Here is a 284,438-nt window from a genome sequence, read left to right on the forward strand (position 1 = left end):
AATAACCACGCCCACCTCCCATACAAAGAGAAATGCCAGAAACACCAAATTTTACATAAGAAATGGCAGAAGGAAGCTGCACTGAGATTTTTTTACAAAATGGAAAATGGGCGTGGTGTCGCCCACTTATGGGTCAAAAACCATATCTCAAGAACTACTCGACAGATTTCACTGTAATTTGGTTTATAATATTTTCATGACACCCTGATGACACTGGTGGAATATGGCGAAATCGGTTCACAAGTACGCCTACTTCCCATATAACTCCATTTTGAATCCTTCTGATTCGTTCACTTAATAATGTATACATAAGGAACCAATAAAGATAGCGAAATAACACTTTACGCAAATACTGTATTTGAGCTGTGACATCACTTGTGGAAAAATTGTCAAAATCGAACCATGACTTTTCAAGGCCCCTGATATCAAACATGAAGAACTCAGTGCCTAAGGGTAATTTTTCACCGAAAATATAGGTAAATCTCTAAATAAATTGCGAGAGTATAAAACGTTCGGTTGCACCCGAACTTAGTCTTTCTTTACTTGTTGTTTATTACTATGCTTCCGCACATAATAAGTAGGTCCTAGGTGCAGAGGTGCATTTATTATTGACTTATGCAATATTATAATACATTTAGAGAGAGAGAATAATGCAGGTCAAGGGGACATTTAATCTGCTTTGGAGTTTACTTGATTTTGTTATCTAATAATATAAATGCGCAGTTATTGCCATTGTTATACTTAATAAGTTATTACTGGTTGAACCTACTCCAACTGTATTTAAAATGTATGTATTCAGGGTTTTCAGCTCAAATGCATTTGGAAGTTACGTATACCACACGGACAACACAGAGGGAGAATATACATAGGTTTTGTGCACCGGAATCACTATAGCATTAGGCACTTTTTTGAAGTGTTATGGTTATTTAACTGATGTTGGACTGGAGTTTCAGAAAAGCAAAGCAAAATCTATTAAAAATATTCCTAAAAACTCTATATGAATAAAATTAATCTGCGTTTTATGTTCTGAATTGATTTATTAAATAGTGAGTACGGTTTGTTAATTTCTAGAATGATTATGCAGTGTTTACAAAGAGTTATATTAAAATTTTTTATTTTATAATAGGAAGCAGGATGCCAGAAAGGTAAATTCTTATGAAAATAGTTTTGATGATGTAAACTTTAAACTCTTAATTGTCAGAACTATGAGCTCTTTCTACTACTCCGTGTTTCAACTTTACGGTATCCCAACTAATTTTCAATAATTTTAGTTTCTACTACACTACTGGAAAAAATTAAGGGATCAAAAAAAATTCCAAATTTTTGGGCAAATTTCAACAGGCCGTAACTTCGAAAGAAATGGTCGTACAAGAAATCGGTAAAGAAGGAAATTATAGCTCCAAGTGTCTAGTTTTTGGATTAGAACTTTAACAATTTTTAGCCTCTGCGGTTTTTGAGAACTTCAAGGTAGCTTTTTTATTCAATTTCTTCTTTAAAATTTACTGTTTTTGATATTTTCTGTTAGTTAAAGGAAATATTATTAAGTTTGGTTGATATAGTATGAGTAGTTTGCGAGATATATACAAAAAACTTATTTGGGAGTGGAATCACGCCTACTTAAACAAAATACATCGCAATATGTACCTTCCTAATTTGATTTTCTCTACCAAATACTGCTTTTATAACTTTATTTACGGTTTAGTAATACTTTCCAATTTGATGTATGTGACAATGGCCCGATTTCGATCATTTTCAATAGTAACTCTCCCACGTTTCCAAGGAACATGTGTACCAAGTTTCATAACGATATCTTAATTTTTACCCTAATTATCCGACATGGACAAAGAGACAGACATTCGGATTTCAACTCGTCTCTTCATCCTGATTATTTTCAAATATGTATGTATCTAACCATATACCTAACGCATTTAGTTTTACGAGATACAACTACCGTTATGTGAATAAACTCTGTGCAACATGTTGTGAGGGAATAAAAAGAGGGAACAAATGAGCTAATCAATGAGGTCCAAAGCGATGATTGTCGAGATCGTCGAGCGCCATCTGGAGAAAACCGTGAGTGGGGAAAACTACTAATTCGTATGTGAAAATGACAGGTTGTAAAGAGGCGTAACGGTATATCATGAATACAAAACAATATTTGAAACAAAAATATCAACAAAATTCGAAAATAAATAAAACTTCGGCTATTAATGCATTTCCCTTAATTATGGCGGACTATTTATAACCCCGTTTTAAGTTTATAAATGGCATCAGTAGTACTCTTGATTGCTAAGACAGCGGATGCTCGTGTCCTTGATTTGAAGTTCACACAACAACGTTTAAATCAAATTAAAATTCTGATTTGTAAGACCAGAAGCCACTAACGTTCGAAGAGCATTTGATGAAGAGCATAGCCTCAAATGCAGTCCACAATATAACGGTATGTATTTATTTGTAAGAGAATAAGAGCATTTACTGCTGCAACAACTACAAGCATCATTTCAACTCGCAAACATAATTTTGTATGATGGCGAATTCTTATCAGCGAATGAATGGTGTGACGTCGTCTTGACTGGCAGGCAAGAAAGCGCCAGCTTGTCTACGACTGCCGGACACGGCAAATCAAACAGATGATTGTGAGAGCGAAAGGTGAGGGATGGCCGTAACAAACGCATGAGCATATGCGTACGCACAAATGCCGCCACTCAATTTCTACACGCACGAAGGCCCGAGCGTTGGACAGGAGCACGAAACGAGTGTTGTTGTGTACAACTCGTAGAGGAGTAGTTATTTGTAAATATATGTATGAATTTATTTGCAACGGTAAACACAAAGCACTGCCACACAAACGAGAGGCCTTAGCTGGTTTATTGAAGTCGACTGTTCGACTTTCGGCGAAGTTATTTCGAAAAGCTTGTGGAACGCATCACTGCAGGACACTGAGCGGGTCGTGGGCGAGCACACGAAGCTAAGCATGGCTGTGGAACATTTTGTTGCTGCGAGCGGCGGTAGCGGCTTGCGAATCGGGTGAATCTCCGAAGCCATCTGATACATACGAAATGTTGCGCAGCACTTGGCCGTGTCGCGGCAGTCGGTTATGAAATCTGGATGTGTTCGCACGTTTTTACGGCATGCAAATAACCCCTGGTTTGTGAGAATTTCGCGACGCGTTGCCACAAAATAAACCAAATCAAGTAAATAGCTTAACAATTTGGCTACCGAAGGGTGGCGTCGTTCTAGTAGACGTGTGTGCAAGGGGTGAACCCAATTGTACGGTGACAGGTGTTTGAAATAGTGTTTACAATTGAATGAAATATGAAATTAAATAATTCCATATAAAAACAAAATCAACGCAAAGTGATTTATATGATTCGAGCGTAGATTTCAAACGCAGTGATGCTAAGTGTGCTCTTTAAGTGGTTATTTGTGAGTACATTGATTTGCCGCCTGCGACGAATGCTGATTTGGCGCTGAAGAACCAGTGGTAAATTAGTGGCTAATCGTGTCTAATTGTCTAATTAAATTAATATCAGCCCAAACAATATTCACACACACACATACATCACACACATTTTGGTATGAGCAAATAATTTCTTACACATTTATCCTTTAATCAGATGTAAGCACACATTCACACCCACCCACATCCACACTCACACTCGTTTGAAAAGCATGCTGACAGCGCATTGGTGGCTCAATTCCAGCAGCCAGTGATTACTTACTCGCAGAATTCTGCATGCGAATGTGTTAATGCGGCAAATGAGCGACAAAAATAGAATGCAAACAAAAGCTTTACAAGACTGCGTACAGCTACCGATACAATCAACAGATAAGCATGTGAACTTGTATGGGAGAGCGTGTGTGTGCAAATGTACAAATGGGTAAACGCAGCAGTACGAATGCCACAGTGGAATTCCCATTTGTATATGGCTGTATACACTCATATATGTACATGTGTGCCTGTGTGTGTTTTGGTACGCGCCTGCGATATCCTGTTGATCTGAGTCTCCCACTCTGAGTGCCGGGGAGTGTATTCGGAATTACAATTAAACGCTGTTTCCATACAAACAGAGATAAATGTATGGCACATACACACGTTAATACATATATGTATATATATAACAGTGGCCCCTCCCACATAGTGAAGTCGCCTGTTTATATGTTGATACATGTTACATTCAACAGCTTTCGGTAATCAACATTCGCATACTGCATACTGCTGGAAAGACAATACTTATGCCCGCGAGCCGCGCTGTGGGGGTGCGGGTGCGTATGAGTAACAAGTGACTGGGTGAGTTCACCGCTCTGCGAACGAGCGACGATTTTTGCGTGACTGAGGCGCGCGGCTCGCTTTACTTAAGATGTCAGACCCCTTTAAATTGTTAATCATAGATAAATAATCGCATGCGATAAAAAAACGAAAAGAAACCTTGTGTCTTAATGTTTTGTTTGCTGGCTGCAATCAATTTGATTGCTCTTAACGCTGTGCTAGCCAGCTAATACCTGCTTGCCACTAAACAATTTCTAATTTATGCATAATTCAGTGTTCGTTTTGTGGCGCCTTTCCTAACTGCTGTGTATTGGTTCTGTTTTCGCGCCTTCATAGTTCCGTCGCCACAAAAGCCGGAATCTTCAACTTCTATGGTCACAACCCATTAAGTACAAACCAATGCAAAACAAACCAACTGAATACACAACGAAGACAAATGAAAGCCAAGCGAGAGATAAGCGTTAGCGTGTGAATAGTTGTGGCGAATATGATAGTGTCGAAATAATTGTTAGGCAAACCCGCGCTCACTTTGCCGTGGCTTATTTGTGACTGAATTTTGAATACTCTATTTCGGCAGACAACTCAAGTTGTTGTTGCTGCTAATATGAAAACTCTATTTTGACAGAAAATTGAAGTTAACATTTAATGAAGCCGTAACAATGTCATTCTATGCCTATCCTAAAATATTCTTAATGTTTAGAAAACGGTTGTTAATATTATTAATAATAATAATAACAACTATAACAAGTAAGAAAGGGCTAAGTTCGGGTCTCACCGAACATTTTATACTCTCGTAATTTATTTATTTTATTTTATTAATATAACAAACAATTTGACTCACATATTCGGCATATATATGGTATAAAGTCCATTGAGAGTTTGAAATCCCTAATATTAGGTATATGGAAGATAGGGGAAGTTATGTCCCGATTTCACTCATTGCAAGGATACATATTATTAAAAGAAAAATATTCCCTCTGAATTTCTTCAAAATATCTGATAGTCTTACTTATATTTTCGGTAAAAAATGAATTCGAAGCTCTGAGATCCTCATGTTGAATATATGGGGCCTTAAATACTTATGATCCGGCGATTTTTAGAAGGGTGATACCACACTATAATTGCAGTATTTGTGCACAGTTCTGTTCCGATTTATTCACTAGTGCTTACTTTATACTTTGTAAAGTAAACGATTCAGATCGACTTCAAAGTTCTGGTATATGGGAAGTATGCGTGGTTGTGAACCGATTTGGACTATTTTCATAACATATCATTGGGAAGCCAGGAAGATATTATGAACCGAATTTTAAAATTTTAAATTTTAAATTTTGTATACCATTTTGAGTTCAGCTCTTCTGTACCATCTTTATAATGAAATTTAAGGTTTCTTGTGGTATTCCTGAATTAAAACATTTTAAATAGTTTCCAACATATCGTTTGAATGGTAGGTGGGCGTGGTTTTAATCCGATTTCCTTCATTTTTGGAATGTATAAGGTAGTACATAAAAGAAATAACTATAGAAAGTTTTCTTGATATAGTTTTAGTAGTTTACGAGATTTGTACAAAAAATTTAGATCCAAAAACTTCCCCAAAAAATATATTCGAATATGCCTCTTCATAGTGCAATCCTTCATACAAAAATTTACTTCCATAGCTTAATTTATGGCTCAGTTATAGCTCTTTCTATGTTTTCGGTTATTCCCATTTTGTGGGCGTGGCAGTGGTCCTATTTCGCCCATCTTCGAACTTAACCTTCTTAAGGTGCCAAGAAATACGTGTACCAAGTTTCATAAAGATGTCTCAATTTTTACTCCAGCTACCTGTTGCACGGACGGACTGACGATGACGAAGAAAAGCAGAACAATAATTGAATCTTAAATAGAAATGAACATACACCTGCAATATTTCAAGTTTAATTCCAATCACTTATTTACAGAAAGCTTCATGCCACAAAATGTTTTAAAGTGCGAATTGAAAACCTTGAAGAATCAGATTGCAGTTTGTGGTGCTCTTTTTATTTTGAATAAATTAAAAACTCTAGACTGTACTGACTCATTGTAAATAGTGCATTTAATTAATTTTAAATATAAGCTTTTTTTATTTGTCAAAAATAGATGACGCCAGTGTCACTGTATAGAAACCGCCTAAAGGTATATAAAATTGTTTTGGGAACATTTTTTCAGAAATGTTTTGTAATTTCCTGAAAGTCGTTACCGTCGATGCATCAAATCTTCAATCCAATTATATATTAATTTTATTTAGTTTTTATGTGTGTTTCATTTCATACATTGTTTAATATCCTAATTGCTTGAGATTTCACCAACGTCTGTCAGATCCGCTAGTGCAACTACACTTAGTATAATATAAATTAAACTTTTTCCACTAAAACGCTTAATTTCATACTTTTTTTTCGCTAGTTTTGTTAAAAAATATGGACAAATTAAAAACAGATAGAAAACAAATTATCCGAAATTCATGTTGCAATATTTTTTTTACAAGAACATGTGAAATCCACGTTTTAGGTGAGACAACTAATTTGAATCGAAGAAATATTTTGAGATAAACATGATAATAATAGATAATTTACATTTAATTTTGGTTAGTATTTCGTTGTATAAGCCTTTAAATTCAATACTGACCAATATCAGGTACGACTTCAGCCTCATCGACCACCATGCTCCACTATGCGTGAAACATAGTGATAGTAGAACTATTGATTTTTTGTTGTTGAAATTTACTTTAAATAAAAATCAAACAAATCTAATATACTGTGTTTAAATAAAAAAATCCACAGATTTTCAGTCCGACGCCAATGGGAGACATCAAAGTCTGCGAATCGTTTTTGTTGAATCATAGTTAGAAGGGGTCACTTACATGTTTCTCTACCAAGCAAGCCAGGTAATACCAAACGCCGGTCAATTGTTCTCTTGGATATTAGACACTAAATACGTCCTAAAACTTTCCGGGTATTTTTTTAGGTTCAAGATTAGTAACGATGGTTTTAAAATTTTGCATATTCTACATGCTTTGCAATTTCGCTGTACGACTTCGTAGCTTAATAAAGGCCACAAATAGGCAAGAGTAGGGCAAGAGTGCATCTTGTGATTTTCAACAATTAAAAATGTTGAAGAAAAACATTCTCAGCAGTAAATACAATGTATATACCTACTAAAAATCGATAATATTATTAAACAGATAGCATAATTGTCGAATATTTGAGCTTTGAGTAGTGAATAGAGTAACGTATCTAATGCAAAAATTGTAAGCAAAGAAAATAATAACGAAAAATTCTTCTTCTTTTTGTTATGGAAAATAATGTATAAACGAATTTTTTTGACTAATTCTTTTTTATTTGTATTTTCTATTTTTTTTATTTAAACCGTTGGGAGAGACTTTAAATCATTACATTGCTCCGCTTTACAGATACTACTATGTTCTAGTTTTGCAGAAATCAACTTTATTTAAGGCTTTTTCAACTAACTTTATATTTAGGCATTCAGCTATTGCTAGGTAGCTTGATCTAATAAATTTATGTGTTTTACTGGTACACTCTTGCATTGCTTTTCGTCATTGTTGTTTGGTTAAATGAACTACAGTTGCCTAGTGATTCACTTAACTCAAGCGGCTTACCACTTCCACCGCTTCAACGAAGATGCCAGTCTCACATTCTTGCTTGATATTTTTGCTTCTTTGTCTTATCAAATCAAAATTTTTAATCTTCCAATGCGTTTCTATGTTTCGGTATCTAAGGAAGTAAATTCTCATCCAACCCTTTCCACTTAGTTCGACAGTGCTCTTTGGCTTATCATTTGGCGAAAAGCTCAAGCACATAAACTCCTTAGAAGAAAGACAAATAAAACTAAAGATAGTGAAAGGATATGCCTGCCAGTGCTGACTTTATTTCGAAGATTCATAAATTAAATATTTCTCAATCGGATTATTTTAACTATAATTTTAGGAGACTTAAGCCGTCGGAAGCATTCTAGAATATACAAACAAAATACCCACATAGAACTCTGTGAAATAATCATAATTAACTTCTGTGTATCCCGGAAAGGCTTCGTTCATATTTCGAACGAAAAACGCATTGAAAGCACTGTCAGAATTTAATGCAATTCAAATTCAGGTTAAAACCATCACCTATGGTCTGGTATAGAAGAAAAATAGTATTTTCGCACTGCAATCACAAGTTGCAAGCATTTAGGTTTTCCCGCCTTAAACCACTGCTTCTTATGTTACTTTTTCTCCGGTTTGGCTCATACAATTGTGATGCAAGTGATCGTATGCTTTTCTTGTGAAAATCGCATTCGTGAAATTTTATTTTACTTTGACACATCACGCGCCTGAGTGTGTGTTTGCAATGCAAAAATGCCAACTGTGCGTGCGTGATTCGGTTAGCAACGTGGCGCGTAGCAGATCCCGAAATGTATTCAAGCGACTGGGTATCAGCGACGAAGCTGCGAATACAAAGCGTTGTAACCGTGTCCATTTCGCTGTGATGCAGATACCGTCATGTTTGCGGTCTTAATACTGCCACATTTCGCTTCTGGTTCCATTTAAAAACTAATTAAACACAAATGGCATAAACACTTTTATCGCACACGTGCTGCAGTCAAGATATGCATACGCGAGAGAGCACACTCACACACATAACTCATATACACACTATGCCATACAAAAATACATATATATATTATATAAATGACGAAAAGTTCTTTCATAAGATTTTCGTGAGTGCAGTGCCAACTAAGCTGTGACAGTAACGGCGGAGACAGAGTCTGTCATTAACTTGGAAATAAAAAAAAATCATCTAAGAAGTATTACGGTGAAAATAATAAGTAGCAAAGTTACATACATATACTATATGTATGTATGCAAATAGTGAAAATGTTTATTTGCCTGAATTCAGTCAAGGTTGAAAATACAACGTCCCAACGTTAAAGGGGAGGTACGCAAAGTACTCAGCGCTGCATTCTAGTGCACATGGTAAGTAAGTATGTCAGAGTAGATGTTATAATTAGCAGCTAGCTAACTTCCGTCTTGAAGAAACTCATGCTTTTCGACGCTAAGTATCTTGCCCTTAAATGTTATGTAAACAAACTAGTTGAAAGTCCATATTTTGCGACGAGCTCAAAATATAGAGCCGACGGAAGTCGTCTTCAGGCACTTGAAGGCTTTAAAATAATTACCTTCATTTCTTTAAACGCTTTCTTATTTAAATGATTTTATTTCACCAGTTTTCTTCTCAATAAATCTTGACTCTCTATAATAAGGAGAGCAAAAACGGGGGAATTCTATAAAAGTAAGAGAAACATAGATGAGATGGCTTATAAGTGGAGTCTCAAAAGTACGGTTAGCTGAAATATTATAAAAAAAATTTAATTGTTAATAGCGCCCTCCTTAAGCGATATCTTGCTGCAATACTATAATTTTAGCGAAGAGGTCGCACAAGCGGTTCTCATCTAAACTGAAATGATCCTCGAAAGTAGATATTTGAATGAGGAAATATCATACATAACACTGTACAACACTCGGCTGGATTTCGAACCAAACTATTTTTTTCCGTGGTATTGAGACATAAGTAAAAAAGTGCACTTTCCGATTTTTTTAAGTTAACCTCCAAAATCGGAATATTTGGTTTCGAAGTTCGAAAAATGCTTTTTAAAATTGTTATTATTAATTACAGGATATAGTTTCTAAACCCAAAATATGGCTATAATCTACATTTTCCTATTAATTTAATGGTGTATAAAATTTTTGGCTTAAGCCTATATTAATAAGTTTTGTCCAATACCCAGAAAAAAGTCGATTTTGCGTATAGTGTAATTGACCTCATACACAGGGAATACTTGTGAGGAGAGATTTTTTTTAAACATTAAAAATACCATGCGTTAGGGTTTAGGAAACAGTTATTTAACTCTTTATCAGTTTAGTGTTTCAGATCCTACGTTTCTTAAAAAAAATATAGATTTATTGCTTTTAGGACTTTCACAAAACACATTTGAGCAGGCAAATGCCGCAACCCTATTATTTCCCAAATTAAGAATTTAATTGAAAATATTATTTTTACCGTTTTTCGAATATATGTACAGGTGTATCAATGAGAAACTAATCGCTTAATTGCTACCAATGTTGTTTATGTGTTTGCAAGCAATTTTGCACTTTTTATAATGAGTTCAGACTAATTAATTGCAATTTAAATTTTATAACATGCATTTTTCTACAAAAAGCTAGTTGTTGTAGTTTAATCACATGCTAGTTGATTTCGTGTAGTTGCACTAATCAACCCTGTTTTCTGAATTCGAGTGCAAAAGTTTGCGGTTGCAAAATAAATAAATGAATAGTATAAAAACGTGCAAAATATTACCGATGTTTAATTACTTTCATAAATACCGTGCTAATTTCAAATTTTTGTTTTTCAAAGAAATGGAATTTTTAATATTTTGATTCTATTAATTTGCAAAATTCGCGGAATTTGAATAGACTTATGAAGACCATGTCTGTAATGTGTGGAACTTAATCGGTTGACAATACGAATTCATTTTGTTCTCCACTAACCTGCTACTACTTTTTTTTATTAAAACTAGCGATATTGAAGTCATATTTTTATTACTTCATCCGCTTAAAACTTATTTAAGTACTACCATATCCCAAGGCTTTCAGCACTCTTTTATCTCTGTAGGAATTTTAATGCTCTATATACATCCTAAAGGATGATTACTCTTCATTGACTACGCTAGTATCGCAAAGGACCAAAACTAGTCTATGTGTGACTTTCTGGCCTACCAGACTAACCTAACCTAACCTAACTGCACTACCACTCTTAATGTTGGAAAGAATTTGCGACAAACTCCCTGGGGATAGGCGGCATAGTTCCAGTTTATTTCAATAATCAATATGCGTGTAGATTATGCGTTAATCAATTCTAATTTATTTGCCTGCATTAAACTGAAAATTGTTTCGCTGAAAAAAATATTGCGAAATTTGAATTGCTCTTGTTTAATGCTAAACAAATGTGTAACCATCAACAGAATATGAATTTATAATTCAAATTTATTCAAATAAAATCAACACGAAAAACTGCAATTTTTGTTAAGATTTTTAGTGTTTTTGTTTTTTTTTTCAGTATATAAACTGTAAGGTAGTTGCATGAAAGTGAAAAATCAACCGAATACCAATAAATCACACTGCGCGCTTTAAGAAATTTTACAAAATTTAATTGGCTGCAATGAAAAGACCAAACTCGCTGTATGTCCGAAAGTTTACAGGTAGACTTTTGTTTACTTGCGGCCATTTTCAAACCTCATAAAACACAACAGCGTTCATCGAACAGACTGTACTAGATCCGTCATTTATAAATGTATACGTGTGCTTGAAAGTTGATGTTTGAAATCCCCACAGCAAATCCCGCTTTAGATTAAGCATGCTCCTGAAACAACACTGACAGTAGCTCCATTTGGAGGAAATCGTGACTGAAGAGAACTACTAATTCTCAATACAAAAATATTAAGGAAATTCCAAAATAAATAAAACGTCCGCTATTAATTCATCATCTTCAATGATGCCATTTTGAGTTAAAGACTTTTAGGACCAACAATTCTGTCTGGATTTTAAAATTAGATATATAAATGTTGGATTGTTTGCAAAAAAAAGCTATTGCGCTTAAGCCATCATTACGACAATTTTGCTCTCAAATGAGACCCAATTAAGCATTATTTAGCAACTCGCTGGCGAAGTGCACTGTCCCTACTATCCCTACTATTCAAAGATAAATTTCTGTAACCTCAGTATTCTTAGTGTTCCATGGCCATAGCTGTTCCTTCCACATCTTCAAGCAACTCTTGAAGGAGCGGAAGGATCTCGGGCAGCTTAACGTAAAAGCGTTCTGGTCGCGGTTAGTTAGATAATACGTTTTAAAAGTTTTCCGAACGTTATTCTGTATAATACTGTAGCCGAGTTTCCTACAGAGCTGGATCATATTAAGGTAATAAATACATACATATGTAGGAGTATATGTCCCACATTTGTAAGAAACACAAGTATATGTACATATTATATAAAATAAAAATATTTATAAGAAATGCACAAACATACATTCTGACAACGACTGTCAAGCTCCCCCTATTACTTCGTTGGCTTTTGTGCGACAGTAGTTTGTCTATGCCTGCTCAGCGCTTGCTTTGCTGTGGCCCTTCTGAACGAGCAGATGCCATCTAATTGAAATTTGGTCATGTTGGGTTGACGATTTCGGGGCAAGTGCGACATATTGTTGTGATTTCTCCGGCATAAATTCATAGAAAGTCAACCGATGCGCCACCGACATGGCGGTGTATGTGTGTTTGAATTGCATCACTTACACACACACACACCCGCTTGGACATGCGGACGCACATTCTTACGTTTATAAAAATATCTTAGCACTGTGTAAGTTTGTGGGAACGAAACTAAAAAAGAACCGGACCTTATTGTTTGTAAACTTTTGATACTTTTTGTACAAAAAATCGCAAATTCAATTTGTGTTATTTTTGCTGAATAATGACATTTTATTGGAATTCGCACCACCCTTGTGTGTTCTGCCGTCATAAATAAATCTTTTTCCCTTTTTTCCAACTTTTTCAACTTTGCCAAGATATATAATGTCTTTGATGTTGAAATCTAAACTATTTGCGGACTTCTATCGATATTAATACAGATGAAAGCGAGGCATCAATCTGCTCTGGTGTGTGCTGTTAGCAAACACAAAAAACACATTATGTGGGGAAAGATTAAGTGAAAGGGCGAAGCAATTGGTTTGCACAAAATGAGCCATTGTTGGCGAGTTAATCATTTAGCCATTATCTTTGAAATTACAAATTAATAAAACTCTTTCATCGGGCGAATCTAAAGCAGTTCAAGGCTTGAGAGAAGATAACGGTGACAAGTTGATTTATACAATAACTTTTTAGAGGTAATTCAATACTTTACAGCTTCACGTAAAGTTTGTCAGTGTCATTTAGTGGTTTGAACTCCAGATCATTTAACACATAATAGCAATATGTTCCGTTTTCATAGTAAAAGTTTATATCTTGATGGCAACAGTGTAAATAATATTTATTTTAAGGGGTTACATCTAGTAGAATTATCACAAAATCGATTGATTGATTAATGATCGACACAGGCTTCTAAACTATATTTTCTAGTATTTTCGTTAAATAGCTTTTTTTATTACCGATAAAAATTGATAAATCGATACCGATAAACCGACCGATAAATCTCGAGATTTTGTGATTATTAATTAGTTGTCATTAGTGCATCGAGTGCAAATTCTAGAGACCATTTCTGTGGTAAGGTTTTTCGTTTCGATTATCACTTCGCCTTTTCATGATTTCGCCTTGAAAAATCCAATAATGCTTTCTGTTTTCAAGTCAGTCTATGAGAATTACTACGTCTTTCCAAAGATCACCTGTAAATTGACATAAGTCAAATAGAGATAAATTAATAATTAGATGGACTAAAGGAAAACAGAAGTAATAATTAAGGCCAAGTAAAGTGGTCCTTAGCAGGTTAAGTAATAAAGTAACTTAAGTGATGGTGTGTTCATTAAAGCGACTCGAGCAGCTAACTTTACACCGTCGACTTCTAAAACCAAACTGACGAATGCCTTAAAAGTGAAACAGAAAGTGAAATTAAATATTTACAAATCTGAAATAAAAAACAATTTAGCCAACTTCAAGGATTTTTCAATTTTTCATTTCTATCCTTAAGACGTGGCTCTAACTCCTGTTAATGTATGCAAATAAAAATCAGACTTAAAGGCGCTGCCACACAGCTAGAAATAAAGTCACTGCATTTCCATTTTTCATTCTCACTTACTTTGCGCTCCAAACGTTCGAGCTTCAAACTCATTTTACAAAGAAAAAATTATATACATACAAATGTGTAGATGTATGAGTGAGAAGGTATACAGTAATGAATGTCTAGAGATAAATGTTTGAGCTTCCTTGGGCTAAACTATGTCGCTGCGGGGCTTTTCCATCAATGACAGCAAATTAAATAGAATTTCACTTGAAATAGAAAATTGTCGATTATCATTTGTCAAAAGAGCCGTGCTGCTGACCCTGTCATAAGGAGACATCAAATAAATAATCTACAAAAATAAATAACCAAATATCTGTATATACATATACATAAATATATATATATATATATATATATATATATATATATATATATATAAACTTATGTACATACGCACAAAACAGCTATATCAACGAAAAGGAAAGGGAGTAATATTAGAAACCAATTTTAGGCGAGGGAATCAAAATCAATTTGAAATTCAACAATTTATGCTTAAGCAGCTTTCGCTTTGTTGGTTTGTCGGTGTCTCCACAACCTGTTGTTGCTATTATTGATGCGTATAATTGTGGAATTGTCTGTAGTGGATTCATCATTATTATATTCATTCCACAAATGAGTAAAATACTCACGAGTTTATTATCAGGTTTTGAAGACAATTGGATATCGTTGAACCTGGAAAATTTGCAAGAGGTACATAAGAAATTGAAGTTGTTAATATCGCTTTTGGATCTGCGTCCATACGAGCATAAGGGCCATAGCAGTATGAGATGTATATCGCTTGCAAATACACAAAACAACAACAACAAAGTTCAGAAAAAAAAGTTGTTGAAACACAGTTAAGTGATTTTATACCATTCGCTACTTTTTAGTGAACGTAACTAAAAGGAAATGTGAAAATATTAATTTCAGCAGACGTCGAGAGTATTCGGCAAATACACACGGGATTTAAATTGTTGGGTGTCTGTGTGTAGGAGCCATTAATCAAAAGTACCAAAATTGTGATTTTTCTTGGCAGGGTTCCTCACAAACCTCACGTTTGTGCACAGTACTATTTGCACTAAATTTTAATCAAAAGCAACTGCTGCGGCACCGGATATTATGCAACGGATTGTCGGGTAGTGATTTGGGATAACGTTTCGCAAGAAACTCATGTGCGTTTAATTTATGGAAATACTCTTATTTCCACACACACACACATGCAGATATGGTACATATGCAAATATAAATAAAAGCAACATTTATAATTTAATCCGAAAGACTTTGGGTATCTTCAACTTAAGTGGAATTTAGATGCCAACTGCCAACTTTAAACATACATAAAAACCTCCTTGAATTCTTTAGCTAAGAGTCTTCCCAATTGGAAATCAGTTGCGGGTAATTTATTTAATAATTTTCTGGCGACTTTGAATTTGACTTATTGACTCTCGAACGGGTTCAATAATAGTTCGAAAGCAATAAATGGTATCAAGGTACTGGTAAATAATAATTGCGTATATCCGTAAGTCAGCGAAAAAATAGTCCATCTTTGATTTACGATAGTCTCCTAAAAAACGAAGTGCTTTGACCGGTTTCTTTATTTTATTTACGAACGGAAGAGGATTGTAAATACAGTAATCCCCGCTTAAGTTCCCCTTCTTGACGTTCAAGACTTTTGAGACACTTAAGCGGGAAAGGCACTTATTATAAATGAATCCCGAGGGTCACTGTAACGCGAAGTTCGCTGTGATTTGGAAAATGATACTAGAACTAACTAAGTGATGTACTTTGATACAAATCAAATATTTTTAGGCACAGATTGTGTCATTGCTCCTCGCGTGATTCGTAATGTTCCAAGCACTTGAAATTTTCCTGCAGGCTCTCCGAGTCAAACACATACATATGTGTGTGCGTGAAATGATTCCAAAGTTTAATAAATATTTATGTACATGCTCAGTAAAAAAAAATCCTCCTAAAGGAGCTGCTAAACCGGAAGGGATACGCCATGTAAATACACTTTACGCGTGTGCATTAAAGCTCACTTCCAAACATTGGTTTGACCCCTACTACATCCAATTACCGGATGTTGATAGCCTAAAATGACTTGTTTTGTACTTATGTGAGGCTTAACGTCAAATACATATATATGCATATTTATATACATATAATACATAACATATATGTATATATACAAATATGTATGTACTGAGAATTATTTGTCGTATGTTGCGTATTTCTTGTTGATGGCTATACGTACTATATACTCAAGGCTATCAATAATTGTAACTTGCAACGGATAGTTACAGAAATTAGTGTATGTTATGGGCAAACGAACAAAAAAAGTGGGAAACACACTTAGACTATGAAAGCCAGTCCAGGATCCCACTTGATTAGGTAATAGGATTCCACTAAGAAGAGGTGAGCTTTACTAAGGGTGAAGAACTCGGTAGACCTGCTGCGATTCACCTTAGGATCTGGCGACTGTGTAAGCGGGGCACACCTGTCCAGTAATAAACCGCAATAGGGCAACGTCGTTCCTATATGTTTCCATGGTATTAGTAGTGAAACACACGTGCCTGAGCTTGCAAGCTCATCAGCTTTATAATTTCCCGCGATTCCGCTATGGCCAGGAACCCAGGCTAGTCTAATCGAAAAGTACATATAACAATGCAACTGATAGTGAAATTAAGCATTCCTTCAGCTGCTTTGACCGTATAGTCAGCGAACTCTACTAGCAGAGTGGATCGTCATCCCTCTAAAGGTTGCTGCACTCCGAAGCAATATATCCGACGCTGCCTTAATAGACTCTGAGCAGCGGGGAGTAGCGCTTTCTTCCTGAAATATATGTATATTAGCATTTTTATTGCAAAGGAAAATTAGTTTTATATTATGAATCGAATAAAAATATTTATCTTTGGGGGCATGGATCATAATAGTTTGAATCGAATTGTTTACGTTAATAAATTGTATTTGGAGAGTAATATATATTAATTTATTATAATATACACATATGTTTTTGTCGGTTAGCAACACTATGAGATCAATATTTGCCACGTAATTATATGAATACTCTACCTATACATACTTATTATTCAGGAGTAAATTCAGGTTATAAATTTCTGCAGCATTTATGAAAATAGAATTCATTTAACGGTCACTTGTAGCTGCTCGCTCTTGATGGGCATATTTATATTAAAACCAATTGCATAGAAGGTCGCTTTTGTACTTATCTCCTTCTAATACTAGCCTACTTATAAGATCATCGACGACAGAAGAGGTATGCATCGTTTATATCATAACGAAGTCCCTCTGATGTGCTATACCTTGTATTTTCTTAGCGTTATTACTTGAGATTTCGCTTTCTCAGACCACCAACTTTCATCGGTTTTTGTATTTCGACGTCTGGGCGTCTCATTAAGATATTTGTGTAATACATTTTACACACTTTTGATTGCTGATTGGTTCCAATTTTGTGTTTATATTTATGTATTTGTGAGTCTCATTTTTTAATATCCACTGACTACGTTCAGTTCTTAGTTTTTAACGGTGAAACTGGTAGTATGGGGTACAATATTGTTTTTACTGTTATTTTAAATAGAGTAAATATATGTATTAACTTGTAGTTGTAGTCTGAAAGGTCGAGAGTCAAATGAGAACCCACTAAAATGTTGTTCGCATTAGCGCACAATGTAAATATTTGCCCGAAGTGGACGTCGACGCCGAGTGGCTGCTTGTGTTAATGTAAAAATTAATATTTGATTTAAATTCTTCACAGTCTGCATGAATTCCGCTACTTTCGAGCTCACGCCAAAGCTGCGAATAGAATAAAATAATGTATTATTTATTCAAATGCCGGGTGGTTGATGGAAGCAATTAACGGGCACATAGTAAAACTACGACGAGACGGCCGAGAGATATAATCTGGTTTCACGATGGGCCATTCGAACACCATTCAAAATAAAGGTGATTTATGAAGCGGAAAATATGAATTTTAAGTGTAAACTTGGGAGCATTGAAGCTACTCGCCTGCCAAAGAGTCGATGTGCTTGAGATTAAGTGGTACTGTCTTCTGCACTGCTGTATATACCGTTGTTGTTTCTTTAATATACTCGGCAGTAAAATTAAACTTTATTGAGCTACATGAACTTCATTTATATTGTTTATATAGTTGACCTTCGTAGATAATTTCGTATACCTGGAAACCAGTATCAACAACACCAACAATGTCAGCCTTGAAATCCAGCGCAGAATCACTCTTGCCAGCAGGTGCTACTTTGGACTGAGTAGGCAAATGAAAAGTAAAGTCCTCTCTAGGCGAACCAAAATCAAACTCTAGAAGTCGCTTATCATTCCCGTCCTGCTTTATGGTGCAGAAGCTTGGACGATGTCAACATCAGATGAGACGACACTAGGAGTTTTCAAGAGGAAAATTTTGCGCAAGATTTATGGTCCTCAGGACATTGGCAACGGCGACCGTAGACGATGGAACATAGAGCTGTACGAGCTATACGACGATATTGACATAGTTCAGCGATTAAAAAGACAGCGGCTACGCTGGCTAGGTCATGTTGTCCGAATGGACGAGAACACTCCAGCTCTCAAAGTGTTCGATGCAGTACCCGCCGGAGGAAGCAGAGGAAGGGGAAGGCCTCCACTCCGTTGGAGGGACCAGGTGGAGAGCGACCTGGTTACACTTGGAATCTCCAACTGGCGCCGACTTGACTTGTTCAAATAACGGTTTAATTCGGTAGGTGGACAACGCATGCGACCACTTCTCTCTGTAACCATTTGTATAGAATTTGCTGATCCCGCGTGTCCGATTGCTCTTAACATATGTAGATATAAGCAGAGTGATGGGCTGATAACAACTTTTAACTATATTGATTCCGATTTCTATTACTAATATGTGGGAGAATCTTCTGTAACCAGGGTAACTTTAGTATATGCTAATATAATATTTCTATCAAATTTATTTGACAAGTCTAATTTCCATATCGCAATATGTACCAACTATAGTTTGTTAGATTGGTTTTACAAATCAATGTATCGGAAAATAATATGTCCTTATGGTCTATATTAATAAAAACCAAACCCAACCCTAAGTTTTAGGAGAGAGTGAACTACTACTTTCCAAGTCCTATGGTCGAACACTTTTTCGGACGGACATCGAAAAATATTGAAAGATAGTCTCCTTTGTCTTCCTTACGCTTTTATTGTGCTTATTTTATTAATATGCTATTTATTATTAACATTATCAAATAAAATAAATATATAGCCGGTGGAAGAAGACTTAGACAGTTAAAGACAGGTACTTTGTTAGGTCAAAAAATTGAATTTAATACGAGACTTCCTTGCGCCTTGAATCATTTACAAATCAACTTAAGTGTTAGTTATCTCTTTCAACTAGAAGAGGGTGAGAAATTCTATGGATTTCTTCAGGTTTACATCGGTTCTTTCAATCGCGTATGAGTTAAACAAGACCACATCAAGCTTACAATTTAGCTAGCTGTTTGAGTATTCTCCTTTTCCTAATTTAACATGATTATTCATATTCATTGAGCTAATTATTATTTTGGGTTATATATCCTACATCACACATACATATATTCAGTGATACAAATATACGTATCATTTATACGTTTACAATAGGTAAACATTAAATGTTGTTTTCCGCTCTCTGGATTGCGAAGATCGAACAGCAGCACAATTTCCTCAATGCCAGGCGTGTTTTTTTGTTGCATTTTTTAGCGTCCACAGATACAGATGGTTACTGGAGACGACCATCGTTAAAGTCAAAGAGTGTACGCGTGACACTTTGAGCATTTATGGGTATCAAATGAAAGGGTATTGCGACATTAAGGACATTAAGGACGATATTTAGTATTTTGGTCACGCAGAAATTGCTACTTTCCTGCCGATTGCAGCAAGTAGCGAGAAACTTACGAGTGGCAGTCACTACACACATCTATACATTCATATTTGCCATTGTTGCCAAAATCTCGGCCATATGTGCGAGTGTGTGTGAGTGGAAGTCATAAATGGCGGTGCAATTACTCTCAACTTACTGCAGAGTAGCACTTCGTATGGACATTCGAATTCGTACGGCATTTGTGTCCTATCGAAGAAATTATTGCAAATTGCTAAATTTGTTTTAATGTTTTTGGCTGAAAAGAGCAAATGGGCCACGCGGACGCTATAATACCCAAATGTCTCAATATACTCCTTTTTTATATTCATTGAAAACCATTTGATATTTTTAGTATCCGAAGTTGGCTGATTTTATTATCAATCATTTGGCGCTGTAAAAGGAATTATAAAAGAGATCATAAATGAAATAATTGTGGGAAAACTCGCCTTATACATAGATACATAAATATATATATATATATATTAGCTGTAATGTGTAGAAGCGTGAGATATTTTTTTATAAATCCAGCCTATTCTTAAAAGTCAGACTTTTATATACACACATACTTATGGTTTCCGATTGTTCCTATTAAATAAGTCGCTGATTTGAATTTGAAAATTGAATGGTGTTCATGCGATTTATGGACCAACCAAAATTTTGGCGATGTATTGAACTTCAAAAAGTCCTTATTTATCCAGGTTTGATCAACCATTCTTTTCATAAAAATAATTTGTTCGTATTTAAATATTAAATAATTTATGCCAATTACGATAGTATTACTTAAATACTTTTGGTTCCTGCCGCTGTAGTAAGAACAGTTACTTAAAGTCAGTTCAGTAGTGATAGAGTTTCTGCATATAATAATATTACTCTATATGTGTTTATTGCTGTATCCATAGCCCGAATATAACTATGACATTTCAAGGCCCCAGATACCTATGGGAAATTTTTCACCGAAATATCTGTAAATCTTTCATATATTCTATAGAAATTCAGTGGAAATGACCTATTGCTATCCCATTTGCTGCCGCCACTGCTCTGGAAGTTGTCATCTTGTCTCCGCATGCTCGACCTTTCTTCATTCTGGTTGGTCTTACCTTCGAGTCGGTTACAAATCCTGACTTTGTACCTTGCACAGCTCTTTTGATTTTAACCCTTGTTATGCTTCTTCCGGAGCCCCTCTTGTTGCCAGAGTTGGAACCCTCGGTCGAATGCGGCGGAGAGAGAAGAAGTTCTACCAGTTTTTCGGTATTTATGCTCACAGCGCTCTCTCGATCCAAATCTTCATGGAATGGGGCACCCGCGCGCTGTAGAGCTGGCTTGGCAGTAGCACTACAACCACCGCAACCTGCTTTTGTTGCAGTGGAGGTGTGGTCCCTGGCGACACAGCTTAAAGTATCGCCCGCTATGCTGTGCCCAATATAGGGGGATGAATGGGGCACCTGCCTACACTGCCAAGACTTAGCCAGTCATAGATAGCTTGAGACCACAGCAGTATCACCCATTGCTCAGTCGACATCCGCGCGGAGGATATAGCCAAAAGGAATTTTTGTCGATTTTTATTTTAAGTCTTCGGAAACATATTTCAAACAGTTAATTATATAGAGAATAAAGTCCCTTAAACAAATTTTAAATTTTGTCAATATTTGATCGGAAAAATTAGGCGACTTTCAAAAAATATATAAATGCCCCACAGGATGCTCAAATACATTCGGCACATGTACGAAGATATTGCCTTAGGCTCACTCATTATAATATCGTTTAAGAACTCTGGGCTTTCCGATGATCTCATGTGTGTGAAGGCATACATACTTACTTACACTTACACATATCGTGTGTCGGTGTATGTATTGGTTCAATGTAGTAAACACACCACGAACTTGGCGACGACACTGCTCCACTCACAAAGTTCTCTAATTACTCTTCGGATAAGGAAGAATGAAAGTAGTATTAAAAGTTCAACATTACGATTCTCATCTCGAAGTGTTTATCTCAATTATTGGTTTTCGACGTCCCTTTAGTTCTTTAATTCCTACTATTCGTGAACACAGCTGAACTTTTATTTATTTATTTTACTTTTTTTTGTTTTCTTTCACTGCAATTCCGGTCGTTGCCACCGCTTTCATCTCTTAACACAAGTACTTGTATGCCGTTTGAATCCTTATTGTTTCCGTGCCACAATAAATTTCAAGGACTTTGTTTTCGTGTGCCAAAGTTGACGTTAGTTGGTGGTTGGTTAGTGCGGCTGGCGACCACGAAAGTTGCCAAATTGTTTGAACGAAAGCAAATGGTACTGGAATATTAAATAAGTTTGATGGCTTAGCCGACGAGAGAAACTTGGGTGTGAGCGTCTTGAGAGTTCGTGGTGGCGGCAGATGGTTGGATGTATGTATATACATATGTATACCATATACTTTAGTTATCGTCTCTGAATTGCGTCTAAAATAAACTGGAAAACAATTAAAGCGGTTCCCTAAGTCATTGTTCGTCTTTCGTGATAAATAATTAAGTGGCTACAGATAATATGTTCTAAAAAAATGGAATACAACCCATAAGATTTTTGTGATTGCATTTTTTGAATTGAAAATAAAGTATCTTGATCGCAATTATGAATTTTTTTTATAAAATTTAAGATTAAAATTTATTGTTTCAAATTAATTCCGTTCTCTTCAAAGTACTGTCCTTCGACCGCGTACCAATAAATGATTCATTCTCCGAAACATTTTGTATACTTAAAGTACGGTAAGGCTCAGGGTTCACATTAATTTTTTCATGAGATGTTGTTCTCATCTACCACCTCTTTGATGTTTATCCTCAGCGGATTCATGATTACTTTTAAAACGTCATTTTTATATAATAATGTGTGCCTTTAGTACTTTTCGGTACATTACTACTTAGAGGCACCTTTTATCACTTGTGGCCTTGATGTTAGAATGAATCTTCTCGGGTATGTGTTTCATTATTTTCATTATAAATTACGTTCTTGGAAGATGCCCGGCCAGTTTTCGACGATGGGATCAATATTATTGCCGGCTGTCCGAGTGATTGTTTGGTTTCAGTATCGTTCGGTGGTTCTTCCACGTAAATATTTCCTCCAACTTTCTCTGGATTAATAATATAATTGTCAAAACTGTAATTTAGTTTTCTGTGTGCCTTCTTAATTATCTTACAATCGGGTAGAACTATAGGCATAATTCATTATCTGGCTTTCTGAGCGTTTTGATACTTACATACTTATATGCAAACATAAATCCTTTGTCAGTTCCGTTATGCTACTCAAAACCACAGATAAACAACATTCACAAATTCTTGTACACGTGCAATTACAACAACATTAGATTTGCGTTGCGTGATATACCACATCCACAAGTGTGTCTGTATGAGTGTAAGCACAAATTGAAATGGTAAACATATTTGTAAGTGTTCGTGTAAATTTGCAACATTTCGGTTGTTCTACAGCTTTTATTTATTATTTTAAATTACCCTTGAATCAACCGTCTGCGATCCTCGGGAAATGGTTGTTTTTGTTTGGCTGAAATGGCTGCCAGATGTTACCGGCTACGAAGCTTTCGAACATCGATAAATATGTAAACACCACCAACCTAAACATTTTTCAACTGACTCACTCTAAAATAAGGAGGTTCATGTTTCCAAGTAATAGCTGCTTCTTAATTAGCAAAAGTGAATTTGTTGTATTAATTTATATTTGTTGTATTTGTAGCACATATATATTAGGGACAAGTTGGTATTGAAACGAAAATTCATCGAACTCTCTTTATATACAGTGAAACCTCTCTTTGACGGCCACTCGCCGTCCAGCGATTTTTCTCCGTGCATGAGAGGTGTCTGTCTAAGAGAGGGTCATTTGTTGTAAATATTTTACTTGGTACATGAAAATATGTCCGCTCAAGGATGTGTCCATCTAATAGAGGTATCCGTAAGGAGAGGTTCTGTTACATGTAAGTACACCGTCTTAAGTTATTGATAACCTCACATTTTCGTTGAAAAGGGTTTATTGTTGCAAGTGTTGCAGATTCTACAAAGCGAAGCAATAAACCGTTAAAGTAACAACTGTAAAAGTAACGGCAAACGCAACATGCCGACAAGCAACAAACTGCAAAATAATAAATGCTTTTCTTGAAGCTGTTCGCATAGAACTTTCAACACACATACACACAAACTGTTGTTGAATTTCTACTATTGGTAGAAGTACGTAGAAACATACCTACACATGTTCTTTTCAGAAGATCCATTTTCACCTAGTGAACTTTAAGTTCCGCTCCACAAATTAATCATGACACATTCAATACAGACATTTAAAGACTAGGTATATTTAAATAGAAAAACAATAAAATACGAGTTTTGAAATAGATATTTGAATTAGATATTTTATAAGTCTGTAGTCACACACTACATTTAAGCACGGCTTCACCAGATTTTTACTTCAAAAAATTTTATATCACAGTGTGGTCTTTTCCCTGTGGGTCCAGTTAGAATTTATCCAAAGTATAATATTTTTTCTGAGCGTATATTTAGAGTCAAAAAGCCCTACCTTTTTGGAATAGTCATCTAATACATACGTTTTAAAGTGTCATTGAGAATAGTTGTTAGCGGGTTACTTTGGATGTATACCGCAAGAGGGAGAATTTCAAACTGATTCAAACTAATCTATTTGGAAAATTTTGATTTCAACCGATTCCATACTATTCGAGACTAATCGGTTGATGACTTTTACCATAAACAATACCTTAGAATCGGAGCCTCATGATACGCTTAGAAAATTTTACGCCGGCTAACCGCCCTTTACTAGACATCAAAATAATCATCTAAACTTATCTGGAGCTTCATTTAAGTCTCGAAACTCTAGATCCAGAAACAGAGCGTTAACAAGAATTTTCGCAACGCGCTTCACGTAATAGAAATTTATGTAATGAAGAATTTTACGAAGAAACTGATACTTAAGCTTGTGCACTGGCATATACCTTCACTTACATACGTATTCTCATGAAAGACATGAAAGTTGAAAAGCAGGATGCGAATGGCTAAGTGACCCACTTCCTTTGCCTGTTCAAAAGTCGAAGGCTGCCGCCGCTGACTTCGTGTGGCAGCAAGTGAGCGTTGTGTGGCAAGTGCCGATAGTATTGGCCACCTTAATGCTCATATCGTTTTAGCTCAGTGGCTCAGCATACGGCCCGGCGGCTGAACGCCTGCTGAATTGCAACGATTCCAAACAAAAAGCTGCGCTCGTACACACAGTGCTGCCGTTGAAGGATTTACGGAATTTATGCCGGTTGTGGGTATTGTGGTTACTGCGATTGGTTTAATATTGAGTTGGTCGATTTTTCATTTTGTGTTTAATGTGCTCAATGTGTCAAATAACAGCTCAGCAGTAAGGAATCGGCAGAGAATGTGCGAAGAAATTTGATGCCTAAGCTCATATTTTAAATGTGTTGGCTCGGCTGTGTTCGGCTGGGAGTGTGGGCTCTTATGTGAAACCACACTCATTTTTAACAATTACGAGCTATACTATTTTTCAAGTGTTTTAATTTGGCAAGATTTATGTGTTAATTTTGCCACACAGCAGAATATGCAAACGTATAAGCTGCTGGGGATTAAGAAACGCACCACATGAATGCATATTTAGAGATTCTATTTAATTGATTATTGGGTTGGAAGTTCATTAAATGTATTTAAAATTACAGGCACTCCAAATATGGGGATTTTTTTCAAATACACTTTCAATTACGTTTAAATAAATCTCTGTTTAGAATACTACAATGTCGGTGAAGCACACTCAGAGTTGCGTTTGTCCTTTAAGTATATTATATATAAAATATCCTTTGGAATTTGGAACGTGGTACCTGATAAACCCCTGACACATAAACTAAAAAACAATCAAATATATCACAAAGGAGGATGATTTAATTAGTTTTGGAGTTGGAAATGACCTTGGATCAAAAGCGAAACTTCAGAGACAGATTGGATTGTTTAATTAGAAATATCACCGATGTTTTTTTCGTATTATCAGGCCTCTAATATCTGTAAACATTCTTCTTAACTCAAAACTGTATCTTCTTTTTGGCAATTAGAAAGAATTGCAACATCACTTCAGTGCTTTCTCGAAAGCGTAACCTTGAGAAGTGTCAAATTAACTGTTTATGTCGCTTTATTGCGAAACACAAACAGACAACACAACAAAACTTCGGATCCGAAGTGGCCAACACATCCATTTATGCAAATGTAATGAGCAAGTTTTAGACCAATAAACATTAGTTCACAATATAAATAAGTAAGCAATAAAATGAATATTTTCAGGCTACAATACAGTAGCAAGCAAAGAAAATGCAACGCGACAAATCTAATATAATTACAAAAATATTACAAAAAATCTGTAATTTTAATTCTTAAACCTGTTAATTCTATTTAAATCAAGAGTTTGAGAATAACATAGCTGTTGCTTTTTTATTGTTGTCCACTGTACTTCCAATTGCTTTTTAAGTTGCGCTGCCATTTAACTTGAGCAGGGCATAAGCGACCAGACAAAACTCATTCAACACAATGCCTTCCAACCGGATGGTATTGGATTTGATGGAAATATGTTGGAAATGTTCATACCCTTTTTGGCAGCCAATAGTACGAAGCGCAAACAGGAAAAGGCCAAATAATTAATGTAAAAACTGTAATTAACCGAATTAACCCTTTTCAGAGTTTACTTAGTCGATGTGTGCTGCGAGTACGAGACAAAAAAACGCGGTTGCCAAATGACCATTGAGCGTTGCAGCCTCGCCAAAGCAATATTTGTATGTCACGCCAGCAAATTCTTTTCAAGAATATTAAAACAAATGCCGAAGCAATCGAGGGACTTGAATCCGGTTCCCATTCAGCACAGCAATTCGCCGCCACACTCGTGTTTGCATTTCATATAGATTTTGGTGCTACCGGTCCACCTCCACCCAACCCCACTCGCGCATGTAGCGTCATCAATTTGGAGAAGGGATTTGGTGTGGAAACGTTTGGCCTTTTCATTTTCATTTGCGTTTGCATTTCAGCTTTCGTTTTCATTTTCATTTTCAACTTTAATCAAAGCAAGTGATTCAATTCCCATTTTCAAAAGAACTTCTGCTGTAATATATTTGTATCTATGTATCTTTTTGTCGAATTATTGTGGCCATAGACGCAGTAAGCTGCGGTGGCTGAGCGTATCGGCCCTTTAAACCATTCCACCATTTGTCGGCTGTCCTTCGGAGCGCTGCCAGATATCCTGATATGGCGCTGCTGTGTTTTCTCCTTTCGGTTGTCTGAACTTCGCTGCGGTGGCCTTTGTTGCTGGTGCCGCAACGAGGCGAATCAATTCGAGTGAATTGGTCTTGTTGGAGGGCCAGGGGTTGAGGGGTTGGCGGACGACGTGCAAAGTGTTGAGTAAAAAGTAAGCTAATTAGTTAATAAAAGAATTTTCTTTTGTTCAGTAAATTACTCCTTTCTATGCGCTTCCTCGACAGCGAAACAATAAAAACAAAACAAGACCGTGCAAGTCCAAACAACCGGAACAGAAGTTACGGTGGCTAAGCGTTTGTGAGAAGCTGGTGGCGAAGGGGAAACAGTTAAAGGCAACTCACCGCATAAGGACCGGCAACCACTCGAATTGTTGACTATCTTTGCACGGCCGCAAATATACGAATACTTATGTATGTACTTTAAAATAAAAAAGTCGTTTTCATGGTCATGTGGTGTGAGGCGACAAGCCAGCAAAGCGGCTAACCGGTACATTGCTCTTTTAGTTCGTTTGCCAGCTAGTCAACGCGACCAAGAGAAACTTGCTCCGAATTAATAATTAAATACTTTGGCTATGTAATTTCGCCCCTACCCAAGATTTAACAGCCAGCGAAAAGACTTTGCGCCAACACTGAATAAATAAACATAAACTGACGGGGAGTGGCAGCAGTGAAGGCGTAAAAGTTGAAAAAAGTAACTAGATTTAAGTTTTGAACATTCATTCGATCAAATTTAATAACAAACAATTAACCATAAAAGGCTTATAAATAACTCCATAAGCGGACTGTTCCCAAAAAAGGTCTAACAAATGGTTTTGTGGTTTTTAGCGTTTTTTGGACTTAAGCCAAAGTTACATGCGTAGTTCCGCTAAAGAACAACAAATAAAGGCAATACTTAAGGGTAACTGGTTAGGGGTCCTTTATTTGCTCGTATTTGCAGAATGTATATATCGATGTCAAAGCAATTCGTACTCGACCTTGAAAAAATTAGCTTAAAGTAAAATCTTCTGTCACTATCTATTAGAGATCTCCTGCAAAGAGCTTAACAAAGCTTAGGTCAGGTCGCCTCTAGTACCAGTCTGTAGTGATATCCCAGATATAATAACAAAAAGTATGTACAGAGATACAAGTACCTTACAAAGTCAATAGAGTTATGGGTAGATTTTGCCGATTTTTGGAAAGAAGTTGAAGAAGTGTTACTTTGATATTAAAATTTATGTTTGAATAACCTTTATGAAATTAACACCCTCGAATCGGGTTGGGAATAGAAAGTTTCAACTAAACCCGTAAAAATCCACATCCAAGTTTCAGACAGTTTTAAAATATAATGTTTTATGGATAATGGAATAGGAAATGACATAATCTAATTCTTTTGATTGCATTTATTTTATATTTTGTTTTGTATCACAATAGAATAAATCGATCCTAGGCATTTTAGGATTTTGTAAAATATAAGAATATAACAACAACTTCCAAAACAATGTAAGGTTGCCAAGATTTTCAATATTAATAAGAGCTATCCCTTCGTGGACCATGAACCAGATTTTCAACATACGTCAGATCTTGAAAAAGACCTGAGAGAAAACAATCGACTCACACCACCTTTTCATAGATTTTAAAGTTGCCTTCGATAGCTCGAAAAGGAGCTGCGTTTATGACGCTATGGAATCTGACGTTGAATAATACCAGAATACCTCTCCGAGCCGTTCGGTACCAAATGAGGTTTCAGATGGGGCGAGTCTTTTTCGTGTGATTTCTTTAACCTGATGCTAGAGAAAATAGTAAGATCCATAGAGCTAAACAGAGATGGTATAACCTTTTATAAGAATGTACAGCTGCTGGCGTACGCCGATGGTATCTATAGCATTGGAAATAACACCCGCGCCGTTAGTTCTGCTTTTTCCAGACCCTTATCTAGACCAAGGAAAGCGTATGGGTCTGGTTGTGAACGAAGACAATACGAAATATCTCCTGCCATCAAACAAACAATCAGCGCATTCGCGTCTTGGATCCCACGTTACTGTTGATAGCCATAACTTAGAAGTTTGTCTTGGAACCAGCATCAACGACATTGACATTATTCATCGAATAAAAAGACAGCGGCTACGCGGGCTATGTCATGTTGTCCGAATGGACGAAAACACTCCAGTTTTGAAAGTGTTCGATTCTGTAACAAGGGAGAGGAAAACCGTTGGTAAGATGAGATCGAGAGTGGAGAGCGATCTGGTTTCCCTTGGGATTGCCATATTGGCGTCAAATTGCGGGAAAATAGACCAATTTTTATTGATTCGGCTATAATCGCGTAAGCAGGGCCTACGCCAATTACATACCAATTCTTGTAGCTGGACAAATTTAAACCGGGACATCCCTTGTCCTGTATGAATACATTTATGTTAAATTGAGATACATTTATTATAATAACAATAAAAAAAGATGCGTTTGGATCAAATAATGATTTACCTTTTTGTAGATAACAAATTTATAAATACAAAAATGTGCTAAAACTACAGAGAAATGAATCATGGAAAATTGACCTTTTAGAATTAAAATAATAGTAATAATGACAACAATAATAGTATTAATGTGCCATTTATTTGCGTACCCTCACACATTTCTAAGATCTTCCCATTTTTACTAACATCAACAGAGAAGTTTTTGGAAGTTGTGTTGAATGAATTTATTTGCGGACATTTGCCAAATTTCAGATCATTTTTATTTCCATAAAATTAAATTCAACAAGTTGCCTGCGCTGAGATAAATAAAATAAGACAATCATGACTTCTATAAACATATATGTATGCCCCCACAAACTCTACACATACATATATGAGATTCAGGCAAATAAGCATGACTGCATGACGCCTAAAAGTATGCCTTAGCTTTTCAAAACAAAAAAATATATTATCGCGACGACCGTTTTTGCCAAAGTCTCCGACACACGAGCACACACACGCAATCCAGGAACTTTGACAACGATAAGTGGCGTAAATAATAAAAAATCAGCAGCAATAAAAAGTCCATTAATGCGTCAAAGCATGTTTGGCGCGGTGGTCCGGGTGTCGTAATGAAATTCATTGCCTCGGCCCAGCATACGCCGCTTTGCCTGCGACCGTGGCAGACCAACCGTAATGGATGTTTCAGATGTGTTGTGTATTGTTGCTGTTTCACTTGTAGGCACCCATGTTGAGGATGTGAGCGGCGCTTTTGAATAAGGCATGAACGCAATGATGGATGACGAACGAGCCGAGGCGGTTATGATGAGAGTTTGTTGTGTTGGTCGGCGCAGCGTTAGGTTTTGGTCAGATCTTCATGGGCTCATTTACAAGAAATGTCAACTAATAAAACCCAGCATATTACTTAGTTATTCCCACAACAATTTCTCAACTAAATCAGTGATTTTATTATGGCAAATCGAATTTGCGTCGTTGTTTGCTCCCGATGGGACAATTTCCATCCACTTTGGTTGGGTGTCAGATGGTCACCAGTGCTTCCAGCTGCATACGTGTGTGTGCACACATGTGTGAAACCATATTTTCCAAATTCTACCATTTCGCTTTTCGGTGGCATATTTGCTACGAGCCGAAAACGTAACTTTTTGCAAACCTTGTGCTTAATATGCTCGCAAATAGTTGGGCGAAATTAATTGCCAAATATCAAAAAGCATTATACTTATTACATACATACGCATGAAACAAACTTGTGACAGTGACAACTTAATTGCATATTAATTGGTCGTAAATAACTTATTAAATAAGTGTGTTTCCACGATGCCTGAAATTATCCCATACCCACATATGTGTGTACCTCGTGGTAGCTGATAGCAATAAATGTTGGTTTTGGTACTGTTATAAACTAATTTAGTTTTAATTATGATTTCAACACTTCCAATATTGGAGAAATGTGGATCGCAGAAATTTCTATCTGAGCTTACGACTATTCCTAAGAAGGAGTTTCCGAAATTCTCAAAAACTGTTGAGTGTCCAATAAAGTATTCCTACAAGGTACGAGCTTGTATAAATAATAAATCGTCCTAATAAGTCTTTGAGTGTGTATATATTTCGTCACTTGTCAACAAATGAACTCGTGTTTGGAGATTAGTATAAAGTGCTTAAGAACGCTACTTAAGAAAGAGCGACCTTCGTGCGTAGCACATACGAAGTGAAAATTTCTTGCACGGATCCTGAATGAATATAATCAGATTTCTCGCATAATTTCGATGCCTTCGACTGTTGGATGAACATTTAATGTAGCGAATCGAACAAGCAACTGGCATAAATCAACAGTTTCGTATATTCACATAGATATAAAATAAAGCAGTTAAACCACTTCAAGTATCTAACTACAAACTTTCAGTATTGGCTATAGCCGGAGATCTTTGTTATTGCTTTCACATGTACATTTTTATACTCCAGCAATAAAATTGCTAAGAGAGTATAATAGTTTTCTTCACATAACTGTTGTATGTAATAACCAAAACTAAAAGAGTTATATATAGATATACATATATAATACAAAAGTGATCAGGGTGACGAGTAGAGTTCAAATCCGGATGTCTGTCTGTCTGTGCGTTCGTCCGTCCGTATATGCACGCTGAAACTTGAGTAAAAATTGAGATATCTTGATGAAATTTGGTACATCTTCCTTGGCACCATAAGACGGTTGCTTTCGTAGATGGGCGAAATCGGACCATTGCCACGACCACAAAATGATAAAAACCAGAAACAGATAAAGTGACATAACTAAGCCATAAATAAAGTTATAAAAGTAAAACTTGGTATGAAGGTTCGCAATAGGAAGGGACATATCCGGGCGTAATTTTTCTGTACCCGCCCATCAGTAAGTTTTTTGTACATATCTCGTAAGCTTTTAAATCTACATATATCAACTAAACTCTCTATAGTTATTTCTTTTACCTTCTTCTTTATGCAGTCTAAAAATGTAAGAAATCGTGTTATAACCACGCCCAGCTCCCCAACAAAAGTTATGTTGAAAACTAGTAAAAATGCTTTAATGCAGTAAGGAAAAACATGAGAAACCGTAAATTTCACGGTAAAGATAACATAGGAGGGCTATACTAAATTTTTTTATACCAAATTTGAAATGGGCGTGGCTCCGCACACTTATGGTTCAAAAACCATATCTTAGAAACTACTCAACCAATTTAAGCAAAATTAGGTTCGAACCATTTCCTTGGCATCGTAATAGCATAGTTCGCAAACTCGAAATTCTCAACCCTACTTCCTATATACCACAATTTTTATCCCATCTGTTTCGATCACTTTGAAATCTATAAATTGTGCAGCAGTGAAGAAGTCGGAAGAAAACTTTGCACAAATATTGCGTTTCTAGTGTTACATCACCCATCTTAAAATCACCAAAATCGGACTATAACCTTTCAAGGCCCCAGATACCGAACATGTGGACCTCAGGGTTCGAAGCAAGTTTTTTTTTATCGAAAATATAGGTAAATCTCTCAGATATTCGAAAGAAATTCAGATTTATATTTTTCTTATAATAATGTGACTCTGTGCCAAATTTGGGCTAAATCGGGTCAAATCTACCTGTATCCCCAATAAACATAATATACGGATGTTCTAACTTACGGTATAGTTCATACCATATATATGGGTTAATATGTGAGGTATCTTAGCAAAATTAAGTGAATGTAAAATCGTGGTTGTGATGTAGGTGGGTGGTGAATTTGAGTAAAAACGGTCTAGGAACTACGAAAGCCCACATATACTATATATAGTGATTCTCAATATTATAGTGGACTTTATTGTAACTTTTGTGTTATTTTATTAATAATAATTAATTAACTTAATTCTTCGAATATTCAACCTTGGTGTGCCCCACCAACACCCATATACTTAGAACTTCCTTAATGAGTCATAATATGTTACATAAATAAAGAAACTCATCACATGCTCGTGTGTATGTATTTGTTGTCAGCAACTATTAAGTTGTTCGAATGAAATATTTGACAAGCTGAAAGTACAGCGGCCCACATTATTTATGGTATAATAACACTGAAACGGTTTCAGGTAGCATGTTGTACATTTATGAAATTTGTAGGCAATATCATAACGAACATTGCTACTAATAGAGTGAGATTAGTGTCTTCAATCTAAAATGATGAAATGTTATGTTGTTCGAGCATGTGAAATTGAAATTCCTCTATAATTTATATACTTAACGGATGTTTTATGGTTTTACTTATTCTTGTATAGTTTACCACATTTATATACACATACTAAGCAGAAAAAAGGAGAAACGGAACGGATTATTACATGCTCTCATACTTTTACTCACTCGTGGTATCCATATCAGTGCCAGACCTATCCATTGCGAAATCAAGTGCGCCAAACACCAAAATATATTCTTATCAGTTTAGTACATGACTTGACCACATAAACTGCGAATATTTCAACTTTTAATCATCGTTTCATTCCGATTTATTGTCCGAGTCGCTATTTTGCAGTAATTTTACCGCATGGTATCTGGCATATGATATCGTATAAGTTCAGTGTACCGTTTACAAAGAATAATTGTAAAATCAAAATATATTACTTTTTAAGATAATACATAAGTAATCATACTACAGTTCTTTTATTATAGGCTTGTAAATTTTTTAAGGAGTACCATTTTAAAATAAGTGAGAATATGTATATTATAATTTATTGCAGCACGTTTGATCATCTATGTAGTTATCAATGATTCGGAATGAATAAATTTTTACGTTAGTAAAACATAAATTATCGGATTGTGTACATATATCATGAAAAAGTTCCTGTAGTAGCGAAAGGATGGAACTACTAGTGGAGAAAGAAATCATCATCAGTGTGCTTCCACTTCAACCCCCACTTCGTCTGAGGGCCGACTCTATGGTAAATTTCTATGTATGTGATTGGCGTTGCAACCGTTTAGCCGGTTATAGCCGAATCGACGATAGTGCGCCACCTCTCTCTCTCCTTCGCAGTTCGGCGCCAGTTGGAGATCCCAAGTTTAACCAGGTCGCTCTCCACCTGGTCCCTCCAACGGAATGGAGGCCTTCCCCTTCCTCGGCTTCCTCCGGCGGGTACTGCATCGAACACTTTCAGGGCTGGAGTGTTTTCGTCCATTCGGACAACATGACCTAGCCAGCGTAGCCGCTGTCTTTTTATTCGCTGAACTATGTCAATGTCGTCGTATAACTCGTACAGCTCATCGTTCCATCGTCTGCGGTATTCGCCGTTGAAAATGTTCTGAGGACCATAAATCTTGCGCAAAATTTTCCTCTCGAAAACTCCTAGTGTCGTCTCATCTGATGTTGACATCGTCCAAGCTTCTGCACCGTAGAGCAGGACGGGAATGATAAGCGACTTGTAGAGCTTGATTTTGGTTCGTCGAGAGAGGACTTTACTGTTCAATTGCCTACTCAGTCCAAAGTAGCACCTGTTGGCAAGAGTTATTCTGCGCTGGATTTCGAGGCTGACATTGTTCGTGTTGTTGATGCTGGTTCCCAGGTATACGAAATTATCTACGACCTCGAAGTTATGACTGTCAATAGTGACGTGGGAGCCAAGACGCGAATGCGCCGACTGTTTGCTTGATGACCGGAGATATTTCGTCTTGTCCTCATTCACCTCCAGACCCATTCGCTTCGCCTCCTTATCCATGCGGGAAAAAGCAGAACAAACGGCGCGGTTGTTGCTTCCGATGATATCAATATCATCGGCGTACGCCAGGAGCTGTACACTCTTGTAGAAGATTGTACCTTTTCGGTTTAGCTCTGCAGCTCTTATAATTTTTTCCAGCATCAGGTTAAAGAAGTCGCACGATAGTGAGTCACCTTGTCTGAAACCTCGTTTGGTATCGAACGGCTCGGAGAGGTCCTTCCCAATCATGACGGAGCTTTTGGTGTTGCTCAGCGTCAATTTAAACAGCCGTATTAGTTTTGCGAGGATACCAAATTCAGACATCGCGGCGTAAAGGCAGCTTCTTTTCGTGCTGTCGAAAGCAGCTTTAAAATCGACAAAAAGGTGGTGTGTGTCGACCCTCTTTTCACGGGTCTTCTCCAAAATTTGGCGCATGGTGAATATCTGGTCAGTTGTCGATTTTCCAGGTCTAAAGCCACACTGATAAGGTCCAATCAGTTTGTTGACGGTGGCTTTAGTCTTTCACACAGTACGCTCGATAGAACCTTGTATGCGATATTTAGGAGGCTGATCCCACGGTAATTGGCGCAGATTGTGGGATCTCCCTTTTTATGGATTGGGCAGAGCACACTGAGATTCCAATCGTCAGGCATGCTTTCTTCCGACCATATTCTGCAAAGAAGCTGATGCATGCACCTTATCAGTTCTTCGCCGCCGTATTTGAATAGTTCTGCCGGTAATCTATCGGCCCCCGCTGCTTTGTTGTTCTTCAAGCGGGTAATTGCTATTCGAATTTCTTCATGGTCGGGTAATGGAACATCTGTTCCATCGTCATCGATTGGGGGATCGGGTTCGCCATCTCCTGGTGTTGTACTCTCACTGCCATTCAGCAGGTCGAAGAAGTGTTCCCTCCATAATCCCAGTATGCCCTGGACATCGGTTACCAGATTACCACCTTGGTCTCTACATGAGGATGCTCCGGTCTTGAAACCTTAGTTAAGTCGCTTCATTTTTTCATAAAATTTTCGAGCATTCCCTCTGTCTGCCAGCTTCTCAAGCTCTTCGAACTCACGCATTTCGGCCTCTTTCTTTTTTTGTCTGCAAATGCGTCTCGCTTCCCTCTTCAGCTCTCGGTATCTATCCCATCCCGCACGTGTTGTGGTCGTTTGCAACGTTGCGAGGTAGGCAGTCTGTTTTCTCTCCGCTGCGAGACGGCACTCCTCATCGTACCAGCTTGTTTTTTGTCGTTGCCGAAAACCAATTGTTTCGGCTGCAGCGGTACGCAGTGAGTTTGAGATGCCGTTCCACAGTTCCCTTATACCGAGATGCTGATGAGTGCTCTCAGAGAGCAGGAGTGCAAGTCGAGTAGAGTATTTCGTGGCTGTCTGTTGCGATTGCAGCTTTTCGACGTCGAACCTTCCTTGTGTTTGTTGACGGGCGTTCTTTGCTGCACAGAGGCGGGTGCGTATCTTCGCTGCGACCAGATAGTGGTCCGAGTCTATATTTGGTCCTCGGAGCGTACGCACGTCTAAAACACAGGAGACATCTATCCGTCTATCACAACGTTATCGATTTGGTTCTGCGTGTTTCGATCAGGAGACAGCCAAGTAGCTTGATGTATTTTCTAATGCTAGAATCTGGTACTACAGACGACCATATTTCGGGCCCCAGCGAAGTCGATCAGCCTCAGGTCGTTTGGCGATGTTTCGTCATGGAGGCTGAATTTTCCGACTGTTGTGCCAAAGACACCTTCTTTACCCACCCTGGCGTTAAAATCGCCAAGCACGACTTTTACATCGTGGCGGGGGCAGCGCTCATAGGTACGTTCTAGGCGCTCATAGAAAGCATCTTTGGTCACATCGTCCATCTCTTCCGTTGGGGCGTGGGCGCAAAACAGCGATATGTTGAAGAACCTCGCTTTGATGCGGATTGTGCCTAGGCGTTCATCCACCGGGGTGAATGCCAGGACTCTGCGACGGAGTCTCTCTCCCACCACAAATCCAACACCAAATTTGCGCTCCTTTATATGGCCGCTGTAGTAGATGTCACAAGGACCCACCTTCTTCCGTCCTTGTCCCGTCCATCGCACTTCTTGGATGGCGGTGATGTCAACCTTGAGTCGTATGAGGACATCAACCAGCTGGGCAGAGGCACCTTCCCAATTAAGGGTCCGGACATTCCAGGTGCATGCCCTTATATCATTGTCCTTAAAACGTTTGCAGGGGTCGTCATCAAAAGGGGGGTGTCTCATCCGAGGCTTTCGTAGATTTTTCATTGGTACTTCGTTTTTATGTGGTGGGTCCCAAGCCCTACGCACAACCGCATAAGCGGGCTTCGCCTTCTCACTTTAGCTCGCCTTCAAACGGATGTCTGTTGGCTACCCAGAGGATAGTTGGTCTAAAACCGGAAGTCGTGAGCTGCTTGAACCATGTGGAGAAGAATCGTTTCTGGCCACTCCCAAGTGAATGACAATCAAAAACTTTCCTCACTTGCGTGAACTTCTACACATGATCCCATCCTCCCTCCCTCCCTGTTTGACATATTTTGAAAAAAATAGTATATCCTGATATTGAATACAAAAAAAGTTCGTTTCATGTATTGATCTATAGTGGTAGACATTCGTTTAAGCGCAGCCTTATTATACTCTCGCAACAAAATTTGCTAAAGAGAGTATTATAGTTTTGTTCACATAACGGTTGTTTGTAACACCTAATACTAAAGGAGTTAGATATAGAGTCATATATACCATAGTGATCAGGGTAGAGTAGATTTGAAATCCGGATGTCTGTCCGTCCGTCCGTCTGTCTGTCCGTCTGTGCAAGCTGTAACTTGAGTAAAAATTAAGATATCTTGACGAAACTTGGCACAAATATTCCTTGGCACCATAAGAAGATCAAGTTCGAAAATGGGCAGAATCGGACCATTGCCACGCCCACAAAATGGCGAAAACCAAAAACACATAAAGTGTCATAACTAAGCCATAAATGAAGATATAAAAGTAAAATTTGGAATAAAGGATCTCACTAGGAGGGGCATATTTGGATGTAATTTTTTTGGGGAGTGGGCGTGGCCCCGCCCACAAATCGGTTATGTGTATTTAACTCGCAAACTAATAAAGCTATATAAACCAAACTTTCTGCAGTTGGTTCTCTTACATACCCCACCACACACCATGAAAAAAGTTGAAATCGGATAATAACCACGCCCACATCCCATACAAAGGTTAGGTTGAAAATTACTAAAAGTGGGTTAACTAACTAACGAAAAACGTCAGAACACTAAATTTTGCAGAAGAAATAGCAGAAGGGAGCTGTACTCAAATTTTTTTACAAAATGGAAAATGGGCGTGGTATCGCCCAATTATGGGTCAAAAACCATATCTCAAGAACTACTCGACCGATTCGAATGAAAGTCGGTATATAATATTTTCTTGACACCCTGATAACACGGACAAAAAATGGGCGAAATCGGTTCTCAACCACTACTACTTTCCTTATAAGTCAATTTTGAAATCCATCTTATTCCTTTTTAACGTAAACATAAGGAACCAATGAAGATAACGGAATAAAACTTTACACAATTAGTGCATATCATCTCTGGCTTCACTTGAAAAAATTTTCGAAAACGGACCATAACTTTTCAACGAATGTCTACCACTGTAGGAATGAGACTTCTTACTGTAAGCTTCGACATATTTCCTTCGTTTTATCACAATAAGCACACTGGTAGTTATGAGTAGATAACGCGTCCACCATGAACGGTTAAAAAAATATTATTTTCGGTCGAGTCTACATCAAGGCAAAGCAAAACCCTGTCAAGTGAGTCAAGAGAGTGTGTTCTCCGTTGAATTTTATTATGCTCTCAAGTTTACAGTTGTACGGGACGAGTCCATTAAGTGTTTCAAAGGCTTTTTTGTGGTCTAAACGTTCCCTTGTACTTTTATTATCATGAGATCATTAAATTGTTCCTCACTTGACGGACCAATTGGTTTATTAAGTATTGCCAACACAAATCTCTCTTTGTTCTCTTCTATTGTAACTATTATTTTGTTGTCTTTCAACATAAATGGAAAAGGAAAATACAACAAGTAAGGAAGGGCTAAGTTCGGGTGTAACCGAACATTTTATACTCCCGCATTTTATTTATTTAATTTTATTAATATTATATAATACACAATTTGACTCACATATTCGCCATATATATGGTATAAATCCATTGTAGGCATGGTTGTGAACCGGTTTGCACTATTTTCATAACATTACAAAAAACTTTGTAGGTGCGGGGTAACGTCCACTTTCCCAAAAAAAATAATCCAAATATCCCCCTCCCTAGTGCGATCCTCGTACCAAATTTCCCTTTTATAGCTCTTTATGTGTTTTCGTTTTTTTTTTTTCATTTTGTGGGCGTGGCATTGGTCCGATTTCGCACATCTTCGAACTTAACCTTCTTATGGTGCCAATAAATACGTGTACCAAGTTTCATCAAGATATTTAAATTTTACTCAAGTTACAGCTTGCACGGACGGACAGACGGACGGACAGACAGAATCAGGAGTTGAACTTTACTCGTCACCCTCATCACTTTGGTATATATAACCTTATATCTAACTCGTTTAGTTTTATGACTTACAAACAACCGTTATGTGAACAAAACTATTACACATACTCTCTTTAGCAGCTTTGTTGCGAGAGTATAAAAATTATTCGACAACGTTGGTGATTATTTAGTTTTTTTATGCGATTTTCCAGGAAATTGTGACTACTCAAAATTTTAGTATGCATATATTGAAATAATTTGTATAGAGACTATTACATACTCACATTGTAAAACCCATGAGTAAGAAAGCTGTGACCGATCCGACAGAGTTACAGATAGAACGCGTATAAAATTTGAGAGAAAAGGCTCTGCAGTACATTTTTATTATGTTTATTAAGGCTAGGCGGGATTAAAGCAGAAATGTCAACGTTCTATTTTGAAGTAGAAAACCATTTAGAAAAGTGACTTAATTGCTTACAACAGGATTTGATATTTGATTATTCAAATTACTCAATCAACAGCAGCTAGTCTGCATTTGCCAATACGATTTCAAGTTCCCTCCTTTTTATTGAAAACCCACCTCGATAACTGTTCAACTTTAAGACGCTCAGAAGGATTTATATCAAATGAACGTTGGTTCACACTCATATTACAAATCATCGTCAATAATTTAAATAATCGCTTTATGTTTTAATAAAGCCGACAATTTTGCCGTTACTTCGATACATACTCGTACTTTTTTCTTCGGTGGTTAATTTCGTGTAGCATTTGCTTCAAGGCCGTTCGCCCACTTAACCGCACATGGTTCAGGCAGCTTCTCTGCTCCGCTTACGAAGGCAAAACGCGTCTTGGCTGCGTCTTCAAGTTATCAAGAAAATTTCCTTTTATTATTCGCTTCTGAAATACATAATTTTTTTATTGTTTTCGCTGAGTGAGTGCGCCGCGTTCTTTCGACGCCCCAACGCCGGCCTGCTTCTCCGCTTTGTTGTCGTTATTGTTGTTTCAAATTTATAAAGCTGTAATTTAAATTGTATAATTTATTGCTGTTTGCTTGCGTATATTGGCTGTTACAGAGTGTAATTGCTTTGTTTTTATTATTGTTGTGGTTTTACACAGGAAATTCGAGGCAGTGATGATTTCAACTTAACTGTGTCCAATGGGTTTATTTATCCGCACATTTTGTGGGTTTCCAATAAGTTCCCAGCACACCGCGGAGTTTCGTACAGCTCAGCCACAACTTCATAGGGCCCATGCCACTCGCGGCTTATGCTACTCCTTCAGTAGTGTTTCGCGTTTGCAACCGAAGGAATGTTTACACATTTTACGAGATATATCAAAATACATATATACAAATGTACCAATACATATAAGTATGTGTGGAATGTGTCAGTGTGGCTTGAGATTAAAATAATGTACATTTGACTTCGGCTATATTTTCATATTTGATTATGAGAATATGTCCTTGCGCCCTTATTTGCATACATACGTGTGTCTGGACGAGCCTTTTCTGTTGGTCGCGGTTTGGGATCTAGGACATACGAACATATATTTTAATTAAGCACCGCCACTGCGATGTCAACTACATAAGTCTGAGTCCAAGTGAGTGAGTGCGCATAAATTCGTGAATGGGTACTACTGCATGCAATTAACACGAAATTACTGAAATTTCGCCTGTGCGTGTTAATGAGCTGCTGGTGGGTGGTGGCGTGAGACGGAGGAGTGTTGTTGAGGCCGCCAGGTGCTGTCACCCTCATTAATATTACTAATTAAAGCGACTGCGGAACGTAGGTAAACAATTACAAATTTGCATATATTTCACTGTTGTTGTTATTTATAATTCGAGAGGGACACTCGAGGATAGTCCGCTTAATGGAGACTTATGAGCCGTCTATGAACTTACGTTTACGTGTACTCTCCTAGGTACATACAAATGTACATGTTTGAATGTACGAAATGACGTGAAGTCACATAATTCATATGGCAAAAATTTTAAAATTCAAATTAAGTATCTAGTACTGTGCTTCGGGTTTTAAGTACATATATAATGAGTAACAATATTTCACTTGAATCGCTTAAGAGAGTTTCAGAGTCAAAATAGAAGAAATTTAGAAGATTTATAAATAACAAAAACAATAATAGAGTGCAGCCCAGCCATGTTAGTCATATGTAATAGCTGGCTAACTTTTCTCATTTCATTACCTAATGTGACTTTATATTATATTTATTTTACTAGTTTTATTGACCGATATCACTAGCTTTTGGTACCGACTCAGATAAACAAATCGAAATTGTCGCGTATAACTGAACTACGAACCGTTTAAATTCAACTAGGTAGGTGGTATAGTGGATGTCGGACCGTGTATTGTGAAACTACCAAAATTCAACCATATCGGCGGATACATAATATTTAAATTTATGACGCCTGTGAGAGGTTCTAAATCAATTTCCTTTTTCATTTTCTTCGTCACTTAAGGGGATATACCTGTGTGACAATTTCAAAAAAAAGCTTTTTTATTTTTTGCTTATTCGATAGTTTATATTTTCTGTTTACGGCGGATAGAAGTGGTATGTGTATATTGTATTTCGACCATTTTTAGGTTTGAGATATTTCGATAGATTTTTTGTGTATGTGATTGGCGTTCAACCGTTTTGCCGGTTATAGCCGAATCGATGAGAGCGCGCCACTCCTCATAGTTGGAGGAAAGTTTCAGGCGCCAGTTGGAGATTCCAAGTGTAACCAAGTCGCGCTCCACCTGGTCCCTCCAACGGAGTGGAGGCCTTTCCCTTCCTCGGCTTCCTCCGGCGGGTACTTCATCGAACACGTTCAGAGCAGGAGTGTTTTCGTGCATTCGGACAACATGACCTAGCCAGCGTAGCCGCTGTCTTTTTATTCGCTGAACTATGTCAATGTCGTCGTATAACTCGTACAGCTCATCGTTCCATCGTTTGCGGTATTCGCAGTTGCTAATGTTCTGAGGACCATAAATCTTGCGCAAAATTTTCCTCTTGAAAACTCCTAGTGTCGTCTCATCTGATGTTGACATCGTCCAAGCTTCTGCACCATAAAGCAGGACGGGAATGATAAGCGACTTGTAGAGTTTGATTTTGGTTCGTCGAGAGAGGACTTTACTGTTCAATTGCCTACTCAGTCCAAAGTAGCACCTGTTGGCAAGAGTGATTCTACGCTGGATTTCGGGGCTGACATTGTTGGTGTTGTTGATACTGGTTTCCAGGTATACGAAATTATCTACAACTTCGAAGTTATGACTGTCAACAGTGACGTGGGAGCCAAGACGCGAGTGCGCCGACTGTTTGCTTGATGACAGGAGATATTTCGTCTTGTCCTCATTCACCTCCAAACCCATTCGCTTCGCCTCCTTATCCATGCGGGAAAAAGCAGAACAAACGGCGCGGTTATAGACTAAAGTTCCCTTTTAGAATTGTAAATGGGGTTCTATAGAAATTAGGCTCGTTTGAAAACATTGTAAGGATATAATGCTAGCATTAATTTAGTTCAAATCGATTATGGTATACGTTTCATCTTCTTCGTCCATTTTTTATATCCATACATCAACCTTTTCTTAGATAGATCGTATGTTATTTTTAGAGAGTTAAATCTTCTTCTTATTTATTAGAGTATAAACCGCGCCATTTGTTCCTTCGTGGGGGTCTTCTTATTTCCCTGCTTCCACCTGCGGGTACTGCAACGAACACTTTCAGAGCTGGAGTATTTCAGTCCATTGGGATAACATGACCTAGCCCGCGTAGCCGCTGTCTATTTATTAGCTCAACTCTGTCAATGTCGTTGTATAACCATAAATCTTTCGCAAAACCTTTCTCTCGGAAACTCCTAGTGTCGTCTCATCGGATGTTGACATCGTCCACAGCTCTGTACCATAAAGTAGGACGGGTATGAGGAGGGACTTGTAGAGTTTGGTTGGTTCGGCCAGAGGGGACTTTACTTCAATTCAATTGCCTACTTAGTCCATAGTAGCAGCTGTTGGCAAGAGTGGTTCCGCGTTTGATTTCAATGCTGACTTTATTGGTGTTGTTGATACTGGTTTCAAGATAGACGAAATTATCTACAACTTGAATGTATTACTTTCAACATTGACATGAGAGCCAAGACGCGAGTTCGCTGACTGTTTGTTTGATGATAGGAGATATTTCGTTTTTTCCTCGTCCACCACCAGACCTATTCGATTCGCTTCCTTCTCTAGACTGAAAAAAACAGAACAAATGGTGCGGTTGTCGTTTCCAATGTTATCGATATCATCGGCGTACGCTAACAGCTGTGCACACCTATAGAAGATTGTACCCTCTCTATTAAGTGCTGCAGCTCCTATTATTTTCTCCAGCAATAGTTTGAAGAAGTAACCCGAAAGTGAGTCTCCCTGCCTGAAACCTCGTTTAGTATCGAACGGCAGCTTTTGGTGTTGCTCAACGTCACAACGTTACACAGCCGTTTTAATAAATTTAGTTAATGAAAACGCCCAATAATGTTTTTTATTTCTATATTGCGACCAACATAACCATGAATAACTTTGTTATTAGGGTCATATGGTTATATTTATTGAATTATTTCAGTATTTTGTTGTTTCATTTACAAAACCAAAATTGGATGTGGTTTGTAGTAATTTCGGTTGTCTGCTTTGTGGCTCTAATTATTTCGCGCTTATTATTAATTTTTCATTGCCAATGGCCAAATATTTTCCAGTCAATAAATCCTAAATTAATTGCAGAATAATTAAAGTAAACTAGCTGGAAACTGTGAAAGACAGGTCTCTCTGTAATAACGCTATCATAAGCGTGCACTCGTTCATATTTACTGTATGTATAACATATATTCATAAATGTTAATAAAATGAATAGTTGAATGGTTAGGATCTTTAACTTACTACGGTATGTTAAAATGCAATTTTGTTGTAAATTAATTTTATTTTTATTCTCTATTATCTTCAATACATTTTATATAAGAAAACTGAATTTGACCCATACATTTGACATAAACTTCACTAATTTTCCCCACCAAGGTACACTATATCCAAGACTATACGCTCACTTAAATTTGCTAAGCTATCTCACAATTAACCGATATATGCGGAATAAAGCCCACAGTATTTGTGAAAAACCTATAATTGGGTATATGAGAGCTAGGGGAAGTTATGACCCGATTTGAATAATTTTTGGAACAGAGACACACTTTTAAGAGAAAAAAAATTCCCTTGAATTAAATTAAAATATCTGAGAGATTTACCGATATTTTCGGGGAAAAATTACCCTTAGGCACTAAGTTCTTCATGTTCGGTATCCGGGGCCTTGAAAAGATATAGTCCGATTTCAACAATTTGTTCACAAGTAAAGCCTATCTCCTGTAGCAGTATTTGTGTAAAGTTTTATTCCGCTATCTTCATCTGCTCCTTATGTATATATTATAATGTGAAGGAATCAGATGGAATTACAAATTGAGTTATATGGAAACAAGGTTCACAACCATAACCGATTTCGCCCATTTTCCATCCGTGCCATCAACTTGTAAAGAAAGCGTTATTGCAGAATTTCAATTACGAATCGATTTATGAAATCGATCGAAGTTTCTGAGATATGGTTTTTGACTCATAAGTGAGCGACGCCACACCCATTTTTCAGTTTTTTTCTAAGAGTATTTCTCATATAAAATTTAGTGTTTCTGATGTTTTCTGTTAGTGAGTTAACGCACTTTTAGTATATTTCAACCTAACCTTTGCATGGGAGGTGGGCGTTATTATTATACGATTATATAACGATGTGTAATGGGGTACGTAAGGAAAACGACAGTAGAAATTTTGGTTTATATAGCTTTATTGGTTTGAGAGATAGTCACAAAAAAACTTATTTAGGGGCGGGACACGCTCACATTAAAAAAAAAATACATTCAGATATGTCCCTTCCTAATGCGATCCTTTATGCTAAATTTTACTGTTATACTGTAGTTTTATTAATGGCTATGTCACTTTATAGGTTTTCGGTTTTCGCCATTTTGTGGGAAATGGTCCGATTTACCCTAATTTTAATACCAACCTCCTAAGGGTGCCAAGGAATATATGTACCAAGTTTAGACGAACAGACAGACATCCGGATTTCAACTCGTCCCGTCATCCTGATCACTCTGATACGTATAACCCTATATCTAACTCGTTTTATGATTTACAAACAACCGTTATGTGAACAAAACTATAATACTCTATTGGCAACTTTTGTTGCAAGAGTATAATAATGCTTATATGTTAACAATTTTTAAGCATTAAATCGGAAACCTGTCAATTGAGTTCCGTAAATCTAGTGTTAATAAAAATGGTCAAAATTTGAAATTTCATGTCTTGATTTAATGACAGTTGGGGGATTATCTCATTGAGGGGACTTGTGTATGCGATGCGGTTGCTATATCCACTCAAGAAGATGTTCTATGAAACGTTTAAAAGTTTCTATATTTTGGATAAAATTCAAAAATAGTTTCTACACAATAATAGTTTTTCTCATGCCGACTACTTTCGGCACCATATAAAAAGCTAAATTGGTTATTATGTATGTATGTATACTAGAGCTGAAGTAGCTGTGAACTAGTGCCGTTTTCTGCGTGGTAATAACAGTTTTATAGGCATGCCTCTGATTTACTTATATTTATTCACGATTATATAAGTTATCTTCCATGTCGACGGAAGACAAAATTACACACCGGTGTGTGTTTACGAGGCAATATTTCGCTCAGTTTGTAAGTGCCGAAATGGGTGCATTCGCTGGAAACACCGGTCGAGCGAAATTGCTACTAAATGCACGATAAAAATCTTGATATGACACGACTTATCATTCGCACTTTTTATATGCACTTAAGCAGAGAAAACATAGCTCTGCTATTGCTTAACTCTCAACAATAGATGCTGCTGCCAGATTTGCCGAATTTTGATGAGGTAAAAATGCTATCACATCGATTTTTTATGTCCCGATTGCAGTGGGAAAACGACCAGAACCCTACAGCGCGAAAAAACGTTGAAATAGTAAACGAACTTGAGTAATGCTCGTGCAAGCGCATAGTAAAATTTGTATTTCAGGGATAATAAAATGTGAAAATTTCGTGTAAAGTATGCGAGCATAAAAAATGGAAAATGAAAATTGAAAGCTGATGCTAGAGCGATTTGGGAGGGTGTACTCGCAGCTAGCAATGGTGTGGCACGTCATAGGAGCCAATTACGTGCGCATGATTTATGGCGAGTTTTCCATTTTTGGCGTCGAGTACAAAGCTTTCACAGCACCGTTAAAATCACACTTACACACATTCCTCAAGATGAACACATGTGAGCATTTTAGTTTTGCTCATAATATGGGTGTAAGAGTAGAAGAATCTCAGCAGATGTAAAATTTGCTTACTTTCACTTTAACGATCGCTTTGAAAGGTTTTTGAAAAATTATTATTACTTCACATACATACTTACTCCTAATATTTGAGTATAAATTCGCATTGGTGACAGTTTCAATACACACACGAGCTTGAAATGATAAATAAACGCTCTTAACGCGAGTGAATAGGGAGACACTACGAGTGAATGTAAACGCATTACGTCCTTCAACTGGGTCCCTTTGTGTGTGACATATTTTGCTCGGAGTGTAAAAACATAAATTAATCGATTCATTGGGGCATATTTAGATTCAAGGGGTACGAGATCGAATTGCCAGTGGGTATAACCGTCCAAAGAACAATTTGTAAACATTTACATCAAAGGAATACCTTGTCTACAATAAATAATTATGTTTCTCTCTTAGAAAAATTTTCATAATGTCATTTTGATTTTCATCAGTTCATTAGTCTTTCAATGGAGAGATGAAACAAATGGGTGCGAATTCTAAAATCAGAGATGTTTTTTCTAAGAAATCATTCAAAACTCAATTTCAATTACTATAAATATCTCTGAGAGTAAAATTTTTGCATATCCAGAAGATAAGGTTCAATAACCTAAACCCAATTTTAATTTTAGTTTAACGCTATGCCGGTTAATCTTAGACTATTTTGAACAATGAGTGAGGTACAAATAAAACGACGTATCGTTGTATTTTATCTTCTTCTCGTATCTTAAGCCTACACATGTTGTTGTCCCTATTGGTTGGGTAGCCTCCGCAAGAAGCATAAGCCTTTTTTATACTCTCGTAGCATATTCTGTTAACATAACGGTTGTTTGTAGCACGAGTTAGATATACAGTTATAAATGGTGATCCATTTCGAGGTTCCCTACTTTTTTAAAGAAAAAACAAAGAAAATTCAAATTTAATAGGGAATGTTTATTATCATTCGACTAAGCTTCAAATGGTCCATCCGAATTTTCGATGACTCATTCGAGCATTTCGACTGGTAACTGGCGAAAGACAAGCGTGATATTTTTCTCCAAAGCCGCAATCGAAGCAGGGTTGTTCGCATAGACCTTAGACTTTACATGTCCCTACAGGTCAAAGACTAATTGTGTGATTCCACACGACCTTCCATGATGAAATGCCAAACAATACTGCCAATCCATTATTTCACAGAATTCTATATCGGTAAAACCTTAACACAACTTTAGCACTCACCTTAGAGGCCTGATGTATAGGATAAACCACTAAAGTAAGCATAGTAATGGGGAAAGATATAAGTATAACCAACTGGCTTCTCTTGTATATTCCCATTGCATTTATTGGTAAATTATTGTGTAGCACGCACAAAAACGGCTTAACTGACACTCAAAACGAAGTCAGGTTGTCTACATGTATGAGGCACAGTGGTTCTGTTCAGAGTTTAATTACGGAATTTAAATCTTATTCACAAAAACAGTTGTTAAAGGTTTCAATAATAATATTTATATGCACGTAGAATCTCCATTAAATATGCCTCCAGAAAACATCCCAAACTTTGTTACTTTTCAGATTCCTATATGAAAAATTTAAACTTCCTATATATAATACATATATAAAGTATATATACATATACAATTCATATGAGTGTGTGTGGCATATAGGTTAAGGTTAAGGTAATTTATGTCAATTTTACATTCCAAGTTGGCACAAGAACAACTAAAACATATTCGGCAAATTAAAGACGTAGCAACGGAATCACCCATAATTTTTACCCGTTTGACTGCTCATTACTTCCAAACAAGATTTGCGAGAGATATTTATCGTGCGAAGAGGCCGTGGATAGGTGCCGCTCGGAAACAGTGTGGCAAGCGGCGGAACTCATAAAAATGCTATGAACATTTTATTCGTTCACTATAAAGCTAGTTACGAGCAGGCTTGTACCGGTATTGTTATTATTTATAAATAAAAGTGTGCGAAGGCCCAAGCCAAGGCAAGAGAAGAAGTTAAAGCGAAGTTCTTCGTACGCACATTGTAGCAACGCAAGTGCAATTAAATACAACTAGCATCGTTGTAATGAGCCTGCTGGCCATTTTGCGGTAAATATTCGTCTAACGCACGCACGCACCCATTTCTCTTATTCATTAACTCAATTTTGCTTGGGTGTGATTTCCTTTTGCTGACACACAGCGCTTAATGTTTTCCTAAACGGCCTTAAACATGAACTGCTACATGAAATTGCTCTTGAACGCTTAAGCGCCGATGTAAATAGTATAAATGCTTTGAAAATGTCATCGTTTTACTGCATTTTCCTTTAAATTCCTCGAAATAAAAGAATACAAACAATCGAAATTCGTTTGGATAAAATGTATAGAAATAGAAAAAGCTATAGAAATGCTACTATTTGATACAAACACTCAAAAATAATAGCGGATTATCTCGTGATATTTCTGAGCCCATTGCACAGTGGTTGGGCTTGTATAAAGGTGCGGTCATAAATACTTCCCGTTGAGATATCGCTTTAAAATTTTCACCAAAAATCTAGAAAATTATTTTAAATATATAGTAAAAAAATTGGCCCCATCGGACTACTAGGTCCTATAGCTCCCATAGAACTGTAATTGCCATTATATGGCAATCATGCGCAAAAATACTTCTCATGGTCATGGTCGGAGCGGCAAAACTTTCAGTAAGGCTTTGTAAAAACATTTAAGAAAGCGATAAACAAGCTGAACATGATTTGTCGTTATAGTTTCCCCCATCCAACCCCCACATGTCATATAAAAAAGTCATGTAGGAAAAAAGCAAATTATCAACCCATTTAATACAGTTCATTTTTTCACTGCCATTCAACAGCCATTATAATTAGAAGAAAAACTTATAATGCATCCTCTAGTAAACCGTACATAGATTGAAATAAAGATGGTTTTCCTTCTTTCCAAGCTTTTTTAGTCCAATTATAATGAGTTAAAAATTGTTAATTCAAAGGCCATTATTATTTTGACGATTACTTCTACATCTGCAAATTTCCGCACCTAACTTTAACACTTTTATTACCTTAAGACTCTGGTAAAGACAATGTAAAATAAATCTAACGGGGGATCGCGGGGGAACACAACTAAAACTTTATGTAAACACATTTTAGACATTGAAGACGCAGACTAATTTCACAAAAAATACAAATCACGCTAGTCTTAATTAATTTCACAAGTTAAAATAAATACCTCTAGCTTCAAAAGTCATTAAAAATAATCTTGATTCGTTAACCTAAACAATTACCAGAACAATTTGAAGTGCGTCGTTGCTGCGAATTTAAAAAAAATGTCTGATGTGCTTTAGAAAAATACAGTTGTTTATGCGTTTAACTCTATTTTTAGAAAGTACCGTTAGATTTTTGGGAAAACCCGGTTTGAAAATAAGAAGTTTGGACAATTTAGAGGCCATCGGTTTACATTTTGTCAACAAATCGAGAGCTGGATTTTTTGATTTTTGGCCTACGGTGGAACCACTTAACAATTGAAACCTTACCACGATTGTATTTAGTCCAATAAGCAATAATTTTTTTTGCAAATGTAACCAATACAAATGTTAAGTTTTCTCCACTCTAGTGCGTAGCCTTTGTTTTTAATGCTTTGTTCTACCAAACCAAATTTGAGATACCTGATTTTTGATACCTGCAACAATAAAATTCTTTTTAAATAATCAAAATCGGACCTCTCTAGCAAATGTTTGACCACATTAAAATTCAATTTTGTTTTCACGAAAAGCTAACTTAGCGCAGTTTCGCCACAAAATTGAACAGTTGATCACGCTTTGCATTCTATTTTTAGAATGTCCCGTTAGATTTGCAGTAAAAACCGGTTTGCCATGAAGGAGCTTGGACATTTTAGAGACGATTTGATAACTTTTCGGAAATTTTTGTTGTTATGAATTTTTTGAATTTTGTCCTATGGGCGCAACCACTATGCATTGGGGCTTAGTTTACATTGATATCTCTAATCAAGAATTTCAATACTGATTAAGTTGAGGTGGTACAAACTTTAGTACATGGCTCATATCTCAATATGGTGTTGGTAATAATGAGAACGTGGTAAAAATCTTTAATCCGTTTAATCTGATTTTGCACACTACTGTTTTTCCGTAAAAGAGGGCTTTCCTTGGTACTTTTGACGATCGTTTTTTTTTTTGTTTTTTAATTCTTTGGGCATGAGTTTTTACGCCAGTTTATTCGGCGATTTTTCTTGGTGTGAGATTGGAAATGCACACGAGACTGCTTTGCGCATGAAATTCACGACTTCTTTTTAATTTTTTATAAATTCTTTTTTTTTTATAAATCCACTTAAAATCTTAACAGCTTTTCCTTCTGCACAGTTATGTAAGTCTCTTTAAACGAATTGTTTCAGTATAATAATAGCAATTCTACCAGGGCTTACTTGTATAATATTAAATTAATTCTTTAAGTCTATATCTTTCACGATAAATGCACCATGAAAGATTTGATATGTTTGGTTTTAATTTCTTGTACGAAATAGTGACCGTATTCTTATAAGATATTAACATTAAGATTAGATCTTTATAGAGATTGTTGGGTTCTCTTGCTTTTAGTAAGCCATGCACGTTTTTTCCCGAATTCAGAGAGCCTGATAAGAAACAACAAACATTTTCTATAATCACAATCGAAGTCGGTTTGTTTAACTGTTAAATATTGTAAATAAATTTTAAATACATTTACCGATTTTTTTTCGTAGTTGACTGTTTTTTGCTACTTACTTTACGAAAGTACAGACCTACCATAAATACATATATTTTTTCCATATCTTTAGAAATGGAATGTATACTTATCATAAATGGCATTGCGACTAAGAATGGAGTAAAAATAAATACTTACTGATAACGGTATTCAATATGGGCTGATCAGCTGCTATTTCTTTGGGTTTGAGTTTACTGGTAATCTGTATTAAACTTATTAGTATAGTAAACTTCTTGTTGAAAGCACATTGTAGGTAGGTAGGTACATAGGTAGAAGGATGTCGCATTTAAGCCTTCAGGAGGCCATTGTGGCGTAACTGAAATCCCTTCACACTACCATATTATCTCTAAACCAACATGGGAGTTGGTAACTAGTGATGCCCTAGAACTAGTGATGAGCGATTTTGCTATTTTTGAATCACTGTGATTTGATATTGTTATTGTGATCGTAACAAAAAAACGAATTTATGAGAATTTGTACTCCACATTTTTTTTTTAATTTTTACATTTATATTTTGAATAATTTTGACAATATCCAAAATTTACCTGCTTTTGTAATCACAATTAACTAATTAATAAATTTTGGGTACATTTAACTGCTTCGAATTAGAATTACTGAACTCTTATATATACAGTAATCGAACAAAAGCAGTGAACTTCTCCTTAGCTACTGTGATCGAACTCAAATTACTGAACTGCCATTGCGATTGTAAATCACTGCTATTTACAAAAATTTATCGCAGTTGCTGTATGCGATTTTTCAATCACAGTGAAAAAATCACCGGTAGTGAAATATCGCTCATCACTACCTGGAACCCATTGCATGTCTATCGTGAAATAGTGAAGAACAGAGATCTGGAACTTGGAATTCGATTCCAACTCGTTCTTCTAGTTTGGATCTATTTGTGTAAACTTATCGCTGTATTTTTGTCAACCTCGTTCCTATCCCACTCCTCTCTAAAGGGTATGTAGATATAAAGGGACGATTACAACGTGATGTTAAGTAGGAATGGGAACTTTCTAATTATAATCGAGTGTCCCTTATTATAGGTGACTAGAAAAGACTTACTTAGGCTTAAATGGAAACAATGAAAATTGTCTATATTTTACAAATCTTCTAAATTTTGTATTGATTACCATTGCTGTTCACATTGTTGTCATAATTCGATTCCATAAATTGCTTTCAAAAATATATGTAGCTGAAGTGAAATTTCAACCCGTCAAGTCTTTATATGACCATAAATGGAGTGTCTGGTGCCAGGCGTTTAAAAATGCCGACAACACAAAGAATAACTCCTCCCTCCACATATTGGCTATCTAAATATAAAAGGCCTTTCAAAAAACCACCCTTCGAATTGCCTCCACACTCAGAACACCATGTTATGCCACCGAAATAACTGTGCACGTGAGTGATTATGTTTGCTGGATTCCGAGGTATGAACTGTAGCTTGCTCATAATAGCCGGAGCACAAGTTTAAAATACTTGTATTTATTTTCCCAATAGCTCTACATGTTACAACCATTAACACTACCGGCTGCAGTTGTCGCGAGGATATGGATTGAATAACAATTTGTGGATGAAATACCTTTCATGTCCGCTTATCTCCACCTCCGCCGACGCCATTGCCGTTGAACCGTCCGTACAAAATCAAAGCACGAAAGGAGTCACACACACATATGCACACAAATATACTCGGTATATAATTTAACATATGTGTACACATAATGTCTGTTTGATTTGTGTGTCCTTTCGACGGCAGTGACCGAGCGTGTGCGACGGTGGGAGGGGACACTGGCGCGCCAAAGTGTGCTCGGGTGTGTGCGAGTTCTGAGTGCATTTGTTATCTGGATGTATTACGGTGATGTATCACATGCCAATCACGGCGACTCGAGGCTGTATTCATATACAGAGATTGACTTGAAGAATGCGTCTATTTGAATGCGGATTACATTAAGCCGCTTAGAAACGTCAAACAACATCAATTCTCATGCTTATGCGTAAGCTTCATTGCGCCAATCGTTTCATATACTCGCACATCCACAAATTCCTTCCCTGCACCACCTTGTCATCAAATGGAGCCGTACGCAATATTATTGCTATTGTTGCCATGGATGCGAAGCAATCTGTAACTGCCAGAGATGCCAGTGTCTCGAGTACTCGCATGTCGAAGAGTCACTCTTATCCGGGATAATTTGTCCACTCAATGGCGGAACAAAGCAAAAACACAAAGAGTTGAATTTGAAAGAGAAAAAAATAAAGCAAACAAATTGCTAGGAAGTAAATTTGTATTGTTTTGCAAAGGAATGCCAAGCAATTTTTGGTGTTTCCAGATGTGAAAAATAGCGTCTCCCTCATTCTGCACTCTTTTGTCGAATGAGTTTGTGCTTCTGGAAGTATTAGTAGTTTATTAAGTAAATTGAATGGAATGGAATAGAATAGTAGAGACAATGTATTGTTTGCAGCTTCACACGACAAAGCACAAACCAGAGAACTCGATAACTCTGCAGCGAAAGTCAGTTGATAGAAGTCGGAAGTCACCAAGTATTGAATATGAATATTTCTTTAGAAAATATTGTTTATATTTGCACCATCTTGGCTTACTTCAGACCCTCAATACTTAAAAGGTAATTAAAAGTACTTTAAAGAATAATTTTTCTCAAACCTATCCGCTTTTGGGAGATAAAAGGAAATTGCAGATATTTCTAGGTAAACAGAAGAACTGTATACCTAGGGGAGCTCTTAACTCTATGACAAAACTCACAAAACAAAAACAATTTGCCACTTTAATGGCACAGAGGTTGAAGGTCCGTTATTCTCTAGAACATTTTTGCTCATTTTACCTTTCAAAATATAAACTCGTATTCTTAGCAATGCCCTGTATGTAAATATATTTATGTTAAGGTAGCAATTCAAAACTTTCTACAGCGATATTTCTTTTTTATTGTTAGACAACTTTTATGTGAGAATGTTAAGTCATAAAATGTAACTTTGCAAGCGGTTGTATAGGGTACCTCAATTAGAGCACAGCAATTAAAAAAATATGTTTGAGACATTCAAGATGGTTGCTATGGTTTAATGGGGAACACTTAACGTCATTAGTTACATAACGTAATAGCAACTAAATGAAATATGGACAGGAGTGCATCCGATTTAAGCCTTTTTATCACAACAGTTTCCCATGGAACGACTGTATATTTTACATTATTATGAATTCTATCCATCTTGATAACGTAGAATTCACCACACCATAATCATTATAAGGTGTTAAACTTAAATATTATCATTAGTAAATTTAGTACTTGTTGGACACTAAAAAGCACAAACTTCACTCGATGCAGCTAACATGTCAATTCGGAATTGATGCGTGCCTATTGGAGACCCGTTATTTACATTCATTGTACGATGACAGGCAGTTTGCGGAAGATGTTTGTAATGATTAATATGGCGCCAAGCTCCCAAAGTTCGACTGTAGAATTCATCTACTCCACACCTGAATCAAATGACATTCGTATGAACGGACATCGCTAGTCAATAATTCGGTTTAAAGTTTAAGATTTAGACTAAAGTACAATAGTTACAGCGTTTAAAATGAAACGATAACAACTATTTGAAAGGCTATGTTTCCAAAATTGAGTAACACCAAAAGCTCTGTTAGGATCAGGAAGGAACTTTCCGAGCCATTCGATGCCAAACGAGGCTTCAGACAGGGAGACTCACTATCGTGTGACTTCTTTAACCTGATGCTGGATAAAATAATACGAGCTGCAGAGCTAAACAGAGAAGGTACAATCTTCTATAAGAGTGTACAGATGATATCGATATAATTGGAAACAACAACCGCGCCATTAGTTCTGCTTTTTCAGACTGAATAAGGAATCAAAACAAATGGGTTTAGTGGTGTATGAGGGCAAAACGAAATATCTCTTTTTATTATCAAATAAACTTTTTATTGGCTCCCGTGTCACTGTTGACTGTCCTCTCTCGACGAACAAAAACCGAAATCTACAAGTCGCTTATCTTTCCCGTCCTGCTTTATGGTGCAGAAGGGTGGACGATGACGATAGCCGATGGACGACACTAGTCGTTTTCTAGAATGATTTATGATACTTTGAGCATTAGCTACGGCGAATACCGCACTATGAGCTGAACCAGTTCGAATAAAAAGACAGCGGCTACACGCTAGGTCATGTTGCCCGAATGGACGAAAACACTCCAGCTTTGAAAGTATTTGATGCAGTACCCGCCGGTGGGAGCAGAGGAAGAGGAAGACCTTCGCTTCGTTGGAAAGGCCAGGAAGAAAACGACCTGGTTTCACTTGGTATTTCCAATTTGTGAGAAAAGGAGCCCAGTTACATACATGCATGTCTCCATATTCATCAAATCAGGATTATGTACATATCTAGGATGATGCTACGATATGATTCTTAGCGTCTTTTTCGTTTTCATTCAAGTCCGTGGACTACTACAATATATCACTAGCAGTCTTCTTCGTTTTGCTGCTCGCAAACTCATAACAGATCTTCATTCCTGTCAAAAAACCTTGAATGTTAAAAAGGAACAAAGTTCTCAAGTGGAATTTGACACAAGAGATACCTCATGAAAGTGGTATACCCTATTTCGGCCCTATATGTAATTGATTTATCCCAGTTGTTTGTTCGATTCGTCACTGATAAAGTTTTGACGAATCCCGGACAGCTATAACCATTTTATTATATTTTATGGCGGCAGGGTTTCGGAGATGTAAACAATAGTGTTACTTAATGAACTTTTTTTGTAATTTTTAAATCGATTGCTTATTGTAACATTCTGATGAATTCATTTAAAGAAAAAAATTTATATTTCATTTTTAATTGAAGCGCAAACACATTTACACGTAAAAATATAAGACAAGGATGAGATAGACTCGAAATAACAAAAAGTTAAATCACTAAGGAGCTGAAGCGGAACAGATGCTAGCAATAGCGGACAGCATTAAGTGGGGAAGGGCGTCGCATAGATTTAATTATCGCACTTTTGTTATCAATGAAGTTGCTATTATTGGCATCGATGTTGTCATGGCAAACGTCTACAACGACAGACGAAGGCTGGGCTAGAGACAGGAGTGTGGTGGATTTAGCAGTGAATTGCCAAAGAGCAGCGAATTAATTCGTCCGTAGGAAATAAGCGCTCGAGTACCATGTAGATCCTTGGCATTTTTGCAGAATAATTTCATTAGTTGCAAAAAAATTGGAGGGCGGGCATACACGGCAATGATGATGTGAGGCGAAATGCTATGAAAATGGATCTGCCATTATGCTTTCGCAGCAGTTCGCATATGACATTATTTCTTATTTAATATCGATTTCGATACAAGCGTCGCTAACATTACGGCATGCGTACCCGAGCAGTCAACTATTTTCACACATACATATGTACATACTATTGGAGAAAGAATGTACCGATGTATGCCCCTTAAGGTGCGTACATCTCCGCATGCATTCTTACATACATACATATATACGGCATCAAATATGTGCGCAGACGAATCTAAGCGCGTATAGAAGCTTGCGGCCATGGCGCTTTGATTGCATCACTTGTTTCAGGCGTTGCCGAAAACGTTTTCACTATTTTCCGATTGCTAGCTCTGCCGTTGTGTAAGCTTCGGATTTCACACCTGTTCTGCGACACAAATAGCTACATGCATATGTGCACACTCATACTAAATGACGGTAATTTTTCTGTGATGTTGTCGGCTACTAATGGCCTCCTTGCTTTCGCGACAGCCCTTCCTCCAATATATTTGCTTATTATCCTCTAGCCCTTAGCTTATGCAATACTTCTAGGTAATATTTTCGTTCTTTCATAAGCCTACATAGTATTTACTCGTCCCAAATGGACTTACTCCCTATAGACTGAGTGAGTATTCCCTACTAGTCACTTATAATCAGGAACATTCTAATATCCTTAGCAAATTCAAGTTTCTACCCAATATCAGAGATGACAAGAGCAAGGTAGACAAGGAAACAGAAATAGGCATCTATACGGACGGATCAAAATCAAATAAACAAGTGGAAGGTGGTGTCTTTTCAGAAAAATTAGATACGCGATGGATGATCAGCGTCTTTCAAGCAGAGATTACTGCACCAAAAGAAAGCCTCCTTGTGTTGACAAAGAGAGTGTACATACAGTCCTGCGGCTTTGAAATCACTTAAGACCTTAAAGATTTCCTTTATCATAGTAAAATAATGTCATGAGATAATAACGGAACTGACTAATTGAGAAACAGGTCATAGATTGGGTTGAGTCCCGGTGGACAGACCGTACGATGACTACTGTAGAGGTTCCAAGAGGTAGAAGAAGAAGAGACTGTTGTGCATCTTCTAAGCGAATGCAAAGCATTGTAAAGGATAAGAATCGCAACAATCGGACCCAATTTTCTCGTCGACATACCGTAAGTTGCACACATTCACCTTTTTGAGTTGTTCAACTTCATCAAGGCCACAGAGTGGTTCAAAGAGGACATTTTAGTCTCAGGGGATTCAAGTTCTGGTGGATTCACAATGGGACACCTAGGGGCCTTGATATGTCATCTGGCATCCACTTTACAGTTATGTTCTTTATAAAGAAATTAACTAGTTTCAAACTAGTGTCTCACTAGCATGAACCGCATTACCATCTAGCCAGCCGAAAGTTTGTGTTTTGAGTAATCAATTGACCACGATATTATCATATTTAGTTCGATATATGTATAAAAGGCGAATACCAAAGCAAATCAGGCAAAAATCTAATTGTGAGCTCACCTTTTTATTTAACAAATTTACTCATAAAAGCAAATAAATATAGAGTAGACGAGTTGTTTGTTCGATTCGGCACCCTTTGGAGGAGTTTTTTGATATTCAATACAGAATGTCAATAATTGCACTTAGCATCTGATCAATTTGTACTAATTTGATTTATTAAAATACAAAAATAAACAATTTTATTAGCAAATGGTTCTATAATTGGTATAAATGTGTCCCTTTCGGACTAGTCCATTTGCAAACAGCACTTTTAGTTGGATATATGCATGTATGTATGTATGTAAGTGCACTCATGTACCTGTAGATGGGCGGTCCCATTTGTATCAGCTTTACCTTAACGCGTCCACATGAAAGCAAATTAAGTTTTTATCGATTGGTCTTTTCCCGTTTTAACACCTCCACCACGTGCACACATACTACTAACACACCCTCACATATGCATGCGTGCGTGTGAGTGTTTGCGCTGCGGAGTATTTTTGTGTACAATGCGTGTATCACTGCTCACCAAAATTTCACGAAGATAAACATCGTCATCAGAAAGGTAAATTTGAAAAGCTTCGATTCGACACCCAGCTTCCTTTCGGCGCTTCCGTGGCTGCCTCTCCATTGTGCAGGCGTGTGGTTGCGGCGGGTGTATGGGAGTATACATACATAATGTAATATTTACTCTAATTTAAGCTGATATCGACGAGTGCGTATCCACAGAAATAACCAATTTCGTTATTCAACGTTGTCGCCACCACCATCCAATCACCTAATTCCGCGCCCACCCAGACCGCCACCCATTAATCGGGTATGCCCAGCAGGAAAATGTTAACTCTGGAAATATGCTCCAATTCATTATTTGTGCAGTTTCAGCGAATATGCCGCTTATTATGATATACTTAAATATATATACATACTAGCAGACCCGACCACACGTTTTTGTGGCTAAGGTATACATTAAATTAGTAAATTCTTCAATATAGTAAAAAAAAATCTTACGCATAAAGAAGAAAACGTTATAGCCGGTATATTGATTGATATACATTATTGTGGATCTGTATTAAACGTAAAACGTTTAAACGTTTGTAGCTGTGTCAACTCTCCTGGAACGAAATTATAAATTGTCACATTGAGATCATTGACATCTTTGTTTTTTTACCACCAAAATAGGTCATTCAATCAGCCATTTATGGTTATTATATTGTGATTATTTATAGCCTATGACCATTTCTAGGTTATCATCTATCACTATACCAAATTTCATCAAAATCCGTTCAGCCATTTAGGCGTGAAAGAGTAACAGACAGACAGAGTTACTTTCGCATTTATAATATTAATATGGATATGTACGGATATTTGAGAGAAAGATATGCTATATGGGTTGACATTTAAATCTCACTGTTCTTCAAATCGTATATCAGTTGTGTCTCAGCCGGGTTTCTGTTGTGCTCCGTTGGAATTTTGCAGACTCTAATGGAATTAATTTCGATTTGACGGCGAAGTTATTGCCATCAAATTACAGTGTGCAATTCCTGAATAACTCACTACCTGGCAAAAGGTTTCCCAATCTTTTAGTTGAATGAGAACATAGCATAGAAATCTTTCAAAGGAAGAGAGGCCTATTATTATGACTATTAGGTTTTCTAAACGAATAATAATCGTATGTGCAAAGTCAATGCATTTTAATGTTATTTTATAGGCTAACATTGTTTTAGTTGCAATTGAAGACAGACATGTTGGCTGAGGTGTCTGTGCCCCACTGTGCATGGCGCCAATTCAGGCGCCAGAAACTGTTGAATTCTTCCACAAAACATCGACATAACATGCGAAATACAGGGTGATATAGAAGATAGTTAATACAGAAAAACAGAAAATAATCACAAATGCAGTTATTTGCAGTTTTGGTTCAAGTTTAATTGCATTTTTAAATTTTTGTGTTAATAATTTTTAGATTTTTAATTTATAATGTGTAGCCTCAAAATGTAACGAAACATCGCAGTTTACGCGCCCTGTGTGTGTATGTGTCGGATGCCATCTATTAATATAATACAATCACCAATATTTCCACTCCACCCACAAGGCTTGCCTCACACTTGGCGTCTGCACGCTTTTCGGATAGCTGATTCGGTTCTATGCGATTCGCAGCATTCGCACGTTTGCTTATTGAAGCGCGTGTGCCACAGACATTTTCCTTGTTCAATGCACACACACACATCCATGGGTACTTAGAGACATCCTGGCGATGTGTGGCGCGTATGTTTATTGCGAGTATATCTTCCTAATTTCTTATTTATGAGTTATTGATATTTATTGTTAAATATTGAATGATACATAATAAATACTATTACATATATTTTGAATACACTCGCACACAATTCATATGATTTGTTCTTATAAAGAGATTTATTTATTTCTGCCCGAAATTGGTGGCGCCTAATTTATTTAACTTAGGTGGATCACCAGCGACAAAAGATTACAATACTTAAATAAATATCAATTTCTATAAGCATGTGTGCATTAATGTAAAGAGTTTTGGCCGTAGAGGTATATACATATGGAATGAGGAGTGAATATAATAAAGCATCTTTCTGAAATAAAATATGGCAAATTCACATTGGTTTAATGCTCACTTTCAATCTTAGAAGCAGTAATATTTTGACTATTAAAGACTATGTGAGTGATAATTGGTATTACTAAAGAAGGATTCATGAAAATTATGGAAATTTAAATTATGTTATATGGGAAGAAGACGTGGGTTTTAGCCATTTGCAAACGTTAAAATCATGATATCTATGAAATGTATGTGTGTATGTAATTTGCGTATGCACCGCTTATGCGATTATAGCCGAATCAATAATAGCGCGCCATTCGTGAAGTGAATCCGAGTTGTTTTTCACCTGCAAATCACCAAAAAAATCAAAATGTCACCTCCGACTCTATTTAGCGTCTAAACCACATTATTCTTATTCTCACGTGGTAAATGCATCAAGCGTTTACTAAAGAAGCCCTGGAACAAAAAATCAGCCTTATCTGTCCACGACAGGCTTTAGGATGCAATTTAAGGCAACTTAGAGGCATATCGCTTCTCTGGTTTCGGAAATATTGACCACTTTATGCACAACGTAGGTATTTATGTTAACTTTTGTCCTTAACAGTGTAGCATCATTGACTGTTCATGCGGTATGCTAATTCGATGGTGCTGTAATATTAAGAAGACTATTTATGGCATTTTGTATGACAGTTCCAACTAATCTTCTACATTATCTTGGAGTTACCACAGTTTTCTGCCCAGTTCTCTTTAAAGTATCCTTTTTCAATTGTTCGTCTTCTTCTTTTAATAACATTATAAACAGCATTCCTTCTATAAATTTTTACTAACTCAGTAACAGTCTCCGATTTAGTTATAATCGTTAATTCCTTTGGTTTCGGCATTTTATTTACCAAGTTTTATATTTTACGGCTTTGTTAGTTAGTAATGGATGCAATAGAAACCAATAATTACTCTTGTTTAAACCAAATCCAAGAATAAAGGCTGAATGCGTGTGTAAATACTTTTGACTACTGCGAGTCGTCAGTTCATTTGCTTATTTCTCCGCCATATTTCTAGCTATTCTAGCCAAACTGACTACATTTGCTCAGGAATAGATAAAGGTTTACAACAAAATAGCATTTTGTTACCCTGCGACAACAACAAAAATAAACGAAAGCTTTTTGTGTGAAACTTGTAAACAAACGTCCGATGTGTAAATAATTTTGACTACCTCTGTATATACAGTAATTCCCGATAATGCACGCTAAAAATGACAACTATGCCTCAAAGTATAGCTGGGAGGAGATTTTACGTTTTTCTTCTTCTTCTTCTTGACTAGCGTAGACACCGCTTAGGCGATTCTAGCCGAGTCCACAACAGCGTGCCTCGTATCCCTCCTTCTGGCAGTTTGGCGCCAATTGGTTTTACCAAGCGTAACCAGGTCCCTCACCACCTGGTCCTTCCCTCTTCCTCGGCTTCCAGCAGCGGGTATTGCATCGAATACTTTCAGAGCTGGAGTGTTTTCTTCCATCCGTACAACATGACCTAGCCAGCGTAGCCGCTGTCTTTTTATTCGCAGAACTTTGTCTATGTCGTCGAATAACACATACAGCTCATCGTTCCATCGTCTGCGGTATTCGCCGTTGCCAATGTTTAAGGGACCATCAATCTTCCGCAAAACCTCTCGAAAACTCCTAGTGCCATCTCATCGGATGTTGACATCGTCCACGCTTCTGCACCGTAAAGTAGGACGGGAATGATGAGAGACTTGTAGAGTTTGGTTTTTGTTCGTCGAGAGAGGACTTTACTTTTCAATTGCCTACTTAGTCCATAGTTGGCAAGAGTGATTCTGCGTTGGATTTCCAGGCTGACATTGTTATTGCTGTTAATGCTGGTTCCCAGGTAGACGAAATTATCTACAACTTCAAAGTTATGACTGTCAACAGTGACGTGGGAGCCAAGACGCGAATGCGCCGACTGTTTGTTTGACGTCAGGAGATATTTCGTCTTGTCCTCGTTCACCACCAGACCCATACGCTTCGCTTCCTTATCCAGTCTGGAAAAAGCAGAACTAACGGCGCGGGTGTTGTTTCCAATGATATCGATATCATCGGCGTACGCCAGTAGCTGTACACTCTTATAGAAGATTGTACCTTCTCTATTTAGCTCTGCAGCTAGTATTATTTTCTCCAGCATCAGGTTAAAGAAATCACACGAGAGTGAGTCACCTTGTCTGAAACCTCGTTTGGTATCGAACGGCTCGGAGAGGTCCTTCCCGATCCTGACGGAGCTTTTGGTGTTGCTCAACGTCAGCTTACACAGCCGTATTAGTTTTGCGGGGATACCAAATTCAGACATCGCGGCATAAAGGCAGCTCATTTTCGTGCTGTCGAAAGCAGCTTTAAAGTCGACAAATTTGGCGCATGGTGAACATCTGGTCTGTTGTTCAGGTCTAAAGCCACACTGATAAGGTCCAATCAGTTTGTTGACGGTGGGCTTTAGTCTTTCACACAGTACGCTCGACAGAACCTTATACGCGATGTTGAGGAGGCTTATCCCAAGGTAATTGGCGCAAATTGTGGGGTCTCCTTTTTTGTGTATTGGGCAGAGTACACTGAGATTCCAATCGTCAGTCATGCTTTCTTCCGACCATATTCTGCAAAGAAGCTGATGTATGCACCTTATCAGATCTTCGCCGCCGTATTTGAATAGCTCGGTAGCCTTATTGTTCTTCAAGCTATTCGAATTTCTTCACGGTCGGGCACTGGAACAGCTTCTCCATCGTCGTCGATTTGGGAATCGGGTTCGCCATCTCCTGGTGTTGTACTTTCACTGCCATTCAGCAGGCTGGAGAAGTATTCCCTCCACAAACTCAGTATACTCTGGTCATCAATAACTAGATCACCTCTGGGGGTCCTACAGGAGTGTGCTCCGGTCTTGAAACCTTCAGTTAGTCGCCGGATCTTTTCGTAAAATTTTCGAGCATTACCCCTGTCGGCCAGCTTGACAAGCTCTTCATACTCACGCATTTCGGCCTCTTTCTTTTTTTGTCTGCAAATGCGTCTCGCTTCCCTCTTCAAAATCAACTATGCCTCAAAATATAGGCACTTAAGCGGAAAAGGCACTTAAACGGGGAGGCACTTAAGCGGGGAGGAGATTTTACGTTTTAGCTTTCATAAAAACCGTTTATTTTATTCTAACATAAATAGTCACGTTAATTGTTTTCTTATGAGTAGTTTGTTGTAAAAGGATTTTAAGAGTGATTGCAAGACACTCAGGCACAGTTACACAGTCCACAGCGGACACCGTTTCCTCGGACTTTTTAACCTTTATCTTGAAATATATAAATATTCCTAACGAGATTAAACTAGCCTTTTGAGTTCTTGGGTTCGCTGAATCCCAATCCGGGGTCCATTTAATCCCATCAGATTAGTGTTTTGACATAACCCAAACAAAACTCTCTACTGGGGGGTTTCGGGGACGAATTTCGAATTTTACGTTAGTTTTCAAAAATTCAAAATGGCCTACCAATTATGTGGACACATTTTAAAAATAAATTACTATGCATCCAGTATTCTATTTTTGCTACTCTGTTGCATTTGAATGCGTTGTGGAACTCAATGCCTGAGACAACCTTAAAACTAGCCTTGTATCCGCTTCTCCATAAAAGTGCTTTTCGAACAACTTCTTTTCAGAACTCAGTTAACGTAATATTATTTTACTAGCCAAGCAAATGGAAAATGCTGCAGTTTTTGCCACCTAACAACAATTCACAAACTTAACTTAAACAAAGTCAATTATGTAGTTGGTAAGCATCCGCACACATGCATATACTAGTTTAGTCATGTAGACACGTCACTCGTTGCCCATTTTGTACTAATTTGATTTTATTTTAATTTTCTGCTTTCAGCTTTTAGCTTGCCGGGTCACCATCAGGGAAGTAAATGGCGGAACTGCTGAAGTGATGAATGTATAAAACTCATTACCGTAGAACCAATGACCAGGCCCAATCATGCATATCGGAGTGCAGAATCTAATTAATATTGTCGGTCGGTGCATCACATGTGCAAACAACAATAACAACATAAAGAGCGGCAAGCACGAGCGCGCCGTTAAGTGTACATTGAGTGTGCTTTAATTATACCTCTCCAACACTGTGCTGCCTGCCGAGCCAACGGAACCAAGTACACGCTGCGGATAACCGCCGGAAGAAGTTAGGGCGGATGAGGGGTGCAGCTGCAATGTGCTATGTATTTTCCAGTTTATGCGGCACAATGACCGACTTGATACGGATACTACTTCCATTAAGGGCCGCACAAATTAGCCCGTTGAAGCAACTGACGGCTTAAATGCACTTTGGATCGGGCTTTCGTTCCCGTCTTCAATACCGAGAAGTGAATTGTTTATATAAAAATCGCATACAATTGATTAGCGGCGGCGTTCGATGAAATTTTATAAGACACTTTCTTCCGGACGTAAGCGGCGGCGTAATTTATATTTGAAATTTGTCTAACGTTTTAAAACAGAGAACGGTCAGTTTAACCTCGTTCGGCATCAGGCGGCAAGCTGATTTACTGAGCGTGCGCACATAAATAACAGCAAAAACAAATAGGTAACAGTAACTGCTGTATAGGAAGATGGTATCGTTGGCGGAAATTAACACCACAGCTGCGATGACGCCGAGCGACCGCAGCGACCCAGTGTCGGATGACTACTTCCGGCTGTACGATGTTGGCGCCGACGGTGATGACGATGGCATCGTTATAAATGGCAGTGGTGATGACCACAGCGAGGAGCTGGAAAACATTATTGTGGGCATTTGGAATTCATTTGACAGCTCTAACTCAACCGGCAGCGAAGCGACGAATGTGACCTCAATGAACTCGCCTACGATGACCCACCACAACATCACATTTACCGATGATGCCAACAATACGTTCTATACATGGACATCTGCAACGATTGAATCGTACACCGACTTGGATTTCCACTCATCTTCTGTATTTGTTGCTTCTAATTCAACGCCGCCTACAGTTGGAAAAGCAGCGAACGGAAATGGAATTGAAAATGAAGGTGGGTGGTCGGTGGATGGCTGTCATGATACCGCTGAGGGCGCGCTTGATAACTGCACTACACCAACAAATGGTTTGTTAGACATTGCCCTTAGAACAACGGGACGGAGTCGAATGGCTGTTGGTGAGGGAGAGGACGATATCAACTTTGCTTTGATCGATAGTGCGGAAACGGCTTTGGGCGGTGACAGTGATTACGAAACAGTAGAGGGCTTTAATGGTGGCGGCAACGCCGAGGAAGTCGGGCGCCTGGCGGTCGAAGGTACCGATTTTATACGACATTCGGCCGCATTAGACAGTTTCGGTTCGAAGAGAAACGAAACTTATTACCCGAGTTTCGACGGTGGCGGGACGAGTGTGTCGACGGCGGGTAAGGGAGTAGCTGGTGGGGCGGGCGATAAGAGCGGTAGCTCATTTATGCTGCTGCTTGAAGACTTTGGCGATTATTTTTTTAATTTTAACGGTACCGGCAGCGGGGTCGGTGACGGCGTCGCGTTTTCGGATACACAAACTACAATAAGCTCTTTAAATGCAACCGATGTAATTATTCGAACTAATTGCTCAAACATAACGGACCTGTGTGTCGTGCCAAATGATGAAGGTAAGTCAATCATTATTTAATCCGAATATGTTTAATATAATCAAATAACACTGTCCAACAGCATTTTTGGAACAGAATAGCGACCCCATAATTATGAAAGGGTATGTTCAGTAGATCATTTTTGTAGAACAAACTTATGGTCCAGCACGTCTGAGTTTTTTTTACAGTGGGTCAAAGTTTTCATTTTTTGCTCTAAGGGAGCATTATACTATATGAAAAAAATGTTGTAAGTTAATGTCTGAGAGAATTCTTATGGTCAGAGTTGTATTGTGGAATTGTATGAGGATTATTTTTGTGGAAGATCTTAACCCTCTAACTGGTTTCTTTATGGGTCAATTTGACCCTTTTTTCGAGAAAATCAAAAAATATCCTTTAAGAAAGGACATTTAAGGATTAAAATATTCTACGAAAATGTTTGGCGGAAAATTTCAGTGGGGGTCACCAAAGACACCATTGTTGTAAATAAAGCTCTTTACGATTGATAAAAAAATTATAATTTCGTTTTAATAGTGGTTTATTACAGTATGTACATATTTATTTTTTTGCTTCAGCAGTAGTAGGACAATGGATTAAAGATTAAACTTAATATGCTTTCCTGTATTTAGCTTGACGTGAATGTTCCGATGTGTCAAGGTTTCTGTACAAGCCCCCTACGTATTCAGCAAGCATTACAGTTTGGGATTTCCCTTTGAATCTTTCTTCCAATACCTTTATATCCTGAGGAAACCTTTCACCGTGTTCATCTGAAACCGCTCCAAGGTTTTCTTTAAAAAAATTGAGATGAGAGTGCAGAAAATGCAGCTTTAGTGACATCTTAACTCCTTTTTTGTGGAATACGCAACCGGTATTGATGGATGTTGATTTCCATTGTGCAGTAAAACTGCTTTTAAGCTGTGTTTTGAACTATCTATAAATAGTCGCCACGCGGAAGAGTCCAGTGGAAGCTTTAGATATTTTAGAACCTCTTCAATACTGCAAAAGTATACAAGTTCTTCTGATTTTTTAAACGGCCGAACTTGACGACGTTTTCACCTACTTTGTATATGTTGGCGTGTAATTTTGCCAATTAATCGTAAAGAGCTTTATTTACAACAATGGTGTCTTTGGTGACCCCCACTGAAATTTTCCGCCAAACATTTTCGTAGAATATTTTAATCCTTAAATGTCCTTTTTTAAAGGATATTTTTTGATTTTCTCGAAAAAAGGGTCAAATTGACCCATAAAGAAACCAGTTAGAGGGTTAAGATCTTCCAATACAAATCTGACCATAAGAATTCTCTCAGACATTAACTTACAACATTTTTTTCATATAGTATAATGCTCCCTTCGACCAAAAAATTAAAACTTTGACCCACTGTAAAAAAAAACTCAGACGTGCTGGACCATAAGTTTGTTCTACAAAAATGATCTACTCAACATACCCTTTCATAATTATGGGGTCGCTATTCTGTTCCATTCAAAAAGTCTTCATTTGTTGGACAGTGTAATTGTTCTTATTATGCGCGTAGAATATTTGACATATCTTGTTCTCCATTTGCATTTACAGTTCCTCCGAATTATTGGGCGCTTACGTTGATGGTGTTTCCTTTGCTGACATTGTTCGGCAATATTTTAGTGATCCTTTCAGTGTGCCGCGAACGATCCTTACAAACGGTTACGAATTATTTTATCGTGTCATTGGCAATAGCCGATCTACTAGTTGCTGTCGTGGTGATGCCGTTTGCGGTTTATGTTCTGGTATGTGCTATTTAATCTTTATATTTTATATAACTGTAATAAAATAAAACTGTACTCTAAATTTGAGTGCAAAAATATATTTGTATATGCGAATATATGTACATATATTTTATTTTTACTCTGGTCTTTTAATATGTGAATATATTAAAGTCGTTGATACTCTGATGTTAACTGTTATAAATTGGCAAATCGGTTAACAAACCTACTTCCCATATAATAAAATTTTAAAGTCCATCTGATTCGTTCACTTTACAATGTATGCATCAAGAACCAATGAAGAAACCGGAACGAAACTGAACACAATCTCAGAATTTGAGGTGTAGTGTCACTCATTTTAAAATTTTTGGAATCGGACTTAAAATTTTCGTGGTTCGAGATATTCGGAACTTGAAGACCTCAGTATTAATGAATAACTTTTTACAGGAAAATCTCTCAGATCTTTTAATGAAACTCAGAGGAAATCTTTTGTTCATGAGTCTCTTTGCCAAAAATAGAGAAATCTGGTCATAACTACCACTACTTCTATTTTATTATTAGGGTTTTATAATATCCGATGGACTTTATACCGTATATATCAGTTAATATGTGAGATATCTTAGCAAAATTAAGTTAGCTTATAGTATTGTGTATAATGTAGCTTGATGGTGAAGATGAATCGGTTCACGAATTATATTTGCTCCATTGTACTATATATAATGATTGTTGTTGTTTTAGTGGGCCTTGTGCTCGATATATGGTTAAATTGTATGGGATAACTTGAATCATCACTTTTTCCTGTTTTAATAATGAGATGTGAAGAATAACGTTATATGCATGGCGCGGTTATTGGAGGATCTCATGCTATAGCTTCTCGTGGGGAAGTGTAGATTACTTGTGGTTAATATCCTCACGAAAGCTTTCAAACAACTTGGTCACAATCTTAAAAATAATTGTTAACAAAATGAAAAATATCTATCTTTTTGAAAGAGAGAAAAATATGTATTATAAACTTATACAAATGTATATAGATTTGGGCGTCTATGTAAGAACATTGAAATTACATAATGTACATAAATATGAACATGCATACATATTTACATATAAAGAAAAACTCGTAGATTTGTCAGACCACCCTCACTTCACTGGGAATTTTGATTTATGTGCGTGTATTTTGTCAGTCGTTGATTGATTGGATTAACGGAAAGGAAGCAAATTTTGACTTTATTTTCGTTTTTGTTATGCTTGTTGTTATTGTTCTATTATATTCTGTTGTTACTGTTATTTACAACTTTGTCATCATGACTATTGCAATGCTTTGAGGTCACGCATGGTATTTGGTGCTTCATTGTCGTACTTCTCCGCCTGTGCAGACGATAAAATGCTTGGAAAGAGAAGTGTGACAAAAAGAGAAGAAATGCGAATTCGGCAATATTTGCTGATACAGCAAGATTCGCACCTTGGCAAAGCCTTGTGTTGAACTTGCCTTCTCACAAAAACAGCGAAACGCGTTGGTGTTATTGTGCTGTTCGTTTAATGGTAGTTTTATAACGGCATATATAGATGTGCGGCTGGTGAATATGGTCTCCGCCACATAACTGTATTATGTATTTTTATGTTAAATGTGTTAGGACTAAATTTTAAAATGTTCAGAAATTAAAAATTTTAAATCTGTTGTGCACTTTACAGAACATATCAAATTCGACATATTTATATAAACTGATTTGCAGATGTCTTTTGAATATGAACCACTCTGATCCATGCTGTATTCAACTCAAGGATATCCAAGATCACGGTGAAGGTCAGCAGATCTAATATACCAAAGAGCATTAACTATACTTCTTAGTACCTTATTTTGGAAGCGCTGAATGCAAGCAATACAGTTTTGACTTGAGCAACCACATAGTTGAGCTTCATAGACCCAAATTGGCTTTAGTACTTGATTATATATAAACAGCTTGTTTTCGATTGAAAGCTTGGATCTCCTACCGACTAGATGGTAAAACTTAGACTATTTTAAAATGAAGCCCTTTTTTTCTCTCTCTTTCCAGCGATGCTTAGCATCTAGGGTGATTCCTAGGTACTTAGCATTATTGTGAAATAACATCATATGTTCAATTCTTCGGGATAAGTTTACGACTAAATTCGATTTAAAAATTTGAATGTCTTTAAAAACTTAATTCATCTATATTTTTGCTATATAATATTATGGAAGGGATGGTTTATGATCGGTTTTTCGAAATAGGATAATATGGATTTCTTTCATCTAAGTACGATATACATATTTTTCAGATTACTCACCAAAGTATTTTAGGGAATTCGGAATTATGTTGATTTCTACATAATATAATATATTTTATAAGAAAGAAAATGTACTTGACCAATTTTTGATAGAATATAACAATTTATTTGATAGCACATTACTATATGAAAAAGTTAACAAGCTCATTTCAATTGAAAACTTAACAGGACAGGCGGATGTCAGTAAATTATATGATTTGAAATGATTTACTTAGACACACTTATCGAGAATAACAACATTCATATAATGTTCCAAATTTATTTTCTTATATGTGCTTATCTTGTTGACCGATAGTGTAATGATACAGACGTCCATACCAACAAATTGTATAAGAAATTTTATATATGTATATACACTACCAGACCTCTCCGGCTTCGCACGGGCTTACACAAACATTTCAAAAGTTATAAGCTTTTACAAATTTATACACACTCTCCCATACATATGTATACATGTACTTTGTCATTTTTTGCGTGGGTTTATTTAAAAAAAGTAAAATGAGGAAAATTAGAACATTAAATTATATTTTATTTGCAATGAGCTAAAACTTGATTACAACCTCTAGCCTGTTGTGTACGTTGTCATTCTCTCTGATTATAAAGGCGTTGGGAACGCTCAGAGTTCGACGCCCTAGCGTGAGCTTGTATATATGAGCCGATGCACACGCTCTGTGCTCGAGCGCGTACTTGGCAGGTTTAGAAATTTTGTTCAGCAAGCAGCTGCAAGCACTCTTAACTCGAATCTCTGACACGCGATTGCGATGCGAAGAGAATGACTTGCAGACAATTTTCTGTTTCAGATTAAGATTTTCCATCACGAAGTCTTTCCGTTACCCTCACCTGGGAACTATTTCCAGAAAGTTTAGATCCTAGCAATAAATATAGCCTATGTTACTCGGGGTGAATGTAGTTTTCCAATGGTGAAAGAATTTTTCCTCTTTATAATAGTAGTATAGATATATATGTACATACTAGATATTTAACTTCAATAGTGGAACAGCTGATATAGTTGCACGTCGAAATTTGTATGTAACCAACTTGAAACTAATATGAACTGTTGAATACTCTTATTGAGGACCAAAATGTGGAAAATTCCATTTAAACGTATTCCATATGATTTGGGAATCCCTTACAGAGTGCATATAATGAACAATGCAGCTGCTACAACAAACGTGATAACTGATAACTGTAAATACATATATGTATGTACATACTCGTATATGGCTGTAATCTTAGTAACAGTGTTTAAGTCATAGCATGGCCATTAAGAGAATGCCTGAAAGGAGTTCACTGGAAAAAAGTAGTGTTTGATGGCTAAAACGAAGAAAACGAATTTGATCACATATGGACCATGCGTTCAACTAGATTACTAAACACCCACACACATACATATTTACATGCGATTATATTGCGTCCTCTGCTGTGCAGAGCAAAAAAGGAAAAGCCGAGGCAAGTTGTATGAATTGAAATGATTGCTTGAAATAATATGCTTTTAAGGACAAAAAGCAGCAAGTAGAATAATACAACTGAAGTAATGGCGAAAGTGTTAAAATAAAAGAAATGGCGAAATGGAAGAAACGTAGCAGAAATGAAATCATACTTATGCCATTCCACGTCGAGTGGACGTGTGCGTCGCCTAAACGCCATGAGATATGGCTACATGAAGATGAAAAAAGCTCGGGATACAGGCATAGATTGGGGTGTGTGTGTGCAAAGTGCGAATGAATGACAGCGAACGGGTGGAGAGGCGGACCGTGGCAGCGGAAGGCGGCGGGTTGTAAAATCGCATTAGCACACAAAAGGAAGCACTTTACGCCACTGATTGCAAGTGTTGTGGTTTGAGCTGCTGCTGAATGAATGTTATGCGCTCCGAACAACCATTTCAAAGCTGCCAATCCCACGCGCTTCACACGCCGCCCCGCAATCGCCCTCCACAGCATTTGTCAGCATAGCGACATAGAGACATTGATTCCTCGGCCAGCGATAGCAACAATTCATAGTACACCACGACATCCACGCATTACTTTACTGACACTTGCTTGTGCTGCTCATGACTACCACATACATAGTACCATAGATCCTCGGCGCTGGAGGCACGCACTGCTGCGGGACGCAAATGTGCGTGAATCCAATACATAGACAGCCAGATATTTTACGCATTCATAAATCCGTGTTACGCTGTGTTTTTCCATTTTTTTCGAACCGCAGCCTCAAGTGTAGTGAGGTGTACTCGACGGAAAGTCATATAGTGGGCGAAATTGAGCGGAAGAAAAATGATGTAACACTTAAGTGTTGTAGTATTTTTCATTTGCCAACGCATTTTTCTTCACTGGCTTTAATTTTTTATTTTTCATTTTCCATTTTGCAACTTTTTTTTATACATCTGCGGGTTTTAACTTGAAAGCCAAAGTGCAGCACTTCCATATATATGTAAGTAGTATCTCTAGTATGTATAAGCCGCTGGTAGTAGCAGCAGTCGAGGACAAATTTTCCCTTAAGATTTTTCATTCTGAACATTGTTAACTTGAATTAATTATACAAATCTTGAAACCTTCGACCTGTTAAAATTTGTTAGTAGAAAATACTTTTTGATTTGTTCGTAGGTCCCCATTTATGAGAGCTAATTTTTCATAAAACATTGTAAATTATTAAAGTGAGATCTAAATTTTTGGCGTCTAATAAAACAAGTTTTCCTTATTATTTATGTGTACTTTGAAAAATACTATTTCAATGACTTCTCAGTACCACGTTCTTTACAAAGGTTTGGTGGTAGATTCTTGTTGTAAACTGATGTATGACTTGTCGGTGTGAAATATATACTTGTCCAGATTTTGACTGTATGAAAATTGGAGTATATTACGGTTTCTTAAAACCGAGTAACGTGGAAACGCCTACACACATACAGAGTCCTCCAAAAAGGCCCTAATTTTGATAATTTATACTGGGAGAAGAATCAATTTTCTTTCTCCCAGAATTTATTAAACATGTATGTATTAGAGTGATATATGATGATCATCATTTTCGATAGGATTAACGAAGATTAACCCTTTCAAGCCTAATGTCGCCAAAAATCGTTTCGCAAAAAAAGTTGTACAAAAACTGTTCAAAAACATAAAAATAATTGCTTTATTTTAAAGCAAAGTGAACTATATACATAAGTAGAGATAAGAGAGTTATTAAAAAAATTACATGGGAAAAGTGTTTAGTTTATTTACAATAATTTAGTTTGTGCCTAAAAGCAACTTTGATATTTTTATCACTTAATATTTGAGTTAAGACTAATATACATATATCTGTCCTAAAGAAAATGTTAGCTCCGCCCATTTTAATTCGGGCATGAGAGGGTTCACTGTTTTTTTAAGAATTCGTACTTTTTGATACAAATTATTTGAATACTGTTTTTAGGATCCTAATAAAAAATAATGAATCGTTAAGGTACTGTGTATGTCATTCTTCAGAAAATATAGATCATCCAGCTTGGTCCGATCGACCAAGCAAGATCGCTTCACTCTATTGGCTCTTGAAAAGTTTTAAGGAGATCCGACGTTTTCGAACCAAATTCTGTTCAGGAATGATGCCCATTTCTGGCTCAATGGGTATGTCAAACAAGATTGCCGCATTGGCACGGTTTGGTGTGGTTTGAGGGCTGGTGGAATCATCGGCACATATTTCTTCAAAAATTATGCCGGTGAGAACGTAACCAAAAGCTCCGTCAGGATCGGGAAGGACCTCTCCGAGCCGTCCGATACCAAGCAAGGTTTATCGTGTGACTTCTTTAATCTGATGCTGGAAAAAATAGTTAGAGCCGCAGAGCAAAACTGAGAAGGTGCAATCTTCTATAAGAGTGTACAGCTACTGACGTATGCCGATGATATCGATATCATTGGAAACAACACCCGTGCCGTTAATTCTGCCTTTTCCCCGCCTGGATAAGGAAACGAAGCGAATGGATCTGGTGGTGAACGAGGACAAGACGAAATATCTCCTGTCATCAAACAAACAGTCAGCGCACTCGCGTCTTGGCTCCCTCGTCACTGTTGACAGCCATAACTTTGAAGTTGTAGATAATTTCGTATACCTGGGCACCAACATCAACACCGATAATAATGTCAGCCTTGAAATTCAACACAGAATCATTCTTGTCAACAGGTGCTACTATGGACTGAATAGGCAATTGAAAAGTAAAGTCCTCTCTCGACGAACAAAAACTAAACTCTACAAGTCCGTCATCATTCCCGTCCTACTTTATGGTGCAGAAGCGTGGACGATGTCAACATCCGTTCAGACGGCACTAGGAGTTTTCGAGAGAAAGGTTTTGCGGAAGATTTATGGTCCCTTAAACATTGGCAACGGCGAATACCACAGAAGATGGAATGATGTGCTGTATGTGTTGTTCGACGGCATAGACATAGTCCAGAGAATAGAAAGACAGCGGCTACGCTGGCTAGGTCATGTTGTTCGAATGGACGAAAGTGCCCCAGCTCTGAAAGTTTTCGATGCAGTACCCGCTGGTGGAAGCCGAGGATGGAAGGACGAGTTGGAGAAGGACCTGTCTTCACTTGGTATTACCAATTGGCGTCAAACTGCCAAAAGGAGAGATGCGTGGCGCGCTGTTGTGGACTCGGCTATAACCGCGTAAGCGCTATCTACGCCAGTCAAGAAGAAGAGAACGTAACTGTCTTTGGGGACTGTTATCGAACCATGATAACCGACTATTTGATGTCTGAAATTGAAGCTTGTGCTCCCAGCAACATTTGGTTTCAACAAGACGCCGCCACTTTCCACACATCGCATCAATCAATGAATTTATTGAGAGAACACTTCGGTGAACAGATAATTTTACGTTTTGGGCCATTCGATTGTCCACCAAGATCGTATGATATTACACCGTTAGACTTTTTCCTGTGGGATATGAAAAGTCTAAAGTGTATGCGGACAATCCCGCTTCCATTCAGGACTTGGAGCAAAACATTACGCTTTCCAATCGAAATGCTCGAACGAGTCATCCAAAATTATAAAGCAACAATCTTTACAAAATAAATGTCAAAGAACGTTTTTTCCAATGATAATAAATATTAAATTTAAATTTTCTGTGTTTTTCTTTAAAAAAGTATGGAATCCCGAAATGGATCACACTATTATATCTATCATTTATAGCCACAAGCGCACGTAGCACTTAACGGTGATCGACACGTTTTGTATAGTTTGCATTCCGCAACCAACTCTCCGAAAATGCAAGTTCGTATCAGCTGCTCAGAAGCGTGGCATTCCAGAGCTTACATACTACTTTTAAAGCTATTAACTGTTTAGCAATTGACGTTTATAGTCATAAGAACGGGTTAAACACCAATTATGAAATTAATTCTCCGAGGAAGATAAAATGATGTATGAGCTTTGACAGTAGCTACATTTGATGTAAAAAATATACTCTAATGGTATGTATGAAAATATTTTCATTGGCCTCGTAGGGCTTTTGGCATTCCATCCAAATCGGTCTTTTTTACTAAATATATGTAGCTCCCCACACCCCTGAATTACCTATTTGAACTTCTTTGTCTGTAACTAAGTTTGTGAGTGCACTTATGATTACACATTTATGTATAGACTGTTGAGCTATGTTTGCTAAAGACAATTTGCGTCTTTGAACAATACTCTTTACACCCACACCAACGCTAGCCACGTGCAAATATGTGCGTGAGTACATACATTCTTAAGCTTTCTGGTTTGGCAAAGTTCATGTGTATGTGCTTGTATTTAAGTACAATTCTCGCGCTGTTGCGGTGCGCGCGGGAAAGCCAAGCGGAAGCAGCCAATGCGAGACTAGAACAATGGGGTGACAAGTGTCGCGTCGAGCAGCATGGAACAACACAAAAGCTAAGCATTATTGAAATGCGTCAACATGAAAGGAATCATTGAAATATGTTTCAGCTCCTTCTCCTTCCTCGCGCTGCTGCCAATCCGACCACTTCACTGCTTTGGCTGGATAAACATTTGTCATTTTGTTTTTGTACTTGCCACTGTCGTTATCTCTGTGAAAGCTGACGTTGTTTTTGCTATTGCTCTTGCAAGAAATTACACACTTACTAAGTAAATAATGTCGAGTGACTTTTCTCACACTCATCTGGCCTGGCCTGACTACGAGCTACGAACTCTTTGGAGCTGCTTAAACGAGCTCAATGTCAACAGTTCTTTCGGAAGGCTGTTGGGGATTGTTAAAGCCCCACGGCCTCACAGCCAATTGAAAATATTGCATTTTAATGGGAACTCTTTATCTGCCTACTTACACACACATACAGATGCATACATATGTATATATAAAGTGCTACAAGTGAATACATATAATATAAGGAAGAACCCAAACCTAGAGCTATCGAAGACGTGTCTGTGAAGGGTGTTTAGCTGCCAGCAGAAAAAGTTAGCAATTAGATTTGTTGCATTTCGCAAAGTCGTGTTGATAAAGTTGCGAAAAGTTCGTGATTATTAGCCGAAATTAATCGAATTCAAATGCCTGCGCGCGGGGTGTGTCTTTGTGTCTGAATAGGCCGAAAAGTTCTTTATGGCACAGCACTTTTGTTTGTCTTTCTAATAATTAGTTTTCGCTTCATTACTGCACAGCCAGCATTAATAAGCATCTGTGCGTATAATAGATTCTCATGCCATGGGCTCTGTGAAATTTCGAGAATTTCCAATGCAAAGAATTTGCAGACAAACAAACAGTCGTCGGTACATAATAATAATGCTGTCAATACAAAAGAACAAACCGAAATTTCTGAAAGATAAACAACCAAGATCTGCGAGATTAATTAGCATAAGTTTGTATATATGTATATATATATATATATACATATGTGTTAGTATATATCTATACATGCTCCTGAGCAGCTTAGTGTTTATCTTTTGAAACACTTAGTAAGTCTCAAAAAAGCTTTAATTACAATACAATTAAATTAGAAATTTAATGAAATTTTTTGCCTTATTTCATTAATGGGTTGGCGCTAATTTACAAAAATCCAAGGCTACAGCATCGGCATCGGTCATATTTGGCAGATACTTTCTACTTATTTCCAATTACACTTCTATAATTTCTTTTAGGTAAAGAAATTCATTATTTTTGTATCATATTCAATGCGATATGCCAATTTATGCCAAATATGCCCAGTTTTGTTTAATTACTGGTTGAGATTTTGAAGATAATGTCATAAAGTCACTCTTATAGAAGCCCTCGTTGCTATTGGCAAAAAATTGGAAAATAAGATATATTTTTAAAACTTTCCATTGAGACGAATTTATACAATCAACATCATTCGCCTTAGATAGGAACAGGTAGGATAGGTAATAATTACTTGGTGCTGGACTGGACTATGAGGTGCTGACAATCTTCAGCAGTTTCTATCGAGTCACTACAATATGTGAGGCCTGATGGAACACAAGTTTTCTCCAATTGTCCCAAACTGCCCGTATCTGGGCATCAATACAGGATCGAATTAAGTTCGGCAGTCGGGGAGTAGCTCAAAATAAATTATTATCTGCCAAAACCACCAAACATACAGCAAAAACTTTCTGACCGTCAACCTTAGCCACCATCTCGCCGCGATTCCACTGCAACCGTTTTCGTTTGACGTTTTCGTTACTGAACCACTTTTCTTCAACATTAACCATCTACTTAGAAAATCTATTGATTTTGTTGCGATTCATATAGCTTTGCGACTTTGCGCACTTTCACAGCGCGAGATAAAACTGACTAAACTCAACTATTTCAAATATAACGGATTCTTTTTACTACACCTATTATTTTCGAATACTGGCTTAGAGCTCCTATTTGTCCTTAAAGACCTTCATATTTACATATGAACTGAGTTTTTACTTATTTTGTGATATTATTTGTTTTTGTTTTTCGTTTGTTCACTAAATAAATTTATTCATGAAAGAAAATACTTTGTTAACTGGCCGATTAATCGGCAAGGGCCTAAAATTGGGTATCGGTCGGACACTACTACGTACTTCGGACCAAGCACAGCGTTAGTTTTTTAATAATTAGTTCTTTAATAAGTGGTTTTTTTCGTGGTGATCTACTGTTCTTTTTGTTTTTTTTTTGTTCTTTGTGTTGTATTTGCGATGAGCTGTACTAATTTACTTTTGGATTTTTGTCTACTTCTTTAAGGATCAAACCGACGTCTCCACGTGATGATTGCTTGGGCCGTCCACTGAGCTGCTAGTTTTTGGTAGAATCACTAGTTTTGAAGTTTTTTACCATGGTCACAACTCTCTTTATACTCTAATTCAATTTTTTTTTAATTTTACCACATTTCATTTCCTTCGCATGTTCTATCAAAATATTTCTTATGCCAACTAATATTGCTTTTTACGGAGGTATTGTAGCTACATATTTAAGAGTTCAAACCCGAACTAAATTCAATATTAGCAAACAGTAACTATAAATAAAGAATACAAATTAATAATATATTACCACAACTTGATTAGAAAGAAGATTTTGATAAAGCTGTATGTTCAAATTTTTCTTTTCGTCGGCCACTCTATGTGTATGAATATTTTAAAGTAACGGATCTATTAATTTAGGCAGCGATACGAGCTTTTGTCATGTCACTTTAATAAGTCTAACTCCACATCTTGCTTTAAATTGCTGGAGTCATCCGTCACTTGCATTGAATCTGGAGTCTAAATTTCCTTTGTCTTCTCTTTAGCATTAATCCAATTACGGGTTAATTTCTCTCACGTCTCATCATTTTAACAAACCCTCTTAGAAGCCCTGCCTTATAAATATGAATAAATACTAAATAGAAACAAATGTTTAGATCTTCTCCATGTCTCCTTTATGTCTAATGCTATCCAATTTGATTTTGAAACTAAAATTGATCAATTTATTATACATTTAATACAGGTCTAATATGTCTCATGAAGTAGCTTATTCAATTGTAGAAAGCAACCATTTCGAATTTAGTATTACCATACTCTGGTTCTGGAGAATGAAATAATTTGGGAAATCTTTCAATTCCAGTGACTAGAATTTTTCAGCTGCGACGATATTATTAGTATCTTAGTACTGACTTCATATGTGTATACATATATACATGTAGAAATACACACACTAAAGAATTCTGCAGGGCGGAACCTGTGTTGTTGTGTCGCCAACACCGGGGTGCAACCGTACACAAAGGACGACGGCAGCACCTGCGCACGTTGCCAAATGGAATAGTGATGTCTGCAAAAATTTGTAGTCGTTTATCTTCACTTCTGTGTGAGTGTTGTGAGTATTAGAACGTTGTGGGTGCCCGATCCCGTTGCCTTTTATGTCTTTATGTCGCAACGTTTGTGAGCTCTGTGTTTTTACTTCTTCCGCCATAAAATTTATTGTCTCTTATTCATGCATTCTATGCACAAACGGTGCATGCTGCTGCTGCTGCTCTACCTTTGTTTTTACATGGGTCCAACATAAATAGAGGTATTTGGCAAATAGTTACTCTTGTCGCTTAGTTTATTTAGAAAATTCGACATTTCAAAGTTTTTATGAATGCCAAAGTTTTTACGTATTTTGTCGCGAGAACAGCAAAAGTTTGCTTCGAAATTTAACTGCGCTCCGGAATAAAAACAAATTTTTACTAACGCTGCTCCTGCGGAAAAACACTCAAAACATACATAAGTAAGTAGGTATATATGTACTATACACGCTTCTTAAATAAAATGAATTTTTGCGTTGTTGTTGATGTTAATTACCTCAACGTTGATTATAATCGCTTTTGACTTTTGTAGACTCAAATAGTTCGAAAACTTATATTATCAGCCTAAAAATAAAACAACAGTATTGTACTGGAATTAATATATTAATTAATATACATACCCTCAATGAAAAATTGTTCCTTCTTCTTCTTTGGCACTACAACTGTGGGTCGGTCTGAACCCAGAGCACAAAACTTCGCAAGTTGCCTCTATCCTTTGCGAAGTCAGGCCATAGCCTAATCCTATGTAACTAACGAGATTATCTTTATTTACGAGCTTAACTCGATAATCTGTAGTTAAGTAACGAGATTTTCCATACAAATTCCTCTCTGGATAATCCGAGATTATAAAATTATCTCGTTTTATGCAACTAGATTTTCGGTGTTATTCCAAGGTTTATCGATAATTTTGCGAAGAGGAGAAATGTCAAATGAAAATGTAAACAAAAATGGCCGACAGCGAGAGAAATATGTGTAATACAACAACAAATGCAACACATTTGACAATTGATAATCTCATTTGGCTATATGTAAACGGTTAGATTATTGAACGAGCTTAGAACGAGATTATTTCCATATGTAAACATACTATAAAGAGCCTTTACCGCCATTTTAGCGTAAGCGGCAAAAACCAAACTTTACAGGAGAAGGTTTTTTTTAAATACTTTTAACCATTAATGTGGTAGTAATTTAATTTTTTTTTTTCAATTATATATGTAAATGTCTGAAAAGCATTAATGTATAGAAATTTTTAATTACTACCACATTAATGGTTAAAAGTATTTAAAAAAAACCTTCTCCTGTAAAGTTTGGTTTTTGTCGCTTACGCTAAAATGGCGGTAAAGGCTCGATAACCTGCGCATAAGTTTTGGGATTTTTATACACTTAACTATATTCATGTCGTCGTAGATCTCTTACGGTTTATGGTTCCATCTTCTTTGGTATTCCTCGATCACGCTGGCGGCTCCAAAGTTGTTGGCGAGAACAGTTCTCTCGAATGCTCCTAGTAGCTCCACATCTCGGGTTGTCATCGTCCATGTTTCAGCGACGTATAATAGTACGGGAACAATGAGGGATTTATAGCGTGTAATTTTTGGTCCTCGAGAGAGAGAGATCTGCTTCTCAAATGCCTCCCAAAGTAGGGAAAATTGTTTAACATACTTATTCCGATCTATTCCTAAAGATACCAGATTCTACTTCTTTTGCTACCATACTGATTGAGCTTAACTATGTAGTTTTTAACGAATTTCCTGCATAAAATATTAAATATTAATTCGTAAATAAATTTATTAAGTTTTCCAGTTTGATATCTCTCTTCTATGGTATGCAAGTATGTATCTAAGTTTTAGTACTTGCTGGAGAAAGCAATCACTTCCATTTGCTTAATTGGCTAACCAATTGGCTAAGGTTCGAAGAATAGCACTGACAATCGAATATAAAGTAAAGTAAAACTGAAATGTGAGGGATATGAGAAAAGTTATATAAGCGGATAGGTATGTATTGACGACCACATGGTGCAAGGCATGTTGAGTATGTTGATATGTATGCAACGGTGTATGTACAATGTTCAGCTTAGTTTTGCTCTCGTCGATGGCCTTACAAATTGTATTATTTTAACAGTTATCAGCCCTCCTCTAACAACTGCAAGCCAAATGGTCGTCTGCGGACGCGTCTGGTTTGTTGGCTGCAACATTTCCTCTCTCCATAATTCATACCACACACAGCCAATTAAATGGATGATTGGCGAATGGGGAAGACCCTACAACGAAAGATAGTTTTACCGTCATTACTAAAATAAACAAACGCCGGTAGAACGGAGAATAATGCAATTATATTCACTCTGCCGAGCACATGTTCAATACATATACAAAGATTCGTGGATAGATTTATTGGACGATTAATCCACTTTAATACCTAATTGTTAAATATATATTAAATATGTCACAAGTGAATAAAACTTTTTCCATTTGGATCGAGTATCTTCATTTATGAGCATTTATTGTACGTAAGGGTATCGTTGAGTGTTCGTTGCTCCTCAATAGCACATTATTCAAAGATGGAGCCTTACCATGGTAGGGGGTAAAGGTGTCATGCTACCCGTGCCTATGATCAACTTGGCTGGGACCCTTAAATAGTCGTTAAGGCGTACATTTGACACCATCAACCAAGGGGGAGCTCACAAAGGAGCTCCAGGAGTCAATCCACTGAGCGAAAGCTCTCTGGTAATTTTTTTTGAAGTTTTACGACGTTTCAGAACGCATAATTCGACCCGAATATACGGCATGAAGTCCACTAGAATAACGAAACTCATTATAAACATATGGTATATGGAAGCTGGAATAATCCCTGGATCGATTTCAATTATTTCTGTTACCAAGCTACACTATATCCAATACTATAGCTACCTAATTTTGATAAGATATGTCATATATTAAGCGATATATATGGTATAGAGTCCTTCGGAAGTTTTAAAATGCGTATATCAGTTATATGAGGACCATAGGAAGTATTGACCATTTTCGGCACCGAGGCACACCATTAGAAGAAAAACATCTCCATTGAATGTGTTTAGAATATATGAAAGATTTAGCTATATTTTAGATGAAAAATTTAACGCATGCACTGAGGTCCTCATGTTAATTATGTTATTATTATCATACAAGGAATGTTGTTCTATCAATGCGTTTTATAAACCAAAGTGTGCAAGTACTCACAATTTATTAACAATTTTTCGCACTGAATAAATATCCATAATACACCTTGTATAGAATACGAGTGAAAATTTATACAATACTCATGAGAATCAATACTTCGTTATATATGTACTTATACATATAACAGCTGTTGTAGCCATTCTGTGAAATGCAGCAATTTAGCACACTTCTTGTCTACAATAACATTTTTATACCCACATACATCTCTGAGTAACTAAAAGTATAACAACTTTGTTCATTTCAAAGTCAGCTTAAAATAATCTGGAAGTGAATATAATTTTAGAGCTAAACATTTGGATTGTGGAAAGGTTTCTGAACTGGATTAGGTCCTCGCGATTCGATAAATGACGGATATTTTTAACATTTACTTCGATTTATGGATTGTATACCCCAGTTTTCATTTTTTTATAAAATAAATGTATAAAATGACAAGTAACAGAAGCAATTCATTATCAATAAATAAGAAATGAAAATCTTTCTCGTCGATAAATATATTGTTTTTTTACCTGCCAATAGATTGGAAGCAGTTTTTAGCTCGACAGTTGCCATTACTTATTGGAGGATACGTCTTTCTTTACTTTAAAGGTTCAAAGTAATTATAAATTTTTTTAAACAAGGTTAGGAAAAAAATCGGTACATGAGCTGTAGAGTTGCAACACTGAGTAAATCATCATTTAATTTTTCCAACATTTGTTTCACCTCATTAATACTATATTATTTAGTATACTATATATTTAATACTATATACTATATTATTTAATACTATTTATTTAGTTAAAAATTTCATTCTTCGAATCTGTTAAAAGACAACTTCACCTACGAAATCAACTTTTCATAAAGCCCCATTGAAAGGTAAATTAACACTTTATCAACTATTACACAGAGAGAGAGAGGGAGGGAGTGGTCATATTGGCAGTTATAATTTTTTTCCATGGTGCACTGGGTACAGCGGAACTTAGCCTCCCTTCCTGCAGCAATACGTGTGTTTTCTAAGCTCTTGTTGTTTTTGCTCAGGATGTCGTTGTTGGCTTTAACTTTATATTGCTATTGTTATTGCCAGCTAACGTTGTTGTTTTTGCCATTATGTGTTGCTCCTTCTGTGAGTCGCTCGCTACCTTTTAATTGTTTCTAATTATTTCGCCTGATTATTTACGAACAGCAGAAGTGGCAACACTACCACAACGTTACATGCACACTACAACAACGAATATATGTGTGTGTATGAGCAGGTGGAGGCGCTGAGCAAAACAGCAACAACCGTTACGGTAATAACACGGTATGGGCGGATGCCACAAGTACAAAAACAACAATAACACAAGCATTGTAGTTGGTAAATTGCAATTTGTGTATTAAATTGCAACTCATTAGAAGCGAAGAAAGCTGGAGCAGACAAGGGTTTCACAATTCTCGCTGCGAGAAGAATTGAAGGGTAGAACGTGGGTGAGAGGTAAAATGAGATTCTTGCAAATGCAGAATGAGCTATGATGCGCATTGGTGGAAGAGCTTCTTTAAGCACTTAAATTATTTTACAATATGTTTTATAATTCCTGGATTTAATTTGCAGTATTTATTAGTAGCAATTGCATTGCGGCGAAGCATCTCGGGTTGAAAACAACAACTTCTTCTTCTTGACTGGCGTAGACACCGCTTACGCGGTTATAGCCGAGTCCAAAACAGCGCGCCACGTATCCCTCCTTCTAGCAGTTTGGCGCCAATTGGTTATTCCAAGCGAAGCCAGGTCCCTCTCCACCTGGTCCTTCCATCGGAGTTGAGGTCTCCCTCTTCCTCTGCTTCCACCAGCGGGTACTGCATCGAATACTTTCAGAGCTGGAGCACCTTCATCCATTCGAACAACATGTCCTAGCCAGCGTAGCCGCTGTTTTTTTATTCGCTGGACTATGTCTATGTCGTCGAATAACCCATACAGCTCATCGTTCCATCGTCTGCGGTATTCACCGTTGCCAATTCTTAAGGGACCATAAATCTTCCGCAAAACCTTTCTCTCGAAAACTCCTAGTGCCGTCTCATCGGATGTTGACATCGTCCACGCTTCTGCACTGTAAAGTAGGACGGGAATGATGAGAGACTTGTAGAGTTTGGTTTTTGTTCGTCGAGAGAGGACTTTACTTTTCAATTGCCTACTTAGTCCATAGTAGCACCTGTTGGCAAGAGTGATTCTGCGTTGGATTTCCAGGCTGACATTGTTATTGCTGTTAATGCTGGTTCCCAGGTAGACGAAATTATCTACAACTTCAAAGTTATGACTGTCAACAGTGACGTGATTCTGCGTTGGATTTCCAGGCTGACATTGTTATTGCTGTTAATGCTGGTTCCCAGGTAGACGAAATTATCTACAACTTCAAAGTTATGACTGTCAACAGTGACGTGGGAGCCAAGACGCGAATGCGCTGACTGTTTGTTTGACGACAGGAGATATTTCGTCTTGTCCTCGTTCACCACCAGACCCTTACGCTTCGCTTCCTTATCCAGTCTGGAGAAAGCAGAACTAACGGCGCGGGTGTTGTTTCCAATGATATTGATATCATCGGCGTACGCCAGTAGCTGTACACTCTTATAGAAGATTGTACCTTCTCTGTTTAGCTCTGCAGCTCGTATTACAACAACAACTAAACATGTTAAAAAGTTGAGAGAGCAAATTCCGACTTAGTTACTTACATAAATAAGCAATTAAATTAATTAGACCATGAACTGTGTCTTTAGAATTTGGCTTGAGTGTCATTTCAGGAGCACGAATAAACATTTTTTTGAGAATATTTTATTGATATAATCGGCATTAATATAAGTACGATTTGTGTAAATTCTGATTGTCCAGCCTTGATTGATTGTCCGTGCACTAATCGAATGCTGATGTGATTGTTGGACCAATTGACCGAGTATATCTCAGTAACATCTTGACAAACAGATTTGGCACATATCATTTCACACCATCCCCCTTTTTTAAATTATCGAAATCAGCTTATACATTTTAAGGTCCTAGATAACTAACATGCGGACTCAGACTTTAATAGAAATTATTTTCATTCTAATGTACATTATGTACTCTATGCCAAAAATGAGTACAATCGGGTCAAGCAACCTGTGCAATATTGGTTAATATATAGATACAGTATTTTAAGGTAAATTAAGAACACGGTAATCTTGGATACAACGTATATTGGTATTGGATTATATCTTTTAAGCAGTGAAATTATCGCTTTGTTCTATTCTGCTTATGGATATATTGCATTAAATAAATTAAATTTATGTATTGTACATTTCAACTATTTGTTGTAAAACACGATCAGCTGAAAAAGACAAATATTTAACAACGATAAAAGTATGAAAACCCCTATATATTAGAAGGTTAGCTTCCACTATTGAGTGTTGGTATGGTATGTTTTCCCAGGAGTCCTTCAATCTATTTAAAATGTTTAAATTATTCAGACGACAAGAATATCGGACGAGCTTACCATTCAAATATTGTTATGAACACTTAAAAAGATTTAAGTCAAAGATTTTGGCAGGCCACAGTTGGAGCTCTGTCGATTTTTGATCGAAACATTCTTTCGTCACCCGACTTGTATGTTTGGGCTCATTGCCCTGCTGGTATATAAAGTTATCTTCTAAGTCCATTTTTTGTGCTGAGGGCTCTAAATTTGTACTCAGCATCACTCCGTAGGATTCTCCCGGCATTTGCCTTCGATTAAATCCAGATTTGATAGACAACTATAGCTACAGCAACCCCAAACTAAAACATTTTCACCTCCGAACTTAATGGTGCCTTGGATGTACTTACTTTGGAGCCTCTCATGACTATTCCCTCAAACGTTTTGACTGCCTTTCGTATTTTAGTATTAGTATTATAGTTTTGTTCACATAACGGTTGTTTGTGTCACCAAGAAATAAAAGAGATAGATATGGGGTTATATATATATAAATGATCAGGATGACGAGTGGATGTCTGTCCGTCCGTCTGTCCGTCTGCCGTGCAAGCGATAACTTGAGTAAAAATTAAGATATCTTAATGAAACTTGGAACACATATTCCTTGGCACCCTGAGAAGGTTGCTTTCGAAAATGGGCAAAATCGGTCCACTGCCACGCCCACAAAATGGCGGAAACCAAAAACACATAAAGTGTCATAACTAAGCCATAAATAAAGTTATAACAGTAAAATTTGGAATAAAGGATCGCACTAAGAAGGGGAATATTTGGATATAATTTTTTTGGGGGAAGTGGGCGGGACCCCGCCCCCAAATAAGTTTTTTGTACATATCTCGCAAACTAATAGAGCTATATAAACCAAACTTTCTGCATCCGTTTTTTTTAGCTACTTCCTAATACAGTCCAAAAATGAAAGAAATCGGATCATAACCACGCCCACCTCCCATACAAAAGTTAGGTTGAAAATTACTAAAAGTGGGTTAACTCACTAACGAAAAACGTCAGAAACACTAAATTTCACATAAGAAATGGCAGATGAAAGCGGCACTCAGATTTTTTTTACAAAATGCAAAATGGGCGTAGCGTCGCCCACTTATGGGTCAAAAACCATATCTCAGGAACCACTCGACAGATTTTAATGAAACTTGGTTTGTAGTAGTTTCCTTACATTCCAATGATATGTTGTGAAAATAGGCCAAATCGCTTCACAACCACGGCTACTTCCTATATACCAGAACTTTGAAGACGATCTGAATCGTATACTTTACAATATATAAAGTAAGTACTAGTGAAGATATCAGTGCAGAACTTTGCACAAATACTACGTTTATAGTGTGGCAGCCCCATTCTAAAAATCGCCGAAATCGGACCATAGGTTTTCAAGGCCCCATATATCGAACGTGAGGACCTCAGTGTTTCTAACCTAATATTAGGGTTTCCAACTTTTAATGGACTTTATACCATATATGACGAATATGTGGGTCAAATTGTGTATTATATAATATTAATAAAATAAATAAATAAATTGCGAGAGTATAAAATGTTCGGTTACACCCGAACTTAGCCTTTCTTTACTTGTTTAATTAAAGCATGCTCCCATTACTCCAAATTAGTATTTTCCAAAAACTTGGCGGCATTTGATAACACTTTATGGCAAATTCAAATCAAGAAATATTCAAATAATATGTAAAAATGTGGTGGGGTATCCATAATTTTCTCGGATACTGTATATGAGTCAAATGTGTTGACTTAATAAAATTTGGTGTAAAGAAGTTCTTAAGTAGCCAGTAGACCAAGCCAATGTAGTGATGAAATTGGCCTCGGATTGTTCAGGTCCGCATAGCGCTTTTTTATCACTATTGATCACAGAACAAATTAATTTTATTAAACCAGCTCACATACTACATACTTACATACATAAATACATATATAAATGAATGCCGCTCAATTTCACAATTTATCGACTGATTCAAAATTAAATTTGATTACTATCACATTCTTTCGTGCTATATGGACATACATATCTATACACATGAAATCAGCATTTGGTTTTAGGCCTTTGCATTCACATACATATATCGTATATGCAACTATATTAAATGTTCACGAAATAAATTGCTTTTTTGAAGCATTTTCTTTGTACACTTCTAATTTAATGTGTACAAACAACAGATTAAAATGGGAAATTTAATCCAAACCGAGATTTCGTTACCCTCCCACTGCCCTCACGGCAGTTGTAATATTTTGGCAATTATTGCCATTATTGGGGCGGAATTGGTTTTGGGTTGTTGGAAACGGAGAGCAAAAAGCGATTATCGCAGTACCGTTTCAAATATGCATGGGTCCATCGGTACACAAATACAAGTAGAGAGAGGCCCATACTCAAATGGAATTATTGCTGCTGTTTCCAAAATTCGTTTATTGGCATTGTCCCAATTTTATCGGCTTATTTAGTTTAATTTATTTAATTTATAGCTTTTCAATGGCTTTGCATAGGCTAATTTTCAAATTTGCACAATAGTCGAATTTTCAACGGTATTTGCCATTTTGTTTATTCGTTGTTGTGTTTTGTTAATACCTTTAATATTGACTCTCTATTTCAATTAACGAAATTATTTCGTTTAAATGTTCGGTTTTGTTGCGAATACCATCAAATTTTTGTACCGAATTAAATTTCAAATTTCACCAAATGCAAGCTGTATTAGAAATAAATGTTCGAACTTTAACATTCGTGAGATATAAGGTTGCTTTCTCCACACTAATCAACATCAATATATAATATTTCAAGAATGGATGATTCAAGATCACAAAAGAAGGTAATGGAAAAGACAGAGGTGCTTGGAGGCGTATTGTTCAGCAGGCCAAAGTTCGCAAAGAGCTGTAGTGCCAAATGATGATAGGATGGAAGGAGGTGAAATGTTAGAGGGATGCTGGGAAATATCGTTCAAAAAAGTTGATTTGGGAAAACTAATTAATTGGTGACTGAAGATTTTCTCCTTGAACCGTTCGCTTCTTGTCTTCTTTTACATTGAGGGACCAGTTTTTCTCTGAGAGCACTTCCTCTCTTATGTTCAAAGTTATAACATTTTGGAGATATTCATTCAGTGGGAATTTTTTCTCTTTCACATACAGCCGTCTCTTCTATAGCAATTCAATTTAGAATATGAAAAATTCGCAAAAGATTTTTACTGGCAAAATTATTTCTCAGATTTTCCGAAAGATTATTGCAGTATACTTATTTACTACCACATATTATTTTCTCTCCTTCGCAGTTTTTAGTGCTACAGCTTGCAGCCGCAAAGATTTTCCGCATTTTCCAAGAAATTTTTATTTTATATTCGCAAGAGGTCATTGCTAATTCGAATAATCCTTCAAATACTTTTGTGCTACGGCTTAATTATGGTTCTTAAGCCAAAGTATAAAGCGTGCGGGTAATTAGCTAAAAAACCGCTCACTCGCATTCAGTCCAGCACACTCACAGTCACACTCCTCGCACTCAAGCACGAAACGTCGGGCGTCGGACGTGAGACGGTTTTATATTCGACCTTCGCCACCTGCAAAGGATATGTAAACATTTATTTTCTAGTACGCGAAGCTTTAATATGGCAAGTTTTTACCCCTTACTGTCGATCCGCACCGACGCAGCGACAGTAGTGAGTGCCGTTACGACCGCACTCGTCCAGTCGATAGCGGAGCGCTGAGTCATTCGAAATCCTTGCGGCGCGGCGCGGCGTTGACCTAGACTTTGACTTTCTCGCACTTAGGCGGAACTTAATTAGTGGCAGTTACTGACGATTGCTTTCGTGTGTCCCGAGTATGTGTGCGCATGTTGAAATTTGCATGCGAAAGCACGCTATCAAACCTTGACACGCGAATAACATTGGAAGGATATTTGTTTGCTGGCGGCGCATAAGACTCGTCGAGGATGCAGACTTTTGGATTATGTGCTGCCAACGCTGCCGCACGCGCTCAGCCATAAAATGCACCGCTAACGCAACAGGTAACCGCCGGAAGCGTACACAATTGTGGCATTCACGTTTCGTTTTGGCAAAGTCGCTGTGTCATTGAGTGGAGCTCATAAAAAATTTATTGAGTCGAACACTTTGCAACACTTTCGGCTTTCATTTCCAAGTTTGTTGCTGAAAATTGTGCGATCTGAGCGCACCTAATGCTATCTGGCAGGGACGACCTTGCTTTGCTTCAAATTCACGCCGTCGCTGTGACTCGGCCGTCCTGGCGTGGTATGCTGATCAACCAATCCTTTCATTGTGGCGGCAAGAATGAATCTAATTATCTTCACGCAGCATTTTGTATTTTGTAACATTGAGCGCGGATTATCTCACAATTACTTGAGGTGGCTTTGCGTCTACTGCTAGAGTGACGTTCAATTTGCTCATAACACACCGTGTTACTCCTACTTTGTCGCCTAGTATATGTATGTACTTAAGTATTCTCCACCGCTTGCTATATTTAGGTTCAGTTTCAGTGTTAGAAATCATTTAATTTTATTCCATTGTTAATATTCACCTTAAAATCGCCCACATATGAGATTAGGTATTGTTAAGTCAAGGGGTAGATCTCCTCACTTATACATTTTCGACCGTCCTTTATGACACCCAAATACTGACGGATCGCAAAGACCCACATATAATATTTAGTTCTTAGCTCGGCTAATGTCGATTCTATTCACTTTGCTGTGTTTGCCGAAGATTTGCCTACCGATGTGTTTTAGCCTAAGTCTTACGAATGCTGAACATTGCAAGTGGAAGTGCTTGGATGATTCCTCATCGCCTTCCTTAAAACTGCTTTGGCAACTATTGTCTCGCTTGATCCCTAATCTCATCGCATGTGTGGCTATAACAGTGGCCACCACCACTTTTTCCCTCTTACTCGAATCCTATAATTGGCAATTCCATTATCATGCAGATCGACGCCTCCCATATTTTTATTATAATCTGCTATAACCTGGAGCTGAGGCACATTCACCATTTTTTTTTAGTTTTCTATCGTAACGTTTTGCTGTAACCAATGGTTCGAATTTTGCGTTGTTAGTAGCATTCACCATAGAATTGTCATTCCATCGAACTAATAGTACTTCATATTTTTGGTCAAAGCTGAAATCAAATGACCCTCTCTCTTTTTCCTGAAGAGTTTTAGTATTTATCATGGTTTTATTCATTGTTCTATTTTCTCGAATAGTACCAGTGGCAAAATAGTCTCGTGTCAAGTTATCTATGCTATTAGCTCAACGTGCTAGAACCAACTGAATAATAAAAACAAAACAGAACTATTCCTTGAATAGCGAGAACCCATTATTGACAATACATTTCTAACACGAATGGCAAGCTGAGTAACAATAACAACTGACTATTGTTACTCCCAACGTTGCGTATACGCAATGTTTCCTAGAAATGTAAGATAAACAAGATGTGTAGGTAGTTTTGTCCACCAAAAGGGTTTATATCACAAATAATATATTGTTAAAGCTTTGTACAGTGTAAAAAGTAAGGTTTTATTTAAATTAATATTTTTTATGATTGAATGAATATATCGATCCCGAGATGACTCAATTAGCAGTTTTTGAATGATAAAAATAAAATGCATTTGTATTTGAAAAACCATAAAAAAATGTTTTGTCTATCAGTTAGTTCTTCTTTTTGAGACTGGCTTAGATTTCATAGATTTATTTCCTTATTTTAGAAAAAAAAACAAACCACCGCGGGTCAGAAAAACTTCGCTACTATATAATGTATCTAGAGCTCTAGCGCAAGAAGACCACGGACAGCCCACCCTCTTCCACACCGATGTCAATGTTGCTAGGGTATCCACTCTTGCAAACTGGTCCATTTTGCAGTTCTGCGGTAACCGGCTACCCACACAAATCGAATTTCAAAGTCGTTCGAAGCTACTGGTAGACACTCTCTTACTGGTCTAGAGCGTACTATCATCGCATTCAAGGCCAGTATTGCCGTTCTGCTGTCGGTGTAAATACTCTCTGAAGGACCCACATTTCGGAACAGTATTTCAACTGCTACCTTAATGGCAGCCACTTCTGCATGAAAGACGCTGCAATGGTCTAGAAGCTGAAAATTGGAGTTCTCAATTAGCTTCCGACAGAAGTTGAATGAAACTGAAAACTGCTTTGCGATAGTTCATAGGTTTATGCTCGCCAATTGGCAAACAAATAATTAAGACATATTTATGCGAGATATGAAAATTGACATTAGATTGGAGGATATACATAAATTAGTTAATCCTACTTTGCAACTTTTTTCACTGAGGATAATACTATTTATGCACATTTCTAATATCTAGTATTATCGGTTGATATAATTGCTTCTTTGAAAGGATTTTATGGTCCCTAAATAATATAAGCGTTCCTCAGCGTTGAAACCTCACTATTTCACCGCTAATAAATCAGTCTGTTCAGAATCAGTGTGGAGTAGAGTGGATAACTTTGCATTTCTCGGAACCAGCAGAAATGCCACCAACTATCTCTGCCTGGATAACTCATACTAGCAAGTACTACTTTGGGATCGGTAGGCAATTGAGAAGCTGACCACTCTCTCGATGAACAAAAAATACGCTCAATAAGTCCCTAATAATTCCCCTGCTAGTCTACGGGGCAAAAACATGGACGAAGACAGCCCGAGATGAGAAGCTTGGAACATTCGAGAGAATTGTTCTCTGCAAGATCCGAGTGAGCGACGAGTACCGAAGAAGTTGGTACTCTGAACTGTCTAGATCAGTGAAACGATCCTTCGATTGAGGACGCACGGGTGGACAACGGAAGCAAGGACGCCCACGCATCCTATGGAAGATATAAGTGTATAGGGACCTGTCTGCACTTGGCATATACAACTGGCGTGACATCGCAAAGGGTAGAGGCAACTTGTGAAGGTGGTGTTCTCGGTCCAGACAGACCCACAGTTGTAATGCCAAAGAAGAAGAAGAAGAGGAGAGTGGAAAAATCAAAAGACAGACAACTTTCTTAATATATTGTTTCATGATTCAAATAGTATACTTTAAGGCGCTTTTTTTTTTGTCCAATAAACACTTCTTTCTTATGTAACGAGACACATGTTAAAAGCAATCCTTAATAGATTTTATGCTATTCTCTATTGACTGTAAACAACGGTATCACTATACTTGTTGCACTTATGTTTATCTGCCCAATAATTTTAGTCTTTCATCTTCATTTGATTTTTTTTAATTGGTGATATAATGAAAAGTTAGAAGAAAGTTTAGAGTACGCAAATGTCACCACTACTTTTTTGATATCTACGCCAGCACTCATATACACATATGTAATAAATCTGGCGTCTCATCTCCTCATCTCCTCGTTTCCGGCTAATCCGACTACTCTACCTGGTGGTCCAGCTAATTACCGAACTGCATAAAATTCGCAACAGCTACATCCAAAGGAGACAGTGGTATCTGTATATTAACTCCTCCTCTTGTTGCTCTTCGTGTTGCTTCGGGCTTGTTGTGTACCATTTTTTCCTTCGCTATCTTAAATATAGCCTTAGTCATAAAAATGCAATTTTATTAATGCCAACCATCTCCGACGCGAGATGGCGATTCGAATGGATTTATTTTTTTTGGAAATATCCGTACAAAAAAGCGAAATTTTAAACATTTTATCCCTTTTCTAAAATCTTTCCATTTCACCAATTAGAATTTCAACTTTTTCATCTTCACTTCAAATACTCCTTCAAAAAACCCCACCGTTTCTATGTCACTCCCAATTATAGCAACGGCAAAGAACGACTGTTTCTATATAATTTCTATACTCGTTTCTAAATGGGGAATCTCCATTCATTTTCGATAAATGTCGATAACGCCAACAGGAATGCCAAATAGGCATTTCGGTTTAAAACGATAACGATAACGACAGCGGGAATAGGGGCGATTAAAATATTAATGTTAGTAATCGACGCTAAAAAGTTATGTTGGCGAAGGCTGATAAGATTTGTATAAAGAGCGAGGATACAAAATTCACTTTTTTTTTTACGAAAACTACTTTTTAGCAATGAATTATTGTATAACAGAACAATTGTTTACAGTTTCTTAAGTAACTATAATTAACTAATTATAACTTTAATCGCCGTTTCCGAATTTTTTAGTCAAACTGATTTATGATTACAAAGCGACTTGTTAAAGTGCTCATTCGGGTCTCGTGACTCTCGCCATATCAATCAACCGAAGTGTATATACGTGTATATTTACTAACTGTTTTTCCGTTACAACTACACTGAGTAGCTCCGTCTGAACTTTCGTCATAAATCTTAAATAATCGTTCCGCTCCCTTCCAAGTTAAGTGCTTCATGCTTCATTCCCAAAGCGTTTCTACTAAATTTCCGAGCATATTTCATTTAGTTTCGGAGCGTGAAGCAGCGTTGCCTTTTTATCATCTCTGCTTCTTTATTTATGTGCAAACACTGTTGGTGGTCTTCAATTTTCAATTCTCTTTGCTGTTCTTCTGATAGCTGCCAAGTAAGAGTCATTAAGACCATATTTAAAACTGAATTTCGCCAACAACACCAACAAGGGCATAAGATTCTTTAATTAACACAATATTCATCCATCAAATGAAGTCGTAACTTCCTTGCAGTAAATGAAATTATGGCGAATTTAAAGAACGCATCTCCACGTACACACACATATACATACAAAGCCACTTACGACTTCCACTTGGCCCTCGGGCCTTCGACGGTTTGGTGATGCTCCTTGGCTGCAAAAGCGCGCGACAGCTTAAAAGTGCTACACACAAGTGTTTGCCACCATGGTTGTTGTACAATCGTTGTTGCTGTTGTGAAGCTGCTCTTCCGGCGCCGCTTGTTGCACTCGTTGTTACTCACGCACTGTTGACACTGCCATCAACTCGTGCTGCCTGCTTGGATCTGTCGCAAAAGCTACAGCAAACGATAACAATAACAACAACACCAGTACCAACATCAACATCAGCAAAACCGAAAAATATTAAAAGCCGTTGCAACAACGTGCACGAACGGGCACGGAGTGTTGCCAGCGTTGCCAGGATTGTACATCATGTGTTGAGTTTGCTCGCAACATGTCGGACATTTGTACATAAATTCCATTTGCCATAAACACACGCACACACACAGGGGTGTATCCTGCCCTGAACCGGAAATGTAAATACATACATGTCAAGTTGCACTCATTTCCTTTCCCTTTGGAATATTTTCGATGTTGGGTTGAACTCCCTGCGCCCTGGCACCGCAATTACTAGTATTGGAGTAGTATCCAGGGGGTAGTATGGGTTATAGGTAGGAATGGCCATTGAAAAAAAAACATGGATGTTTTATTCGATATGATGCATCGAAACTTGACATCGACGTCATGCGATGTATCGAATAAAAACATCGATGCATCGAAAAAATATCACTTTTACCGAAAGTTATTAAAAATTGCTTTTACAGCAGTAAAACTGAAAATAAAGTTCAGAAATAATACTATTAAAGAAACCTCACTAAATAAATTTCCAGTATAACAGTATTAATAAAGAATTTAAAAATTATGTTATTCAAAAGTTAAAGATAAGAACAATTTCTAATACAAAGTAAAACAAAACTTATACTATAATATATAAATTGTATGTAGTTAGTTTTTACAAACTCCAATATTCTTTTTCTTTTGTTTAACCTTTTAGGTTTTATGCTATTCCTTTGATTGCTCCCTGTTTTCGAAAAAAAAACGTTCGGATGGAACTGATGTAGCTACAAATGTTAAATATTCAAAATCTCCAATTTTTCAGTGGGTTTTTTGCTAGTCTTCCAAACGGAGTGCCCAAATATATGAACAGCTCGTCTGACATATCCAACAAATTGTTTCTTTTTATTTTCCAATTTTTTTGGACTAACTTATGATTGTCAGTCCAAATACTAAATGAATTTTCTGATTTATCGGAGCTATCTGAAGAGTCCTTGTCCACCCCTTCAGCATTTTATAAATCGCTCTTTTCACATGTAAGACAGATTTCTTGTGATTGTGACTCCTTCAATTTTCTAATTGAAGATTGGAATTACTTAAATTGAGATCCTCTTAATATATCCGAGCTTCTCAGAGAGTTTGAAATAGCTGATATCGGAATACACCAAAGCTAAAATAAAATTCGGTGTTATAGTTATGCTTTAAAAAGGTCACAAGGCCCAAATAAAGTAAGTTGAGTATCTGTACATAAATAAAAAATGTATTATTTTCCGAATTTTATTGAAGAAACCACCTATTGCCATTTACGAAATATGGTTAAAGTTCATCGAAACACGTTATACATTTTACAAAATACAGCAAAAAAAGCTATTGTACTTCCTCGTAAATAAGCATGATAATTTTGACCGTATAAGAAAAACTAGAAAACCCAAGTTTTTATCAAATTCTGAAGAAATCACAATAGATTTTTGTGCTTAAATTCGAGTTAACATGGGAAATATTGAAATATATTTAGTTTTAAAATTTCCACCGAAAATAATCTGCTGAAACCTTAAAAAATGTATTTGAGGTGACAAGCCAGTTGCGTCATAACTCGTGTTTATGCTATAAATCGTTTGTTAACTAGCGAACGAGTTGCTCCTTTCATTAGACATGCTTACAACTAAGCAATCAATTATTATTTCTTATCTACGAAACCAACAAATATAATACACTTTTTGAAGGACTAGTTGGCTTCATAACAACAGAACACACAGAGGAAGAAGAAAAAAATTACAAAAATAACGAATTCCAGAAAACATATTCATATTCGTTTGTAGTAATGTGCTAAAATTACTCAATCACAGATTTCAAGTTTTCAGTGCTGTAGGTATAGAAGTAATGCCACATTAATTAGTTGAGTTAGAAGAGAAACGAGTACATTTATTCTTACTACAGTAGAATCCCGATTATCCGGGTCAATTAAAAAAACAACATATCTGGCTTCAAAAGCGTCTGCTTGAGATGGTACTTGACATTGATCATCAGTTTCAGTTTCTTTGTCATCTCCTCACTCCTTACTGTTCAATTAATATTTAGAATCCAGAGTTTTCATTATCGCAGCTTAACCACTCCTTAATAGCCTTTTCAACGCATTCTGTTATTTCTTTAAAATCGACATGCGGTCCAATTGAAGACTAAGATGGAGGTAATTTTAATAATTTATTCAATGCTCTTTGTAATGTTAATGTACTATTCTACATAGGGAAAATGTGTGAAAGTCTCGTTACTGACAAAACTTGAAGTAATTTGGAGACTAATCAGATAGATAAATAAATGTAAATATCTAACAAGGAGTATTTATTTTTATATTAACTCGGTAGTTTGAACGAAATCGTATTAGAATCTAATTAGATCTTGTTAAGAGAACTCAGATTTGTCCACCAAAAATTAGGGTTCCATTTAATTTTAGAACGCATTTTTGTCTTTTGTTAGTCGGGTAGTTATGTGAGATTTGATGGTAGGGTAAGGAGGTTATTATGTACCATTTTCTACTCGATAGCTAATTTTTGTATTTGCTGAGAAGACATCTTATATTAAATGTTAATTGAACAAAACAATAGCTTAAATTAGAGTAGGTATCTAATGTAAGGTTACGCTGGAAATAAACTCAATATTACTTGCTTATAAATATATTAAGCTAATATCTCGAAATATGTACATGAAATAATACGCTATTCTTAAAGTAGGTCATTTTGTATCAAAAGGAACTTTAAGAACTTTCAAAACTTTGAATAAAAAAAGTTATGTGGACTTCCTGTCCGATAATTTACTTGCACCGATTGTATTTAAAGGAAGCATACTGTATATGTACTATGATCAGTGGACTCGTTTGCTGAAAGCGAGTGACAACAGAATATTCAGTAAAACACCAAACTCAAAAAAAAGGATACGAGTATATATATGTATGTCTGTCAATTGAGATTTTATCTCGGCAAATCCCGTCATGGACAGTTTTTTTTGGCTGAGCAAGTGTAGGCCTAGTGGAAGATAAACATTTGGATATACCAGTATGTACACATTCAGATGGGGGATGGAGTCATATGTAGAAGTTCACGTAAGTGAGGAAAGTTTCTGACTGCCATTCAGTTGGGAGTGGCCAGGAACGATTCTTTTACATGTGGCTCAAGCAGCTCACAACTTCCGGTCTTAGACCAAGTATCCTCTGGGTAGCCAACAGACATCCGTCTGGAAGCGAGCTAAAGTGAGAAGGCGAATCCCGCTTATGCGGTTGTGCGTAGGGCTTGGGACCCACCACATAAAAACGAATAACCAGTGAATAAGAAACACAGGGCTCGGATGAGAAACCCCCCTTTTGATGACGACCACGGCAAACGTATAAAGGACTATGATTTAAGGGCATGCACCTGGAATGTCCGGACCCTTAATTGGGAAGGTGCCTCTGCCCAGCTGGTTGATGTCCTCGTAAGAGTAAAGGCTGACATCACCGCAATCCAAGAAATGCGATGGACGGGACAAGGACGGAAGAAGGTGGGTCCTTGTGACATCTACTACAGCGGCCATATAAAGGAGCGCAAATTCGGTGTGGGATTCGTGGTGGGAGAGAGACTCCGTCGTCGAGTCCTGGCATTCACTCCGGTGGATGAACGTCTAGCCACAATCCGCATCAAAGCGAGGTTCTTCAACATATCGCTGATTTGCGCCCACGCCCCGACGGAAGAGAAGGACGATGTGACCAAAGATACCTTCTATGAGCGCCTAGAACGTACCTATGAGCGCTGCCCCCGCCACGATGTCAAAATCGTGCTTGGCGATTTCAACGCTAGGGTGGGTAAAGAAGGTGTCTTTGGCACAACAGTCGGAAAATTCAGCCTCCATGACGAAACATCACCAAACGGTCTGAGGCTGATCGACTTCGCCGGGGCCCGAAATATGGTCATCTGTAGCACTAGATTCCAGCATAAGAAAATCCATCAAGCTACTTGGCTGTCCCCGGATCGAATCACTCGCAACCAGATCGATCATGTTGTGATAGATGGACGACATGTCTCCAGTGTTTTTGATGTGCGTACGCTTCGTGGTCCCAACATCGACTCGGACCACTATCTTGTAGCAGCTAAGATACGCACCCGCCTCTGTGTAGAAAAGCGCACACGTCAACAAACACAAGGAAGGTTCGACATCGAGAAGCTGCAATCACAACCGACAGCCGAACGATTTTCTACTCGACTTGCACTCCTGCTCTCTGAGAGCACTCATCAGCATCTCGGTATAAGGGAGCTGTGGGACGGCATATCAAACTCCTTACGTACAGCTGCAACCGAAACCATTGGCTTTCGGAAAAGCCAAAAAAACAGCTGGTATGATGAGGATTGTCGTCTCGCAGTGGAGAGAAAACAGACTGCCTGGGAAAGATACCGAGAGCTGAAGAGGGAAGCGAGACGCATTTGCAGAAAAAGAAAGAAAGAGGCAGAAATGCGTGAGTATGAAGAGCTTGACAAGCTGGCCGACAGGGGTAATGCTCGAAAATTTTACGAAAAGATCCGGCGACTAACTGAAGGTTTCAAGACCGGAGCACACTCCTGTAGGACCCCCAGCGGTGATCTAGTGGTTGATGACCAGAGTATACTGTGTTTGTGGAGGGAACACTTCTCCAGCCTGCTGAATGGCAGTGAAAGTACAACACCAGGAGATGGCGAACCCGATTCCCCAATCGACGACGATGGAACAGATGTTCCATTGCCCGACCGTGAAGAAATTAGAATAGCAATTACCCGCTTGAAGAACAACAAGGCGGCGGGGGCCGATGGATTGCCGGCCGAGCTATTCAAATACGGCGGCGAAGAGCTGATAAGGTGCATGCATCAGCTTCTTTGCGAAATATGGTCGGAAGAAAGCATGCCCGACGATTGGAATCTCAGTGTACTCTGCCCAATCCACAAAAAGGGAGACCCCACAATCTGCGCCAACTATCGTGGGATAAGCCTCCTTAACATCGCTTATAAGGTTCTATCGAGCGTACTGTGTGAAAGACTAAAGCCCACCGTCAACAAACTGATTGGACCTTATCAGTGTGGCTTTAGACCTGGAAAATCAACAACTGACCAGATATTCACCATGCGCCAAATCTTGGAGAAGACCCGTGAAAAAAGGATCGACACACACCATCTATTTGTCGACTTTAAAGCTGCTTTCGACAGCACGAAAAGGAGCTGCCTTTATGCCGCGATGTCTGAATTTGGTATCCCCGCAAAACTAATACGGCTGTGTAAGTTGACGTTGAGCAACACCAAAAGCTCCGTCAGGATCGGGAAGGACCTCTCCGAGCCGTTCGATACCAAACGAGGTTTCAGACAAGGTGACTCACTATCGTGCGACTTCTTTAACTTGATGCTGGAGAAAATTATAAGAGCTGCAGAGCTAAACCGAAAAGGTACAATCTTCTACAAGAGTGTACAGCTCCTGGCGTACGCCGATGATATCAATATCATTGGAAACAACACCCGCGCCGTTAGTTCTGCTTTCTCCAGACTGGATAAGGAAGCGAAGCGTAAGGGTCTGGTGGTGAACGAGGACAAGACGAAATATCTCCTGTCGTCAAACAAACAGTCAGCGCATTCGCGTCTTGGCTCCCACGTCACTGTTGACAGTCATAACTTTGAAGTTGTAGATAATTTCGTCTACCTGGGAACCAGCATTAACAGCAATAACAATGTCAGCCTGGAAATCCAACGCAGAATCACGTCACTGTTGACAGTCATAACTTTGAAGTTGTAGATAATTTCGTATACCTAGGAACCAACATTAACACCGATAATAATGTCAGCCTTGAAATCCAACGCAGAATCACTCTTGCCAACAGGTGCTACTATGGACTGAGTAGGCAATTGAAAAGTAAAGTCCTCTCTCGACGAACAAAAACTAAACTCTACAAGTCCCTCATCATTCCCGTCCTACTTTATGGTGCAGAAGCGTGGACGGTGTCAACATCCGATGAGACGGCACTAGGAGTTTTCGAAAGAAAGGTTTTGCGGAAGATTTACGGTCCCTTAAACATTGGCAACGGCGAATACCGCAGAAGATGGAATGATGAGCTGTATGTGTTGTTCGACGACATAGACATAGTCCAGCGAATAAAAAAACAGCGGCTACGCTGGCTGGGTCATGTTGTTCGAATGGATGAAAGTGCCCCAGCTCTGAAAGTTTTCGATGCAGTACCCGCTGGTGGAAGCCGAGGAAGAGGGAGACCTCCACTCCGGTGGAAGGACCAGGTGGAGAAGGACCTGTCTTCACTTGGTATTACCAATTGGCGCCAAACCGCCAAAAGGAGAGATGCGTGGCGCACTGTTGTGGACTCGGCTATAACCGCGTAAGCGGTTTCTACGCCAGTTAAGAAGAAGAAGAAGACACATTCAGATGTAGAAGGCACTAGCGTAGAAACGAACTGTAGTCGCAACTCTCAAATAGTAAAGTTTGTAGAGTTATCTCGAGTTGACAATCGTTGCTTCAATAAATGAACAATGCTAGAACCCTGCCAGTTGTTACAGATATTACCGCCTATTTCCTTCTTTGCATATTTGAGAAGTTCTGTTTGTTAGAAGAAGTGGTAAGTGGTCGTACTCATTTTTGAATTTCTGAGGCGGTAGTCCAAGTCCGGGTATAATGGAGTTAGTAAGACTTTAAAAACATTAACTCAGGCTCGTTCGCTGACCTTTGCTCATCCTTAACAGCGTTCGAGGTGGCATATTTGTTCGGTCGCTAGTAGTTACATATACGGACGAATGGTTTATTGGCATTATTTTGAAAGTAAACAATTCGAATTAAGCCGAAATATTTTTGTTGTTTAAATACTTAGTCATCGAAAAATAAGCATACAAGCCGGAATACTTAAGAACTTAGGTTTAGTTGTAGGACAAAAATGCATAAACAAGCTTTAAGCATGTGACTATGGGCAGTTCTTAGAAGGAAGAGAGGCAGGCCCCCTTGTATACTTATTTTTTTTGGCCCTCACCCTCAGCTAGTATGTTTTAACTTTTGAGTATACAAAAGTTGCTATAAAAGTATGTATGTTCATATGTTTATGTATATAATGTACTTATACATACATATGTATACCCATATGTGTCTGGCAATGTCATAGCGATATTTTAAATAAAGCAAAGTCCCTCCAGCTGTTTAGAGCATTTGTGGTGGCACATCACAGTTCGATTGGGCCCATCGCACTGCACCAACATGTGTACAGTTATGGTTTTTGGGGCATTTGTTTTTGTATCGTTCGCTTTGCCGCTCGATTGCACTTTGCTCCTTTTTGCCACGCACAATCAAACGCCTTGTTCATGATTCTCTTTTTTCTGATTTGCTCTGCAGTCCTTAAATTTTATGAGCCAGTGGAATTTTGTCCAGGGCTCCATCACAATATCGATTCGAAGTAATTGCGCCGCGGAAGGGGTTCAGCCCTTGGGGTAGCACATCCTAATGTTGACATGCTTCATTGCGTCAATTTCCAATTTCGTTCGTGGATGCAAAATTTTCAGACTTTAATAAGTCGGCTGGCAATAAGGTCTTCCTTAAATTAACTCGCATGTCGCCGATTTTGAACTCCGTCGGTAAACTCGCTTGAATGCATGTCAAACTCGGTGCTTGACCACAACGCACATTCAAAAACATATAATGGCGCTCATTTGCATTAAATTTATACGAGCATATTTACCGCAATCAATTGCTGCCTAGCAATCCAATTACAGTAAAGCGGCGTGATTGACTTAGATGCTTGCACCGTTCTTGATTATAATAGAGGCGTGTACGGTTGCTTCCGTCATTGTTGTTCAGAACCACAGTCCGTAGGAAACTTTTGAAACTTTCTGATCGATGGAATGATTAGATGTTCATCAAATATATAAAAAGCAAAGGCATTTTTTGTTGTAATTTTATTATTTAAGAACGGGCTCGCAGATTCAAACCAAATGTTTAGGTTTTGTTCGGACTATTGAGTAGATAGTTTGTGTGAAGTTTGAACAATATCGGTGGAGCTGTTCTTCATTTATCTATATACATATTGCTGGTCGTTAGTCTCGCTAAAAATCGAGAACGGCTGAACCGATTTGGATAATCTTAGTCTTGATATACAAAAAACATACAAACGCTTTCTAAATAATATAATAACATAACTAAAAATGAAAAACATAATAAAAATATTTTGAGGGTTGTAATTGTTGCTTTGTTAAGAAATTTTTTGAAGTTTTATTGAACTATTCAAATACAAGTATCAAGTATTTGATTTGAATTCATCAAGAAATGTTCCATTGTTGAATGAGCAGCAAAAGATTGACTATGATGAATTGATGATGGCTGTCAATGATGGAAACAGTGGACTATTTTTTCTTGATGCTCCCGGCGGAACTGGGAAACGTTCTGATATCATTGATTTTGGCACATTACGATCTCAAAATGACATTGCATTGCAACGCAATTAGCTATGGCAAAGGTGTTGAAAAATTGTAAACTGATAGTAAGAGATGAGTTCAATTCTCTAGAAGCACTTGACAGAACAATGAAAGTTCTGTGGTATAATAATAGTCGCTTTGGTAGCATAAGGCTCCTGTAATCAGGCGATTTTTGAGAAACACTTATTTCGAAATCAACAGCTGCGGGTGAATTGAACACATGTCTCAGGTCATCGTATTTGTAACGGTACGTGAAACCCATACGATTGACTATGTATATGCGATTGTAGCTGCAACTGTTTAGCACCGCAGAAGAACTGCTAAGAATTGGAAATGGGCAAATTCCGGTTGATACTTGATACCTCCAATGGTTTGATATCAATTCCACCCGCCATTTATCAATTCACTTCAACGAAAGATGAACTCATCGCAAATGTTTATCCGAACATTGTACAAAATTATCGTATCTACGATAGGTTGAGTACACGCGCAATTTTCAGCTGTCAAAAATATCGATGTTAATGACTTAAACGGTTCGTGTCAAATTCTGGAAGATTTGTGTTGAAAATGAAGACAAAGCCGTGAATTAGCCAGTTGAATTTCTAAATTCTTTGGATTTGCCTGGCATGCCGCCGCATCATTTGCGTCTCAAAGTTGGATCTGTCATTCGCAGTCTTCATGCGAAACTATGTAATTGAACCCGACTGATTGAGACGCAGCTATCGAATAATGTGATATGTGAGTTGGAAAAGCATAATCTCTGTACATTTTCGCAACGGAACCGAACAGAAAATAAAAATTGTTGTTTATCAAGCTGCGTTACATTGAAAAAATTTAGAAAAATCGCAAATAAATATTTTCAACACAATATAAATTCCACTTTGTTTTCTTTTCAAAAGAAATAATTCCTCGCAGGGCAACGTCTGAGGGGTCAGCTAGTTATAATATATAATTGTTGTTTCGGCATTAGAAAGCTTTAGAGCCTTATTGGTATATATGTATAATCCATTATTACGGTAGCTAGGTACGTAGGTTAAGTGGATGTCGTACGACAGACTTAGGCCTTCAAGGGGCCCATTGAGACTCCAACGGGGCTAGAATCTCCTCACACTGCCATGTCTTTTCTGAACCATCCTGTGGACTTGATAAAGTTGTTCAATTTAACAAGTTTTTTCACTGCATCTTCGACGGTATCGTCAAGAAAATCGTGACCGATAGTTGTCTTTCTTTTCCTGTGCAAAGCCTTGCATCCACATAGAAGGTGTTCTACTGTCTCATCCTCTTCTACTTCTTGGCCGCTTTTGCAATAGTCATTGTATGGTGTGTCGAGACTCGGCTATGTCTATCGGAATTTTTTTGTAAGGTGGTACCTAGTCTGGCTAGTTCATCCGATTCACAGTTTCCTGGAATGTCATTTTGTCGTGGAACCCATTGCAGGTTTATCGTGAAATAGTCAGATAGTCCCAAGTGTAGGTCAAGACATTTTTTCACTACCTTCGATGAGATTCAAAGCCACCTGTCCGTCTGTAAAAGCAAATATATTTTTTATTGCAGTAGTATCTGCTGTAAAAGCACTGCAGTAATCTGGCTAGGGGGGCTATATTTTGGGGTAAAGACACCACATCCCACTCGTTCCTTTAGTTTTTTCTCAATTATCAGATATATTTATTAATTATCAGTATACTATGAAAAATATATGTGGGAAGGATATTCAACATTAGTTCAAAATTTAAGTTTTGTTAGGAGTTGATGATATACAATGTACATGATACACATAAGCCGATACTTAAAGTTATCGACTTGACGTTCAATATTGTATAGTATAATCTTATATTAACTACTATGAAGAAGTTACTATACTTGTCATAATTCTAAGTATGGTAGCTCATTCCTGCCATTGTTTCTTTGTATCCTTTCATTAATTATTTACCTTTTCTAATACATTTTTCTGGCTTTGTTGGTAACATTGGGCGCTGCGACTAACTACTTATTGGGCGGCCCTCGTATGTATGTCCTCCGTTACTTTTACATTAATTCAAAGTACAACGTATTTCTTTATAAAATATTCCTCCACCGTAAGCGAGCGATTTAAGCAAATGCAAACATGTAAAGAGCTTAAGCGCGCAGAGCGGGCATACTTTAATGTTTCCAGTTATCCCAAGCAACGCCACAACGCCAATCCACTTGTGCCATTGATCGCCCCCCTTAACATAGGAAATCTGCTGGCGGTGTATGGCATCGTTGCAGGCGTACTCGATTATATAAATGCACATGCGCACCACAACGCTACACATCCTCGTACTTTTCCAACACATATGTACATATGTATATTATATGTGGGGCTTACTAAGCATTTGCGTTTGCCATAAATATGCAAATATAAATAAAACCTGTTAACGCTCAAATTCATGTTTCCAATATTTGACAGACGATTTTTGGCGGCGCAGCACAACTGATAAAGATCCTTTATAGACATACATACATACATACATGTGTGTATACGAGTATAAGGTACATATGTATGATGGGAGTATGTCTTGTGGCGGCATTTATAAACATATTTTTGTAAACTCGTTGGTGACACGTTGCTGCTCGAATTCGGTCACTGTTATAACTGCCTCGATAAGAGTTTCTTCTCGCATTCCATGAATATTTATGAGCACACCGATATAGCAGAGTTTACAACAGCGCGCCATTCGTTTCTCCTTTTGGCGTCAATTGGAAATCCCATGTGCTGCCAGGTTATTCCCCACATGGTCTAGCCAAAAGAGTGGAGGTCTTCCTCTTGCTCGGCTTCCACCAAGGAATACTGCATCGAACACTTTCAAAGCTGGAGTGTTATCGTCCATTCGAACAACATTTCCTAGCCAGCGTAGCCGCTATCTCTTTATTCGTTGAACTATGTCTATGTCGTCGTATAACACATACAGCTCATGTTCCATCGTCTGCGGTATTCGTCGTTGCCAATGTTCAAAGGACCATAAATCTTTCGCAAAACCTTTATCTCTCCAAGAGTCGTCTAATCGGCTGTTGTTATCGCCCACGATTCTGCACCATAAAGCAGGACGGAAATGATGAGCGACTTCCAACTTCGTCGAGAGAGAACTTTACCTTTCAAATGTCTATTCAGTCCAAAGTAACATCTGTTGGAAAAGTGTGATCCGGCGTTGGATTTCGAGGCTGACATTGTTATCGGTGTTAATGCTGGTTCCATAACAGACGAAATTATCTACAACTTCAGTTATGACTGTCAACAGTGACGTGGGAGCCAAGACACGACAGTAGTCAGCGCACTCGTTTAATGGTAGGAGACATTTCGTCATGTCCTCATTCCCCACCAAACCCATTCGCTTCGCCAGCGAATTCTGCGATTGTTGCTTCCAATGATATCAATACCTTCGGCATACGCGAGCAACTGTACACTCTTATAAAAGATTGTACCTTATTAATTTAGTTCTGCGTCTCATATTATTTTCTCAATCAAGATAAAGAGGTTACGATAGTGAGCAGTCTTTTCTGAGACCTCGTTGATACCGAAAGGCTCCCCGATCCTGATGTTGAACGTTGCGTGAATATAAAAATTAACACAATAAAATGGCGGAATTTTGTTGCGTAACACAATTCCGTTGCAGTCGAAAGATTTGTCGCTAATTTTGGCAATATTTTTTACAAGCATCATAATTATTTCCATAAAAATAACTATTTTTTTATCCTCACAATAGTATCATGTAAATCGACATGCGATCTCACCTGCGCGTGGATAACGCGTTCAAAGCCCATTGATTCCCTGTTGAATTTCACACCCACGTAATTGTGAACCAAAACACCGACTACATTGTGCCGTGTACCGCTTTGTTCGTGTTTCTGCTGCTGCTGCTGGCGTGTTTCACCTTTTTACCGTTAAGTAAAATTTACGAGTAAATTATTTGTTGCTTTGAATTTCGAATTTCGTACATGACATGCCCCGCGCATTCCCTACGCACACCTTTCGCACACTTCATAGCAGCAGACTCGATAATACTGCCGCTTACATTTTACGGATGAAAATATGTCGGACTCGACTTCCCCATTTATTTCATCGTGTCGATATTGAACGCACACTTTTTATGGCCACATTCCACACACCTCCACACAAGCATATATCTACATAGTATATATTTGAGTAGGTGTTATGTTGTTGTGAATATGTGAAGTATGTACTCACCTTGATTCCTTGCTGTTGCAAATGGAAGATATAGCAAAAATATTTTATATTTAATTGCTACTATAAAAATGAGAAATGTACTCATATATTTGCAAATATGAGTATACAAATGATTGCCCTACTATATACATATATGTAAATATGTACATACAGCAGTTATGCGCTTGGCAAATCTAACTGTAAATATTTTTGCTCAGGTGAAATTTCGCAAGCTACGCACTTTGGCATTTTTATTTGCCTGGCTAAAAGCTCCGAACACACCGGCGCTTAGACAAAAACACTGCCCACAATTGCACGACGACTTTTTACTCGGGTTAACACTATAATACATGTTTATTCCTATGCATACATATATACGTCTGCAAGACACAAAAATAATACAGTGAAAATCTGCGTAAACTTAGAATTACATGAGAATCGGTCCTCAATATTTTAGAGTTTCTAAGCTGCTGCACCTCATAAATCTAGTAAACTTAGTGCAAATTTGAGAACAACTGAATAACCTCAAGCTATCAATATAGGAATAAAATCAGAGTTACATAATATAATAAAACGTTAATGAAGAAAGCCTTCTGGAAATGCCGTAATAAACAGAACTGTTATAACAAATGCAAAAATTTTTTGAGGCACTTTCATCATCATTAATAATCTGAAGCGTAGAATATCGTAGAATTTTTACATAATTAAAAAGTTAGGAAAATTAAGTCGGTTGGAATGATCACTTTCCAGCCTACTCGTCTATTTTCTTGACAGCTATTAAGCAATATACAAGTTTTATAAGTTTTTTTGAAGTTTTGGTTTCGTGACGAGTTAAATATTTTGAGTTATTGAGTTTCGGACAGTAATTCTCGAATATACATATTTATCTGGCTGACATATTCACTTTATTAAGCAAAATCTAAGTTCAATATGTCCTCAGTAAGTCCTTAATAAAGTACTCGAAACATTCATACTAGTTTTTCTTCAAAAATATTCTTGGGATTACGTGGTTTTCCAAAAAAGACCTAGAGTTTTTACGAAACCGCAATGTTCAGCATAATCAATAAAGTCTCAATGGTAACAATAATGGTTAAAATCGTGAACACTTGGTATATGTCATTTAGAAACCCTAACGCTCTGTCCAGTAAATCCAGTTTTTCATTCACATAGTTATAAAATTCTATATAGAGATGCTTATATCATACTCATATGTATTATGTACAAGTGTAAGTAAGTGTGAGAACTATCTCTTCTACACCTGCATAAACAACGCTTCTAATTGCGTGCAAATATGCAGATGGGAGTTTTCCATAACTTCAACACTTTACAACAAAAACTCAAATATATGCTTTGCTTGGTGAGTATGTATGTACATATGTGTGCCAGTTATAAAAGGCTTACATACATATATGTAGCTACCTTCGAAAAACAATGTGTTAACGGTCAAGAATATAAAAAATTTCTCAAAATGCGAATTATCATTCAATATCCGTACACACTTTGCAAAAAATACGAACAATGCGAGTGTGTGCAATATTTCATAACCTTAAAAATACATGAAACCCATTAAATGGAGAGAACTGAAGTTGAGAGTAATTAAAAAAACATCGCGAGCTGGGATGAGCTATGAAAGCTCTTACTTTGAAAGTAGATTTTTTTAAACTTGTACAATTATCAAAATATATAACTATGCAGAAAATATTCTGTATAATGTTAGTCATATATAGGCCAGTTTAGGTTCTTTGCGATACCAGATGGAGTGCCGTCACATCCTTTAGGATGCCTGCGCTTGAGGTGAATGTTAAAAGGTTATGTGGTTTCACAAACGACATATTTTTCAGATTAGCGCACTCTCAGGCCACCAAATGCTGGAGCCGTTGCCTTGACAATGCTGGACAAGTGCACAAGAGATGCTCCATTGTTTCTCTGGTACCTTGCTCTTGACATTTACTACAGTCTTTGTGACCATGTGCCTACATTTCCTTTTATCTACATTTTCTGTATACGAAGGAGACTGGAAAGTTTGTCTAAGCCTCCATTTATTTTAAGTTTGTTCCCGCCTCGTTCAAGGTTAGTCTTCCGAAACAATCGTCGAAAGACAGGGTTAACTAAATCTGGCCTGTGATCTTTTCCGACGCTTCGATCTTCGTTAGCAGGAAGTCTTTCAATTTAAAAAACCCTTGATTTTCTTGAACTACTGACTTGGTTAAGATAACAAAAATGTTCGTCTCAGGAATGCAAATAAATAAATAAATTTTATAATATTTTCACTTCGTTTATAATTCAAGGTACTCGTATTGCAATATCAATATAAGGAAAAGCAACAACACTTGCGCAATATTTCTCTTAGTTATACATGTTCAGAATGTCAGGGAGTAGATACATAACTACTTATATTTGGAATAAGTACATATGTACATACATATGTGCATAGTGATATCGTGCCAATTTCCAATTTATAGTGAATAATATTATTATTGCTTTCAAATGAAAATATCGCACATGGGCAAAGTCTTGCAACTTTTCTAGCTGTTGCCAATTCTTGCACGCTCCTGCACACGAGTACAAATACTCATTCATATACATATGTATGTATGTATGGTATGTATTTACGAGTATGTAAGTGGATATAAATATTTAAAAAAAAGTTGAAAATTTTATCTGAGAGCGAATTATCTGCAGGAGTCATGTTATTTAACGCATTTCAGCGTCGAAATCGCCAATAATTCCACCGTTTTTGCTTCGCTACCTTTGCAAATGAGAAATGCGTCGCGCTCATAAATGCAGAAAATAAAAATATTTATGGTGACCAACGCGTGTTATTAATCTTTTTTAGCACTTTGATCCTGCTGGAATTGAATATATGTATATACTTTTGTTATGCTGCAAATGAATGGCTGAATGGCGGACATCCATTGTATAAGTCGCATAGATTTTCACATTTTAATAAAAGTGTCGGCCTTTGTGACGGTGAATGCAATAATTTGTCATAAATTGAAAAATACCATTTATCTGAGCGGCCTACTATGAAATATTAAAAAAAGTTTGCTTTAGTTTGGCTGCGTGCAAATGAGTTATTGTTTTAAAGCGAATGATTTTTATTAACCTTCAACACCACTCGTGAAAGAAAATATATATATAACCAATGATCATAAATAGTCCGGAAAGTGATAATAGGGAGATTGCGTCGTATTACACCTTAAATGCAGGTTGAACTCAAGTATATCTGTAGAAAATATGTTATTTGAATCTTATCCTAAAATCTCCAAAAATAATCTAAAGGGTTAGGTTGGATTGGATTATATATTTCATTAAACCAATTTAGCATTTCAAAAAAACAATATTTTATGAAAACTCAACCGCTGGTATCTTATCTCCCTTGACGTATCCAAAAAAAATGCTCTTGCCGTGGATATTGAGCTTTAAGATAAACGCGTATAAAATTTTATATTGTAACTGACGTGACCTGACTCATATAACTTACTTACTTTTTGGATAATATTTTAAACAAGATGATGGACCAGATTTGATAATACATATGTACTTGCCCTTGAAAAATCAATTTAACATTATATTTGTCTAACATGAAAATCATCGTTTAAAGCCATTTTGCGGAAAAGTGTATTTAGGTCATCTATCAAAAATTATGTATTATATGGGAATGACAATGAGATTGCCCATACCATTAATGTAATTATTGTAAATAAAATATATTTTTCGGTTTTGCCATTAAGGAGTTAATTTTTTGTTTTTTTGCATTTTCGATCTACAAGGACTTATGATTGTCACCGCAAGGACCTTTTTTTAATAATGTGTAATAATGCCATATTATTACTTTTGTAAAATAACATGATCGTGTCTCTGACTAACCCTAACCCCTTAATGTCAGGTAAAATGATCTGCTCTTTCATGGATCTGTGGTCCTTCCGTAATAAAGAGCAATAGTAAATAGTCTATACAAATTTATTATAGAATTGAGAATCACAAAGGGTCCCAAGCTTGATTTCAATTTTTATGCTCATACGAAAACCATCTCAAAAGATATCAAAATCCTCATCTAAATATTTAGATATTGAAATGTGGTAAATTCCATTATGGAAAATGGTTAAGTGGTATAGAAATTTAGCAATTTTCTATACGAATATTTCGGATATTTTTGAGTGCTCAGCTATTTCAATTGAATGCTTGCCTGCTCGCTTAGGTGGCGATTCGAAACCTGTTTTTTTGATATCAAAATCTCTGCACTTGAAAATATATTTGACATTCATGAAGAAGCTCGGTCCTCCTGCCGCTACTATTCATTGAACAAACTGATAACAAACAAGAGTTCAATTTACTATAAATTCTGTAAATCCTTCGCTCGTAAAATATCAAAATTGATTGCAAGTTTCTTAATTGAAAGATTTGCTCATCAAATATATTCCTATATACGAATATATACACATATTATATATAAATATATAGAGTACATACATATGCATATATATATTTAATGCAGATATATACATATATATATTTACATATATGACAACGTATGTATCTCATCATCAGTGTAATATATAAGTACGTTTGTATGTCTCTGTAGGCCTCTTATACTGCTGACGAGTATCGTGACGAATATACATTGTGAGCATTGTAATTTGCAATTCAAATGCAATTATTGAATATTGAATAATGAATAATTACATTTTCACCTGCCACAAAAATATTTAATAAATAAATATGAATGTGCAATGTGAAGAAGTGTTGACGTTCAAGTGGTTTGCTGCCATTGTCTAATGTCAAATATATAAAAATGCATGTAAATTAATAAATGCATATTTATGAGCTTACGCGAAAACACCGTTAGTGTTGACATTTGTGCGCCTTGATGAAATTATTCCTTTTCTCAATAGTTGACTTGCAGTTGCTGCTGGAATAAATGTCTGTGGCAGCTAGAACTAGATCTTAACTTTAATAGTGCTGAGAACATTTTACAAACACTGGACACTGGACCATATCTCAAAATCTCTGATTTATCATTTGAACCCGTTTTGAATTTTGCTTTATTGAATTTTGAAAAAATAAGCCAACGATTATTATAATATACAAATATACAAATATTTCTCACAGCACATAGCAATTGCATAATTGCTGAAGAATCTCATCACTGAATGCAATTTTTAATTTGAATTCCATATACTCGTATTGTCCAAATGCATTTAATAATCCAAGGCTTTTGGTGGCATATTTGTGCAACCGTGTCCACTTACAACTTTATTGTTTTACAACAATTTCTCTTTGTTTGTATTTCGTGTGTATTTTACGTGTTGAGTGCGATGCAATCTGTCGGCGTATTTTATTTGATTGGAAGTGTATTCATTATCTACATAGGCATGCGGTCTTGCTCTAAATAAAATTCAATCAATAATTCAATTAAAATCGAAATTCAATAAATTTATTTCTTTATTGATTCTTTACATGCTTTGTACATATAACACAGCGTTGTATTTTGAATCGATTGCTAATTTCACTTGCTTGGGGAATTGATGTAAATCAGTAGTAAGAAAATGTATAGAGCATATATTTTCAGCTTATTCTTCGAAAAGAAATAAGAACAATAAGTAAAATTGTATATACTCGCAATTTATTTCTTCTATATTATTATGCTAACACACAATTTTACATTATAAGCAAGATTATACATTCACTTCATTTTGCTAAGATAACTCACATATTGACCGATATATAGGTATAAAGAAAACCAGAAGTTTCAAAGATCTTATAATAGATTTATTGGAAATAATGGAAGTAATTTCAATTTTTTGCACAGAGACATGCTAATAGAAGAAAAAGATTCCCTCTGGATTTCTATGAAATATCTAATATTTTCGATAAAAAATTATCCATTGGCACTGAGGCCTTCTGGGACCTTGATAAGTTAATAATTAATATCTTGGAAATTTGAAAACTATATCAGGTATTTTATTTATGTTTGCCCTCTGTATGTCATTAAGATATCTCAGTTATTTACCGATATTTTCGTTAAAGTCATTGGTACAGGACATTTGTCAGTATCCTCTTCATTATATGCTTTTGGTGTTTTTGTTCGCGAGGTTTGTCTAAAGTAGATTCCCGTCATAACATGACCCGTTAAAGTTTTACATGCTGCAGGCTGCCGTATTACAAAACTAAATTTAAATAATTTTTGTTCAAGTTAAATTTGCTCAAAACGGTGGCTATTGTGTTACTAAGTGCAGCACAATCGAATGCTAACTTGCTAGTTAGTTGTCAAACTCAATTCTTTTTTATGCAAATATTTTTATTTTATTTCAGCATTAAGCCATTGTTAACATGCGGTGTGTTCTCTCGATTATTCAAGTTAATATATACAAATGTCGTTCGTGTATATGCTAGGCTTGTTGCTGATATTTTGCTTGCTATTGCTTTGTTGCTGCCAATCGATAACTTTTTGCTGTTGTCCGCGAGCAAACAAGGCATACAAGCTAAAAACATTTTTCTGCACAGTGAAAATAAAAATGAAGAAAAAGGGATTTTTTAATGCTCGCAACACCCTCATATAGAGGATTTGTCTCTTTATTTCCAGTTTTACGCCGGCTATTGAAACTGATAGAATTGAATTTACAACGGTTTAATGCACTTTTTGTTACGAATATATAGACATTATCCATCCATGTAACTTTTTGCATTTATGTGAGGAAATGTGTGCATAATATGAATGACATGACCATATATTGTGTAGTGAAATATACACAATTTTGATAATATATGGTACATACGAGTATAATATTGTAATAATGCATATTGAATGGACTTAAGAGATCTTAAATCGCAGGTGATCTCTTAGTAATCTTACGATGCATATATCTTCTTCTTCTTTATATAAAATACTTCTGTACGTGTGCATTTCATTGAATTCCTCTGGACTGGACCGATTTAAATGAAATATAAGAAAAATATGTCTTCAGGCGGTTTCGAGAATGGTTTGTAGACATCATTCGGCCCAAGTTAAATAGTGTATTTAATTTATTTTGAATTCATAAATTTTTTTCATATACTATATTTTCCAAAATGTATACGGCGCCATTGTTACTGTATAGAAACCGCCTAAAGGTATATAAAATGGTTTTGGAAAAAATGCTTTGTTTGAATCCAGATTTGTATTCGTTCGAGAGCAGTGCAATAGTATTTTTAGAATTATTGGAAGCATTTTTTCTGCTCTTAAAACAACAACAATCATAGAGTCTAAAAGTAAAAGTGTCCTTAGGAACTCACCTGAAGAAATATGTATTTGCTCAGCCGCCAAAATAGTCAAAACGGTCATGGTCGAATCACGGTGACACGGCGCAAAGGTTTTGCTACGTGTGTGGAGGAATTTGCAAAGAATATTTTACTTTTAGCTACCCCTCACGGTCAAGCTTTATTCAAACCGGAACTGTCAACAATGAACCCGACTGAAGGCAGCAATTGGCTAAGAGGACATATGTATGCCCTGATAGAAGCTCCGGGAGCGTGTTTTGGAGGTTTGTTTATAACCCCCTTATAGTTTGGGTCTGACACCTAGTTCCTGTTTCTGGCGAATGAAAAATCCGCTCAAACCTTAAAAATCGGTCGTGTAAGTTTTTTGCCCATGAGCGTTTCTATGAAATTACTTTCAAAAACCCAACAAGTTGACGAACAAAACAAAATCAGATAATTCTAAAAGAATGCTAAATAAAACTTTAAAACTTTCAATCCAAAGCAAATATAATGGATTTGGATAATACTTTGTAATATTATCGCGAGAAATGATTGCTTCATTCCGATATGAATCAAACTATTATTTTTGAGGTGAACAGAAAAATTTATTTTTATGCTTTTAAGGAAATCAAAAAGTAAGAGACAAAACATTGATTTAAATGGCATGCGAAAGAAGTACAAGGGAAACGGCTAAAATTTGCTAAATATGGCCGATGCTGAAAATTTTGGCCGATACTGCCCGATGCCGATGTCAAGACTGATTAATCGCTTGTTCTCTAACTTGAAAATCATGTTTATACAATGATTGATATTTTTATTATTATTACTGTTGGTATGCTTAACGATAATTACATAATCATTTCTTAGTTTATGCCACAACTGCTATTTATTGAGCTGAGTTGAGTCAAATGGATGACCAACAACCTTAAGTTAACTTTGAGAAACTTATTCGCATTTTTGGAAACTGCCAGTTTACTACGGATATCTTTTCAGCTTTATGCATTAGGTACAATATATGAATAATAACAAGCGAGCGACAGCGCGATTACCTCATATAAAAGACCTTACATTAGAGGATGCTGAATCAAATGGCGAAACACTTTTAGATGTTTAGAATCGGCGTTTTCTTGCAACATATTGTTGAAATAAATTCGCCGGATCTACAAAAGACCCACTAATGTTGTAACTCATTAACTTTTCGTTAACTGTAGGCCGACCTACTGAAATCCTTTGCAGCGTGCACAAAAGATATATAAAATGGGTCGCAAAGTATTTTTGTGCCGACTAATGGACTTTCTATAACTATTATGAACAAACAATTACACTTGGATGGTCACACGCACACTCACAGTCTACAGTCAGCGGATAATTGTGTGCAGCGTGTGGAGAAGTTCGAGGCATCTTGCAATGGATATCCGACTGTGGACAAGTGCCACTAGAAAGCGACAGAACCATTAATTGCTGCTGCTGCTGCTGTAATAATAATAATACCATCGTTGGCGTGAAAGCACAACATTCTTCGGGGGATAAGCGTGTAGCGAGGCATTTACTCACATTTGGGTGGTATTAATGAGAGTTTGAATTGAATTTGCCACTTCATTATGACACTTACGCAAATGCTATCATTTCGCCAGAAATGAACATGCGTACATACAGATATTGATGAACAACTGCGTGCGGATTACACTGAAAGAAATTACTTTCACTAAAGCTTGTTTGAGTGGCACATTTGAAGTGTTGTAATGCAAACGAAGTGAGAGTGAGCGAATACTCTTAAAAAACACTTTAATTACGTATACTTTTTGTCTGTTTTATTTCTTACATATAGTGTTTTAGAGAAAACAGCAATTCTTTAAAAGGAGCCCATAACAGCGCTTTCAGAGTGATCTCTCTCTCTGTTCGGCTTCCCACGAAGTTCATATATATATATTCTTATATATACATACATTATCTGAACAAAAGTAATGCCTCTCTCAGAGCATCCGATATACTTATTTACTCACAAGCAGCTGGATCCTTTTGTGTTTTGCAGTGAAACCCCTCGGAGCTTCGGAAACGGGCACTCCTCGTTAAGCGATTTTTGTCCGCCCAAGAGAGGTGTCCACCTACGAGAGGGTCATTTATTCTAAAAAATTAATTTGGTGCCTAAATATATCCGCTTAACACATTGCCTGCCAAGCGGCTTTGACGAAAACCTTCCCCGGTTGTCAAGCACGTTTTTTGTTATAAACTGGTGTAAATGGGGAATATATTTAATTTTTACTGTTCACGAAAGGTTTTGCAGCTTATTTCGGGTTTTAAAGGTTTTTTTATTCGATATACCTCTGAAGAAATGAGTTCACTATTGAGCTTTTCTTTCACACGATTGTTGCCAGGATTTAACTGATACTGTTGTAAAGAGCTGCATATATGTATTTTAGAATATTTCTAACGTCCACACATACTTACATAGATACATACGACTTCAAGAATAGCAAGCATAATCAATTGACTGTGCAAAGCATACCCACATAATGCCAACACAAATAACAACAACAGCTTTGCAGTATTTCTTTCTTAGAAAAAAGTAGCAACAGCAATAACGCTATCCCACAAAGAACAACAAATATTATTACTTACGAAAGAGCAGAATTGGAGACGCAGCAGAAGCACTGTATGAAGGCACAGCAGCAAAAGTCAAACGCCATAAATCAATTTCCAACTAATGACATCCAAAAGTTTGGCTTTACTCTGCAGCGCGTGGGTGAAAGCGGCTAGGGGGTGCTGATATGGCGGGCAGACTGTTCAGTCATAGTGGCTGAGTGAGCATCTCCGGAGCGATAAGTTGTGATTTGGAATGTGCGCCTTGGTGGTACACTTGGTGGACCAGGCTGGGGGCAAAGGCGAAATCTTGTGTGAAAGCAAGCAGTGTTATCAGGCAAATCAAACAAATGCGCCGCCACACTGGACGCTGGCATGCTGGAGAGCAAACTTGGCAAACAATGCTGCCACACGTTCCGCACACGACTGCACACTATTTACTTGTGCGATTGTGCGCCCATTTCCACTTCTATACTTCCACTTCCATTTCCATCAGCGTAATTTTCGTTTCGTTGGCGAATTCGTTTCCTTTTTGTGTGCGGCTCTAAATGAAAGCGACACGCAAAGTATCATTATTGATGGCTCGCAGACAGAAAGTGGAGCAGACAGTCTCGGGCGTGGAGAAAAGGTGCCTATGCCCTTACGCGCCCTCGATTCGTCTTTGACCTCGATTCTTCGATTGGTGTGCGAAAAACAGAACAACAAAATTGTAGAGAAATAAAGCAAACAAAAACAGCAACAACATAATACGAAATATAATAAGAGAAGGTGGCGGAAAGAACAAGTGAAATAAAATAGCAAATCATTTTTTATGCCAGCAGTTGAAGCAATGTGCTAACCACTTTGTGGCAGCCACGTGTTATTGCATACCGCCCGGGCCAAAGCCACCAGTTGGCACACAGATAGATCCAATGCCAGGCAAACATGAATTTTTAAAACTTGTCATGTTTTGAATATTGCTCCCCAATCTTTTAATGGCTTTGACTCACACCGAAATTCATTTTTGGTGATTTCTCTTTGTCTTATTGATTGAGATCCGAGAGACCGAGAGACCGAAGGTGCGAAGGTGAGCGATATCGTTGATGAAACTTTAACTTCCGTTAGTTTTCCCCTATTGCTTCGGTCGAAACATTTTTAAGTTCAATTACTTTGACACTTTCTTCACTTCGACGGACTTGCTGTCAGTCAGGGTGAACGTGTTTAAATTGACAACAAGGGATTCAATTAACGTCACTGAAAAGTGAGAGCTGCCATTCAATTACTCCACACACATATTTATACATATATATATATTCTTTAATTAAAAATGTGTTAGCTGGAATTGACTGGACACACGAAATAAACTTCAAAACAATCTTGGCTTTTTAGTAAATTTATGTGCTTGTCTTTTTGTCCAATCAGTTTCCTTTGATTGGCCATCCTCTTAACACAATTTGTGGCTTCGATTTTGTTATCATAGTGCCAATTATAAACGAGAGTGTTTTATGGCAGCAGTTTGTAGCATAATTCGACCGATTTGGATGTAGCTACGGAGAAAATTTGAGCTGGTACTTCATAATGGTGGAAGCACACTTTATTCTTTGCCAAATGGGACCACAATACGAGGTCCGCTTAAACGCCACTGTTGCTAAAGATTGAACACTTTTATGACACTAAACCGTAGAAGGCAAGAAAGTATATATTATACTAAGTACATTATTCGGGTCCGAGAAAACGCTTTTAATTATTTTCCTGAGTGTACACGTCATTGCAAATAAAATGGAAAGTGCAAAAATGTCAATATTTAGTGAAATTGATAAAACAGCAATTTTGGCTTTGCGATCTCAGAACTTGAGTATACGCAAAATTTGGGAATAAATAAAGTTTATTTAGACTACTGACAGTGTTTTCCTTCAAAAATATCCAAAGACTGGGTCTATAAAACGCAAAGCTGGCTCCGGGCGCCCGAAGAGGGCTACTCAAAGATGACCACCATATTAAGCGGATTAGAATTCAGAACAAATTCAAAACTGTTGAATACATTAGAATCGAAGTTCGGAAACTGCAAGGAACCGAAATTTGAACACGGATTGTACTACGGCGCCTCCAAAAAGACGGACTAACTGGCCGCTGGCCATACAAAAAGCCACTTTTTTCGGTAAAAATGCGATAAAAAAGCCTCCATTGGGCTTAATTGCACAAAATTTGGACCAAGGAGTATTACAGAAAAGTCATATTTTCAGATAAATCCATATTAAGCACTTCGTTGCACTTTCAAGAAAAATTGTTGAACGTTTCAATAATTCATGTGTCAGAAGTACCGTTAGACAGGGTGCCCTAATGATCTGGAGGTGTTTTTCATATCATGGTGCTGGAAAGTTGCCCTTAATTGATGGAAATGTTAACACAATTAAATACCAATAGCTCTTACTGGAGAACATGGCCTCTTCAATTGAAAATTGAAGAGCACTTTTCCTATATGGACAACGTAATTTTTATACTCTCGCAACAAATGTTGCTAAAGAGAGTATTATAGTTTTGTTCACATAACGGTTGTTTGTAACACCTAAAACTAAACGAGTTAGATATAGGGTTATATATACCAAAGTGATCAGGGTGAAGAGTGGAGTTCAAATCCGAATGTCTGTCTGTCCGTCTGTGCAAGCTGTGACTTGAGTAAAAATTAAGATATCTTGATGAAACTTGGCACACTTATTTCTTGGCACCATAGGTTGCTTTCGAAAATGAGCAAAATCGGACCACCGCCTGCAAAATGGCGAAAACCGAAAACACATAAAGTGCCATAACTAAGCCATAAATAAAGCTATGGAAATAAAGTTTGGTATGAAGAATCGTACTATGAAGGGGCATATTTGGATGTAATTTTTGTGGGGAAGTAGGCGTGGCCCCGCTCCCTACTAAGTTTTTTGTACAAATCTCGCAAACTAATAGAGCTATATAAACCAAACTTTCTGCAGTCGTTTTTTTAGCCATCGGATCATAACCACGCCCACCTCCCATACAAAAGTTAGGTTGAAAATTACTAAAAGTGGGTTAACTCACTAACTTGGTTTGTAATAGTATGCTTACTTCCCAATGATATGTTGTGAAAATAGGCCAAATCGCTTCACAACCACGCCAACTTCCTATATACCAGAACTTTGAAGACAATCTGAATCGTTATATAAAGTAAGTACTAGTGAAGATATCGGTGCAAAACTTTGCACTAATACTATGTTAATAGTGTGGCAGCCCCATTCTAAAAATCGCCGAAATCGGACCATAGGTTTTTAAGGCCCCATATATCGAACACGAGGACCTCGGTGCTTCTAACCGAATATTATGGTTTCCAACTTTCAATGGACTTTATATAATATCAATGACGAATATGTGGGTCAAATTGTGTATTATATAATATAAATAAAGTTAAATAAATGAATTGCGAGAGTATAAAATTTTCGGTTACACCCGAACTTAGCCCTTCCTTACTTGTTCAGTATGATTCTGCACCATGCCATCGAGCCAAATCGAAATATTAAATGAAGACATTTTGGTGTCTCTATCATTATAACTATTTTCAAAAGTTTTTCGAGGTTATATTGTATCGCGTTTAGTTTTAAGAATATTTTTAATAAATACCATATTTGAAATTGAAATATCGGAAATATTTTATTTTGGCTGGAAATATTTTATTTTTAACTGTAATATTTATGTTGGAAATACTTATATAAATCTAGTTGCATTACAAATTTTACCATATAACACTTTGTTTGTAAAGAAAATCAAAAAACACACATTTTTACAGTGTCCACTTTTTTTGTCCGCTAACTCTATATCTAACTCCTTTAGTTTTTGGTGTTACATACAACCGTTATGTGAACAAAGTTTCCACTTTTGTGGAATGTGAATCAGTTGTAACCACTTCTGTTGCGTGGGCATCATTTACGTGTGATACTCGACGTAATGCATCAATTAATTTTACATCACATGTCGTTATTGGTTATTTACTTGTGGGTGTTGAACAATTATATAATTTCTTCGAATTATGACAAAGTGGAAATCTACAAACGTCTTGTCGATTGAAAATTTGTAATTATATGAGAATTGAAATAGTTAATTAAACATATATAATAAGAATAACACTATATAAATATAATTAACGCTATATAATATTTAAGTTATTATATTCTACGATCAGAATCCAATGATTATACATATATACGGTATTCCATTGGTTAGTGTACGTCGATCGCAATATATTACTTGTGTAAATGCGTTCATAGATTTACTTTCATGAAATTATGATTCACCGTCCTTTTGATAAATTAATTATATACAAAATATGAAATCTTCAAGCGGAAGTAAATATTCTATTGATTTGTATCTCGATAAATTTTGTCATCACTATCTACCTATTGAAATGCAGTTGATAAAATTGATACAAAATATGCATTGAATATTAATTATTGTATTATATTACATATATATGTGTGTATATATAGGGTTATAATGCATTAATTTGTTTGCTTCTCTTTTTCTAGGTACGTATGTCTGGGATACTTGCAGCTGCAACGATTAATCATTCGCACATGTATTTACGTTCGGAGTACGAAAATTGAATGATAAATGACTTTGTTTCCGTTTGTCATTGCTTTTATGATCTCATATACTTAGTATAAATTATGTGTACCGTAATTCGGGAAAGTCCAATGGACTTACTAGGTATTGTATATACTAATTTTTTGACTTTATTCAGTCCCTCCATAACATTGCATTATCTATGACAAGTATGTATGTTATATATGTACATATAATATAATTTGAGTCAATATGATGTACTCGCTGATGACACTGACTTTAGAACTAGTAAGTGTTTTTTATTGTGAAATTAAAAATTATTATTATTTCTGAAATATTACATCATTTATGTCGGTGCCACTTTTGAGCTTGCTCACAATATTCGTCATAAGAGAGAAATCGTTCATGACGGGGTATTCGAATTATGTTTTTTTAAAAGATTGAACCTGGAAGTGAAATATCATTAAGACAACTTGTCGCACAAAAGAGCGATTTGCTTTTTGGCATAGTGCTTTCCTGCAAACTTCGGGGCTCATCAAGGACCACTTCTCCTATTTTAGCCCAAAAAATATTTTATGATGAACCTAGTGAGCACTTTTTTGACTAAAATGGCATCTTGAGCATCATTTTAAAGAAAATAAAAACGTATTTTCTCTGATGATGCTTTTTCGTTCCGGTCTTAAAGAATCGCGGTTTTGTCGCGTAAAAAATGGTATATTTTCAATATATTTTTTTTTTCATTTAAAAAATATTTATTTAATTCAAAATTTTTTCTGTCTTATAGATACGGAAAAATGATGCTTCCGCGTTGTCAGCATAACTCTTGACAGGATCATCCAAAATGAAAAAAACAAAAATAAGTGTTTTAGTTAAGACCAAAATCTCGTGCTTGAACGAAGGAAATACAAAAAAAGTGAAAATTTGAATTTTGGCAGACATTTTTCCAAAAAAAAAAAAAATTTCGGTCAAATTTCTTTGACATTTTGTTTTTTTTTTTTAATAGTTGTAATTGAAAAAAAATAAAATCCTTCGTTCAAGCACGAGTAAATTGTATCTCGAACACCTGTTCAAAATTTCATCAAGATCGGTTGAGTAGTTTGCGAGAAAATTTGACAACCGATTTTGAAAATATGATTCCGAGAAAAACGCGTTTAGTGATAATAGTACAGTAAAAGCTCTTTATTCGCGGGGTATATGTTCCATAAATATGCCGCGAATACAGAAACCGTGAATACGTGATGGTAATTTATATGGGATTATAGGGGATATGTTCCTAGGTGACAAAAAAAAAACAAATAGGTATATAAAAAAATGATTTAATTGAAGTTTTTGAACATTTCAACTAATTATCTTAAGGCTTAGGCAATGGTTTGAAGAATTTCGTAATTTTTTCTTGCTTAGCAGTTTTCAAAAGCTCCTTCAATTCAGACTGATACACAGCAGTCGCATTAGCAATTTGTCTCTTAAAAATTAGACTTCGTTCCATAGACGGATCAATGTTCGTAAAGAAATCGCAGAGATCATTTGCCATTCTTAAACCTTCATTAAGATTTTTATACTCTCGCAACCTATTGCACAGAGTATCATAGTTTTGTTCACATAACGGTTGTTTGTGTCACCAAGAAATAAAAGAGTTAGATATGGGATTATATATATTTAAATGATCAGGATGACGAGTGGAGTCCGTCGTCTGTCCGTCCGTCCGTCCGTCCGTCCGTGCAAGCTGTAACTTGAGTAAAAATTGAGATATCTTAATGAAACTTGGAACACATGTTCCTTGGGACCGTGAGAGGGTTGCTTTCGAAAATGGGAAAAATCGGTCCACTGCCACGCCCACAAAATGGCGAAATCCAAAAACACATAAAGTGTCATAACTAAGCCATAAATAAAGTTATAATAGTAAAATTTGGAATAAAGGATCGCACCAGGAAGGGGCATATTTGTATGTAATTTTTTTTGGGGAAGTGGGCGTGGTCCCGCCCCCAAATTGGTTATTTATATATATCTCGCAAACCAATGAAGCTATATAAACCAAACTTTCTGCAGTCATTTTTGGATTTGGCCTCTTTTCACAACATATCATTGGGATGTAAGGAAGCTATTACAAACCAAGTTTCATTGAAATCGGTGGAGTAGTTCCTGAGATATGGTTTTTGACCCATAAGTGGGCGACGCCACGCCCATTTTCCATTTTGTAAAAAAATCTGAGTGCAGCTTCCATCTGCCATTTCTTATGTGAAATTTAGTGTTTCTGACGTTTTTCGTTAGTGAGTTAACCCACTTTTAGTAATTTTCAACCTAACCTTTGTATGGGAGGTGGGCGTGATTATTATCCGATTTCTTTCATTTTTGGACTGTGTAAGGAAACGGTTGAAAGACACAACTGCAGAAAGTTTGGTTTATATAGCTTTATTGGTTTGCGAGTTATATACAAAATTACATCAAAATATGCCGCTCCCTAATACGATCCTATGCTCCAAATTTTATTTTCATAACTTTATTTATGGCTTAGTTACGACACTTTATAAGTTTTTGGTGTTCGCCATTTTGTGGCCGTGGCAATGGTCCGATCGTGCCCATTTTCAAAAGCAACCTCCTCAGGGTGCCAAGGAATACGTGTTCCAAGTTTCGTTAAGATATCTCAATTTTTACTCAAGTTATCCGTTGCACGGACAGACGGACGGTCGGACGGACGGACAGACGGACAGACAGACATTCGGATTTTGACTCGTCTCGTCACCCTGATCATTTTGATATATATAACCCTATGTCTAACTCGTTTAGTTTTATGACTTACAAACAACCGTTAGGTGAACAAAACTATAATACTCTCTTTAGCAACTTTTGTTGCGAGAGTATAAAAACAAAAAATCGATTTTTTGAATCCACGAAACCCATGTAACCCCTTAAGATATTATTGACGAAACATAATTTTTTAAGAGTAATAATTCTGAAAGAAGTTCGAAGTATTCCACATCGCAGTTAGAGTAGATTACGATATCTCGTGCTTCGGTGGCGTAATATTGACTATTCGTTAAGACGAACATATAACTGGACAGAACTTCGTAGTGATCAAATTTGACTTTTGCAGCGGTTTCCGTGATTTCCTATAGTAGTATACATTATATGACATATAACATTATTCCAAAAATATTGGCTGACAATTACAATGTAACATATAATATATATTAATTATCTTTCTTACCATTTTAAAATTAGTTTTGATCTATTTATATCACAAACTTTAGCCTCTAATATACTATATAGAAATTGTATTAAAGCAAGTGTTAAAATACCAACAAATCCGATTTCGGGGTCGCCTATAATTTGTATGCCATATACATTTTTATGAGTACATAAGATGAGTTAATTTAGTTTTACGCTCGGCTCAGTTTCGAAATTCCTTCTCCTGTATATTGCTTTTTGCTAAATCACTGCATTGAAATAGAAATTTGTGTAAGCGAAAGTATTTTCTTGCATTATTTTTTGCGAAAAATGTGTTTATTTTTGAAAATGGTCTTTATCTTACAATGCAAATAGTTATTTTATGCCACTACAATGATTTGATTATTTTATTATCCTATATGCCCACATCTTTTCATCCACACATATGCATTGACTTTATTATCAAAATGTTGTGGCTACTTGTGGCACTCCCAAAATGTAAGTACCTACCCTACAAATTCATCGATCCACGAATATTACTTTAAAAGGTGTAAGCAAATTTTGCCTGGCAAGCGACCCAAGGGATGTCGGCCTGTAATGAGATCTTTTACTGATTTTATTTATGCAGCGCTGAACTTAATTCACATGTGACCCATAAACATTTTTTCTTCTTCGCTTTCCTTTCCTTCTTCCTTACGCATTTTTTTTTCTTCAATTTGACTTTTAATGTCGGCATATTTGAATTTAAAGAGGACAGAAACCTCTCTTATGAAATGCTTGCGTTGAGGAAGCAGCCAACCTTCGTCAAAAATACTCGCTTGGCAGCTGTGGCCAACTAAGTGGGAGCCATACATATGGGTATACACACATACGCAAGTGCTTGACTTTGTTACACTATATCCACCGTACATATTTATGTAAATACTCGCTTGGAAAAGGAGTGCTAAGCGGAAATGGCAAGTTGAGCGTGTAGGACGTACAGAGGAAACGGAATTTGAAAGAATTTCTCCACGTGCCGACATACTTTGGAGTTTCATTTCCATTTTGGGGAATTACCCCGTCACTTTTGCCACTTGAAGCCCTAAAAATCAGCAACAACCGAGACACTCCTTACGCCTGCTTACAAACACTTGTTCATAGCACGATTATGTGTGTATATATTTGGCGTGTGGTTGTGTGTATGTGTGCCCAGTGTTGCAATACATAATGCTGACAAATTAATTTAATTTAATTTGTGGCAATTGCCGCACAGCCTTCGCTGTCTGTGGTCGTCTTGGCTGTTGCCGCCACTTACATTGTAGCCGTTGAAGCGCAACAAGACAAGTTAAGTTCGTCGAGCCTTCTAAAGGAGTGAGCGCACTGCGAGCATCTTCGGCACCGCTGCCAACAAGACCCCAGTTCACGTCTGCAGCATCTTTCGCAAAAGCCCTGTGAGGTCAGCAACTGTGGACTGCGCAAGTGACGACGTTATAGGTGTTGGATGTCTCCTGAGGTGCTGCTGGGGTGGCCTGCGAATGTTTTAGTTTTGCGTGCGAATATTGTTAACTGTCTATGCCACTGTCAGCGTAATAATATTGCGTCTTGCAAATTTTCGTATATTTTCATACTACAGTGTAGCAGTTAATGCCATCCGCCACCCGCTAATAATTATGGTATAGACAACTGGACAATGTAAAAGTTGAATATTTTTCTAACCTTTCTATAGTTATGTAATTTCAATTCATGAGCTGACCAAAGTTAAGAGCCGGCCTCATACAAAAATTACCTACTGATGTTTTTAATAAATATAATATAAATGAGTCATATTTAAAAATTTTAAGTCGAAAACGAAATAGCGGTTTAATTATGGAAATTGTTTCTTTCGCGAAACACAACTGTCGAGTAATTTAAAACACGACAAATCAGACACACTCAGATAGCCTATTCTAGTATAATTTTTATGAATGAAACAAAATCAGTTTTTTTACGTCATTTATAACTCAAAAACTACTGAAGCAGTTTTGAAGATCTCTGATTTTTGATTAATTAAATTCACGAATTATGTTATTACTTTATTGAGCGTAGGATGAACAACGGATCCTTTTGGCCTGCTATTCAGAGGTTTCTATAACCCCCGCTTTTCAAACTCTTCTCAGATTGGGTACATATACGTATCGGGTGATCCTAGTAGAGGTACTTTTTTTTTTGACAGAACACGCGTGAGTCATGTCAAGCTGCCATTTTATTTTTCTTCAGTAGTGTTGGGCTTTTCATCATGGAAAGAGTGACGCCTGAACAATGTTTACAAATGTTCTGTAACTAATGTGCTTCGCGGGCTTCGCTCTACTTATGGTCAACATAATCGGCCTATTGAGCATACTATTTGCAACACCCATCTTGAGACCCAGCATTCATATTTGGATAATATTCGACGAATAGACCATGAAATCATCGGTCCATAATTCTTCAAAAATGTAACCGTCAAAGGCGACCATTAACGCGCCATGATAACCGGCCATACGATGGCTGAAATTGAAGCTCGTGATCTCGGCGACATTTGGTTTAAACAAGACGGCGCCACTTCCCATTGAGAAAACACTTCGTTGAACCGTGAGTAATTTCACGTTTTGGGCTGGTCGATTGGCCACCAAGATCTTGTGATATCAAACCGCTTTTTCCTGTGGGGATATTTAAGGTCTAATGTCTATTCGGTCAATCCCTCTTCGATTCAGGCCTTGGAGCGAAAAATCACGCGTGTCATTCGCCAGTTCCCAGTCGAAATGGTCAAGAGAATCATCAATAACTGAACTCAACGATTAGACCATCTGAGACGTATCCGCGGCCAACATTTGAAATAAATAATTAAAAAAAAATAAATGCCAAAGAATGTTCATTCGAATGATAATAAGCATTCCCAATTAAATTTGTCGTCCGAGACTAAATCTTATTCTTATTTAAAAGCATAGATTTTCCTGAAAATTTTGTACATATATGTATGTAAGATTCGCACAAACCGTTGGAAGCTTCTATGTATTTTTAGTTAGTTTATTATCTGTCGAATGTCTTTTATGGCAATATGCTGCTATGAATATCGGCGCTACTTTCTTCTGCCTCTCTCTCAAATGTAAGTTTCGTTGCGGTTAATGCCGTAGTTTTGCGCTCATTCTCTGTGGTGCTGTTGATTCCTAATTTAGTTGATAATTATTATTAAAAATGAGTTACAGCACTATCTTTGATACTTAAATATAGGCAGAACGGCGTTAATGGCGTAACTTTGAGCACACTTTCTTCGTTTCAATACATTCAAGCCGCTCAACCCCCACCAACACAACAGCTGTCAACTTTAACTTCGAAACAAGAGTTGTAGCATCGTTAATGTAAACTGTTACGTTATATAAATATATGTATATGAATGTACTTTGTTTCAATTATGTCCTTTTTCTTTGCCTCATTTGTACTCCTACTAAATGGTCGGCAGGAAATATTTCTGGTTTTAATTTGATGTTACGAATATTTTTCACTTACCGCAATTCTACACTTCTTGTTATGACTTCTAATTAGTTTTTAAACATTTCAGATACATTAAATGGTGGTATGACTTTGATCTGCCACTAGTATGAGTAAGAAGAGGGGATATATCTTGTTCTCCCAGTCTATTTTAGCCAAGGTCACAACATCTAAAAACCGGCTGTCGCTTCAAATTATCATACAAGGTGTTTTGATACCGTAACTAAGCGGAAACGGATATTGGCGCTGAGTCGAATGTTATTCTGAAAATTTGACCAGTTTGGTATTAAAAACATCGGTCATTACTAACTAACTTTCCTCTTTCAATCGTAACGATTTTAGATCCCGACAATTAGAATTTCTTCCGAGTATTGTTGCTGCTGTGAGTCAGTTCATTAGAAGCCTATGCAAACTGTAGAGCTAACTAAGCTGTATTCTGGATAGATACAAAAGGCGTCAGTGCGTTATTCCCATTATTGTTCCTTTGTTGTTCTGGAAGAACGTTGAATATGTATAAATGAACGCTTTACTGAATGTTTTACGCACAAAATATTCACATTTTCGAGAAGTGTCACACTCAGGTTTCATTATATGCACATCTCAGCACCTTCCAATCAAGACAGCGGCTGACAAGCTTTGTCTATATATTTATGTTACTTGTGTATATGGGTATATGCATACAGACGCGTATCAGTATATTGTTGCTTTACACGGGGTTACCGCGCTATCTTATTGCCTCCTATTGACTTGGCAAAATTGAAAGTTCGCATTCTTGGTTTTGACATGCACAACGAGCTGGTAATCTTCCAGCTTCACACCAGCTTTCGCTTTACATGTCTCTGATCGTATACAAAAACTTTTTAATCCATTGAAATGTCATTTGCAGCGAGCGCTCGCGCCGAAATATCAACCGAAAAGCGGCTGGTGGAAATCCATACGGCCAACTTGTGCGCGAGGTAAATTAATGGGAAACACTCGTAAATAAGTGGATGTCATTCATTGTGTTGTTTTTATTGTTATTAGCGTAGCAAAAGTTCCCGATAAGTTTCGACTGTTCAGGATGTTGATCAATGCCTTTTTTGTCTATTGTTATTTTCTGCTTGCATATTAATTTCGCACTTGTCGCCCACGGCGCTACAGGTGAATTAAACGGGGCGCAAACAATGGCCTCACACACGAAGTGTTCGCTACTAGGACAGTGCTGCTTTCGCTTTGAGGAGATTCCGTTTTAGTATGCAAACATTTGTTCCTTGAAGATTGAAAACCTTTAAATACAACTGTACGTGATGGAGTGGCCAGCCAACTAACTTCGTGACTAGTACAAATGGCTGATTTACGATTTAAAAAGATACTATTAGAAAAATTAGTTGCACTCTACAAAAATACAGGAACGCCCTCAAAAATATAATAAGAAGGTTGCAATACGAATGCTATGATATTGGTGTCGCTGGAAGTAATCCCGGTTGTTGAATTTATTTAGATAAGGTAAAGCGGTTTAAATAAGTTTTAATAATATTGTCATCCCTTATTATTCTTGTATTTTATTTTGTTTACGTTTACAATTCGTAGATAGGCAATCTTTGATGGTACAAGGTCTGCAAAGACCGTGAGTCTTTGTATCGTTTGTTTCCAAAAAGTTTAATTTCGGTTAAATTTTTTCCGTCAAAACAGAGCCACAATCATGACTCCTGATATTCAAATGCATATAAATGTTTCCGATTCTCAGAAAGAAATCCACATATTTTGCTGAGATTGAGGAGTTTGAACATTTGTTGGCGGAAACACTTTGCCTTTCTCAAGATTTCTTATTGGAATAGATTTTAGATTATGAAAGACTTTTAGCTTATGAGTTTATTAAATTAAATGAATGGTAAATGTTAAAGAAATGTACCCTTTCCAAGAAGAAAACAGTTCAGTTTCATCAAAACTGTCACAAATCACAAATCAATGAAAACGGCTGCGAAATGATCGAAGTTTCTCATTTCTTGTTTTCAGTGCTTAAGGTTCACTGGAAAGAAATTAGCGATGCTGAAGACGGGGCTTGATTAAATTCGCACGACAGTCGATTCTAAGTAATCGGAACGGACCCGGATTTTTATTCGGCCAAGGACTGTCAAATCGGCAGAATTCCTCAAAATTAGTTTAAGAATGTTTCATGCTGCTATTACAACAACAACGAGGGTTGATTTGAAACGAACATATTTTTTAAGACTCTGTGAGATATTCGTTGCTACAGTAGTCTGTTTCTGGTATGAAGGACTTTACTTGTGCACAACTTGCTTATACAAGAAATACATCATACATACATATGTACATATGTAATATATGAAATATTAACATGCCGCTCTGTGTCATGCATACTACACGAGCGCGTCCTTACACACATAAGTAGTCACTAAAGTCAACCATACAAGTGACAGCATAAAATTTCAATTTGAGCTTTAAGTAGGGGTAAAAATAATTCGTCTTTTCTCGCTGCAAGCAGCGCTTCGCAAGTAATAAAGCCACGAAATGTTCACTCTTCCGCACGGCGCACTAGTACTCAAGTTGCCAGCCAAACCATAACGCGTTGTTGTACTCTCCAACGCTCAATTAGGCATTTTTATGCGCCTCTGTGTTTTAGCACGTATTACAAATAAAGCGAAAAGACACTGCCTATAAAAATAAAACCGAAAAAATAACGAGCAGAAGCACTTCATCAGCAGTAATCATCAGCACCATCATCGCCGTTGCCATGGCCATAAGGCCATAAGGAGTACTCCTGGTGCCGTTTTATGAAAGCAATGCTGAACTTTGTCGTGAATTGACACCGTTAACAGCCGCAGCAATTTGATTAGCCGCATACGATGGGGACGAATTTCTTACGATTGCCTGGTAGAGGCTGTGTTTCCACTAGTCAATCTGGGTGTGTGCTGGGAGCTCTACTAAATTATCGTATTTGTCCCACTCTGCTACTCATATTATATTAGTTGAGTGTGCTCAAATGATAGGCGAAAACTTACGAGCTTTCTAAATTCTTTTTATAGCGCCGACGCTCTTTAAGAGTCGACTGAAAACTGCATTCAGACAGATCCCAGTGGGGAAAGTACACGTTCATGACTTATAATGCACGTGACTTTTGTTAAGAGCATCAAAAGGAATTCTTAAAAAAATAGACAAAATCGTTAGTAAGAGCTACTTCATACTTTCGTCCGAAATGCGCAGCTATCAACATATAGCTCATATCTCTTGGGCAGCAAATTAGATATGAGCATGGATACATTTTAGACTGCGGTTTAGTGTCTTAAACTGACTCTAACTAACCATTCAAGTGGTTTTGAAGACTACCTCGATTACATTTTTATATAAGAAAATGCTACCGTACTAAGCACGCCGAACTGATAACAGTTAGGAAAGCTATAACATTTTCACATGTGCTGTGAAACAGTTTTCTACTTACCTCAATAGTTCTGTCTTTAAATTTTCAGTTATGCATATGAAACATACCCACTTCTCCAGCCCTAAACGCTACTTCCTCTGTAAAGTAACTAAAGTTTCCATTGTTGTCATCAGTTTTCTTGCATGCCCTCCTCTCACGAAATTTCAAAGGAATGTTTACAGTTCTGCTCCTTTGGGATTTGCGGCAATATGTGTGCCACAAAGGAAATGTCAACGAAGTTGGTTTTAACTGTCGTCTTGGAAATATATCTCAATAAAGTTAACTCTAGTGTGCTCAAAAAAAAAACACGAAATTATCTAGTAAAATATCAAATTTTAGGTGGACTTCTTTAAGACCAAAAAATTGTATATGGACTGCTTTAACCCATGAAATTTTTACTATAGTCGCAATAGTTACTTTCGTTTTTGTTAACTTGCACGTCTGCCTCTCATCTATTTGAAAGGCACTTTGTACTCAGGCACCGCGCACACGAGTTAAGCACTGCAAGGAATCGTCAAGTCTTCTGTGAAACTGTCAGATTGTTATGTAACAGTTGTTGTTGATTATTTGTTGGTCTTTTTTGTGCGAATACTTTATTTACCGTTTCAACCGACATCGCACAATCCTGCATCGCTAAGGAGACGCAATTACCAACTCACCGCTTTGAACATCGACTGCCTGTCAATGGGGCCTTGGTGGCATGCAAACGCGCACAGGCACTCGTACACCCGTCGCTCGCGTATTAGAATGCGGAGCACAAGTGAAAGTTAACAAAGTAAGTGAAAGTGAACAAGTAAGGAATAAAGAAATTATTTCACTGCCAACAGGCAACGACCGTCAAGCGTCAACCGCCAAATTTATTCAAAAGAAATAAGAATACGAGTTTATTGGCCGCTTTCAGGCGTTTTACAGTATTTTCCCGTAATTGTTCTTGCTTTTATTCGCATTGTTACTTGCGCTTTATGATTTATGTATATAGTATATGGTATGTACATATGTATGCAGATATTTGTATATCGGTGCAAACACGTGTGTGTGTGTGTCCTGCAGGAAAGCGCGTCGAAGTATGTTTGAGCGAATGAATTATTCAGCAGCTAAGCCGCCGGGGTGTAGTGCCAACAGCAGTTCTTTGGTACCCACAGACATTCTTCTACTTACATATATACATATGTATATGAGTTGCTTACATGATCACCTGCCCGCGCCAGTTCCAACTTTTCATACATAACGGTAGATTTTCAAGTTTCCTAACGACAAAGCTGTGGCAGTCTGCACGAGCAAAGTGTAACGAAAATACATTAACAACACTTTTTAATGCAACAACACCAACAACAAAAACATTAAAGAAATATGAATCTGGAGACTTCCAATGCTATACAATGGAGATATTATGGTAAGCTTATGTTGACAGCTGAGAAAGTGAAAATAAAGAATACAATTAAAAAGACTGAATTCAGCGCGTATTTACCAAAAAGTTAACTAAACATGGCACAGTGGTTCCGCCATAGGCCAAAAATCAAAAAATCCATCTCACGATATTTCGACAAAATGTATACCGATGGCCTCTAAATTGTCCACACTTCCTATTTGCAATCCGGGTTTTCCTAAAAATCTAACGGTACTTTCTAAAAATAGAGTTAAACGCATGAACAACTGTATTTTTCTAAAGCACATCAGACATTTTTTTAATTCGCAGCAACATCGAACTTCTATTTGTTCTGGTAATTGTTCAGGTTAACGAATCAAGATTATTTTTAATGGATTTTGAAGCTAAAGATATTTACTTTAACTTGTGAAATTAATTACGACTAATGTGATTTATATTTTTTGTGAAATTAGTATTTTTATATCACCTATATATATTTTTTTGGATCTTTTTTCTGAGTCTTAAGTTAATAAAAGTGTTAAGGTTAGGTGCGGAAACTTGCGGATGTATTTGCAATCGTCAAAATAATAATGGCCTTTGAATTGACTATTTTTAAGTTCAAACTCATCATAATTGGGCTAAGAAAGCTTGAAATGAAGGATAAATCGTCTTTATTCCAATCTGTGTACGGTTTACTAGAGGATACATTATACGTTTTTTTTTAATTATAATGGCTGTTAATGGCAGTAAAAAAATGAACTGTATTAAATTGGTTGATAATTTGCTTTTTTGCTTTTTTTATGATATTATTCTTAAGGTGGAATATGGGCTTGTTTATCGCTTTCTTAACTTGTTTTCCAAAGCCTTACTGAAAGTTTTGACGCTCCAACCTTGGCCATGAGAAGTATTTTTGCGCATCATTGTCATATAATGGCAATGACTGTTCTATGGGTGGTATAGGACCTAGTAGTCCGATGGGGCCAATTTTTTTAATATATATTTAAAATATTTTTGGTGAAAATTTCATAGCGATATCTCAACGGGAAGTATTTATGACCGCGCCTTCATACAAGCCGAACCTCTGTGCATGGCTGGAAGCATACAATAATGTGTTCTTCTGGTCCAAGGCATGAATTCTTTTACTGGTCCTATTCGTTTGCATGGCAATTTTGACTTTCGGACTTGTCGAAAATCTAAATTTCTTCTAAACGAACGTTCACAGAAAGGCCTTTTTAGAAAGAATAGCGCTTTGTAGTAATTTGAGTGTGTTGGGCATCCATTTTGAAGAGTCACAGAAGATCAGCCTCTTTAACCTAACTTAGGTAGTAAGAATATGTGCATTGAAGTCATATCTGGGGTGAAGCTTGAAAAGCTCTGTATCGCTCGTCAATCAGTAAATTCAGCATTATTAAAGTCTCTATATTATTTATTGATCATATATTATAATTCCTTATAAAGAATAAGAAAAGCAGTTTGTTTACTCAACTATATTGATTGGCTAACAATTCGAGAATTGATTTAAACAGAAAGTGCAACAACATTTGAATAAATGAAGCTAAAAAGTCTGAAGAAAATTGAATTATATCACATTCAAAAACAAAATATTAAAAAAAAATCTTAGCAAATTGTTCAAATGTACTGGGAACTATCTAAATCAAATAAATTGAAAGAAAAAAACCGTATTTCTAATATACATACGTGGTTAAAATAGTAAGAATATTCCCGTAGCCTGCAATCATGGATAAATTTTGAATGTTTGGTGAAGTACACAAATACAACTCTGGGTCGGTTTTAATAAATACGATATGGGTATACTTTTTAGAGTGAATAACATTGGCACGTCTACTTAATTGAAGTCTACTGTTTTTTATTCGTTTTTATGTGGTCAAAATAATAAGTACATTTTTAATTTAAGAATATTTTAATGGACCGTTCCTTCTCGTATATAGGTCCTTCCAAAAAGTACAATAAAAACTTAAATTTTTTGTAGGGGAGCAGAAATAAGCATTGTAGTGTTGAGAATATAATTTTGTCTCAAACATCAAAAAAGGGGGCCATAGTATTTCATGTAGAATGTCCTAAAGAATGAATAAAACTCGCGGTCGAACAAGAAGGACATCAATAACAAAAAAGGACACATTCTATCTTCAAGAATAATTTCAGCTATCATAATATATTCCCGAAAGATCCAACAAAGGCTAGAATGAACTAATTTTCCTGTCGGGATAGCGAGAAAGAAAACAAGAAAGAAGAACTAAGTTCGGGTGTAACTGAACATTTTATACTTTCGCAATTAATTTATTTAATTTTATTAATATAACACACAATTTTACTCACATATTCGTCATACATATAGTATATATGGTGTAAAGTCCATCGAATGTTGGAAAGCCTAGGTGAAGTTATGACCCAATTTCACACATTTTTGGCACGGAGACATATTATTAGAAGAAAAATATTCCCTCTGAATTTCTTCATAATATCTGAGAGACTTATCTATCTTTTCGCTAAACAAAAATTTGAAGCACTGAGGCCCTAATGTTCGATATAAGGGGCATTGAAAACTAAAGGACCCATTTCGACGATTTTTAGAAGGGAGATGTCAGAGTATAGATATTCAGTATTTATTAAGCAAAGTTCTGTTCCGATATCTTCACTAGTGCTTACCTTATATACATAGTGTAATGTAAATGATTCAGATGGTCTTTGGGGGAAACTAAAATAACGAATTTTGAAGCAATCATTCCGAAATAAGGATCAGGTGTGGAATTTTATTGAAAAAAATTGTATGAGATTCCAATGGATAAGTTCCGCAAACTTATCTCCAGCATGCCAAACCGAATTCCAAAAGTAATTTTAAATAATGGCGGACATACCGAAAACTGATGAAAAAACTAACCAAAAATCAAATACGGTGCAGAAAACTGAAACTAATAGATTTTTTTCATTCTTCGTTGGATGTTCGTCATACTTTCTGGTTATGATTTTTTGGTGTGTATGTATATTTTCTTATTAAAAGTGGATGTACAAGCGTTACAAACTATTTAATTTTTCCTTTTTAGGCTATGATAAATGCCAATACGGATTAGTAACTGCGCATTACAAAAATTTTATGGTCTCATTTTTGGTTAATATCACGACTTGAGTGGCTTTCTTGCCACTTCAGTCTTTAAATTTTCAAATCGTTGAATGAAAATCGTTTTTGGGGTTGCTGCTAGCGTTTTGGTCCAAACTGACTTAAAAATTATTTTATTTTTTTTTTTTTTGTAATAAATATGGCTTCAGTAGGAACCTTTTCATATTTAAATGAAATAATTTTACCAAGTTTGCTGATAATTTATACGTTTTCATGAAACACATTTTATAGAACATTGAGCGGCTAATAATTCGGCACATTGGGGCCGTTAGGACTCGCTTGCTGACAGCAGCTTTTCATGTTGTGGTTACGTTATTATGACCAAACACTTCATCGCTACAATCCCTGAGCTTAACTTCGATCGTGACTACCAAAGAGCGAATCTCTACCGTACCTACCGAAACACCTTGTTCGACGTCGTTTATTGCTAGTGTGCAGCAGCATGGTTGCCATTATGTGCGCATGAAATATTTTGTAGACTTCCGTTGAGGAAAGTAAGTGAAACACTTAACAAATAGCTGGCAAAAAAGGTTCCAGTAAACGAGGTGCATGGTATCGGTTGATAAGCCTAGTGGGTGGTGCGAGGAGGGACGGGTGTCGAAACGTGCGTATTACCCCCATGTGTTTTCACGCTTGGCTCAGCATTGAGTGTATGCTGGAAAATTTTAACCAGCACCTAGTACTTGGCTAGTTAATGCCGACAGGCAGGTAGTTGTCGTCACAAGCTATCGCACACAAACACACCCACTTCAGAACGCCGGTATTTCTATATATGTACGTACTTGCGTTGTGAAAGTGGCGAATAAATTTTCGACGCGGTTGAAATGCACTTTTCCGCCACTTTCCACGCTGTAGGCAGGAAGTAGACGTATGGACTGTGTGCGGCGTCAGTGTACGATGAAGGCGACTGCAAAGTCGTCTGCAAGTGCTGCACGGTGGAAGTTGTGATGGAATTCGGGGCAAAAAGTTGGAAAAGTCCACCAAACTGTGTCAGCCCAACGTAGCGGTGTCCTCGTTGCAGACGCCTGCGACCATACTTGCCTTTGCGGATGAGCTATGCAGTGCGTTCGAGTTTTGCAAGAAACTTTTCGAAAAATGCAGCACCTTTGCTAAATTGGCTTGAGTGGCTGTGAAATTTTGTTGTTTTCTTTTTGTCTTTTTTGCGATTTCCCCCTTTCGCAAAGTGCACAGATGTGTCCGTTTTGCGGCATGTCAATCGTGGACAGCCAACTTAAAGATTCTTAGAAATGTTTGAGCGAAGCATTTTCCTGTAATCGCCAAGTGTCAGTACTAAAGAAGTTTTCCAATGATTATTTAAGTTTCAGTAGCGAAACTGCGTAAAGCGCTTCCGCAAAGCTGATAACTGTTCACTGCGACCAGCTTTAATTAGTGTGAGTCAGCTAAAAAAGGCGTGTGAATATTACTTTAACGTGACTGTAAGGAGGCGAAGTGTTCTTAAACTGCTTAAGAATTTCTGATCAAGAAAAATGAAGCCTAATTCTGGAAACGTTTTGGTTGCTAATGAGATGAGAAATTCTTTATCTAAAAGGGAGGGGAAGCAGGTCCAATTGCGCTTGAGCGCTGGATAAACCGACTTCGAATGAGTTCGCTAAACGCTGGACCACAACCAGCACCTATGCTGGCCCGCAGTCCTTCCATGCTGTCGCTTCATGCAATTCAACCGATGCTTTGCTTCGTAAGTTCTTATCCGTTTAAAATCTTCAATTTAGAACATTATCGGTCCACAATATGTAATCTCAGCTAACACTTTTTTATGTTTTGACCATCTTCAATGAGATTCAAATCAAATCAGTCCGTAGAGTGGTGCTGGACACGGTTTGGAAGTTTGTGATGATAATCAATGTAATGACTCTCAACTTTCAGAGTACGAGGATATGGACGCCAGAGTTGGTGCTGAACACCTGAAAGGAACTCTGTCCGCAAGCCGATTTTACCGCAATTTCTTCATATTTCTATCGAACACTTATAAAATCAAGGCGCCGTATTTGCGATTGTGTATAGCTTTAAGCATAGTCTGACTCTTAAATCCAATATACTGCGATCAACGGCGCAGCCACAAACTTTAAGAGCATATATGTACACAAGTACACCTCAGGAGCGTTATATATTTTTATTTAAGACAGTTGTGTCATAAATTTTGCCAAATATTTCATTTCTAAGCCAACTTCTATCTCGGCGAGGTCAGTCGTGAGCCACTTGGCCCGCGTCGGTGTGCATGAATAAATTTCCGTTGCGGCAAAGTAAACAATGAAGAAGTTAAGAACTGCAAAGATAAAGTCTGTTTAAGAAGTATAAAAAAGAATTCAGCAAAACAAAGAACGACGTAAAGCAAAAACCATATTGTCAAGTATTTGTTGCGCATAAAAAGTGAGCGAACACGGCAGACAGCAACAAGAAATCGAAAAGATTTGTTTTCCGTTCATATGCAACGAGCAAATGAAAAGTTTTTACCAAACCCAACAGCCACTGACTTTATTTGGCACTTGGCGCTCACCGCTTCCGCTCTGAGGATATTTGAAAATTTCACTGCGCTCACTCGCATACGCCCTTGTCAGTTTCAAAGAAGCGCTGCAGTGCCACTTAAATATTTGCTCACCTACAAACAAACAGAAGTAGATTTCTTTTTGGAAACGCTCAAGAATCACGTAATGAATTTCACGTATACGCGCTGTTGCATAGGTTTGCGGATGTAAGTACACTTGCTGGTGCTGGAAGTAACGTTTTTGCCGCCGGATTCACGTCAGACCCACGCATAATGAGCACGTTTCCGTACCGATGAGATTAACGGTAAATCCCTATTCCTGCGCGGATGCCAAGTTTAGCGCTGCAATGTATTGCTTTGCATACTTGATGTCCACTCAACTCCACTTCCAGCGCAGTCTAACGCCGAGCAAGTGTCACCGATCCAATTTGACGATAATTTACTCATTTAAAAATCATCCATCGTGGCGGGAAGCTGCTGTTTGGCTGTAAAATATTATTCTTCTGATAACCACAAGCGGCTGCTTCGTTTGCCTTATCGCTTATTTGTTTTGTTGGCAATTTTGTCGCGGCGTCCTTATCCTTATCACTGTTGCGCATAAGTTTCAATCTACATCCATACATACAAATAAAGCCGGCCGACAGTTTAATTTTTTCATTAGAATATCTTTCGAAAAGTTGCAGGCGTATGGAATATAATTTCCGCTCTCGAGTATTTTTTCCATTCTTAACTTTGTATAATCTCTTTATTTCCATTTTTCTATTTTTGTTTTTTACTTTTGGCTGACGGCATGCAAACTTTTCAGGGGCAGTCTAAGTTTCTCCATTCTTTTGTACTGTCATCATGGCTGCAATTCCAGCTGCGTAAGGTAGCGGTTAATAGAGAAATATAAAACTGCAAGATATGCAAAGTGTACAAGTGGTACATCTCAGGGACTCTGAAAAGGGTTGTGCCACCAGACTGTCTGGTGACTTGATGTAGGTGCATTTGGGCGGACAGCCAATTTTGTTGCAGTGTCAAGTGGATACAGTTACGCATTAAAATACTCTCTATCTGCCAAGTGAACATAGGGAGAAAATATCGGCGTTGAAATTAAAATTCAATAATCAGGAAGATGACATTGGAAAATCCCTCGTCATAAGATTGCTTAGCAAAAATAAAAAGGTGTATTTTTAACATTAAACGAGCAACCAAAAAATAACATTCGTCCTTAAAGTAAAATTGTATATTTTCATGCAATTCAATGGAAAACCCGGGTAACCCCCGTAACGAACTGTTTTTATGGAGAAAACAACGTTGGGAGCTCAACATTTTACGATAATTGAAAAAAGTTTAATAAACTCTACTTACAATGAAAGAAAATCCATTGCTCTTGCATTATATTAAGGTTTTCAATGAACATAGTTGAACATTTCGATAGATAGCTTTCGATTTTCGACGATTTGCTTAGACCAACGACTTTATTTTATCTACATGGACTTCGAGAGACTTTCCAGGACGTGGTGCATCCTCAATTGAGAAATTGCCGGAACGTTCAACACATCTTCAAGAAAGGGCTAAGTTCTGGTGTAACCGAACATTTTATTATCTTACAATGCATTTGTTTACTGTTATTAATATTAGATAAATTATCATATATAGTATATGAAGGCTGAGGTAATTCCAGAATATAATATATATCTCACATATTAACCGATATATTCGGTACAAAGCTCACCGTATTTATTAAAATTTTCGAATTAGGTATATGGTAGCTAGCTAGTGGAAGTTATGACTCGATTTCACCCATATTTGAAAGAGAGACGTACTATTAAAAGAAAAATATTCCTTCTGAATTACATTACAATATCTGAGAGATTTACAGCTATTTTCGGTAAAAAATTACCCTTATACCTGAGACAGACATGTAGTATCTATATATTGTAGTATGCTTCAGAAACCATATGTGTATCACCGGTTTTCCGAAGTTTGTTTGAAAGCAAATGGTGTTCCGTACTACAATAGAGTTCTAGAAACCATTGAAATTTTGTGGTGTTGTGAAATGTACTACAATGGATTGCATTGAACACACCGAAAGCTTTAAGCTCTTCTGCCACAATCATATGTTTTGTGACATTTTGCCATACAGAACATAAATTAAATTCAAAATAAATTGAAATCAAAAAACAAAATTTGAAAAAATTATGTAATAATATGTAATATGTTATAATTATAATGGACAATAATTTTTTAAGATTGCTTGGAGTTGTAACTAAGTCAGGTATCAATTTTCCTGCCTGCTATTCATAATTATATTTTGCTTGAATTTATTTGCATCAGCTGATGGATGTAAACATAGTACAATATTACATGTGTGTCACTATGCTGGTATATGGTTTCCTGAGCTTTTATTGTAGTACATATCGTAGTACAAAAACCATAAGTCTGTCTGAGTCATTAGACGCTGAGTTCTTCAAGTTCGATATCATGGGCCCTGAAACATCATAATCCTGATTTTGACAATTTTTCCACAAGTGATGACACCCCTTCATTACAGTAGTATTATATGGGAAGTGCGCGTAGTTGTGAACCGATTGCGCCCATTTTCCAACGATAATATCAGAATGTCAAAGAACTATTTAGTCCGAATATCATTGAAATTTGCAGTTTTCCATATAAATTATCCGTTGCACGGACGGAGGCCGGACAGACAGATATCCCGATTTCAACTCGCCTCGCCATCCTGATCATTTTGATACATATAACGCTTTATCTAAAAAGGCTTACGATATCATCTGGTCAAATATATAACGGCAATGCGGTTAAGTGTGATATTAGCTGCGAAAAAATTGCATGAGATCAGCTGTTGCCATCAAACGAAATTAGATTAGTAAACGACGCATTATAAGGTGGCTGCATAAGGACATTCCAAGCATCCTCACGGAGATGCTAACTTCGATTGATTACTTCAGACAATTCAATTGTTGTCGGTACAAGTCCAACTTAAAAGTTTTTCCAATTCCTTCATTACGTAATCGTATTCACTTGTCGCTTACACTTCTGAAATAGATTGTCTCTCTCTCTCTCTGAGGGGTCTAAAACAGGGTTGAGTTTTTTTATTATTCCAGGAAGGATATACCACAAGAAGGGGGATGCTACGCCTTAAAGAATCCAAAAATACTTTGCCAAAATTTATTGGAGATTAAGAATAAATTTTTAATTATTTAAATACTCGTTTTAGTAAAAGTTCGGCCACGACTAACGGTTGGATTGCCGAAAAATACCCTTGATTTGCAATTAGGTATTGGTGATGAAGAGAGAAATATTCACATTAAAATAATATACAATAAGATAACCGTTAAAGAGTGTGTGGTGAGGCTTTAAGCTACATTGTCTGAGTCAAAATTGAACCTGAGCATTAAGATTACCCTTTGGAGCTCCTCTCTGTTAGTTTGTTTGAATATTTATTTAAGCAACAGTTTTATCCAAATACAGAAAAGGTTGATGTCAACATGCGACGTAAATCAGGCAAATCACAACAGTTCATTGTCTCTTCATCAACACGTCGTCAACGGCGCTCCTCTTCTGTTAACCGTTAGGGCGCCGAGGAAGGTCTGCTTTGTCGGCTGACATTCGAGCAGTGAAATGCGTCCAGCGTTATCTTTTACATTAATCGCGCATTACAGCAACAATAAACATTTGTATGCCACTCCATAAGAATCTCCACGACACTTTGACTGCTCTTCACTTGGCACTTGGTTGTCTTTTAGTCGCTTTGTTGTCGTGTGTACTTATTTGTTGTATTTTATTTTCTGACTTAATTTTATTTCTGCACAAACAAGCAATAATTTTTATGTCACCTCTTCGTAAGCGCCCCGGCTGGGCAAGGAGGACATAAAAAGGTGACGAGGCACGACCGTTGCAGTTTGTGCCATAAATATTGCCATCGTGTTTTGTGTTTTGCAACAATTTTGTGGCATTGTAACACTTCCTAATGCATAAATCTTCGCTCACCCGCCCGCCCTAGCGAACGTGGGCCGAAGTCAAGTGGCTCTCCTACATCAGAGTGACAAGCGATGATTGGGCGCGATAGGAAAAAAAGGACCTGCAGATCTGCAGACCTGTCGGGGATATGGAAATGTCAACAAGCCGTGCAAACAAGTAAACTTGCAACATTACAACAACGAAACAAAAACAAAAACATAAGAAACAAAGTAAATATTTTATGTTGGCAAAACAATGGAAAATGACATGACTTCGGCAGCGTATTGTTGTCTCTTGACTAGGGTTAAGAGATTAATTCCGATAAAGGCAAGTGTTCAGCTCCACGCCGAAGCCTTTTGAAAGATAAACTTGTTCAGGAACGTAGCGTGGCGTTGCTATTTCACAGTATTTACAATCTAATTATTTATCGATTCAGCTTTGAACTCGATAATAAAAAGGGGTAAATGGATTTGGACGCCGATGAGGGTCGATCTTTATATTTGCGAAAAATATTAACGAAAATGGTTTTCAAATAGGGCTCGCCAATGAGTTTGCTATTGTTTGTTTGTGTAAATGGTGGGCAAATGTGTGTCCTTATAGTAAACCTTGTAGTGTATAATAGTTAGTAAACAGCATATACTGTTAATGCTAAGTTATCTAAAAATATCTGAAGCTAGTTTAACCTAAATGTTACACGCTTTTAAAGTTGGTCGAGTAAAATTCAGCAACATCAATGAGGGCTTTGTGACCAAAAATCCACTCTAAACACTTTCATGCATATTTCAGTCGTAAGTGCTTTCAACGTTTAAACGTGACAGGAATAGCAAAATCAAGTGCTGACCTTATCATGCACAATATACTGACTGATATACATAAGATAGAAGAGGAAAATATTTATCATACGATTTTTCCATATTTCATATAATCGAATTAAATAAGAAATAAAATATCTGCAGCGCTCTCAACTCTTGATTGCAGTGGAGATGGATTACAGTGTGTCTTGCAAAAGGACGATTGTTTAAATAGCATGAGTTCATGCATGTGGCACAGCGCAGCAAAGCAGCTTCTTGAAGGAAATTGAATTTTTAGCTGTGTATCCTTTCGATGGCAATATTCCTTGTCATTTATCTGCGAGTTTAAGTGTCGACCCAAAGAAACGAGTGCATGGTAGCTGGGAGCTTGTAGAATGCTGCTGCTGCTGCATGTCGGTAAAGCGCTTAACGACTGCTGCCGAAGCGTGTTTGTATGCACGTGTACATTCAAGGCGCATACATATTTCTTACGTACTTGTCTACTTGTGTCCTACATTAGTATACTGCAATGCAGGCATTTCTTAACTGTCGCTGGCGAATTTTAAAGCAGCAACAATAAATTTGCGGGTCAGATGTTCCATGTTTTAAGACAGCCTCACCGACAACGAGTTATTACAGCGCGCACCAGGAGTAGCTAGCATGCGAGTGCCTGATAGAAGGCGCGCCTGCAGCCAACCAAAGTCACTTGGCAATATGGAGGGAGCTTTTATTAAAATTCACGCATACATTCTTGCAATTCATTTTCCAGCAGCAGTTTTATTAATGACTTCCTGCCATTGCTGCTACCCATTTTGGCGAGTATAATTATATTACGCATATCTTGAGAACTTTTAATTAACTTCATGAGTTGCTGCAATTTTCAAAGCGACTGCTCTTGTATCTACCACACATACATATACATGCATATATAGCTGTAAACTTTCACTTATCAGATTTATGAACTCCACTTATGAGGTAACTTTTTGTCTCTCAAACATTTATTCGCCATCTTCGTTTCCTTTCAAATGACTTTTCCATGTGAAAACTTCTGTGTAGTGCTACTGACATTAAAACAGGCAGGAATTTTCGAAATAGCATTCATTGTTAAAAAATACATGTAGTTTGTATTCATTATTTTGATTATCGTACGCAAAGAATATCACGATTTTAAGCCACATTTGCAATATCTCATATGTGTTATCAATTGAATAAAATATGTGTACTCATTGGCAACCCTTCGAACTAATATTAGCTAGCAATTTTACATTATGTCTACTTAACTAATTTATTTTTTAATACTTGTTTGAATTTTTTTAAATAAGTGGCAACACTTTGAAAAACATATTTTAATATGCCTCTTAAGATTGATATCCATATTGTATGCCTTATATATTCCAACATTTTGCTAAGTCTTAATCCATTCTAGTATTACATTGAACAATGGAAACATATTCAAATTAGTTGAAGTTCCACTGTAGTGTAAATATAACGGTTTTTTTGTGTAGTACAATTTCGTTGCACTCAATCATACAGCCAAGGCTAAAAAACGTTCACATCAAAAACAATTTTCTGTTGACAGTTAGGTGAGAAGGGTTTAAAGTTTAAATATTTAATTAACAATTAATTAAATCACTCAATTACTTTATTATTCAGAGGTTATGTTTAATCGAAGTACAAATGCTCCGCATTAGTTAAATAATTTCACAAAGCATTAATGGGAATGATTAAAGGGATTAACCTTATCATTAAATAAATTAATGACTCATTACTCATTTAAATCATTACTTTCCCATTTGGTAAACGTGACTTGTGTACTCAAGTGCAAAATTGAAGGTGCTTAAAACTCTTTCAATCATTAAGTCGTCATATTTGTCTTTTCGTTTTTGATAATTTTGCATATTTTAATAATTATTACTTAATCCATTACCTTTGCTATGATTCAAAAATAATTTTGAAGTTCCAAATTGACAATTTGAAATGTGCGCATTCCTGGGCGCTATATACCAGTTTTATAAAGAAAAGATATATAAGATTAGAGAACGTAAAATGATTTACTGGAACGTTTGTTTAGGCTCTGGTCAGCTTTCACAACTAAAACTTTGCTATTTCCGAGTTATGCTTGGGAAACTTGTCTTGTTAGAACGACAATAATTTAGTAAACCATGTATCTGCTTTGATATGTTTCTCATTTTATAATATCTAAAATAAAGCTAGTCATATGTTACATGGCCTTTTGTACTTGTCTCGGAAGCTTTGATATTTTAAGCAAAGGCTCTCTATTTGGCTGCCATCATCCTCATTTTGACTTCTGAGCATATGCATTCGTTCGCCAAAAATGCTTTGAAATGACTCAATTTTCACATTCAATTAATATTACTTGTCCCAATGACTTCTCCTTTATCACAGTTTCATGATAGCAATGTGTTTGTCAAAAAACGTTCTTAGCGGCCTTAAAATGGTTCTTCTTTGCCTCATCACCAGTAGAAATTCATATTAGTTAGGTGGGTGTCAGCGGTTGAAAAAATTGAAATTTTACAATTATCTATACTTACTATTATAAAGAGATTTGTATGTATGTTTGTATTGAATAAACTCAAAAACTACTGTGTTGATTTCAAAAATGCTTTCACCATTGGAAAGCTACATTCACTCTGAGTAACTTAGGCTATATTTATTGCTAGAAAGTATTACGGATCCTTATTAAAACTTAACCAACGTAATTCAAGGTGTAAAAAAGTGGAAACTACATTTTTATAGCTATTATTTTATAGCTATGATGGAGAATCTTCATCAGAAAAAAAAATATTATTTCATGTTCGAATCTTCTTCATTTTACTTTTTTTAAATAACCCCTCGCGTTTGTTAGTTAGTTAGTTTTTTAATATATACATACAATCACATATTTCATTTGTATTAAAAATCCTGCTTTCAGTAACTAGACATTATTATCTCAAAGATGTGTGCAAAATTTGAACAAAATCTCTTCATAACTTTACGAGAAATCGTGTACACCGACTTAGTGTATTCAGTTTTGAGATAAACAAAGGGTCTATCTCTTAGAATTTTGCTGGAGAATATTGTACTATTTAATAAGATACACTTTTTTTCAATAAGTTTTGAAAGCCCTAATCCTTTAGTATTTTGCCTTGACTTCGTAAATGCTTTAGATATTTTGTTAAGATATCAATGGACTTCATTTTTTCAACAAGGTTAGCTACTTCTGTCTCTATTTATAATATCTTTTGGATTAATTTCTACTATTTAAACATGAGAAATGCTACAAGGAAAACATATTACTAGTTCATTTGACAAATAATTTTAATTAATTAGAATACAACGACAATTTCCTTCCTTTTCATTACGACTGAGGCTTTTCCTTTTGCCGTTTTCGTGATATAATAAATGAATATACTTTCTAATATACACAAATAACATAAAAAATATATGTTGATGAAATTCGTTCGATTAGTGAATGGTGCTACTGTACAACGAACGCAACAGTTTACCGGCGCATGCCGCTAAAGCCTCCGTGAAAATTTTGCTAACTGCAAATGTGGTTAGTCTGCAGCGAAATGCATGGAGGGCTCTAATCCCTGCCAACAACGCTTCATGTTCTCATGTTGCAATTCGCGGTATGGTAAACAAAAATTTGCATAAAATATGCCAACAAGCGCATCATCAAGCGCGGCGCATTAGTGGCAATAAGGAATGCGACAACGCGAGTGGGTAATGCGCTGCAACAACAATCGGTGCAGGTACTTGCCGACGGCAGACAACTTTGGAGTGGCTCAAGTGCTGGCAGCGTTAATGACATTATATAATTAAGCATCTGCCATAAATCCGTTTAAACAAATACTCGCAATACGATTGCGGCATGTCATGTGCCGCTTCTCGCGGCCACTTTCTCCCGTTCGGTGGCGCACATTTGCCGCTAAGAAGTAGAATTACATTGCTACTATCCCCTCTGCAACCAAGCCTAGAATATGGCAATCGTAGATGAATATTATCTTTTAATGCAAGATAAGCACCAATTAAAGACGGACGAAATAATATTTTTATTACATTCAGATCTCAACCATTTGCGGCAATTCATTTTTAGACTCTCGCTACTCATAGTGTAAGAGTACACTGTTCAGTTAACGTTTGTTTATAAGCCTCAAACATAGTTGAATTTAAATGTCTAATCTCACTTATGTATACACTCAAAGAAAACGGAACAAGGACATATCACCACCCTATTGCAATTCTTCCAACAGCCAAGTACAGAATGTTACTGGAAACCTAATAAGGTAGCTTTGAATTATTTATTTAGCTTAGCAAACTTAATCATGACTTAGTCTTATACAAACTAAATGCCCTAAAGGCTTCTAATGAGCTGTTTTAAATATTTATAAACCGGTTCTTTTGATTCCGACAAAGCTTTCTTTCTAACACATCGTATCATCTTATTTTCCACTGATTTTTCTCGGTCTTTTGCTGAAGGAGTCGATGCACCGTTAGCCAGTTCAAGGCTAGACTTGCTGATATGCTAGGGGAGTAAACACTTACCTTTTCACCGGAAGCTAAATATCGTAGAGCTGATCTACTGAAACATACCCCCGCCAATAATCTCCCTGAACTTGGATATATCTGTAAAAATCGTGCGAGTGATTACGTTACAAATACGTAGTCATTATTGGTGAAAGATTCTACTTTTTCTCATGACACCCGTTCCTGTCATCACCCTCTTCTACATTTTTGGATTTCGCAAAAACTCTCTGCGCTAGTTAGACCTCATTTTGAGATAATCCTGAGCTAGTTCGTAACTGATACCTTGTTATTATTATTTTAATATAAAAGCTAAATCGTATCCAAAGACGATGCTAATTTCTTGAGTTCTTGCATTGTCCCATGTAAGAGGGAAGATCGCTAACATGCGGGATGCCCCCGATGTACTACTCATTGCAGAGCAGACTCGATTTCACAGTGCTTGCCTAGACAAGATGAATGGAGTGGTTGATTGTAAGCGTTGCATAGTAAGCCTCCCTCCCCCGAACATTGTAAATTTGCGCTATATGCGAGTTGCTCTTGCATAGCCAAGATGAAGAAAGTTTGCGAAGTTTCAGCCACAAAAATGGCATTTAGCAATGTCTTTAGAATCAATATGCCGCTGAGACAAGGCCGATTTGGGTTGTAGCACGACCGAATAACACGCATCAACATTACAGTTAAACTGTCTGCGCACACAAACACCCACACATTACACGCCATACATACAGGAGCATAAGTATGCCTAATGTGTTTGTTTTTGCTAGCGCCGAAGCCCAGTTTTGCATGTGCCGAAGACTTGAACCAATCCACAAGTTAATGTGTCAACAAATTAACGTTAAATAATCACCAGTTTGACACAGACTGACAATGCGGTTAAAACTTACATAAACATGAGAGCTTAGTCTAGAGACTGAGCATATGCGAGCGCACACAAGCAAACACTCATGCGTGTCTACCCTAATTACATATATACATACATATGAAGGTTTTTGCACTCATAGACATTTGTACGTACGCGTGCATGTGTGCATGTGTGTGTGAGCGAGAGGCAAAAGTTTTTCAACATACCCACCTCGTTGACATGCGACGGCATCGGTATTGGCATCGTTCTGCGCCACGAACCGGCTTTACCGTAACGAAATGTAATTAACTTTCGGTTTTGATAACACTTCATTGTCCGCCCCTTTGCACGCCAGCATATGGTATGCGGTCGTGCTTTTATTTGCTGTAAGGCGCGTTGTTTGTCGGCACATGTCTGCCCGAAAGCGAGATTACGCATGTACCTCGGTATGCGCGTATATGTGTGAATGCATACGGTAAACGAAGTATCAAAAATGAGCGTTACACTGCAAAGAGGAAAGACAGTGGTGAGGCAATTTATAGCAACAGATTGCAACGGCCAACATTTCAACCGCAGGCTGCAATGTGATCAAATTCTTTGCTCAATCTGCCAAACTGACCATTTTCCACTCGCCAACGTGCTTTGGGTGTTTAACCGCTACATATGCACTGTGGGATTGCAAGTTAGCGCTGGTCGCACCGGGCGTATACGTAACATTTCATTCACCGCGAGTATGCGGTGTGTTTGGACTGCACTTTTTGTCTGCTACCCTAGCGTTTCAGGGTTTTGTAGCATTCGGAAGATTGCATACCACAAACAAATAACTTTCTTAAATGAAATATATCTTTAAATCAACCAGTAAATAAATCTTAGTCTCTCTCTCTCACCCTTTTTCTGCGAAAAGGGACAAGTGAAAATTTATTTACCTTTATTTACATCAGAGAGGTTATTAGAAATTTTAAATATTAATGTAACCTTATATTATTGCTTCTAAGGAATATGGTCCACTAGGGTTTAACTATCTTAAGTAACATAGTAATTTTAGTGAACAGATTTATTTAAATACAGTCGAAACTCTCTATAATGAACTCCTATATAACGGAATTTTTTTTATAGCGAAGCAATTATAAGAACACTGTATTTTGGGTCTACTTTGAGTGTAATATAATCTCCATATAACGAATTTATTTTTCCCTGTAGCGAATATTTCCTTATAACGAAGAATTTTGGCGACTGCAACTTTAACTTCAAGATTTAAGCGTTTTCAATTGCAGATAATAATAGTGCATAAATAAATGATTTTTCACAATGTTCTGAGTTGGTTTTCTATTTGTAGCTCATACAAATATTGCTGTCCCAAAATTCCCTTTGGGGGGTAAAAAGGTGATGAAATAAGGAACATTTTAAGATATTTTCGAAAAAATCAAAGGGGGCATAAAGGGTTAAAAATTCCAAAAAAAAAAGTGTTTTCATTTTTTGCTATGAAATATTAATTTTAAAAATTTTTACGATATACAGTTTTAAAGTTTGAGAAATTCTGTACAAAAAAGTCACATAGTGTGTTAAAATCTGTTCATTAGTTTTAAAGTTATGGCGGTTCGAAATTTTGTTTACAAAAAACTTTGGCCCCTTACAGTATGGCAACCCCGCGTTACACAGACCTAACAGCATATGTTTTATTTTAGGTTTTACATATACTATAAGATATATCATTGCCAAAGAATATAAAGAACTTTTTTTTTTCAAGTGGCTTTTTTTCCAAAGAATGCCTCATATAACAAATTTATTCAAATATATTTTCAATGTACAGAGGTAGTCAAAATTATTTACACATCGATTTTTTACAAGTTTCACATAAAAAGTTTTCGCTTATTGTTGTTGTTGTCGCAGGGTAACAAAATGCTATGTTATTGTAAACCTTGATCTATTCCCGAGCGAATGAAGTCGGTTTGGCAAGAATAGCTAGAAATATGGCGAAGATATAAGCAAATGAACTGAGGACTCGCAGTAGTCAAAAGTATTTACACAAATTATAAACTCTATTATCCTGTTCTTATTTAATGATAATTTTAAAATTTTAATGTTCAGTATAAGTTCCTATTCTAAGGCGATAAATTCATAATTGGTTACATTAGCATTGGCATCAATAACAGCTTGCTTTATGGTCCGAATTGATTCAACCCAATTGTGCGCTAAGTTAACTGTTAATTTTGCCCAAATGTCGGTAATTTCGGCGTTTTCGGTTATTATATCAATTGTTCACTGATGTTTAACGAAAGACCAAACATTTTGACTAAAGTTTTGGTCAGGGATGTGCGGAGGTCAACTTGATTTGCTTCATTTAAAACTTTTGTAGGTAAAGATCCTTTATGAAATGGAGCATTATCCTGTTGTAAAATGTAGTCAATAGTAGGAAATGGCCGACGGACCACTACAATAGCATGGTCATGTGAATTCTAACATATCCGGATGATTTAGGGTCTCTAAATTAGTACCAAATCTCCAAAACAGAAGTAAAGAAAATTTCCCCAAATCATGTCACTCCCGACTCTATTTAGCGTCTAAACTGCATTATTCTTCTTCTCACGTGGTAAAGGCATAAAGCGTTTACTAAAGAAGCCCTGGAACAAAAAATCAGCCTTATCTGTCCACTACAGGCTTTAGGATGCATTTTAAGGCAAATGAGAGGCATATCGCTTTTTTGGTTTCGGAATTGGTCAACTTTATGCACAACGTATGTATTTATGTTCCTATTTTTAAGTGTCCTTAGCAGTGTAGCATCATTGGCTATTCATGCAATATGCTTTTCCGATGATGCTGCAATATTAAGAGGACTAATTGTGGGATTTGGTGTGACAGTTCCTACTAATCTTCTGCATTCTCTTTGAGTTATCACAGGTTTCCGCCCAATTATCTTTAAATTGTCCTTGCAATATTTCGCGTCTTTCTTTTTAATAACATTATAAACAGTATTCCATCAAATTCTATAAATTTTAACTAACTCCGAAGCCGAAACCCGAGTCTTAAACTTAGTAACAGTCTCCAATCTAGTTATAATCGATAATTCCTTTGTTTTCGACATTTTATTTACCAATTTATATTTTAAGGCTGAGTTAGGTTGTTAAGAATGCAATAGAATCCAATTACTACATTTGCTTAAACCAAATCCAAGGATAAATGCTAAATCGCCGTGTGTAAATACTTTTGACTACTGCGAGTCCTCAGTTCATTTGCTTATTTCTCCGCCATATTTCTAGCTATTCTATCCAAACTGACTTCATTCGCTCAGGAATAGATCAAGGTTTACAACAACATAGCATTTTGTTATCCTGCGACAACAACAACAACAAGCGAAAGCTTTTTATGTAAAACTTGTAAAAAAACGTCCGATGTGTAAATAATTTTGACTACCTCTGCATATATTTCAATTGCAGGCAAAACCGAAACCTAACCGAACCGAACCGAACTAATGTACATTATTATTTATCTTTTAACAGATAACAGAGAAGAAAAGTGGAAAAATGTACTTCAAACCAAAATAACTGACTACTACAAACTAGTGTCCGACCGATACCAAATTTTTGGCCGATGCCGATTCTTTCATCAACAACTTTATTTAGTAAATTAGTATAGTAACAAAACAAAGACAAATAACATCACAAAATAAGTAAACAACTCAGTTCATATGTAAATATGAAGTTGTTTATTGATTTAATTAATATTCAAAACTAAATAAATTATTATTATAAGATATATGTTGATATTATAGAAAAAACACGTTTCTTCACGTTTTTTTTCTAAGTAAAAAGAATCCGTTATTTTCAAAGAGTTGACTTTTGTCATTTATATCTCGCATTGTGAAAGGCGTCACATAGTGATAGTGACTCGATAGAAACTACGGAAGCTTGTTTGAGAGGTTCTTTTGCATGCACCTTATTTCTTTATACTAGACTTAAATTATCATCGTGATGAATTATTAGTTTAGTTAAATGTGAATCACTGTGTTTTATATGGCAAACAGAATAATTCAAATTGTATGCTTTAAAGAAATCAAAAATGTAATTTAATGTAATCCGAAAGAAGTAGACAGAATCGGCTAAGAATCGGCCAAACATTACCGATGCCGATATCAAGGCCGATTAATCGGTCGGTCTTTACTACAAACCAAAAACTGTATCGGTTTTGTCCTTTCTCCTTGAATTAGCACCAATTTTCGTACACTGATTCGATATTAAAATTGTTTTATTAAGCCAATTCATTTTTATGTAATTTTATTATAAAGACAATGTATGTGCTTACATATTATATATTATAATTAAATATTTGAATTAAAAAAATTTATTTTTTTGGTTAAAAATCTGTCAAAAATACATACATATTTTATAATTTTATTTTTTCCTTCGTTCATTAACTGGTTTTATCCATGTGCTATCGAAATATTTTCGGATTACTCAAAATTAATCATTAACGGTGAAGAAAAACGTAAAAATCGATATATAATCATTATTTTGCGATTTTTATAGTAAAACTTAGAATGATTACGGTCCCTGATATAAATAGATATTACGACAGTTTCTCCCCGTTACTTTGTATACTCTCGGAACAAATGTTGCTAAAGAGAGTATTATAGTTTTGTTCACATAACGGTTGTTTGTAACACCCAAAACTAAACGAGTTAGATATAGGGTTATATATACCAAAGTGATCAGGGTGAAGAGTGGAGTTCAAATCCGAATGTCTGTCTGTCCGTCCGTCCGTCCGTCCGTCCGTCTGTGCAAGCTGTAACTTGAGTAAAAATTAAGATATCTTAATGAAACTTGGAACACGTATTCCTTGGCACCATAAGAAGGTTAAGTTCGAAGATGGGCGGAATCGGACCACTCCCACTAAGCCATAAATAAAGTTATGAAAATAAATATCGCAAACCAATAGAGCTATATAAACCAAACTTTCTGCAGTCGTTTTTTTTAGCCACTTCCTAATACAGTCCAAAAATGAAAGAAATCGGATCATAACCACGCCCACCTCCCATACAAAAGTTAGGTTGAAAATTAGTAAAAGTGGGTTAACTCACTAACGAAAAACGTCAGAAACACTAAATTTCACATAAGAAATGGCAGATGAAGCTGCACTCAGATTTTTTTACAAAATGGAAAATGGGCGTGGCGTCGCCCACTTATGGGTCAAAAACCATATCTCAGGAACTACTCCACCGATTTCAATGAAACTTGGTTTGTAATAGTTTCCTTACATCACAAGGATATGTTGTGAAAATAGGCCAAAACGCTTCACAACCACACCTACTTTCTATATATCTGAACTTTGAAGACAATCTGAATCGTTTACTTTACAATATATAAAGTAAGAACTAGTGAAGATATCGGTGCAGAACTTTGCACAAATACTATGTTAATAGTGTGGCAGCCCCATTCTAAAAATCGCCGAAATCGGACCATAGGTTTTTAAGGCCCCATATATCGAACACGAGGACCTCGGTGCTTCTAACCTAATATTATGGTTTCCAACTTTCAATGGACTTTATATAATATATATGACGAATATGTGGGTCAAATTGTGTATTATATAATATAAATAAAGTTAAATAAATAAATTGCGAGAGTATAAAATGTTCGGTTACACCCGAACTTAGCCCTTCCTTACTTGTAATATAGTGCGTTTGACATTAGTTCGTGCCATCGTAAACGAAATACTTACGATTATATAGAGTTCGTTTCAAATTTTAGCTTGTCGCTGGATACGGACCACGTAAAATTAATTAAATTTATTCATAAACTCAATTTTGATTAAGGCTGATTGTTCCTCGGGATGACGTTGTTGTTGATCCGAATCTCTGTAAGGCACAATTTATTGCTACATATATAGACTCACTTCATCAATCCTTCTTCTATATTGAGCCATTTTTCACATACCAAGTCGATCCTTCGAGTGTATTTGTAAACATTCATCTTTTGAAAGCACTTTAAGGATTGGTGTTGTTGCAACTACCATAATAATATTATCCTTCTACTTTCCATGCGGATAACAATCTCACCAGTATCACACCTGCACTGAAAAGAACAATAGCAAACGCATCTGCAAATTTGTGAGCTTTCTTATGCCATGCATATTTGTGCTGCTGCATAGCGTTCGGTGCATTTTCGTCCAATTGTTGCCAGCAGTAAACATCCACTTGCAAATTTCGCACAAATTCTTCCTTTTTGTTATTGCTGGCAGTTCGTGAGCAATCAGTACGGTGCGAAATTTCGGATTGAATTTGAAAATTTTCTTAGAAAATGTCTTCACTTACCTACATACATACATACGTACATATATATTATTTGTGCTTGCATGTGTGTGTAAACAAACTCCAATGCGGGAGTGTGAGGAGCATAACAAATGCGGACATCGTTTTGAGTAGAAGACAACGGCCAACTTGAGCTTGCTATGCAAAGCGTACGGGAAATGCTTTAAAAGCAAACCGAATGCGGATAAAGACGGGCTTCGATTAGACATTCGTTAAGGTGCGCAAATGCATCAAGAATTATTGCAAAACAGAGCAGAGAGAAGAGAAAGAGTACAGAAGAGTAGAGAAACTCGGCAGAAAATCAGAATAACAATGAAAAATCTTATCTGATACTTCAACCTCTGCAAATCTCTGCAAATACAAAACGAGGACAGGCGGCTTAAAGTAAATTTCACTAAATTTGATTTATTTATGTATGTACATATAAATATACAAACATATATATATATAAATGTATCGTAAATCGTAATGATCGGATTTTGTTCAAATATGCGCCGTTTCGTTCAATAATCTGTTTCCATCTAGACGGCAACTTTATATACCCACCTCGTAGAAACCCCTCCTTATTTGCGAAGAACTCGGATAGCACTTTTCACAAGCCTCTTTTAAGTTCAACTTTACACCACCAAGAGCGTTTGCCATGGACAGGAACAGGTGGTAATCACTTGGGGCTTGCTTCTGACGAGTCAACAACGAACCACACCGTTGTCCTGGTCGATCGCCTGCTTCAAGCGGTCCAGTTGTTCGCAGTGGATAGTTAAGCGTCTGGCCACATGGAAGCGGCTCATAGTGGATGATTTCTTTCGGTATGTTTCTCTAGCGGATTTGCCTTTAACGAAGGAAAACTTTAAAATAGCGCGAATTTCGGCGTTAGTGAACTCCATGTTTACACGTCTATAACTGGTGAACGAAATATCCAAACTCATCATGCATAGCGTCGTTTTATAGGTTATGACGCAAGTTTCAAAAAATATATGTATTAATTTTATATTCCCTTAAAAACACAGAGTGAGTATAATGTTCCCAAACAACGACTAATTAGTGCTCAAATAAGTTCACATAAAATAAATGAAAACTCAAAATTTTAATTTGAAATAGAAACGCTTTGTGAACTCGTTTCGTTTCATGTACCCATAGTAGTGGCGCACGTGCTCATTGTTAAGAGTCATTTTCATTGCGAACACATACATACATACTCGTACGCATTTGGCCGGATGTGAGTAAATACGGTATCCAGTTCTTGGACGCTTTGTTTGTGCCAGCAACTCTCAACATTTTCAACTGATTTATATGCAGCAGACATTTTGCTGGTGCAACACCGAAAAGGATGTTAATATTATCAAAAAATTATCTTCTAGCTACAGGCTGAGTGGCTTTGTGCCTTTTGTGCAAACACACGCACACACACAAACTCACCTCTTTTGGCTTCCACCAACTCGTTCGGGGCGCTGGTGGGGCACACATTTTCCGTGTATACTCAGGGACTTTAGTTGTCGCTCTTTTTCCATGTCACTGTTTGCCAGAGGCGCACCACTGAACTGCAGCAAAATAGAGAATGACTTGATGGCACAGTGGTCAAAGCTGGCGCCCAGAGGAGCTTCGACAGCGCACTCTCAATAAATATTTACTTTTGCAAATACTGACCAAATTGTCAAACAAAGTCTTTTACCACGCTCCGCATCCTTATTTTAAGACGAAGCCGGAAAGCACACGCATACGTTCGTCTCTTGCACTCGCTCCGGATGCAACGGTGACGGTGACGGATGGCTGGGACCTGCAGAAACGTGCTGCAAACATTTTACTGCCGGTTTTATTTCGTTTAGAGCCAACGTTATGTAAGTAACTTCGTGCATGAGAAGTGTGTAGCGCATACAAATAAATTCTGCGTCATTCATTCACTCCTTTGGGTCATTTTTAATTGTCTTCAACCAGATAGTAGAGCCATAAGAACATTGTCCTCTCTACAGGAATCACTGTAGGGGTTTTATTGCACAGTATTTGTGTTTTGACTACATAAATTTAGACCTTGAATATTTATAACAACAAATAAAATTGAGGAAAATGTTCAGAAATTGTTATATGTAAGTGTAGTGAAAGACATTGAGAAAAAAAATGTATGAAGCACCAATTTTTGTAATAACTATATTTTTCTACTTCGCCAATTGCCAATTATATATATTTGGCAATTATTTTCATATATAAGGGCTACTCACCATGAAGGAAACATTTTATAAAATTAATTTAAATTTTTTATGGGAATAATTTTATGTTTCCTAGCTTTAGAAATGTGCAGAATTTCGTATTTACGAATTATTTCTTATACCTATAATAAAGTTTTGTAATTCTGATTTTATTTTAACAATGTACATATTATCATACTTGATGTTCAGCCAATACCAACACTTCTTACAGATAATTTTACGTTTAGCGTTGGTAAACGTCTTCAGTTCGATATTCATACTTCATTGCCCTATTAAACCGCTCTATTTTGTGATTGCAAACTGATGGCAACTCTTTACACACAGTACTAAAATCTTAATTCTATTTAAAACTAAGGAACTTGCAGCAATGTACAATGCAGTGGTCAATGGGTTTGGATGTTCACGAAGTTTAAAAATATATTTATTTTTGCTGCCCCCTATCTCCTTCTTTATCATACGGATATCAAGATCTTTGTGGATATGCCTGTATTCAGTCGTTCTTCTGATAAGAAGTCTGCTAATTTAACTGTAAATGTTCTGTCGCTTAAATATGACTCCAAAGTTGTATGCAATTTGTAAGGTAACACGTTTTTGAAGTTCCATAAAAGGCAAACTAGTATATTTGTAGTATATTTTGTAATCACATACCCGATCTAATAATACTTCTTCTGCTGCTTTAAAGGTCCTTGGGCGCACATTGTGGAAGCGTTGCAGTTTTATATAATATCAGTTATTTTCACTTTAACTATTTCTGTTTTTCGTGTTACAATTTCACACTCCGATTCCGATTTAGTGCGAAAACATTGTCGTCTCAAAAGAAGCACAGAAATCAGCGAAAGTGTGTTGAGGAGCAAACACCCTTTTACAATTCTGTATTGTCTATATGATTTTCCACTCGGATAATGAAATGCCTCCGCACTAAGCATTAAGCACAGCTCAAAGCAAGCTATAACATTTTGTATTAATGTAGTAAAAGTTTTTTTTCGCGAAACTAATACCGTTTTCATATTTGTGCCAGGCAAAGCTTGAGGAGCTTGCGGAGAAGCGAAACAAAAATGCCGCAGGTTTCTATTCCAATTCCGCTACTAATAAAAGTAAACCAACCGAAAGACCTCCGCTCATAATTGCAATAATAACAACAGAACAATAAAAACGACAACACTCAACAACGTTTGAGAGAGTCCGCCCGAAGCGCTATTTGTGCAACTATGAACTGTGTCAGCGTGCAACAGGAACAAGCAGGAAGCGCTGGAGTGGTTCACGGAGATGTTGGTGACGCACAGCCGGCATCTAACAACGAACAAACATCATTGACAACAATTCTTACTCTTGTTCATTGTTTGTTTTTCCAACTGGGTATCTCCCCATCCCTCTCGCCCGCATCATGCGAAAAAGTACCAGTAGCGCAAGCGGTTGCAGCTTGCACCGCATGCCGCGCATACGTTTACAAATGAGCACACAATAAAGATGCATGCGGCACTAAAAACAAGCAACCGATTGTTGCAAGATGCAACACCGCGTGCCTCACAGCGAATCACAGAAAAACACTGATACTGGGCGCGAGGGGGAATGCCGTTCCACTACGCCCTATTATTGGCAGCCTAATTATGGTATAAAATGCTGCGCGCTTTTATTCTGCTTCGGCAATTCGATTTTCAGTAAATACTCGGGCTTCAACAAACGGCAGTTGAGTGGCGCCACTTTGTACACCGTTGATGTTGCAATGTAACCATTGTTGACAGTTACAATAGAGACTTTTTCGTTTTTATTGATAATTGTAGTTGTTGTTCCACTAAACTGATTTCAGAAAAGATGTAGTTTTGCAGTTATTCTTGCTTAAAACATTCCTCAAGTAGTTTAGGATTTTCCATAGTAAAAGTCTTCATGTAAAAGAGCTTGACTAAAGAAATTGAAATACACTTTTAACTTTGGAAATTAATCGGAACTATTGGTCTAAATATCAATAGGGTTACAGTGGATGCTATTCATATGAATCCCCCATGAACCAAGCAGAGGCTGCTCTGCTGGTGTTAGCGATTCCGCATCCCTCTTCTCCCTTTACGTTGGGTAACCTGACCTACAAAGGGGCTTTTGCACTACCTATCGTGTCAAACGGTTCCGTCACCACCGGCAGTGACACTCCAGGGACAATGTCCGTTTTTAAAGTCGGTTTCGAATTTCCCATTTCTTTCTTCCATGTTGTCGCTACCCAAAAAGGGTCCCTACTCAGAACGCTATCCACCTCACGCGGAAGGTAGTCGCCTTTAATGGTCCCGTGATTATCTTTGTTAGGAGACCAAAGCGAGAGTTGACACTTATGAGGCAATGCTTTTCTCAACCTACACCTACCACATCAACTTAATGATGATGGTGGAGGAACGTACTCTGAGACCTACCATGGTTTTAACAGAACAGAGTCAGTCTTGGCATTAACCCACCAGCCATGTCTAAGGATTGTCAGATGGCAGAAGACCTCGAACACCAGCGAAAGACGAGAAACCATGACGAATAATGAAAATAAAAAACAGAGGACTAAGATCCAATATCAAGTGGTTAAATTTTTTAAATGTCATACGGCTAGACAGTCTAAAGTGTTGTAAAATTGCATTCAAATTTAGTTTCGTTGCTCCTTTTTTGACTTATGATTACATTGTCGTCACTTCACGCCTAGTTTTCATTTCCTTTTGGAAACGCACTTTCGTTTTGGGCCAGCCACATAATGTTTGATACACACTCTAACGGTACTCAGTGCGCTCCATATTTTCCAGCAAGCCCCCTTTACTGATTGCTCATGTTGTAACGTGAGTAAAAATTATTGCGAAACATAAACACGAAGCACTTCAAATTTTGTAATGATAGTTGAATTTTTGAAAACGGCTAATTGGTATGCATACAAAACGACGAACGAGTTGAAAGTAATTAAAATTTTAAGCACTCGCAAGTTTTAATGGCAAAGGGCTTACACAATCAACATTCCCGAGGGCAGTCTGCACTTTTGCATGTGCCGGAGGAATGGCGAGCTGTTGTACTGGTAAATGAGAAACCTTTCCAAATGATGTAAAGCCACGAGTGGTTATATATAGATTCATACATAGATATATCGTTTATAAAATTATTTAAGGAAACAATGAGCTAATGATATAATGAATATTGAAATGAACTTTATTTAAAATGATCATAATGAATTTTATATATAATTATCGCTTTAAAAGGCATTTTTATAGTTACTTTCTAACTATTTTGATTTTGACTTAGTTTCGGGTTTAGAAATAAACAACTGAACAATTTATACTGATACCTGCACTGCTTTTCTGCTCGGTTAAATTTTGTATAAATCGAGTTGTTTGAAAATCCATATTTTACGGTTTACCAAACTGGAATCTCCACATCACTCTGATGAACAAATGTTAATGTTATCATTGACCTACTATATTAGGTTTTGAACGTTAGAATAGTTAGTTAATATTTTGTAGTTATATGAGTGCTAAGAGAAATAATGACCCAATTTTACCCTATTAAGAGAAAATGAGTAATGGAGGGCTAAGTTCGGGTGAAATCGACATTACACATAACATTATATATAGTATATGGAAGCTGGAAGCTGGGGTAATTCCTGGATTGATTCCAAATAGTTATCGGTTCTCTTAATTTTGGTCAGATATCTTACATATTAACCGATATATGCGGTAAAAAGCCCACCGTATATTTGAAAACCCTATAATTAGGTACACGGGAGCTTGGGGAGTTATTACCCAATTTCAACCTTTTTTTGTACAGACACATTATTAGAAGAAAAAGGTTCCCTCTGTATGACATTAAATTATAAAGGTAAAGAATGAGAGGTTCTTCTTCGATAGCCCTGAAAAATTAAAAAAATTATCTTCCCTGTAACGTCTTCTGTACCAAATTTAAATTTTGATATCTTTATTTGGCTAAGTTATAGCACTTTATATTTTAGTTTTTTGGGTAATACCATTTTGGGGGAGTGGCAATGGTCCGATTTGCCCTTTACCAAGTCTCATTAAGATATCTGTATTTTTGCTCAAGTCATCGTGTCCGCGGATAGGCTCGTATTTCAACACAACTCGTCATCCTGACCAATTTAGTATAACTCGTTTAGTATTAGATGTTACCAACAACTATTATGTGATTTAAATTATAAATTTAAATATTATATTATTTCTTATAATTTATATTACTCATAAGAAAACAACAACAATAGGTTGGTTGTTCATAATACTATAAGTATGGACAAAGAGTATTTCCTGTATTTGATGAATTCCATGGCCAATTTTCAGTAAACGAAAATTTGTTTTATTTTTTTTTGTTTAATCCATCCATTTAAATAAGTAATGTGGCAGCTTTATAAAATATGTAAATTATATATCTAAATAATGTGGCAGCTTTATAAAATATGTAAATTATATATCTAAATAATTAAAAATAAATAGTGAGTGGCAGCACGATCGGCGGCCATGTTGTAGAAAAAGTAAAGTGAGTGCGGAATTGTTTTGGGAGCGTCAAATATTGTTTAAAACATCAGAAGTGGCCGTGGTTTACCCAAAATGTCGTCAAATGAGGATTTGTTAAACACTAAAACCGTTGAGCAACTGAAATCATGGTTGCGTGTCCTCGGGCGCAAAACAACAGGCAATAAAGCCGAACTAATTGTTCGCTTACAACAAATTCCTGAGGAGCTTCGAGGAAATTTTCGGAATTCGACAGAAGACGTTGACGTTGACGCTGACGCCGACTTTACGCAAGCTACCATTCCTGACGAAATCAACGAAAGAGCGAGTAGTACAAACATCACCGGCGAGTGTGGTGAGTTTGACAATGGTGTTGTACCACAAAATGACGCAAATATTCAAACGAGAGCTGCCAAGAAACAAAAAGAGAGTGATACAAATGAGTGGCGACTTTTAAAAGTCGAATTGGAATTATTGAAGCGTGAAAATGAACTTCTAAAGAGAGACATTTCCAATAAGCAAAAGTTCACAGATGTGAAAGATCTTATTTCGGACTTTTCCGGTAGTGGTGAATGCTTTAAACCAGAGATAAAGAGATGTCCAACTCTATTTTCATTGGAAGTGAGAGCGCACGGACAAACGTCAAAACCTACCAATCTTTGACAGTTGACTGGAATCAGTAGGTTTTGACGTTTCGCAATTGGGAAACTGGAACGGCCATATTGAAATGTTGCTAAAAAAATTATACGACAGAGACATTTTTAACCGCCGTGCAAGATTACTTATAAGAGCTTAAAACAATAAATATAAATGTAAACGCGAAATTTAAAAGAGGGTAAAGAAATTTTTTATGATATGCAGCATAGGGAAATTAATTTTTCATGGAAAATTGTAAAAAAATTATCAATTGTCAGTTGACAAGTGATAATTTTCCTTATTTATTAGTGAAAGTTCGAAAACAAGCAATTTTAACGTACCTTAATATCGCTAAAAGAAATTTAAATATGTAATTTTTATATTAAAAATACAGTATAAAATTTTTTTTTAACCGTAATAAATGTTGGGTATTTTAATTTAAAGGCCCAAAAATTTGTATTTTGTCTGGTCCGGCAATAATTCAAATTGTTATAAAAAACGCTTATTTTGAGGCGCTCTCACGCTGGAATAAGTTGGACATCCCTTTATCCCTGCTTTAAACTATGGCAAACACAACTAAAAAATATTCAGGGTGTTTACCAACTTAACGATAACAACACAAGAGCACTAATTGCAACTAAATTAAAAGGCAATGCGCTAAAGTGGTTGCATTCTCGAAGTGATTTGATTTTAATGCCTATAGACAAGTTTTTAATAGAAATGAGCTCTCTCTTTGAAGAAAAAACAAGCAATTTGATGCTAAAGAAAAAATCTGAAACCAGGCTGTGGTTGACTACCGAATCGTTTCGAGAATATTTCCATGAAAAGCTGATTCTGGCAAATAGAATTCTAATTGGAGAAGATGAACTGGTTGAATATCTAATTGAGGGTATTCCGGATAACACTTTACGTTCACAAGCTAAAATGCAACGATTTCTTGACAAATATGAATTGTTAGAAGTATTTAGAAATATTCAATTGCCACGGTACATATCAAAGAGAATTACAGCAGATAATCAACATGAGCAGTCGAATAATGGACAACAAACAACAAAAGTCGTGAGATGCTACAATTGTAACTCTGTTGGACATTTAGCAAATGTATGCCGAAAACCCAAACGAGAGCTTGGTGCTTGCCATGTATGCACAGAAGTTGGCCATTTTGCAGCAAATTGTCCTCAAAGGAAGAGCCTCCCTGTACAACATGTTACCGAATTGACGGAAGACGATGAATTTGTAAGGTTTTTAAATTATTTGTTTATTAATTCTAAATTTAGTTATAAAACTTTATTAGGATCGTTAATTGATACGGGAAGCCCCATTAGTTTTGTTCGCCAACAGTTCGTACCAGATGCAGTAATAAACAGAAAAAACAATGAATTCTTAAAATATAGTGGTATAAACAAAAGTCCATTATCTATTGTCGGAAATGTAAACAGTTTTATTTTATTCAAAAATAAAAAAATTGAATTAACAATGTTAGTTGTAACAAATGAAACAATGACTTATCCAATCATTTTAGGAAGAGACTTTTTAAGTAAGTCTAATTTAAAATTAGAATGTAAAGTGGATGATTCGAATTTCAAAGTCGGAAATAATACATTTGATGAAGAGTGTAAAAGATTAATGCAAATTGAATTTGATAATACAAAAATGTTTGTGAATTGCACTGAAGTAATGGAAATTAAAGCAAAAAACCCTAATGTTTATATAAAAAATGATAAAATAAGTGTCTATACAAAACAAAAATTTGTACAAATATTTCAAGATTATTATATGTGCTGTAAGCGTCCCGATACACCAAAAATTAGATGTGAGATGAAACTGTTGTTAAGTACAGAAAAACCTTTTAATTGTCCTCCGAGAAGACTGTCATACAGTGAAAAACAACAAGTTAGAGTTGTTTTAGATGACTTAATGCAAAACAAGATAATTAGGCCGAGTAAGTCAGAATATTCTTCCCCCATTGTTTTAGTAAGGAAAAAGACAGGTGATATACGGTTATGTGTAGATTTTCGTAGTTTGAATAAGATAACATTGAAAGATAACTATCCTTTGCCTCTTATTGATGATCTGCTAGATAGACTAGCAAATAAATGTATTTTTTCGTTATTAGATTTAAAGAGTGCGTTCTATCACGTAGACATGGTTGAAGAATCAATTAAATACACTTCTTTCGTAACACCAATGGGGCAGTACGAGTTTTTGAAAATGCCTTTCGGTCTGAAAAATGCCCCTTCGACTTTCCAGCGGTTTGTTAGCCATGTTTTCGATGATCTGATTCGAGCAGAGAAAATTGCTATTTATTTAGACGATATCATGATAGCTACAAGTAATGAAGAAGAGCATTTAAATATTTTGCAGGAAGTTTTTGATAAGTTAGTGCAAAACAAATTAGAATTGAGATTAGATAAATGTCATTTTATGGAGTCAGAAATACGCTATTTAGGATATAACATTTCGAGTGAAGGTATTCGACCGGATGAAAATAATGTAGAAGCTATAGTGAACTTTCCTATACCAAGCAACAAAAAAGCTGTACATAGTTTTTTGGGCTTATGCTCATACTTTAGAAGATTCGTTAAGGACTTTTCGCGAGAAGCTCAGCCTCTATACAAACTTATAAAAAAAAATGTTAAATTTACATTTGGAGAAGACGAGTTACAGTGTTTTGAGAAACTTAAAAATAAATTAATTGGGTCTCCTATCTTAGCGATTTACGACCCAAGGGACGATACAGAGCTGCATTGTGATGCCAGCTCTCGGGGATTCGGTGCAATATTATTACAAAAAAAGAGAGATGGCAAATTTCATCCAGTCTTTTATTTTTCTAAACGTACCAGCGAGCCTGAATCTAAATACCACAGCTTTGAGCTGGAAACACTTGCAATTATTTATGCACTTCGGAGATTTCGGGTATATCTGCAAGGATTGAAGTTTAAGATAGTCACTGATTGCAATTCACTCACACTAACTTTAAATAAGAAGGAAGTAAATCCTAGAATAGCCAGATGGGCACTTGAATTGCAAAATTTTCAATATGTTCTCGAACATCGTAATGGAGATATAAATCTGTCAATTTGCCAAAATCGGGATAAAAAAATTATTGAGATCCGGGGAGAGTTGGAAAATAAGGAAAATGTTTTTTTTTTTTGAAATGCGGAATGGCTTAGTTTATAGAAAAAACGGGCAAAATATACTATTTTATATACCAAATGAGATGGAAGAACATTTATTGAGAAAGTATCACGATGAAATGGGTCACATGGGAAGTGACAAAGTTTTCAGTGCCATAATAAAATCATATTGGTTTCCCAAAATGAAGGAAAAAATTAAACAATATATCTCAAATTGCTTGAAGTGTATTGCATTTTCCCCGAAGAGTGGAAAACATGAGGGCCTCTTACATAATATACCCAAAGGAAACGTACCTTTCGAAACTATTCACGTGGATCACTTCGGTCCAGTGTCATTTAAACATTCAAAGAAAAAATATGTTTTTTTGATTATAGATGGGTTCACTAAGTTTGTTAAGTTGTATGCGGTGTGTTCAGCAGGCACGAGGGAGGTCCTGAGCTGTTTAAAATTGTATTTTAGTAGTTACAGTCGTCCAAGGGTGTTGATATCTGATCGGGGCAGTGCGTTTACATCAAAAGATTTTGAAAATTTTTTGGAAACAAATAACGTAAAACATGTAAAAATTGCGACAGGATCGCCACAAGCCAATGGACAGGTGGAGCGCGTTAATCGTAGTCTTGCACCAATGATAGCAAAACTAACTAGCGGTGGCTCTATTTTTAGCTTAGACAAAATTTTACCGGACACAGAGTATGCTTTAAACAATACGATACAACGTAGTATAGGCACAACTCCAAGCGAACTACTTTTCGGAGTTTCACAAAGGGGAACTGTCGTTGACTTTCTTAGAGAAAAATTAGAAGAATATGTATTGAACAAAAATGAACGTAACTTAGCAGAAATTAGATATAAGGCAGCAGAGAATATTTCAAAGTCTCAAAATTATAATAAATTGCTGAAAGATAAAAACCGGACACAGAGAAAGTATATGGAAGGAGATTATGTCATGGTAAAAAATTATATAAGTACTCCAGGTGTATGTAAAAAGATTGCCCCAAGTTTAAAGGTCCCTATAGAGTTTGCAAAACACTTCCTAACGACAGGTATTTACTCTGAGACGTCGAGGGATTTCAACTTAGTCAAATTCCATAAGAAGGAATATGGGAAGTAGCAAATATGAAGCCTTGGTTAAACCATAGTCTCTCTAATGAAAGCGTAATCGGGACGATTACAAGTCAGGATGGTCGAACTGTGGCAGCTTTATAAAATATGTAAATTATATATCTAAATAATGTGGCAGCTTTATAAAATATGTAAATTATATATCTAAATAATTAAAAATAAATAGTGAGTGGCAGCACGATCGGCGACCATGTTGTAGAAAAAGTAAAGTGAGTGCGGAATTGTTTTGGGAGCGTCAAATATTGTTTAAAGTATAAGTAATAAAATAATGAGAATCTTTTAATGATCAAAAAGAGAGTGAAATAAGCAAGAATTGCATTTATTTTGCACTTAACTTTATGATAATCACTTGATCGTTGAATCATTGCTTGAGCCTTTCCAGCTTCAAGTAATAAAATACGCCAGAGTAATAAACAGGAATTCTACAGCGCTCTTAAGTAGCGTGGATTATAAACAATTCGAGCTCATTTAGCTCCTCGACTGCATGGACACTTGTTGTGAAGCAAGGACTCCATATTTCGCGAATGCGTTCACTTTTTGTTTTAATTTGCAACACCATTACCGTTAGACCTAAGCGCTGACCCAGCGAAGAGGTGTCTTAAATAGCCTTAATTATTCCATAATTTTGCAATAACGAGCACGCAATAAAATTCATTTAAATAATTGCGAGGCATTTAAGTAGGCAACACGAGGTAACGGTAGATGAGCTAACAACAGTCTTTTTACAATAAATAAAACTTTTCTTAGCCTTCCAAAGCGAAAAGTTGAAACTAAAAACGCGCCAGCTGAATACATATGTAACTGAAAAGGGAAACTCATACAAAAAAGCTCAGCCCGTATGCCCGTAAGTACACGCAAACACGCAGGCACGAGCATGCATGTGAGGTATGTAAGTGGCAGAGGCAGATTTTAGTTGCACGCATGTATTGTGTGGAGAGTTTAAGCTTTTTTTGGTGTAGTTAGACGCTCGCAACTTCGCACATAAATCAAATAAACTACCTGTTATGCCAACCCAAGTAGGCGCGCATGTGTGTGTATGTGAACATGTGGAGCAGCGTGCACTTAAGCTGCTTCTAAAGATGTTGCGGTCCCCCTGAAGCTTTTGCACTTCAGCCAGCTTTACGAGTACGCCACTTGCCTGGTGCGCCTGGCTTATGCCAACTGACAGGCGAAAACTCAAGAGCTCCGGCGCGGATGAGACGGCCTAAAGACGCAAGGACAGCAATTTGAATTTAAATTTTCAACGAGCATCGCTAATCACAGTGTTAGTATGTTGCCACATAACCTGCCAAACACACACATACATATAATATCGCGCAACTGCCATGGCGGCCATGGCCAACAACTGTAACCGGCATCGCTACGACTTGCCACTTGCCATTTGCCACTTTAATCGTAATGAATGCAATAAATCACATGAACTCGCCTCACAAGTACACGTACTTGAGTGTTAATCTGCACAATCGGATCCGGGTGTGTGCGTGTATGGGAAAGCGCTTGTGTGTACCCAACAAGCCAAACACTATTAGCTAAACGCTTCCTGTAATACATTAACTTTATCGTAATAATAAACATGACAAGAATGGCTAATTACCAGCAAGTATACCTGGCAGCTTGCGGTGTGTTAGTGCGGCGGGTTCATGTTTGGCGCCCAAAATAAGTTTATGGCAGCCCACTTAAAATTTTATTACATAGGTTTTATAGCGCTCAATAATTTATTTCTTAGTGATGGCTTTGCCTGCTTAACTTGCTGAGGAGACTTGTTGGGGATTTTGTGAGGATGGGAGTGCGGCATAAGACACTTAATGTGAGATTTTTTTTACGTTATATTTTGGTTTCCCATATCTTTATAAATGTTTTACATATTGTAGCTGTGAAGATGGCATGAAGCTTAAACTTCCTGAATAAAAAGGATCATTGCAGTCAGAGTTCAAACAGAAAAAACCGTATCCTTAGATATCCAAGTTATTCAGACACTTATAAGACAAGTTTTTACTGTTACTTTTTAATTCGTGTATAATAGAGGAAAGTCAAAAATGGCAGCTAAGTAAACCGACAAAAATGAAATAATCACAACTTAATTTCGAAACATTTCAATATTTATTATCCAAAGTTGCCCGATAGAATAGATACTTAGAAGATCTACTTCTCCTTCTTCTTCAAAAATAATCATAGTCTAAAAGTAATAAGAGTATTTCATGAGATATGCAGATTTCACAGTTTTTACGTTCTCATTCTCTCTTTTATGACGCCAACCTTGATCGCATGTCCCAAGACTAATCAATCACGAGACAAGCCTTAATATGCAACATAAACTGGTCAAATTAGTTCATTATTTAATCTAGGCCTTAAATCCAACTGTTTGAACAAACAGGTGAGACAACTGTCAACACTGTCCTCAAGTTTTAGTTTGGTTTATGTCCATCAAATTCACCTCAATATCTAAAATGGTGGAAATTTATATTCAAATCTCAAGCTCTTGGCTCTTCCAGATCTAGAAAAACAGAAATGCCTTGCCAGGCTTTTTAGAGTCTAATAAATTGAAATAGTCAATATATAGTGTCAGTATCACCTTATATTCTTACTTCCTTTTGACTCATGTATGTATTTAACTCTGAAGAGAAGCTTTGTATGCCACACTCTTTATAGCAACGCTCGCAAAAGTACGAGTATGCCTATGCATTTTGGTTCATTGGGAAATTTAAAATCCACTTTCCTTGCTCTCATCGCACATCGTCTGCGTGTGTATGTGTGTGCATGCGTGTATGTAAATATAGAGTGCGCTTTCTTTTATTTAATTCTAAATAATTTTTCAAAAGCATAATCCGTGCCAAATTACTGGCATCATTGCCCATACTAATGTACTTCTTACAATTTTTTACATGCAGACATACCTACCTACATACTATACCTACCTACATACTTACATTTATATAATATTATATACTAATGTAAACAGTGCAAGCTGCTCATTGTGGCTCAGTTCAGTGCAATTGCTGCAAAATTTATTCCGCTAATATACACTCGCTTTGAATTATATACGGACTCACTAGCACTTAATATCACCTTCTCATCCCTAGGCGCATTCATACACACATATACATACATATATAGCACTACATGTGCCTGTGTGTGCGTGTGTTGCAATTACAAAGTCAAGGTTATGCAAATGATGATTGCAGAGCGCGTTGCGTCACCTCACAAATCGCACCTTCCCCAAGCGGCGTTCAGCGTTTCATTTCAATATTCTTCGAGTCGCACTTGATTTCGGTGCGTGCCAATAAGGGGGTGTGTGGTGGAGGTGCGTCGGTGCGACGTAGTTAATGTATTTAAATTAACGTGTATTATTTCGATGCGATGACTACGCTCAAGTTAAGCTCTCCGACGCCGTCGCCAAACCACAAAGGGACGCGCAACGCCGGGCTGAGCAGCACTGAGTTGAGCTGCCCTGAATTGAAGTGAAGTGAAGTGATTTGACTGTTTCCTTTTGTGCACACTCAATGATCTGGAAGGTAGTGTTAATTTTGAATAATAACGTCGGGGATGTTATTTGCACATTTGTTGGCCTCAAGTCGAATCACTGCGTAAGTGTGACTTTGCCAACCACAATAATGGAAATGTTATCTCAGTCGGAATCAAATTGGTAACTAAGCTTTTAGGTTAAATACCAATTGCACTGCATCGAGTTTGGGGTTACCATTGTGGGATTGCTTAGCATATAATAGTCAGAATCTTAAATACTATAAAAACTTCAGCAATTTTCACGCAATTTAAGTACCCAACCTTTGCAATAAAAAATAAAGCGAGAAGTTGTTCTTAACTAAAGGTTTACATACAGTAGTTGAAACAATACAAGTCAATTTCAGAATACTTTTGGCCAATGCCTTTGCCTTAAAGCCTGCAAAATTGAGACTTCATTTGCATATTTAGTACATGCGATGATTGTGACCGTTTGAGAATTAGAATTCTTCTTCTTCTAACTATCATTGCTAAGAGAGTACTATAGTTTTGTTCACATAACGGTTGTTTGTAACACACAAAACTAAACGAGTTAGATATAGTGTCGTATATACCAAAGTGATCAGGGTGACGAGTATATTTAAAATCCGGATGTCTGTCCGTCTGTGCAAGCTGTAACTTGAGTAAAAATTAAGATATCTTGTCGAAACTAGGCACAAATATTCCTCGGGACCGTGAGCTTTCGAGTCACCTTGTCTGAAACCTCGTTTGGTATCGAACGGCTCGGAAAGGTCCTTCCCTTCCCCAATCATGACGGAGCTTTTGGTGTTGCTCAACGTCAATTTACTTAGCCGTATTAGTTTTGCGGGGATACCAAATTCAGACATCGCGGCATAAAAGCAGCTCCTTTTCGTGCTGTCGAAAGCAGCTTTAAAATCGACAAAAAGGTGGTGTGTGTCGATCCTATTTTCACGGGTCTTCTCCAAAATTTGGCGCATGGTGAATATCTGGTCAGTTGTCGATTTTCCAGGTCTAAAGCCACACTGATAAGGTCCAATCCGTTTGTTGACGGTGGGCTTTAGTCTTTCACACAGTACGCTCGATAGAACCTTGTATGCGATATTTAGGAGGCTGATCCCACGGTAATTGGCGCAGATTGTGGGATCTCCCTTTTTATGGCAGAGCACACTGAGATTCCAATCGTCAGGCATGCTTTCTTCCGACCATATTCTGCAAAGAAGCTGATGCATGCACCTTATCAGTTCTTCGCCGCCGTATTTGAATAGTTCTGCCGGTAATCTATCGGCCCCGCTGCTTTGTTGTTCTTCAAACGGGTAATTGCTATTCGAATTTCTTCATGGTCGGGTAATGTAACATTTGTTCCATCGTCATCGATTGGGGGATCGGGTTCGCCATCTCCTGGTGTTGTACTCTCACTGCCATACAGCAGTGAAGAAGCAGAAGTGTTCCCTCCATAATCCCTGTATGCCCTGGACATCGGTTACCAGATTACCACCTTGGTCTCTACATGAGGATGCTCCGGTCTTGAAACCTTCGTTAAGTCGCTTCATTTTTTCATAAAATTTTCGAGCATTCCCTCTGTCTGCCAGCTTCTCAAGCTCTTCGAACTCACGCATTTCGGCCTCTTTCTTTTTTTGTCTGCAGATGCGTCTCGCTTCCCTATTCAGCTCTCGGTATCTATCCCATCCCGCACGTGTTGTGGTCGTTTGCAACGTTGCGAGGTAGGCAGTCTGTTTTCTCTCCGCTGCGAGACGGCACTCCTCATCGTACCAGCTTGTTTTTTGTCGTTGCCGATAACCAATTGTTTCGGCTGCAGCGGTACGCAGTGAGTTTGAGATGCCGTTCCACAGTTCCCTTATACCGAGATGCTGATGAGTGCTCTCAGAGAGCAGGAGTGCAAGTCGAGTAGAGTATTTCGTGGCTGTCTGTTGCGATTGCAGCTTTTCGACGTCGAACCTTCCTTGTGTTTGTTGACGGGCATTCTTTGCTGCACAGAGGCGGGTGCGTATCTTCGCTGCGACCAGATAATGGTCCGAGTCTATATTTGGTCCTCGGAGCGTACGCACGTCTAAAACACAGAAGACATGTCTTCCGTCTATCACAACGTGATCGATTTGGTTCCGCGTGTTTCGATCAGGACACAGCCAAGTAGCTTGATGTATTTTCTTATGCTGGAATCTGGTACTACAGACGACCATATTTCCGGCCCCAGCGAAGTCGATCAGCCTCAGGCCGTTTGGCGATGTTTCGTCATGGAGGCTGAATTTTTTTTTATGTGGTGGGTCCCAAGCTCTACGCACAACCGCAGAAGCGGGCTTCGCCTTCTCACTTTAGCTCGCCTCCAAACGGATGTCTGTTAGCTACCCAGGGGATACTTGGTCTAAAACCGGAAGTCGTGAGCTGCTTGAACCATGTGGAGAAGAATCATTTCTGGCCACTCCCAAGTGAATGACAATCAAAAACTTTCCTCACTTGCGTGAACTTCTACACATGATCCCATCCTCATTATAACCTTAATAATTCACGTTGCAATGTACTCAAACCTTATGAACGCTGCTCTTTCTATGCTCCGTACACGCTGTAGCCTTGATAAGATCGGAAACGCAAAATATGACTATGTACTGTTCATTGTCAGCCGCTGGCTGATAAAATAGTTTCGCAGCGTAATGAAAGAGTTTCTATAATAATGGAATAATCACCAAAACCCACTAAATTAATTTCGGGAAAGGAATATTTTTCATTTTCGAAGCTTTTTTTGTTTCAAAGCTTTAAGCCCATTTGAAATCAATTTAAGGAAATTTCATTAGCATCACTTTCTACGTGACTTTGTTTACGACTACTCTCTCTTATGGTGCCTGCAAAGTAGACGCTGAAAGCCGGGCCTGCTGATGAATCTGAGAATATATGCTTCAAACTGTATGCATAAACTTTCAACAGCACACAAATTTAACAGATTTGATCGTAATCAGATTGACACAGGGATCTGCTTTCAGTATCCCCTCTGCAAGCACCCTTAATGTAAATCTTTCATCCTCTGGAAATGTTTCAGGCATCTTGTGGAGATTTAATCAATTATATGTGATAATAAAATATATTTCTATTCACTAGAGTCGTCATTAAGAAAGCAATAATAGTGGATTTGGAAGCGAGATAGATTTTCACAAAGGTTTCAAAAAGGCATACGGAATCAAGCTGTGGTGTTTTCAAAGATAAATCCTTATTTTATTAAACACCTTTTATTAACTTATTATTATTTAACTGAATAATCTTTCAGAATTTGAAGAGTGTGTTTACCTTTGTTTGACTTAACCATAGCTTTTTTTTGATGTAGATACATTACATATTGATATAAATATGGTATGTGGATATGTACCTACGCACATTCCCGGAATGCGGAACTAACGAGATATAAAATGAATCATGAAGTCTCCTCTACATCATCCATTCAGGAAAGCAGAAATCTGTTATGACTTTCATGTTGATTCACTCGAATGCCACAAAAATAATGTTTCCAATGCGAAGCAGTGTTGTCAAAATTATTTGCGGATTATGTGTGGTGAAAAGAGGCGATCCCTTGTCATGTGGCAGTGATGCGCAGCAATGAATGGAAATGCAAACACAAAAGAGATAAAGGAGAAAAGCATTACCACACAAAGACCATAGCCGTAGGAATTATGTGTGGGTCAACTTATTGTTGGATAACTGGGATTACCTCACCAATCTCAGTGTGGAATTTCCAGAGACGCCAGGAACAACAACAAACAAATGTGTGCTTTAGGTCGAAAATAAAACGGGTGAAGTATTATGAGTTTAATTATGTTCAAGTGTTCCAAACGTCCATTAGAAATTTAAGTGGATTGCGGCCAAAGATTCAGCATTTTTTCCTATTATTATAATATACAAGTTCGACATAAATACCTGATATCCAGTCACATATGTAGCTCACTCTGCACATAAAAATTACGAGTAAACGTCACATATTTCTCGCACTACTTCTCACTTCCACTCTGCCGCAACTTCCACATGGAATATTTATAAACCGTCATGCGGAGTTATTTGACCAAAACTAATAGCAAGTAGAGCATATCAATAACCTTGGGACGACGGCGTCGCTTTTCTAGTGAGCTGATGCGATAATTTTCGGCAACGCCAACACAATATAAACACTTCTCGCCACACACCATAAGCTCCGTAAGCCGACTTTATCACTGACTTTTACACCTAAACCAAATACTGGCATTTTCTACCGTCATTGCGCTACGTTCGTGTCGGTTTGCGTGCGTTGAGTGCCGAGTGGGGTCGATGACGTAGCCAAGTGCCATACGCCACGTACCAGAGCGGTGCTGCTGAGTACTGAGTATCTGCGACTGACACAAATCCTCTTAACGAAATCAATTTTCATTTAAGTCCGCACCAACAGCAACGTGCCGTGCCTTCACACACGGGTTCATACAACTTACATATTTACTTACATATGTATATTGTGCAGAAATAGCCAGGCTATTGTCCCGCTCAATACAGGAAAGGAGACTGGAATGCGAGCGTCATAGTTGTTGCTTTTACAATGTGAGGGTCTGACACTTGTCACTTGTAAAAGTGACATTATTTAGCAGTTTTCGGACTAGCTCCACGACAGTGGCATATTAAAATTTCTTCCCTGAATGACTTTTCAGAACAGCATAACGGGCGAAACTATACTGAATATACATTTTACTTCTCTTTTTTTTTGCAACGAGTGTATATAGAGTGAGCTCAGTTATAGTAGGACCAATTGTGCTCACCTACTCTATCGGACAAAAGCTCCAAAGATAACAAAATGTGTTATTTATAACCACCAAAAAACTTCTCCATATTAATATGGATATAGCCGGTTTAAAATGTTTCAAAGTCATTTCATTAATGCGGCTAAGTTATCTTTGAGCTGAGTTATTACCGAAAATAATATATGTATAAGGTCTGACAATTATTCTTATAATATCTTTGAGGTATTTAAGACAGTTCTGTAGTAGTGACCGACCGATTAATCGGCCTTTGTATCGGCTTCGGCCAGTATCAGCCACAAAATTAAGCATCGGTCTACTTCTTTCGGATTATACTAAAATACATTTTTTTTTTTACTTTTTTGATTTCTCTAGAGCATAAAATTTGAATTCTTCTGTTTACCATATAAAACACAGTGAATCACATTCAATTCAGCATGGTGATAATTTAAGTCTAGTATAAAGAAATTCAATAATTTTGTATTAATGAAAGGTTTTATTTAGCACTGCTAGAAACATTCGATTTATGTCAAATATGTACAGTTTTGTTTAAAGTTGTTGAGATTTTGAAGATAATGTCATAAAGCCACTATTACAGAAGCATTCCTAACTAGGTTAATCTATTTTTAAAAGTTTGCCATAGACAGGGTCACGTATTAATCACTTTGTGCTGGCCTGGACTGTAAGGTGCATGGAAAAGAACCTTCCAAACAAGCTTCCGAAGTTTCTTTCGAGTCACTGTCACTATTTGCCGCCTTTCACAATGCGAGATATAAATGACAAAAATCATCTGTCACTATTTGCCGCCTTTCACAATGCGAGATATAAATGACAAAAATCATCTCTTTGAAAATAACGGATTATTTTTACTAGACCCACTATTTTCGAATATTGGCCTTAATGCTCCTATTTGTCCTTAAGGGGTAGTAACCCAGTGTAACCCATTAAAAATTAGGCGATTTTAGTGAATTTTTTTTTAAGAAAGTACTCGGTCGAATGTTTCGAAGTTTTTTGGTCATAATAAGGTGTACTTTCAACTATATTTTAAGATTTTTTTTAATTTGAAAAATAAAGGATTTATGGGTTGTCTTGGGAGGTGCCAAAAAAAAAAAGATCCCCAACTGCTGACATGATTCCGGCTGAATGAGTAACTGAAACACAAAAATTTAAAAAGGTTATTAAAGTTGAATATATTCCCTATACGATTATTGAAAAATGTCAAACATTAACAAAATGGCGTAGTTCTGAAAAACAAAATTTCGATATTTTAGGTAAAAAATTGAAAATTCACATAAAGTTGTTGATGAAAGAATCGGCATCGGCATCGCTCGATTCTCTGCCAACTGGCCGATTAATCGGCATCGGCCAAAATTTTGCTATCTCGGACACTATTCTGTAGTAGTTCTGTATGCATTGTACAGACCCCCGAAGAACAAAATTGTAGGAAAACAAGTAAGGAAGGGCTAAGTTCGGTTATGACCGAACATTCTATACTTTCGCAATTTATTTATTTATTTTATTAATATTATATAATACACAATTTGACCTGCATATTCGTCATATATGGTATAAAGTCCATTGAAAGTTGGAAGAAAGTAAGTATATGGGAGCTAGGAGAAGTTGTGAACCAATTTCACCCATTTTTGACTCGAAGACATATTATTAGAAGAAAAACGACAAAAAAAAATTACATTCAAATATCCCCCTTCATAGTGCGATCCTTTGTACCAAATTTTACTTCCATTTATGGCTTAGTTATGGCACTTTATGTGTTTTCGGTCTTCGTCATTTAGTGGGCGTGGCAGGGGTCCGATTTTGCCCATTTACGAAAGTAACCTTCCTATGGTGTCAAGAAACAAGTGTAAAAAGTTTCATCAAGATATCTTAATTTTTACTCAAGTTACAGCTTGCACAGACGGAGGACGGACAGACAGACATCCGGATTTGAACTCCACTCTTCATCCATCACTTCGGTATATATAACCCTATATCTAACTCGTTTAGTTTTGGGTGTTTCAAACAACCCTTATGTGAAAAAACTATTATACTTTCTTAGCAACTTTGCTGCGAGAGTTTGAGTCGATAGGGAACTTCGAGTTACGGAAATAAAATTGTATGAAATTTGATTTCTAAACGCTATTGCCAACTCAAAACTTCGAGTTATGGAAGTTCCACTGCATATTCTAATTCTTAAAGCTAAACACAAAGATTTATCTTACAATCTAAAACGTGTAACTTGAGTCCAATTAAAGCGGTCGATAGTCAATGTACCGATTACATATTAGACACCTTTGCCTATTAGTATGAGTATTTGGTTGACATATTTTCTTTTTTATTGCAGGTATGTATTCTTTTCATTACACTGGCTTTTTATCGAATAATTCCATGAAAGTACATTGGTAAGTAATATCATTTGGAGAGGCATCAACTACTATAATATCTCTATATGTACATTTCCTTTTAAAATATGTAGTTCTGACCATATTAAAAACAAAATGCATTTCAATGGGTATATGTATAAAGAATAAGTGTAATGAGAGGTATTTAAGAAATAGATATATTCGATAATACCTTAAACAGAAACAAGTATTTTATTTATAGCACTTGCTATTTGCTTTGACTTTCAAAAAAATTAGTTTAATTAATTTGACATTTTCAAAAAATATACTGATAAGAGCAAAAGAAATCAACGGAGATAGGTTTGAGAAAGACTGGCTAGCCAGGGACCACTGAGAGCACCAGGCGTTATATTTTGCCAACATTGTTTAAACATATTTGGTATAGTTGCGGTAGTCAATGTAACGGTTACACTTCCCAGGTTGGAGTGAATTTTACAACGAAAAAACAATTTAAATTTTAAGGTGATCGAGATAACCTTAATGACGTAAAAACATTGAGGTCTCGATTTTGATATACTTATTTAGAAAGAAATATTAATTATTAAAAAATCTTAATTTAAATTCATAAAAAACAATAATTTGAAGCCAAGTTTGAATATCCTTTTTATATGCTGTAAAAAACTCGATCGATTTAATATTAAGAAATTTACATACGACCCTTCCATTCTTTAGAAGTTTAACCTCAGCAATTACGTTCGGCGTGTGTCATTGTGGTCGTATGATTTCTGAACTGTTTGTTTATTTAGCTGCAAGCCAAACAAATTTACGTATTTCGCACTAATTTAAAGCACGTCTAATGTGGGTGCAATTTATATAACCTTCGTCCGACGCCAAAAGAGCTTAATATTATGGATTCGAAGGCACTTGCAAAAAGCTTTCTAAGGCAATTACAAAGGTTTGAGGATTTATTTAGGTACAACATATGCCATTATGACCAAATGGTGCATAATTTACCCTTTTGAATTAGCCAAGTGTTGCACAGTGATACACTATCAATGCTTAATAATTTCAATTTTCCTGTAGGAAGACATAAAACAGGCAATATTTAAATTTTCTAACCTAGAAATGGAAAATACATAGTAGAATTTATTAACTGAGCCGGCACTAACGTATCCTTACTAGAAGGTAATAATTGAGTTCTACAGAGGAAGTTTCCAAAAATTACATTATGTTGCTAATTTAAATGTCTAGAATTCATAACAAGTTCACTCCTTAATATAAATTAACGTCACGCATCAAGAACCGATGTTTTTTCATGAATTCGTCTCATGATTTCGCTTTCCTCCGTCAATAAGGACTAGATTATTCACAATCCTTAGCATTTATAACACCTCCACCACGCCTTTCATTCATGCTGGGCTTAACTGTTGAATAAAATGTTAACCGATTTATGGTCCACCCTTTGGAAAATTCTATTTAGTCAATTAATCTAATCAAGAGGGCGCTATAAAAGATATGTTCGGTTCAATTGCCCCCCTACCGCACATAATCAATAAATTTTGAAAAATTTGAATTGAGTTATCTTTAATAAGAGCCACTGTACGGAGGAATTCCTAATTAAAATGCTGTACATTATTTTCTTTAATTGCCATGGGGCACTTCAGTTATAAATAAATAAATGCGAGTGTGCGTGCCGCCCGCATAAATTTGCACACGCGTATGTTATACATTTGTTTGCATATAAATAAAAATACATAAATATTTTACTAAACGTGCATTAGGACCCGACTGCTGAAGAAAAAGTGAAAATTCAAGCATAAATAGTAGAGATACGTGCATGGGTGTGTGCGACCAACGTAGTCGCAGAGGTTCTGTGTGTGGCAGACATACGGAAGGTCATAATTTTGAAATTCCATCGGGGGATAAATGCAAATGATGACTTTTCCAAAAAACAGCGAACGACCCCAAATAAAAGAGGAGCAGGCCAAAATGTCATGTATTTATTATATTTTATGTACCCGTGAATGTTGTTGTTGCTATTACTATTACTTTAAATGATGAAAAACAAGCGGCTTTCAAAACTGGAACTTTAACTGAGCTATCTCCCTTGTGGTGGTCTGAAAACAGTTTCATTTCACTCCAAATCTCAAACGTTGTATGAAAGCGGAATGCTAAATTGTGTGCGCATTCAGCTCTTTGTTGTTGTATTTTTTGTTTCTGACTAAAAATGCAAACCAAGCCACACCGCTTACATTTGGTTTTTATTTCGCATGCTGATTTCCTCCGCCACCGACACAACACGAGACTTATGCGAAAGTGTCTGTGGCAAAAGTGTGGTCACTATCTAAAGCGTCGAAGCGTCGGTGGTGCGGTGTACGGAGTTGTGCGGCAAAATTTCGCTTAAACTGTTGGTGCCCATATGAATTTGCAACTGCACATTTGTACACACGTTCAAGGATACAGTTTTTGCTTTATGCTCGCTCTTGAAAACAAAATACGAGTAATTTTTAATCTCAAAACTTGTTTGAAGTTGCGCGCAAAACTGGATAAGGCTAATGAAAACGACCAAGCGCCTCGGGTCTTATCCCTATTGTTTAAAGTGTTGTTTTGGCGAGTTAAACTTAAAAACACTCATTTACTTAAAAGACGGCGTTGGAATAACAGAAACTCATTGCTAACTCAGCCGCCTCTATTCCTATAAGGCCCATATATTAGTGATGTCTATGCTAAATGTATATTCTCTTCCTAACCAAAAATATTCTAAGAGTGTTTTTTATAAGTACATACATAAGTATAATTTTATGAGTATAAATACGAGAACAAGTATAAGTTTACTACTAAATAATAGTATATCTACATTTTTTACACTTTCATTCCTTTGTTCGATACATATCAACAAATGAATTATAGTATAGTATACCTCTCACATTAAATTCAATCTTTATTTTCAATTTACTTTATAATAACTATAAGTACGACTAGGAGCCTAATGTTAAGAATAAGATTATAAATATAAGTAGATAAGTATGAGTATGAGTACTTGGTAAACTTTCGCAGCAACATCTCCTTTAGTTTCTTCAGCTTTTCGATACTTATTAATTATGAGTAGAAGTATAGTATGAAAAGCTTTTGAGTTTCACTGAGTATATACATATATATAAATATCAGTATAATTATATAATAAGTATACAGTAAAAATATGTATATAAGTATGAGTACCGCACTAAATTCATTTCCCCCAGCGCTGTTGCCTTCATTGCCATTTTCAATTGCACATCATATGCTTGATATTAATTCCGTATATGCCAGCAATTAAAATGTAATTCTTATTAAAAATGTGCGTTTTCGTCGAGTTACCTCCTCGCGTGTTGTCCCTTTGTTCGGCAATAATATATATATTTAAGTGACCGTTAAGCGCAATTTATTTGCACTCAGCGTCATTACTGCGCCAAAACACTTTACGCAACGCTTTAAGTCTGCCGCTTGCACAATACACACCCACATTTGTGCTCATATATGTGCTGAATCCTCGTAAATCGGATAAGTAAGAACGTTTATTTCTTTGCTTTTATCATATGATTCTTTATTATTGCGGCGCACAGCGCATCCTTGTGCCATTGACATTAGATTGCTGATTAGGCGTAAAATACTCGTAAGGCTTGTAGCCACATTTCAGCGCTTTTGCTTCCTTCCGTTCTTCTCGCCAACGTTCGCAACTGTGGACGGCTTCCGCAGTGTCTACAACCAGCAGACAACAGAAACAATGTAACCAAAGCAACAACAACAACGCATACCATGTAAATTATATCGCCCAATATTTGGTTTTCATGCCCTCCCATCTCCTGCTTGCTGTCTGCCGGCATTCTTTTATAAGCCTTAAGTTCATACAAACAATATCATTTATTCAACGCACATATGCGATGTATCGCCACATTTGTACTCATCTAACACTTATAAAAGTGTATGTGCCATGGCAACTCAACTACTACATACATACATATTGTCCCGGGGCAACACGGGGCACACCCGAACAATAACTGGATTCAGCTCACCACTAAACGACTGCGCTGTTGGCCAGTGGCAGCGCAGAGCTCTCACATGCATTCACACATATGTAATCCTTTTGTGTGAGCGGTTGTTGTGCGGAATGTGCTTGGGGCCGTCAGTGCGTATACGCAACATTAAATTATGCGGTTTAACAGATCATCAGTTTCAGTTTTTCAGTCCGCAAATTAGCATCAGTTAAAGGCTAATTTGCACAGTTTTATGCTGTTTTGATGCCCACATGCCCCACGATGCCCCTCATGCAAGCGTCTGGGTGGGCGTGCGTTCTTCATATAGTTTGCTTGTAAGTGTGTATTTCACATGACCCTCATACCAACTCTTGGAGAGCGAGTACGTTCGCCAGCGTTGTTTATGTTGTTGTTGTTTGGCTGTTGCTAGTTGCTGGCACACCGCAGTGGAATTCATTTTCAATTTGCATTTATGCGCTTAAAGGGCTTAGTGACGTAGATTATGCTGCTGCGACTTTTCATTTAAGTTTTTGCCCTGCCGCATTTTTCCACCAAACATTATCAGTTTCTGTGAAATTTGACGCATCATTGTTGTCGCAGGTGATGTGGCTCTTTCGACTTGTCACTGCTTACGTGCCTTATATATTTCATTAGTCGGCCGTTACCTGCGTTCGTTGCGTTGCGTGGGTGGCGTTTCTTTGCACATTTTACTCCTATTTTTGTCACTTGAGCATCTTCATATACATATATATACATATACTTATATTTGAGTATGTGTGTGTGTGTAGAAGGTCTGCATGAGTATCAAATATCCAACCGGTGTGCTGGATTCCTAAATGAAATGAAAAACCGTTATATGTGTGCCGGTGCATACGTAAGTAGGAGCATAAATCATCCCAAAGTGAACGTATATGAGATATTCAAGGAAATTTTTAATTAAATGAATGCGTCTCCGTAACAAATAACAGTTTGTGGTGCACATACATATATAAATACGCACGTACATACATGTACATACACAAATACCCGCTTACATTTGCATAATACAACAAGTTTAGTGCCAAGTGCATTTATTAATATAATCCGGATTATTTGCTACTTGTTACATTACCCGCTTCTTCCATTCTTAATTAAAGAGGAACGTTAATGAAGGAATCTTAAATACAATTCTCTTTTGTAAAAGAAAGTATAAATGAATTATATATGTAAGTAAAATGTATAGAATAGTGAAATAAAAGACTGCTGAGTTCCACCTCCGCATTCAAGTCTCGACTGAGATCTTCTTTTTATCAAGACGTCAAGCAACAACAGTCATATAATTACCATTTATTTGCCACAAATTATTTCTAAAGCATTTTGACTCACTTATGAAGAATAAAAATCTGCTAAAACTCATAACCATCGCTCTTAAGAGTTTTAAAATTAAGCATGTATTAAAAGTGAGGTCTCAGGTCTCGAAATTAAACTTCTTTAAGAAGATCAATCGATTCTAAGGAATACATATGTATATCTATACATAATATAAAATTGAATTGCAGAATATGTAGCTAAGCGCAATTCTCAAGAACAGCTGAACCAATTTCGCTAATTCTTTTTAAAGAATATTCTTTGAAGCACTGGAATGGTTTTTACATAGAGAAATTTAAAAAATCTCCAAAAAAGTCTAAAAACTGCACTGTTTTATACTATCACACAAACGATTTGTAATTTAAACACTTAAAAGAAAGTCGTGTTAATTACACTATTTATAACTCAAGAACGACTGAACCGATTTCGCGGAAATTTGGTAGGGAGATACTTAAGAACCTTGAAGAGGATATTGAATACTTTTTATTTCTTCCGTTGGGATATTTATAGGTAAAAATTTCACGTCCCATTGTTTGTCCGGCATCACACCTAAACTACTGAACCGATTTTAATGAAATTTTGCAAACTAAATGCAGTTTGTTTCAACTTAATACATTAGTTGCCATGCCCCACGTTTTCATGCGCCATAAGAGAATTAATGGGGTGACACTTTGCATGAAAACCTGCGACAGGGGTTGTTCGACATTCAACGTTGTCTGGAATTTTAATAAAATAATATAATTTTATAGAATAAAAAAGTAAACAAAAAATAAAACAGATAACAATAAAAAACCGCGAGACACATTTTCGTACCATTTGAACAGTGTAACATTGCACAAATTCGCTAAAATGAAAAAGTGTAAAAGTCGAAATAAACCACAAAAACACAGGGAACAGTACAAAATTAAATATATTTCCGGTTAATAGCATTCAAAACCGCTTGGGAGCCAATGTGTTAAGAGATATTATAGCAATTTGCAAAAATTGATAGCAAATAACGGGTAGTGAAATATCGCTCAACATTATTCTGAACTGGAAAACAGCCCAGTTGTATCTGCAATATCTTTAGCTAATTTAAATAATTTCCATCCAGTCATTTGTATAATTTCTCTACTTAAAGAACTTAAAAAAGTGTAAACGAAATGAAATCGATATAAAATTTGCATATAGAAAGCAGTAAATGTTACCATTTGTTCATGCTTGTGAGTAAAACTAACTGTTGAAAAAAATTGTATGTAAAAAAATATCAAATTTTTTCGAGAGATATCTCCGATTATAGAGCTAATTGAGAAAACTGAATGACTACAATAATATGAGGTAGTATTTAGATAGGACAATCTAAAGAGGATTCAAAAGTCTAGCAGTCAATATGGGATGTCATTGTTGGAACTTAAAAAAATAAATTACATACTAACAATATTAAAATCAACTTATTAGCACAGATTTCTAGCAAATATGAATATAGTTAATTAAAAATATATTTCATGCACATTCAATTATGATCGGCTTTAACTGAAACTAAAAACACCACCTTAAAACCGTACTATGTATATCATGTTCAATAAGTTTCATTACTATTCACGGCTCATATTATATTTAAAGCTTTATCAGGTTGGTGACGAAAAAAAAGCGTTCCGTAATGAAGAATCAAACTATTGAGAGAATTTGAGTACCCTGAGTATTAATATTCTTAGAATATCGCATTAAGGGTGTACTTTGCAGCACGCCTAAAAATAGTAGGTAACAAATCAGGAAAAGACGGTGGACTATATTCTAAAGTCACGTCAGTATTTACTAAATCAACTCTCAATACTATGAAAGCAAGAATTTCCTCAACACAATAATCATAGTTATGAAACTAAATTCATTTATTAATCTTTAGCAGAATTTGGCGCCGACAGCCGAAAAGTGTTAGAGCACTCATTATTGTAGTTGCTGGATATCCCTGGGTAAGTTTATAGTACACATATATAGATAATAAATATTATTTTTGCTATTCTCTAAAAATCAAATCATGGAAATGCCATATAACCTAATTTATGCACACACACCGAACCAGCACATCTCTTTTATGCGAACATCACATAATTCGCCAACGGGATTTGCGCTCTAAATTTAAATGGCATATGCAGTTGTTGGAGTTTGCTATTATTTTTCGCTGTTCATAACTCTCACCAGCGCGAATATTAATAGGGCTTGAATGTCATTACCAGTTTCGTATAAATTTTGTAATTACCCGCGCTTGCACGTTTTCTGCGCTCTGGTCTCTGTTGAAACCAATCACGTCATTCAATCTATTCACGCCACTCACGAAGCCAAGCCGCTTATGGCTATGCCTTTGTGCCGTCACGTGTGCAACACGGCAGAAACGCGCAACGCTAGCCAATTTGGCAGCGCGACCCACGGAGGCGTCACTACTTACCGGCCGCCATGAGTGCTAACGATGGGAGTGTGGTATGTGGCGTGTTGTTTAGCAGCGCAACAGGCATTTAATTTCGCTACAAACTGTGGCACATCCATTATGTCACTTTAAAGTTGTGACGCTCTTAGGGAAAAGTTAGTGATTCATGTTGCCAATACTTCAACAAGTTGGTACTTGTCGTTGCGCAGTGTTTTCCGCACATTTACATGTCTGAACAAATATGTATGAATGTGCTCATTTTTGTAGGTAAAAGTACTCCTGAAAGAGTGTGTGTGCTCTGTTTCGTCATCTGTTGTTGGCAGTCCGTCGGCAAGTGGAAGCATTAAAGCGACACCGACGCTATTGCCCGGCAGCAATGGCAGTCAGCATCAGCGCCGGAGTAAAGTGCACTCGACACGCTCATGGAAGGGCACGAAATTGCTTATACACTGGTGGCCACAGCTAAGGCAACCATAAGTAATCAATTATATATGTACATACGTATTATGGTCTAAAAACCTAAAATATAGCATTTGTTAGTTAACATTAAGTTGTTTACGAATATGCACCAAATATTAATAATAGACTTCTTCAATGGGTATTTTCATTTCTTAGTAATAGAACACAACAAGTTATATTTAATCATACTTTCTACAAAAGTTCTTTTAGCTTTGTTAACTATTGGTCTAAAGAATTTAGTGATCTGTATATTACTAAAAGTCTATTTACAAATTTGGTGAGACCTATTTTGTAGTATGGTTCTGTGATATGAATCATAGTAACAATACCCATTCTGATAAGCTAGAGCTCGTTCAGAATCTTGATCCATATACTAGCCGTTTAAAACATATAATTCTACCAACACTCACTAGTCGTAGCAAAATGCACGGCACAACATTTCCTAGTAAAACTTCTGATTGGATCATTTGTTTTGATGGTAAATTGGATCTTCGAAAAATTAAAAACTAAGTATTATACTGGCCCAATTTTTTGTCATGGTTGTGAATATGATAATAACCCTTATATTATCTGTTATATAACCTTTACCAAATACAGTGGAACTTCCATAACTCGGAGATCTCCATAACTCGAACTTTTGAATTGGCAATAGAAGAATTTTAAAAGAGTTCCTCTATCGTATGGAGGCGATCAAAAAATATGGTATTACACTTATGGATTACATGAAACATGTAACAAAGGCATGGGATACAGACGTGAAGAGCACAACCAAAGGTCGAGAACTTCTAGCTATACAAGTGATTGGATGCAATGTTATTTCGACATGGAGACCCACTTATTGACCTGCAGATAGTAGTAAATTACCAGATCTTCTTGACTTTTTTGTCATCAACAAAGTATCGAAAATCAATTTACGTGTTGAAGATAGCTCAGATTTAAGCTCTGATCATTCACCAGTGTTACTAACTCTATGTGAAAAACCAGTAATTTCGTCCGGCAAGTCTTCTTTATCTAATAAACATACTGATTGGTATAAATTTAAGACTATACTGAATAAAGTCGATTTTAAGCTAAAGTGCATATCGACAGATGCCGACATAGACTGTAAAGTTGAATCTTTCACAAAAGTAATTCAAAATGTTGCGTGGAACAGTACACCGAATATTCGCGTGAATCTAAGTGGAAACAAATTTCCAAAATACATCTTAGATGGTATCCATAAAAAACGCAAACTTCGACGAAGATGGTAGCAAACTAGGTCGTCAGGTGTACAGCGGAACTAAGAAGAAAAATTAGACAGTTTAAAAACTATTCCTTCAAAACGTATTTGTCCAAACTCAATGTTGATAAATCTACCGATTATTCGCTCTGGAAAGCTGCAAGGAATATTAATAAACAAACAACATGTCGCACCAATAAAATTAAACGAAACTGAATGGGCCAAAACGAATGCAGAAAAATCTGCAGTATTTGCAAATCATTTGAGAAACACATTTACACCTAACGATGGAGATGAGCTAAATTGTGAAAATAGTTATAGATTATATAATAGAGTGGTTGGATCCACTCGTCAGCATTTCTCCAGTTACTTGTAAAGAAATTAAAAGTCTTATCAGGAACGCAAGGCTCAAAAAAGCACCTGTGTTTGATTTAATAACCGGAGAAATATTAAGCAATCTAAAAAAGAATTGTATAAAAAAATTGTTAACATTGTAAACAGTGCATTACACTTAAGATTCGTTCCATCGCTTTGGAAGGTATCTGAAGTTATTATGATACCTAAGCCGGGTAAACCACTACATGATGTCACATCTTATAGGCCAATATCGCTGCTGCCAGCTCTATCGAAAGTCTTCTAGAATGTTCTTATAAAGAAGCTCAAATCAATAATAGATCGAAAACACCTTATACCAGTACATCAGTTCGGCTTTCGTGATCACCATTCAACAATTGACCAGGTGTACCAAATAGTTAATTTCGTTGAAAATGCTATGGATAAAAAGAACGCTTGTTCGGCGGCCTTCTTAGACGTGTCTCAGGCTTTTGATAGAGTTTGGCATTGGGTCTACTGCTAAGAAGTATAGTTAATGCTCCTTGGTATGTTAGATCTGCTGACCTTCACCGTGATTTTGGTGTGGATTCGGTAGTAAATGAAATAACTTGCAAAGTCTCACGAAATGAGGATTAGACAGCATGTAAATATAGAGGCATCCAGACTCATCGGAACCGCTGAACGAGAAAACCGACTGAAACATAAGAGGCCTTCAGACTTAACAAGGCAACTATAGCAAATGAATTTCTCTAACATTTAGCTATTAATTATTATTTTTTATTTAATCATTGTATACTAGATACAATTGTAAAAAAAAAAAAAAAAAAAATATTTCCACAAAAATGTATGCGAAGTAAATAAATAAAACTGGTTATAAATCTATATTTGACATTTTTTTGAAATTTTTTTGTTTTAATGAATATTCTATAACTCGACGTCTCTATAACTCGAATTTTTTTGTTGCGGATTATAGTCATTCAAGTTAGAGAAGTTCCACTGTAATGCTATAGGAAGCAAAATATTTCGAGTAAGACATTATTATTTTTACTTATAACCGAATCTCAAGAAAAAATTGGTTTAGTTCGATACACAGGAAACGGGACGATTTTTTTATTACATGGGATATATTTGATAGAAAAAAATAAATACATGTGCATGTCTAAACTACATTGAAAATCTATGGAGTAGGCCAAAAAATCAAATGAAATGCTCAACAGACAATCAAGCCAATTCCAATTGTTCTAAGTATCTCCAATTTGTCCAATGATTTTGTTTATTAAAAAACCATTTCAAATTATATTTAAATGGTGTCTTTTTTTATCTTATAAGTGAATAAAAAAGTTATTGTACAGAGTTCTTTATCTTGACCACCAGTGTACGCGACTTACGAGACGGCCAACAAACTAAGCGTGCCGCTTCGGTTGCCACGGATAAATTCGAATGTTATAGCACTTGCGAACTACGAAGTACGAACACTCAAATGTCACTCGTCACTGCCGCTTTGACTTCACCATTCTTCCTTTGCCTCTGTCGTTGGCAGCTCACCATCTCGTCCAGGTCCCTCTTCGTCCACCTGCGTTGTGCTGTCACGTGATTTGCGGCAGAACTGCCAGCTTCTATAGCGAACTGCTTGTTTTTGTTCTTGTTGTTATTGTTGTTGGCAATTTGGTCGCGTGCATTTTATGTGCACTGGTTTCACAAACGTTCCAAAAGCACACTCAACATGAGTGACTAATGCGAGGGAAGCAATGGAAGTTTGCGAACACCAAATGTTTGCTGGAACAGTGCCTTTGACACTGGCATTGATGGAAATGCAGTTATACTCGTACATAACGGTTGTTTACCAAGTGCCGTTCCATTGTTGCGCTCTGTGGGTATTCTCGGTATGCTCAGTAACCCGGTTAGAAACAGCCACTTACTACCCTACTTCTCCCGAAATGGCATCATTTCCGCAGCTCCTTGCTCCTCTCGCTTGCCACTTGCACCTTTGCCACCCCTCCAGCCGTTACTATATTGGTAGTTGATCCTGTGCTGTTGGCATCGATGTTTGTATTGTTGTAGTTGTGTTGCTGATTGTTTACAGTGAATGTGTCACAGAAGTGCGCTTCTTCTTCACTCAAGGCAAGTACTTCAAATTGAGTAAGAAGCGTTCAAATATGGCTTTCATTGATGATTCATTGTCACTCAACGGCCCTGAGTGCCTCCCTCACCTACTTCGCCATTCCTTTTGACCAAGCGCGAAATGTTACATTTGTAAATTGAAGATCTGGCGACTGACGCACAGCACCTACATCGTTAATAATGTTTAATCTTTTGTATCGATGACATTTTTGTTGCAGATGCTACGACCCAGTGAATGTAATGGTCCAATGAAACAATTTCTGTTTTTTGGTACTTTTCTATCTTAATAATTTTACAGGTTGAATAAATTGTGGGAAATAATGTGATTTAGTGTTTAGCTCAGGAATGGCATCTTCATATACTGATGAGTTGGTTCTGGCTCAGGCGCAGTTGAAGATAACAGGCCATCATTATTTCTTACTTATTACCTGGTTTAACATAAGCCTACTTTGGAGTAGTGAGGATAAGGAACAGATCATACGGTGTCTATTTCTAAGAGAGAGGGAATTGAGTAACATGCGATCTTCGCTAGACACTTACCTCTGTATTCGTTGTTTTAGAACCTTGGTAAAGCGAATCGCTTGAGAATCTCCTAATATCTTACTTACTCACTTGAGAATCTCTTAATATTTTACTTATTTGGGTACTGATTATTAATAATACATGTGAAAGTTTTTTCGTTGTTGCCATACTAGATTTACTGTGATTTCGATATTATATTACTTAAATCAGTAAAATTTTAATTTATTAAATTGTACTTGAGTTAATTTTACAAAGGATTACAATTTAAAAGAGGTCAAAGGGGTGCGAGAATAAAAACGTTGTACCATATGGTTCTAAATTTAAAATTTGACATCTTTAGAAATTCATAATGGTTTAGAAGCTCATTTGCTACGCCGCTAACCCTTTGCCTTAAATTATTACTGTTAACCGCAAAATGTACAAGTTTGCTAATTGTCAGCAGAATCGTTTATGCGTGAAAAGAGGATGGTTATTAATGGCTGCACCAATTAAAAACATCTTTAGTAATTTCACTAAAACTTGACAATAATCAATCATCCCAATTCTGACAATTTCTCTACATACTTGCATTGAAGATAAAACCTTCGCATACAAGGTTGATCAACAAACACATACACACACAAAATCAATGCGGTTCAGTAGAGTACAAAATGTGGGATTTTTGCCGAAATAGAATAAAACAGAAAACCATTGAACTTTCATTCATAAACCAAATTCAGCTACGGGCGTATGCTCATTAGTGCAAATCATGCCAATAAAAGCGAAAAGTGGACGGGACGGGGGTGGGAAGAGAGCAAGATGATTGACATATAAGATCCAACGCACAGTGGTGTGCTTTGCACTTTATTGGTTTGAAAATCCACAAGTCAATGTTACATTTTTATTATATTATGGAATGAAACATAATTTTATATGCAAATAACTATTTTTATTACGCATTAGAGGTGCTATCGGGATTGCAATTGTATGCCATAGCTGATAATAGATATTTTAGCAACCAAGAGTTGATATATACTCTGTTGTGAATGAAGGGAAGTTGGAATTTGTGTACATATCAAAGTGGGAAGCTCACATCGAAAACAGTCAAGTTCTAGTAATCTCAAATAACTCATTTTAATATTAACGGTGATGCATTTCGTGATTCCCTACTTTTTTTTAAGCAAAAACACAAACATTTAAATTTAATGGGGAATGTTTATTATCATTCGATATTCTTTGGAATTTATTTTTTGAAGATGAAATGCAGCTCCTGAATATATTCGGGCTACTCTTCGTCCCAAATGCGGCAATTTTGCTTATTTTCATACCCATTGATCCAGAAATGGGCCTCATCGCTGAACAGAATTTGGCTCGAAAACGATGGATCTTCTTATAGAGCGGAACGATGTCGCTGACGATGGGAAGATTTGTAAATTTGATTGATGTTTTTCTCTCTTGGACAAACACTGTATTCATAGTCTCCGCTACACATGCGGTTATTATCCATCATAAATTAATAAAGATCGTTTCAAAATTAAATTGATGGATGTGTCAATAACTAGTGAAGTAAGTTATTCAAAATTAAGTTCAATTGACTTATTTCTACTTCATTTAACCCTTTGATACCACAGCTATAATATTTCAAATATTAATTCTTAAGAGTGTACCTTAAGAAACAATTGGAATAGATTTTTTTTTTATTTATTTTTATTAAATATTTTTTGCGTTAAAACACACCACGGTTCAATTGTTAGCGCGTGGCTCAGAAATATTGGGAGATAAATGTCGTGACGTGTGTGCAAGTGTAGCAATCGTATTATTTACATCGACAACAACGTGTGGACATGCTGCGAGAGAAGACGCAAAAGACAACGTGTGTGTGGCACCTCCAGCGACAATTTACATCGTAAATTGTAATTATTTTGGGCAATTGCTGCGGCAATGAAATGCTCACCGCATTATATACGGTATATAAGTGGGCATAAAAATGTGCATTCGTAAATTTCAAATTAAATCGGAATATGTCGTACATACGTTGCGTCAGCCATGCCAGCCTCCAGTGGCAGACGCTGGCACGCACGAGCGTGTGAAGCCGTTCATTTAGGCAGCTGATGGGTGTCAACGGCACCTACGCACTTGTGCTACATCCTGCTTGACATTTATCGCTGCTTGTGAATGTCAATGTGTGTGTGTGTGTTAGTTTGATATTTTACGCGCCATTAACTCTCTTGCACTATGCCACCGACTTACTCCACTTGATAGTCCTTAAGTTTAAGCCCCGTTAAGATTATGATTTGAGTTTATGCCAAACAACCCAACTACAATTCACTTAAGCTCACACGATCACACACACTCGCAAGTTGCTGCTCATGCCGCTATTAACAGCCATATGAATATTATGCATATGTCTGTATGTAAGTACTTGTCTCAGCGCTGGAGTAGAAGTTTTCAAGGTGCTAAAATACCGAAGTATGTTGTCGTCCGTGATGTTTTTCCAGGTTTTTATTTCACCGCCACTCATGAGAGGCATGCTCGTTCACATATAAATTCAATGAGCTGCTTCCCAACTACCAACCAATGTGTATGTATGTATGCGAGTATTGTCTTTAAAGCGTACTTGTAACACTGGCTGTGCCGCCTCACTGCTCCCCGTTTAGTTATCCTGTGCTTTATATCCGCGCATTAAAAGATTTCACATACTGAATTATCTGGCCGACGTAGCAAGGCGCAATGTAGGGGATCCTGCTACGCTCTGCGCACTGGCACTGGTACTTAAAAGCAAGTAACAAGGTACTTTAAACGCACGTAAACTTTATGATCCTTAAATAATTTCCCTAATGTATGGTGTAGGTATATTTGAGAATACCCTCCCCCTTTGCTACTGCCGTTCCATCTTTCGTCCGAGCTAGTGTAACGGTCCAATTTAATACCGTTAGGCTTGCTCTAGTTTTAGAGACAGTAGTTTTCAATTAAGACTTTCGACGATTTCCGGTGTGAGCAGGACATAAAAATGGATTTTGTTTCAATACAGTTATCTGCTAAATGCAATGGTCAATGCAAAATCTCCCTCTCTCTGGTTTGAGGAATATTTGGTGCTAATTGCTAACGGTGTTTTGTATGTATATATATATAAAATAATCGGAAGTCGTAAAAAGTTATTAAGCTGCAAATGGTATTGTGTATCAGTATGATCCCTTGGCACTAAAAGAGTAGTGTATAGTCGTAAGAGATTATAGTTAATAATTTGTGCGAAGTAACCAAGTAACCGTAAATATCGCAATAAATTAAATTAGTTTTGTAGATATTTATGTATATAAAAAGCGAGCAAAATTCGAACATTGAAGTCAACATACGTCAAAGTAGGCAAGTTTATCGGCTCTTAATTTATAAAGAGTAATGATTTTCAATAATTCAAGATCGGAGCATTCTCATGTAGGAACCGAAGAGGTTACTTGGTATATGGAGCAAATACTTCTCGCACCTGCTGAATGGTAGTGAAAGTGCAACAATAGGATAGGGCGAACCCGATTCCCTAATCGATGATATTGGAACAGATATTCCATTGGAACACAGCGGCGTGGCCGATGGATTGCCGGCCGAACTATTCAAATACGGCGGCGAAGAACTGATAAGGTACATGCATCAGCTTCTTTGCAGAACATGGTCGGACGAAAGCATGTCCGACGATTGGAACCTATGTGTGCTCTGCTCAATCCATAAAAAAGGAGATCCCACAATCTGTCATTTACCGTGGGGTAAGTCTCCTCAATATCGCATATAAGGTCCTGTCGAGCGTATTTTATGAAAGCCCACTGTCAACGAACCGATTTGACCTTATCAGTGTGGCTTTAGACCTGGAAAATCCACCATGGACTAGATATTCACCATGCGCCAAATCTTGGAGAAGACCCGTGAAAAGAAGACATGAACCACCTTTTCGTCGATTTAAAAGCTGCTTTTGACAGCACGAAAAGGCATTACCTTTATGCCGCTATGTCTAAATTTGGTATGAAAACTAATACGGCTGTGTGAGCTGACGTTGAGCAACACCAAAAGCTCCGTCAGGATCAGGAAGGACCTCTCCGAGTCGTTTGATACCAAACGAAGCTTCAGGCGGGGCGACTCACTATCGTGCGACTTCTGTAACCTGATGCTGGAAAAAATAATAGTCTTTCCTTACTTGTTTAATTTTGAAAATTTAATTTACGTTCTCTATAACCGACTAGGTTAATATCATTTTATTTAAAATACTACGACGTAAGTGAACGCCCGAAACTGTCTGCGCAATATGTCAATTGAGTTCGCTCTTTATCTGATGATCTGCTCAATACTCTTAATTCAGCTAATATGTTCTCTACGTGCCCAAACAGTTTCAAATACCGAACATATTTAAAGCACATATGGTTTGTAGATGTGCATATATACATATGTATGTGTGTGTGGCGGCTCCAAATACATATGTTTTACTATGAGAATAGAATGCAAAACGAGTCTGCGAGCGTAAAATTAAAGCAGGTATGTGCTAATAAATTTTTCGGTAACCAGCTGAGCGGAAAAGCATGTCGGGAGCTGTTGCCCCCAGCGTTAAATGTCTCATTGCCGTTATTTGCTGATAAGAGAATGCTTGCAGCGTTGCTTAGGCGAAGCGCCGCGCACACTTTGCTACATAGTACATGTGTACATGTGGCATGTGGCATGTGACGGCTGTGTTTTTATTGTGCTGTGAACCAAATTAGTGAAATCTCATTACTGCTTTACATTAATGCAGATTATTGTTCAGTTGAGGTTGAAATGGGATTTCCTGTCTGTCGTATGTAAATAAGCGCAAGCGGATAAGAAAATCGTTACATGGAAAAAGGCGCATATTAAAAAATCGTGGGTTATGAGCCGAAATGAATTAATTTGCTAGTGGCAGGCGAGTTGGGATCAACATGAGAATTCATGGCAGACAGCTATTAATGCCAACCGATTTCAATGAGAATTTACATGAAGCAGGAACAATTCAATATTACTCATGCACAAAATCTAATTACTTCCTCCTTTGTGAAGGGAAAAGAAAGAAATGTTCTTCGGCAAACAGCATTAATACTAATTAGGTACTTGTAATTGTCTCCTGATAAAACGTTCTACCATGAGGTGTGGAGGGCTTCAAATCGCATTAGTTTAGGTTCATAAAATTTGTGGCACAATATCTAAACGAATAACTCAAAACTATTTGAGCTGATAAATTTCCATATTCTGATAGTAATTTTGATCCATGCTTCGAAAGCTGCTATCATGGAAGACCACGTAGGAGCTCTTTCGTGATCGTCGACGAAACATGCATGCACTGGTACACTCTTGAGACCAAGGAACAGTCGAAACCGTGATCTTTATCGAGCGAACATGCACAGAAAAAAGCGAAGATTATTATGTTACTCTGAAATATTTTGAGCTAAAAAGAGAATATACACTTACATACGAGTATACTGAGAATTACATATGTATATCTGAATTCTCTTTTTATTATGATCTGAGTTTACACTTGTAATTATTATTTTAAGAAATCTTACCTACATACGAAATAAGCAGCCACAACTACAACACGAAAGAAGCACTCAAAAATCCCCGCTATATTGTTAGCCTCTTAGTCAGCGCTTCTGACAGCATTATCTGGCTAATGAAGCAAATTGCTGGTTTGCTATTGCCAAATAAACGCCCATTTCATATTTCCATGCAAATCCTCCACTTGTTGTTGCATCCAATTTAGTGATTAGCTGTTTACATATTTGTTATTGTTTTCAATTGCAGGCTTTGTGTAGACTTTCAATTTGTTGTTGTGGTTCAAATGTTTGCTGTTGCTACATTGTAATGCATATTCGCTGCAATTAGTGCTGCACCACATGTTGCATGGCAAAGTGTAAACCACTAATGCCGCCCCACTCTCTGTAGCCGTAAATTAGTACTAGTTTTCGGCCTTAAATATTTTGAGTATCTCCAGGGCGTATTCCGTTGCTACACACGCCCACTAACATGCATACAAAGCCAGCCGGTTCATTTACAACCGTTACAATTCCGTTTTGTTTTCGTTTTCAATTTCGCGCATGATTACTCCGGATAGCTGCCAAAACGGAAACATTTTTAATCGCTCAACTGGGGAAAGTAGATTAAAAAGAATTAAAGTAGTGTTTGGTTAACCAAACAGAATTATTAAATTTTAGATGCCATTTCATTATTAGCACGTTTATCTATTAATATAGTTTAAAAATAATCTAGCGAGCTATTGAATGAAACCTTTAAGGGGCTATACCAGTGTAACCCATGAAAAATTAGACACCCAACATTGCGGGAAAAGGGATAAGTTGTCCTGTATTGTTGTAGAGGAGTCATCGGTAAAATATGGGGCCTCTCACCAATAGTAGTTCTTTGGCTGTTTGCAACAATGGGCAAGCCTATAATGTTAAACGTGATTCACGTGTGTTCGGAGGCGTTTGAAAAGACATCCATACCTAAAAAGCTAGTGAGTGTGACAGACAGACAGACAGACGCCTGTTGTCTTAAGCTCCAGTTACCGATGCTTGACTTGACCTAGAGAGACTTGAGAACTGTCACATAAAAGATCCGTTTAATGGACCTTGCATGTATTTGATTACCGAACGCATGACTTGACTTGAAAGTCTGTTGAATTTAGAACTCCAAGTTACGTTGACATTTGTACTGCTCTCCCTCTCTCACTGCTTCTCTTTTCATTCTCATTATGACACTATTCCAGTGTTGCCTGAATGTTTTCGTTTAAAATTAAATATGTTAAAATTCTAATCTTTAATATTTATAAATCTTCAAATAAAGAAAAAATTAGATAATTCAGAGGAAAATACCTTTTTCACAACAATTATTTTTTAATGGGTTTAATAAAAAAATCTTTTATTTTATTTATAACGCAAATACTTGTTTAACTTTAAGTGCAATAAACAAATCAAATCAAATAGGTTCGATATGAGGATAATTTTTGCAACAGAAACATAACTATTGCGAATCTCTCCAAGAATTTGTGGTGATCTGCTCAGAAAAAAATATTTTGCGAATTTATGTAATGAAAAATTGATTGTAAGTGTTCAAATACAATTTGAATAAATTATTTATTCACCTATCATTTATACGCTTGGCTGGCTCCAATTTATTACATCTTCTAACAATTCTAAATATCGAAAAACTGAACTACGCGTGCACGTTTCTTTGTGCTATTCTGCTCAAAGCTATATTCATATATGTATTTATTAAAGAGTTTTCTTTCAAACAGAAAATAGTAACGTGTTCACAGATTTCCTAATAGTGAAGTTTTTTTGTATACTAGTTTAAAATCTTCAATCTTGGTGATATTTTAATTTAAAATACTTAGTTTTAAAGATAAATCTGAACATCTGGCAACTCTACCCAGAAACTATAATAATAACAGCTGAAGTTGAAGTTGTGTGAAGTATAACTGCATCTAAGTTTTCCAAGCCAAATTTTTCGAAGCTGAGTCAAGTCAAGCATCGGTAACTGGAGCTTTAGGCTACGGACCAGACCGACTTTGGCACTAAATCTCAGCTTCAGGCTTCCGGACTATTACAACGTTTGTTAAGCGGAAGTAGTAGCCATAAAGGTTGCATCGGATTCACTGCTGCGAAGCGCATCAGCCTTCAGAGAATTGTCGATCCAATCTGATAGTGGGGCGATACTAGCCTTGAGGCTGGTGAAGTATCACATCACACGATAATAAAAGGTTGATGACCTTGATAGGCTAGGCATGTCTCATCTACAGTGGAATGGGAACAAATAGAAGCACCACTATCCCGCCTGCAATTTGCCTCTGAATGAATGGGTCTCAGCTCAACTGAGCAAGCGCTGGACAGTCACTAGCTCCTGTTCTGTCGCTAGATCCTTCTGGCCCAAAGTAAATCGCAAGAGGCCAAGGGAACTTTTCACAATTAATCTAAAAGCTAAAAATTTTACCGGATGCTAGCTGCAGAAGCTGCATGGAAGAGGTGCTTTGTTACCTGTGCTTACTAGTCAAAGTGTGTTTCCTTTTGGCGAACAGCTTTGGGGACCCTAATATAACCTGGCCTATGTTTCTCATAAAACTTATACATATATAAACAAGCAGAAGTTAACCTGTTGAATTCTGTACACAGGATTCCTATAACTGCTGACATTCTTTTATATATATTTATATAAATCTATGTGAAGTATTGCAGTTTGTTTGCTCGTTCTGGCACTGTCAATGTTTTGACAAAAAATAATACATATTTGATTGGATATAGCACATTGCAACTAGGGATGCAAACATCGCGAAATGAAACATCGATGGTTCGATGTATCGATGTTTCTTCAAAACCCATCGAAATCAAAAACATCGGCCATTAAAACATCGATACATCGAAACATCGATGTGTTTTTTAACTTTTTTTTTTTAAATTTAGTGTGAAATGCTAAGGAATACAGAAGCAGAAGCATAAATAAAGGAAGTGTAGTACGTCTTAAGTTGATACATTTTATTTCACTTAGCATTATATGTCTGTTAAAGTTTTTTCTCAATAAATAACAGAATTTCAAAACAACGACATGGAAAGTTTTTTCACTGTCATTTCTTTTCGATTTTACTTCTGCGTGATAGTTGCCCTGGGTTTAGAAAACGGTCGTTTACTCGGCACTGAAGTGGCCACAATGTGTAAATATTAATAAGCCTATTTATACAATTCCGGAAACACAGTATTCATGTTAACCCAAACTCTATTGGCTTCTGATTGGTAGGGGTAACAGCCGATATACTCTTTCTCTTCAACCTTCCGTCCCTGTAATTGTAGATAAATTTGACAGCTTACATTTCACCTTTTGGTGGACCAAATGTTTATTCTGGTTCCAAATATCAAACGAGTATTCTGTTTCACACTCATTCGAAGATTCTGTTGTATCAGCGCGATTCTTTGAATTGTATATGAAGCAAAAAAACAAGGTTTTTTTTAGCCATAGCATCTTTAAAATGTAGTAATTTGAATCTCTGATCTAACGCAGTAGCCAACGCCAGAATAAAATTGTATAAATAAATCATAAAAGTAACCGCAGAATTGTCCAAGCGCACATTCCCTTAACGAATTCTCCGTATTTTACAAAAATCGAATTCCAATGTAATAAAGCGTATCCAAATAGAGGGTTTCGGGTTAATACCCGAAAAAGTCCGTACTTATACCTCCCCTGCCTGGTATATTGAACAAATCCCTAGCTTGTAGAAAAGCTTAAACGATATGGATTTCATGAATGCATCCAAATTATGTTAATATTTAAAAAATTTTAAGCATACGGTTCACCACATAATTCTTTAATTAGATTTCTCATACAGTGTATATGTATTACGTGCTCATGGAGCTACTGAATGGCAAATTACAATAGTTCACTGATTGTGATAAAATTGCGGATAATTTAATATATTACTGTGAAATAACTGTTAATACGTACTAATTATACATTCAATTATCTTTTAAGTCATCGGATGCAATTTTAAATAAATTTTGTTTCTTGAAATTGATATTGATACATAGCTTTTAACTCGGGAAAGTTGGGCAAATGCTCGAACTTCATTTTGTTTTTACAATAACACATTATAGCTACAATTTCAAGTGAACACGTTGGATAGTTGTCGAGTATGATCGTTCTTCTTCGATGCTTAAAGGGTTGCGTTGCAAAAATTGTCATTTAATAGATAACAGTAGTGTTTCCTCCAAAGTTTAAGTGTTCGGCCTAAACCTGATCTCACATTACCTCCACACGATAACGATAATCATTCCTAAGCTCACGAATAATTATTGACTTTATTCTTGATATGTCATATTGCACTGGTGGCAAGCTTTGACATATGCCTTTTGCCAAATACACAATTTATTGGAATCAATATTTGTGTGTTCAAAGAATTATCTCAGTTTCATAAATTTGTCAAAAATCTCCCCAAACGCTGGAGCCAAAACTCATATCCTCCAAACGGGCAGGTGTTTTTGAGTTCGCAATTTTTCTCACGTCATTTCGTTAATAAATTTTACACGTAGCACAGAAATCAAAGCAATAATTCAAAGCTAAACAAATTAAGTAAATAATGTCATGTTTCAAATGAAATATTCATAATACCACACCAGTTACAGCCCACAACCGCCAACGTGACATACATGTGCTCGTACACACGTGTTCTGTAGAAAAAGTATAAATAGCAGCAGCGTTAAAAATCAGCAGTCAGAGGAAAACAAGAAAACAGTAATAGCGTGAAATGATTACATTTCCGAGCGTAAAAAGTGTGCAAACACACACATATGCATTTGGTAGATACATGAGGGCAAGAGCATTAAGGTGATGATGGCAAACAACATTACTTTTTAATTACTTTCATTATCGCTTGAGTAATACTACAAATGAGAAATATTTTTATTATCGTGAGAGAGAGTTGAAAATTTTCTGATTTTTTTTTTTAGATTTCAGTTTTTCAATTTCAATTGAAGCGCCATTCAAAATGAGTGCCATTTAAGTTGCAGACAACAATTTGTCTCCACACTAAAACTCCGTTTCTTTAACACTAAGTTTCATGAAAGAATTTTGCTATTCATAACCACCTTAGTGCGTGCATAGCCATGCGTACTTGCGTAAGAAGTGAAGTCACTGTGATATGAAGCGAGCAGAAGGTGCATATGCTGTGCAGGAAGAGCAACGAGCGCCCCATATGGGCGATGTGTGCTTAACCTACACAGAAATATGATTTCATTTCTAGAATTTATAACGCCATCCAGACGCTTTTTCATAAATATATGCATACATATCGGTATGTACTTGTAGATAAGTATATACATAGATACTCATGGCCGCAGTCATATTTCGTATGCAATGGAGCCTTGGTAATTGTGACTACATGATGATGTCAAGGCGCTCACTGACACCTGCAAGTACGGCATATATTCGCCTATTTAAATGTCTGTATGTACATTTGTATATTTACATATACAAATTAAGGTGACACTAAAATTGTATGCATTTCTAGCTAAATACATAGTATACATACTATATACAACAAAATATGAGTAAACTCATGCACAAAATGAATCCTTAAATTTTCAATAACAAAATTGTTTCGTGTTTCAAAATTTGTACACAATATACAAATTTTTAATATTACTATTAATATTACCACAGTCCATTTGTTGTAACTAAACGTAAACAAAACGTAACAAAATTGTATGTTATGTTAAATAAACCACAAAGCTAGTTCCATAAAACATAGGAGTGTTTCATATAGTACGAGATAATTTCAAAATTTAAAATTAAAACACTTTCAAACCTTTATAGCATAATAATACAATACATATTTCATTGACTAGTTTCGATTTTTTAACAGAGCTCCACCCCTCTTGGACCTAGAGTCTGTTAAATCCCTTCAACTTTTAAATGTCTTTCCCACACCTCCTTCACTACAAGCGACAAACCACACAAATTGATTGATTTCCGTTAATCAACACTTTTTTTGATATCGGCCCTCAGGTTTTCAATGAAGTAGAGAATAGTCCAGCGCTTAACCTCAAATTCTTTGACCCCTAATCACAATGGAATGCTTAACGTAATTATCATATTGGTGTTTTCTGCAAATTGTACGAGGTTTTCTAAGAGTTTCTTTTTAGTAGTGGTACTCTTCTTCGATTTCTTCTTCTGTGCCACAAGCATATGAGATTTAATAGGTCATGTGCCTGCTTTGTAAAATAGTTAAAAGGCGGTAAATGTAAATACATAAGTATTAGTACATTGTAAGGCTTAATGTGAGCCGAATGAGCCTAATGATGGCTACAGTCAGGCGTTATTTCGATATTAATTAAGTTATATCTCCTAAAACTGCCAAAGAATTTTCATTTCCTACCAGTTATGGAAATTTGATTTGAATTTTTATGAAACTCTTCTACATCCATTTAGAGTCACCCTAAAATATATAAAATTATCTCTCTAATTATGCATACATATTTATGTGTTTACAACACATGCGTTTGTGTGTGTATTTGTAAAAATAAGACAAACTCAGTTGCAGAAGTGTATAAGTATAAGCCTTTCTGGCCATGAAAGGAAGGTACGTAGACAGACGATGTACGTGCATATGTATGGCCTCAGTAACTACACACGTATGCACGTACAAAAATGAATAAATTTACATGTCTTTGTCAACAATATAAATCAAGTCCAGCATTTGGAAGAGGGGTGGTGTGAGGTGTGCGTCGGCACGCATCGTTCATCGCCCACAACAGGTTTACAACTCGCAACTTTTTAAAAGTTTGTATATGCATGTGGTTTGTGCTTACAAGGCGTACAACTCAATGCATCTTTATTAAATGAGAAACTCTATTATTTTTGCAGAAGTAGAACATTGTTTAGCTACGTGTGTGTTCATGCCTATAATAAAAATAAATAATAAATATATAACTATATACATAAGTCTTCATACATATATATTGTGGGAATATATACTCTCTTCTTATATGTAATTGTCGTCTGCTGAAAAATAAACGTTTTGCTTCTATTGTCTGCTTGAAACTTTAACTAGAAGCTTCATCACATATACGCGCTTATACCTAATCGAATATGTAACTTGCGCTCTAAGAATTTACCTCGTTTAATCGGTTTATAAATTTCACGGAACAACTTAAAATCTAAAATTTCTAACTTACTTTACGCACAATCATATTTCATAAAGCAAAAGTGTATTACTTTCATATAAAAAAAACACAGCAACCGAAAGTAACAATTTATTCATTTAGTTTTACACGACGTATAAGTAACTTCAAAACATGCTGTCACGCCCGGAAGGCATAAATATGTAAGAATGAAAAGTAAATGTTCTATGACAAAGTAAGCTAGAAATTAAGGATTAACATGAAACTAAATATCACAAATGATTCTAGGTCAGTGTAAATGTTTGATACTTAAACTTTAATATTTTTATACATAACCTTAAAGTAGTGCACCAAGACATGATTTGAATGCAAAAATAATAAAATCCATTATATACCAAATATGTATATTCATAGTATGTGCTTAATAAGCAGTGAATAGTTTATCAGCTATATTTTTAAGACAGCTTAAAAGTGCACATATTAACACTTGAAACTGCGCGCAAATTGCGCAAAAAGGTATCGGAAGACTTCAAAAGGAATATTAGCTTTCAAGTTGTTGTGTTGCACATATATTCACACACAGCTGCGTCAAATTAGCTGCTCATGTAATAATATATATATACTAATCTATATATGCTCATATATACTTGTGAGACAGCCTTTGCTCGCGCATATGTTAGCTGTAAGCAATGTTTGTGAGAGCAGAACAGCTCTAAGCAGATTTGCGAAGAAGCCGTAAAGGCGATGATGAGCTGATTGGATGACGCCTTTCAAGTTTAACCAGCGCGAATGCAATACAATCACACCCTCTGCAGTGAAAGGAAATTTCAATTTCAAAAATGTGCGAAGTTAATTTCGTTGATAAACGAGTGTATTCAAAGGGTAGTCAATGCAGACACTTTTCCGACTGCTTACTTAGAAGCGATAATAAAATCGCAATAATAAATATAATAAAATGGATATCATTATGAAGGGATTGCCAGTGTGTGAAAAATAGATAAACGGCTCCATATGAACTTTAAACATTGCAACTGAGAACTATTTTGGTATGTTGTAGCTGTCGTATATCAGCAAGTAAGTACTCACGTCCTATTTGAGTATATGAGTTTTAATAAATTTCGATAACAATTGAAGAATCTTATTTAGACAAACGTGAATTATAAGGCAATAGTAGCCAAAATAATTGATATCAGGTAATAGTCACGCCCACCTGCTATGTAATGGCTTATTTCGAAATGAATAAAATTACAATGATTCGCTCTTGTTTCAGGAGTAGTTTATCGAGATAATTATATTTTTTGGTTGACTAGAACTTCCAAGTGTGAAATCGCAGAGTTTTCAAATGCTCGACACATTTTTCTCCCTGATGCGAGGATACGAGGTATCGACTTGGCATAACACATACTGTTTGTCTGCAGTTCTGTTTGAAATGTAGATCGTAGTACCGTTATTTTTATACTCTCGCAACAAATGTTGCTAAAGAGAGTATTATAGTTTTGTTCACATAACGGTTATTTGTAAGTCATAAAACTAAACGAGTTAGATATAGGGTTACATATATCAAAATGATCAGGATGACGAGACGAGTTGAAATCCGGATGTCTGTCTGTCCGTCCGTCCGTCCGTCTGTGCAAGCTGTAACTTGAGTAAAAATTAAGATATCTTGATGAAACTTGGCACACTTATATCACGCCCACAAAATGGCGAAAACCGAAAACACATAAAGTGCCATAACTAAGCCATAAATAAAGCTATGGAAATAAAATTTGGTATGAAGGATCGTACTATGAAGGGGCATATTTGGATGTAATTTTTTTGGGGAAGTAGGCGTGGCCCCGCCCCTACTAAGTTTTTTGTACATATCTCGCAAACCAATAAAGCTATATAAACCAAACTTTCCGCAGTCGTTTTTTTTTAGCCACTTCCTAATACAGTCCAAAAATGAAAGAAATCGGATCATAACCACGCCCACCTCCCATACAAAAGTTAGGTTGAAAATTACTAAAAGTGGGTTAACTCATCAACGAAAAACGTCAGAAACACTAAATTTCACATAAGAAATGGCAGATGGAAGCTGCACTCAGATTTTTTTACAAAATGGAAAATGAGCGTGGCGTCGCCCACTTATGGGTCAAAAACCATATCTCAGGAACCACTGGACAGATTTCAATGAAACTTGGTTTGTAATAGTTTCCTTACATCCCAATGATATGTTGTGAAAATAGTCCAAATCGGATCACAACCACGCCTACTTCCCATATACCAGAACTCTGAAGTCGATCTGAATCGTTTACTTTACAATATATAAAGTAAGCACTAGTGAAGATATCGGTGCAGAATTTTGCACAAATACTATGTTTATAGTCTGGCATAGGTCTATCACCATAGGTTTTTAAGGCCCCATATATCGAACACGAGGACTTCGGTGCTTCTAACCTAATATTATGGTTTCCAACTTTCAATGGACTTTATACAATATATATGACGAATATGTGGGTCAAATTGTGTATTATATAATATAAATAAAGTTAAATAAATAAATTGCGAGAGAATAAAATGTTCGGTTACACCCGAACTTAGCCCTTCCTTACTTGTTTTGTATGATGTCTTCGAATGTAAAACTGGTCAACCTTGGTAAATATATATTTGCTGGTACATTACTGACCGCCTTTCTACCTATTCATAAGCCTACTTATGACGGAGCAAGCAGAAATATATCAAACTAACCACAAATAACTCTTAGGTATAGAGAAGATCCTTCAAAAACTTAAGATGACATATTTTCTTTTGTTTTGGCCTTCATATCTGCAATTTATTCCGTAACATGCATTCGTTGAGAAAGGTACCTGAAAATGTTTGGAAAACAGTCTTCTTATACTAATATATCACTTATCGAAAGCGGTATTTTTATTACACCATTGGAATTCGTTGATTCCCTACTACACTCGCTCTAGTTCATCCAGCGATAGCTCATTTTATCAGATTTGTTGTCTTTCTACTTTCGGTTGAATTGATGGATATTGTGATTCATTGTTGTAGTTGTGTATGTGCATGTACTCGTACACTGTGTTGTTGGCTTCTCTTTATTAACTCTATAAAGAAATGTTTACAGACAATATTTTATGTTCGCACAGCGGAAGCCACAACTGCACGGCACGACAACAACGACTACTTAGCAGCAACAAAGTCGAGATGAGACATTGTCGCTGTGTTCGTACTCGTATATCAGCTGCAGCAACACCAACATCAACAGCAATAGCAATGACAAAGCAAGAGCAACAGCTTTGTCAACACATTTACCATGTTTGTCAGCGCATCTATCAAATTCCCCTTTAGTTTAGCTCACAAACTAACTAACTTGCTCACACATACTCATTGCACGAACGAATAATGAACACTCTCTGTAGGAATCACGAAACATCCGAACTAGTTCAGTTCTAATCACAGATGTCAATCGATTTCTTTGTTAATTATATGTTTTCCGATCCAAAAGTCGAAAATCTTTTATACGGAATTATTCGTTAATTTTGTTAGACATATTCTTTCTATCTTCCTCTTTACTGATACTGAATAAGGTATGTAGTTGAATTTCCGATTTCTTCCATATCTTCGAAGATTTAATACCATCGTATAACAAATTTTCCAAACAAATTTAATATTTTTGATTTATCATCGTCCAAATTGAATAATAATTTCAACTTATTTTGATTTTCAATCGAAATTTCAGCAAAAAAGTTATTAGCCTTTCTAAATCTTACTCTCTAGGGTCTTCATTCGAGGATTTGTTTGTTTTTCGAGCTCAACGTTTTAATGTTCTTATAATACAGATTTCTGCAGAAAAGACATTTCCATCTTAATTAAAGAGATATTGAGCAATTAATTATTCAAAATCATTATTCACCATTCATTACACTGTACAACGCTCGGCTGGGTATTGGACCAAACTAATTTGTTCCGGGAGATTGAGTCAAAAGTAAAAAAAGTATTTTCTCCGATTTTTTATGTTGCCTTCCAAGGTAAGAAAAAGAGCGATTTTGTCGTATAGTGTTATTCATGTATTGAGATTTAATTGAGTTATAAAGGTAGATTTCTCAAATATAACATCAGTGTCGCCGCTAACTGTTGACGATTCGTCGTAACCCTCATTCTCAACATATTCAGATCTAATTGGTGTCAAATTGTATTCTTGAAGTATTGGTCCTGTGACTGAAAGAAAATTACAACCCATAATACCTCCTGGATAATTGTATTATATATAGAAATAACTTCAAATGTGATCGCAGTCGTTTATTTCTTCAATCAAACTTATTGTCAGTATAAATACGTATTGTCGTAAATATATATACCTACATATGTATATTACATTTAATATAAATAAAATATTATTATATTTATAACTTTTGCCTAGGATAACTACATTGCAAAGATTTTGTTATTTGGAATTTATTGCCGTAAGTTATAATTTTCCTGCAGGGCTGTTATGAGTGCATTTGGTGCATATAAGCATATAATTTCATGCACACTGGCACATCGTCACAAAGCCAGCGCAACCAGAGCACAGCCAGCGCCGTTGCAACATTTACTTAGAGCGTTTCTGTTTTGTTTTGTGCTGTTTGAAGGGCGCAAGCAGTGTGAAAGTGTTTAGTAGAGGATGCGTACACTTACCTCGATCAACACGCCGCATGCCGGCGAGCAGATGATAGCTCGACTCGACATGTCACATTAGCACCGTTATGCAACGCATACATCTAACGCACTCGTATGCACCTTCGTTCGTTGTGTTTGTATGATTTGGTTCCAAAGTTTTTGCAAGGACACTTTCGCACAACTACATATACAACTCTGTATGTGTGTGTGTGTGCATGTGTTGGCAATTGTGTCCATTGTAGGCAAGCATGGGATAGTAAAGCTTTTGTGTTGTGGCAAATTTAAAGAATTCACTCACCACATCAAACGAGATTTTATCCACTTACATGTTGCAAAGCGTAAAAAACACAATAAATGCATGTAAATTTATAAATGTACGTGCTTGTCAGCAGGTGGCCGGCATGCTTCCGAACAATTAAGTGCATAGAGCTTAAATAACATGCGCATGCACTCTCATATTTTTCATGAATTTGCTTACTCCTACACTCAGATAATTCCATTGCAAAATAAATGCAAGTGGAAACAAAGAGGAAAGCACTTTGGAAATAGCCTTTCAGAATATTTTCTTTTCACATACATTCACGTGCAGAATGCCTGCGAAATATACATACATATATACATGAAAGTATCGTAACGAATGAAAGCACTAAGTTCCTCTGCAAGTTTCAAACGAAAAACGCATGAAGATGGATCTAAGCTCTTGCGTAAACAGTGAGAAAAAACATCTTCGGGATCTGAGTCTTACGCAGATTAATTGCTAACCCACTTCTAGATGCCCAAATTGATCATCTTGTCCAAATACATTGGATTTAGATGGTAGGTCGGAATTCTCTTTAAACTTCTTCATGTGGCAATTACTTGGATACTCAATACCAGCCTCTTCATCCTGATGTTCTAAAGGTGTGGAGCTCTTTTCAAGAATACGACAGAAACTTCATAACATCAGACTTACATAATGACAACTCTGCCTTGTAAATAGAATGGCGAATCGTTAGACAGGTGTCTCGATGGATCGCAAAAAGAGCCTTATTTGCCCACGCATCGCTGAAGCGTTTTGAGCCTATCCCAAATTCTTTTATGAGGTGCCTAATTTCTATATGGTTCGTCAGAAGTGTAGCTACTGGGATGTTCCAACCTCAGTTTTGCGAATGCTGGACAGTTGGATTCCTAGGTTAGCGGAGCCCCGACTCATTCGTTGATAGTGAAATAGCTTGACGCTAGTGATATTGACCTAAGATACTTCTTAACTATCTTTGAGGACATATTCAGCGAGTTTAGGACCATAATTGCCTCTCTGCTATCGGAGTGGATACTCACTTCCCAGAAGGAGGCTCCGGATCAGTTATTTATCGCTACTTTAATTGCAGACACCTCTGCTTGAAAGACAATACAATGGTCTGGTAACGTGAAGCTGAGTTTTATGAAAAGCTCTTTACAGGAAACTCCCCCTCCAACCTTACCCCAACTTTTCGATACATCCTTGAAAAAAAGAAATGTCCAATCTCGCTGCGACACAATTCTAGATATTTTCAGGGGTGTGGTCGAGGTGGCAGATAATCGGAATGTCCCAGTTTCGAACCCTTCATTGACCCGGCATCATTGAGTCTTATATCAGTTTTTGCTGCGATGCAACTGGGAGACGCCCCCGATATCCACAGGCGCTATGTGCAAAATTACATTGAAGACATTCCAACTTTTCAACTAATGAAGCCTTTTCAAGCGCTCTCAGGTTTTTATATCTCCTAGTAAATACAAACAATTCGATTTACTTTACCACATTCAGATACCCATAGTTAGTTATACTACTTCCATGGACTTTTTCATCAACTAGTAGCTCTAATTTCCGATAGTTTCATATTTCAGAAGTCCGCAGAAGCAGAGTTTCTTTCTACTTCTCTAAATTTTCAAGGAAGAGGTGCTGTGGTGTGCAACTTTCCGTCAAGATCTGAATACTTCTACATATTCTCCAAATTATGAACCCCCCCACTCACGTGCCCTGAAAAGATAGTATAACAATTGTGGTTATAATAGTGAATGAATTCCAGAATTTAAGTAAAAACTTCGCTGCAAATGATTTACTTGTCTTTCATTTTAATATCTTCTAATAGAAATGATGAATCAAAAATGAGAGGAACTGAATCTGTAATAATATTACAACCGTATGATTTTATTCATAAATGATATGCTTTTGTTGCAAATCCACCGTTATTAAGCCAGCGTATATAAAAAAATAATTTTATTTTTCTTAGAATGAACGAAATCGTTTCACTATATTGTCAGCATATCTCAGCTGGGAAGAAAATGAATGCCAACAGTTGAAGCTATTGAAATTCCAAGCTGCTTAAATTAAAAAAGACACTATTCAGTTGAGAAGTTATAAAGTTAGCGACTGAAAGATACTGGCGAAAAGAAAAGTCAAAGCATGAATAAAATGTTTAGTTCCTTCTCTTGTACAACGATTTACCAGCAAAGGCACGATGATTTGCTATACGAGAACTGGTGCAATGCAGAAGGACACACGAATAATGGGAATATATGTATGTAAAACGATAAGAGAATGTCGAAAGAATATTTACCGCAATTTTAGCGACAGTCTTTCTTCCTTCTTCGCTTTGTGCAATTTTATGGATTGACAGTCAAATCTTATTTCAAATCAAAATGCATTGCCAGAGGAAATCCAGGAAAATATGATACGGAAATTCATGCATTAACAGAAATCGGAGTAAACGTGTAAAACCTATTATTTTATTCTGCTATACATATATTATATTGTAAATAATTTATTTCATGGTATGTAAGATATATAAAATAAGTAAATTTTATTCGATTTGCGGCAACTATGACAAAAAAATATATACCAGAAATGCTGAAACTGTGTACGGTTTCTATGTGAGGGTTTTCGGACAATAGGTTCTTGTGATATATGTATATCCTCAGTGACAAAATATTGTTGCTACCAAAAAATGTCTTCATGAGTGTTTTCCAAGCTCTACTTTGTTTCAAGCAACTGGATTGCTAAATAATTATCTGTTAAATGAAGTTGATGAAGAATATTTTAATTCCCTCAGATCTCAAACCTAAGTCAATGAAAAGAAATCGCCGAGGGCGATAAAAGTGATGTTTATATTCTCGCAACATGTTGCTCATAGTATAATACCTTAGTTCACATAACAGATGTTCGTAATATCTAAAACAGAAGGAGTTAGATATAGGGTTATGTATATAAATATATGATCAGGATGACGAGTAGAGATGTACACCGAATGTCTGACCGTCCGCCTGATGCAACCTGATCCTTGACCAGAAACTCTAATAGTTCAAACACTCAAAAACGTTCCGCCCGCCCGTACTTATCGCCCGTAGCAACCAAAATTTTCCCGTAGAAGCAAAGAAAAAATGAGAAATAAATGTTGCCATAGCCAACTTGTCTAGATGGTTTTTGGCACATTTAGCTCTTCTCTACGGGAACAATCCGAATGACTAGAATATCTACGGCAGTCTACGGTGAAGTGGTGATGACTGTTCATTTACATTGAACTCTCATAAGACAGGTCGTTTCGGCTTTCTCCGTCAACGGGTTTACGTCGTTCACTGTTTGAACTATAAGTATTATTGTTCGGTTCGAAAAATGTCTCTGGTATCCCAATGCTACCTTATACCACATTTTTGAAGTCCAAGAAAGTACAAGAAAATGAGATTGGAAAATGCATCCATTTACAATTTATAAATTAAGCACTAGAGAATCTATCGAAACAAAACTTTACACAAATACTGTATGTAGCAAAGCCCGTATGAAAATCGAAGAAATTGAACCATAACTTTTCACGGCCCCTATGTCGAAAATGAGGACCTCTGTGTTGGTGTCTAGTATTTTACCGAAATTATTTGTAAATCTCTAAGATATTCTAAAGAAGCGATCTTCGTTATTCTGTTTATTGTGTTTCATCATAAAAGAATTATATAAATAAACTGCGAGAGTATAAAATGTTCGGTTACATCCGAACTCAGCGCTTACTTACATGTTTCAAATCGAAATTATGAGAGAGTAAATATTTGATACATAAAAGCAAGAGCTGCGTGTTCGAATGCGAACTAGCGAAATTAAACGACTCGGTTCCAATCACCCGCTCGATTTCTCTCACACAATATTAAGCAGCTCACGCGACATATTTGGAAACAAGTTTGTATGTCAATGCTTTCCAATTATTAAAAAATGCCTCAACAGTTATGTAAAATGTAAAAAATATATTTCGACAACAGTGAATTCAATTTAAATTGTGTTTTGTATTTACTCGTGATTGTATTGATATTATGCTGCGGTTGATTGCTGCATAACAGATATGACCACAAACTATGACGGTACAGTGGCGGCCGTACGCGAATGCGGGTGTAGGCTAGCTTAAATGTGACAGCGCCATCACCACGAGCAGCTGGTACCTGGCAACTGGCAACAAACAGGTGATGGTAGGTCGCGTTGTGTTAAAATGCAATTACGCGCCTGTCATCGGGGCGCCAATCATGCGCAAAGGCGCTTATCGCCGCATATGCGTTGTTAGCCATTATTCTGGCGAAAAAATATTATTTATGCACATTAGCTTTCAAATACACTGCCTTTCAGAACGTCCATTAGTTCGTTTGGCGTTCGTGTGTGGCGAAAGTTGGCAACTGTGGCCTGGTGTGCTGTACGTGTGATGCTAATCCGTTTCCACATTTGCGCTCGCTTGTTACCGTTAATGCTTTGAATATTTGCTCCAATTATCCGGGTGCAGTGTTTTGCTACCATTTTCCTCTATTTATTATTTTTTTTTTTACTTTTATACTCGTTCATGTACTGCCCGCTTTGTTCGGATTTGTCTCTGTCAGTAGTTCAGTGTGATTGCGAGATTTTAAATTAATCCATTTAATCCATGCTGTATTGGAAAGTATGCAGTTGAGCTGGCAGCTCATCCTGCCAGAGCTGATTTCAAAGGCATGCATACTTTTAGGCACACACATACATATTTATACATATGTGGATAGGTAGCTCCATGCCGTATACGAATCTCCACAATTAGCGACACACAAATATTGACATGTTGACGCTGGCGATAAACAACATAGTCGGCATAATAGGAACGGTATTATAAACAAACAACGCTATCATATCATCCAAAGCCAATTTGCATGCAACCTCAACTCTGTGCCGCATATTTGTTGGCTACTTTCATTTGAACGTAGTGCATACATTTGTACAAATCGTCGGAGTATAAACACACCGGCGTAGTCCATGCAGAAGAGTCATGTGGCTCAGTGCCTGGTTGCTCTGCAATCGGTGTGCAGGCTTTGAGGCTGGTTTTGTGTTTGTATTCAAATATTTGGTTTTTATAGCAATCGCTGCTGCCTGTGCGCTTACTATGTGCTCTGTGGTGCTCCGCCTGAGTGCATTTGGCACTGCTCGAAATCGTTCTGACACCAACGGCAATCACACATGAATACTTCTGTAAACTCGCCAAAGGAAGTGCCACATACACACAACTAAGTTCACTTTATAGCAGCACACACGGCTACATACTTACTTATAACCGACCTTTTCTATGAATTCAAATATAAATGTGGTATGACGTATATTTGTATGCACACACATATGTATGTGTGTGTGTGAATTAGCAGTAAATTCGTGCTTTATTGGTTTGAATATTTGGGTATGGAGCCCTAGCTGGTTGACATCTGTGACATCACTGGCGCATGGCTTCACTAATAGCAATTCGCCTGGAATTGAAACTAAACCAAAACGAAATGTGACTTTTACAGCGCCGCACTCTCGATTGGCCGGAATACTTCGGCAGGATATGTGTTTGAAAACATTTTTTCTTGCAATGCCGTAATTGCGGACGAAGTGAATGTAATTGCTGTGGTTTTAGCGATTACGAGGACCCTGAAACTGCTTGGAAGAGGAAATTATTTTTTGTTTTTTAGTTTGTGTTAGTGCAAAAGATCATATATACTTTATATACTATATACTTTTCTAATAGCTGACTTTTTTTGAATACAGGTTTCGTATACGAGTATGGCATTAGAAATATATTTCGTACTAAAAACCTCCTCTGACAGTTTTGTGATTGCTTGACTCAATACAAAAACGAACAACAGAAATTACACCATATGTATATTACAGTTTTCTTTCGATAAAGGAAAAATGCAAGTCATACTGTTAATGGTCCCCTTGCGCTATTTCGGTTTTTTCGATTCCGTTTCGATAAGTTTGATCTCTGGTAGCCTAAAATAAAGGTGTTTGGTGGTATTCGGAGGGAATCATATACTATTAGCAGTTCCCCTACGGCCAAATTCATAGTTAGAACCTGTACTGTCAAGAATTGGACCGGCTGAAAGCAGCAGTCTCCCAGAAGCGGTCAGTTTGGGCCAACAGTAGAATAATTAGAACACAATCATGGCAACGTGAGACCTCACGCACTCATAGTTACTCGCCAGGAAACTGTTACTTTGGTTGGGAGATACCTATGGATCCACCATGCAGCTTGCACCAAGTGTGACTAAAGAGGAGTTTATGAAAAACGAATGTCATAGCTCTATGGCAATGAAGATAATAATAACTATGATAAATAAAACCTTCCATCTAAAGCTTAAATAAATAATTGTATGTCAGCAGATTAGTCTCAAATATTTCATATTTTAAGCAAAGAGCATTTCTTTCGAAAAAATTCGATATGATATGATAACATAGTTTCTATCGTGGGTAGTATAACGATTATACCGGGTTTCAAAATTACCGATACATTATTGCGTTAACAGACCTATTTGCTTCAAAGTAAGCCCCACCTCTTTAATGTCATTAAATTTCTATCTAGTGAATATTTTCTTAAGGCATGGGCGATGAATCCGCAGAATACATAAAAAAGTAAAATTGTTTTCACCAAAGCAATACCGCCATCATTTTAATTAACATGTATAAAGGTAAATTGGCAAAATGTGAGAGCCCCATTGTTGGCACAGAGCATTTGCATACCAAAATATTCAATAATAGTCTGCCCAACACATTCCTTCAATATATGAGTGTCAGTTATCGCGATCAAAACTATTTAATGTGCTTTGCACCAATTAACCAATATTTTATCACACGAAATGACTCAGTCGCCTTCCGGCAAAATCTGTAAATAATAGTCTTTCTTGCCGTCATCTGAGGTGGATAAGAGCTGGCAACCCAGATGTCCAGGTTTGATTCCATCCACTTGCTGTTACACAGTAGAGTTATTTGCAAATGTAACAGAAATCGCAGAAAAAATATCTGATATTTTTTTAAAAGAGTTCAAGTAAATTTTAATATTATTTTATCAATACATTATTATTATCGATACATATTTAAGAATTGGAAAGCGCTCCTTCGCGAACTATTTTTATACAAATTAATATAAATTATGCGTTAAACTTTCAATGGATTTCAAAATTTGCTCAAATGTGTACTCGTATGTCACATATAGTATATTACTCCGTCGATCCTCTTTCGCCATTTTCCGGCCATCTCCACTTCGCTCTCACCTTTTGTAGACTGCTTCGCGTGGCTGCGCCTGTAGTGCATTGCCAGCGATAAATAAACTTCGTAGAAAATCATAAATTATGTAACAGTCCGTTTTATACCCAGGTGCAATAAATCAGGAATCCCACAGCAAGTAGCTGGTAATTTAATACGGCTCAAACGGAGTATCGGAAAACCCATAAGTCAATTTATGCGTAAGTGCAAAATGCATGACTGCGGTAAACTATGCATGGACGCCCCATGCGGCTGTGAAAATCAAATTGTACTCGTATATATGCATATAAAATTATACACATATAACACTCAAATATAATCACAGTATCGGCGTATGACGACCAAAAACGAAGCCGTGTCGCCGTCATGTCATGTATAATCGTTGCGCTACGTAATTATCAGTGTGCCTACATCTATTCGTAGAACAAGGCCAAACTATCTTCAACTTGGGCAATTCACGAAACTTCGTCAAACTCATAAAATTAGCTCATCATTAACCAACACATATAGTGGACAAATGTGGTTAGTGATAAGAACATACATCCTATCCTTCTCAACTGTCAACTTCTCCTTTGCGCAGTACCTTCTGTTCAATACAAACGAGACTCTGACGACCGAGTTACACCTAGGGACTTGATGAAAATATATGTATATAAATGAATAGAGTTATTGACTGAATAATTATTGACTTAATAGTAGCACTTCTTCTTGTATTTCAAGTATGCCAACTAAACGTGCTTGTCGTCGAAATTACCGTGATCAGCAAGTATTGTCTATTTTTTTTTTTTTGATTCGTTGAACTCCCTCCCGATTATTAGCATTTGGGGCTGTATTGTTGCCGCCAATTTTCCAATATACCAAATTTCATTGAAATCGGTCGATTAGTTTCTGATATATGGTTTTTGACCCATAATGGGCGACGTCACGCCCAGTTTCCAATTTTTTGAAAAACTCTGAGTGCCGCCTCCTTCTGCCAATTATTCTGTAAAATTTAGTGTTTCTGATGTTTTCCGTTAATAAGTTAACGCACTTTTAGTAATTTTCAACATAATCTTTGTATGGGAGGTGGACGTGATTATTATCCGATTTCAACCATTTGCGTAAAGGAAGGGGCTGCAGAAAGTTTGGTTTATATAGCTTTATTGGTTTGCGAGATATATAAAAACCTATTTGGGGGGGGGGTTACTTTTATAATATTATTTATGGCTTAGTTATGACACTTTCGATTCGATTTCGCCCTTCTTCGAAAGCAACCCTCCTACGGTCCCAAGGAACATGTGTACCAAGTTTCGTCAAGACATCTTAATTTTTACTCAAGTTATCTGTTGCACGGACGGACGGACAGACAGACATCCGGATTTCAACTCGTCTCGTCATCCTGATCATTTTGAAATATATAACGCTATATCGAACTCGTTTAGTTTTATGACTTACAAACAACCGTTATGTGAACAAAACTATAATATTATCTTAGCAACTTTTGTTGCGAGAGTATAAAAATATTAGATGGAAGTATTTGAGAAAAAGCTTGGAAAGTACCTCCAAGCACTTATGTGGGATTTATTTAAATGCCTTTCCTACTTAAGTGTCTCAAAAGTTTGAATGTTAAGAACGGGCACTTCAGCGGGGATTACTGTATATATAAAGAGAAGCTCAAATTTCTCTCCAAGTATCTTAATTCTACAAACTAGTTTACCGTTTTATGGACAACCGATAGGTCATCTAACTTCATAACCGGTTCGAACCCATCCAGAAATCACTGAAATCTGGGTAGTCTCAAAAATTATTTGTATATTCATATTCCTGCAGCTGTAAAGAAGACTAACTTGAGTACAAAAAGTACACCCTCTTGGCTTCCGCCAACAAATCTGCCAAATTAACACACAGCCTTTATAGTTATTTGTCAAATTCCTTCCGCTATAGCTGTGCAGCGTCATTAAAAGCCTTTATGAATAAATGCCAATAACTACATTGAACGCAGGAACCATTCAAACAGCTCATAATCAGTATTTTTCGGGCTTAAAAGGATGAAAATTTATTGTAAATAGCATAAGTCAAGTTAACGGAGGTTGGTTGGTATTTTTTCTTTATTACAAACATTTTTAAAACTATAACAATGTTTGATATCACTACAACTAGTTTTAAAAACTAACGAACAGTTTGATTTGAATAACTTAGAAGCAAATTACATAGAACTTAGTAATAATATTTACATATGGTATTTAATTAATTCCTTTATATTTTAACTTCCAACTAAAATATGGGATCTTTTTCGACATAATCGACTAGAAAGGCATGTGTCTAAGAGGATATTTGTCGCCTCCTCGTTCACATGTTCATTAAGCCTTTTGTAGTGGGTTACTCTATTCATCTTTAAGTCTCTATGAATATCAGCATTTCTGCTGTACTAAGGAGCATTTACAATATTTCTTAGTGCCTTGTTCTGAAACCGTTGTATAATATTAATACTGATTTATCAAAATTAAAAATCTCGCTTCTTAAGATGTTCTATCTAACGATTTAAGCTTAGCAGATGAGCACCTTATTGCATTAAATATATGTAGAAATGGAGTGAAGTAGCCGCAGCTAGTCCATTACGCCGTTATACTATTTTCTTATCGCATAAAGCATATAAACTCCATTTTTCCGCATTTTTGTGTTATGACATTCTTGTTGTAAACGAGCCACATGTTTACTTGTGTGCATATTTACATTGATTTTATTTTCGTGGACTCAAACACACGCCATGCGGGGCTGTTGTGTACACACTTTTAATAATCCGCATACAAAGGAAGCCAACACCTTGCAAAATTACAAAATTCAATATTTTTATGATTTCTTTATGCGCATCATGAAGAGTATAAAAAGGCAGCTTTATGTTATGCGTTTGACTGGCAGCATAATAAGTGAATTCATTCGCTACACACACTCCGCTGTGGCTGCCACAAATACTCGTAACATTTTCAATGTTATTATTATTACTTTATTATTTACAGTTTTCTTTAACGTCCACACGAACTGCTTTTTCCCTTGCATATATGTACACGAGTGTACATGTGTGCAAGGGTACACAGCCGTGGTGTTGTCGGCGCAATTTGGCAAAGTGCAAAAATGCCTCCAAGTAAAAAGGGCGCAGCAGAAAAGGTTAACTGTCTTGAAAGGCCCAAAGGCACGGCGCTCCGAAGAAAGCAAACTTAGTAACCCAAACTTTGCGGGGACTTGCTGGCATATTAATGTAAAATTTGACCAACTTTAAGTGTGTGCAAAACACATACACACACCCAGTGCATGAGAGGCCGATGAGGAGTCTTCGTACCTTCAATTAAGAAATTCAATCTGGCTTCCTTTTCTTTGCGTATGCATTCTGCTTCTTGAGCGCACTTAACGCCCGAACCGCACATGCTGCTACTGTGGCGAGAACTTTGCGCAAATAACAGATATGCAATCCAATGCTAGCCTTGATTGGTTCTGATGGCTGAATGGCTGATTCTGGGAGGCATAACTGTTGAAGGTATCTATAACTGCGATAACAGCTATTGACAGTTCTCCGTCGATTGAATGCGGCAGCGCCGTTCCAGCCGATTGTGTATGTATCTCACTCTTCGGAGCTCGGCCGTGCGTATGAGTAACATGTAATTAAGTGCGGCATTACACGTAATCATCACCTTCAATTACAGCACTCTTAAAGCGACGCATAGCATTCAAGTCGGCTCGAATCTATTGAACAGCGCCGCTGCTGTGAATATGCCATGGCTAATAAATTTGTGAAAAATGTTATTCAATAAAAGAAGTTCGTTTGAAGAACTAACGCTGAACTTGACATACTTCTTGTTCATTTATACAATTCTCAATGTAAAATGTTATTCAACGATTTGGTTCATTAAAATTATTAAATTCAAGTCTTATTAAAAATATAAGGGCTGATTATTGCTATTCAAGTCGTCTGAATCACTATGAGTTTGGAAAAACGAAAATGTGTGCCTAAAACAAAAATAAAGTTGGCTTGTTGTTCAGCAATCTGTGGTCGGTAGCTCTGATTGATTGGAGACCAATATCCTCAAAGCTTATGACAGCACGTTTTAAATCTCATATGCGTAATATAACAATAATTCAAACATCCGCTCCGACTGAAGTGACGACCCTGATAAAAAATGCGACTTTTGAAGCCAACTTGCTACAGCCTGCGCCTCTATAAAAAACAGGACATTGTCATCGTAATGGGAGATTTGAATTCGCAAGTCGGCAAAGTAAATACTGGGCTCAACCGTGTTTTGGGAAAACATACAATTGGCGTCTTAACGAAAATGGCGATCTATTACTCGATAGTTGCAAAAACAAAAAGCTTTTGATTGACAGTTAAATCTTCCCACATGAACTTCTATATAAAAAAAATTTGACGTTCCCAAACCAGCACAGATCGATCACTTCTGTATTAGCAGAACTTGGTGTCGCAGTCTTTTAGATATCCGCACATTTAGAATCGCTGATGTTCGCTTTAATAATTTTCTTGCAAAAAAGATCAAGAGCAAGATGTAAACGCTCTTAAGAGGAAGGTTACTTCCTAATCTGGCCTGTGTGAGAGGTCCTTCCCAAAGAAGAAATATTCTTAGATAAGCGACTCTACCATCGCCGTAATGAAGAATAGACGCAAAGCCTTAAGAAATCTGCGCGTACGCATGCTGCTAAAACCATATTTGATTCTCACAGACATTCAAAAGTTGTTGCTCTCTTAAACGAAACTGGACGTCCAGCATAGCGTATCAGACTGAAGTTGATACTCGAAAGAATAACTCCCGTAGGGAAGTGCAAACCACCGAGACCGACTTACCAGATGGTTCAACATTTCTCAGTTGCTCTGCAATATCATCATCTCCACCTCCTTGCTTGTCTAAAATTGAACGTACCGTAATGGTATTAAGGCCTGGAAAAGATTCGGAAGCCGACATGATCCCTCCAAAAGTTTTCAAAGTAGATGCTAGCGCGCTATTATATCCCTCTTATCGAAGCAATATGGAGTGAAGAAAAACTATCGGATGAGTGAATGACAGACATCTTGGTGAAGGAAATTTTAACAAAACTCTTACTAAATATATAGATAAAAAACACTTCGAACAGTCGCTGCAACAAGCGGGTTTCCGCACTAACAGGTCATGTGGTGACTACATTGTTACGTTACGTATTACTCTTGAGCAAATCAACGAAAGCAGTCTTACATTCGCGCATCCTTCGTGGATTTCAGCATAGCATCTGAAAGCAAGCAACGTAATTGTATTTGGAACTCTTTGCGATCAAGAAGCATTCCAGAAAAGCTTATTAACATCAAATCCCACTGTAAAGGTCTAGAATGCAAAGTCCTGCACAACAAACAATTATCAGAACCGATTTATCTGAAAAGTGGCGTAAAACAGGGCTGTCTTATGACAATGTGCTGAACAAAGAATTAACGGGCAAGCTTCTGGTACCCTGGAATCTATACAAACATCTAGAAGAACTACCAGCATACGCGGATGATATCGCTATGTTGTATTTATTTATTACACAGATTAATTCTTTATTATTTCACCGTATTTTATTCCATTAACTTTTAATTTTTTTAAGGAATTTTCTTGTTCCTGTTAAGCGTTTTAATTTTATATTTTTACCCAACAAAGGGCATAATTATAAGGGAAAAAATCCGACTGCAGGCAAACTGTATTTTGAAGGAGGGGTCGAGGTGATATATAAATCATCGCATTGATTTATTATGAAATCTTTCCAATTCCAGCATAAATGGTAGTCCCGCTGCGACGTATAATCAAAGGTGATTGAGATGCTTGTATGTAACGTTGTCTTACAAAGTGCTTACTGTGCACATAATCGCGCATTTTGTGATTACATTTACACAAATGTGTGTGCGGTAGTGATTTAATTGCGTGTGTGCAGCGGTTGCGACAGTCCCAAAGTGTCAAAACGTTGCAGAGCGTTTTCCGCCACTGTTATCCTGCCACACTTTCAGTAATTGAAGACTTTCAGCGCGACACCCAAGCCAGGTGCAATGAAAACTTTTACACTCCGCTCACTAAAAATCACAAAACGCGCTAAAATCCCACGACAAAAGCAAAAAAGCGCACATACATACTTGCTTGCTCGCTATCATTTTCGCACACGTTGGCGCGTGACGACTGCAACATTTTGAGCGAATTGCAACGAAATCACAAACTCACAGACACGGCACAGCATAGCTGTATTCCAGCCACACACTTACAAGTATATGTATGTGAAACCACATATTTGCGCTCACATTATTTACCTAGACGAGTTGGCGGGGCAACAATGGCCACTCAGGCTCCTCAGCTCAACTCTGTTGCAGGCTAACGTTGGCATCTGCTGCAAGTCGTGACAACAGAAATTATTCATTTGTAGCATTCCACTTAAATTTCTAGAACATAAAGTTGTGACTGCGTTGCAAATCTATATTACAAAGCTTGCATTTGCGACAACACCCATTTTACTCTTACCAAAGTCAAGCATTTATCTTGAATGTTTCATTGCAATCGAGTATTATACCCAAGCACGTGACAACAAATAAGAAATAAATTCAGCTAAAATATCTAACATATACAAACACACCCAAAAGCAGATAGTTCCCGACAATCTTTTTTGTTGATTCTCAAATTGAAAGGCATTTGAGAATCAACCTTAATTGCAAATTACAAACGTTTGTTCTCAAATGCATTTTGTTTTTAATTTGAAAACATAGCCAATCTCAATTTGAGAATGTCAAAATCTCAAACATTTTCTCAAATATGAAACGAGAAAATGGTTTTTCTCAAATTCTAAAATACAATAAACAGTTATCAAAGTAACGGTGAAATATATGTGGTCGTAGATGGACTAAAGTGTAAAGCAAACGTAAGAGCAAGTTTCTTCCGTACTAATCCAAACACAGGAGTTGGCTTCACCACAAAGGGCGCTTCCTCTCAAACCAGCAAGTATATATCTAAGCTTTCTTCTGTAGTGACTTTTTTGTGACACACTCGGTGAAAAAAAGCCGTTGGTACCTCATCTCCCATGACGTGTCTAAGAAAAGCGTTTGCCGTGGATTCATTACTAAAATCAATAAATCTAACATATCTCAATAGTAAATTGATAAATCTAGTTAATGGAGTTCGTTAACAATTCTCTCTTTTAAGTTAATTCACTTCTTCAAACTTCGATAAATACTAGATTATTTAGTAGAGCAGAGATTTGAGTAAACTCTTATGCCAAAGATACTATTCCTTTCACCTCATAAAATAAAACACTAGCACCTTCAAACTATGTAAATTGATCGAAACTGTAAGTGGAGTCCAACACCCTTTGTTCCCTTGTACCCGTCATTACATACGAGCTTTGATAAATTCTGCACTTACCAGTATTTACATATGTGTAACTATACAAACACGAGTATGACGTGCTCGTCGTTTAGTCAGAGCACTCTTCAACACTAGATAGAACAACACTTAAACGCAATCGTTTCGTCGCCTCATCGAGGCTCTCTGACATTCGACACTGGCACTTAACTGCTCCGTGTTTAACACCTGATGACAGCTGGGATTGAATAAGCCACTTTGGCGAGTTGCTTCGCCGCATCATCATGTTCATATTTAATATTTATATTTACATAGTGTTACCTGGTATATGCCGCACAAATACTTATATACATATGTATATAGCACTTACATCTCCACATATGGTAAAAATGTATAAATATTCATATCTTTATGGCTAGTTTGCCTTCGAGCATTTTATGTAGAAACTATTTTTTGCTGCATTCCAACACATGTGACTATTGTTCGTAATGACCACACACTAGAATACTTATGTACTTAAATATTTTCCACATATGCACATAACGTAAAAGCATACGTACATACATATGTTCCATATAGTAGGCAAGTATATATGAAATGTGAAGCGATAACACCATTGACACGTCTTCGGTTTGCTAAAAAACTCACACTGAAAACTTATACATGAAATAGTATACTAATAACCATATAGGTATGTATATGCAACTCGTTTGTGGCATGCTACATCTTTTTTAGACGTATCTTTGCATATAATTGCACTTATATTTATGTAAATTTACGGTTAGAAAACGAAAACTGTCGGACGGGTCTCATGCCTACCAATGACCTCCTTTCCCACTGAATTTTCTTGCTGATTATCGAAAACAGAGTTTATTAGCTAACAGTTTATACAGTTAGATCTAATAAAATTGCCCTTATTCTTATTATTATGAATCAAACTTTAGTGTGATAAGAAGTAAAGAAGCGCTAAGCGCTGTTACATTCGAATGCCACAGTTTTCAGTATATGTAAAGTCAGGGAGGAGGTCATTAAATTTGATATTAGTGGGCTTTGAAAACTAGATTTTTAGATTGATAGACTTTAGATGGTACTTGTCACAGATTAGATATCTTAATCCTGATCTATTTATCCTAGGTATGTATATTTCTCATATCTTAGTGATAGTTGATTTATCTATTGTAAAGTGCTCTTATTTAAAATAATGTCATTGTAGGAAGGAGACCTGGTATTGATCGATTTAGCTTCTTTCCAAACTGTAACAAGATGATGTTAATGCAACCTAAAATAAGTATTCTATTAGTTAAGGATATGTGGATCTACGCCTACTTACATTCTTAGGCAATACTGATCGTTTGTAGCTTCTATTGTTTTTCGTTAGTAATATAGTGAAATGCAAATTATTATTAATTACATTTACCATACATATATATGTATATAATTATATGTTAGTATATTATTAGTAAATTTCTTCTCCTCCAAATAATTTATGCAGAGTTCAAATAATTTAAAGACAATGGGGTGGCATTTGGCTCACAAATAAAATATTGAACAGTAATATTTTAGGGAATAAGAAAATCAGAATCATTACAATTGTTTTGTACTGTAGGCGAATTGTACTTTTAGTAATTGTTGTAAGTACTGTTACGCTAAAAAATGACTTGTGTCGAAATTACCCCCTCAAAAGGGCAAATACATATTTATGAATATTCATAGAGGACATTCGGTTGCACATTTAATGCTTGTAATGTTATTGCAGCGATTACAATTCTTATGGCGCTTAAAATCACATTATGTGCTGTATTTTTAATGTAAGAATCGCTTTAATATTACACTGGGGTCAGATTTATTTTCCATATGAAATGAGGCTGCGTTGGCACATCGTGAGCACGAACCTTGGTGTCGTAGAAAGTATGCTACCCATTATATTTATGTAGATATGTACATACATATGTATGTTACTTGTAAGAGTATATGCATTAGCAAGCATATTCATAAAAATGTATGGTGTGTGCTCGCTGTAACAAAGGATGCATACTAAACAATAAAATGTTTAAAGCAGATTTTACAACCATCTTTTAGCTGTGTTATTGTTCCCATTTTTATTACATTATATGTATCTTCCCCGCTGTGGAAAAGAGGCGAAAAGCAAAATAAGCGACCATTCACTGGCCATTTAGCTCGCTATTATACATACATGTACGTATGTATTTATGTATAATGCATATGTAAATATATGAATTTTACGGTTGCTGAGTAAGTGAAAATATAGGTGCTCAGTTACTCAGCAACCGCAACTTATAATAAACGCGGCATTTACGCTTATCAAATCATTATACTTACCGAGGTCAAATCAGTATATAATTTTTTTTTCTTCAATATTTCTTTATTTAATCGTTTATAGCCTAACAATAAGTATTAAAAACTTAAACATATTTAAAACTAAACAAGCTTATTATATGTGATGGCACAACAGCAGTTTGTTGTCCAAGTTAAGTTTAGAGTGCTGGTCTAATACTCTTGATGCTCTGATGGGCCGCAAAAGTGGATGTCAATACGTTATTAACTGTTGGAATGTCTGCTGTATATATTATGTGCAGAGCTGGCCCCTTGTTTCTAATATAAAATTTTATACTTTAAATGTAAATTTGCTATTTTTTAAATAGGATTCCAAGTGCAATGCAATTCTAATTGTAAATTTTTGTTTACCTTATTTAAAAGGCCTTTATCGAACACCTGAGCTACTTCTAGAAATATAGCAGAACAGTACTCTCTGTGCTATCCTGATTTCGTTAGTAATTCTATTTAATTGCTCTACAGTGCCATGCTTCGCACAAAAACCGAATTGGTGCGTTAGTATTACGCTATTTTCTTTAAGAAAAGGAGACATCTTTGACAGTAACACTTTTAAAATATTTTAGAAAGACAGGGGAGAAGACTGATTGGTCTGTATATAGACGGCTGTGTCCCATTTCCATGTTTATCTATCATGATGATTTTCGACTTTTTCTATGAAATTGGATAATATACGAAACTGAGAATAGCTTTAAACAGAAAAGATATAGTTATAGCTATAGCTATATTTGGTAGGTCAATTAACATTTTTGGTGTAATATTATCGTGTCCAGACGACTTTTTTGGAGCAAGCTCTTTTATGATTCTAATAATTTTAATAAAGTCTTAATAGACCCGATCGACTCTTAGCTCTGTTAGGAAAGATTTGCATAACTTAGCTTAACTTATAGTTGTTCTTTTGGCAATTAGGTATATTAGCATAAGTCATTCATCATTCGAATAGTTACATATTGTTGGACATTGTAATCATTTATATTTTATAATTACTGTTCGATAGTAGACGATTGAAGAGGGGTAATAAAGTATCTAAAGAGAAAGTAAGGAACCACAGCAATCTAAGAGTCTGTATTGTATTTGAATACTCTATCGAAAACACTCCTCCATTTGAACCAATCCATAATGTGTCACAGACGAAAACAAATTACAATCGAAAGAAGATATGTTCGAGGTACATTCCTATTGTGGAAAGTTAAAGTATCTCAGAAAAATGTTCACATTAGGAGCGAATTGTCGTGTTTTCTGTTCGATTTCCCTCTGTGAGTAACATAGGTTAGCTTATAATAAGATCAATAATTCTATCTACTGCAATGACTGTTTGTGTATTTATCCTAAAGAGTACGATTCTCCCGAATCATGCAGACAACTTCTCACTGACATCCAGTCAATCATGCGTGTCACTGAAAGTGTCTTACTCTCCCAACAGTCACATTCATTTTCTTTGAGTCCAATTCAATTAAGTTGAACACTCTCGAGCGTAGAAGGGTTAAGTTAAACATTATGGAGAACAATTTATGCATTTTTGATCTCTTACAATTCCATAGTACAACCCGAATCTATTGCCACCGCCCTCAGCAGACGATATTTCAGCGTTAATGATACGTAAAAAGCTCTCAAGTGCAGTACGAAGCAATGAGTTTATGACTACCATTTTGCCAGAACGACATTAAAATATACAATAACAACAAGCGTGGTAACAGCATGAAAAAGGCCCAGCAGAGAAATCTAGACAATTTGTATAAAAGCCAGTGGAATTATTTAGTGACTTTAGTAAAAAAAAATAATTTAAATAAAAATTATTCTTTGAGCGATTTGAAAAGCGAAGTAGTCTTCATTTTCTCTTCTAGTAGCCACCACAGCCTCAAATTTTTCCTAAAGGGTGCCTAAGTAGGCAAGCTTAGTTGACGATTGTTCTTTGATAAGAGCTCTGCAGGCATTCAGCTTTCTGCAGCTATCCATAGCACTGACAGTCAGTTTGTCAGCGCACAATAATAGACGGACATTAACAATAAAAATGTGATTCGCAAACGGACTCTCAATGACAAAGCACTGCATTATTTGTTCAGGAGAAATGTGTTTCGCTAAAGCTCTCGTAATTTTCTCAAATGAGTTAAGCTTCCAATGCATAATGAAAAGCATAAAATTATATTTTACTGTTTTTATTGTGCGACCCGTTGATTCCGTCGCCAGAGTCTAAGAAATTGCAAATGGTAAGAAATGAAATTAATGTAGGAGCAAAACATTCTTCTATTGGCATTTGTATTTTCTTGCACACGAATATTTCCTCCATTTACTCTACAAGAAATACTTAGTACAGCCAAAACTTGCCAAAACATTGAGAATTGTGTGGTATTCTTAAAAAAGGCTTTAAAAATTTGTATAATTAAATTAACAAAATTACCAAAACTTCTGTTAACGTTAGCTGAAAGGCTCAATACTTTTTGAGACCCCTATCTCTATTAGAAGTACTGCTGGCCGCCTGCAGTGAGCAAGATGTATGCAAGACCACGATAAGAACATTAAACTTACATGCTGCACACATCTATCACTAAATACTTGCTATAATTTGTTGAATTATCTTTAATAGGGTAATAAATCTTCCATTTAGTATTATTTGTATGTCTAAATACATGGCATTACACTTAAACACGCGCGGACACGCAAATAAACACTTGCAACGATAATATAATTACGCCGTTATCAGGCAAATATGAGGGGTCATTTGACTACATTCACAAGTGAAACCAACAAGTATTCAAACCACATAACCACCATATTGGTTAAGTACAGTACTACCAAGTTTAATTGCACGTCATAAATTGAACACATCCTGATTCAATTAACCGGTGTTCTGTAAATTAAATTGTTGAAATTTTCAGTTATCCCACATGATGTCCTCGTATGTCGTTTGATATTGCTCTAAAATTTAATAACTTAAAATTTATATAATATATCAAATATTTTGAACTCATTGAACTCTAAATTGAACTGAACACTTTTCTAAAAGATTGGCTAGATACTGATATTATTACAACCAGTTGGTTGTTCTGCTTTGCTCCAGAAAAGTTCCTTGGGGACTATGAAAATCTAAACTTTGTCATTTATTGGAAAATATTTGCTAAGCTGTAATTGTATGCAATATATGGAAAACAATTTCGACAAATTACCTCCCTCATCTTCATTTATTGTATACAAAAAAGGAAAAATAAACATCTTAATACAAAAACTTCTGAATTATCATTAATCTGAATTAGGCTATCATCATGTTCACTATTTTCCTCTTTGCATAAAAATAACAACAAAAGTATAATATCTTCCATTGCAAAAAATTCACTTTCACAACTATCCATATCCAGATATTTTATTTTTAAACAACACTGTCAAGAGCATTTGTCTTCTTAACAATTTATCTAGAAAAGAGCTTTTTATTTTTGACACAGAATACGAAATGCATGATAAATTTCATCATCATATATAGTATATGACGGCCAAGGTTAACGGGGATAGGGGTAACTTGGCATCTGTTAGTAGGCAAACAAACGGCACATTCAGCCTTGAAATTACTCCTAAATTGCAAATGAACGAAACACCAGTCGGCAAAATCGCCAAAAATAGCGCTATAACGGAGATTTTCCAAATATTAAAGAAGTCGCTGGAGGTACTACATAGGACTTTAAAAGATCGTGATTGTCGATAAACGTTTTTGGTGGAGCCAGGATTCTGTTAACAGGTGATTTACGCCAGACTCTTCCAATTATTCCTGGATCAACTGTTACTGACGGGCTAATCGCATGCCTAAAGTAATTTAATTTGTGGCGACACATAAAGTATCGCCAATTAACAACTAACAATATCAAATTGCGATTATAGAAGCAGTTGGAAATGGTAGGGTCGCAATTGACACCTCGATGGATTAATAGCATTTCCAACAGATTTCCGTCACTTCATTGACTCGAAAGAGAAGTTTTCCTCACACAAACTTCAAAATGGTAACCATAAATTACTGATTGAATGACCTATATTGGTGGTAAACAAAGATATCGATGATCTTAATGCGACAATTTAGAATTTCGGTCCAAGAGAGTTGACACAGCTACAAACCAGGATGACGTAGTCAATTATCCCAAACTATATAAAATTGCCTGTACTATCACCATTCACTTTGCAATTAAAAGTATTGTGAGTTGTCATCATGCTGCGTAACATAAATCAGCCTCCAGTAATCAATATCGTCACCGAAGCCAAGATTGGACCAACTTAATTTAATGTATACCTTAGCCACAAAAACGTGTGGCCGGGTCTGCTAGTTCTTTATAATTAGAAATATGTTAAATTTTTAAAGTGCACAGAATAGGGCTGTATATCTAAATAAAACCTCTAGGCATGTTTTTATATCGGTAAAATATCAAATTTTTCACACATTTAATAATATAATTATTTATGTTCTTGCAGGTGAATAGAGGACACTGGAACCTACCGGCGTTCATATGTGATTTTTATATAGCTATGGATGTGATATGTTCAACTTCATCGATCTTCAATCTAGTGGCGATATCGATAGATCGGTAAGTGGTATCATGGCAAAAAATATTTCCAACATGTACAAATGTATGTACAGTGGCTCACAGCTTATTTCGTGTGCCCATTTATTAAACAGAAAATGTGTAATATATTTTGGATATATTTTATTAAAAAGAACTTAAATGCTAAATTTTAAAACACATTTATTTTCAATTCCTAGACAAAAATTGATTTTGATATTTTTTCACCGGCTTTTTAAAAGGTTTCTGTATAGCACTTCATTTTTAAAGAGTTGTTTTAACCATCCACGCCCGACAACAGGATTTCATATAATAATATATTGAGAACAAGCACATCGTTGACTAAATTGTGACAAAATAATATTGTACGTAATCCAAAATCGTTGTATGGTTTCAATGGTTGAAATATAAATCTATTATGTCTTATGAAAATCATACTTTTACCACTATAGATATTTGCTGAATTTTTTGAGTCCAATTACTGTTCGAACTCACCAAAAAATGTTCCGTATCAGCATATCTTCTGTCCGATTACTGTAATTAATGCACCAACCCTTTCCGATTAAAAATATTTCAACGTTAAAAACATCGTTTAATAACGGTCCAGGTAAGATTCCCTCATGTTTCCTTAAAAATTGTGCGTAGTTTAGAGCAAGTATTTAGGTTTGTTGATTTGGGAGTTACTATGGACTCTAAACAAAATTTAAACTTCATCATAATACCCAAAAAAGTAAAATGCACTTAACTTTGTTAAACGTTGATCTGAAGATTATAGAGACCCGTAAATTGGTGAGGCCTATGTTGGAGTATGGCTTCGTGTTGTGGAATCATACTTCCTTAATTCATTCGGATACATAATTAAATTATTCATTCAAAAATAATTTTTACTTTTTGCTTTTGGGCAAATGCATTGGGATTATAGGTTAAATCTTCTTTTCTTAATGAAAGAAATCGGATAATAATCACGCCCACCTCCCATACAAAGGTTAGGTTGAAAATCACTAAAAGTGGGTTAACTCACTATCGAAAAACGGCAGCAACACTAAATTTCACATAAGAAATTGCAGATTTTTTTACAAAATGGAAAATGGGCGTGGCGTCGCCCACTTATGGGTCAAAAACCATATCTCAGAAACTACTCGACCGATTTCAATGAAACTTGGTTTGTAATAGTTTCCTTACATCCCAATGAATAGGCCAAATCGCTTCACAACCACGCCTACTTCCTATATACCAGAACTTTGAAGACGATCTGAATCGTTTACATTACATTATATAAAGTAAGCACTAGTGAAGATATCGGTGCAGAACTTTGCACAAATACTATGTTTATAGTGTGGCAGCCTCATTCTAAAATCGCCGAAACTTTTAAGGCCCCATATATCGAATACGAGGACCTCGGTGCTTCTAACCTAATATCATGTTTTCCAACTTTCAATGGACTTTATACAATATATATTACGAATATGTGGGTCAAATTGTGTATTATATAATATAAATAAAGTTAAATAAATAAATTGCGAGAGTATAAAATGTTCGGTTACACCCGAACTTAGCCCTTCCTTACTTGTTACTTTTTGGCTTTGGGCAATTATAGGTTAAATCTTCTTCCATATATCAATCGTGTGATATATGTACACTCTCTAGTTGTAGGGGAATGCTAGACATAATCTTTCTGATAAAACTTCCGAATGGAGTGCATTCCTCTTATCTGATATTAATTTGAATGTCCCTATTCGCTCATCTAGATAATTTGGAGTTAAATGACCCATCCCGCCCTATATGTCATGATTTTAATTCTCACTTTAGCACATTTGATTTATCCGACTCACTCCTTGATATTAAAACAAAACTATTCTATCTTCTCTTATCAAAAATTGAGGAGTTATTGTTGTCATTTTTGCATTAGTCAATAAAATTCAAATGAAATGATTAAATGTCTGAAATGTGAAAAAGTCTATGGTGTTATCTCACTACCAACTTGAAATAAGTGGCTTTAAGTAATATAATCAGATCCATAAATATCAGATATTTTATATATTTCCTTAAAAGTGTGCGCGTTTAACTTTGATTTTTCCCGTTACTACAGAAAGCCTGCACCGAGAAATCGCCTTCGTTCTCACGAATAAATGTCATTAAGCCCTAGGCCTGCCAGCGTGTAGTTACAACAAAGGTGCCGCCATCTCAGCGTCGAGTGTAAGTCGCCTCGTTTGCAATGCTATGCTTTTAGCTACGCAGCATTCACTTTTCACAACGCAGGGTACACAAATTAAATTTGTATTTCATTATGCTATCGTCACTCAAAGGCAGCATGCAAATGTAGTCGTACTGCGTAGTATAGCCGCTTGCAGTACTGCGAAAAAAGAGACACACTAACGCACCTACAGGGGCGCGACGTGGGAGCTCTGCATAAAGATGACAATAACGGTGACTCTAAAGGCAGGCTTACGCACTGCTGAAATCAAGGATCGCAGCGCTTATACATACGTCAGTTGGGCACAACCCCGCTTTTCGCACCCTCGGCACTTTAGTCGGGCACAACAGCTACAGAATTGTGAGAGAAGAGCACTTTATTTCAAATATTCCGCTCCAGCAGTACACACATTCGCATCAGCGAACGCTTGCAAGCTAAATGCCTTCTAGCAAATTGTAATCAATCAAAATTTAATTAAATCCGACGAAAGGGAAACAAAGTGACGAATATATTCATACATATATTTCAAATCACAAACAAGAGCACGAAAAAAGCTGAAAAGGAAATTAAATATATTCTCCATTTTTTTCGCATTCCACTCGGTGACAGCCTGACCCTTAGGATATAGTAACGCATGCACAAGTAGTCCATTTTGTAATTCTGAGGCAAAAATTCACGCATTTGTAATTTTTCACCCGGAAACCACACACGCAGGCACGCATTGTTTGCGCTTTCTTCTTTGTACTTTCGCATGACGATGTGACTTAGTAAAGACGCATAAAGTGCTAAATATTTACGCTTTTGACGAACACGGTATAGTGCGTTTAAGTCCTACGAACATGGACAGTATAATTGTTAAAATTCTCAAATTTTTTTATTTAGTAATTGCCGTACCCGACTAGTGTTTGAAAATACTCGAATCAGACAGAATTTATAATAATATACAGAATTTATACGAAAAGGGAAAGAATGAATCTACCAACAAAATGTCACTTTTTGACGGACAAATGACAAGTGACACATGACGGTGCATATTTGACCTTACTATTTCTAAAAGCATCTCATTCATTTAGCAAAAATTCTTATCTACATCCGACATAGCTTTCTTCGTTGCTGTCTCGATAACATTGTTAAAGTCTTGTAATACATATAAATATATTATATATAATATTATATATAAATATATACCTGTTTGAAAGTAAAGATAGGCTCTGTATAAAATATAGTACTATATAGAAACAGTAATTTCAGGTACGAAATCTCAAATAAACCGGAAAACTCGAAATATGTATTCTGTTATGGATAAAATTTGAGAACTTTGTTTATGATTATAAAAGTCGGCTAAGTAAGTAGGTAGGATTGCAACTCTATTTTTATTTCGGGCTCACAGGCTTTCTCTATGACTAGTACTTCCGTTTAGAAGATTCTAACTATTGGTAGACGGATAGAGAGGATAATAGCAGGTTCATCGGAATATTCCCCCGTGCCTACTCCGCAGTCCCAGATGGTATCTTCCTATATAAGGATAAGGATGTATGAAGCTGGACAGTTGAGAATAAAGTGTCTATATTCTTATGATGATATGACCTAACGATTTCATTAACTCTTTATCTTTATATTATTTCAGATATATAGCTGTGACGCGTCCCATAGAATATGCGAAACACAGAAACAGTCCACGTGTCTGCCTCACCATCCTACTCGCCTGGGCAATATCAGCGGCTATCGGTCTACCCATAGTTATGGGCCTCAACAATACGCCTAATCGAGACCCGGGGCTTTGTGTATTCTATAACAACTTGTTCATACTATGCTCTTCATTAAGCAGTTTCTACATTCCCTGCATAATTATGGTTTTTCTATACTGGAATATCTTCAGGGTAATTCAGTCGAAATTAACTTTTTTAAATAACTATAATTCGCCGTCATACTTTTCATATCTGTACTTAACACACTTTCTAGATTAATTTATGACATTAACATTGTCTCTATTTGTCTTCCCTTTTACATACGTTTGTGCAACTCTTCAAACCAAAGGCACTGAGTATGCGAGCTAAAAAGCAACGCGCCGCACGGCGGCCGCACCTATCGGAGCTGACGGGTGGCAGCGTCATTGAGAATGTGGCACAAACGCGCAGGCTGGCTGAAACGGCGCTGGGCAGCGACAGGCATGCGGTCCGCATAATTCCTGACGAGCCGGCGACAAACACAGCGTCGGGCTCGAACGAGGAGGAGGAGGATCCCGGCGGTGGTGCCATATCACCGGACATCGACGATTGCCATGTCATCGTCAATGACAAATCCACAGAATTTATGCTTGCCACCGTGGTGGAGGAGACTGGCATGTAAGTGTCACAATACGCCAAAAACAACAACACTTCAATAGACACTAGTTAATTACAAGTGCACACACAAAGAGCAGTAGTAACTAATGAAAGAGCGCAAAAAATAAAATTCTATAAAATGTAAAATAAATTACAATGCGTTGGAAAGACAAAGGCTGGATAATTAGTAGTGGATAAATGAAAAACGCGACTGGTTCCTGAGGCCAAAACGTGATTACTAGTAAATTAAAGAGAAATTACGAGTTTGCCACTCGCTTTCATGTGAAAATAAGGGCGTCTGAAATTTGAATAACAAAAAATATTTTCAATTTGTAAAGCAAATGAAATATGACTGATGTTCCGTTATTTTTATTCAAGACGTTTGAATGAAAAATTAGTGACGTCATGAAATAAAAAAATATATTTAAAATTACTATAAAAACTTGACAGTTTGTGTTGTTTAGCAACATTGTCTCAATCCTTATTAGCTTAGTTTTATTAAGTTCACGTCAGATGAATATTACAAGGTGTTCAGAAATAACTACGTAAAAACAGCATTTGGTTTGGATTTTTTTAACACATACTCCTGAAACCAAAATAATATACTCGAAGGAGTAATTCAAAAGAGGCAACTACACCTGTTGACTTCTACAAAGCCTACCGGAACCCATCCCCATAGTAATCCCATACACATTCCTACATACCTCGTTAACTAAAAGCAATCCTCAAGAAGTACGAAGTTTTAATCAAGAAAAGCGGGTTTTGATTGGCAAACAATAATTAAAAAGCAAGCATACCGATGTTGCACATGACATATCCCCAATAAACACAGCCGTTTGAATTCAATAAAGTACATATATAAGTTGAAAATTGTTTCTTATTTTTTAAATTATTTTCATTTCACACACCGCTATCCAACTGGAAATACCACAAACACGCATCGTTGCCACATCCACAATGTCGACATAAATTAAAAATACGTTGGGAAAATATTAAAATGGAAAATCATAAAAATCCAATCGAAATCACAACGCCGCACCGCATTTCACCGCCATCCATGTCCGCTGTCCGCCGCACAGTGTTGTAGCCCAGATCAGCAGTCCGCCACAACTTGTGGTGGCCGATCCAAATGGTAATCATGATTCTGGTTATGCACCCTCAAACGTTGACGATGTCCTTGCAGGCGCAGCCGCCGATTCGTCGCCGCCGGATAGCCCGGAGCCCAGTGGGACGTACAAACGATCCAGTGTGAGTAGCAGTAGACGCAACACCGCCACCGGTGATTCACCCGTCAAACGGGAGCCCTCGCTCAGGTAAGATGCCCACCGGTAACCTCGTCAACGACATACAAATTATTACGCTTTCCACCTAAAATCCCAACCCGTAGTGGTTCCTCATGCGTTCAATCCGCAACTAATAGATTCATATTGAAGTATAAATTACGGCAATACATTTTGTATGGTTTTATTTGAGTTGCGTTGAAGTTTTTAAAATTTATTAGCGATTAAGTTTATGTTTGCATTTTCTCCCAACTTACCTGTAATATTTTTCCGATGCCGGCCATGTATATATGTAAATATATAACGCGCACACAGTGTTGCAATGAAGCCGCTGTCTTTTGTCCGCTGCGGGGTGCAAGAAGCAATGACACTGGCTCGCAACGACTCCACACTCTCGGCAGCGTCGAAAAGCTCATCGCGTAAGGACAAGAAAAATTCACAAGCCTCGAGGTGAGTAGTAGTTGACACTTAGTTCAGTGAAGCAACCATAAAGCACACGCTGGTAAAACACGGTAGCAAGCGATCATACCCAACGTACCAAGGCTGCAGCTGCTGCTGGCCGTTAAGTATTTGGCATGGCCGCTGGCTACCAAGCACTCCATAATTAAAAGTTTTAGCAAGCACACAAGCTGTATTAACACCTTTTTGCATATATTTCCAATTCACCGTCCTTCTGTGTCATACACACGACGGGTATCTCGCAACTCGCTCGATTACATTTTGCTATGTGCAATATTTTATTCGCAACACTTTTTTCTTATTTCTTCATTCCATTGCGCTGCGGTTACTGTCGCCTGCGGCTTCTGCTTTCCACTGTCCACCGACAATTTCGACTGTTGCTGTCCGCACTCGCCGGCCACTGCGCACCGTTTGTTCGGTTATGGAAATTGGCTCGCGGCAGGTTCACGATATACAAAGTTCACAAAGCTTCGAAGAAAAAGCGCGAAAAGTCGTCGGCGAAGAAGGAACAAAAAGCCACCAAAACCCTAGCCATCGTTCTGGGTAAGTACCGATAAGTTGAGCACGAGCACAAATAAGCCAAAGCTAGCCAAGCAACTTTTTAACCGAATGCTGTCACAAGTTGACGTTCAGCTGAATTTAGTTAAGCGGATGTATTGTTGGACTCTGCGTAATTAATTAAAGGTTGCTATGACCGGTATCACAAGACATATTTTAAATAAAACAGTTACACCAAAAAAACAGTTATTGTCCGTTTTCACAAAAGAAGGAACGAATTCAGAATTAGTGTTGGGTTTCATTGCAAACCATACCTTCACGATACTTAAAATATTTTAATTATATCACTATTCAATATTCTTTTTTCTTTGTGTCCAAGAGATCTTCAATTTAGTTCCTACTGTTTAAATCATTGTTCTCAAGGAGACCTTAGCTTAGTTAAAAGTTTCGAAAGATGAAAGTACTTCTGTTACATAAAAAAGTTATGATAAATTAGTGTTGTTGCAATTAAGATTATACTCCTAGTACTTAGACATTGAAGCAAATTAGAAGAGTGTAGGGAGAGATATCCAATTACTCAGAGAAGATTCGCAATACAGCGCATAACGTTGTTTAAAAACCCAATGTCCTCTGAAAGCAATGAATTGAACTTCGCTCAGAGAAAATATAATAAAGTGTGATCCATTTTGAGGTTACCTACTTTTTTAAAGAAAAAACACAGAAAATTCACATTACATGGGGAATGTTTATTATTGTTCGAAAAAAAAACAATTTGGAATTTATTTTTTAAAGATTATCTACCTCACGCGTAATATTTTGCTCCAAGGCCTGAATAGAAGCGATATTGTCTGCATAGACTTTACATATCCCACAGGAAAAAGTCTAACGGTGTGATATCACACTATCTTGGTGGCCAATCGACCGGCCCAAAACTCCATATACCCATTGATTGACGCGATGTGTTGGAAGCGGTGCCGTCTTGTTCTCATCCTCATCATTTTTGAAGAAATCTGAACAGATGACTCCTCCGGCCCACAAACCAAAGTTGGTCCATTTTTATTCTCTTGGTCCATTGGGCCATCACTTTGTGAAATGGTCCATTTTGAATGCAAAACTTTAGGAAATTTATTTTATCAAATAAGTGAACAGGGTTTTTTCACTATCGCTTCAGTAATATTCAGTGGCAGCGTTGCTAATTAGTTTCACAACTGTTCTCGAAGTTGTCGATTATGGTAACACTAAACCACTATGAAATTTGGAAAAAGCTACGCGGTGCGCCACTATAACTGTTGATTGTGAAAAATAATTGGACTTTTTCGTGCATTATAGCAATTTAGTTGTGGAATGGAAATTGAATGGTTAACCAATTTCACCTATGTATTTTAGATGCAGAGACGAAAACAAGGATCCATAAAATTCTGTTGCTTTTCGAAATTTTACTTAGTGATGACTCTCATTACATTTAGTCGGCAAACAATATTAACATAAATTTTTTTTGATAAAATGTATATTTCTTTTGTTTTTGAGCCCGCTCATTTACATGAATAGTGTCACAACTCAAAAAGTGGATTTTTCTGGAGAGCGATCTAAAGTTTACAATTGTCTCTTATTTAGCATATATAGAAAGTACTATACTTTTATTGACTAAATTAGTAAAGTTCTGAGCATAAGTGGACTAAATAGATTTTACTAATGTTGTTTCTTGGGCATAAACGTCCTCCACTTTGAATTATGGTGTTATTTGTGAAAAATAGAAATCAAATTCGCTGGTTCACACGTAATAACATTTTACTCATTAGTTAGACATTTTCCAGTCCTCATGACATTCTTCAATAGCGCTTCTAATTAAGTTTACGTCAGAACAAGCAGAGGGGTTTTAGTTGATTTTGAATTGTAAGATTTATACGCCCTTATTAAATAAGCAGGTGTGTAGATTGGTGATAGATTATCTTTTGACAATATTCTAAGTGCTGATTCGTCTTCCATAAAATTATTGTTACCAATATGGTGTTTTCGCCTATCAGATGAGTTCTTGATTTTAATGGCAAGTTATTTAAGAGGCTTGAGAAATCCACCTTGTCTTTTTGAGAAAAACCTTAGTAAGAGTATTTTATCAATATCAGTCAATATTTCGGGAGAATTTAAACCCGAAATATAATCGAATTCTTTAACCACTTTTCTCGCAGGTGTTTTCTTGGTTTGCTGGGTGCCATTCTTCACGTGCAATGTCGCGGATGCCATCTGTGCCATGCTCGACATTGACTGGCGACCAGGCGTCACCGCCTTCATACTCACCACCTGGTTGGGCTACATCAACAGTTTCGTTAATCCCATCATCTATACGATCTTCAATCCCGAGTTCCGCAAAGCATTCAAGAAAATCATGCACATGGGGTGATTAACATCATCGCTGATCGGAACAGTAAACGCGAGGGTAAGATGTAACGAGCACAAATACTTTTTGATAATAGCAATGGCACAAGCGTGCAACATGTATCTTCGTAATAATAGCAATAACAACAAATATAATAACATTCGCATTGCTCGTAGCTACTTCGCGATTTTATAGACGACAACAAGCCACGCATGTAACAAAAATAACAACAAAAACTTTTAAATATAGACACATGTAATAATTATAATAACCTTAGAGTAACGGTAGTAAAAAGTTAAGAGCGCCAAATGAAATTGCAAACTTTTGCGCCATCTTAATTGCTGCCTACATTTACTAAATCGATAAGAATATAAATATGAAACTGAAAATATTTATATGTACAGCTGAGAACTTAGTAAGTGTAGTGCCTCTAGCTGTAAAGAGAAATATCATTGAGTAATTGTGGACCATTGTGCATAATTGTATGTATGTACATATATAAAAGTCTCTTCCGCTTAACTTTAACGTAATTAGTTTGTAAATATATCTAAATGATAATAAATTTCACAATATGGCATATATAGAGCGAAAGAGTGAGAGAATAAAGCAATCGCAAACAAATCAGTTCTAGAGTTTATCCTGAATGTGTATAAAAAATTGTTAATTTTTTAAATTTTTTGAAAAAAGAATATTCCCTCTTCAATTACGTTATGAAAAAAATTATTTGTGGTAAGATACAAATTAAAACATCGCATACAATTTCAAACATAAGTAGATTTAATTGGTTCAGTCAGGTTTTGGCTTTCAAATGGCGCTTAGATAATTTGCTAATTGACTCAATTAAGGCGCAGTATAAAACGCTTTGACACCAATTACTATTCTTATGCATATATTATTCTTGAACAATAAATTATAATGTAGCAGAAAATAATAACTCTTCATATCAAGCGTGGGTATTCAAATTACAAAGTATATAGATATATATATTATTTGTACTTCTTTTTGAGAGCTTTAGCAATCATTTTGCTTAGTATATTCTGCCATATTGTATATAGTACTCATATATGCATTAACATACATATAACCGACATGAAATTGCTTTCCCTACTTAGCGCTATAGTATTAAGAAGAAACGTTATTTTCCAAAAGAGTAATACACCAAGAGGGCATAAGCACATAAGTAAGTACTTAAGAGTTAGGTAATCAAATTTCACAAGCTAGTAAACACTATAAATATCGAGCCAGATTTCTAGTCTCATTTAAATTTCTCATTCAAGTCGAACATATCACCAGACCAACTAACAATGAATTTCGTATAAACTCGAATACAAACCAACGATTGTTTCACATATCTAGAAAACGGGCGATGCTTTGAACAATAAAAAACAATTATCGAAATGAAATTTTGTAAAATCGGTTTTCTAAATGGCTTGTAAATTTTTAATATAGCACTAAATAGGCTTTAATTCTTAACTGCAGCAGGAAAGCGCTGGTTTTCAAAACAGCACTAGTTAAGTGTAATAAATGAAAATTATGAAAACATAGAAAATGCGAAACCACAAAAAGAAGTCCCTTCAAAGCGTTTCGTATCTCTAGTTAGAGAAAAACTCGCTTTATATCTCCGAAAGACATTGCCAGATTTTCAAAAACCATGAAAAATCTGCCACTCTTTCGGAGCATTAAAATGACAAAGCAAAAATGAGCCCCACTACGAGACATTTGCGGCCATTTCTTTGCGCGGTTTCATAATTGAGTATTGAATTATGAATAATTGAAAAACTCGTAATGAAAGCAATTAGCAGAACTTAGCTACTTAATAAGGCCGACTAAGTGCAAAATCTATATATCATAACAGATGGAATTAAATTAGTTGAGTTAACAATGAATGAAGCAACAATTAATCTAAATGAATAATCAAAACTCATAAAATTATCAGGGTACTCAACTAAATCAAATCAAATAAACGTAATTAACAAATTAACCGTTAAACTAAGTGTAAATATAGTTAAGTTGAAATTAACAAAGAGTTAGAAAGAGTTAGAGTATCGAATAAAAGATGTACAGTTAATTGGTAAGTGTGTATGTAGCTAATTCCAATGCCGCTACAAAAGGCAAACATAGAATTTGTTCAGTTTTAATGACCGTCCTCTTAATTGTTTCTATGCGACAAATAATTAATTATACACAAACAACAAATACATATATAGTATATAGTATATACTCAATGCAACTAAATACTAAATGAAGTTGTCTAACTATAAGAAAGCCAGAAATCTCGTTTGAGAAAATGTAATAAAAAAACAATAACTGCAATGAAAGTGTAGAGGCGAGAGAGTAGCGTGTAAAATGCTCAACACTTTTGTACTTTCCTATAATTTTGTTACGCGATTGCATAAATCAATTTACGGTATTTGTGTTTAGACTTACAACTACTTAGACATACAGAGTTATTAGCGTATTTTGCATATGCAAATGTAAGCACTAAAGTGACAAAATAGTTAATCGATTAACTCTAAATAGACTTAAGGCCCACACCCAGTTACGTACCTTGCAAACACACACACACACAAACACTGTGTGCGTGTATGTAAATACAACTGCATTTGAGCTCATTACAAGTACATATATGTATATAGAGACCTACATACATTCTTATCTATATATATATATATATATGCATACATATAAGAAATGTGCATTGCGGTGAGTAGCATAAATTCTTCCAAAAGAGACGCTTATTAAATTTAAATATGTTAATTGATTGTAATTAATTATTAAATTATGTATATTTAACACAAATATAAACTCATTTAACATATGTATGTGTGTGTAGTTGAGTTGTGTTTGTGCGCAACTTTTTCCAATGATTAAGTGCTGTTTTACTCGAATTACACAAACAATTACAGAAAAACATGAAAAAAATGAAATGAAAAATTATTTCGCTTCACACACACACATAAAACACAACAAAGAAGGCTTTATAACACACATACAGGCAGACATATACACAGCCAGGCGCGTTTTTCCTTACTCGCTTAATATATATGATGGTATGGCACGCGATTTTGACTGTCTCATACACACCTAAAACACAAACACAACATACATATGTACAATGTATATTCATAATAGTAGAATCGTTGAAACAAAAACTACAAAGTATGTTTTAAGCAAAATGAGCGCAGGGTATTAGAAATATTATTGTTTATAAATAAGTTTGAATTTGTTAAAAAAAATACAAAAACAAAATACAACATGTTGCAATGCTATGTTAAGGATTCTGAAATATTTATTAAGTAACAATGGTATGGAATATTGTAATCCCATTAATAAATTTAAATTCATTATCAAAAAAGGAATCACATAAGAGTGAATAAAAAAACCAAATCAAATATTAATTCAATTTCGTGTTTCAATAATTTGGATTCATCGATTGTACTATGTATGTAAGTATGAGCACAACATACAGCTGAAAATTATCCCTGGAGTATGGCCGGTAATGTGAGCATGAATTTATAAACTATACTCGTATGTATTGTAAATGAAGCCGCCTTCAATGTCTTGGAACTAATAATGACCTAGAGTCTATATTAAAATAAAAATCTTTACTAAAACAACTAAGGAAGGGCTAAGTTCGGGTGTAACCGAACATTTTTTTTCGCAATTCATTTATTTAACTTTATTTATATTATATAATAAACAATTTGACCCACATATTCGTCATATATATTGTAAAAAGTCCATTGAAAGTTGGAAACCATAATATTAGGTTAGAAGCACCGAGGTCCCCGTGTTCGATATATGGGACCTTAAAAACCTATGGTCCGATTTCGGCGATTTTTAGAATGGGGCTGCCACACTATAAAGATAGTATTTGTGCAAAGTTCTGCACCGATATCTTCACTAGTACTTACTTTATATATTGTAAAGTTAACGATTCAGATTTTCTTCAAAGTTCTGTTATATAGGAAGTAGGCGTGGTTGTGAAGCGATTTGGCCTATTTTCACAACATATCATTGGGATGTAAGGCAACTATTACAAACCAAGTTTCATTGAAATCGGTCGAGTAGTTCCTGAGATATGGTTTTTGACCCATAAGTGGGCGACGTCACGCCCATTTTCCATTAGGTTGAAAATTTAACCCACTTTTAGTAATTTTCAACCTAACCTTTGTGTGGGATGTGGGCGTGGTTATTATCCGATTCCTTTCATTTTTGGACTGTATTAAGAAGTGGCTAAAAAAACGACTGCAGAAAGTTTGGTTTATATAGCTTTATTGGTTTCCGAGATATGTTCAAAAAACCTATTTGGGGGCGGGGCCACTCCCACCTCTCCAAAAAAAATTACATCCAAATATGCCCCTTCATAGTGCGATCCTTCATACCAAATTTTATTTCCATAGCTTTAGTTATGGCTTAGTTATGGCACTTTATGTGTTTTCAGCTGATGCGCTTTGCAGTTTCCACCGATTTTGCGGGAATGGGCACCAACACAAGTCGGATGTTAAAGTAGTTCGAAGCTACTGATAACGATGTTAGGCACTCCCTTACTAGCTTTGAGCATACTATCATCGAATCCAAAGACAGTATCGCTGCTCTACTATCGGAGTGACTACACACCGCTCTGAAGGATGTCTCACTTCGAAGCAGTATGAGGATGGCAGCTACCTCTGCCTGAAAGACGCTGCAATGGTCTGGCAGCCGAAAACTGGAGTTAATTGAGAGCTTACGAGAGAAAACTCCACAGAGCCGTTCTTTGGACACGCTCGAGCTGTTTAGCGAGTGTAGCCTTTCCGAGCGCCGTCCACCAGACGACAACTCCATAGAACAGTATTGGCTTAACATTGGTTTCATAGATCCATGAAACCACTGTTGGTGAGAACCCCCCAACTTTTTCCAATAGCCCGCTACACCAGTAAAGGGCTACTAAAGCCTTTCTCACTCTCTCCTCATTGTTTGACTTCCACGAGAACATCGTGTCTAAGATAAGCCCCTGGTATTTGGCCTTGACCACGGGTTGCAGTCTGGAGCCACCCAATAAGGAGGGAGTAGCGTATGGAATTTTATATCTGCTTGAAAATAATACCAGTTTAGTCTTACTGCGATTAATGGCTAAGACACTTCTTTGCGCCCATCGGGTTACTATGTTTAAGTAACCTTGAGTCATCCATACACAGCGTTTAGGAATTTTCCTTTTACCAAAAGAGCTACTTCATCCGCATAAGCTATCACTCGACTGCCTCGTTGTTCGAGATCCTCCAGTATTTCATTTACCACCAAGATCCCCATTCTGCAACGACAGTTCTATGGCAAAGAAAGCTGTAGATGATATAATTGAGGTTCGCTTCAACCCCAAATTCATCGAGTGCATCAATGACAACTTCTGGACTTACATTATTGAAGGGCCCCCTCTATGTCGAGGAAGGTACCTACGCGTAGTCCTTATTGACAAGAGCTTTATCCAGCCAAGACACCACAGAGTGTAAGGCGGTGTCAACCGACCGGCCCTTGCAGTAAGCGTGTTTCGCCAGCAGCTTGTTTCTGGGGATTCTTGGAATAGTGGAACGAAGATTTCTACCATATAGGTCCCAATTGGTATTCCTAAGGTTTCTATATGGTTTACAAGCCGGACGTACTCTGTCCAGGTTAAAACTAATATATGTATGATCCGAGAAGGAATGGTCCTTTAGAACCTTCCATTCTGAGATCTGTAGCGCGATGTCCGTGAAAACTAAAGTAAGGTCAAGGACTTCCGCCCTGACCGCAGTCACAAAAGTAGGAGAATTTCCCCCATTGCAAATGGATAAGTCTTCACTACTAATAAAGTCAAATAGTGACTCACCTCTCACGTTGATATCAGTGCTTCCTTCCCCAGACAATGTGTCTAGCGTTTGTGTCTGAGCCAATAATGACGCCGACTCCTCTACGCCTGGCCTCAAGGCCTTTTTCAGCATAGCCGGAGGTGGTTCCACCTCTTCGTCGTTATGCATATATGCTGAAATTAGCCAGAGTTCTCCAGCGTCCCCATCCAGCCTAGTGGCCACGACATCCTCGCTGCTTAAATTGGGAAAAAGAAAAACATTTAGTTTTTTTCGGCAAGCAGGCTCTGATTTTACTTGTACAATTGGTCATCACCAGCTTATAGCTCCACGCCCTTAATCCAGAAACATCGCTACTGCTCAGCCACGGTTCCTGGATAAGGACGACATCTATCCTACATCTTCCTCCTCCACACTCTTCTCCAACAGTGCGAGTTCCGCACTCTCAATGCTTTCCAACCGATCGAATCCACTTCCATGCCCGATTGGGTTTCACTTCCCATCCTATTCCCTTCTCCGTGCTTCTCCGTGAATCCAGATTGTTATTACACATCATATTTCTTTTGAGTACATTTGATTGTAGAATTAAATAGAAATCAAAATTCCACGGTTCAAAATCGTATGATAATAATTCTATTTATAAGATGAGAGTTTGTTTTCTTGCAAAATTATTTTACTACTCACTCAGGTTTTCGAGTGCATATGTATTGTCACACGAATATTAAGCAGTTAGGCTTGTTGTGTTTCCTCAACCAGACGCAATTCTAACCACATCATACCCCAGTTCTGCTGACACAAATAGAAGTCCAGTCGATCTCTTTGACTTAGCCTCTTGAAGCAAAGGAAATGAGAAAAGTTTACCGCCCGGGTACCAAACACAATCTGCTCCTTATTTGTTTACATTTGTGCAAAAACAATGCATTTGCGTCGGCACCAACGCCTGTGTCTGCTGTTGAAGCTTTCGCTCCTCTACAGAACCAGATGTGCAACAAACGCCACTACAAAAGATTTCGAGATGAATTCTGTGTTATACCAACACAAAGTTTGAACACTTGTTCGAGTGCGTAATTTTCCACATTATTTTCTCGAGAGCAGACTGTTTTCATTGCTTACATAATTAAAATGACTCGGATACTTCCTGCTTGTCCAACAAAATGCACACATATGTAAACACGCATTTACAAATTGGTTGACGACTCTAAAAAGTAACAACAAAGAGCGGTAAGAGTTAGACTTAGGTTAGTACAGTTGAAAGGCAGTCGAGCTGTTTATCCAACACAAGTGACATGTTTAGGCTCCTAAACCGTATTCATTCCCCTTGGAATACGATTCAATTTGTATATATTGATGTTACATGAGGAGAGATTACGATTGTTCCACGGTCTCGTTCTCTTCAGAGCATGCAATCTTGTTACGGGAAACGTGAAAAAAATATCTTCAAAAGAATGGATCAATGATAGAGTTAAGATTCTTCTGTGGCTACCCCAAGAAAGTCCATTATCTTTTTTGTTGCTCTGCGCACAAAAAGTCTCACTACTTAAGGATGTCCAAGGAAGGGTACACATAAGTTGTCCAAACCAATTAGTCCTTTCCCAAAGATATTAGGCAATTGAATTATCTAATCTATATTTGGCGATATTTTCTCATTAGCAAGAATCTATTGCTAAAATTTTTTACACGAATTGTATGTCATGATAAACCAATTTCTCAACAATTTATCATTGTGTGCTTAAATATTGTTCATTACCTGTTTTGCTTACAACTTTTAATAATTTAATATTGCTAACTATGTGAGACTTGAACTGTTTAGAATTTCCCCAAAACTTCGTTCAGAAGTATTAGGGAGAAGTCCCAATTAGTATCCCAATAAGTTTGCAAATATTTAGTTGATGTTAATTTAAAATTTAATTAGTTTTACTAAAAAATATAGCCCCTTAGTTAGTTTAGTTTTATCCAATGGGGTTTTGACTACTATGAACTATATTCTGTGAAGTTCTTAAAATCATACGAGAACACGTAACTTTTCTATTATTTTACTACAAGCGTATATAAAGCATTTATATTTATGTAGAACGTTTTTGTTTCTGAACTCTGAGTTAATTAGAACGAGTAATTTAATCTCGCAATTTATTGATGTAATTTTATTAAGATAACACACAATTTGACGCATATATGCGGCATAAAGTCCACTTGAATAAAGAAACTCTGAGGTAATTCCTGGACTGATTTTAACTATTTTTCCCACCAAACGACATTGTATATTCGAAAATCCGAATATGAGGTATATGGGGGCAAAAGGAAATATTGACCTGATTCTGCCCATTTTTTGCACAGATGCACACTGCTGGAAGGAACACATCTCCTTTGAATTTATTTACAATATTTGAGCAATTGACCAACATTTTCCATAAAAAAGAGCTGCAAGCTTCGAGGTCCTCTTGTTCGATATCTGGCGACTTGAAAAGTTATAGTCTGATTTCGTTTGTTTTTATACTGGCTTTGCTACACTAGAAATACAATATTTCTGAAAAGTTTTGTTCCGATATCTTCACTGGTGCTTAACTTATATATTGTAAAGTGAACCAATCAGAGATGGACTTCAAAATTGTGGTATGTGAGGAGTAGGCGTGGTTATGAATCGATTTCGCCCATTTTCAAACTAAAGCATTGGAATGCTAGGAAAATGGTTCAAATCGATTTTCTTTGAAATTTGTGGGCGAGATATGTTCAAACAGCTTAGTGGGGGATGAGCAAGCGCACTTGTGCAAAAACATCCCATTATGACTCTTCCTAGTCTAATCCTTTGTACCAAATGTTACTTTCATAGCATTATTCATGGTTTAGTTATAGCTCTTTATATGTTTCCGGTTTTCGTTTGGCCATTTGTGGGTGTGGCAGTGGTCCGATTTCGCCCATCTACAATCTTCTTATGGGGCCAAGCAATAAATTTACCAAGTTTCATCAACAGACATCCAGATTTCAATTCTACTATTCACCCTGATCACTTTGGTGTATATAACCTATATCTAACTCGTTTAGTTTTAGGTGTTACAAGCAACCGTTACGTGAACAAAACTATTATACTCTCTATGTGTAGCATGTTGCGAGAGTATAAAAAGGAGTTCCAACTAAGTAATGGTAGATTATGCACACATTTATTACCAGTTCATTTTTTCCAATATAACAAATATATATATATCTAGTCGCTTATCAACAGTAACTCTCGGTCAAGCTTACATAATTGAAACGGATCTATTTTTATATTTGAACCAAAGACTATTAAGTTGGCAGTATTCCACAAAATTATTGGGTGAATATTTTCCCCGCTACAATAACAACATGTTATTGAACATACTGGTTTATATACATTTTCCTATGTTAATGTTAACAATATCTCTCACGTCATATGTTTCAAAGTGTACACCGAAAGGAAGTGTAAATATGTACATATGTATGTATATAGATGCATATAGGAGTATTTGTCTATAGATTTATACAACCAACCAGCTGGCAGCATGTGTTCTGAAATTAAGAGAATTACATGAGCAGGGTCAAGAGATTGAAGAGTGACATATTAAAACAAATTAAACATAAATCGGAAGCAGGTATTGTTCTTTAACAGGGCCGTTTGCCTAAAACCGCAAAATATGTTGTGTATTTATTATTACATCAATTACAAGCTGACAGAGCATACAGTTCAACTTAAGTGGCAAATGACAAATGAGCTATGGACATACTTTCGCACACAGATGTCTATACATACATTTAAGTAAATAACATGGGCATATATATACAGAGATACATCAACATCAGGGCATTGTAGTTTTTATTGAGTTGTTTTGGAAATTGTTATAATTTCTCAAACCTTCTGTAAACTTTACAATATTATCTTAAGGTGAAATTTCGTACTCGAGATTACGTCTTACAGTTGTTGTTCGAAAACTTGATATATTTTTTTTGAATTGTGAAAAAATTTCTTGTTGAAAACTATTGACAGAATTGTAAAGATCTCCAAAAGAACAACAAAAAAATGTTTAATCATTGGTATTCTATGCGCCCACATTAATGGAGCCCACTCTAATCTACATTACATGAACACACATAAAGGATGTTTCTTAGATACGCAGATATTTATTTGAATTAAAAACCAGATAATTTAATGGAGTGTCCTAGATCTTGACTTTATAAAATTTACGAATGTTTAATAGAATTTAGTTTTTGTACCCCTTTTTCCAGTAAAAACTTCTTATCCATCGAAAAGATCAATTATAGCCCATTTATCAGACCATTGATTTAGCGTATATCATCAAATACTAGTGTATAACGTAATCAATCACCAAACGCTACCGGAACCCAAAAGCTTATATTCATGAAATAATTAACCTCTAAAAACACCCTATACATCATTCATGTAAGTAGAAAAGCCCATAGTTAATCACATTCTCATTCAGAGTGGAAATTTATGCATAAATAAGCGATCCAAACAAGGTTCAAGGGTTCCTTTGATATGACAGCAATGAAAATAGAGACGGCACTTCAATCTGTAATTCCACAGTCAACAATAAGACAAGAATAGATAAGCATACACATGAACTCGTACACGAAAAGGAAGGAAGTGGTGTAGATCACAAGCAACATGAATGCGCTCCTGCTGCCTTCCTTTATTTATAGAGCAATCTCGTCAAACCACATGGTCCTTGTGTATATCACAAGAGGCGTAATTTATCTCTCACATTTCAAAAGCAAATATATCGACATATCCATGCATGCATATGAATATACAAATTCGACCAATGTTTTGCATTAATATTTATAGTTCTTACTAATGTGGCCTTCTAATATTAGAAACCTGTCTGAAACCTCGTTTGGTATCGAACGGCTCGGAGAGGTCCTTCCCGATCCTGACGGAGCTTTTGTTGTTGCTCAACATCAGCTTACACAGCCGAATTAGTTTTGCTGGGATACCCAATTCAGATTTAGCGGCATAGAGGCAACTCCTTTTCGTGCTGTCGTAAGCAGCTTTAAAATCGATAAAAATATGGTGTGTGTCGATTCTTTTCTCTCTGATCTTTTCCAAGATTTGGCGCATGGTGAATATCTGGTCAGTTGTAAATTTTCCAGGTTTAAAGCCACACTGATAAGGTCCAATCAGTTTGTTGACGGTGGGCTTTAGTCTTTCACACAATACGGCAGGACCTTATATGTGATATTGAGGAATTGGTGCAGATTGTGGGGTCTCCCGTTTTATGGATTGTGCAGAGCTTACTGAAATGCCAATCGTCGGGCATGGTTTCGTTCGACCATATTCTGCATAGAAGCTGATGCACTACCTTATCAGAGCGCAGTCAGAAAAGAGTCCTTCTATTCAGATATGATAGAATATAATATACATATTTCCTACAACAAATCTCTACACGAACTCGTTTCAATTGGTACATAACAACATTATTCGAAAACGTTATTTAGTAGAGAGACAAATACATATTGAGCCGCAACACTTCATTTATATGCAAAGCATTAATACATACAAACTTAGATATACATGTATGTATGTATGTCTACACAATTTGGACACGTAAGTGACATTTTGGATGTCAAATCTCTGTGCCCCATGTATCTTATTCATGAGACAACGTCAGCCTCCTTTGCCGCTGCTGTCACAATTCAGGAATAGCTACAGAGGACAACAGACCGAGCAACAACCGGTGTTGACATTTAAAATTTATACGCTTTTCCTATTCATTAGCTGGAATATGTCATGCATCATATCAAACAATGCTGAGTGGTTGACCAACAATAATACCAATAACAACAACAGTAAAAATAACAATGTCAACCTCATTTCATATCGAATAAATGTTGTTGCAATCGTCGATGTCCGCCCACAAGTCGGCCGTTGCATGGTCAAGAGTTGGACAAGCTCGCGTCAGTTGCTGAGGACATTTTGAATTTGTAAAACGTGTTGAAGACCGAAGATAAATTTGCGTGTGTGAAGATTTACTGACACTCCCATACACACGTGTCAACAGCACTTAATTCGAAAAACAAATAGGAGTATTTAAAATCCAATTAATTTCATCTCATGACACACAAGACGAACCCGGTGTAATAAATTGGCTGTAGCATGGAATACATTTGTTCATAAAAGAATCAAAATTAAATTATTTCGGTGTGGTAAATTTAAAATAGAATGAAATTCTTCTTGATTTTTCCTTGGTCGTTAGAGACTAATGGCTAATCTTATAATGCAGCTATGTCTAAAAATTTCTTAATTGATTCGACTAATTTCCGCAAAAACTTGAATGTGTTTTTTTATGGTATAACCAATGTAATAAAATCTCAAAGATCAAGCATTGGTAACTGCCATCAATATATCAAAAGAATATACATACAAAAAATAGGATATAAAACCCTTTCAATTCGAATTCCAGGAAAAACAGTATTATTCCTCAAGTCAATAACTGCTGGTTATGTTAGTGACGGAGTTTTACAAAACCAAACTCACGTAGGCCTCCGTTAATACATAATATTAGGCAGTGTTCCAAAAGACTCAGTACTTGGATCATTATTATGGGATTATAATTTAAAAAGTCAAATCTCGGAAGAAGTAAAAATTATCATATACGCATTTCAAAGAATGTTGACATCTATTGATCGGTGAAAGCCTCGACCCCATGAGGATTGTCAAAAGAAGAACGGTCCAATAATTCATAAACAAAGAAAACGGTAACAATGAAGGGATGTGATTCAGTATTGTTTCTGACTTATAAGTCGGACAAAGCAGAATAAAATAGCACATGAACATGGTTCAGTCAAATACTTGAAATTAGGTCCTGAGTCAATGAGAACTGGAACGAAATTACGAACTCTCATACTAAAGGAGAGAAGCTTTCCATATTTAATTATGGCATAAAACCGCGGGCCATGACCAATTTATTAGGGTGGATTATAACAAAGTTTAAGTAGGGACATGTAGATGAGTAAAACACTAAATTAATATAAATAACAAATAGTCCTTTGGGGAAAATTCGATTGAGCAAAACTAGTGCCCAGAAGGGAATGCGGAATTGTGCACGGATTAAGCCTATATTGCTTTGAAGTGCGGCCTTCAGAAAAGTGTTTATTCACTCCGATAGCAGAGCGGCAATACTGACCTTAGATTCACTAAAAGTACGCTCTAAGCTAGTTAGGGAGTGGCTAACATCCTTATCAGTAGCTTCAAAATACTTTGCAATCCGACTTGCGTGGGTACTCGGTCACCACGGAATCACTGAAAATTGCAAAGCGGACAAGTTTGCAGGAGGGGGTACCCTAGAAACAATTACGTTGGAGTTGAAGCGGTACAGCGCTGTAACGCTCGCCAAACGCTGGACAACAACCAACACATATGCAGTAGCGAGGACTTTCTGGCCCGCAGTGGATCAAAAACGGTACTTCCAGCTGTTGTCGCTTCGGAAGACGCTATTTGCCAAAGCTGCTTGAAGGAAGTCGAAGAGTAATCATACAAGCACTTCCTCCTTCAATGTCCAGCATTCGCCAGACTAAGATTAAAATACCTTGGTAGGCATACCTTCGGCGAACCCAGCGAAGCGAATGGAATCGACATTAGCCGACTTAAGAGCTTCGCTCTGTCGAATAATAAGGGTCCCGGCGATCCGTTGGGAGTATATTGGGCGCCACAAAGGATATTACGTTTTTGTATGGCACTATTGGATACAAATTATTTACATTATGTCCTACTATGATTAAACTCTTATTCACGACAAAAGAAAACGCAAAATTGAAAACTTTGTAAGAATCACTTCCTCGCCAATTAATTTAATCGCACTTGGTCATAAACAAATTGGTTCTTATTTAAGAAAGTTTTTGCGAACACTTTCACACAAAAATATACGTATGAACATGCTGATTTATGTACATATGTATACATTTGTAATTGTTGCCTTAATTGACATTTTTTCCATGGAATTTCAGTTGACATTTAGTGCTCCAATGTAAATATGTACATTGTTTTCACATCAAATCGTTTTCCAGCATTAAAAAATACCACTCAAATTGACTTGTCTGACACTGACATATTTGTTTGATATTTTACGGTGTACATACATACATATGTACATACAGAACCCCAATTTGTTGTATATTTTTAATAACGGTGATTTATAACATTACGCACTCAGCAGTTGCGACAGTTTACACATTTCAAAAAGTTGCACCTGAGTGATATGTATTCTTAATAGATGTCATACAAGTGTCAATTACGCTGTTGAAAGTCAAGCGAAGAGAAAATAAACGGTGCATGTCCATTAGTGCTTGAAACCATGACTATGGAATGATTCTTGCCTCTTGCTAAAAATATGTAATATTGCCTCAGCGACGATTTTAATGTAATTTGCTGTTTGCTTGGTGGAAAATGTGAAGCCGAAAAAGTGACTGAGCCAACAAATAGACTAATTTTACGCTACAGTATAATTGAACGACATGGTGTAGTGGTTAGAGGTACACCCTGCCACTACTCAGAAACTCGGTGAGTTCTCGGTTTCAACTAAAATCAGAAAAAATATTACATACATATGTGCATGTAATATTAGACACAATTCAAATATCGTAGGTCATTTGGTAAAAATTTTCTCCATGTTTTGGTGAAAATTTCTAGATTGGGAGTATTGTTGATGATGAGCAGTGAAACTGCAGCAGACCAATACTAGTGGCCATTTGCGAAGAGTCCATAGAGGAGTTCGCAAGACCAGGATGAAAATATTCCAAGGCGGCAAAACGGCCGAGGAAGACGACATCTTCCGTGTCGTCAACGCCACCCAGTTGCTAAGGAATATTGACATCAAAGAGGTCACGAATGACCAACAGCCTTAGATGTGTGTGTGTGTTGGGAGGAAGTGCTGGATCTCACGCTATCAACAGACTCAACAGCCTAGTTGTAGATGACTGGAGGGTGTCCGACGAACCTTCCATGTGGGATCACTCATAGATACTCTTCAGTATCCATGAGAAATGTAGTACTTCTCTACAATATCGAGACCCTAGAAGAACAGATTGGGGAAAATTTACAAAAATAGCAACAAAGAGCATTGAATGAACAAATAATAATAATATTAGCAACCCCCAAGAACTAGATCCAGAGGTAGAGAAGATAGAAAAGATTTTATCAACCTTGTTCAATAAATCCACACCGATAACGGTTCTGAAAAAGCGAAAGTCTCCTTCTTGGAGGAACGGAGATCTTAAGAACCTGAGAACACAACTAAGGAAGGTGTTCAACGAAAGTTTCAAAACCAAAGTCTGGCAACCATACAAAGATTGTATGAAGATATACAAAAAAGCAGTCAGAAAAGCTAAAACAGACTCATGACGACCTTTTTCACTTCGAAAAAGTTGCAAAAAATCCGACAGGCTGAGTAAGAACACACCAACACTGCTGAAGAAGCACTGGAGGTACTCATAAACACACTCTTCCCTATCTTACATCGCAAGAAGTTGGAAAAGAATCAAAGTGATCTTTCTACCAAAACCAAGCAGAAGAACGCACGATAATATTAAGGATTTTAGACCTATAAGCCTAACTTCCTTCATGTTGAAGGAGGCTAATAGATATTCATATAAGGTCAATCATGGCGGATACATTATCCCAAAAGTCCTAACATGCATACATGAAGGGTCGATCAACGGAAACTGCCCTTAACGATGTGATAAATGTAATTGAAAATCATTGCATCATAAACAGTACACAATCGCTGCATTTCTTGATATAGAAGGAGCCATTAATAATATAGAAATAAGCACAATCATTAATTCACTGACACATGACGGCATAAACGGTATGGTGTGCAGATAGATACAGTCTATGCTTATTAATAGAAGCATTATAGCTTCAAACGGCGCTGCAACACGAAAGAGTTATGTAAGTAGGGTGACGCCTCAAGGAGGGGTCCTCTGCCCGCTCTTATGGGTGGTAGCGATGAACAAAATACTACTCCAACTCAACGAAGGAGGAGTAAAAGCAGTAGCAGGTGTTAACCCTAATAAAACAGAACTGATGCTATTTACAAACACAACTAAAATACCCCAATTTCATCTTCCGGCACTCAATGGTACCGCTCTCTCTCTGTCACCTACAGCAAAATACTTAGGGATTGAGATTGACACCAAACTGAACTGGAAAATGAACATAGAAAAAATAACAAGGAAAGCATATACGGCCTATTACACTGGCCTGTGAAGCTCTATTGGCTAACTACATTCGCTGAGAACAGATGGAAAAATTCAACAAAATATAAAATAACTAAACAGATATGACCAAAATTTGATAAGACTAGATTTGAGATCTTATTAATAGGTCCAGAAAAGGTATTTTCATACTTACAACTACTATAACCGCTCATTGGCCATTTGGAGAACATGCAATGAAAATGGGCATGCTCTACAATAACATTTGCCGAGGCTGTTACTACTTTTCTCCTAGTCTGCTCTCCCAGTATATCTCCATGTCTTTCTTAACTTAATAGGGACTATTTCACTGAAGATAATGTAACTTAGTAACAAAAAAATATATGAAATCGTTTACCTTCATATAATCCTCAGCATGTACGGCAATTAATTTCTTAAGTGTCAGTTACTTATCAGAACTTCATTCACTCAACATTCTTCGCTCCTCCAGTTAAGCATTGTTGATAAAGCAAACTCCACTCCTTATGTCCATATTAATAAACATTTCCGTACTGTATTCTCGTACTCAAACGTCTAAGAATAGCATATAGAAACCCGCACGCTCTTATTTAGTTGGAGAAGTATTCAAAATGAAAAGGAAATGGGTTTTTGATTTCATTTCGGCGTTCAAGTCATGTTCGCATTAATTCACTCGGTAAAATACTGTAAAACCTACTTGTAAATGGACATTTCACCTAAATGAGACCACCAGAATGGCCTGTAAATTAAATACAAAATTTGCTTTTCCCATTCAATTTTAAAATAGTTCGGCATTGCGCTTCGGTACTTCAGCCTAAATAACAATTTATTCAACTTAAGCATCGCCCACTCCCCACACAACTCTCTTTTTTGTCCACCCAAATTTCCCGTTTCCTTCTCCTTCTTCTTCTACTTTTTCTTTTGCTCCTAAATTCCATTAAAGAGCGTGCGTTGCAGAAGTAACAATTGCCAGAATCAGGTGTTTGTTTGTCTTCATTTTTGGATTCCTAGCGAAGATGTTCACAAGTGCGGATATACATATCCATAAGTACCCAATGGGAATGGCGAGTAACTACGGATTTATGGATCTTATGGATATGGATACTAAGTGCCCTTGAAACTCGTTACTCTTTTTTTACATGTTGAGTAATTATAAAATATAAAATTCACTTTCTTTTAAATTTTGAAAGATCGAATCTCTAACAAAACTTATTTATTTTCTATATTTACAGTTGTAACAAATCTTCGTTGTTCTAACTTTAAAGTCATCTCTAAGCGCCCTTTGTTAATTTTATATATGACATACACCGCTGCTACATATGTACTTAGCTCAGTGCTTAGGAAATTATGAGAAACCCATTTCCTACAGGTATTTTTCCATATGAAAACTAAAACTAGTGCTTGGTTTCCTCCGTGCGCCGTGTAGAAAAGCTGAAATATCCTAAGACTGTTGAATGGCAGGAGGAGTTTGAATGCTGCGGCACCACATTTAAAAATGGCAGCAAAGTGCGTGAGTAGTGAAAAGACTGTGTTCGAACTACACAACCGAACGGCCAACCGACCACACCGCCTAAAATACCAAAGACAGCACGAAGCGTTTTATGCGCCCAAAGCACGTACCATTGTGGGCACAAATTGGTGTTGTTTCACTTGCAGCACATGAAAGCACACAATCATGTGTAGGCATGCTAAAGAAATCTTACGTTTCCTAACTACGTACATACATATTTATGTAAATACTGTATGTACATATACTACATTGATATATACATAAGTACATGAAACATAAGTACTTGCGGAACTTCTGTAGTTGTGTTGTTTTAAGACTTCCGAGTTTCCTGTTCAAAACTAATGTTTTATAATTATTTATAATTTTCAAATGAAAAGTTAATAGTTTTATTTCTTAAATATGTTACTATTTTCCATCCATGTATGTACATATGTACATAATTATGTGTATATGAATACATACATATGTTGTATGTTGTACATATAATTATGTAGTTCAAAGAAATAGGATAATGGATTCCTATTTAGACTGAGCGGAATTTAAAATTATTCAAAGGGGATAAAGGCTTGAATTCCAGTTGTTAAATCCTCCGTTATTGCCGTTTGATTTCTTCGTCTATTCGCACAAACTTCCTCGGTTTGAATTTATCGTTCAGCAAGTGTAGATACCCGAGCAATACTGACACGGTTGAGGCTAATATGGATTAGTTGATATTAAGCCTATCAACTGTCTGAAAAAAATAATATGATACACCAATTTGCTGTTTTTTTTTTTTAAAGAGGAACGATCCCAAACCTGGTCCATATTACCCTCCAATATTTTTTTTCGTCTTTCTGGGTATTTTATGGGGGATTTTCAGGGCGGAACCGAGCTAAATTGTGGAACAACAGGAAGACACTTCGATAACGGAAACAGAGACAACCTACAAGTGGCATAGATCAAAACTCCTCCTCACCGATCATAATTCTGGAGAAAAGGGTTGAGATCGACTTCAAATTGTCGAGCCTAGTTTTAAACTACGTACTCGACAATCCGGCGGGTTCCCATTCATAATTTGACTCCTCGGATACCCTTAGAGGCTAGAGGGTCATCAAGTGCGTGGATCAGGATATCTGGATTTCCTGGCTGGTAACGTGGCTATGATTATCGACCTCGTGCTCGCAATTGGCTGCCCCCTCTCGAGGAGCCGGGCGAAAAACTACTTCGGTGTATCAAGCTGCAAAACAAATATGTACCCGGTATAAATGACTTGCAGCTCATAAAATAAGGAGAGCAGGCCGATAATAGAGCGAAACTTGGTAGCAACAACATCTTATACTATGGCTAAAATAAAAAAAACGTTTATTTTTAGAAAACATAAAAAATTCAATATCGACGAGGAAACACCCAATTTTGGCTCGTATAGCGAAATACAAGCTCACAGCCAAAAATGATGCACACATGTTTACCGTTATCGGAGACAGCTTGGCGCCGATTTTCGAATGCAAGGTAAATACTGTTATAAATGTGAGATATCCTGGAATAATATTTAAAAGTTTTGACATTTTAGTTTGGTCATTTGTTAAGTATATTTCAAAATGGGCCGCCAAACCAGTATCGAAGTGCAAGGTTGAAGGTTGTATATAAGCCTGCAAGCTTCTGGAATCCTGTAATTTTTGCAAGTGAGAGCAATTTCAACCTCTTTGATCGAATAGAAATAGATATGTATGGACAAAACCAATTGCTGAGCTACAATTCTACGTAAAATCTACGTAGTACCGTAAAACATGGTGGAGAGTTTCTAATGGTGTGGGGATACATGTCGTCTTCTGGTGTCGGGAATTTGGAATTCATCGATTGTAATACTTATGTACAAGAGTGTGTATCTGGACATTTTGAAACGAAATTTGCTACAAAATACCCCGAAATTAAATACTTTTGATAACTTTCGGTACTATCAAGATAAATATACGAAGCACATATTCGGAGTTGTGTGAAGTTGGCGTATTTGGAACTGTCCACATAGTACAAACACCAGCGCAATCTTCAGATTTTAATGCAAATAAGAATCTGTGGTCAGTTTTGGAACAAGACATGCGAAAATACCAAATTAGAAATAAAGCCGACTTGAAAAACGCCTTGCAAACAGAACGGAATAAAATTACTGCAAACTATACAAAGAAATTGGAAGAATCCATGCTGAAATTAATTAAAGCAGTTATTGATAATAAGGGGCATCCCATAAAGTACTAATCGACCTAAAAATTTAGTTGTGGCCTTAAAAAATTGCAATATACAGTGATCCCCGGTTAAGTGCCCCCCGTTTAAGTGCCTTTCCCGCTTAAGTGTCCATATTTTTCGGCATCGTTGTTTTTCTCTCAACTTACATATAAATTTCCCCGCTTAAGTGCCTGTAATATTTAAGCCACAATTGTTTGCAATTTTCCTCTTTTAAGTGCCTTTCAATATTTTTGACATTGAATGCGCTGAGTATTGTCAAAAGGAAAACATATACAGAAATTTTCCGAAATAACGAACACATTAATTGTCAGGCCTGTTCGTTACATCGAATTTTTCGTTAATTCGAATACTCACTTAGAGGTATGTTTTTCAATAACAATGAGTTAAATATCCGTAAATTGCAGTTTAATAAATTGTTTTATTAATTATTTGTTAAAAAATGATAAACCATAACAAAACAATTCGAAGCCAATAAATTCTTCCAAAATGGACCAATTCTAACACTTATACTTCTATTTGGTGCTGATCAATAATTTTAAGCTTTTTTAATAAAATTTAACATTTTTTTTTTCAATTTGTACATTTCTTTTGATTTTTTTCGAGTTTTATTTTTAATTCTGGTTCGATGTTATTTGATTTTTTTCTATTTCTTCATATGTCTTCAAATTTTGTTCGCTAAACCAAGTACTTACAAATCCCCGATGTTCGTTATTTAAGGTACTCAATGTAAAAAATTTGCTTGTTCGTTATAAACGGTTTTCGTTAAAACGAATATTCGTTATTTCGGAAAATTACTGTACATAGTTTTGTAATGTTTTTTCCCATATATATTGTTATTAATAAGTATTTTTGTTATTAATAAGAAATCAATGTGACTTTCATTCTAAAAGAAAAAATATTAGATCGAAGTATTTGAGAAAAAGTTTGGTAAGTACCTCAAGGCACTTAAGCGGGATTCATTTGCCTTTCCCGCGTAAGTATCTCAAAAGTCTTGCATGTTAAAAAGGGGCACTTAAGCGGGGATTACTGTATTTTGGTTTTTTATTACTGCATCATTTTCGCTGTGAGGTGCAATATTATACTGTAGTTTGTTTTTGTTGTAGATAAATAAAATAACTATAAATCTGATTTTTTAAACCATAAATTTAATGTGCATATCTGCCGCTGTAAAGTGGTATTTAAATTTTTTGGAAAATGTATTTAGTTTTCAAGTAATACTTCCTTTAGTATTTCTTGTACGGTTGCATCACTTGAGCTGTGAGCCACTGTCTTCGGAGGTGCCAAAAAAAAGTTCTCCAACTGCTTTCGGTCGAATGAGTGCCTAAAACAAAAAATTTATAAAGGTTATTAAAGTTGAAGGTTCCTATACAAAGATCTACGATTATAGAAAAATATCAAAAATTAACAAAATGGAGAAGTTCCGAAAAAATTATCGTTTTTATGTAAAAAAAATGGTTTGTTTTTAATGCCAAATTGACAATTTTCAACCAATCAAAAAGATCGTCGCCATATACCGAAATATATTCAAATACGAGTATAATATATAAATATATTCAAGAATATTAGAAGTCGATCGGTACATTTCTCGTTGAGTTATAATGTCAATTTTGAAAAATGTCGTTTCGAAAAAAAGGTGTTTAAAGTTTCAACTATATAGGTTCATACCTGCGAGCGGTCCCTCTTTAGAACGCTGCCATTCAAAAATTATTCAAGTTACGACCTTGCCGATTTCACAGGATATTTTTGAAAGTATAAACCAAACAAATAAAAACAAAAAAAATCGATTTTTGAAAGTGTCACATCGGCATAGCCCCTTAACTATATTGCATGACGTGTGGATTTCAAATATCCACCCTGAATCTGGTACTTGCCTCTGTTTACACTTTATCGAGTTGGTTTTGTTAACCAAACGATCGAAGGAGTGCTAGGTGTGCCACAATGACTTCTCATAGTTGCAAATAACATTAGTTCGACGTTTGATTTTCCATAATTTATGAAAGCCATTAACATAAATATCGAGTATTCCTCTGCGAGATATATAAATAATGAATTGGGTCTCCAAATATATATTAATTTAATATCATTTGAGTTTGAAAGAATTATTCTCATTTGACGATGCAAATTAGAATGGCAAAACGTTTCTCTACGAGATACTAAAGGAATAATACTGATCACCAAATGAATGTCGATAATAATTCAATTTCTGTCGGTCATTTTAAGCAAGACCAACGCAAACCCTTACCATCAAGAAAAGAATCTAAGATCCCACCTGTCAATCCAGCACATTTAAGATGGGCAAGCCCGTCACAAAATTTAATATTTAAGATATAATTTCACAAAAATTCAGGAACCGAGAAAAAATACGAGCTTCACAGTTGACACGTTGCCAATATCGAGCAATAGAACTAGAAAGCTATATTCAAAATGAAATAGAATAAGTTTATGAGTTAAATTAAGAATACTCCTTCCAAAATAGTTTTCTCAACTTTAGGTCACATTAAAAAGTTGTGCTTTAACTCAATTCCATTATTATCAGCCGTTTCACACAAGATTTAAGCTTTACTGTGGAGAATGTTTGCTAAGCGGACAAACAAAAAGAGGCACAATAAAGAAAGCTAGTGGAAACACTCGCATTTGCTGCAGATTAACCCGAGCGAGTTGTTGCGAATGAATGAATACATGACTCGATGAAGAATGCAGTTACGAGTGTATTCTGACATTTTAAGTGCCTGCTGCTATTGTGAAATGTTGCCACACTATCCACACACATACATACAAATGCACATTAGTATGCACAAACAAAGCAGTATGGTATATTGTATAATGCACGTGCGTATGAATAACGGTAGCAATGCCACACAAAACTCATACTCACATTTATTTGCTCCTTCAGAGGCTTCTTACAAAGCGAAACACAATAAAACTCCAGTACTGATAGCTTGACGAGGCCAGCTTCTTTATTCAGCATTTCAATTCATTGTTGGCGAAGCGGTGAGTTGCGGCGGATTATACAGATATTGTGGCAGCAACATAAGAAATAAATGTATTCCATAATCGTCCGCATATCTGGGTATAGTCCTAAGGCTGTTTGTGACAGCAAAGTGGGAAATTGCTGGAAGCCCCCAGAGGTATGTCTTAGCAGCTTTGCTGACCTTCTCATATTTTCCATTAGAACTTTGACTTTGTGGCTCTGCTTGACTATTCTATCAATTGCTGGTCAGCGCTTACATACTTACTCATGTACAATTTGTACATACATATAGACATGAAATATATATTATAAGAGGGTAAAAAGGCAATATGGTGTACGGAAAATTTATCAATGTATGTATGTGGGCTTGAGTATGTTTCTAATTTTTTCATAAAACATGAATTTGTGTGCTCATTTCTTCATTTTAGTCATTTTATTATTGAAACAAATATATTAGATCGTAAAAGCCTTCACATTAGTAACTTTAAACAGCTTAAAACCTTAAATGTAATACATAACATTAAACAACATTCATAACAGTAAGGCATTTCGCGCAGGGCACTTATGCAAAGTGCCATAGCCATGTGCGATGTTCATTCGTTGATGGTTCGACCAAAGATTAGGGATGCTCGGTGAACATCAATGTTCGATGATCATCGATATTGAAAGCAAAAACATCGATGTTCTAATATCGATGTTACCATACCGAAAATATCGCAACATCGATGTTGACTTACGGCCTCACCTCACCTCACGCACGACATGCACGTCCACCAAACCAATGCAACTTATGTGCTGAACAATGCAACTTATGTGTTGTCGTTGTCGCTAAATTAAACATGTTTTTGACATTTTGGCGATGACAATGGGCAGCTGTAGAGTTATGTGAAATGTAAAATTATTGAAAGTTATTATAAATATGACGTTATTTTGCCAGCAGAAACGTAAAATAGCTTTGATATATCAGTTATAATAACAATCGATTATTTAAAACAAATAAATCGACCTATTTTTACATTTTTTGCAGAAATAATTTCACTTTAAACCAAATATGTAAATTTTATTGAAGTGAAAGGTTTTAGTACGGCAACAATGAAATTGCTGTTTGATATGTCTATGCCATTTTCAAAATGTTCAAGACGCTGGCTTCAAAGCGACATTTGTGATCAGCCGTCGCTACGTCGTGTCGTGTCGTCGTCTTTGTGTTCAGCACTTCGTGTACTTTTCAAAGAATAGTTTTGCATGTTTTGATTATTCGAGTTAATGTCTGAATTTTGTTTTCACTTAATTATGTATGTTTTCAGGGATACAGGAATAGAATTAAAAATGCCGCCAAAAAGTCGCTTCTAGGAATTTTTTGAAACACTTGAAAATAACGAAGCCAAATGTCGGTCTTGCCAGAAATTCATAAAAACTTATGGCAACACTACAAATCTAAAGTTACACATTGAAAAAATGCATAGCTCATTATTAGGGAAACATAGCAACGACGGGAAGACAGTTGATAAAACAGGCGCAAAGAAATTACGTAAGGAGATATTCGTAAAACCTTTAATGTCAACTGCTTCTACTTCTGCTGAGAGAATTACACCAGACTCTGCTTTATATGAAAACAGTTCAATAGATTCTGATTGTAGTTTGTAATGCAAGTGACATAAGTGCATCGTCTCTTCGCAAAAAAATATTCCAGTCGACACTAAATGAAAGTTTCAGGAGCATATCTGAATTTTCTGAAAATGGAACTAAAGGCGTTCGACTTACTAATGCTATCTTGTATATGATTTGCAAAGATTCACAGCCATTCCAGATTGTTGAAAATGAAGGATTTCTAAACTTCATGAAAACAGCTACTCCTCTGTATAAAGTCCCATCTAAGCATACTTTCAAGAGAATACTAGAGAACCGATATGAAGTTACACATAATCTTTTTAAAAATAAAATCAAAGGTGTTCGTAATATAACCCTGACAACCGACATATGGACGGAAACTATGCAGACTAGGAGTTTTCTTAGTGTCACTATACACTTTCTTGACGAAGATCGCATGACATCAGTGACTCTAGGAGTTTATGAGTTAGACGAATCTCATACTGCTGAATACATTGGAAGAATGCTGTTGCAGACATGTCATTTGGACAAAATACCATATTATTTGTTTTGCTCACCTACTGAATTTAGTAGCTCAAAAATCGATTGCAAAAGCAAAGCAATTACCAGAATTGATTGCATCTGTTAAAAGGATTGTCACCTGGTTCAAGCATAGTGTAGTGGCGAGTGATGAATTACGAAAGGATTCTGATCTAAAATTAATACAAGATGTCAGCACTCGCTGAAATTCCACCTTTTATATGGTGGAAAGTTTTTTACATCTGCGACCCACGATTAATCAAATTGTTAATTGCCATACAAGTGCTCCTCCAATGATAACTGCAAAAGGTATTGAAGAGTTAACTGAAATCTTTGAAATTTTACGCCCTATCGAAGTTACTACGAATGAAATATGTGGAGAAGACTATGTTACTAGCAGCAAAGTCATTACATAGTTACGTAGTTGAGTTACTTTTTGAAAAATCCAGTGTCTGATCTTAAACAAGATCCTCTCCATGTTTGGAATAATGTCATCAGTTCCACCTACCCGAAATTAAAAAAAAATAGCGGTAAAATATTTGAGTACTATCGCGACATCAACGCAATCCGAAAGACTGTTTTCAAAAGCTGGTTCTACTCTTTATCAATAGAGAAACCGATTAAAAGGTTCTTCTTTATCAAAATTACTTTTCCTTTAGTCAATTATATGTAATAATTTGATATGTTGCTTAATAAATTTCGAACTTATAGATTGTGTTTTAGGATTTACATTAATTTTCTACCAAAAAAATTATCTCTGGAAATATTGCATTGTCATTTTATCGTCATCGATGAGATGTTATTCTGTATGATAATAAATTCCCATACAACGATTATGTTGCAAGACATACGCATTAAATTTAACAGAGTAGATAGTACGGAATGGGAACAAGTGAATCGGTTTTAATTATGGACTATGGGCGTGGTACAAATATGCGTGAAATCCCATATCCAGCAACTACTCGACCACGTTTAACCAAATTTGGTTCAAAACCTAATCGTGATATCAATAATTGAATCATATCCTATGTAAAAAATATGAGTACCTCATCGCCTGTTTTGTGACTTTACTGACTTTTTAGACAAAATATCGGTCAATTTCTCTGATATCTTATTAAACACTTCTTTTTCTATTAATAACTGGCCTTGGTACATGAAAATGATCAAACCGTAATATCTTGATTTAGTTTAATGACAAAATTATATGAAATCAATCGAGATCTCCTCTTAGCATACGAAGATTACGTCCAAGAAATGAAATTAGAAACGATGAGTCATCTGAAATGAAATTTAATGTTTAAAATTAAATCGAATTTAACTAGCTTAATGAGTGACTTAGTTATATTATAGCCTTTTCGCACAGGAGTTAAAAGATCTCGATTAAAGCGCTGATTTAGATCGATTTGCCATATAAAATAAAAATCTCAAATTCCTACATTAATTTTCAATCGAATACAAATCGAGTTAAAAATGCAATGCAACACTTCGGGTTGTTGTCAATGCTGTATTTTTTGGCATCTCAACGGTTGAAGTCGCTGCTGGTTATTATGGCTATGTCTATTGATAAAATATGGTCACAGCTTCAATTAAAACTCTCAATATTACTAGACTGGAGCTGATGTATGACATTTAAAAATTCATCTTCTGCTTTCTTTTTATAATTTTCAATAATCATCAATGCAGTTGGATGAATCATGGTACAAACAGATTTTATGCCGCCTTTTTAACCACCTTACCGAACTCTGAAAATTAACCGAAAGTTTTCTAATATTGTGAGAAAAATTTTTTACCGTAAATTGCCACTATTAAATCCAGCTCTCCTCATGGCTCACATAACGTGTATATATGTACATACATAGATTGCAGTTTAAATAGATTTACTAATAGTTTGGTGCATACTTATACGAGCATATGCATATTTGTTTGGCCAACTAATTAGTTGCACAAACTCAGAGCGCACAGTTCATGATAATTGTAATTATGCATTTAATCTAGTTAGCTATACTGGCAATTAGTGCTGGCACAGAATTCGCTGGGTTAACTGTATTCAACGTCAAATGACAACATCGCCTTCAATAAACGTCAAATCATTATTCGGGCTTGATTTAATTAGGGACGGGGTGACAAAGCCGAATGTTATGTGCCCGCAGCCAAAAGCCTCTCTCGCGCCACAAACTGGACTCAACTAAAATAATTCAGAAATTCTAAAAGTTTCGGAAAATTGATAAATTCGGCGCTGCAACGACTAATGCATATTGATGAGTTCATATTCGCTACACGCGATGCGCTTACTAGTAATGCAAGTTTTAGGACTGGTGCCGAAGTCTACGAGTATATTGGCCGAGGTGTAAAATGAACTGCATTGAAAGGCGTAGAGCAGCGGTATATGCTAAACGTGTGACTTTTGGCGGCATTAATATTTTTTGAGTTTCCAATTAAATACAAATGCATGGCGACGACACTGAGGCGTTTGTGCCACACTAACGTGGCTCTCTTTATTCCGCTAACTGTAGGTCGGTAAGCGAAGCGCACTGCCCGTGCAGCACATCTATCATCTAATTTAAAAGTTGTGCTTATTGCTTTAATTTGTGGCAAAACAGCGAAGAGGATCATAAAAGAATCAACAACAAGCTACATGTAAACAAGTTTGCCAACGCCACTATTTTTTTTAGCATAGTACAGCCCAACTATGCCAGATTTATAATTACTGGATGAGCATAGCCTTGCCACCCGCGCTCCACCAGCAGAATGGAGGTGTTTACCATAAAGCAGAAAACTGTGGGTAAAGGGTTGCTGCTGTCGGGAAACTGTCTGCGGTTTTCATGTTTTTTCCTTGCCTTTTTCGTCCAACGTCCTGACAAATTGATGAGCAAAAAGTTTGCGAGGCACAAGCGCGAGAACAAGTGGCACGTTACAAGCCACGCGTAAAAAGTTTGGCTTGCGGCCACAAAGGTCCGTAGCGCGCCTTGTTGCTATTGGTGTTGGCGACGCAGCTGCTGCCAGTTTTGCGTTCTCGAACGTTAATTAGAAGATGAAGCAAGATATTAGACTTCATGGCATCACGAAGCGACGCGAAAGTACCACAACTTCATGTTCATGGATGCGTTTGATAGCCGCATACTCGTTTAATTGGTTGTACCCAACGCATAAGACGGCCGTTGACTATCGGAAATGCTAAATGAAATACAAAACGGATATAGAAGTATGTAATGTAGACTAATACAGCGTTATTTGGTTGAGACCAAACTTCTTTTGAAATCGGTAAGTAATCGGCCCGATCTCGATCTTGTATTCATTACATAGGCTATAGCTATGGATGGTTGGTTCACATTCTGTATCATTGTTATTAAAGTGTCGTTTTTATGGTAGAAATATATGTATATCTTTCGATGAAAAATTTATATAAGTAAAGAGGTAGTCTACCTTGACTATCGACGGGTTTGAATGAGTACAAGCTTATAAAGGTTAAAGATACATATATGTTAAAATAAATAACTATTGCACTCAACATTCATTGGGTATAACCTGCTCCCACCGAAACCTGCTCCTGATTTCCGCTCTGAAAACACTTCACTTCCGCCCACTCGGCTCACTGTTTTTTGTTACAATACGAGTACATATTTTTTATTGTCCAGTGCGTCGCTGCTGTCGAGTGTTGCCATTTCGCTTAATCTTTATTTTTGTTTACGCCATAATTTAAGTGAATTAATGTGCATTTAAGTACTTGACCAATAAAGCAGACCCCCACTCAAACGGCTATATCAATGCGCCGTTATTGCAGGCGCTACCGCCTCCCGCATCCGCTTCCGCTCTTCGGACGATCGGCGTTAGAGCGTCAGTGCGGCACAGATTGTTTGCGTATTTTACTTTGAGCTATTAAAACAATTCAATTTTTTATGGACATACTCAGTTAATAGCTGGCTGTAAAAATTCAATAATTACAGTCACTCTTTATTTTTGCATGGCCAAGTTACACAAGCGCTTAATGCAAAATGCTAAAGTATGCTGTGCAACGAAAGAGAAATAAGAGAGCCTTTTTCATACACCATTTAATGTACGAAGTCGGTAATTTACTCTTCGAATTAGTGGAAATTCCAGCTTAGAAGAAATACTAACTGGAACGAAATTTCTGTGAAAGATTTAACCATTGGAAAGCATTCTTATTATACTGTTTTGTTCACATAACGGTTGTTTGTAAGTCATAAAACTAAACGAGTTAGATATAGGGTTATAAATATCAAAATGATCAGGATGACGAGACGATTTGAAATCCGAATTTCTTTCTGTCCGTCCTTCCGTTTGTCCTTGCAACGGATAACTTGAGTAAAAATTAATAGATCTTGACGAGACTTGGTACACATATTCCTTGGAACCCTGAGGAGGTTGGTATTGAAATTGGGCGAAATCGGACCATTGCTCACAAAATGGCGAAAACTAAAATTCTATAAAGTGTCATAACCATTAATATAACTACAGTATAACAGTAAAATTTGGCATAAAGTTTCGCATTAGGAAGGAGCATATCTGAATGTCATTTTTTGAAGATGTGGGCGTGGCCCGCCCCTAAATAAGTTTTTGTGAATATCTAGCTATATAAACCAAACTTTCTACAGTCGGTTTCCTTACGTACCTCACCACTCACCATGAAAATAGTTGAAATCAGATAATAAATATTAAATTTTACAGAAGAAATAGCAGAAGGAAGCTGAACTCAGATTTGTTTACAAAATGTGGTGGCATCGCCCACTTATGGGTAAAAAACCATATCTCAATAACTACTCGACAGATTTCAATAAAAGTATAATAATATTTTCTTGACACCCTGATAACAAGGATAAAAAATAGGCGAAATCGGTTCACAACCACGACCACTTTTCTTATAACGCAATTTTGAATTCCATCTGATTTCTTCACTTTATAATGTATATATAAGAAACCAATGAAGAAAGCGGAATAAAACTTTGCACAAATACTGTATATAATCTGTGGCATCACTTGTGTAAAAATAGTCGAAAACGGACTATAACTTTTAAAGGCTCCAGAATTCGAACATGTTGAACCTAGCGCCTAAGGGTAAATAGTCTTGGACCTTGTCTATTGTACCTTGCTGGTGAAAATGAATTAAATCGGTTCATTACTTCAGCCCTCATATCTATATATGACGATTTTCGTTATTCTATTAAACTTTATGCCGAATTTATGGGTAAATTTTTGTGTTATCTTAATACAATTTCTTCAATACATTACGAGAGTATAAAATGTTCGGTTGTACTCGAACTTAGCCTTTCCTTACTTGTTTTAATTTGAAATTCCGACGTTACCTCTATTCATTCTAATAGGGTCTCCACTCAGAGCCGCTATCCACCTCCTGGAAGGTAGTCGGCTTTAATGGTCCCAAGGTTATTTTTGTTGTTACTTCGACCACCTTTCCAGGATTCAACCAAATAAAACAATCCTACTCGTTGTCCGTGTCAATCAAGAGTCAAACCTCAGTGGGAAGTTTAAAACCTTAAAGGACGGAGGTCATTTAGCGTTACGCAGGATGCACCGCTCGAAGAACCGGCCTTACATTACAGAAATAGAGGACTTTATCATAAGAAACCAACTTGTTCTACATATTTTTATTTGTGGAAGATACAGGCCAGTCACCTTAAACACTTCAATTGAAAGGAGTTTTTCTCGACTACATTCTTGGGATGACGATACGTATAGCTTTACAATATCTTTACAATCTAGTAAAGATGTTTGTTGTCTAATGAGGTTTAGTGTTACGTGTTCGATCGAGTTTGGAACCCGAAGCGAAAATAACGCACACGAACAATCACGACGCGCCTATCTTCGAGTTCAAGCAGCGAACTCGAGTTTTATGTATGTACCAGAGAGCAGCTTCGGATATGTTCGAGTGTGTTCAATCACACTAGCTTAAATTCGGTACGAGTGTGTCGTAACACTCTTCAAACACGTGTTCGATCGAGTTTAGAACCCGAAGCGAAAATAACGCAAACGAACAATCAAGACGGTCCTATCTTCGAGTGCAAGCAGCAAACTCGGATTTTATGTATATTATATTTTCGGGTGTGTCGTGCACGTGTTTATTGTGATCGACACACTCGAGTGGCACTCGAAGACCAAAAAATAATAGATAAACATACGTACACACATATGTATGTATGTTGGCGTCGGGATGACGCGTTCTGTCTTAGCTTTTTTGGTTGAATAATTTGAATATTAGACGTACATAGTACATATTATAAAAGAATAATTCAATTTAAGAATAGAATTCACTCAAAACTTATTTTATTTATTAATTCATAAATCATAAATAAAAAACATTTCATTGCACTTAAATATTTTAATTTTTTTTAAATCACAAATTTCAGGTGTAGACCAGATAAGGTGTTTGTGCCATTGGAAATGTTCTCACAACCCGAATTTTCTATCGTTGTCATTATGAATTATAAAAAGTAAACAAAACCAATAATCGTTGACAATCACTACGCAATAATAGCATGACTGCCAATTACATACATACATATTCTGAAATTTTGTGCACACTCGTGACTCGATCACATTCAATACGATCGGGTTAGAGTTCCAGCTCGTTCACAAACGAGTGTCAACTCGGCACTCTGTTAAAACAAGCATATATGCTTGTGTTTCGAGTGTCGCGAAAGGCTCGTTCGTTTTGAACATGTCTCCAAGCGATCAATACGTGTATTCATACCGAAAAGTTTGATCAAACAAAATCAGAGTGGACATTCGAGTGTGCACGAAAATGATATATCCGTTGCAGCTCTCTGGTATGTACATATATTATAATTTCGGATGTGTCGTACACAGGTTGATTGTGATCAGCACACTCGAGTTGGCACTCGAACACCAAAGAATAATTGATAAACATATGTGTATATGTTGGCGTCGGAATGTCGCTTCTGTCTTATCTTCGAAAACGAAAAGCATAACATATGGTATATGAGGGCTGATGTAATTCCTAAACCGATTTCACTCATTTTCCCCACCAAGCTTATAGCTACTACAAGACTATATGCTCACTTAATTTTGCGAAGATATCTCACATATTAACCGATATATGCGGAATAAAGCCCGCACATAATTAGGTATATGGGAGCTAGGGGAAGTTCTGATCCGATTTTAATAATTTTTGGAACAGAGACATACAATTAGGAGTAACAAATTTCCTCTGAATAAAATTAAAATATCTGAAAGATTTGTCGATATTTTCGGTGAAAAATTACCCTTAGGCACTGAGGTTTTTATATTCGATATCCGGGGCATTGAAAAGTTATAGTTCGATTTCGAAAAATTTTCCTTAAGGGAAGCCACAGATGATATTAAGTATTTGTGTAAAGTTTTATTCCGCTATCTTCATCGGTTCCTTATGTATATATTATAAAGTAAACGAATCAGATGGAATTCAAAATTGAGTTATATGGGAATCGGTATTATATTATTATTATACCGATTCATTGAAATCGGTCGAATAGTTCCTGAGATATGGTTTTTGACCCATAAGTGGGCGACGTCACGTCCATTTTCCATTTTGTAAAAAAATCTGAGTGCAGCTTCCTTCTGCCATTTTTATACTCTCGCAACAAAAGTTGCTAAAGAGAGTATTATATTTTTGTTCACATAACGATTGGTTGTAAGTCCTAAAAGTAAACGAGTTAGATATAAGGTTATACAGTGGAACTTCCATAACTCGAATTTCTATAACTCGAACGGTTGAAGTGGCAATAGAAGGCAACTTTCATACAAATTTCCTTCCATAAATCGAACTTTTTGGTCAGGGCATAATACAAAATTTAAAATTTTACTATCGAGGCAGAATTTTAAAAGAGTTCCTCTATATCCTACGGAGGCGAACAAAACATATAATATTGCAGTTATAGATCGCATAAATCATTTAACAAAGGCATAAGATATAGACGTCAAGAGCCAATCAATAGCAAAATGCAACAACCAAAATTCCAAAAAACATCTTTTAACGTATGTCCATAAAAATTGTTGCGAAGTAAATAAATAAAACAGTGTATAAACCTTATCTTAGAGCTTTTTAAAAATGTATATGTTTTAATGAAAATTCTATAACTCGAAGTCTATCTAACTCGAAGTTTTTTTGTGGATTATGGTGATTCTAGTTAGAGAAGTTCCACTGTATATACCAAAGTGATCAGGGTGACGAGTAAGATGTCTGTCCGTCCGTCCGTGCAAGCTGTAACTTGAGTAAAAATTGAGATATCTTGATGAGGCAGGTTAAGTTCGTGGGCGTAATCGGACCACTGCCACGCCCACAAAATGGCATACTAAAGCTATATCAAGGAATACTAAAGCTATGGAGGAAATCGGATTATAACCACGCCCAGCTCCCATACAAAGGTTGTGTTGAAAACTACTAAAAATGCTTTAATTCGGTAGGGAAACACATCAGAAACCTTAAATTTCATTACAAAGAAGGAATGAAAGGGCTGCACTCAAATTATTATACACATCTTTAAATGGCCGTGGCCCCGCCCCCTTGTGGGTCAAAAACCATTTCTCCGAAACTACTCGACAAATTTCAATGAAATTCGAATTGTGAAACCGATCTGAATAGTTTACTTGACAGTATATAAAGTTAGCACTAGTGAAGATATCGGAACAGAACTTTGCATAAATACTTCATTCAAAGTGTGGAATCGCCCTTCTAAAAATCGTCGAAAAGGGGACCATACGTTTTTAAGACCACTTATATCGAATATGAGGATCTCAGTGCTTCTAATACATTTTTTAACGAAAATATAAGTCTTTCAGATAATTTAAAGAAATTCAGGGGGAATATTTTTCTTTTAATAATATGACTCCGTGCCAAAAATTAGTGAAATCGGGTCGTAACTTTACCTAGCTCCCATATACCTAATATTAAGTTTTCCAACTTTCAACGGAACGAATACGTGGGTCAAATTGTGTGTTAAAATTAAATAAATAAATTGCGACAGTATAAAATGTTCAGTTACACCCGAACTTAGCCCTTTCTTACTTGATTACTTGACAACATCTGTCGGGTCCGCTAGTATATGTATGTTTGTAACTATATAACCATTTTGATGCTTATTTGGACACCTACCCAAATCATGTGCAAAACATATAAACAAAAGAATGTCAGACGGACCGTATTGTGAAGTAAAAAAACATATGACAGGAAGTAAAAATAGTTAATTAATCAAATAAACAGCAATAGAATCTAAACAGTGAGATTCAATAAACTCGATCAAATGTTGGTTACCAAAAACATCGCACAAAAGCTCCTAATCTTCCAATCTGGCAAAACAATCAGATATTAATGTGTCCATAAGAGAATAAAGAATAAAATAAAAGTATTTCTTGAAATATTGTATGTATGCACTTTTTTCAATTAAAATTGCAAGCTGCTGATAGCTCTGTCCATTTCTGTCTCCTTAAATACTTTTAAATTCTGCAAAAACTGATATATGTATGTATACATACATATTCATACATGTTCGAGTAAATTTGTACATATGTATTTGGATTTTCGATTTTACACTTCGAATATTTTGAATGATGTCGCGACAGCTTTTCCACACCTTTGCAAAGATGTACTATGTGCATATACATACATATAATCGAATTGCAAAGTTGTTGCCGTTGAACAGTTAATTACAGATAAATGTAACGGAAAAACATAAGAAACGCGAAATTCTTTGCACACTGTGCATATCGACATTTTTATGTGAGTACACGCTTGCAAATTAATTCCAACGAAAACAAGAAGGTAATGCGTAAATTCGACTGCAGCCGAACATATCTTCTATACTTATGTAGGTTGTGAACCGAATACACTTTTTTTACCGGCAGATTACCAGACCATTATTATATGTATCTTGAATGATATCGCAAATATTCAGTTGGTAAGTAAGTTAGGCTAATCTTGGACTTGGATGCGATAGGAGCGCGATAAAGTGAAACACTTAGGTAAGTCTTAGCTTTCAGAATCTGTGGTCCACACAAACCATTTTTACCCACAAAGATACTTATCTTAATAAAATAATTAGTGTCGTCATTTGATATATGTACATACATACTTCATACATAATAATATATAGCATATTAATTATAATATTTATTTACCTAGCTGAATTTCTGTATTACAAACCACCGTTAGGTGAAATTACAGCAATATCGCGAGCGTACTAACACTTTTAAATTTCTACCTTTAAACAATCATCAATCTTCATTCACGCATGAATATATAATACAGTTTTTATCATAGAACCTACCAAATGATTTACACATGTATGTACATTAGGGTGGCCCTTAGTTGTATGGAGGATAAAAAAAGTTTCTGGATTCACGATCGCACCCCCTAGAAATATGCGAATAGCCCAAAAACTAGTATATACAAAGTTTTGGGTCAATCAAAAAAGGTTTAGAGGTTGCGCAAGGAGCTTGAAATCCTGAAAAATTAAGAATTTTTCCATTTTTATGTCCCAGACTTCCATATTTCAAAGTCATATTATCCCTTACTGGTTTTCCATACCGTAATAAGATAATAAGAATAACATTAGAACCGTTATAACGGTATATGACGAGGCATGCGACGCTTGAGAATGCACCACATTAAATTTACTTTCATATTTGTATTTCTGTAACTCTATCATCAATCGACCGATTTTTAAGATTGTGGTAATTTTGGAAAGGTAATAAAATGCAGATCTTATTACGGTATGGAAACCAGATAGTGTGGCTTTGAAATATTGAGACATTAAAATGGCAAAAATTCTTAATTTTTCAGGATTTCAAGCTCCTTGTTTATAATTGTTTATATGTATGTATAATGACTTCCCTTATTCTAGTGGACATTAAGCCGAATATTCGGGCATGAAATTCGGAATGTTCGCCATTTGCAAGTTAAACAATCCTCCTCCAGTTGTTTATATAAGCACAGAAGTTTTACCGGAGAAGCTTGTGATAACTTTCTACGGAAGAATTCTTCCAAGAATTGTTAATTTTTGTTTAAGAGCTTTAGCTCTGTATGAAATAGATTTTTTGACATTTATAAATCATGCGCTAACAACAGAAGGTTGTTAAGTAGGAGAACTGTCCGCAGCCATCTTTATAGAGCATATTCTAAATTTTGTACAATTTCCAGTCTATATTCAACTCTCAAAATCCATTTGCTAAATGCATATTTAAAATAAAGGTTATACAAATACACATAAAAGGTTTACCATAATAAAGCATACACAGTTATAACACTATCATATCTTTCTTAACTAGACTTAGGTATATGTATGTAGAAACGTATGCAATTGTATATTTTCCAATTTAATATATATATATATGTATATGTAAGTGCACATATACATCAAGATCTCGGTGCATATGTATGTACTCTGTGTACACATTTGGGTGAAATTGTGCTGAATGAGAGTTGAACATGTAAAAAGTGCCTCGAAAGCAAATAAATGTAACCTTAACTCGAAGAAAACCGTAAGTCAAACATCCATGCTTTGAGTTGGGATGACTGCGTCGGTATGTTCGAATGCCATAAGGTGTAATCAACATCAAAAGCAATTCCAAAAATATTTGTGTAAACGGAACTAACGCACTCACACCAGCGCTTCTTAGTCCGACCCTTCTAAACGCCAGATAGCTCTTCCGCACTCGGTCATATTGGACGCAGCTTTCGCAATTCAGGTGAAAAATGTTTCTCAGTTACCAATAGCTAAAACCAATAAATATTGTTCATCCACTCGATTTCGATTTGAGAAGCTGCAACGCCCTCAGCTGCCGTCACACACACGCCTCATCACACGTGGGTCCCCAGCCGATGGCCGCACTCACCACTCAGCCACTCAACTATGAATCAAATACAGCAGCAGATTCAGAAAAAAACGCTCCACTTCAATTCGAATACTCCCGCAAGCACACATGTAAACAAACAAGCGCAGACACAATAGACCTCTATAAAATGCATGCGAATAAAGCTCACCCATATCCCGATATATATGTATATATATTTGTGTGTGTGTGTGTATGTCCACGTTCATGCAGTGTGAACGCCTACCTATTCGCACAATGGATTTGTATTTTATACAACCTGGCATAACTGCGAGTTATTTGCATCGAGATCGACATCCGGCCAAACCGAAATACCCGGTATATTTCACATAAACCCATGTGTGTGTGCATTAGCAGCGAACTCTTGGCATTGAAGTCCGCATTTGGATTTTTCATATTTCTGGCTCAGCACTTCTTTTTTCGCCTTCTACTCAGAGGAATATAACTATTTGCTACGAATGAATATACAGACTATATACATACATATGTATTGCTTAAGAATGTCCTTATTGAATAATAACGGCTTGGTTAGTTTTCAGTTACTCCGACAATCAAATTTGATCTCACCAATACATCATATATAAAAATATATATTTACATATATTCAGTAAGCATTTTATTTATATTATAGATAGCACAGCATGAATAAATTCATGCATACCCGAATAACATTGCAGTCTTCAACTGCACTCAAATGGCAGAAAAAATCGGATCTTGCACCTTCGCCGGCTGGCTAAAGCTTAAGCAATAATCTGCTTAGTCTCTTTAATTGGCAGTGGATTGTAAATGGAAATACAAGAGCGGCTAATATCCACAAATCGCCTTAAGGAATGAAAACTAAAGCTGTCGACGTCCTTTATTGACTAGCAACAACTCATTTATTTTGCCTTTGTCTACTTAATTTAAGAAAATATATTCAAAATCAATATTTGGTTCAATCCGTGGTAGAATTGCATCGGACCATCTTCAAGTCTCCCAGAGCTTTCACCAATATTTTGAATTTCAATATTCTGGATATTTATTTGTTTTTTGTTATTTATTGAAACGTAATTAAATGTACATTTACATTTTACATTTTACATTTCATATAATTGCCACTAGTAAAAAAGAAAATTGTACCAACAGTAATATTTTTTGCACTTTAAAATAAAAAGAATGCAAGCGCTTTTAGAAAGTTGTTTAATTAGAACTAATTATTACGTATAATACTTTTTATTTTAGTATAAGTTCATGAAACGTTATTCGCTTCAGTCTACGCCTGCTATTTCTAGTCGTAGGGCTTCAGCGTTTACGTGATTCTGCAAACTCGTGTAATATTTCAATGATGCTTCGTGAATAACTTCTCGAACCATTTTTATATGAAGATCAAGGTGTAGATCTGAATTACGTATATACCAAGGGGCATTTACAAATTTTCGTAGAACTTTATTTTAGAACCGTTGTACCGCTTAAATATATATCGGTGCAGCGCATCCCCACAGTTTAATTCCATATGTTCAAAAAGGTTTCAACGTTTGATTGTATACGAGGATTTTGTTTGATATTGTTAACTTCGATTTCTTGTTGTATTTTTAGTTTTAGTTCTGCTACTTTAAATATTTATTTGTGGTGTATGTTTTGAATTCAACAAATAAATCGTTTATTATGTTCTCCATTTTAGTCGTGTTCCGCCGATAGAAGTTCTTCGGCCATGCTAATAACGGTCTCTCCATCAAAGATGTGAAGCTTTCCCTTTTTTATTTATATTTAGAGTCTAATTAAATAAGTAAATACGGTCATTTAGCTCTGGGAAGATACTACACGGGAGACCAAATTTAGTGCAATTAACCTTTGAAAACTACAGTGAGGACCACAGCATATTTAATGTAACAACACTAGTCAACAGATTTATTATAAAATGTGTACTATGGTATAGAGAGGTTTTAGATTAGGTTGGTTTAGTTTGGTAGGACAGAAAGCTTCACATATACCACTTTTGGTTCTTTACGATAGACAATGAGGAATAGTAGTCATCCTTTAGGATCCCTGTGCTTGTCGCGAATTTCGAAATGTTATGTAGTTTCTCTTCCAGATTATCGTACTGTGAAGGCTCCAAATTCTGAAGCCGTTGCCTTGACAATGCAGGACAAGCACACAGGAGATGCTCCATTGTTTCTCTAGTACCATGCTCTTGACATATCCTTCTGTCTTCGCGATCTGTCAGCCCCATCTTGTAGGCGTGTGCCGCCACGAGACTGTGAACAGTGAGTATGCCGACCATATTCCTACATTTCCTTCTATTGGAATATAATAATAGTTCTGGTCTACCGCTTTACACATAAATTTGGCGTTTTGTTATCTCGATAGATCCTTCCTAAAATTGAAGGTTTAGATTATTGAAATCTGTGAACATATGTCAAGATATTTTGGAAAATCCATAAAACACCGCAATTAGTATGCAAAGATGTCAAAATAACCATTTTGAGAAAACTAAGTAATTATCGTTACAGCTTAAAGCTTATTTTTCATTACCACATACAAAGCTGACAACACAAACAACTTTCATTTTTATCACACGTAATTCTGCGATCCTTTTTTTGTTTTTAGGTTGACAATGTCTGAAATCTTTAAGTTAATTAAAAAATTGGTTATTAATTACTTCCACCATATGCTAATTACTACTATTTAACTAAATGAAAACAAGTTGGAGAACCGCCAAAATAATTTGAACACGTTCGAGAACCAATTACCAATTAATGCAATCATTAGCGATAATTACGGTGTTATTTTCAAAACTGTAGTCGAAGAAATTTAAATAAACATTGATACTGAAATAAATATTGATTTCTATAAACAACATGTGGACGCAAGGGAATTTTAGTATAATATAATTAATGAACGCCCTTTGCCGTGTACAAAACTGAAAATACAGCGCACGCTAGAAAACGTGAACGCTTTTTTGTGGACTGAAATGGGCAACAAATTTCAGTCGGAAATTTGGATTTGCATGAAGCGTTTCATCTCAGATTTCGGACGTAAAAATGTGTTCTAAGAAATCTGTGTACTTGACGTTAAAAGAAAAAGATGAAATTCTCTGTCATTTACAAAAGGGGTCGAGTGTGAAGAAATCCACAATTTGTGGCATTAAAGCAAAAATACAAACAACACATTTTCTGGGCCTGGAAAGAGAAAAATTCGACATACTTCAGAGCTGCCCAAAATGGAGAAAGCTATCGTTGATTTATCCGTATGCGAAATAAGAGCTGCATTCGACTTCTTCAAATATCGGTCGTAAAATTGTCTTCACAGCCACAGCTAATTGACCCTTTTGTAGAAAAATGTTCGATTTGTGCTTGTACAGGGATCAGCTATATGATGCTAATAAGTCTTATTCCTTAAACTTCTGCCTAAAAAAGCATATGTCTGCAGTTTGGAAAAAGAGCCCCGGGTGCAAAATCCGAGTTGCAGCGAATCACGTTTTTGTGAGTTCTAAAAATGTTTAGTGTTCCATCGAGTTCAAAAACTCAAAATCGGCCTGGAACACGTCGGCTATTTTTAATACGTAAGCAATTCAGCAAACCCATTACGAATAACACTCATTAAACCACTTTTGGTAATCAGCTAATAACGAGACGATGGTCGTAAAATATATGGCTAAACATTTTACAATTCTGGAAAAATTTTCGAAAATAATTTTTTTTTGCTACAATATGTGATTTTGGTTCTGTCTGTAGTTGTAGCAATGAGACATACACTAATTACTCGGTTTCTCTTAAGATTTTTATCCAGTAATATTATAAGGATTTCGTAATATAAATTTAATATACATGTTTAATATATATGTACATATATTTATATAGATTTTATATGATACTACTCGAAATATTCCTTATAGCAACAAAGTGTGTGTCATCTTGTGGTAGTGTAAAGTACCAGATTCCCACAATACTTTTATACCACGTAATCTCTTCACTATTGTAATTTAGTTTTTTGTTTACAAATGCATACCACATACTCCAGCCCTAACGAAGAATCCCACATCTTCTTCAACTGCCGCAGGGTTTGCTGCCGAACATACGCTCCGCCCGAGTCAAGTGCCTAATCCTGACAGTGAAAAGAGAATTCGGTCGGATTCTGCCAGCAGACTGTCGCCCGGCCAAAGTGAGAATAAATGAATGTATGGCAGCAACATATCAAAAGCCACTTTGTTTGCTGCTTCTCTGCTTCTTCTGCTCTCAAATGCAACATGTCACACATCTCGAAGCTCATTCGTGTCAAAGCAAAGAAAAGCATTTAAGTACAAACCCGCATGGGTAATGCTCCTTACAAATCCACACATACATATATTGTATAGTACATTATGTATGCGTGGATTTGAGGCTCCAAGCTGCTAAGGGCACTTCCTACACATGTAGATTTGCACATGAACCATTCTCAACTGTTGTGACACGTTCACAATTGCCTGCGGGCGAACAGTTGCCAAGCGAAAAAACAAACCAGAGTGTCCAAGCCAAATGCTAATCTAACGACCAGCCTTCCTCTCTGCCTCCGCTTCCCACCGTTTCAACCCCACCAATATGCTGTTACGCACCTATTATTCCCCACTTGTTGTTTGATCACAATAATTTTACTAATTTTATTTGACACATAACATACGGACGTGCCGAGAAATGAGCTGGTGGACAGCCAGTCAAGCGGCACGCAGGACGGGTTGAGCGCCAGTACGATGGGTCGTGACACTTGACACAGGTCGGAAAATGTCAATTACATACCACTTTAAATACAATATATGTTAATATGAGTGTGGTATGTGTGTATGTGTGCCGAATTGTTTATAAAAATATCCTGTGTTGTCACTTTATTCATTCAGTGTTGTTTGTTCCGCTGTATTTTTGTTCCATTGCACCTAAAATAATGGGGTTAAAGCATCGGTATATTACATATAACCCAGTAAAAGGTTTGTTTAGATATTTTATATCATTTTATATTTCATATTAAACGGCCATTCATCTCGTCAATAACTCGCGAAACTTGTTTTTCAACTAATGGATTCATATCACATTATATAAAGGGTCTCTATAGTAAAGTGATGATTTCAGGACCTTGTTGTTTCGCTCTGCTTCAATCATTGCTCAGGAAGTATATAGATATTGACGTGGGGAGACAAGATCGCGAATAAGAGCCTACTTTGTCAACTGGTTTGACAGCTTTCCGCAAAAGGAACTAATCCTATGAACAAACACCCTATATCTTCGAGCGTATGCAGTATAGAATTAAATCGAATATTGAAGTACAAGCGCCAATTATATAAACACACATACATATGCACATATATTTCCACCGAATGCATAAAGATAGATAAATTTTATGTTCCATGGTTCCCTTAAATGCAGTTGGTAGTGTGAAATAGTGTGCTATGTAGAAGAGCTCTGAGTGGTTTTATCAATATTAATATGAACACACGTGGGTAGGTATGTATATAAACACCAGAACTGTTACCTCATGTTTATTTTGTGCATGTGTGTGATGCATTAATCTGGTATATTTTTAATTTGAAATATTTGCTGCACGTTATTAGTTGCACTCGTTCCGTTGTCACCACAGTATTGGTTGGATATTTTGTGACTGAATGTGAGAATACCAAAATGAATGAAATGTTTAGGTGGACTTCAAAATTTGGAAAAAATTATTTTTGTCTTATTAAATAATAAAATGATTGGAAATATTATCCTCAAACATCAAATCGATCTGATTAAAATTCTAACATTTTGAAAGTTCCGGGGAAATAGTGTGTAATTCGAATGTTTGTTATAGACAAGTTCTTGATAGAAACTTTCTGGGGATGGTATCAAACTTTAGTTTAACTTTAGCATTCCTACCTTCGGCTATAAGCTAACGATAATAAATTGTTTTACACTTAAAATCGTGGAAGGGCTTTGGTACAAAATAGTGAACATAGAATCATTAGGATACTATAAGATAAGGTCTTCCGATACGTTAAACTAGTAGAGGATACAAAGTGAAAGTGAAAGTGAAGAAAGTGAAAGAAAGCGGAGTCAAATATACTTTATTCTCAGTGAGAGTCAATTGCAATGAGTGTGGATAGTTCACCAAAAACCATTCAGCAAAACAGAGACTACCTTAATTTACACACGAGCCCACTCACATACATTTATATTTATTTAAGTAAATACCTCAACAAGTGCGTTTATTTATTTAGGTTTGATTGTATTTGTTTTTCCTGCCCGAAATAAAATTACAAAGGCAATAACGTGTCTGTACCGGCTATAAGACCTTTGATTTGTTTAAATATACAAACATAAGTATCTATGTATGGGCGTAGGTCGTGTGCATATATGTATGTATGTATGTATTTGTACACTTTGAGAATATGTACATATGTATGTTTGCTGAAACACTGCTACTTGATTTCCCACCAGCAAATTACTGTTGCTCGCGAAAACGAAGTCTTTTTTCAGAACTTATTATATATACATAGCGAAATTTTCAGCTTCAACGATTTAAAGTTTTAAGCTTGTAGATATGCTGCTGATTTCCCGCTGAATCGCCTCGTTTACCACAAAAATGTATTAACTCTAAGCGAATTGTGAACGTTTTTCGCGATAACCAAGCAATGGCCTTAGGTGTAGTAAGGATTTTCAAAAAATATTTCGGACACTTTAGTTTGAAACCCTAAACGCGTTTTTATCGAAACTATGTTTTTTGAACTGGTGACAACTGTAACTAGAAAACCGCTATTAGATTTTAAAGAAATTTCTGCAGCTTTTAGAATACATAATTATCCAGGGCCGGATCGAAGCTTTTTTTCAAATATTTCGATTTTTAAGACTAATTAACTATCGAGTTTTTCCCGAAAATCTAGAAAAAAAATTTCCTGAGCCTCAATTTTGGTAATTTTTTCGTGTCTCTGACTACCCCTAACCACTTAATGATACTTATATATTTTTCCCTTACATTGGGCCCCGGAGATTTTTCGTTGGAGATTACCCTCATTCAGGAAACCAATGATGATGCAATTCCGTGCCACATCAGCAAATGATTTCTTGGGTATATCACTGGGTCCTCTTTGGTCTGTTTTTGGGCCCCCATCCAAGCTGATCATCGGCACGGGTCGCATAACAGCCTGATCCAGCCCTTCCTTGTACTCCCTACCATAGTAAGACTACACCTTTGAATGCTGTGCTATTGTAACGAACACTCAGCGATAGAGCCAAACCTTAACTAGAAACCTCTATGGTATCTATTACCAGGAACTTACTGTCATAAGTCTAGACTAATTTCAGTTTCCGATTATGATCGAGAGAATAAATATTGTACTTGCAAATTTAAGCGAATTCAATCATCAGAGGGGATAGTTTTATGAAGCCACCCATAACAATACACTTTGCAACCAGTCTGTATTTGAGACAACCATAATATTTTCTACAGGATTACCCCCGCCTTCCTGTACTTTTTAAATTATTCTCTAATGCAAATATTTTTCACAACTTTACTCAATAAAGCAAAGGTTACAGCACCGACTACAACAACAATTACTGCATGGAGAAATTAAGTGGGGGAAAAAGTGAGAGTGAAGCAAAAGTTTTTGCAGTTTGTTCGTTGCCACAGTGAATAAATTGTTGGTTTATTTACTTTGTTTTTCATTCATAATATGTAAATACTTGAAAAGTACACGGCGAATAAATATGACCTATGGCAGACAGTATTATTTGATTAAATTTGCAGAATACATAGTATATTATAAGGATGCGCCATTGTCATTTGTATAACACACTAATGAAAAATTTCCAAATTTTACAGTTCTGTGGTATATAGTTATAAGCGCTAAAATTGATTTTACTTAAGATTACGACAACTTCGTCCCAATGCGTTCTTGGACTGCGTTTCAGATGAAGAGTAATAGTTCGTGACGTTATCAACATAAGAAGGCAAACAAAGCGGTTTTACCATAAAGTTTGACAGTTCGTTTCGTTCATGACATTTTGTTTCTTTCATTCTTGGCCTACACTGCATCTTTAGCTGAAACTTTACAATCAGATATCTGGATCATCTAATCGTTCAAAGCCATCCCAGCCATTTTGAAACAGATAAGAAATGATATTGGTTTCCACAATTACATGAAGTCAAAGGTGTGGAAGGTGTATAAATAGATCTTGACCATATAATCCATCTTCTCACAGGTCGAGATAACGGAACGCGATTCAAATTTCCGTCAAGAGGCATTTTCGTTGAATTGTAAGGCTTACATTGTTATTTGACAAAAGGAATAATTCTTCTCTCTCTCTCTCTCACTCGCACTCACTCGCCGACTGTTTGCTTGATGACAAGAGATATTTCGTCTTGTCCTCATTCACTGTCACACCCATTCGCTTCACTTCCGCATCTAGTCTGGAAAAAGCAGAGCTACGGCGCGGTAGTTGAGGCCAATGATATAAATAAATATCATCGGCGTACGCCAGCACCTGTACACTCTTATAGAAGATTGTACCTTGTCTCTTAAGTTCTGCGGCTCGTCTTATTTTTTTATAGGTTGAAGAAGTCGCACGTTAGTGAGTCACTTTATCTGAAACCTCGTTAAATAACGAACGGCTTGGAGAGGTGCTTCCCTATCCTGACGGAGCTTTTGGTGTTGCTCAACGTCAGCTTACACAGCCGTATTAGTTTTGCGGTGAGACCAAATTCAGACATAGCGGCATAGATATACATATATTTTCATGGATCTTTTCCAAGATTTGGCGCATGGTGAATATCTGGTCAGTTGTTGATTTTCCAGGTCTAAAGCTACACAGATAAGATCCAATCAGTTTGTTAACGGTGGGCTTTAGTCTTTCACACAATACGCCATAACATGCGATACTATCCCCCGATATTTAGCGCAAATTGTGGGGTTGTCTTTTTGTGGATTGAGCATATTCTGCATAGAAGCTGTTCCATTGTCATCGATTGAAGTATTGTGTTCGCCATCTCCTGGTGCATGCAACTCCAATATGAATTGAACGGATTTTAACCCTCATATTGTAATGACGAAGGTGTCACTCTCCATTTTAACGAGTGGCATAATTTTTCCTATTTATTAGAATTTATTTTTCACGGTTTATCGACATTCACGAATCCATCACAAGCCTGTTGAGCACATTTGCCGCTGTCACCAC

The 284,438-nt window shown here is 36.6% G+C and overlaps 1 protein-coding gene across 3 annotated transcripts; it reads left to right on the top strand.

Moving 5' to 3' along the window:
- The first annotated feature begins 3,103 nt into the window (after positions 1-3,103).
- On the top strand, positions 3,104-241,933 carry LOC105215420 (dopamine D2-like receptor). Of its 3 annotated transcripts, XM_054231258.1 has the most exons (12): positions 3,104-3,484; positions 8,996-9,257; positions 64,747-66,509; positions 68,056-68,246; positions 229,363-229,475; positions 233,273-233,525; positions 233,683-233,990; positions 235,049-235,101; positions 235,153-235,282; positions 235,565-235,699; positions 236,151-236,251; positions 238,393-241,933. In XM_054231258.1, the coding sequence occupies exons 3-12, from the start codon at positions 65,474-65,476 to the stop codon at positions 238,602-238,604; spliced, it is 2,532 nt and encodes an 843-aa protein (XP_054087233.1). In that variant the 5' UTR covers positions 3,104-3,484; positions 8,996-9,257; positions 64,747-65,473; the 3' UTR covers positions 238,605-241,933. The 3 variants fall into 3 exon arrangements, with proteins under 3 accessions (XP_054087233.1, XP_028898190.2, XP_054087232.1); XM_029042357.2 differs by having other exon boundaries at positions 235,049-235,282; XM_054231257.1 differs by having other exon boundaries at positions 9,012-9,257; positions 235,049-235,282.
- The last annotated feature ends 42,505 nt before the right edge of the window (positions 241,934-284,438 follow it).

Source organism: Zeugodacus cucurbitae, chromosome 5 (genome assembly GCF_028554725.1).
Source record: "Zeugodacus cucurbitae isolate PBARC_wt_2022May chromosome 5, idZeuCucr1.2, whole genome shotgun sequence".
NCBI classification, from domain to species: Eukaryota; Metazoa; Arthropoda; class Insecta; order Diptera; family Tephritidae; genus Zeugodacus; species Zeugodacus cucurbitae.

Bases quoted from the DNA above. Each gene is read 5' to 3' on its own strand.
- LOC105215420 (XM_029042357.2), top strand. From the start codon at position 65,474: ATGGTATCGTTGGCGGAAATTAACACCACAGCTGCGATGACGCCGAGC. The intron at 229,476-233,272 runs GTAAGTGGTATC...ATATTATTTCAG, and splicing joins GTGGCGATATCGATAGATCG to ATATATAGCTGTGACGCGTC. The intron at 236,252-238,392 runs GTAAGTACCGAT...CTTTTCTCGCAG, and splicing joins AACCCTAGCCATCGTTCTGG to GTGTTTTCTTGGTTTGCTGG.